The 288,358-nt window shown below is 46.2% G+C and overlaps 2 long non-coding RNA genes across 5 annotated transcripts; one reads left to right on the top strand and one right to left on the bottom strand.

The window, feature by feature from the left end:
- Positions 1-75,708: 75,708 nt before the first annotated feature.
- LOC141090203 (uncharacterized) lies at positions 75,709-164,444 on the bottom strand. Of its 3 annotated transcripts, XR_012232394.1 has the most exons (5): positions 85,002-85,254; positions 84,256-84,457; positions 78,311-78,453; positions 76,288-76,499; positions 75,709-75,984 (listed from the first exon to the last, which is right to left on the bottom strand). It is a non-coding gene; the product is annotated as an uncharacterized lncRNA (long non-coding RNA). The 3 variants fall into 3 exon arrangements; XR_012232393.1 differs by lacking the exons at positions 84,256-84,457; positions 85,002-85,254 and adding an exon at positions 164,254-164,444; XR_012232395.1 differs by lacking the exon at positions 84,256-84,457.
- On the top strand, positions 89,751-207,675 carry LOC141090221 (uncharacterized). 2 transcript variants are annotated; one of them, XR_012232396.1, is made up of 3 exons: positions 89,751-89,958; positions 171,676-171,797; positions 184,396-184,745. It is a non-coding gene; the product is annotated as an uncharacterized lncRNA (long non-coding RNA). The 2 variants fall into 2 exon arrangements; XR_012232397.1 differs by lacking the exons at positions 171,676-171,797; positions 184,396-184,745 and adding an exon at positions 206,941-207,675.
- The last annotated feature ends 80,683 nt before the right edge of the window (positions 207,676-288,358 follow it).

The raw sequence follows: 288,358 nt of genomic DNA, 5'->3' as shown, positions 1-288,358 counted from the left end.
GTAATGTAAGCACGAAAAACACAACATGTGGATGGTAACATCTATGTGATCCATAGCTTTATGTACCCATTGACTTATAGTGGGAGAGTCTAGTCCCGAATAGGGATTATAGTAGAACATGGTGTAATTTTTTTCTTTAACATGCAGACGACCAGTCCAAGTGTAAAAATGTTCATGTGAACTTCCACATTGATTTACATTGGTCAGTGTCATGTCTGTATGTAATCAGTTTTGCATATGGACGGCACACAGACTCTTAATATACTTGTCGGAACAAATCCTTAGGTTAAATTCCCAAAATTAACTTTTGGTGAGTTTTTTACCCATAGGCCGGAGTCACACTGGCGATTAAATCGGATGAATGCAATGCGATAAAAAATCGCATTACATTCGTCCCAATGTTATTCTATGGGGCAGCTCCCATCATGCGATTTTTGATCGGATCCGATCCTCGGACTGAGACAATCGCAGCATGCTGCGATTGTCACCGATTTTCGGATCGGATTCGACAATACAAGTCTATGGGGGCGAGAAAAAATGGGACCAAAAACGGACTAGATGTGTGACTTGCGATAAAATTGCACCCGGTGTCCTTTAGCAAAAGCCGGCAATTGTTCCAATACAGTAAAATCACAGAGACCGGTTAAATAAAGAATGAATAGATCTAGACGCATATATATATATATATATATATATATTTATATATATATATATATATATATATTTTATACATGTCATAGAGACACAATATATATATTACAAATTCATACTGTTCTTCATAGCAGAATAGCTGCAGAAACATTTGCCGGCTTTCGTATAATTATTCTCCTGCCCGACATGAAATGACACAGGAGTCCCTGCAATTTAAAACAACGAATTAACCCCTTAAATTAACCCCTACAAGTCCAAAATTTTACCCACAAACCGTCATCTAATTAATAGTGATAGACATAACAAAAAAAAAAAGTAATGAAATGGTTAACTATATGTAAACCATGTGTCATTTCATGTCGGGCAGGAGAATAATTATACAAAAGCCGGCAAATGTTTCTGCGGCTATTCTGCAATGAAGAACTGTATGAATTTGTAATATATATATTAATGTGTCTCTATGACATGTATAATATATATATATGTGTGTTTCTAGATCTATTCATTCTTTGTGTGGGGAAACCTGTCATTGGGCTCCATTATATGTTCATTTAGCTATCCTGAGAGAAAATCTCGCCAGATGGATGTCAAACGGATCCTTACATGCGATTAAAATCGCATCAATTAAGAAAAATCGCATCAAAAACGGACCAATGGTTAAGATACCTTTGTGCGATTTCGGACCGTTAAAATGGGACCGTTTTTTTAATGGTTGTGTGTGACTCCAGCCTTTGTATTTTTCCTGCACAAAAAACGCAGTATCTGACAGTTCCAGTTGAGTGGATGCGACCTGCTTTTTTACGCAGCGTTAACGGACCTGCGGTTCATGTGTGAGATTCGCAACATGTCAACTTCTCTTGTGGGTGCGCTGAGTTTTACGTACAGATTTTCCTCATAGAATTGCATTAGATGCGGCAAATCCACAGGTAAAATACTCACATGCGTTTTTACGCTATTTCCACTTAGGAAACACTAAAAGCTAATGTCATTCGTGTAGGACTTTATCAATAAAGTTTTGTCAAAGCCAAATACCAGGAAGTATCAAAAACAAGGCAGCTTTATTAAAAACATGACATACCAAGGAGACTCCAAAACTGCAGCATAAAAATTGCGATAAAATCGTGATGACAAAAATGAAGGTAACCTAATTTACGACATCAAAAACGTACCAAATACTCATTGAGGTAATGTAGCCTCAGAAGGAAGGAGCTGATGTGCGCTGAGCATTGTGTCCCTTCTGTACTGATTTGCTTTGTTTGGAAGATCATGGAGTTTAGCAATGTAAAAGATAAAGGGAACCCGTCATCTGTTTTGGCCGCTATAAGATGCGGCAAGTGCCTTTCAGGGCTTATCTACAGCATTCTATAATGCTGTAAATAAGCCCCCCAGTCTTACCTGACAGATAAGAAAAATAAGATTTATTATACTCACTCGGGGTGGGGGGGAGGCGGTCTGGCGCCTTCCATCGTCTTGCGACGCCGCCCTCCTGCTTGCTTCCTCGCTCCCAGCATCACACTTCTGCGCAGGCGTACTTCTCTGCCCTGTTGAGGGTAGAGCAAAGTACTGCAGTGTGCAAGCGTCGGGAAAGGTCAGAAAGTCCCAGCGCTTGCGCACTGCAGTTCTTTGCTCTGCCCTCAACAGGGCAGAGAAGTACGCCTGCGCAGAAGTGCGATGCCGGAAGTGATAAAGTAAGCAGGAGGATGGAGTCGCAAGAAGATGGGAGGCGCACCCGACCCGGGTCTGTGACACCCATCGGACCCCACCGGACTGGCCCCCTGGGGGGAGTATAATAAAACTTATTTTTCTTATCTTGCAGGTCCAACCGGGGGCTTATCTATAGCATTATAGAATGCTGTAGATAAGCCCTGAAATGCAGTGACCGCATCTTATAGCAGCCAAAACAGGTGACAGGTGCACTTTAAAAGGATCTAATTTTCATCCATCTTTGGTCTGTGTGTGTTTTTTTACCTTTAGGCTGTGTGCCCACGTTGCGTTTTTTAAGCGTTTCCGCCGCGTTTGTGCCGGCTCAGACGCTGCAGAAACGCTTAAAAGAAGCTTCAAATTAATTTGCATGCGTTTTTAGCTTTTTGTGCCAATGCATGCGTTTTTAAACGCTCAGGAATCGCTTAGCGGCTAAAAACACAGCATGCTCATTAATTTCCGCATTGCTGAGCTTTTTAGCCTTCCCCAATGTTCCCAGAAAACGCGCGTCTTTTGTACAAAAAACGCGCAAGAAACGTGCGGACAGAAGACACGCGTTTTCTGGGAAGGGGGATCAGTTTCCTGAGCATTTAAAAACACTAACGTGGGCGCATAGCCTTAATTTAGCATCCGTCTCATAAGTATAAAAAAAAAATGTACAGCTAACCCTTTAACACTTAAAATTGTATATGGCATCTGATTCTTGTTACAGATTCCTGAATGAACGAGTTTAATCTGCCAAATTGATAAGAAGAGACATTTCATTTTTGGGGGGGAGTGAGGGGAGAGATGATCAGTGCATAAAATAGAAGATGTGGACACAGACTGTAATGGGAAAGTTTTATATCTGTGAATAACACTGATAGGACATGCACATGAAAATTGGACATGAGCATGGAGCACTCAAACTCACCCACTTAAGTGGAAGTGATAGCAAGCGAAGGCCAGCCGTGACACATCTGATTGCTGATGTTTTTTTTACTGTTTTAAGAAGGAGAAGTTTGGAATTTTTCTTTATCATATGAGTAAAATGGAGGTTGCACTGAAGGTAAATGTGGACACTTGAACCAAAAATGAATGAAAATCGCATCCAGCACATTGATGAAAAGTGAGGTGAGGATGTCAATATTTTAACCCCTACCAATCGAAATTTCTGACATGTCAGATGTTTTACTAAACATCAGGTACGCTTTAAAAATGACATCAGGGAATTGCATTTCTGACAAAAAAAGCAATATAATAATAACCTACAGGGAAATCAAATTTGCGGTCACTGCCCTGTACGCACCGTCAGCAGGATACAAAGCAAACTGCTGAATGGCCGCGGTAACGAGTTATTCTGGAGACTCTGCTTTTAAATATGCATGTTCTTGTATGAACTAAAGAGCATTGCATTATGAATTTTGATCTGTGCTGAACTCCCCTATGGTATGTTATAGTACACTTTTATGTTGCAGAAATATTTTTTCTGCCTCTACAATAGTCCGGATTGTAGACATGAGCAGTGAGTTATACTAGATTTAAGGGTAAGGAATGCTCCAAGGACTCATGACTTAGCCCAGAACACTGCTGAACATATATTTATTGTATTATTGAGGCATTAACACTTCTGTGAGCCACATTTGTTGTTGTCATAAATTTATATCTTGCATTTTTCCCCCTTCATTTGCAACTTTCATTAATGCAGGACTCTCACACCAGTGGCCTGCAGGCTGGCGCTGGTCTCAAAGTGATTTAATTTGGTCCACTATGCTGCCAATAAATCAAATATAGCAGGATAGAACTTCATTTTAGAGATGTTCAATAAAAGAGTGAAGGGGAATGGAGCACAGGGAACTATTATAACAGCAAGGAAAATAGACTTTGAAGTTTCGTGTGATTCTTTAACATTGACCACATAGAGACATTGCATCTGGCTTCACCATAGCTAACAAAGGTTCAGGTCTCTCCACTTATGACCTGTCTGTAAACCGTGACATTTAAAGTAGATCATTAGCCTTAGTGTTCCTTAGTTTCTTTTATTAAGGTGGCTAGAGCGAGAACTGCTGTTGCTTAGTCATGCGTTTTCTTGGCAGTGTGCAGTTTTCATTGAAATTTGTTTTGTGGGACTTGCGCTTGAGTTATTGATGTGTTCAATGTCGAGACTAGTAATTGAACCTATAGGGTAGTGTTGTTGAATAATGTACTGAATATTGAAACAACCACTTCCCTAAATTAATTCTTCTATTACTATTAATATCTAGCATTGACAAATGTCCGACTGTAGTATTCTGTATCTGGAAACATAAGGGGTATTTCATATTGTATTAGTAGCTAAAGTGTTTAAAAGCTAAGTAATTTACACCAAGTGACTTTATATCTGACTGAAATGGAATCAGCATAGAATGGTTACGTGTAAAGTAGTTGTAATCCATGTACAGGAGGTTATACTATACAGCAACATGTGTCATTGACATAAATTAAAAAGTTTATAGTTATCAAGTTGGGACTGTACATCCATGGGTGAGTAACAGATAAATTAATATTCTTTCTGATATAAGGTAATAGTAGATATAGTGAAACTAATTATACAGTTCATGGTACTGTTATACATATATAAAGCATTTTTATATTACATTGGGAAAGTTTGTTCACATGAGTTAAAAGCTAAAATGTCCATGCTACACTAGTTACACACAGGAAATTGTTTTTTTGCAGGACTGTTAAAAGCAGCTGTAGATCAGGAGCTAACAGATGAGCTGTTAACTTCTTTATAGAAATCAATGGGCTGGAGAGAGACAACTGACTGGTATCTCAAGAGTTAACTTGTCAGTCTGGAATATAGCTACTGTGCATGCTAACCAGTATCTAGTGGTTGGTTTCTTTGTCAATAATCTCTACACTACAGTATGTCAGATAAAAGCTCTCACAGTAGGAAAATAAATGCAGATAGAAGAAACATGTCAATTTCAAACTTACTTATTTTCATGTTGCCTACTTAACTATACAAATTCCCCTTTAAAAGGGTGTCTACTACTAGGACAACCCCTTCTTGATCTAAATGTTTGGCCCTGATAAAATAAAAAAGCTTATACTCACCTCCGGTGCTAGCGCCATTCCAGCAGTGTCAGCACTAACAGTCCTGGGGCTCTTGCGTGGTTGTTGTGACACGTGAGCCTGGTGCCCAATCAGCGCTGGTGTCACTGTCCTCGCTTTTTGCCAAATTGAACATGAAGAGGAAGCGAGGGCTGCAGCTGATCCCTGATTTCCTCCTCGTGTTCAATTTAACAGAAGGCATAGACTGTAATGCCCATGCTGATTGGGTACCAGGCTCACATATCACAAACACCCCATGAGAGCCCCGGGGAAAGCTAATGCCGACACCGCAGTAACTGCCCCAGAACGGGATTTGAATTTAAGCTTTTTTATTTTATCGGGGCCAAGTGTGGAGTATAACAAGGAGTTGTCCAAGTAGTGGAAAACTTCTTAGGCCGGCATCACACTAGAGAGGAATACGGACGAGTGAGAGGTGTTAAAAAAACGCATTGCACACGGACCAATAATTCTCTATGGGGCAGCTCCCATCAGCCGTATATTTCTTGCGTATATTTTACGGTCCATGCCAATCGCAGCATGCTGCAATTGTCAGCGTACTACGGCCGTAGTACGCCAATGCAAGTCTGTGGGTGCGCTAAAAATACGCATTACACACGGACCACACGTGTGACTTGCGAGAAATACGCACCCGGTGTCTTTTAGAAATACCGGCAATTCAATGCTCTATACAGTAAACTCACATTGACAGGTTTAATAAATGAAAGAATAGATCTAGACACATAGAATATATATATATTTATATTTCAAAGAGTTCTACATAGCAGAATAGCCGCTAATTCAATTGCCGGCTTCTGTCAAATCATTCCCCAACCCGACATGAAATGATACATGGCTTACATACAGTAAACCATTTCATTTCATGCTTTTTTTTATATGTCCCTGACTAATAATTAGATGAAGGTTTGAGTGCAAAATTTGGGGGGTGTAGGTGTTAATTTAAGGGGTTAATTCGTTGTAAAAAAATGCATAGGCTCCAGCTGTAATTTACCAGAGAGGTAAAGCAGGTGAGTTAGGGCAGATTTTAATAGCCATGAGAGAGACCATTGTTTTTGGCCCCCCCCTGGCTACAAAAATCTGCCCCCAGACACCCCAGAAATGGCGCATCTATAAGATGTGCCAATTCTGGCACTTATCCTCTCTATTCCCATTGCCCTGTAGCGGTGACGAATGGGTTAATATAGCAAAGGGTTAATGTCACCATTCGATTGTAAGGTGACATTAAGCCGATTTAATAATGGAGAGGTGTCAATAAGACACCGATCCATTATTAACCCTATACTAAGAAAGGGTTAAAAACCACACACAGACATTAATTAAAAAGTCTTTTAATGAAATAAATACACCAAGTTTTTGACAAATTTTTATTAGTTTGGTAATCCAAAATAAAACCATGACCTGCAACAAAAATAACATAAAAAATCACCAATATCCTTACCTCTCCGCCGTTCAGTCATGTCCCACGCTGCAATCCATCAGAAGGGGTTAAATAGTTTACAATGAGGACCGATGCTAATGCAGCCAGCCTCACTGTAATCTACTACAAAATGAATTGATTCAGCTCTGCGCAGCCTCAATGGCTGCTTGTAGATGAACTAATTACCGTGGGAAAGTTTCTGACTTTTTTCCCACGGTCATTAGTTCATTCACAGATCAGCCAGGGACTCCTGCTGACGTCACTGGATTGCAGCGTGGGACATGACTGAACGGCGGAGAGGTAAGGATATTGGTGATTTTTTATGTTATTTTTGTTGCTGGTCATGGTTTTAGTTTGGATTACCAGACTAATAAAAATTTGTCAAAAAACTTGGTGTATTTATTTCAGTAAAAGACTTTTTAATTAATGTCTGTGTGTGGTTTTTAACCCTTTCTTAGTATAGGGTTAATAATGGATCGGTGTCTTATTGACACCTCTCCATTATTAATCGGCTTAATGTCACCTTACAATCGAATGGTGACATTAACCCTTTGTTATATTAACCCATTCACCACCGCTACAGGGCAATGGCAATAGAGAGGATAAGTGCCAGAATTGGCACATCATATAGATGCGCCATTTCTGGGATGTCTGGGGGCAGATTTTTGTAGCCGGGGGGGCAAAAACAATGGTCCCTCTCATGGCTATTAAAATCTGCCCTCACTCACCTGCTTTACCTCTCTGGTTGACAAATTACAGCGGGAGCCCACGCATTTTTTTACAACGAATTAACCCCTTAAATTAACACCTACACCTCCCAAATTTTGCACACAAACCCTCATCTAATTATTAGTCAGGGACTTATAAAAAAACATGAAATGAAATGGTTTACTGCATGTAACCATGTGTCATTTCATGTCGGGTTGGGGAATGATTTGACAGAAGCCGGCAATTGAATTAGCGGCTATTCTGCCATGAAGAACTCTGTGAAATATATATATATATATATATATATATATATATATATATATACATACAGTATATGTGTGTCTCAATGACGTGTGTGTGTTTGTATATATATATATATATATATATATATATATATATATATGTGTATATGTATTCTATGTGTCTAGATCTATTCTTTCGTTTGGATCCGAAAACCTGTCATTGGGCTCCATTATATGTCCATTTTGCAAGCCTGTGAGAAAAAAACGGTATACGGATGCCATACGGATACTTACATGAGAAAAATACGCGGCCACACCCTGACAACAGATGACATACGGAGCACTATTTAGGGACCATTTATGCATATTACGGCCGTACAATACGGTCCATATTTTTTTACGTTGTGTGTGACTCCAGCCTTAAAGTGAAACTTTTTCCTATGTTTGCTCCCAAGACTCACTCTAATTAACTTCCATTCTAATGCTTGCATTGTTTTCCCCATATCTTGTTGTTTTGTGCTGGAACTTTGTGAACCTTTCTCCACTTACTCCCTATTATAAAAGGAAAGCGCTGTCATGAACCAGTATATTATAGGTAGATATTTTTATACTGTGTGCTAAAAATGTTTACTAGGAAGCCTGAAGTAGCATTGAATGCATAATACACCAAGGAATTTAAAGAATTGGATCAGAATTTCATTCTTAAAAGATGTGTATTACTTATGCTATACAAATGTAGTCTTTGCATGAAATAGAGGTTCTCACTTGAGTTTTGACCAGAAGATGCATGTGTCAATATATGCAGTGACTAGTATTGGTTAGCATGCATACAGTACATTAGAGGAAGATAGATAAAAGTTTGATTTGAGTTCCACTACCAGCTAATGGTCTCCAGGTTTTCTGATTCAATTCTTCTCAAAACTGCTAATTGTATCTAATGTGCTATTGCAGAAAAAGTGCAAATTTGTTAATTTACCTTCAATAAACCTAAAATAACATTTCCTACAATTTTAATTATTTGGAGAGTGCTTAATCCAGCTTTATAGGTGCTACCTTTCTGCTAGCTCGGCATATAGAGCCATGATATTCCTGTAATGAGATAGATAAAACCGCGTTCTTATACAGCCTTGAATTGTCAACAACAGCAGGTTGATGGCAGAGAGCTTTATATGCTCAGTAGTAAGAGTACGGAGGAGACAGATTGCTATGACGTCTGATCCTACTCATTCTACAACACAAAGCATCATTTAGAGACTAGCTCTCAAGGATGGCACAGTTACCATGGAAATTGTCTTTCTTTGATTTCCTATTTTGAATAGATTCAACCAATAAAGTTAATTACTTCACTTATTTCTTACTTTTGTGAATTAAGTCCTAGGCATTGACATAAGTTAATCAGCTGCTTAACGAGTTTGTAGTTATCAAGTCTTATTATACTAGGACTGTACATCCATGAGTGGGTAATTGATAAATTAATATTCTTTCTGATAGACGCTAATGCTGGAAACATAGTGAAAGTAATTATATAGTTCATTGTACTGTTAAACATTATATATAAAGAATTTTTTACATTTCATTAAGAGAATTTGTTCGCATGAGTGAAAAGCAAAATTGACCATGTTACACTAGTTCATATATACCCTGATTAGTCGTAGCATTAAAGCCAATGTCAGTGAGATGTACTAGACAACGCGTGAACACTCAATTTATTAAGTTGGTGCTTTAAAAGCAGGAAAATGGGCAAGTATATAAAGATCTGAGTGGCTTTGACAAGGACCCAAGGCATCTTGTAAGGTTTTCCCAGTAGGCAGTGGTTACTGTCTACCAAAAGTGGTTCAATAACCAACAGTTTTCTAGATTTTGTACCTTTTGAACTTTAATTTTCTGTTTTAGGCTGGTTTCACATTTGCGTTTTTTAGCGCTGGAAAAAAACGCATATGTGCGCATGCGTTTTTTCCCCTATATTTAACATGGGTGCGCATACCTGCGCGCTTGTAAGCGCATGTATGCGATTTTCATGCGCTGCGTTTTTTTGGGGTGTGCGTTTGTATTTTCCAGACGCAGCATGTTGCATTTTTTGGCCCTGCAAAAAAGCGCATGCGCACATATGCGCACGTTTTGCGCTAAAAATGGCCATTATAGCCTATGGATGCGCATATGTGCGCACTGGCATGCTCATGTATGCGTTTTTTTGCATATGCGTTTTTTTTTTTAACCATGGAATTTAGGGGTTTGGGTTAGAGTTAGGGTTAGTTAAGGGGGTTTAGGGTTAGGGTTAGGGTCAGGGTCAGGGTTAGGGTTGGGGTTTGGGTCAGGGTTAGGGTTAAGTATGGTTTGGTTAAGGGTTAGGGTCAGGGTTAGGGTCAGGATTAGGGTTAAGTATGGTTTGGTTAAGGGTTAGGGTCAGGGTTAGGGTTAGGGTCAGGGTTAGGGTTAGGGTTAGGGTTAGGGTCAGGGTTAGGGTTAAGTATGGTTTTGTTAAGGGTTAGGGTCAGGGTTAGGGTCAGGATTAGGGTTAAGTATGGTTTGGTTAAGGGTTAGGGTCAGGGTTAGGGTTAGGGTCAGGGTTAGGGTTAGGGTTAGGGTCAGGGTTAGGGTTAGGGTCAGGGTTAGTTAGGGTTTAGGGTTTGGGTTAGGGTTAAGTATGATTTGGTTAAGGGTTAGGGTCAGGGTTAGGGTCAGGGTTAGGGTTAGGGTCAGGGTTAGGGTTAAGTATGGTTTTGTTAAGGGTTAGGGTCAGGGTTAGGGTCAGGGTTAGGGTTAGGGTCAGGGTTAGGGTTAGGGTTAGGGTTAGTTAGGGTTTAGGGTTTGGGTTAGGGTTAAGTATGATTTGGTTAAGGGTTAGGGTCAGGGTTAGGGTTAGGGTCAGGGTTAGGGTTAGGGTTAGGGTCAGGGTTAGGGTTAGTAAAGTCATGGTTTGGGTTAGTGTGAGGGGCCACCTAATGTTGGAAAAAAACGCAAACGCGGTAAAAACGCATACAAACGCATAAAAACGCTGCGTTTTTTTCATGCATGCTCATAAAAATGCTTGAAAAAAACGCAGCAGTTGTATGCTTTTGTATGCGTTTTTTCAATGCGTTTTTTTGCGGGAAAAACGCGCTGCAAAAAAAAGCAAGTGTGAAACTAGCCTAAGTTCTAATTTAAGGACTACAATAAGTTAGCGTTTAGATGCCTAAATATGAAAGTCACCCGAACCTGGTGATTGTCACAGGCAAATCCTGCCCAGACAGATGATGTTGGAGGAAATAAATATTGGACGTGTGAAATCTCAATTCCAGTTTCTTTTGCCTCTTGAGAGCTAAGCCACCACCAAAGGCGTTTGGTAGCAGCTTAAGTCCTTCTGCTGAGTCATGCATGCATTCATATCTATTGAGGAGTTGGTAGAAGGTAAGCCACTTATGTATCAACATTATGAATCATCTATGGCTAGTTTTCGATGGGTCAAAATGGGAATGTTCTGTTACTCATCTTAAGTTGGGTTTTGAACTTTGCTGTCTTGCATATGTGGTGCATTTATTGTGTGGATGTTTTGGTTTCTAGTAGACACCAACACTTTCAATCCCCCATGGTCTTCAGTACAGCCTAGTTAACCTTATTTTCAAAATACATTCTTCAATATTCAGACCTGGAATGTCAGAGGTTCTAATCCATGTTTGAGTTTTCCTTCACTTTGACTTCATTAAGAAGTATTTTCTCCTTATTGTATTTGTAACAGGAGTGGTGGAACCACTTTGCCATGGTCTGAGGAGAGCCCGAAGGGGCATAACTAGGTGAACACCTGACGCTTCACTAGAGGCCCTAATGGAGGGGTTCGACTTGGCTCCAGATGGACACCAGGTGCTACACCAGGACAGACCACGGACGCAAGGCAGCTGACCCCCAAGGGGTAGGAAACTGGAATGGCGCAGAAGCAGAGTTCAGCTTGTACAGACAGGCATGGCAGGAACACAGGAACCGCGTGTGCTGGTGGGAATGGCTGGTAAACAGGCAGGCACTGGCAGGTGCAAGCTTGTATGGCTGATATGCAGGCAGGCACTGGCAGGTTCAGGCTGGTATACAGGTAAGCACTGGCAGGTGCAGGCTGGTATGGATGGTATATATGAGTATATGAGCACAGCAAGTGCAAGATGGTAAGGCTGGTATAAAGATGAACACTGCAGGTGCGGGCTGGTAAGACTGGTATACAGGGGAGCATAGCAGGTGCTGGCTGATAAGTTTGTTATACAAGAAAGCAAGGCAGATGCATGCTGGTACAGCTGGTATACAGATGAGCATCGCAGGTGCCCTGGGATCTGAGAGCCGTATGCAGACCCAGGCAGCAGGAGAAGGAGGAGCCGGTGCTTAAATATGCTGAAGACTCAGAGAACCTTGAGTGTTATGATTGGGTCATCGGGGAGGAAAGCAAGACCAAGCTAAGCCACAGAAAATCAGAGAGAATGGTAACTAAGCGGATTGCAGACCCCTGATCCTATCCACACAACTAGCAGTAGCCGTGGAGCATACCTACGATCATTCTAGACGCCTCTACACAGCCGGAGAACTAAATAAGCCTAAAGAAAGAAAGGGGAAATCTAAACTGCCCCAGAGCAGCCCCCAAACATATATTGTCAGTGAGACAAGATGAAAACACAAACGCAGGTAGGAAAACAGACTGAGCAAACGATAGGGCCCACACTAACTAGACAGGACAGGAAAGGAAAGACTCTGTCTGCAATCACTGAAAAAACCCTGCAAAAAATGCCCAACACGTCTGATAGAAAAAATACTGAAGTCACTAGACTTCGCCCACTATATCAGCACTCTGGTATTCTGAAAGCAGAGCAAAAAGAGGCCAATCTAATAAGGGACAAAAACAAACTGGCACAAACAGTAACATAAGGATGGAAATTCAGCACAGCCCCAGTCGGGGCTGGCTGACCACACAAAACTGAAATAGACAAAACCAAATCAAATGTGAACAATAGCGAAAGAACACTTAGCTTGAGCATGCAGGGACTGAGCTGAAAACTAAGACCTCAGGAGGCAGGAAAAATCACCAGCAGGGATAGAGGGAGTTGGCTGTCTTAAATCCAGTCAGAAACTCCAGATCTCCAGTCATCCTCCTCATTATCAGGTGGCAGGCCATTGTTAATTAGATCAGCTCCATTACCTCCAGTAACCACCAGAGGGAGCCTGGGAAGAGAACTCGTGACCCCTCTATCAATATAACCAGCTCCACTACCTTCACTAGTAACCAGAGGTAGGCCAGAAAGCGAATTCACAACAGTACCCCCCCCTTGAGGAGGGGTCACCGAACCCTCATCCATGCCACCAGGCCGATCAGGATGAGCCCGGTGAAAAGCATTAACCAATCTATCTGCATGAATGTCAGGAGCAGGTACCCAAGAATTATCCTCCTGGCCATAACCCTTCCATTTGACCGAGTACTGGAGTCTCCGTCTAGTCAAACGAGAATCCAATATTTTCTCTACCTCATATTCTACATTGCCTTTAACCAATACAGGGTCAGGAGGTGCCGCCATAGGAACTACTGGCTCCACAAACCTCTTCAACAGAGATTTATGAAACACGTTATGGATCTTAAATGTAACTGGAAGAGCCAATTAAAAAAAAACCAGGATTAAGAATCTCCAAAATCTTATAAGGTCCAATGAATATTGGCTTGAACTTTGGAGACGCAACCTTCATAGGAATATTCTTTGACGACAACCAAACCATATCACTCACTTTAAACCGGGGACCAATGGTCCTATGCCGGTTGGAAAACCGTTGGGCTTTTTTCTGAGAGAGGGACAACTTATCCACCACTTGTTCCCAAATCTGCTGCATTCTCTCTACCACAGTGTCCACACTTGGGCAGGTCAAAGATTCCACTTGCCCTGAAGAAAATCGTGGATGAAACCCAAAGTTACAGAAAAAGGGCGACATGAAAGTGGCAGAACTAGCTCTATTGTTTAGCGCGAATTCAGCCAAGGGCAAAAATGAGACCTAGTCATCCTGATCAGCAGATATAAAACATCTCAAATAGGACTCCAAAGTCTGGTTTGTTCTCTCAGTCTGCCCATTGGTCTGAGGATGAAATGCAGAGGAGAAAGATAACTGAATTCCCAGTTTGGAACCAAAAGTTCTCCAAAATCTGGAAACATACTGGACTCCTCTGTCCGACACAATGTTCTCAGGAATCCCATGCAACCGAACCACCTGTTGTAAAAACAAGGGCACCAACTCTGAAGAAGATGGCAACTTTGAGAGTGGTACAAGATGGATCATCTTAGGAAATCTGTCACAAATCACCCAGATAACAGTCATTCTCTGAGAGACATTACTCTCTTCCTTCACTGGTCAGGAACATACAATTTTCCCATAGGGCAACATTCAGGTTTGTCCCCCTGAAATTCCTCCAGGGCACGTCTCAAATCGGGTGAGATGGCGGAAAGAACTACCCCCTCATTTAGAATGGTAGTAGGCTCGGTCACAATAAGAGAATCCACAAAGAAACTCCTAGAAAGGGTGTCTGCCTTAACATTCTTAGTGCCTGGAAGAAAAGAGACCACAAAATTAAAACGCGTGAAAAACAAGGCCCACCTAGCCTGTCTAGGATTCAAGCGTTTGGCTGATTCAAGATAAATCAAATTCTTGTGGTCGTGAGGACCACAACTTGATGTCTAGCTCCCTCCAACCAATGTCTCCACTCTTCAAATGCCCATTTCATGGCCAATAATTCCCAATTCCCCACGTCATAGTTACGTACAGATGGGAAGAATTTTTGTGAAAAGAAGGCCCAGGGATTCATTTTAGAAGTTACCGGATCTTTTTGGGACAAAAAGGCTCCTGCACCAATCTCAGAAGCATCTACCTCCACCTGAAATGGAAGTGAGACATCAGGTTGCCGTAGAACCGGAGCAGAAGTGAATCTCCGCTTAAGCTCCTGAAATGCCGAGACTGCCACTGGAGACCAATTCACCACATCAGCGCCATTCTTGGTCAGATCAGTCAGTGGTTTGACAATACCAGAAAAATTACCTATAAATTTACGATAGAAATTAGCAAAACCCAAAAACTTCTGGAGAGCCTTCAAAGAAGTGGGCTGAACCCAATCATAAATTGCCTGTACCTTGGTCGGGTCCATTTCAATAGCCGACGGAGTCAAAATAAATCCCAAAAATGAAATCCTCTGTACACCAAAGAGGCATTTCAATCCCTTAACATACAGGGAATTTTCCCTCAAAATCAAGAACACAGTCCGGATATGTTCCACATGACAATCCCAATCACTGGAAAAGATCAAAATATCATCCAGATAAATGATCAAAAACGTATCCACAAAGTCCTGGAAAATATCGTTCATAAAAGATTGGAAGACAGAAGGGGCATTAGTGAGCCCAAAACGCATCACCAGGTACTCAAAATGTCCCTCCGGAGTATTAAACACTGTCTTCCATTCATCCCCGTGCTTGATGCGAATAAGATTATACGCCCCCTGAGGTCAAGTTTGGTTAACCAGCAAGCACTTTTAACTCTGCAAATTAAATCAGAAATCAGGGGTAATGGGTACTAATATTTAACAGTGATTTTGTTAAGGGAACGATAGTCAATACAAGACCTTAATAAACCATCTTTCTTGGCCACAGAAAAACCCTTGGTCTCTATTATTAGGGGTGCTTTGTAAGAATTTCCTATATGTATGTGTGTGATTTTTGTGTATTTTCAGTGTTGAGTATGTTAAGGGTGCATTAGGGCCTTCAGGGCTACCGACGTTGAGCGGGGGGTGCCATCACGTCTACAACTCTTCTAGGGAGAGACTAATCTTTATATTATAGGTTACTATACTTATTCCCTGCTGGCCCATATAATCTTACACTGCAACATTTTTAAGTAAAAGTTGATTTTTAATATATCAATAAAAGTTACTTCTTAGAGGTCTTTTTTATTTCCTTTGGTTCCTTCTTTAGGGTGGTTTCACATTAGCGCTTTTTAAGCGCACGCACGGCCGGGGGTAGCTCCGCCCCCGAGCCGGCTCTCTGCCCGGCGTGCCCGCCCCTTGCTTGTAGCACCGCCTCCTAGTGCACAGCGGCGCCTGCGATCGGCGCACCCTATCTTTAGCATAGGGTGCGCAGATCGTGCGCAGGCCGTGCGCTAGTTGCGCTTTGACCTGCGCTGCGCACTTTTGACGGTGCGCCGTGCACGCCAAAATCTGAAAAGTTTGATTTTGGCGCGCACGGCGCACGGTCAAAAGTGCGCAGCGCAGGTCAAAGCGCAACTAGCGCACGGCCTGCGCACGATCTGCACACCCTATGCTAAAGATAGGGTGCGCCGATCGCAGGCGCCGCTGTGCGCTAGGAGGCGGCGCTACAAGCAAGGGGCGGGCACGCCGGGCAGAGAGCCGGCTCGGGGGCGGAGCTACCCCCGGCCGTGTGTGCGCTTAAAAAGCGCTAATGTGAAACCACCCTTAGTCAGGCTGTAAGGTGCAAGAGGGCGGTAATCGTGGGCGAGCTGCTGCTCCATGTTGTCTGTTGTGAGTTCATTTTCCCCTTCGTCACTGAGGTCTGGTGAACTCCCTATTCTGGTAAAGGAAGGTAATGAGCCTGATTATCAGGCACCTGAGTCTAATGAGGATGACAGGCTGAGTGGAGTCACGGACTGGATATAAGGCTGCCGACGCCCTTCTGCCCTGCGGGTGATTTCTCTGTGGACTTCTAGGACACCAGTCTTATTCCTGCTCCTCTAAAGCTAAGTTTGTTTGCTTTTCCTGTTGCATTTGTGTTTTGTTTTTGTTTTCCTTGCTTTTCTGGATATTGCCATTCCCTGCTGGGGTGAGCTGAATCTCCTTTTGCCTGCTGCTCTGTCTTCAGAATATTCCTGAGTACTGACATAGCTTTTTGAAGCCTAGCGTCTTCAGGGTCTTTTTCACTGTCAGTCTGTTGGCTCTTATTTTCATAGGGTTTTTCTTGGATTGCAGACAGCAGCCTTCCTGTCCTTTCCTATCTAGTTAGCTTGGGCCCCGTCTTTGCTCAGTCTATCTTTCTGTCTGTGTTAGTGTTTTCATCTTGCTTCACCGTCATTATATGTTGGGGGCTGCCTACTGCTTTGGGGTCTGCTCTGGGGCAGTTTAGATTTCCCCTTTCTTTCTTTAGGCCTATTTAATTCTCCGGCTGTGATCGAGGGGTCTAGGGCATCGTAGGAACCCCCCACGGCTACTGCTAGTTTTGTTATTAGGTTCAGGGGTCTGCAATCCGATAGCTGCCAACTTCTCTGGTTTTCTGGACTTAGCTAGCATTTCTGTTTTTGCCTCCTACGGTGACTCAATCATAACAGAATCACCCGCCATACCGCAGATCCTAGGGTACTCAATAGCAGGAAAGATTTGTGCTTAAAAAAAAAAAAAAAAAAGTGTGTGTATATTCTTTCCTCTATATCTCTGAGGCCGTAGGGGGAATTTTTTTTTTTTTTCTCTCAATGGAGATAAAGCAATTGTCTGATCGTGTGGAGCAGCTCGCTGCGGAAGTGCGGGGAATTTCCGCCTACCTTGCTCATTCGCATGCTGTTGAATCAAAGATCCCTATACCTGATGTATTTTTTGGGGATCGATCTAAATTTTTGAGTTTCAAAATTAATTGTAAATTATTTTTTGCCTTGAAGCCTAACTCGTCAGGGAGCTCCGCGCAGCAGGTTAAAATTGTCATCTCTTTGCTGCGTGGCGATCCCCAGGATTGGGCGTTTTCTTTGAAACCAGATGATCCTATTCTGACTAATGTGAACGCATTCTTTCAAGCTTTGGGGTTGTTGTATGACGAACCTAATGCTATTGATCAGGCTGAAAAGACCCTGTTGGCATTGAACCAGGGTCGAGATTCTGCAGAGTTGTACTGTCAAAAGTTCCGAAAGTGGGTGGTCCTTACTACCTGGAATGATAATGCCTTGGCTGCTCTCTTTCGGAAGGGTTTGTCAGAAGCCGTAAAAGATACTATGGTGGGATTTCCTGTTCCCTCTGGTCTGGACGATTCTATGTCATTAGCCATTCAGGTTGATCGGTGTTTACGTGAACGCAGGATTGCACGAGAGGTGTTGCCACCGGTTGAACAGACGTCTGAACCTATGCAATGTGATAGAGTTTTGTCTAAGGCGCAACATCAGGAGTTCAGAAGGCGTAATAAGCTGTGTTTTTTCTGTGGAGATGCCTTGCATATTATTTCTGTTTGTCCTAAACGAGAGAAACGCTTTGCACACACGTTTTCTGTTGGTGGTGTTCAACCTAAGTTTCTTCTGGCAATTACTCTGATCTGCTCCCTGTCCACATTTTCCGCCAAGGCTTTTGTGGATTCGGGAGCAGCGCTAAACCTAATGGACTTGGATTTTGCTAAGCGTTGTGGATTTCCGATGACACCTCTGCAGACGCCTATCCCTTTGAGGGGGATTGATGCTACTCCTTTGGCTAAAAATAAACCTCAGTTTTGGACCCAGGTGGTCATTCGGGTCGCCCCAGACCATCAAGAAAATTGCAGATTTTTGGTGTTGCATGGTCTGCATGATGCCGTTGTTCTGGGGTTTCCCTGGTTGCAAATTCATAATCCAGTTTTGGATTGGAAATCTGTGTCTGTGGTGAGTTGGGGTTGTCGGTGTGCCTTTAATGAGGCTCCATTTTTTTCCACCTCTCCTCAGTCGCATGGTGTTCCTGACTATTTGGCGGACTTTTATGATGTATTTAGTGAGAATGAGTCTGCGTCCTTGCCTCCTCATAGGAGTTATGACTGTGCAATTTAACTAAGCCCTGGGTGTAAATTTCCCAAGGGTCAGCTCTTCAATTTATCTGTACCCGAGCACGAGGCTATGCGGTCCTATATTAAGGAGGCGTTGGAGAAGGGTCATATTAGACCATCCTCTTCACCCTTAGGTGCCGTTTTTTTTTTGTGGCCAAAAAGGATGGTTCTTTAAGGCCTTGTATTGATTATCGTGCCCTCAATAAAATTACTATTAAATATTAGTATCCGTTACCCCTGATTTCGGATCTATTCTCTTGAGTTAGAGGTGCTTGCTGGTTTACCAAGCTTGACCTCAGGGGGGCGTATAATCTTATCCACATTAAGCAGGGGAATGAATGGAAGACGGCGTTTAATACTCCGGAGGGACATTTTGAGTACCTGGTGATGCCTTTTGGGCTCACTAATGCCCCTTCTGTCTTCCAGTGCTTCATGAACGATATTTTCCGAGACTTTGTCGATAAATTTTTGATTATCTATCTGGATGATATTTTGATCTTCTCCGAGGATTGGGATTCTCATGTGGAACATATTCGGACTGTGTTCCGGATCTTGAGGGAGAATTCCCTGTATGTCAAAGGATCGAAATGCCTTTTTGGAGTACAGAGGATTTCATTTTTGGGATTTATTTTGTCTCCGTCAACTATTGAAATGGACCCGGCCAAGGTACAGGCCATTTATGATTGGGTTCAGCCCACTTCTTTGAAGGCCCTCCAGAAGTTTTTGGGTTTTGCTAATTTTTATCGGAAATTTATAGCAAAATTTTCTAGTATTGCCAAGCCATTGACTGATCTGACTAAGAAGGGTGCTGATGTGTTGAATTGGTCTCCGGAGGCTGTTGCTTCCTTTCAGGAGCTGAAGTGAAGATTTACCTCCGCCCCGGTTTTGCGGCAACCTGATGTCTCACTCCCGTTCCAGGTAGAGGTGGATGCTTCTGAGATTGGTGCAGGAGCTGTTTTGTCCCAAAAGGATCCTGTAACATCTAAAATGAATCCCTGTGCTTTCTTTTCCCGAAAGTTCTCTCCATCTGAACGTAACTATGATGTGGGGAATCGGGAACTGTTGGCCATGAAATGGGCATTTGAGGAGTGGAGACATTGGTTGGAGGGAGCTAAACATCAAGTTGTGGTCCTCACTGACCACAAGAATTTGATTTACCTAGAGTCAGCTAAACGCTTGAACCCTAGACAGGCTAGGTGGGCCTTGTTTTTCACACGTCTTGATTTTGTGGTCTCTTTTCTTCCTGGAACTAAGAATGTCAAGGCAGACGCCCTCTCTAGGAGTTTCTTTGCTGATTGTCCTGTGGTGACCAAGCCTGCTACCATCTTAGGCGAAGGGGTAGTTCTTTCTGCCATCTCGCCCGATTTGAGACTTGCGCTGCAAGAGTTCCAGGAGGACAAACCTGAGCGTTGTCCCAGTGGAAAGTTGTATGTTCCTGGCCAGTGGAAGAAGAGAGTGATGTCTGAAGTTCATTGCTCTGCATTGGCTGGTCATCCAGGTATTTTTGGTACTAGAGATCTGGTGAGTTGCTCTTTTTGGTGGCCCTCCTTGTCTCATGATGTCAGGAATTTTGTGCAGTCCTGTGGGACTTGCTCCCGGTCTAAATCTTGTTCTCGCTCTAGTGGGTTGTTGATGCCTTTGCCGGTCCCCAGGAGGCCATGGACCCATATTTCAATGGATTTCATCTCTGATATGCCGGTCTCTCAAAGAATGACTGTTATTTGGGTGATTTGTGATAGGTTCTCTAAGGCCTCTTTCACACATCAGGTTTTCTGCTTCAGGTGCGATCCGGCGCTTTTGACTAAAACCGGATCCGTCGAAATGCAATGCCGGATCCGGTTTCCCCCCCATTGACTTGCATTAGAGCCGGATCGAGCCGGATGGCCATGCGTTTCATCCGATTTTCGCCGGATCCGGCAATGTGACGCGATCCGGCGTCTGGAAAAAACGGTGACTGTAATGTTTTTTGTATCCGTCGAAAAAGCCGGACACGCCGGATCCGGCGTGTCCGGCTTTTTCATACAATGAAAGCCTATGAGCGCCGGATCCGGTTTTATTGGTCTGAGCATGCTCAGTAGCTCTGCCCACAGGACATATATAAAAGCAAGACAATGGGACCCTCAGCCACACCCAACATGCCACCCAAGCCAAGAACCAGGAGCAGGAGAAGGCAGCAGACATCTGCAGCAGCAGCACCATCAGCACCACCCCAAATGGAGCAGCATGCTGAACAACGGGAGGGGAGTCCAGCAGCAGATGAGAGACGGTAATTATCAAATCCCCCATTCCTCCAAACTAGGGCTATGGAATATCAAGATATTCATTGGCCCTTTGTTTCTCTTTATTCAACAGCCGCCCAATAGATGCAGCAGCAGCAGCAATGGCAGCAGCAGAAACACCACCCACAGCCATGGAGTCTGGCCATGAGGAAGACAGCACATCTTCTGGGAGCCCTCCCTCGCATCGTCAGCGTTTGACGGTAAGTTTTTATTTCCAAAATCCATCATCTCTGTAATATATGTGTATTCATTGCCTTTTATTTCAAAACAGGAATCACAAGATGAAGAGGAGCTCCCAGAAGAAGAAGGAAGGGGTGGACAGACACTTGGAGTGGGCTCACAATTGGTAAGTTTTTTGCATCAAACGCAGAAACACAACTTCACACTACACACAACACATAGAAAACAATGTTCTGCAGACCACACACAGCAAACAAATGCCTACATCCAAAGACATAACATTTTTTGTTTTCTTCTCTAGTCTTCCCAATCTGGTGCTCGGCCAAGAGGTCCTCGCAGTGCCTCCCAGGGTCGTCGGCGACAGCAACGCGGCGGTCACCAGCGTGTAAGTATAAATATTTTTGCTTTGTTTTTTTTGCACTTTTTATTTCATTTCTTTTGTGGAGGCTAATTATGTTATTTTTGTCTTTTTCTTTAATAGCCTTCACAGCGTGCTCCCGACTCTGACGGTGAGGATGGAGGGATTGATGTCGACCGCCTCATCGATCTCGTCAGAGAAAGGGAGCCGCTCTGGAATATGGCTGACCGACGCCACGCTGACCTGATCGTTACCCGACGACTCTGGGAGGAAATCTGTTCGCTCCTTGTGGACCGCTGGGAGGACCTCGAAGCTCGGGCCCAGATTAAAGAGCGTAAGTATATACAGTACCGGTTGCTTGATTTAAACCAGTGTTTCCCGAACTCCAGTCCTCGTGGTCCCCACGGATCATGTGTTCAGGATTTCTATTTACTTTGGAAATCCTGAAAACATGACCCCTGGGGACCATGAGGACTGGAGTTTGGGAAACACTGATGTTGTATACTAACCACTTTGTCCTTTCTCGTTTCAGGGGAGAGAATTGTGAAGCGGTGGCGGTCTGTGAGGGATCGTTTCAAGAAGGAGTTCAATAAAGAGATGCGGGCCCCGAGTGGATCTGGAGGACGCAGGAGCAAGTACAAGTACGCACGAGCCCTGTCGTTCCTCCGGGAGACAATGCTCACCAGAAGGTAAATATTACACACCACATGTGACAAAAAAATGTTTAGATGTAACTTTTTTTTTTCAGCCAGGGCCATACCATGTCACTATTTTAATTGTTTTTTTTTCTCTTTATTCCACAGCACGGTGAGCAGCACTCGGGAGCCTGCACGATTGGACCCTTCTGAGGCGATCCCTGAGGAGACCGGCACCGAGGGAGACTTCGACCGCCCCGGTACATCTGCACCTTCCCAGCCTTCCCACACATTCGACCCATCTGTCCCATCCACCAGCACAGGAGCATCGTGGCCGCCTACATTACATGAAGCTGCTGGTGAGGAGATCGCTTTCCCTTTACCCCACCCTTCTGCCCCTGCCACCTCTAGTACACATGCGGGTACTGGGCGGCAGCGGCAGAGGGGTCAGGAAAAGACTTATGCGCCAGAGTTCTTGCATCTGAATGCATCTTTCCAGAACTGTCTAAAAGTCTTGTCAGAGCAAATCTCCGCAGGCTATCAGCAGATCAACTCCAGCATTCTGGAGGTGAAGACACTTCTGCAAGCCATGCATTCAGAAGCAAGATCTTCGCCAAACCACACCTTTTTCAGGTCTGTTGTGGAGCGCATGGAAACGCTCTCTCCTGCCCAGCAGATGCATGTAATGCATTCATGCCACGCTGCTCTCCAGCAAGTTACCTCCCAACCTCCCAACCTCAGTAGTTCCTCCACCTGCACCCCCTCCAGCCACTTTCCATCCTCCCCCTCCTATTACATCTACACCCCCTCCAGCCACTTTCCATCCTCCCCCTCCTATTACATCTACACCCCCTCCAGCCACTTTCCATCCTCCCCCTCCTATTACATACCATCCACCTCCCCAGCACCATCCACCTCCCCAGCACCATCCACCTCCCCAGCACCATCCACCTCCCCAGCACCATCCACCTCCCCAGCACCATCAACCTCCACAGCACCATCAACCTCCACAGCACCATCAACCTCCACAGCACCATCAACCTCCCCAGTACCAGCAACCTCCCCAGTACCAGCAACCTCCCCAGTACCTGCTGTGAGGTAGCGCTGTCATTCAAGGTTGGGGGACACTCGCTTGGCAGCTACACAATCAGATCCAGCTCGGGTTTTCATAAGCCATAACAGTCCATGAGGTTTATTTGCCATCATAAACCACAGCAGCAATATACAACAGCGCAGCGTCCATTATATAGCTTCACATGACAGCATAGCGTCCATTATACAGGCTATTTAGCCCCAGGGTTATCTCACCCACGTCAGGGTTCCCATATGGCTGTTTCTCCAGGCTGCAGACATCCACTCACTCCTCAGGGACTCTCAGACACTGGCCGCCATTACCCACACAGCCGCTCCACAGGCTGTTAGCCAGGAGATCCTTCTCCTCACGGGACCTTCCAAACTGGACCAATCAGGTCCCAGCATTCACTCTTGTGACCTACCCTGGCTACGTTATATGGTCCGTAGCCACGCCCCCTGGGTCACATGACTATGACCTCATCACAGGTCCTTCACCTACTCACACAGCCTTTTACTATAGGTGTTATCAGACACACCCCTGGGTGGGTTTGTGGGCAGCTAGAACCCACCCATCTCTCCAGCTGCCTGGAGGCTTCTCCCTAACACATAGGCACGACAGATCAGCTCTGCTGATCAGCACATAACCAAGCCTTCATCTCAAAGCCACCCACTTTGAGACACACCACGGCCACTCCGTATTCTGCCACTCATCCTCTCTCTTGGGACATCCACACAGCGCCCCCTAGTGGACACAGTGGTCATTACACCACATACCCCGCCCCTCTGTTCAAACTTGTGGGGTTGAACACACAATCTTACACCAGGATCTCGAGACCGGGCACACATTACACCTTGCCCCATAGGTCGAGAGAACCGTCTCCATCTGTCATACGGCCTCATCTCTGCATTAGGCCTCCCCCGCCCCAAGCGGTCAGAATATCGGTCATTGTCTTTGACCCTCCATTTGCAGTCTGTCTGCATCATCAGACACTGTTTAGTCACCACCCTCCTAGAGTGCGCTTCGTCACCTGACCGTTCTCCCACTGACCGGCTCTCCCGGTTGGTACGGTCATCAGTCTTAATCGGTCCTACTGTCTGGCCTGAGTCTGACCCATTCAGCGTCTCACAGGAACTGCTGTCTCCCAGCCTCGCACGGCCCATCGTACTGCCACTTTCTGACATTCTTCGGCCACCTGCCATGTCACTACTTGGAGGAACCCTTCGGGTCCTTACATCTTGGGTTGGAGGCGGCCGCCACCTGGTATTCCGTACTTCTTTATTAATTCGCTGACGGTCCAGCCTCAACTGCTCAATTTCTTGCAGGTACCCCACCCGATACTCCACGAGCATCCGAAAATCTCTCAGGCTCTCCATGGAGCCAACCACGATGATGGGAATTCTACCCACTTCACTGGATACCGGGTCTTCATCATCAGGAGGGATCCTCACCCTCATCACACCGGAGATATTCACGAGGTCTTGCATCACCTTCCCGGATCTTCCAATGATTCTCCCAATCAGAGCTTTGGGTACCGGAACCACATCTTTCCGCAAACCCCGCCGATCCATAGCCTCTCTTGCTATCTCTAGGCGTCGAGCAGCCTTCACATTACTCTGCCTAACCAATTGTTTGACACGTAGACACTGCAAATGCATCTCTTTCAGGACAGCTACTCGGTTTGATGTATCTTCTCTGGCTGATACTATCACTAACTGCCGAGTCTCAGGTGCCCAGTGCACCTCACACGCCTTGACCGCCTCTTTGAAAGCTTCATGCACACCTTCCTCAGCACAGGCTTCTTGCATGTCCTGTGGTACATCAATCACAGACTGGAAGGTCATGGTCTTGCTCTCTTCCTGGACTGAAGGATCTGGCTTTACCACGGACACTTCCCTCACTACAGTTGCCCCGACCGGGTGACTGTCTTCTTTAGTTCTTGGCTCACCATCTTCCTGAGATTTACAGTCTTCAGGACCCTTTTCCAAGATGGGCTTTGGCAGTTCTGCCTTGCTATCAGTCGGGCAAGGCCGCTGTACGTCTTCGCCCCTCCACTTCTCCTGCAGAAGACCTTTTACTACTCCACTGAGTTCTTGCAGAACTTTATCTTTCTCCTCTGCCAGGTAGCGACGCTCATCCTCTCTCCTGAGAATCTCCTGTTGATGCTTCTCTTGGGCCTCTCTGAGCACCTCCATATCTTCCAACAGGGTCTTGTTCATGGTTTTACACGCTGACAGGTGACCTCTGAGCTCAGAGACTTCCTTCTCCAGTTCATCCACTCTGTGCTCAGCTGCTTGCCTTAGGACTCTTTCCCGTTCGACATGTTCTATTACAGTCTCCTTTATCAGCTGTATCTCACGATCTTGTTCTCTTTTGTCCATCACGTGTCGCACCACTACCTCTTTAATTATATCGTTAAAGGGTACCACTGGGTCAGTCACCCCAGTCGAGTGAACCCTCCAGTTACCATCCAGCACCAATGTGTCTAGTCCAGTAGTCTCATCTCCCAGCCCACCATCTGTCTTATCACGAGACGTCAGGTCCGTCAGTTGGGCAGATGTACTTCTTCCTCTGGTCAGTTCTACCTCTGACCTGTCCATGTCAGGAGCCGTCACTGTCTCAGTGTCCGCTGGCCCCACAGTCGAAGCATCTCCATCATCCGACCAAATGTCATCAAACAAAAGAAAGTCCCGGCCCCTCTCCCAGGCATAGACTAAGTCCCGTGGTATCCCTCTACCTTGGCACTCACCACCTTTGGTCCCCTCAAACACTACTGTGTCTACTGCGTAGTTCACCGTGACCCCGTGTTTACAGTGAACCCTGACGTTTTTCTCGGTCAGAGAGAAAACGAGAGGAATTCCTGTCAGAGTCACCTGACTCTCTGAGTCCAGCCGACCAAAGGCTCCTTCCCGGTGCAGCATCACTGTACACATCTGTGGCCCATCATTACTACCTGGAAAGGATATTCCACATTCTGAAAAAGACCTGCACATACACTGCGGTACTCCAGACATACCTACTGAGTCACCCAGTGCTGTCACTTCTTCACACTTGGCCCCTTTCTGGACCACCACCCCGCTTTGGGTTGCCACCCCAATTTTGGTCACCGCCCTCTTTTGGAACTCCACCCCTTTTTGGGTTACCACTCCAATTTGGGTCACCGCCCCCTTTTGGGACTCCACCCCTTTTTGGGTTACCACTCCAATTTGGGTCACCGCCCCCTTTTGGGTTTCCACCCCTTTTTGGGTTACCACTCCAATTTGGGTCACCGCCCCCTTTTGGGTCACCGCCCCCTTTTGGGATTTCCCCATGTCCGTCCTGCAGAACCTCTTAGGCCACAGTTCACACAGTACAGTTTGTCTTTTAACGATACCACACAAGTCTTTGCTGGCACCACCACAGCTCCTGCTGTCACTGATCACCGGCACCTCCGGCTGCTGTTCACACACATAGCGGCTGGAGTCACTGCAGCTCCTGCTGCGCCGTCTTCATGGACCCGCCGATCCACCGGAAGCCGCTTGTCACCTTCGTGGCCCCACCGAGCCACATCAAGCCGCTTGTCACCTTCTTGACTCCCACTGAGCCACGGCAGGCTGAGTCGAGAAAAAAGAAGAAAAAAAACACACCACAAAAAACTCCAAAACTCACGTGTCCTGACTGTGTGCTATTCAGGACGCTCCTGTCTCCACTTGAGACCGTCCAACACACAGGGCACACCGGGTGCGATTTAGGGAGCGACCCTCCTCCCAGGGTCTCCCCACACACCGGCCTCACCAGGTTCAGGGGCTTGGCGGGTGCTCTTCAGGACATCTGTCTCCGCCTGAGACTGCCCAACACTCGCGCCTCACCAGGTCCAAGGTCACACCACGTGCTCCTGGGATCCGACTCTGCTCCCAGGGCTGACCCTCCAGGACCTTTCCTCACTGGACCCTCCAGGTACACTGTCTTCCTCACTGACCCAGGTCAGTACCACACGAACAGCTGTCCGATACCTGTATTGGCCACACGGGTCACCGTTTTACTCATTGACCCAGGTCAGTACCACACGAACACCAGTCCGTTTCTCCTGTGTTGCCCACACAGGTCCTCGGGTACCTCTTCTCCACAGAGGCACACTAGCAATCACCAGTCTCTTTCTCCTGGGGAAGCAGCCGCACTGAGCTCACCGATCCGGACAGCGCCTTACTCACCAGGCCGCCCCACGGTTTCCATAACCACAGCCGGACAGTGGCTTCCCCACTTGCAGGCCGTCACAGACTCTGCTCACACGTGGCCGGTCAGCAGCACATCACACGGCTTCCACAACCGTCAGCCCTCCTGGCTCAGCGTTGCTCTTTGCCACCGAATTTTGCCGTCCTTATCCGTTGCTCACAGCAACAAGGCTACACCACTGCCCATAGCCTTCTCCACCATATGTGAGGTAGCGCTGTCATTCAAGGTTGGGGGACACTCGCTTGGCAGCCACACAATCAGATCCAGCTCGGGTTTTCATAAGCCATAACAGTCCATGAGGTTTATTTGCCATCATAAACCACAGCAGCAATATACAACAGCGCAGCGTCCATTATATAGCTTCACATGACAGCATAGCGTCCATTATACAGGCTATTTAGCCCCAGGGTTATCTCACCCACGTCAGGGTTCCCATATGGCTGTTTCTCCAGGCTGCAGACATCCACTCACTCCTCAGGGACTCTCAGACACTGGCCGCCATTACCCACACAGCCGCTCCACAGGCTGTTAGCCAGGAGATCCTTCTCCTCACGGGACCTTCCAAACTGGACCAATCAGGTCCCAGCATTCACTCTTGTGACCTACCCTGGCTACGTTATATGGTCCGTAGCCACGCCCCCTGGGTCACATGACTATGACCTCATCACAGGTCCTTCACCTACTCACACAGCCTTTTACTATAGGTGTTATCAGACACACCCCTGGGTGGGTTTGTGGGCAGCTAGAACCCACCCATCTCTCCAGCTGCCTGGAGGCTTCTCCCTAACACATAGGCACGACAGATCAGCTCTGCTGATCAGCACATAACCAAGCCTTCATCTCAAAGCCACCCACTTTGAGACACACCACGGCCACTCCGTATTCTGCCACTCATCCTCTCTCTTGGGACATCCACACAGCGCCCCCTAGTGGACACAGTGGTCATTACACCACATAGCAAACTCCCCAGTACCAGCAACCTCCCTAGTACCAGACATCTCCCCACTTCCAGCAACCTGCCCCGTACCAGACATCTCCCCACTTCCAGCAACCTGCCCCGTACCAGACATCTCCCCACTTCCAGCAACCTGCCCCGTACCAGACATCTCCCCACTTCCACCAACCTGCCCTGTACCAAACTCCTTCCCCATACAACTTGCCATCAACATCATCTGCTCCTACAGTCCCTGCCCAACCCTCCACTCCACCACCCACCACCTCTTCTGCTTCCCACATGTCCACCCATTCTGTAGTTTTTTCCACACCTTCACCTCTAACTGTTCCTTCCCCACCACGATCCCAGTCCTCTCTCCACACTCCCAGTGTCGAAGTGTCCCACAGCCCCTACAGCAGTATTTCCACCACACACTACACAGATTTATAATGTGTGTATTTAAATAAAAATGACCAGTTTTATGGTTTCAGTTTTATAGTTTCAAAGCTTTATTAAACAAGTTTATTAAAATTTTAAAAAAGTTTACTAAAAAAAACATTTTTCAATAAAAGTTAAATTATTTTACACTGGTTGTCTGTCATTTCTTTCTGCGGCGAAAAAGGTTAAATACAGGGTATTTAAAAGGTGAAATGGTATTCAAAACTAGGTATATAACTGTGGGTAAATTTTAGCTTTTTGCCACAGTTGTGTTCCTGGTTGTGTTTGAAGCAAAGTATTTCACCTAAAAAGTTGTGTTTATTGTTGGTGATTTCCTAACAATGTACACAACTTTTGTTAAAAGGTGAAATACTTTGCATAAAACACAACCAGGTACACACCTGTGGCCTAAAGCTAAAAATAGAGACCATGACAAGATAGCCAACTTTGGTTGGCAAAGGTATATACTGTTGGTACAGAAGGTACACAAGTTTGGTTAGGGCACAAATCTTTCACACTCTGTCATCCTGCCAGTGTACTCTGCCTTGAGGTGACATAAAATATAGTGCAAAATTGTCCCTCATTACTGAAACCGTCACAGAACTTCTAGTGGTAATGTCATGGTAATCTTGCAAGGTGGTTTCTTCAGAGGTGTCCTCAATGGAAATGGGTTCCTTGCAGATAACAAAATTGTGGAGTACCACGCACGCTTTGATCACCTCGTCCACAGTTTCTGTCTTGAGGTTGATCGCAGTCAATAGGACCCGCCATTTGGCTGTCAGAATACCAAAGGTACATTCAACCATTCTTCTTGCTCTTGTGAGGCGGTAATTAAAAATGCGTTTTGGTCTTGTCAATCCTCTGCTAGAGTACGGTTTCAAAAGGTGTTCAGACAGCTGGAAGGCTTCATCCCCTACACAGACAAATGGCATAGGTGGACCAGATGTTTGCGGCAGCGGTCTAGGTGGTGGGAACTGGAAGGTGTTTCCATACAGTTTACGCCCCATGGCAGACAGTTTGAAAACTTGAGAGTCATTGGAGCGGCCATAGGCCCCAATATCAACCGCAATAAATTTGTATTCCGCGTCAGCGATGGCCATGAGGACAATTGAAAAATATTTCTTATAAATTGAAATATTCCGATCCCGATCCAGCTGGCTTTACAATGCAAATATGTTTCCCGTCCACAGCGCCGAAGCAGTTGGGAAACTGACATATCTGTTGAAACTTGTCAGCAATTTCAATCCACCTCTCTGTTGTGGGCTCTGGTAAAAACTCTTCAGCTAAGGAGTCCCACAGTGCACGGCATGTGTACTTCACTATTCCAGATATGGTGGAAATCCCGAGTCTGTACTGGAAATGCAGTGACGAAAGGGATTCTCCAGTTGCAAGAAATCTGTGGGGAATTAAAAAACAATAAATTAGTTTTAAATCACAGCATTACATACCAAAACTGAGCTATAACACTTGGAGATACAAACTACCACCAACAAGATTGCAGTGAAAGTGTGCTCTGATGCGATCACATCCAATAAATGTGGCTTACCTTAAAGTCACCATCAGACGCTCTGTGGGTGAAACAGAGAAGCGGCAATAGGTGTCCGCTTTTCTTATGAGGTGTGCAATGCACTCCACCAAGTAATCAAAATTCTCCATTTTCATCCTAACATATCCAAAAATTTTATCCGGGTTTCGTCGAAGGTCCATGCAGAGTGTAGAATAGACCCCACGCGTCATTCTCTTGGCTGTGATGGGGTGGATCCACAAACGTCGTCTACGATGCCTGATGCGCTGCTGTCTCGCTCTCTCCTTCTCCAGAACAATCACCCTCAAACGATTCGCCTCCGCTATAAAATCCGCCAAATTCTTCAAAATATTTCCAATGACAACATCCATCTTCGCCAATAACTTGCTCTTCTCTCCAACCTGCACTTTCTCCTCTACAACCTGTCAAAGAAGGGCTGTAGGAACATGCTATATATAGTTTTCCAGTAGCCAATCCCGTTCGGAAGGCCACAAGGGTCAATTTTAAAAACCGGATCCGGCGTAATCCGTCGAAAAACGGATAGAAAAACGGATGAACCGGATGAGACGGATCCGGTTTTGTCTGTCAAGAAAAAGACGGATCCGGCAGAAAACCGGATCCGTCACATCCAGTTTTACTAAACATTTGCCGGATCCGGCGTTCCGGCACGACGCCGGATCGCGCCTGACGCCGAAAACCTGAAGTGTGAAAGTAGCCTAAGATGGTTCATCTTGTACCACTCCCTAAGTTGCCATCTTCCTCTGAGTTGGTGCCCCTGTTTTTGCAACAGGTGGTTCGCTAAGGCTAGTTTCACACTAGCGTTTATGAGCGCAGCGACGGCCTGCGCACGGCCGCCGCTAAGCCCCGCCCCTGCCGCGCCTCCGCCGGTAGCTCCGCCCACCGGCGCATGACGCTGCATGCGCCCTGCGTCCCCTATCTTTATCACTGGGGCGCAGGCCGTGCGCAGTATGCGTTTGGCAGCGCATGCGTCCTTTTGACGGTGCGCCGACCTGCGCCAAACGCAACCTGCTGCAATTTGGTTGCGTCGGTGCACCGTCAAAAAGGCGCATGCGCCGCCAAACGCATACTGCGCACGGCCTGCGCCCCCTGTGATAAAGATAGGGGACGCAGGGCGCATGCAGCGTCATGCGCCGGTGGGCGGAGCTACAGCAGGGGGCGGGGCTTAGCGGCGGCCGTGCGCAGGCCGTCGCTGCGCTCATAAACACTAGTGTGAAACTAGCCTAACACGGGATTCCTGAGAACATTGTATCTGACAGAGGAGTTCAGTTTGTGTCTAGATTTTGGAGGACTTTCTGTTCCAAGCTGGGAATTCAGTTGTCCTTCTCCTCTGCTTTTCACCCCCAGACCAATGGGCAGACAGAGAGAACAAACCAGACCTTGGAGTCGTATTTGAGATGTTTTATTTCCACTGATCAGGATGATTGGGTTTCATTTTTGCCCTTGGCCGAATTTGCTTTAAATAACAGAGCTAGTTCTGCCACTTTGATGTCACCTTTTTTTTGTAACTTTGGATTTCATCCTCGATTTTCTTCAGGGCAGGTGGAGCCTTCTGCCTGCCTAGGTGTTGACACTGTGGTGGAGAGAATGCACCAGATCTGGGACCAAGTGGTGGATAAGTTCTCTCTCTCCCAGGAAAAGGCCCAGCGGTTTTCCAATCGACATAGGACCATTGGTCCCCAGTTTAAGATTGGTGATATGGTGTGGTTATCATCAAAAAATATTGCTATGAAGGTGGCTTCTCCTAAGTTTAAGCCTAGATTTATTGGACCTTACAAGATTTTGGAGATTATTAATCCGGTCTCTTTTCGTTTGGCTCTTCCTGTCACATTTAAAATTAAATAATGTGTTCCATAAGTCCTTGTTGAAGAGGTTTGTTGAACCAGTTGTTCCTGGGGTGGCACCTCCAGACCCTGTATTGGTTGAAGGTAACATGGAATATGAGGTAGAGAAAATACTGGATTCCCGTTTGGCTAGACGGAGACTCCAGTATTTGGTTAAGTGGAAGGGTTATGGTCAGGAGGATAATTCCTGGGTCTCTGCCTCTGATATTCATGCCAAAAGATTGGTGCGTGCCTTTCATCGGGCTCACCCTGATCGCCCTGGTGGCGTGGTTGAGGGTTCGGTGACCCCTCCTCAAGGGGGAGGTACTGTGAGTTCATTTTCCCCTTCGTCACTGAGGTCTGGTGAACTCCGTATTCTGGTAAAGGAAGGTAATGAGCCTGATTATCAGGCACCTGAGTCTAATGAGGATGACTGGCTGAGTGGAGTCACGGACTGGATATAAGGCTGCCGACACCCTTCTGCCCTGTGGGTGATTTCTCTGTGGACTTCTAGGACACCAGTCTTATTCCTGCTCCTCTAAAGCTAAGTTTTTTTGCTTTTCCTGTTGCATTTGTGTTTTGTTTTTGTTTTCCTTGCTTTTCTGGATATTGCCAATCCCTGCTGGGGTGAGCTGAATCTCCTTTTGCCTGCTGCTCTGTCTTCAGAATATTCCTGAGTACTGACATAGCTTTTTGAAGCCTAGCGTCTTCAGGGTCTTTTTCACTGTCAGTCTGTTGGCTCTTATTTTCATAGGGTTTTTCTCGGATTGCAGACAGCAGCCTTCCTGTCCTTTTCTATCTAGTTAGCTTGGGCCCCGTCTTTGCTCAGTCTATCTTTCTGTCTGTGTTAGTGTTTTCATCTTGCTTCACCGTCATTATATGTTGGGGGCTGCCTACTGCTTTGGGGTCTGCTCTGGGGCAGTTTAGATTTCCCCTTTCTTTCTTTAGGCCTATTTAATTCTCCGGCTGTGATCGAGGGGTCTAGGGCATCGTAGGAACCCCCCACGGCTACTGCTAGTTGTGTTGTTAGGTTCAGGGGTCTGCAATCCGATAGCTGCCAACTTCTCTGGTTTTCTGGACTTAGCTAGCATTTCTGTTTTTGCCTCCTACGGTGACTCAATCATAACAGTTGTCCTGGCACTCTACAGGAAAGTGAATCAGGGTTACCAGTAAGCATGATATATCCAGAGTTGTACTTGTGACAGTGGACCCCTTTATGTGCATTTTGGCTGTTCTTCCTCAGAAGGGGTGCATGCATGGGTAAGTATACTTACTGGTAACCCTGATTCAAACATTGCTGGAAAAAATGGAAAAAAATGTCATTGTTGAAAGCACTATTTCCCTGACCTGTCTGTGGACTTAAGGATTGGAATAATACCACTATAGCGTTACTTCCGACATCTGTCCCTTCTGATCCACAACACAGGTTTGATGCGTCGCCTAGCATTACATATGCATCTCAAGCACTTAGCACATTTTGAAATATTGTTTTGAATCCTATGCATTATGTTGCTCCTTGGGATGTCTGGCATGACAAATGCCAACTCATCAATAATAACTGCTGCTATATGAAATATTGCTTGCAACAGGTGTTTACCTATTTCTCTATGCACTTTTTACTCAACAACATGCACATTCATTGATGATCTACTCTCTTGCACAGTTTTTTTCATTTTCTGTATAGCATGTGTTACCATCTCCTTGGTTCTCTGTCGTCATTATGTTTATAATGTGCATTTGTAATTAAAATAAAATAATTATTTCTTATTTCATTCTTGGAGGATCTTTGTTCTCTCTATTGGTTTTCAGTTTTCATGGTACTCTGTGTTATTACCTAGGGCACTATAGGCTCTTCTCCTTTTCTCTTAGTAGTTCACTCAAATGGCAGCTCTGCTCACAGACACCTCCCACTATCCCACTACAACTTGAATGTGTCTCTATCTCACTAAGAGGAAGCAGTCACTTTTCCTAAGAATAAGCCCCTCCCTCTATGGGTTAGTCCCAAACATTAACAAATACTTACCCTAACGTCACAATCTAACTACAGTCACTAACATATGCCACCTATCTTATGCTGTACACTACCAACACTAGGCATTACCTTCACATTACTTATGCACTATACATTACCATTTCACAATAGATAATATATACCAAAGACGCAAGACACTATTCACATTACACAGTATAATGTGATTGGTGTCTTCAAGGATAGGAGCGCAAAAGCCATTGTCCACCACCTTTACAAGGCGGTCCTCATGAAAGCCAGTTTCATCATTGCAATTGATGGCTTTCATGACTGCATTTGGGGATGCAATCAAGGTTCTAGTAATTTTCTGACTTGACTAACATTTATGTCAAAGTAACGAAAGACTGTCTTTTCTGTTTACGTAGTTGAGTTGTTTTTGCCATATTCAGTCTTAGAACAGTTGAGGAATAGGGATCAACACTGTAGGGAACTATGCACCAACACCGAATCATCACAAGACTGGTGATTCCACAAATGAACTCTTGACAATTTATACCTGTTAAATGGATGGCCATTCAAGCAGACTATCTGATTAAGATGCTTGAGAGAATGCTAATATGTATGTAAAGCTGTCATCAAAGGAAAACGGGGGTAATTTGAGGGATCTAACATTTAACACATATTTTGGTTTGTTTCACATTTGTTTTCATATATGTTACTTTGTGGTTTTGCTGCATCCAGTCTGAATTTGCAATGTGCACATTTCAAAAAGAACAAGTTAAACCATTGCATTAACAGTTGACTAGTGCTGCATGTGGGGAACAAACAATGATCAAATTACTGTTTAATTTTATAGAATATAAACAACACATTCCATGACATTTTTTTAACTTAAAGTCAACCTGTCAGCAGGATTGTGCACAGTAACCTACCGAAAGTCTCAGGTCAGCGCCGTTATATTGATTAAAATGATACCTTGTGATTGTTGTTTAATCTTTATTATCAGTTTTTAGTTAATGATATGCTCGCGTTATGGGGCGGCCTGTGGGGGGGGGGTCTTTATGTGGTGCTCTGATTAGGTATTCATAATGCAGACTACTGACATGTCACTGGTCCCTCACTGACCTGCACCCAAAAGCATCCATATGTTTAAGTAAAATGTTAACACAAATTACTAGTAAGAATAAATGAAACATTGCAAAGTCTTGATTGACAGTCTGCATCGTGGCTCTGTCAAAGGTTGTCTGGCAGCTCAAAATAGCACAAAGCCTGTCCAGGTAATCCCTATCTACCCTGGCTTTCAAATTCCAAAGTGATACCCGGCCTTCACACTATAATCTCTGTACAGAGATATGGACATAGACAAGAACCTTGGGTTGAGTCCTCAGAGTAGCTGCTGGCCGCTACAGCCGACTGGCAGAAATAGTCAGCAGGATTACCAGAATACCAGGACATAAGGATAGGGGCAAGATTGTTAAGCAGAACAATTGTCAGTAAATGAGTTTAAAACAAGAAAGCTCTCAAGAATCACAGAGGCTGAGAGCAACAGGAATTAACCAATGCTAGCATGAACTATAACTAATAGTCAGAGATTGATTGTTGAAATGTTTAAATAGGAAGGAGCCTCACCCATGGCTACAGCACAACTAACCACTTCAGACTAATCAGCTCACTGAAGAGAAACAAAAAAACTAGCTGGAGGTACAAAAATCCCAGCAGTATTAGGGTACAACAGAAACACGCCTACTATAGTCAGCGGCAACCGCAATGCCAGAGCCGCGCCACCTAATGAACAGGTGGCAGGAGCAGGTTTAGACATGGATGTTACACAATCCTGTTTGTAGATCCAACTGCCAGCAAATATGATCCTGACCTGGTGACAGTGAGTCACATATGATGATTGAGACTCTTGTTGGGAAGCAAAGCTTAAAGGGAATCTGTCACCCCATTTTTGGACTATCAGCTGCTGGCACTGACATCAGGGGCTTATATACAGCATTCTGTAATGCTGTAGATAAGCCCTCGATGTAACCTGAAAGATAAGAAAAAGGAGTAATATCTACTCATCGGGGGGGGGGTCCGGTCTTGGTTCGATAGGTATTGCGGTCCAGCGCCTCCCATCTTCTAACGGTGACGTCCTCTTCTTTGCTGCCTGTCGTGGCTCCTGTGCATATGTCATTGCTAGAAGATGGGAGGCGCTGGGCCGCACCGCGACTCCCTCCGGACCCGAACTGGACCAGGACCGGCCCTGGGTGAGTATAATATAACTCGTTTTTCTAATATTTCAGGTTACATCGGGGGCTTATCTACAGCATTACAGAATGCTGTAGATAAGCCCCTGATGTCGGTGACGGCAGCTGATATGTGAAAAATAGGGTGACAGATTCCTTTTAAACCTAAGACCCCGTTCACGGATCCATGTCTCATGTCTAAGACTCACAGACTGACTCTAAATCTTTTGACCTGAACAGTATCATTAAAAATGTGAGTCTGTCAAGTTCGACTAGTCCTTTCAATGTTGTCCATACTTGAACAACAACACATATATGAATCCGACCTAAGCTAGTGCGTAGCAGCACATTTGTTGAAGGTTTCCATATCTGTAATTTTGTTTTATGCAAAAATTGCTAATTCACTTGGATTCAATGGAAAACTTTTTCTACCAGTGACCTCTTATTATTAAACATTGCTTAGAAACTTTCCCTCTGCATTTGAAGTGGCTACATATATAGAATATAATTACAGTGAATTTACATTTTATTTTTTGTAGCATACCCATGCTTTTTATAAGATTGACAGCTTCAGTTTTCTGACACAAATTAAGTGCGTAGCAGTACAATTTTCACTAATTTACTGATTATTCCGTGTTTTAATTTATTGTTTTCAACTTTTTTTTTTATAGAGTAAGTCTTTAAAAATGAATTGCTTCACAACTTCTGTCAGAACATTAATAATAGATATCAAACTATATCAAATTCATAAAAAAAATCATGTAAAATTCATTGGCAGACATGAAAGCATAAATACTGAACAGGAACACACCTGTGACTTAAAATTCACAAATGTGTCTATAGAAGATCGTGGAGAGAAATTGCTTCTTACACTCATGAATAAACAATGGTATAAGGAGACAGAAGCATTAAGAACATTGGATACATTCAAGAATTCAGCAAAGCTGGATTTGGGAAAATTTGAAATGGCAAGCAAATATTCAGATATGCAAATATATTTACATTTATCTTTGTACACATGAAGACTTTAATGGAAGGACACTTGCATTGCAACATTCTGGAAGAGGTCTTCTTTGACTCACCACAAAGCTCCACTTTGGATGCACATAGGGGCACTAATAAAATGCCAAATAATCTCCAATAGCACAACTGTCTGGTGGAAAATCGGAAGCCAGTACTGCCCACTTACAGGAGATACCCCATTAATTTTGGTCCAGCTCTCTCTGCATATGTTCCCTCAAAATAGATATAAACACTCTAAAAATCAGGAATTGGTTAAAACTTATACTATGGATAAAAAAGTCTAACCACACTTCTGTTAAAATGTCAAGATTTTGTCATATAAAAAATTAAGGCCAAGAATAATCATTTCAGAAGATTGTCCACCTTTGTTGCCACCCAATAAGCGTAACAAAACTAGAATTATGTGATTCCATAAGTGTGAACACCCTCCTATAATTGGGGATGTGGTTGTTTACAGAGCTAAAGCAGAAAGAAATTAACTGGAGTATAAATTAGTATACATGCAACATGTATTTATTATTTATTTATTATGCATTGCTTAGGCTACTTTCACACATCCGGCTTTGTGTCTCCAGCGCCGTGCGTCGAAAAGCCGTAGGGGCGGATCCGGGATGTGCCGGAGACACGGGATGCCTGCATGGCCGGATACGGTGGCGCCCACATTTAAAAAAGCAGCGCAGGACTCTCAGTCTCCGCGCATGCGCTGCGAGAAAAACCGGTCCGGCGTTGTCAAAAAACATTGCAGCAAACGTTTTTTGCAGATGCTGGACGGCTACTTCTTGCCGTATCCGGCAAAAACCGGATGCGCCGCATACCCATCCGGCACAGTGCGGCGTCAATACAACTCTATGGGACAAAACTGGATCCGGTGCCGGATCCGGTTGTTCCAACTTTTGCCGCATCATGCCAGATTCAAAAAGCCGGATGTGTGAAAGTAGCCTTATATAGGGCTACAGACATTATCATCGCTGTCCCCAATGGGGCTCACGATCTAAGTTCCCTATCAGTATGTCTTTGGAATGTGGGAGGAAATTGGAGAACCTGGAGGAAACCCACGCAAACATGGGGAGAACATACAAACTCCTTGCAGATGTTGTCTTTGGTGGGATTTAAACCCAGAATGAAGAGGAATTTCACCTTTCAGCACGACATCGACCCTATGCATACTTCCGAATCAACAAAACAATTGTTTTGCCATAGGAAGATCACAGTTTTGGAATGGCCCAGCTAGAACTGAATCAACTTGAGAATCTGCGTGTTGACCTTAAGAAGGCTTTACACAGGAGGTGACCTCCCAATCTAACATATTTAGAGCTCTCCCGCAAGGAAGGGTGAGCAAAGATTGCCAATACTAGACAGACACATACCAAAGATTGCCAATACTAGACAGACAGATTGCCATGCTGACAGACACATACCAAAAAGAAACAAAACTGAATGCTGTCATATATTCAAAGGGTACATCAACAAAGTAAAATCTTAAGGGTATACATATTTATACAGCCAAATTATTTTAGTTGTGCACTTACCCTACACACTATACATAGCAGCATTACAATGGTATAGCATTATACATATATACATTTAGCAAGATGCGATAATACACATAACAGTGTAGCAGTACCATTGCATAGCAGTTTTAATACACTAAATCGTGTAGCAGTACCATCATATATTAGCAAATATACATACACTGATATTAAACGGCACCGGGATGAAAGAGAAAGGCAAAGGTATAAACATAATACAGCATACCCCCTACAGTATTGGATTACAAAGTAAATACAAATTTATGTTCAGGTTCTTTAGTATTTGCCAAAATAGATATGTTTTTTATTTATAAAATCTGTCTAAAGGAAAAATTGGCTTTGCCCTTCGCAGCCCATCACAAGGCAACTTTCATTTTTCCATAGCAGTTTAATCCTTTCCCTGTTTCCCTATGCAGGGAGGCACTTCTGTAGCCAAAGGCATACTGTATCTGTTATGTCCATTCTATTAAACACGCTAACCCAGGCTTTTTTTATGGATTTAATAATTATGAAGTAGTGTTGAAGCACCAATAGAAAGTTTAAAGGCACTTTTCATGATGGTGCAATCTCTACTAATCAATCTTCAGAGTGGTTATTCTGCCTCTTCCTGATGGCTGCAAATCCCAAGAGTTATAACGATCAGCTTCTTAGATAATTGTGTAACTTGTACTCACACCACCAGGTGTCCGCAGATAGGATAACTCCACTGGCAATGCAACTGTAAAAAGACCAGGAGAAATGGTGCTGTTTTCTAGTAAAATCTTGTATTAGTTACAAAGAACAGTAGGTAAAAAGGAGTAATCTGTACAGGGCAGTACACATGTGTCTAGAATAATGGCTGCTTTAGACTAAACTGAAGAAGGGAGGAGCAACCTAATACAGAGCCCAACTATGGGAGGGACATAGGGACAAACTTCACACAGTCAAATTCTACCTAGCAACAACAGGGAATTTTGCTGACTGGAGGAAAAAACTCCACACAGGGAATATGCATTACAGGTTGTTCCCATTCATGGGACACAACACTCCCCATCTGAAAGTCTGGTGCAAAGACAAGAAACTATTGAAGATCACAGTAACAAATATTAAAGAAAGTCAGCACTCACCCTTCTTTTTGAAGATAATTCAGTCGTTTTTAATTTTTATTTTATGTTGGGCAGTTGACAAAAAGTCCAAAAGTGCTAGCTGCGTGGCAGCAGGTGCAGTGATTTCAAAAAGAGACATGACGGACAACAAACGTTTCACTCTTAGTTTGCGCTTCTACTGGTCCACGTTGAGTGTTGTGAATTCTCTTGCTCGGAGTTCTGAGCTGAAGCTCCCTCTAGTGGTTGCTGAGAGTAGTGGAGCTGGCCAGGTGGATGGAAGTTTCCCACCTGACGATGATAATTGGAAACCTGGGATTACTGGCTGGGACCATATAATTGAGCTGGCTGCTCTTGGAGGTTGCTGGTGATTTCCTCAGTGTGCATTTGGAGCTCTTTTTCCCCTGCCTGATCTTCATGGTTCAGCTAAGTGATTCTTTTGCTAAACCTTTGCTTCTAATCTGGTTGTGTCTTTTTTTGCTTTCTGTTTTGCTGCTAGGGTTCAGCGTGTTCCCTGCTGGGGGCAGCGCTGGGCCCTGCTTCATATGTTGCAGCTTGTTCAGTCCCCTGTTATGTTAGTATCTTTTTGCTTGCTGCCAGTTTATACCAGAGTGCTGATCTCAGGTTTTTTGTATATCAGTAATGTTGGACTTTTTCAGGGTTTTGTGTGTGATTGCAGACAGTATCTTTTCTATCCTGTCCTGTCTAGACAGCTTGGGCCCCACTGTTTGCTCAGTCTGTTCTCTGCCTGTGTTTGTGTCTCATCTTGTCTCACCGACAATATATGTTTGGGGGCTGTCTATTCCTTTGGGGATCTGCTCCGGGGCAGTTTAGATTTCATCTTTCTGTCTTTAGGCTTAGTTAGTCCTCTGGCTGTGATGAGGCATCTAGGGCATGGTAGGAACTTTCCACGGCTACTGCTAGTTGTGTGGATAGGATCAGGGGTCTGCAATCCGCTTAGTTACCAACCTATTTGGTCTTCTGGTGGCTTAGCCTGTTCCTGCCATCCTCCTCGGTGACCCATTCATATCAGTTGAGCATACTATATAGGGGTTGTTGGGAGGACTATCGTACTACATAGGGGGCTGTGAGGTGGACAACATACTATATGGGGTACTGTGTGGTGGACAACATACTATATAGGGGACTGTGGGATGGACCATCATACTATATAGCTGGCTGTGAGGTGAACCATCATACTATATAGAGGGATGTTGTGGGTACCATCATAATACTGCATATAGGGGGTGTCATGATCCAGCGTGGATCTGACAAGTTAAATGGACAAAGTGAACTTTTTTTCCTTTGGCTACGTGCCAAAGTGGGTTGATTGCCCCCGGTGGCCATTAGAATTATTACACGTGGTGTTTCATTCTAAGTTGCCCGGTGGTGGTGAGTGGTATCGCACCTTAGTTTTAGGGTTAATGTGCACGCAATTACAAATCAGGTGTTAGGCTCTATAAAAGGGAGCCAGGTGTGTTCAATCACTGTTGGTGATATTGTGTGTTAGTCATTCACAAGGAAGCCTGATTGAATGAAGGAGCTGAACATGAGTCCTGCGCAGCCCAGCCAGAGGGGACGAGTGGCAGCTAGGTGGTCTGCAAGAAAGGCTGGCATGGCGTGGTGGAGTCACAGTTTATGGAGTTGGCAGGAAGTGCTTGCATGGCTTGGTGGAGTGACGACTATGGAGAGAGTTGCACTCGGCATGCGGGACTTGGTTGCTGAGAGCTGGACTCAAGCATGCTTGACTTTTTGGGCAGGACCTGAATTCATCTTTGGAGCTCTGTTACTGGACTTCTGCAACTGGTGGTGAACTCTGCTCCAAGTCTGCACTATGGTGAAGGATCCAGTTATGGTGATGGATCCAGGTGGAGGAGAAGATGCACACAGGTGGTGGGCTCTGTTGCTAGGAGCGTACGCAACAGAGCAAAGCTAAGTGGTGTTTCCCCTGTTTTGTCATCTTTCCTCATGTGTGTTTTAGTGCAGTGGTGGGATTAGTTTCTGCACCGACCAATTCCCTAGTGAGGGTTTAGGTCAGGACGAGCTAGGGTTTTTAGGTTCCTGTTGCGCGCCCGGTGCGGAACCGGCATAGGGAACGTTAGTAGTGCAGGGACACTGGCTCAGGGGAGCTCAGGAGGTCTCCACTTCCCTATTCCCTATCGCAGGGTCCACCATTGTTAATGTTTCCCAGGTTTCCCTTATTGTTTAAATTCGCCTTACTGGAGGCGGGGTTTCCAGACTTGTATATACGTGTAATGTCTAAATTCGCCAGTTGGAGGCGGTGTATCCAGCTGCACGTGTTTATTATTTAAATTCGCCCCACTGGAGGCGGTGTATCCACATTGGTCACATGGGTTCGCCTTGCGGTACTCGCTGCGTCCAGACACGCATGACAGGGGGGCTGTGGGGTGGATCCTAATACTGTATTGGGGACTATGTGTCATGATCCATGTTTGGATTGATGTAAGTTCTGGATCATCATATATAACCTTTCTTTCAGGCCATCGGGGGTTAATATCAGTTTTTGCCCCCGGTGGCCGCTGGTGCTACCACAAGTTTAGTTAGTCTGCTTTTGGGTTTTTGCCCCCGGTGGCCGCTGGTGTTACTACAACTTTAGTTAGTCTGCTGGTGGGTTTTTCCCCCCGGTGGCCGCTGGTGTAATTGCATAGCTGGTCTATCTGAGGCAGGTGGAAACTACTCCCACCTTCCTATATAAGCTCACCAGGTGCACCAGCTAACTGTTGGTGATATTATTCCTCTTTGGAGACCAACCAAGCTGGAGTCAGGAGCAGGCTGTGTTGCAGTGAAGCTCTAGCCATTTCCTTGTTCTGGAACCTGACTCTGCTGTTCGGTGCTTAGCAGCAGACATAGCTACGCTTTGTTTTTCAGTTGATATTTCCCCCTGGTGTCTGTTTTATCTTTCCTTTGGTTCAGGTGCAGTTCTCTGTTTTCCCTGCCTCACCTCCTGGGTAGGGGGTTGGAGGTTTAGCTCAGGGTTAAATAGGAAATAGGGACAGGTTGGTGACTTGGGTCTCACTACCATTAAGTGTACCCCCAAGTTAAGGAAAGTCAGAGCACCCCCTTTAGCCTGAGCGGCAGTTCAGGGACCCTAGTTACTCGTCACACTACTGCCCCGTGACATTATGAGGTGGACCATCATGCTATATAAGGGGCTGTGGATTGGGCTAGCATACTATATAGGAGGTTGTGGAGGACCATCATACTGTAACAAGGCTATGTGTGGGGGAAAAATATACTATATGGTGGTTTGTTGGGGGATCATCATTGTATTGGGGCTATGGGGAATCATCATACTGTGTGGGGTGGCTGTGCAGGCCATCATACTATGTGGAGGTCTTTAGTGACCATTAAACCGTGTAGGGAGGTGTGGTGACCATCATACTGTATCAGGTGATTATGGGGGCACCATACTGTATCTTGGGCTTTGGTAGACATCATACTTTATATAGGGGCTTGCGGTGAACATCATGCTATATATTGGGGGCTGTGGTGAATACCATGGGCTGTAGCCCATTGAAGAGGGCTGTAATGACCATCTTATTGTGTGAGGTTGGTGGGGCAATCATACTCTATGGGACTCATGAAAGGGGTAGCCTATGTATCCTATGTACTGTATGCTAGTGGGTGAGACCACTTAGGGGCTTCAGTAGAGACAAAATAATTGTGCAAGTGCCGCAATACATATCCCTCACTGTGTCTTAAAGAAGCCCTCCTATCAAAGTGTTTATCCTCTTAATATATGGCAGTCATAATATTATATAGCACTGTGTATTCATAATTGTTAATTTTGCCTTTCTACCCAGCTAATTATTCTCTTTTCTCTCCTCTATGTAGAAAAAGGAAGTCTCTCCCTGCATTTATCATCCCCTTTTTAACTCTTCCCCCCCGCCAGAGACTTTTGCAGTGACTCATGAATCATACAGGGAAAATTGACCTCCTTTTTCTACATAGAGCTTTGAAGAATTCAGCTTGTTAGTTCTTATTTATGTGATGTCAAAGATCTAATGGAAAAGAGAATAATTAACTGGATAGAAAGAAAAATGAGCAATTTTAAGTACACAGTGTTATATAATATGATGACTGCAATATATTAAGAGGATAACAATTTTGATGGGAGTAGGAGTGCTTCTTTAGAAAGTTGAGAGGTATGCCTATGTGTGACTGTGACTTTTGCTGTGGAGCGCCTGTTGTTTATATATACAAGAGCATTATTCTAAAAGAGGCACTGAATGTCATTACTATAAGGAAGCACAATGGGTAGGTGTTATCATAAAAAGACACCCTAGGAGATATTTGCAAAAATAGAAGCTGGCATGTTTAGGCAGGCTGCGCTGCGGGATTCCAAAATGTTTTTTTAATTAAAAAACGGTGCATTTCTTAAAGTATAAAAACCAAGTGGGTCGCTATCATTATAGAGGAATCAAAAGAGGCATTTTAATATTAATAAAAAAGCATAGTGGGTGTTTTTATTATTATAAAGTGGTACAGGATCATTATTATGAGGGTTCAAGGGGGAGTCTTATTAAATGAGGCACAATGAAATTATTAGGCAACACAAAGGGACATTATTACTGTATCGGGCTGTTTGTATAGTTGTAAGGAGGCACAGCGGAGCATTATTATTATTATGAGGGGACACAGGGGGATGTTATTTCTGTAGGGTGCAGTATAACTGTAAGGAGGCTTGGGGAGCATTACTGCTATAAGGAAGTACAGAGGGAACATTATTACTGCTTTCATAGAAGTGTGTGATTTTTACTGTACACTAAAGTACTTTGATATTGGTATAAGTATCTGACGATTAAAGGTTCAAGTCCACAAAGGGGACTACAAAATAAAGTGTGAAAAAAAAAATGATTTAAAAAAATATTTATATAAAAATTAAAATCACTTGAATCAGCCCACCTCCCTTTTTCCCCCATTAAAAGTAAAGAAATAAAATTTTAAAAAATAAAAGTATGTAGTATCGCTGAACCAGTAAAGCTCAATGTACTGTAACAAAACAGTAGAATAGAATTAAATAACATGATGGGTAAATGCAATAAAGAGAAAAAAAAGGAAATGCTAAAATTGAATTTATCAGTCCGTGTAAAACGTTAACAAAATTCAATTAAAAGCAATCAAAATGTCGAATGTATCCTAAAATAGTATCAATAAAATTATCTGTCTGCCACACAAACGAGGGCCTCACATAGCTCCAGTGACTCAAAAATGAAAATGTTGCAGGTCTTGGTACATTGCCATTAGGGAAAAATGATTTCTCACCACTTAAAGGGAACCTATCATATAAAATATCTCTATTAACCTGCAGCTATAAGGTTAATGTCTGCTCTGACACCATGGCTCCGCTCTCCGAGAGCTGCTATTGCCCAGGCATCGCCATCTTTGAGGAGGACTTTTTTTTGTTCTCCAGCAAGATAGCGGCGCCTGAGCAATAGCAGCTATCGGGTCTCTATACCTACCGATAGCTGGTACTGTGTGTTGGACGCCATTTTTAGATTGATTTTTTTTGGTATTTGCTCAATAACATCAAGAACAGTGATTACTAGGACACTAAACATGCGATTATGCTGCAGCGTAGGTGCTACAGCCGGCGCCTGTGTGTGAAAGGTTTTTTTTTAAGTATGTATATGTATTCATTATGTAAACTAGGGGGCAGGTCAGCAAGGGATCAGTAACCTGTCAGCAATCTGCATTATGAATACCTAATCAGAGCACCACATAAATTCCCCCTCCAGATCTGCCCCGCAGAACGAGCAGATCATGAACTGAAAACTGAAAATAAAGATTAAACAACAACCACAAGACGGATTTCATCAACCCAGGTGTCATTATAATCAGTATAACAGCGCCGGCCTGACACTGTCTGTAGGTTACTGAGCACAATCCTGATGACAGGTTCCCTTTAAGTGGGACTACTCTCCGGGCCAGTACTGAGTCCACGGCATACGGTTTTCATTAGGCTAAGTGTGTTCTTGGGGTCCAGGGAATTCCTTCTGGTGGTAGCCCTTAGGCTATCCTACTCGTTTTGTAAATGTACCTGATGAGTGAACATTTATTTATGTAAGTCATCTCAGTTCATGTGATTGCAGTTGAAGAACCATGTCAATAAAGGCTTACCTTTCTCAAATTCATCACGTACTTGTACTTTATTTTACATGCTAAATTTTTTTCAGAACTACAAGAATTTTTTTCCAATTAGCACATCTATAAGCTCGAGAATGTTTTACTTGCAGGATTAAAATTGCAGATTTTAATTCAGCTGTAGTGCTGTAATGCTAAATGTATGCAAACCAAAAGCTCGGCAAGAAGCAATGTTTGGAGGTTCGGTTTTCATTTTACGATTTGTCTAAATAAGATAATTAGGTTTTTGTAATTATTTCTGTAAATGTTGCATCGGCTGGATAAATACCCACAACAAAATCCATTTGGTCGCTCTTACTTCAGTTGTAGCTTTCGTGACGGAGATTTATTCCGCAGTTTCAGTGATTTCTTTATCTTTTGTTGAAAGATAACCTCAGATTTGGAAATGTTCCCTGTGCAATTTACCAATTGCTTCTATATATATTGCTGCAAATCCTATTGATGATAGTAATAACTGTAGCGATGATTCATCTGGCATAGACAGCTTCGGAAGTGCTTAAGCCTCCCAGTTTCGATAGTGATTTTCATTTATTGCCAAAACGTCTAATACTTGATGCTTCCACTGTATACCTTCTGTACATACAGAATCATTGTATAGAGATTTGGGGACAATTTTAAAATATGCAATAAAATAGTCAAACATTAACAAAAATGCTCAATTTCAAAACTGACTTTTAAAAGAAATTCTGAAATATGCACTTAAGGTCTTCTCCACACGTCCGTTTTTTGTGTCTGTATGTAGTTAGTTTTTTAAGGGTCGCAAATACGGACACACGCACATCCATTGTATTTGATGGTGATGCGCATGTCATTTATTTTTGCGCAGCATGGTCACATCCGTGTGTAATCAGCGTGACAGTTACTGGTGCCTGGGAAGAAGTGGAACAGTTTGCGCTGTTCCCAGGCACCTGCGACTGAAGGCAGCTCTAATCATTGATTCCTGCTCGCACTAAGATCAATGCTATCAGAAGACAATGATGGGAGCTGTATTCACCAGCAGCTGTGTAACTCCTGTGTAAAATAAAGAATTAACCAAAAAAATGGCGTGGGCTCCCGTGCAATTTACATAACCAGCAGAGGAAAAGCCCTCAGCTCGGGACTGAGGTTAAAGGGAACCTGTCAGAAGGATTGTGCACAGTAACCTACACACAGTGTCAGGTCGGCGCTGTTATACTGATTAAAATGATACCTTGGTTGATGAAATCCGTCTTGTAGTTGTTGTGTAATTTTTATTTTCAGTTTTGAGTTAATAATATGCTTGTGCTGCGGGGCAGGCTGTGGGGGGAGGGGTCTTCATGTGGTGCTCTAATTAGGTATTCATAATGAAGACTGCTGACGGGTCACTGATCCCTCACTGACCTGCCCCTAGTTTACATAATGAATATTATACTGTATATATCTTAAAAGAAGAATCCTCTTCTACAGGCAGACGCAGGCGGTAGCACCAGTGTTACAGCATGCTCGCATTTGTAATGTGCATGTAATTAATTTCTTTGATGTTATCCTTAAAGTGAACCTGTCACCTGTTTTGGCCGCTATAAGATGTGGCCACTGCCTTTCATGGTTTATCTACAGCATTCCATAATGCTGTAGATAAGCCCCTGATCCGACCTGCAAGATAAGAAAAATAAGTTTTATTATACTCAACCGGTCCGATGGGTGTCACGGGTGCAGGTCCGGCGCCACCCATCTTCTTGCGATGCCGCCCTCCTGCTTCTTCATCGCTCCCCGGCATCGCACTCCTGCGCAGGCGTACTTATCTGCCCTTGAGGGCAGAGAAAATTACTGCAGTGCACAGACCCTGGGCCTCTCTGACCTTTCCCGACACCTGCACACTGCATTACTTTTCTCTGCCCTCAACAGGGCAGATAGGTATGCCTGCGCAGGAGCTCGATGCTGAGGAGCGATGAAGCAAGCAGGAGGGTAGCATCGCAAGAAGATAGGAGGCGCCGGACCTGGACCTGCGACACCCATCGGACCAGACTGCACTGGACTGACCCCCGGGTGAGTATAATAACTTATTTTTCTTATCTTTCAGGTCGGATCGGGGCTTATCTCCAGCAATATAGAATGCTGTAGATAAGCCCTGAATGGCAGTGGGCACATCTTATAGCGACCAAAACAGGTGACAGGTTCACTTTAGATTCCTAAAAAAAAATCAGTTTAAAAACGGTGCAGGCTGCACGTTGTTGCAAATTATTTTTTCTTTGAAGTAAAATATGGTTTCAGTACAGGCAGAGAAATGTTTTATCTCACAAAAGGAATCAGCTGTAATCCCATGCTGTTCTGTCTGTTTACTATTTTTTGCTTCCCCCCCTGCCTGGGAGCTGTGATATGATCAGACCATGTTCCTGTATTTTCATACTCAGACATTACACAGTACACAGCAGGGGCACATTTATAAGATTATTTCGGCACAGGAATATTTTATTTAATCACATCCAAATGTGGAACTTATTATTCCAAGATCTATTGATTAATATGAACTTTTGTTCCTTGGTAAACCCCTTTAAGTCTATCTAGTCTTGAATATAGGTCACCATACTTTTTCCTCTTTTTATGTCAAAAAGAGTCTGCTACAGCTCTGACCCTGCAAAGCAGCTGTCAATCATGAGTAATAGGGAGGTGTTTGGGGGCTTTAAAGGGGTTGTCCAGTCAAAACCGATAAGTCTGCAATCACTCTGACTGCAGACTTTTGAATCCCCCCAGTGCAGGGGCGGACCTACCGCCCGTGCAGCCGGTTCATTGCACGGGGGCCCCGGGTGAGAGGGGGGCCCCTCCAGCCTCCAGCACCACATGGTTAATTATACATGCAAATTAGCCATGTGGACTTGTGGAGCGCGAGCGCCGCAGAGCCAGCAAGGAGAAGAGGAGAGCAGCAGCCCCCCTGCAGGAGGCAACGGGAGGGGTCTCTCTCCTCCTGAGGCTGCGTGCCAGCGCAGCCCAGTGCAGAGGAGCCAGTCTTAAGGGGGCTGAGGTGAGAGATCATCAGAGATCAGCCAGCAGCGTCAGTGCCGTGGGGGAGGAGAGGAAGACAGACTGTCACTCACACTGCCTGCTTTGCGGTGCCGGCCAGACGGTGGCTGCAGTTCAGCCGCAGGTCAGTGTGTGACATCACGTGTCTGTCTGAGTCTGTGTTTCCTTGCCCTGCCCATAGCAGCAGCTCAGTCAGGAGGAATGTGCGGAGTGCAGACACTGTGACTGGAGAGTGGAGTGTACCCAGTGTGGATCCTCTTGGTCTGGACTCTGGCCTGCCCTGCCTGCACAAGGTAAGAGTACCAGAGCTGAACAGGATTGAGGGACTGGGACCGAGGAGGTAGGCATGATTTTGCGGGGCTCCATGGGTGGGGGAGAAAGCTGAAGCATGGCAGGCATGATTTTGGGGGACTCCGTCCTGGTGGAGAACTGAAGCATGATGGCCTGGCTGCTCATGAATGGGGGGCCCCTGGCCTTGGGAGAAGCATGGCCTGGCTGCTCATGAATGGGGGGGCCCTGACCTGGGGAGAAGCATGGCTGCTCATGAATGGGGGGCCCCTGGGGAGAAGCATGGCTGCTCATGAATGGGGGGCCTCTTGCCTGGGGAGAAGCATGGCCTTGGCTGCTCATGAATGGGGGGACCCTGGGGGAGATGTTTGGTTGCTCATGAATGTTGGGCCCCTGGGAGAGATGCTTGGCTGCTCATGAATGGGGCAGCTCATGGGGGGAGAAGAAACCTGAATCAGGCGGCCCACATAGGGGGAGAAGCAGTATAAACTGGGGGGGCCACATGGGGAGAAGCAGCATAAACTGGGGGTGCCACATAGGGCGAGAAGCACTATGCCAAAAGTAGATTGCATTTGGGGGAGAGCATTATGAAACAAAGAGAAATGGGGGTGCCTATACATATCATCTGGAGGCTGTCTTGGGCTATATATATTATTTAGAGGCTATGCTGGGCTGTATATATTACCTGAAGGGTATGCTGGACTGTATCTATTACCTTAAAGCTATGCTGAACTTTATATATTACCAGGAGTGGAGGCTATGCTGGCCTGTACATATCACCTGGAGGCTGTGGTGGGCTGTATATATTACCTGGAGGCTATGCAGGACTGTATCTATTACCTTAAAGCTATGCTGAACTGTATATATTAACTGGAGGCTTTGCTGGGCTGTATTATATATTACCTGGAGTCTGTGCTGGGTGCTGTATATATTACCTGAAGGCTGTTGCTGAACTGTATATATTAACTGGAGTCTGTGCTGGGCTGTATATTTTAACTGGAGGCTGTGCTGGGCTGTATATATCACCTGGAGGCTGTGGTGGGCTGTATATATTACCTGAAGACTGTGCTGGGCTGTATATACTACCTGTAGGCTGTGCTGGGCTGTATATATTAACTGAAGGCTATGGTGGGCTGTATACCATATTTTATTTGGAGGCTGTGCTGGGCTGTATATATTATCAACTAGAGGCAATGCTGGGCTAGTGGGCTATATATGTTATTTGGAGGCTGCAACTGGCAAATAATAAATACAGCCCAGCAGCACCCTACAGATATTATATCCAGCCCTGCATAGCCTCAATATTAGATATACAGTACATTTACGGTGGGAAAATCCGCAGCAAAAATTGACATTGTGTAGATTTTCCCGCTCTTAAAAAAACGCAGCATATCCGCTGAATATTTTAGTGGCACCATGTAACGCGGATGTAGCACAACTGCACTTGCCGCGACCGGCCGCAAGCCCGATAGAGAATGAATGGGGCTTGCCGGATTGGTGCCACAAGTCGCCCGTTAGGCGGCAGAGGTGCGGAAGTCTGCTGGATCTGCTGCTAGTAGGGGGGGTCCGAAAAATTTCTTGCACAGGGGTCCACTACAGTCTGTGTCCGCCCCTGCCCCAGTGCATGTACTGTGTGCTGCATGGATTCACCTGTTTCAGACTCAGCACCGGTGGGTATGTATGAGTTATATATACCCCAGGCCAATGTGTGTGGACTCGCTTCATACACTTGTATTGAACCCAGGCTGCGGCCCATCTAGTCACACGGCCGGTCAGTGGAAAATAAAATTGTCTGTACCAAGATAGCACCGGAATGCAATAGATCCAATAGATGCTACTGTGCAGGTGCCACCGGGGCCATTTAGCTAGAGGAAAAAAATGTGTCTCTACAAATATAACGCCTGCGCCATAGAATCTATCAGATCGACAAATAGATGCTGCTGCGCCAGCAAAATTTTTAGTAAGATTTTTTCTTTTTTCAGAATAAATGTGTATCTCTAAATAAAATAATTTAGTGCACATTATAGATGGCATTAAATAGACGGCACCTGCCTGCTGAATGTGACTTTTTTTTCAATACATATTATATTCAGTATGTAAAATAGGGGACAGGTCACTGAGGAATCAATGAACTGTCATAAGCCATCAGTATGAATATTTAAGAGCACCATATAAAGCCCACAGGCCGCCCCGGAGCATGAACATATCATTAACTAAAAACTGAAAATAAAGATTAAACAACAACCACAAGATGGATTTAATCAACCAAGGTATCATTTTAATCAATATAACGGCGCCAACCTGACAATGTCTATAGGTCACTGTATACAATCCTGCTGACAGGTTCCCTTTAAGAAACGCAGAAATCTTGCAATTTTCACATTGTTCTAATGCTATATTTCTGTTGTTTGCAGATGAAAGGTATCACCTCTATATGCAGTATATAACACAGGATACATCAATCACAATAGGTGATGCATACCTCCCAAATATCCTGGAGCCAGCAGGACAGTCCCAAATTTGGGAATTCTCACGGTGATCTTCTATGAAGACACTGAGCTTGAACTGCCGTGACCTCATCACTGGCATTTTCCCACGGTCCTGAGGTTACAGCAGTTCAGCCCAGCTGCGAGAACAGTTTTAGTGGTGTCACCGCTAGTCACTGAAGCTGTACTTGCAGCATATCCTCATTCAGTGGTTTTTCAGCTGGGGCGGTCGCATCTTAGCACTGTCCAGGTTGAAAAATGTATATCCCCCAGATATAAATTACGGCGTGGGACTCAATGACGGACAGGCATGGTTTATTGTTGGTTTGTCATTTTACTTTTATTACAGGAGATCGAGGACTTTGCATGGATTATGTTTGGTTGTAAGTATGGTTTAATTAAGAATAATAAAGGAGTCTGTGTCTTTATTTCAATTAAAGGATTTTTTACTGGGCGTCTGTGCTTTCTTTACAATTTGACTGTGGGGTTTGTAATAGGGGTGTCTTATTGACGCCTCTCCATTATTAACCTCGGGGCTTGATGTCACCTGAAAAGTGACATCAACCCCACAACTATTTCCCCACTTGCCTCCACTACAGGGCAAGTGGGATGAGCAATGCTAAGTGCCAGAATAGGCGCATCTTAGAGATCCGCCTTTTCTGGGGCAGCTGAGAGCTGATGTTTTTAGCTGGGGGGGATATCCATGGCCCCTTCCTAGGCTATAAAAATCAGCCCCCCCAGTTGTCGGCTTTCTGTCTGCTGGTTTGGAAAATTGCACGGAAGCCCACACCATTTTTTCCCCAAAATAGTGTTTTAGCAATTAAATACATGTCCAGTAATTTGCACACACACTGTACTAATTGCATTTGTCACACACATGTATTTATCTACCTATTCTGTGTGTATTTACTGTATGTAAACCATCTCTTCTATCCTGACGCCTTCTGTTGTGATTTTTTTTTCTCTACCGCGACTGCTTTATTACCGGCTTTTCTTTTATCTATCTATCTAATATAAATACATGTGTGTGTGTGTGTGTCACTGACAAGTATGTGTATATATATATATATATATATATATACACTCACTGGCCACTTTATTAGGTACACCTGTCCAACTGTGTGTTAAGACTTAATTTCTAATCAGCCAATCACATGGCGGCAACTCAGTGCATTTAGGCATGTAGACATGGTCAAGACAATCTCCTGCAGTTCAAACCGAGCATCAGTATGGGGAAGAAAGGTGATTTGAGTGCCTTTGAACGTGGCATGATTGTTGGTGCCAGAAGGGCTGGTCTGAGTATTTCAGAAACTGCTGATCTACTGGGATTTTCACGCACAACCATCTCTAGGGTTTACAGAGAATGGTCCAAAAAAGAAAAAAAATCCAGTGAGCGGCAGTTCTGTGGCCGGAAATGCCTTGTTGATGCCAGAGGTCAGAGGAGAATGGGCAGACTGGTTCGAGCTGATAGAAAGGCAACAGTGACTCAAATTGCCACCCGTTACAACCAAGTTAGGCAGAAGAGCATCTCTGAACGCACAGTGCGTCGAACTTTGAGGCAGATGGGCTACAGCAGCAGAAGACCACACTGGGTACCACTCCTCTCAGCTAAGAACAGGAAACTGAGGCTACAATTTGCACAAGCTCATCGAAATTGGCCAGTAGAAGATTGGAAAAACATTGCCTGGTCTGATGAGTCTCGATTTCTGCTGCGACATTCGGATGGTAGGGTCAGAATTTGGCGTAAACAACATGAAAGCATGGATCCATCCTGCCTTGTATCAACGGTTCAGGCTGGTGGTGGTGGTGTCATGGTGTGGGGAATTTTTTCTGGGCACTCTTTGGGCCCCTTGGTACCAATTGAGCATCGTTGCAACGCCACAGCCTACCTGAGTATTGTTGCTGACCATGTCCATCCCTTTATGACCACAATGTACCCAACATCTGATGGCTACTTTCAGCAGGATAATGCGCCATGTCATAAAGCTCGAATCATCTCAGATTGGTTTCTTGAACATGACAATGAGTTCACTGTACTCAAATGGCCTCCTCAGTCACCAGATCTCAATCCAATAGAGCATCTTTGGGATGTGGTGGAACGGGAGATTCGCATCAGGGATGTGCAGCCGACAAATCTGCGCCAACTGTGTGATGCCATCATGTCAATATGGTCCAAAATCTCTGAGGAATGCTTCCAGCACCTTGTTGAATCTCTGCCACGAAGAATTGAGGCAGTTCTGAAGGCAAAAGGGGGTCCAACCCGTTACTAGCATGGTGTACCTAATAAAGTGGCCAGTGAGTGTATATATATATATATATGTATTTTATGTGTATATATTGTGAGGTAGCGCTGTCATTTACTTAGTTGATTCTCGCTTGCAGCAAGCAAAATCCAGTTCCGGCATGGATTTTCCATCAAATCATACAGTCCTTGTGGTTTATTCACGCCTCATAAACCACAGCAGCAACAGAAAGTTCACTTAATAGCATTACCAGCATAGCGTCCATTATAATGCTTCACTCTTATTATCAATGTCCAGTACACAGGCTCACTTAGCCTCACAATTATCTCACCTATGCCAGGGTTCCTCATGCGGCTGCAGCATTCCGCACACATTCATTCCCTCCAGGGAACTCTCAGGCACACATCGCCATTGCTCCCAGCCACTTCACACATGCTGTCAGTCTGTCACACATTATATGGTCTATAGCCACGCCCACCGGGTCACGTGACTATGACCTCATCACAGGTCCTTCACACACTTACATAGCTTTTTAATACAGGCGCTTTCAGACACACCCCTGGGTGGGTTTGTAGGTAACTGGCCCGCCCAACTCCCAAGTTACCTAGAGACTTCTCCCTTATACCTTGAAATAACACCTCAGCAATACCATTGCTGATCAATACGCATAACTAAGTCTCCATCTCAAAGCCACCCCCTTTGAGATACACAACCATCCTTCAGGATTCTGCCACTCATCCTCTCCCTTGGAACCTCCACACAGCGCCCCCTAGCGGACATAGTGGTTACTACACCACAATATCTATTCTATTATAACCTGTCAGTGTGATTTTATTGTAGCCGCATATGAATTGCTGGCTTTTCAAAGGACACCGGTGCGTAAAAATTGGACAGCAAGGTGCCAGTTGGTCAAGAGGTCCCTGAGGAAGCCAGGGATTGGTACATCTCCATTATGGGATATCCAATGGGAGCCCGTGTCCCAAAAAAGTTTTAACAGAGCCACCACTGGGGAGAGTCTGAGTTCCCAAGGAGCCAAAGGCTGCTCGTAAAGACCTGATCTGCTGGTGGTGTCACGGTCCTGGACACATAGTGTGTCCTAGCTGGTGATGAGGACGGAACGGTGATGAGGACAAAACGGTGACCAGTGAGGCTGAGGTTCCAGAGCTGTGTGTTTTTGGGGAAAATTTTGGGACTGCTCAAGTGCGGGATCTTACTTTAAAAGGGGCCATTGAAAATGTGTCTGTGATTGTGTAGAAGGGAAGACCAGGCTGCGAGTGCTGCTGAAGAGTTGGGTCCAGAACTGTTGGGGCTGAACCTCCTGTTGCAGGGGGAAGCAGATTAAGGATGGAAGAGACCAATGACCGGCAGGGCTGGGGCGTGGTGAGTCCAGAGAGTATAAGGAGGTGTGTGCGGGAAGACCTGGGTTGCCCAAAGAGACCCCTGGAGTGTGGATGACCTGGTGGGCCTTGTAGAAAGGTCCATGAGGAAGCCAGGGGGTGGTACATCTCCATACTGAGATACTCAGCTGGAGGCCGAGTCCCAAAAGAGGGGTAACAGATCCACCACTGGAGGGAGTCTGAAGTCCCAAGGAGCCGCTTAGGGGCTACCAAAGGCTGTTGGTAAAGACCTGATCTGCTGGCAGTGTTACGGTCCTGGACACATAGTGGCTCATTGTCCTTTGTCTGCCAAGCACATGAATTGTAGTGTAGGCAGACGCTGCTCATATTATGCCTACCCAACCTGCAGTGTGTACTATCAGCCCGGAGAGGGGCTGCAGTCATGCCCTGTGACCATAAACAGAGTACTGGTATCAGGACTTTTAGACTCTGGGAGTTTGGTGACCCTGATAAGGGCCACACTTCCCCACCAGTTGATCCCAGGGAAACATGTGGGCGTACGCTGTATCCATGGGGATGCCAAAGAGTACCCGGTTGCCAGAGTGTTGATTAAAATGAGCTGCGGTTTGGCGTTTCATGAGGTCAGGGTAGTCAGAGACTTACTACATCCCTGATAATGGGGCAGGACTTCAGCCTGTTCTGGGACTTGTGGGGAAAGGCAGGGTTGCCCAGTTTCTCAGGCAAGAGCCAGTGCCACTCTGAAGAACCCCCATCTCAGTCGGAGGTGGAAGAGTTCCCCTTGTGTGTCCTAGCTAATAATGAGGATGAAACAGTTCCAGAGCAGGGGGTTTCTGGGGAAAATTTTGGGACTGCTCAAATGCAGGATCTTACCCTAAAAGGGGCCATTTAAAATGTGTCTGTGATTGTGTAGAAGGGAGGACCAGGCTGCGAGTGATGCTGAAAAGCTGGATCCGGAACTGTTGGGACCGAACCGCCTGTTGCAGGAGGGAAGCAGATTAAGGATGTAAGAGACCAATGACCTGCAGGGAGGGGGCATGGTGAGTCAAGAGAGTATAAGGAGGTTTGTGCGGGAAGAAAGAGGGGCTTCCCGCTGGAGGGCTTAGTGAGTGATGACCTACGCCATGCCTCGAGCAGTGACAGGACACGTAGCAGAGATAAGAGCTGGCGGCAGTAATTACCTGGAGAGCGACACCGAGCGCGTAAGTCAGAGTTCGCCGAGCGGGAGTTTGTTGGGAAAAGTTCCCGGCTGCAGAGCACAGATCCAGGATGGCTGCGTAAGAGACTTACTGCGTGAGAGACTTACTGGATGCACAGAGCAGCGCATGCCAGGCAGAGCATTACAAGTGGGTGTCCAGGTGTTGGCTGGCACACAGAGGAGTGCACACCAAGCAGAGCTGTGTGGAGCAGCCATTCAGGTGATGGCAGCTGCTCAGAGAGACACGTGCCACATGGAACCTTGCGGAGAGTTTTACTCTTTTTCTCCGCAGTTAAATGGACTAGGGGCTCAGTGGGCAAAACTGGTGACCGCCCGCTGCCGCCAGAAGTGAGACCGTGTGTTGGGCGGGAAAGTCTGAAGACGCAGTGTCGGACTCTGCAGGCCAGCGACTAAGGGAATGTGGAGTCATGATAAGTTGCATTTGATAGCAAGACTGTTGTGTGGTATCACAATTACACTGTTTTCAAATGCATTTCCCCCTTCCTGTTATATTCCCTGTTATCTCCCCACAAGGAGTTTATTACTGTAAATTAAACCTAATTCTTGTTAACCCCTGCTCTGCGCCTCTGCGTTAGTGCATCCGTTTAACTTGCTTACAATTGATTGGGTTGCTCAAAAGTCTGAGGTTGACACCTGGTACCCACACTTTGCATTTAATAAAGAATTGCTGTATAAAGTGACTACACTGAGGAGAGGTGAAATAGTGATCAGCTGTTGGTTCCAGGGCCATACCGGCAGAGGGTTCAAGACATGGCACATTTGGATGTTTTGGGGGGACATCTGGGGGTGGAGAAAACACAGGAGAGAATATTGCAGAGGTTCTATTGGCCGGAATGTTATTGGGAGATCCTGAATTATTGTAGGTCCTGCCCCACCTACCAGATATCCGCTCTCTCTGCGCACTTACAAAGTCCTCTATTCCTGTTACCGGTAATAGAGATCCCGTTTGAGCGAATTGCCATGGACCTAGTAGGTCCTTTAGTTAAGTCTGCACGAGGCCATCAATATATCCTAGTGGTCATGGGCTATGCGAAGTGGTACAGTGAAGCAGTACCCCTAAGGAACTCTGGCTAAAGGTATCGCCCGGGAACTTGTCCATATTTTTGCTAGGACAGGACTGTCGAAGGAGATTCTCACTGACCAGAGAACCCCCTTTATGAGCAGGGTAATGAAAGAACTCTGTAGGGTCCTCCAGATTGCCCAATTTAGTGTACCATCCACAGACTGATGGCCTAGTAGAGCGCTTCAATAAAACCTTGAAAGCCATGCTCAAAAAGGTCAGTGAGAAGGACGTTCGAGACTGGGACTACCTGCTTCCATTTCTGCTCTTTTCCATCAGGGAAGTTCACCAGGCCTCTACTGGCTTCTTACCATTCGAGATCTTGTATGGTGGACATCCACGAGGGCTCCTGGATATCGCCAAGGATATGTGATAAGCTGAGGTCACGCCACAACAGACCATCATAGAACATGTCGCCCAGCTGCAGGAAATCATGGTGAAAGTGATGCCTGTTGTGAAGGAACATCTTCTCCAGGCACAGAAGGCAAGGCTGAGGCAGTTCCAGCCAGGGAACCGCGTGCTAGTTCTTATCCCACTGTGGGGAGCAAGTTCCTAGCCAAGTGGCAAGGCCCATATGAGGTGGTGGAAAAACTTGGCAAAGTTAATTACTAGGTACACCAGCCGGAGCGAATGAAGCCGCACCAGGCTAAAATAATGTGAATTTGCTCAAACCCTGGCGGGACCAAGAATCGCTGGACATCCCTTACCTGGGAGCCAGTCCCAAAGTCACAGTGGATGATGTGACCATTGCAGAGACTTTGATGCCGGCCGAGAGGCTCTGTGTCGGGAGCTGTTGCAGCGTTACCGGGTCCTATTCTCAGAGTTGCCAGGGCACATGCTGGTGGTCGAGCATGACGTGTTGACAAAACCGCACGTAAGGGTGAACTTCAAACCTTATAGAATTCCGGAAGCACGTAGTCAGGTGATATCCAATAAGGCGAAGAGGATGCTAGACCTCAGGGTGATAGAGAAGTTGAAAGGTGGACGGTCGAGTCCCATCCTCCTCGCACCGAAGCCATGACGGCGAGTGGCGGTTCTGCAATGACTACCGCAAGCTGAATGAAGTCTCTACTTTTGATGCTTACTCGATGCCTCGTGTGGACGAACTCATTGAATGGCTTGGACTAATAAGGGGGAGGAGGAGGAGGAACACGAGCTGGTTGCCTGCGCTACAGATGGTAGTAACCACACCACCTTCATCCCGTCTGTTCAGCATGGGTGGCCTGAAGATATGGAGGAGAGGGAGGATGAGGAGGAGGATGAGTAGGAGGACAACATGGACAGCCGCCCTCTTGGTGGGGACACGAAAGTCTTGTCTGTTGTCAGTCTGGCATACATGGCAGAGTTTATGTTCTGCTGCCTTTCCTGTGACTCTTGCATTATGCAAATTTTGGCCAATACTAATTACCGGTTGGTCACCCTTCTAGACCCATGCTACAAGGAGAACTCTACAACTCTCCTTCCAGTGGCGGAGAGGTCTAATAAAATGCTGCAGTGCCAGAAGGCCCTAGTTGAAGAATTATTAAAAAAATTCCCATCTGACAACGCTGGCGGCAGAGGACACATTTCCTTGGATGACCAAGGAGTGGAGACTAGTGAGCCACCCCAGATGCAGCAGAGGCAGGGAACACTCAATGGTCTGGGACAGTTTTCTCTGATGCTCCCAGTGTCCAGACCCTGATGTGTTGGGTGCTCTGACAAGGAGGGAAACGTTTTGGAAGATGCTGAAGGAGTACCTTGCCGACCATTCCAGCATCCTCTGTGATTCCTCTGTATTTTGCAACTTTTGGGTATCCGAGCTAGACACGTGGCATGAACTATCTCTCTTTGCCTTGGAGGTTCAGGCCTACCCTGCCACTAGCATTTTGTCAGTGAGGGTTTTTATTACCGCCAGGGGTATTATTACCTATAGGTGCATCCGCCTGTCAGCCGAAAATGTTGTCAGGCTGACTGTTATCAAAATGAACAAGGGCTGGATTGAGCCAGACTTCTGTACACCACTGGATGTCAGCAACGGAGCATAAACTAAAATCCAGTGGATTTTTTTTGGTCTATTTGCATGTACCCCTTCCCACCCAAACATGGGTATACACTTCAGGATTTTGTATTTTTTTGTGTCATCCTCCTCCTCCACCACTATATTAACAGGGCGATCATGCTACCCTCACTATAAATTTTTTAAGGGTGTTTATGATGCCCGAGTTAATAATTATTAGAAGCCTACCTCGAACATTCTTTGATATATATGTATACCTAACAGGGGTAAATGTTTTTCAGCCCATGCAATTAGTGCATGGGCATTACCAGTATAATATACCCTCTCCTTGATAATTGGAAAAAAATGTTTTCTGAGGCCCTCCACTATGTCTCTTCAAAGTGGTATTGGAGTGCCACCTTCTAATTTTTGGCATATGCTTTACCAGTGTAGGAGGCTCACTCCTTAGTAATGGGAAATAATGCTTTTCTATGGATCTCCTTCTAGTTAAGGGAAATTTTTTTTAAACCAAAAGAGCCAATGGGTTCTATAAGTATATGATCCAGTGACTTGTTGTGGGCTGTCAGGTGGTCGTCACATAGGGAGTTCACACACTGCATGCAGGATTTCATAGCCGGTACTGGAAAGTTTGTGCAATAAGTAAAGAAGATCCTGGTCTCCTCCATATTAAGCTGAGTAGATGTGAAATGCTTCACTATATTCCCCAGATGATTGATGAAATAACAATCCTTGATGCTGCTATATTAAACTAATTGCTTTTTCCAGGGCTATTTCAAATAGATTCTAATCTGTTATAATAATAACTAGAGGTGTGCCCGATGCTATCGCATTGGGAGGGAAGTGTGTGTGTGTGTGTGTGTGTACATACAGTTGTGGCCAAAAGTATAGACACCCCTGCAATTCTGTCAGATAATACTCAGTTTCTTCATGAAAATGATTGCAAACACAAATTCTTTAGTATTATTATCTTCATTTAATTTGTCTTAAATGAAAAAACACAAAAGAGACCTTTAATGAAGCAAAAAGCAAAACATTGATCATTTCACACAAAACTCCAAAAATGGGCCAGACAAAAGTATTAGCACCCTCAGCCTAATACTTGGTTGCACAACCTTTAGCCAAAATAACTGTGACCAACCGCTTCCGGTAACCATCAATGAGTTTCTTACAATGTTCTGCTGGAATTTTAGACCATTCTTCTTTGGTAAACTGCTCCAGGTCCCTGATATTTGAATGGTGCCTTCTTCGAACTGCCATTTTTAGATCTCTCCACAGGTGTTCTATGGGATTCAGGTCTGGACTCATTGCTGGCCACCTTAGAAGTCTCCAGTGCTTTCTCTCAAACCATTTTCTAGTGCTTTTTGAAGTGTGTTTTGGGTCATTGTCCTGCTGGAAGACCCATGACCTCTGAGGGAGACCCAGCTTTCTCACACTGGGCCCTATATTATGCTGCAAAATTTGTTGGTAGTCTTCTGACTTCATAATGCCATGCACACGGTCAAGCAGTCCAGTGCCAGAGGCAGCAAAGCAACCCCAAAACATCAGGGAACCTCTGCCATGTTTGACTGTAGGGACCGTGTTCTTTTCTTTGAATGCCTCTTCTTTTGTCCTGTAAACTCTATGTTGATGCCTTTGCCCAAAAAGCTCTACTTTTGTCTCATCTGACCAGAGAACATTCTTCCAAAACGTTTTAGGCTTTTTCAGGTAAGTTTTGGCAAACTCCTGCCTGTCTTTTTTTATGTCTCGGGGTAAGAAGTGGGGTCTTCCTGGGTCGCCTACCATACAGTCCCTTTTCATTTAGACGCCGACTGATAGTACGGGTTGACACTATTGTACCCTCGGACTGCAGGGCAGCTTGAACTTGTTTGGATGTTAGTCAAGGTTCTTTATCCAACATCGGCACAATCTTGCGTTGAAATCTCTTGTCAATTTTTCTTTTCCGTCCACATCTAGGGAGGTTAGCCACAGTGCCATGGGCTTTAAACTTCTTGATGACACTGCGCACGGTAGACACAGGAACATTCAGGTCTTTGGAGATGGACTTGTAGCCTTGAGATTGCTCATGCTTCCTCACAATTTGGTTTCTCAAGTCCTCAGACAATTCTTTAGTCTTCTTTCTTTTCTCCATGCTCAATGTGGTACACACAAGGACACAGGACAGAGGTTGAATCAACTTTAATCCATGTCAACTGGCTGCAAGTGTGATTTAGTTATTGCCAACACCTGTTAGGTGCCACAGGTAAGTTACAGGTGCTGCTAATTACACAAATTAGAGAAGCATCACATGATTTTTCGAACAGTGCGAATACTTTTGTCCACCATCTTTTTTATGTTTGGTGTGGAATTATATCCAATTTGGCTTTTGGACAATTCTTTTTGCGTTTTTTCGTTTAAGACAAATTAAATGAAGATAATAATACCAAAGAATTTGTGTTTGCAATCATTTTTAGGAAGAAACTGAGTATTATCTGACAGAATTGCAGGGGTGTCAATACTTTTGGCCACAACTGTACGTGTGTGTGTGTATACGTGTGTGTGTCCCGCAGCTGCCTGCCCACCCACCTCTGTGCAGTCACAGACAGCAGGAAAGAGGGTAGCCATGCGCTAGTATAGACTCTTATGCTGATTTGTGTGTATGATGATGGATGCATGTATCTGGTGACTGACCCATTAAGACTCCCCTCCCTTTGATACGTATGTTGGTTAGGGGTTCAGAGTGAGAGTCAGCATCAGTGGGTGGCTATGCTCAAGCCATTGTGCTCCCAGTAGAGTACGCACACTAGCGTCTGACTGTGCCTCCCTGCTACGGGCACTGTGGTACCGCACCAGGTAGCTGCGACTGCCGTGCGACGCTGTGTGTTTTCCTCCCTGTCCTGGGTGGTTAGTGGCGTCCGCCGAAACAGCACTGTGTGCACTTGGTGCGATTAAATATATCATTACCTTTTGCTGGCACCGCAGCTGTGGCGCCGAGCGCTGATGGTCTAGAGGAACTCTCGTCCGGTGTCTCTAGGACAGGGCTCTGTGACCCTAATTAGCGCTCACTCAGCCAAGTGAGTTCAACAGGCTCCGGCATTTGCTTCAGTGGCTCTGTGGAGTAACAGAGTTTGCCTCTATTCACACTGAAGTGTGGGTGAAGTTAACCCACTGTAAGCAAGCGTTTAGCCACCATCTTGTTCCGCCATTACTCAGCAGCAGGTTCCATCTCTGTACGGTGGACCCCGGGCTGCGAACGCACCTCATATCTCCTTTCATATTATTTGGTGCGTTCTGCAGTCCCTAAAATTATACTAGCGCCAGGGTCTGGCTAGTAATGGCGGACGAGCAGCGACTGCATAGTTACATCCAGCAGCTGGAGGGCAGGTTGCAGCACTAGAGCGTTCCACCTCAGCTGTGGCTGTTACCTCGGTTGCTGTTCAAGCAGCCACAGAGGCTGTCTCCCGTGTCTCCACGGCCATCCCTGCTCCGACTTTGTCCCGCATCCCGCTGCCCGAGAAGTTCTCTGTTGATAGTTCTTCATGCAGGGGTTCCGTGAGTCAGTGCTCCATTCATTTAGAGTTGCTGGCCACACGATTTTCCTCTGAGCGTGCTAAGGTGGGATTCATCATCTCCCTCCTGTCGGGAAGGGCCTTGGAGTGGGCCACCACACTGTGGGAGCATGGGGATCCCCTGGTACAGAGTGCCACCCATTTTTTGGTCACTCTGAAACAGGTTTTTCTGGGGCCTCGGGTCACGCACGACACCGCACCTCAGTTGCTGGCCCTAACTCAGGGTTCATCTCTGGTTAGCCAGTATGCTATCCTCTTCAGAACTCGACTCAGAGCTGGAGTGGCCAGATAAGATTCTCATACCTATATTCTGGAGAGGTCTGGCTGATCACGTCAAAGATGCCCTGGCCACCAGGGAGGTGCCCACCACTCTAGAGGAGCTCATTACTGTCTCCACCTGAATTAACCTTCGTTTCACGGAGCGAGGGCTGGAGCGCTCCAAGTCCAGTCAACGGTATAGGTTCCCCCCAACTTTTGCTAGACCGCTGGATCCTCCCGGTCAGGCGCCCCAGTCTCCAGAGGCCATGGAGGTGTCCCGCACGGGTTCCAAGTTCCAGTCCGCGCGGGTACCCCCGGTCTGTTTCCATTGTCGGCAGACTGGCCACCTTGCCAATCAGTGCCCACAGCGGTCGGGAAATGCTCATGTCTAGTGGTTATCGGAGGGGGCCTACTAGACACAGCGACTTTCTCCTCCAAGCTCTTGTTTAAAGGGGTGCTGGAGTTCAATTCTTCCACTCTGATCATGGAGGTTTGCGTGGACTCCGGGGCGGAGGGAAATTTCATGTCATATGCCTTCGCCCAACAACACGCAATCCCCCTGGTCTTGCTACCCCAACCAGTCACTATCAGAGTGGTGAATGGGGTGACATTACCGTCCCAGATCACCCTCCAGACGGCTCCACTGAGGCTCTCACTGTCTCCTTTTCATCTGGAGATGTTATCTCTCCTTGTTATGCCCGAAGGTATCAACCAGGTCATCTTAGGGGTTCCCTGGCTGCGATTTCACTCTCCTCATTTAGAGTGGTCCTCGGGGTCGAGTCTACCCCCTATCTCTCCCAGAGACAGAGGCCATGTCTCATTATATCAGGGAGAATCTGGCAAGAGGATTTATTAGGAAGTCAGTGTCACCGGCGGGAGCGGGGTTCTTCTTTGTCCAAAAGAAGAATGAAGAATTACATCCCTGCATCGATTACAGGGGCCTTAATGCCATAACCATTAAGAACAAGTATCCTCTGCCCTTGATATCAGAACTGTGCGATAGGTTACGTGGAGTGAGGGTATTTTCCAAATTGGATCTGCGGGGAGCCTATAATCTGATACGTATTCGTGCGGGGGACGAATGGAAGATGGCCTTTAACACCAGGGATGGCCACTATGAGTATCTGGTCATGCCCTTCGGCCTCTGTAATGCCCCAGCCGTCTTCCAAGACTTTGTAAATGATGTCTTCTGGGATATGCTCTCCACCTCGGTGGTTGTCTATCTGGATGACATTCTTATTTTCTCTCCAGATTTTGCTTCCCACCGGAAAGACGTCTGCAAGGTCTTCGACCGCCTGCAAGCGCACTCCCTCTACGCCAAGTTGGAGAAGTGCCAGTTTGAGCAGGAGTTCTTGCCTTTCCTGGGCTACATCATCTCGGCCCAGGGTTTGGCTATGGATTGTAACGAATGGAAGCGGAGGCAGAGATGGTGAAGTTCACATTCGTTTTATTTTTTAAGTGGAACCTTGGGACCACGGTCCGGAGGGCTCCAAAGGGGGCGTGACTAGTGAGCCCCGGGTACCCGTAGTAAAGCCCCTCAGGCAGGGTCAGAATGGAATACCCGGAGGACACAGGTGCTACCTCCAGTTAGACTCCGAACCCGTGGCAGCTGTCCCAGTGGGACCAAAAGGGATACCAAAACTTACGGCAGAGTCCATATTGAGATGGGTCCTGGATCCGGGTAGTTGTTAAGGAGTCGGTTCCAGTGACCTTCACACAGTCCTTGGACTCGGATGGCTGTTGGCAGAACGGGATGGCTTAGACCCAGATGATTGTAGATATAACCAGGTAACACAGGATACTGATATGCTGTAGAGACAGAGAGCATTAGACAATGCACAGAGACTGCAGATGCAGCGCAGACAGGTTAGCATGAGTACCGGATGTAGCAATGATAGATACTCGTTGCTCCGGCGCTCTCCCTATGGAGGAAAGGCCAGAAATAGCAGCCAGTGCGCTGTCATTGGATAATTGCACTTATTGAATAATGCATGCCGCCCCTTTAAGAAGGCAAGAGAGCGGGCGGGCATGCCCTAATAGCCTTAGCTACAGATCTCTTCACAGGACGCCATGAGGAGGAGGCAGGAGGGAGGCCAGAACGCTGAGCAGCAGCATGAGAGGCTCGAGGTGAGTGCCGAGAACGGAGAGCAGCAGCAGGCCTGGACGCAGCGCCAGGACGGGGGCCAGGTGTAACAGTGGCAGAGCTGGGCGCAGCGTCAGGACGGGGACCGGGTGTAACAGTATCCCCCTCTTTACACCCCCTCTTCTTCAAGCCTGCGTAGAACCGTTTAAGGAGAAGAGAAGCCTGGATGTTCTCCCTAGGCTCCCAAGATCTCTCCTCAGGACCAAAACCCTTCCAGTCCACCAGGTAGTAGGTCTTACCCCTTACTTTTTTACGGCCAGGATATGCATTACCTCAAAAACATCATCCTCCGAGACAGGGTCAGGAGTGGTACCCGGATCCTTAAAGAAGGGACTCAAAACTACCGGTTTGAGGAGAGAAACATGAAAGGAGTTAGGCACACATAGGGAAGTGGGCAACTTCAGCTTGTACGAGACTGGATTGATTTGTCTCAAGATCTCAAATGGTCCGATGAACCGGGGACCCAACTTGTAGGATGGCATCTTTAAACGGATGTACTTACAAGAGAGCCATACCTTGTGTCCGGGGTGAAAGATAGGCGCATCCAATTGTCTCTTGTCCGCATGCCTTTTCATACGCTGGGAGGCTTTCTCCAGAGCAGTTTTGGTATCCCTCTAGACCTTAGAAAAATCTTCGGAGAAAGTATCGGCAGCTGGAACGCCAGATGATCCGGAGATGGGAAGAGGTATTCCGGGTTGCAATCCGAAGACAATCTGAAAGGGAGACTTTCCAGAAGATTCACTTACTTGATTGTAAGAAAATTCGGCCCAGGACAGTAACTCTACCCAGTCGTCATGATGGGCGTTGACAAAGTGACGCAGGAATCCAGCCAAGATTTGATTTGTCCTCTCGACTTGTCCAAAGGACTGGGGATGGTATGCCGAGGAAAAATCCAGTTAAATTCTTACCAGTTTACAAACTGCTCTCCAGAATCTTGAGGTGAACTGGACTCCTCTGTCGGACACGATGTTGAGAGGGAAACCATGGAGACGGAAGATGTGCCGGATGAACAGATCCACCAACTCAGGAGCAGTTGGAAGACTGGGTAGCGGAATGAAGTGAGCCATTTTAGAGAAGCGATCCACCACTACCCACACCACAGAACAGCCAGATGAGATCGGAAGATCTGTGATGAAGTCCATCGCGATATGTTGCCAGGGAGCAGACGGAATTGGAAGAGGCTGAAGCCTACCTGCAGGTAGGTGCTTGGCCGTATTGTTACGAGCACAGGAAGGACATGCTGTGACGTACTCCAGAATGTCCTTAGCCATGGCAGGCCACCAGTAGTACCGGGGGATGAGTTGCAGAGTCTTTCTTTGGCCGGCGTGACCAGCCAACTTGGACGAGTGAACCCACCGAAGGACACGAGTACGTTCAGAAGCTGGGCAAGATCAGTAGAAGCGACCGCGACTAACTTTGAGGGTTCAATGATGTGCTGCGGTTCTTCTTCTTGATCAGGAGGTAGAAAGGCTCTGGAAAGTGTGTCTGCTTTGACATTTTTGTCAGCTGGGCGAAAATGAAGAACAAAATTAAAACGAGCAAAAAACAAAGCCCAGTGGGCTTGACGAGGATTCAGCCTTTGCGCAGTTTGGAGGTAAGCAAGGTTTTTGTGATCGGTGTACACGACTACCTGATGAAGAGCTCCTTATAGAAGATGCCTCCACTCCTCTAGAGTCAATTTGATAGCCAACAATTCCCGATCTCCAACTGAATAATTCCTCTCTGCGGAAGAAAAAACCTTGGAAAAAAACCCACAGGAATGCATTCGCCCGGAGGATGATTTCTGGGTTAGTACTCCTACTGAAGAGGCATCGACCTCAAAAAAAAATTGTTCATTGCAGTTAGGACGATGAAGAACAGGTGTGACAGCAAAGGCCTTTTTGAGAGAAACAAAAGCCTCCTCAGCCTCAGGAGGCCAATCCCTCAGATTTGTACCTTTCCGGGTTAGAGCTGAGATGGGCGCCACTCGGGTGGAGAAGTTAGGAATCAGTTGTCTGTAGTAGTTGTCGAAGCCCAGAAATCACTGTATGGCCTTCAACCCAGACGGACGAGGCCACTTGAGTACAGCCGATTACTTCTCTGGATCCATTTTTAATCCTGTGGAGGAAACAATGTAACCGAGTAAAGGCAAAGAGGATTGTTCAAAGAGGCACTTTTCAAGCTTGGCATACAGTCTGTTCTCCCTGAGCCAGGCACACTTGTCTGCGATGCGAGACCAAGTCAGTAGAAAAAATCAGAATGTCGTCTAGGTAGACAACAACACAGGTGTAAAGCAGATCCCTGAAAATGTCATTGATAAACTCTTGGAAAACAGCGGGTGCATTGCTTAGACCAAACGGCATTACCAGGTACTCGTAGTGGCCATCACGGGTGTTAAAGGCTGTTTTCCATTCGTCTCCATCTCTGATTCGGATCAAATTGTAAGCACCTCTGAGATCCAGCTTGGTGAAGATCCTGGCCCCTCGGAGACGGTCAAACAGTTCTGAAATTAGAGGCAAAGGGTACCTGCTTTTTACCGTGATCTGGTTCAGTCCTCGGTAGTCGATACAGGGCCGCAGGGATCCGTCCTTTTTCTTCACGAAGAAGAAGCCTGCTCCTGCCGGTGACGATGATTTTCGGATAAACCTTCTGGCCAAGTTCTCCTGGATGTAGTCCGACATAGCCTGAGTCTTTGCCTGGGAAAAAGGGTAAACTGTCCCATGGGGAGATGTTCCAGGAAGAAGGTCTATTGGACAGTCATACGACCTGTGGGGAGGAAGTTTTTCAGCCTCCTTTTTCCCGAAGACATCCGAGAAGGACCAGTAAGTGGATGGTAATTCAGGCAGGGTAGCAGGTTGGACCGGGGGTGAAACTGGTTCAATCCGGGTTAAACAACGGTCCGAGTAGGAATCTCCCCAACGTAGAATTTCACCTGTTCTCCAATTAAGGACTGGTTCATGTTTCTGAAACCAAGGCAAACCTAGAAGCAAGGGGTGAGACAAACCAGGGTACACATAAAAACGGATTCTTTCAGAATGCATAAGACCTACCCAGAGTTCCACTGGCTCAGTCTGGAACTGGACCGGTTCAGTCAGAGGCTGGCCATCGACAGCGGTTACCCGCAACAGATTGGAAAGAACCTGAACTGGTAAGTGGTAGCGATCCACAAGCGTCTGCTGGATAAAGCTTCCGGCGGCTCCGGAGTCCAACAGACAGAGTCCAGAAAATTTTATTGCTCCGCAGGTCACGGAGACTGAGATCTGCAATGAAGGAGAGGAACGTTCTCTACCTAGGGTGGTCTCTCCTACCGAGCCTAGGCACAGGAGTTTTCCGACTTCTTAGGACAGGACCGGATCTGGTGTTCGGAACTACCACAGTACAGACAGCTTCCGTCTTTGCGACGCTCCTGACTTACTCGATCTACCTCCATAGCTTCGGGAGAAGAGGATGAGGTAGACGTCTTGGAAGAATTAGAGTCCAGGTGGTAGTACCTCCTGTCACGCTTAATCTTCATGGAACGCTCCTGAAACCGCAGGTCAATCCGGGTCGCCAAGGAAATCAGATCATCCAAGATGGTAGGCGTGTCCCATCCCACCAGCTCATCCTTAATTTTTCCAGATAGGCCCTCCCAGAAGGTAGCCAGCAAGGCCTCATTGTTCCAGGATAACTCAGACGAGAGGGTGCGGAACTGAACAACATGCTGAGCCACCGTGAGGGTTCTTTGGCGTAAGCGAAGCAGGGCAGAAGCGGTCGACGTGACCCGGCCAGGTTCATCAAAGGTCCTGCGAAAAGTTTCTAGGAAAGATTGAAGATCATTAACCAGCGGGTCTCCTCTCTCCCATAACGGATTCAGCCAGGCGAGAGCCTCTCCTGCTAGCCCACTTTGGCACGGTCAGAAGCAAACATATGCCCCAAGATTTCGAAGTGTAGGGTACACTGAGAAAACCCCGACACTGAGTGGGATCACCATGGAAGCGGGTAGGAGCCGCCAGGCGGGGGCCCTTCCTTGTCATGACAGCAGGTACCTGGGTGTTGCTACATGAATCAGGAGCAGCTGGGTTCGGCAGAGAATCCATGCGGGTGGATAGGTTACGTAGATACTTCATGATCTTATCCTGTTGATCTCTTAAACGGGTCACCTCTTGGCACAACTCCAACGTCGGAGGCCTCTGGGGTCCAGCGGATTCCATGGCTGGAGCAATCTGTAACGAATGGAAGCGGAGGCAGAGATGGTGAAGTTCACATTCGTTTTTATTTTTTTAAGTGGAACCTCGGGACCACTGTCTGGGGGGCTCCAAAGGGGGCGTGACTAGTGAGCCCTGGGTACCCGTAGTAAAGCCCCTTAGGCAGGGCCAGAATGGAATACCCGGAGGACACAGGTGCTCCCTCCAGTTAGATTCCGAACCCATGGCAGCTGTCCCTGTGGGACCAAAAGGGATAACAAAAGTTACAGCAGAGTCCGTAATGAGACGGGTCCTGGATCTGGGTAGTTGGTAAGGAGTCGGTTCCAGTGACCTTCACACAGTCCTTGGACTCGGATGGCTGTTGGCGGAACGGGATGGCTTAGGCCCAGATGATTGCAGATATAACCAGGTAACACAGGATACTGATATGCTGTGGAGACAGAGAGCATTAGACAATGCACAGAGACTGCAGATGCAGCGCAGACAGGTTAGCATGAGAACTGGATGTAGCAATAGATACTCGTTGCTCCAGCGCTCTCCCTATGGAGGAGAGGCCAGAAATAGCAGCCAGTGCGCTGTCATTGGTTAATTGCACTTTTTGAATAATGCTCGCCGCCCCTTTAAGAAGGCAAGAGAGTGGGCTGGCATGCCCTAATAGCCTTAGATACAGCTCTCCTCACAGGACACCAGGAGGAGGAGGCAGGAGGGAGGCCAGAATGCTGAGCAGCAGCATGAGAGGCTTGAGGTGAGTGCCCAGTACGGAGAGCAGCGGCAGGCCTGGACGCAGCGCCAGGACGGGGGCCAGGTGTAACAGTGGCAGACCTGGGCACAGCGCCAGGACGGGGACCAGGTGTAACATGGATCTGGTCAAATTGCAGGAAGTAATGGACTGGCAAGAACCCCACTCCCTTAAGGCGGTGCAGCGCTTTTTGCGGTTCGTTAATTATTATCGCCAGTTCATTCCCCATTTCTCCACCTTGGTGCCTCCTTTGGTCGCCCTCACCAAAAAGGGAGCCAATCCTAAAGTATGGTCTGAACAGGTCTCCGAGGCCTTTTCCGCCATCAAGACACATTTCGCTAGCGCTCCCATCATCCACCGTCCCGATGAGGATCAACCATTTATTCTGGAGGTAGATGCCTCGTCCGTCGGTGCCAGAGCCGTCCTTTATCAGAAGGATGCTCAAGGTCATAAGCATCCCTGCTTCTTCTTCTCGAAGACCTTTTCACCGGCGGAGAGGAACTATCCCATTGGGGACATGGAGTTGTTGGCCATGAAGTTGGCCTTTTCTGAGAGGAGACACCTCCTGGAGGGTGCGCGGTTCCCCTTCCAGGTGTACACCGACCATAAAAACCTTGCATATCTACAAACTGCTCAGCGGCTGAATTCCCGCCAGGCCAGATGCTCGCTGTTTTACTCCTGATTCCATTTCACCCTTCACTATCTGTCCGGTGAGAGAAATGTCTGGGCCAATGCTCTATCTTGCTCCATGGTGTCACTGGAAGAAGTGGAGATTGAGCCTCGGCTAATCATCCCATCCGTGAGCTTGAGGACTGTGGCCCCGGTCACTCTAAAATTGGTGCCCCTGGGCAAGACCTTTGTCCCCGCCTGTCTGCAGCCAGAGGTTCTCTCTTGGGCCCACGCATCAAGGGTGAGAGGTTACTTTGGGATGAAGCGGACCACCGAACTCTTGGCGAGGACATATTGGTGGCCGCATGGCACGAGACGTGGGAGATTATATTCGGGCATGTGTTTCCTGCGCCCAGAACAGGTCTTCCCATCAGAGGCCTGCCGGGCTACTGTACCCCCTGCCAGTGGCGGACAAACCTTGGGAGATGGTTGGCATGGACTTTGTGATCGGCCTACCCAAGTCCAGTGGCAGCACGGTCATCTGGGTTGTCACCGATTATTTTTCTAAAATGGTGCACCTGGTACCACTCTCGCGGCTACCTTCGGCATGAGGCCTCGCAGTTTTGTTCATAAAACACGTCTTTCACCTGCATGGTATGCCGGACAAGATAGTCAGTGACTGGGGTCCCCAGTTTGCGTCTCGATTCTGGAGAGAGCTCTGTAGTCTGCTCAGTATTGAGCTAAATCTCTCCTCGGCCTACCACCCCGAGACGAATGGCTTGGTTGAGAGAGCCAATCAGACCCTGGTCACATACCTATGACATTTTGTCTCGGCCAGGTAGGATGACTGGGCATCCTTGCTACCATGGGTGGAGTTTGCATTGAACAATGCTGTGGCCGACTCCACTGGTCAGACGCCGTTAACTCCTTAACTACGGCCAGCATCCGCGCGTCCCTGTCCCTATGCCTGTGTCATCCACCAATTCCAGGGTGGCAGACTGGGCGGTGGAGGCTCATGACATTTGGGACCACACTCAGGATGCCATACGGGCCTCTAAAGAGAGAATGAGGGCTTCCGCAGACACGCATCGGCGACCTGCTCCGACCTTTGCTCCTGGCGACTTAGTGTGGCTCTCCTCCCATAATATCAGGCTGTGGGTTGAGTCCACTAAGTTTGCCCCTCGCTACATTGGTCCCTTCAAGGTTATTGAGCAGATCAATCCAAACCGTTTACGATTAGTCCCCAACCCCCACAATTTTAAGCGTGCCCTGAAAACGCATTTATTCAGACTGGCCTATCGCCTCAACACATTAACCTAATCTATCCCTGTGTGGCACAGCCAAAAGTATTACCATAACCAGGTTCCCCGCATCATTTTCCCACATGCTTTATGCATCCATTAGCCCTCTGCATCCGTACTGTTACACACTTAACATTATGGCTGGTCCATACAATCAGGGCAACTATTACCACCCACCTTTCGTGTCTCCCCTTTTTTCTTCATAGATTGTAAGCTTGCGAGCAGGGCCCTCATTCCTCTTGGTATCTGTTATGATCTATGTGATTATTGTTATGCTGTAATGTATATTGTCTGTACAAGTCCCCTCTGAAATGTAAAGTGCTGCGGAATATGTCAGCGCTATAGAAATAAAATTTATTATTATATTATTATCCTGTGGTCTACCGTCTGGCTCTTCCACCACACTTGGCTATCTCTGACACCTTCCACGTGTCCCTCCTTAATCCTGTTCACATGTTCCGGTTCTCCGAGTCGTCTGCCGGGACATCAGACCTGTCTTCGGACAAGTTTGAGGTCAATGCCATTGTGGGATGCAGGGTGGTGCATGGTAAAAAGTTTTATTTGGTGGACTGGAAGGGCCATGTTCCAGAGGCTCGGACCTGGGAGCCAGTGGAGAACATCCACGCTCCGCTTCTCATTGCGGCATTTGAGCGTAGCGAGGCTCAGAGAGGAGGGGGTCATAGGAGGGGGGTAATGTTAGGTGTCAGGTTTCTGTAGTTGCACAGCAGAGAACCCGAGCCTTGCGTTCGGCAGTGTCCCATTCCTCTCCGGCCACAGAGGAGGCTGCTCAGCAGACTCGTCGATCCAGGTGCTCTGCTCAGACCAGCTCTGTAGGTTTGGTTGCTGATGCCACCTCTGGTCCAGCTATAGCAATGCATGCTGGTCAGCAGCGAGCTACTCCAGGGACTAAGTTCTCATTTCAGTCCACTGAGCATGCTCTTGGGACGATCTCTCATTGGAGATCGGAGGTCACATTCTCAGGTCCTTCTCCAGCTCGGATTGGACCATCAGGGAGGACAGGAAGGTCCCAGAAGGACGCTGCTATAAAAGAGCCGCGTAGTCATGCGCTAGTATAGACTCTTATGCTGATGTGTGTGTATGATGATGGATGCATGTATCTGGTGACTGACTCATTAAGACTCCCCTCCCTTTGATACGTATGGTGGTTAGGGGTTCAGAGTGAGAGTCAGCACCAATGGGTGGCTATGCTCAAGCCATTGTACTCCCAGTAGATTACGCACACTAGCATCTGACTGTGCCTCCCTGCTATGGGCACTGTTGTACCGCACCAGGTAGCTGTGACCGCCGTGCGACGCCATGCACACCTCTAGCGCTTTCCTCCCCGTCCTGGGTGGTTAGTGGCGTCTGCTGAAGCGGCACTGTGTGCACTTGGTGCGATTAAATATATCATTACCTTTTGCTGGCACCGCAGCCGCGGCACCAAGCGCTGATGGTCTAGAGGAGCTCTAGTCCGGTGTCTCTAGGACAGGGCTCTGTGACCCTAATTAGCGCTCACTCAGCCGAGCTCTGTGAGTTCAACAGGCTCCTGCGTTTGTTTCAATGGTTCTGTGGAGTTCGCCTCTATTCACAGTGGGTGAAGTTAACCCACGTGTAAGCAAGCGTTAAGCCACCATCTTGTTCCGCCATTACTCAGCAGCAGGTTCCATCTCTGCATGGTGGACCCCGGGCTGCTAATGCACCTCATATCTCCTTTCATATTATTTGGTGCATTCCGCAGTCCCTAACACAGACTTGTTAGTATTTTTTTTTAAAGAAGTCTTCCTACTCTGCACTCATTACCTGTATTGATTGCACCTGTTTGAACTTGTTACCTTTATAATCGACACCTGTCCACATACTCGGTCAATCACACCCCAATGTCTCACCATGGCCAAGATATAATGCAGCCTCCCTCATAGAGTATAGTGCAGCCCCCCATAGAGTATAATTCAGTCACCTCATATAGTATAAGGCATTCCCCATAGTCCTCGATATAGTATAATGAAGGTCCTCTATAGTACATATAGTATAATGTGCAACCATTATCTTCAATAGAGTATACTGCAGCCCTACATAGAGTACAGTATAATGCAGCCTCCCTCATAGAGTATAATGTAGCCACTCTCATAGTGTATAATACAGCCCTCATAGAGGACAATGCAGCCTCCTAATAGAGTATAATGCAGCCCCCTCATATATCATAATGCAGCCCATCTCATAGAGTATAATGCAGCCACCTCATAGAGTATTATGCAGCTCCCCTCCCCTTTTGGTAACTTTTGCTCCTGAGGAAGTGTACAGTGTGTACACGAAACGCGTAGAGTTTATGGAATAAAAAGAAAGTTATAATCACTGCTTGGACCTTGGATTAACTCCTTGTGAACTTTGGACTGGAACAGCGCGATCCTGAAAGCCGGACTTCTCTCCTTCCTATATATGCAATTCTAGTGACCGGCTGATTGCTGCAGTTCATCGGATCCTACCCATTTGTGCTTATGGTTGTTGTGTTCCACACAACTGAACCAGGTGAGTGGATCCATATCTGTGAAACGTTTATATCACTGGATAAGACCCTATTGTGCGCTTCTGTCTCCCCCTTTTTTACATCTCCACACGATAGAAGAAAAAAGAATAGATCTACCTGTGCCCAAACATTTTTGTAGCTTTGATAATGAAAGGCAAGTTCACATTCCAGAGACAGCAGAGTCTGGGAGCACAAATTTATGATGACCTGTGACACCTTCAGAGCAGGAATGAATGTGTAACATAAATTTATGTCTTTTTACATCAATAAAGGAATGTGCTCCTCAGACCTCATGGGGGCGTAACAACCATGGACCAGACTTCAATCACAGGACAATAGAACTTTTACACTCCTTATCTATGAACTAATCCAATATTATCTGTCACAACTGTTTCTCCCACTCCCATATTGATAGATCTGCTTCACATCACTAGTCTTATCTATTGCATTTTTCCTGTGTGCAGATGTGTATAAATATGTGACACTTCAGATGTTGTATTAGTCTATGCCTGATGAGACCTGAGTAGTCTCGAAAGCTTGCAATTTGTTACCATCTTTTCAGTTAGCGATTAAAAAGTATTAACCTCTGAGGACTCTCAAATCTTAATATTTTTCCAAAATTTTTACAATACTGAAGCATCATAGAACATTTTTTTTTACCCCATAACATGAAAGTAAGGTTAGATATATATATATAACTTTCATCACAAAATCTGCAGTTTTACTCAAATAAGTTAATGCAAAAATGAATGCACCCCACATTTAAAACAACTACGTCTAGTATTTTATATGACCTCCATGATTTTTCAGAACAACACCAAGTCTTCTAGCCTGGCTTGGAATGAACAAGTTGGTGACATATTGCAATATCAATATCAATCTTTTCCATTCTTCAAGAATGACCTCTTTTAGAGCCTGGATGCTGGATGGAGAGTGATGCTCAACTTTTCTCTTCAGAATTCCCTATAGGTGTTCGGTTGGGTTCACATTAGGAGACAAAACAGGGGAAGCTGCACTTGAAGATCACAGTAAATTATCTGAATAAGAGCAATAAATGATACATATAAAGAAAGCATCTAAAAAAAAAAATACAGCGAAGTCGAAATACACTTGCACTCTGAAGCATTACTTGTCTCTTTCCTGGAAGACAGCAGTCTGGCAGTTCAATTCAATAAGAGATATGATGTGTCATCTTCTCTCTTACAGCATTGAATCTCCATAAAAAAATGAATACTTTCTCCGGGATTATTTATCTTATAGTATTTTTAAGGTACATGTCAAAAAATTTGTTCTTAACAATCCCTCTTTCTTTTGACTTCTAGTTGCTATTAGGCTTTTACCTTGTACCCCATCTCTGTGGCTCGCTGCCTCTGGCAATGTGCTGTCATCACACATCCTCTGAACACTGATTGCTATGGTTGGTGAGGCATAACAACACATTCGTCTGGATAAGAGAAATGGGAAGTATAACAATTGAGATCATTTGAAGAATGCCAAAAGTTGTTGGGTCTTTCTGTCATTTCAATATAGCTTCCTTTCCATAGAAGAATCACTGAGTGAAAAAAAAGTGAAAACTTCAAAAATTGTAATTATATGAAAGTTTCAAGACACTTAAACTGACATATACGATGTAAAATAAATACATAACGAAAGTATTTCCCAGTACGGCCATTAGGTGGAAAATCAACATATAAAGAGTTTTTCTCCTGCTCTGAATTATTTTGCAGTCTAGAATAATTTCGGCATAAAGGAAAGCTCTAGAATAAGGCATTAGCATTTTTATCGCCGCACACCATCCCACTTGTTTGCTGTATTATACAGGTAATTTCTTGTTGTTGTAACATAAGAGCCCCCAGGGTCGTGATATTACTCTGCAGGATCATTCTCACTGGCTTATACTAGATCTACAATGCAGGTGAGGACAAGTAAAATGAATACATCTTGTAGTATTTATTGCTTAACGAGCAAGTTCGAGATATTGTATCAGTAAAAATGATAACTGTGTTATCATCCCTGGCCAGAGAAATGACTGTACTGTGCACAAATACTAACTTTAATATTTTGCTAGAACAAATAACAATAAATGTTAGTGTTTTGTAGACAGCACAGAAAAATGGCATCAGGATTATTAAACGTAACCATACTTAATAGCGGCCAGGAGCTATCAGAAAATACTATGACTGTATTTACCACCAGCGGAAGATGAAGATCTTCATTTACCTAGCAATGTGCTAAAGGCTCTGAACTTGAGAAAAGTATGTGACACATTACCTAGTGTATAGCAATTAAACTTGTCACCTGGGTTTTGCTATGTAATCTGAAAGCAGCATGAAGTTGAGGCAGAGACCCTGATTCAAGCGATATGTCACTTACTGGGATACATGGTGTCATTTTGATAAAATCACTGATTTTTTTCTGCTGTTGATCTAGCAGTTTTCTGAATGCTGAGCTCTGTATAATCCCGCCCACACCAGTGATTGGCATTTTTCTGGAAACTCTGTGCAGAAAGCAGCCAATCAGTGGTGGGGATGGAGTTAGAAGACTAAAAAGCATCATCTAGTGATCATCTACTGCTGATAAAACACTGATTTTATTGAAACTGCAATAAGCAGCTTAGTAAATTACACATTGCTGGGATCAGGGACTCTGTTGGTACATCATGCTGCTCTCAGAACAAATATCAATAACTTGGTGATAGAGTCCCTTTTACAGAATATGAAAAACAAAACAATGGTAGATATAATTTCTGAAAATGTTGTTTTTTAGCAAATAAATGCAAATTCTATTATTTGTTAATAATTTATCACTGTATTTTGAACTTAAGGTCTAATATACTCTACCATATTGTATCTCTGAAAAAATAAAAGAAAAAGAAATGCCGATAAAGAAAGCGTGCCAGGACAAAAAAATATATACAAAAAAAAATTACATTTTATTTAAATACAAAAATACATAAAAGGGGTTAAAAAATGTCAAGTCATACAGACACATAAGACAGCCCAGTGGATGAGACTCCTAAGCCAATTGTGGGTGCGCAGAAAATAGAGATACCAAAGGTTGCAAAAAATATAGTAATACAGTTGTGCTCAAAAGTTTACATACCCCAGCAGTATTTTTGCTTTCTTGGCATTATTGCAGAGAATATGAATGATAACACCAAAACTTTTTCTCCACTAGTTAGTGGTTGGGTGAAGCCATTTATTATCAAACTACTGTGTTTTCTCTTTTTAAATCATAATGACAACCCAAAACATCCAAATGACCCTGATCAAAAGTTCACATACCCTGGTGATTTTGGCCTGATAACATGCACAGAAGTTGACACAAATAGGTTTGAGTGGTTACTAAAGGTAACATCCTCACCTGTGACCTGTTTGCTTGTAATCAGTGTGTGCATAAAAGTTGAGTGAGTTTCTGGGATCCAGACAGACTCTTGCATCTTTCATCCAGCCACTGACATTTCTGGATTGTGAGTCATGGCGAAAGCAAAAGAATTGTCAACGGATCTATGGGAAAAGGCATAGTGTAATCCATCTTACATAACAGACCAAAGAAAGTGTTGTAAATGGTAATAAAATGCCTTCACTTATTAATGGTTCTTTTGAGCAGCGCATTATCTTAAAACATCAGCTGACATGCTGCTCAAGTCACCTGTCACACTTGTGGATTGTAAAACATGCAAAACAGAAGCCGCGGAGACACCATCACATGTTTCTCAACGCAAGCAATGACCAGCCAGGTCTTTCCCCGGGAAGGAACAACCACGGGAAGGGCAGTCTCTAATGAAGGAAACCACCTATGCCAAAACATGGTATCCATCCACAGACAGCTGTTTCGGGGTATTGCCCCTCATCAGTGTGGAGTAGGAAACTGGCTGGTAGGAGCAATGCCTAGTAAAAGACTGTGAAAATGAGGATGAATGAACTCATGGAGATCAACATCCAACACTGCGGAGACACCATCACGTGTTTCTCAACGCAGTGATTCTAGAGCACTGCCCCCATCCCTTATGGGAAATATGCAAAACATGCAAAACAGAAGCCGCGGAGACACCATCACATGTTTTTCAACGCAAGCAATGACCAGCCAGGTCTTTCCCCGGGAAGGAACAACCACGGGAAGGGCAGTCTCCAATGAAGGAAACCACCTATGCCAAAACATGGTATCCATCCACAGACAGCTGTTTCGGGGTATTGCCCCTCATCAGTGTGGAGTAGGAAACTGGCTGGTAGGAGCAATGCCTAGTAAAAGACTGTGAAAATGAGGTTGAGAAACATGTGATGGTGTCTCCACGGCTTCTGCTTTGCATGTTTTGCATATTTCCCATAAGGGATGGGGGCAATGGGGAGCCAGTGAAGGGATTGACAGAGGGGAGAAGCTGGGGAATAGCGGGGGACAGGTGGATTAGTCGGACAGCAGAGTTTAGAATAGATTGGAAGGATGCGAGAGTGTTCGAGGGGAGACCACAGAGCAGGAGGTTACAGTAGTCAAGGCGAGAGATTATAAGGGCATGGACTAGGGTTTTTGCAGATTTTTGGTTGAGGAATGAACGGATTCGTGAAATATTTTTGAGTTGAAGTCGGCAGGAAGTGGAAAGGGCTTGGATATGTGGTTTGAAGGAGAGAGCAGCGTCAAGGATTACCCCGAGGCAGCGAGCTTGTGGGACTGGGGAGAGTGGGCAGCCATTTACTGTAATGGATAGGTTTGTTGGGGGGGTCACGTGAGATGGGGGAAAGATGATGAATTCTGTTTTGTCCATGTTAAGTTTCAGAAATCTAGCAGAGAAGAAGGATGAAATAGTGGATTCTGGTTAGTAGGGAAGTGATATCTGGTCCAGAGATGTAGATCTGTGTGTCATCAGCATATGATTTAGCGAGTTGTCTCTTTAAGAGACCTAGAGTGCACTCATGCTCTCTAAGCATGCCGCCAAGGGAGCAGCGTGGCTTGTGCCGCTGCCGAGATGCTGGAACTGGAGCAGGATGACCAGGGCAGTGAGTAGGTTGGTGTCTCTGATGGGAGGAAGGTGCAGAGGCATGCAGAGTTGCAGGTGCTACCCTAATGGCTGGCTGCAGTTGTCTGGCCGCTGGTGGAATGGTGACATCACCATCTCCTGTCTCTATGATACCTACCTGCGCTGGGAATGACTTTTTTACATATGCCATCCCCGGGCAAAGTTTTGGACAAGCCTTGTTTGTATCATCTGCTGTCAATGGAATGATACTTTTTTCTTCTGCCTTCATATATTTTACAGTGGTCTCCAGATAGTGTGAAGACCATGTACTTGTACTTGTGACATAAGAGTTGACTTTCATGGATTTTCATGAGCATTGAGCTTGGCTGACAGCTAATTAGTGATGAGGTATGAGAGAAGGCAGAGGTCCTTTGTGGTTTGCTATTACTTAAGAATGCCCTTCATTGTTTTACCAGTCATTTTGCTACAATTCAGCATATTACCTTATAAATTGATATATTCTCAGATGCAATTGCAGGAAACCATGGAAAAGATTAAAAAGCTTCTATTCTGTACATATGACAGCTCATCATGGCTTCAAGATGACACAACCTAACAAGTCATACAGTAATAAAGTCTATAGTGCAAGGTCAGAGGGGAAAAAGAATTATATGTATTCATGAGACATGTAAGTGTATCATGTTAGCAGACATAGAAATGCCAGTAACCACAGTTCTTGTCCAGAGTACATAAGCAAGTAGAAGCTCATTACCATAAAAATCTCAAAGCTTTGCAGCATGTTATTGATGGGGGGCACAGGGCCGGTTGCTGTGGGCCTGAACTGAGTTCTCTTTGCCCGAAATCCCTCTTCTAAACAGGAATCAGAGTTGAGGGTGATGTGCTGTGGGGTCACAGCCAGAAGACCGCTGCATCTGATTTCTCCTACTCCTGCACTGGTTAAATGCACTTTACCTTTGTATTAAACCTTGTAAATTTATTTTGGCAGTGCAGTTGTTAATCTGCTCAGTTGAGAGCTCCTGGAGAGTTTAGACTCTCAGCTGTGCACTGTTAGCCACTCCCATCTCCTATATAATCTGGGCTCTGACTAGCACTCATTGTCAGAGAAAGCTTGTGCTGCATGGCTGGAGGTTGTTGTTGATGGTTATTAGAGTAGGTGGTTGGTGGATTTATCTGTGACTGTTGCTAGGTTTTGAGTGTGTGATAATTCCCTTTCTTCGTCTACTTTGCTTTAACCTCATCTTTCAATCCCCTGTGCATCCCTCTGTTATTTGTGTGTGCATATTTGTATGTTTGGCAGGTACGGACTGGGACTGAAATTCAGCCCTGGCATTTGAAATCACACAGGCCCATGTTATTCCCGTCCCCAAGGACCAGATGAAATATATTACTAATATTACCTTGGATGAAGGAAAGCAAGATTTACTACATTACCAATATTATTGATTCCCTTGACCTGCTGGGATAAGTAATGGATTTTTGGTGATTTTGTGCTCCGTCGCAACTCTTAACAGTATGGGTGTCTTGAGAACACCAATTCTGTTAACAAGGTAGCAGCCAAAGCAGCCCATATCTAGACACACCCTTCTGGCATTTGCCAGAATTGCCAAATGGCCAGTCTGGCACTGATGTTTGGTATTTTTAGTTACAGTATTTTCCGGCGTATAAGACGACCGGGCATATAAGACGACCCCCCAGCTTTTCCAGTTAAAATAGAAAATCTTCTTAAAAGTCGGGGGTCTTCTTATATGCAGTGTGTCGTCTTACATGCCGGGTCTGGAGCAATCTGCATATGGCAAGGGAGTGGTCCCAATGACGAAGGGAGGGTGTAAGTGGAGTTATCATCCCCTTTTATCTCATTGGTGGCAGCGGTGCTATCTGCGGGTCTCTGTGCTGGGGATCGGCGGCTCCTCCATCGGCAGCGGTGGCGGCTCCTCTTTGTCCAGCGTGGGTGCGCTGTGCTGGGGGGCGGCTGCAGCAGTTCTTTGGGCAGCGTCAGGGCTCCTCCGGCATTTCCCCAAAGCCCGGAGGCCCAGGCAGCTCCATTGCTGCGATGCGGTGGCCTCCGGGAAAATGGTCGCCGGAACCCGTGCATGCTGATTCAGATCTCGTCTCCCAAGATCTCGGGATGAGATCTGAATCTGAGCATGCATGGGCTCTGGCGGCCATTTCCCCGGAGGCCACCGCATCGCAGCTATGGAGCTGCCTTGGGCCTCCAGGCTTTGGGGAAATGCCGGAGGAGCCCCGACGCTGGACAGAGCAGCCGCAGCCGTCCACCAGCACAGCACCCCCACGCTGGACAAAGAGGAGCTGCTTCGACCCCCAGCACAGAGCTGTCACACTGCTGAAGGAGGAGCCGCCGCACCGCTGCCACCAATGAGGTAGAAGGGGGATGATAACACCACTTACACCCTCCCTTCTTCATCGGGACCACTCCCCCACCATATGCACTCGGCGTATAAGACGACACCCGGTGTATAAGACGACCCCCGACTTTTAAGATTTTCAGGGGTTGAAAAGTCATATGCCGGAAAATATGGCACCTCGCTTCATATTACCTTGTTAGTCTGATTGGTGTATTATGGTACACTACTACTTCCCTCTTCCCTGGGTGGGGGGAAGGGTACAGACTGACAGCAGATTCAGGAGCTAAGGCAAGGTACGTAGCCCTGTCATCTTCACCATCAGAAGTAATACGGGGAACAGGGCGAGCAAGGGCACCGCCTGCATTAGGGACAGGTAAAGAGCCCCAGGACACTCTACAACAGTGTTATGACAGGTGCTTTCTTTACTCACTTGTTGTTCAGGTGTCCTTGCTACCTCTCCATCCATGGGACTGGTTGCAGCTACAGACATGACAGACCTTAAGTTTGATTCAACATGATCAGCTTTACTGTGCAATTTGGATTGCTGTGGTTGTGGCACACAGACTGAGGCAGAATCCCCTCTGGATCATGTTCCTTTTGAACAGTGTACTATCAGTCCTTGGCTCCATTCTGCTCTATTGCCCCTCCCTCAACAGTTACTGTTGGTTCCAGGGACCTTCTATTTGGCATAACAACTTCTCTGAGTCCCACCAACCTTCCCTTTTGATGAGAACCTGCCAACATATTCCTAACAGGGGAGACAGAGACATGGCACTCAATACCTCTACTGGGTCCTAGGCCCAAGATTGCCCCAATGTCCTCACGAAGCTTAAGATGTGTCCTCATAATGTTTGTTTGAAGATGTGCACTGACAGGACCCTTTCACTTCTGCTGCATCTGCTTTCTAAGAACTTGTAAAACGCTGTCACTGTCTAGCACTTCCTTTGAACTCCACTCACACACTTGATTCTGAACATATCTTTTTCCTAAACTCCAGACTGACTAAAGCAGGAAGTTCTTTCCTTAACAACTGATCTAACCCCCTTCCATTTAGTGGACTAATCCCAAGCTGTTAACTGTATACTCTCCTGTGTAATGCAAACTATATCCCTCTTCTTTGTAATGGTTCCCCTAGTGGACAGACCACCCCAATCCCCGGGAATGGCCTTGATGCAGAGCCTCCAGAAGAACCGAGACACAAACTGTCCATAAGGGTAAAATGCAAAACTCTTCACATTAACTCTTTCTTGCCACAACGTCTTCGTCTACTCCACTACATTATACTTTAGTATATATTGGCTTAGAATTAGCAATTCACTAGAACTCTTTCTAAAGGGAAGCTCTCACTCAATTTATGCTGCCCAAACCACAGGCACATGAGTCAGCTTAGCTACACAATTGCAGCCAGGTATGTTTTTTCTGAAAAGTTCTGGAGTTTCAGTGGAAACATAATTTGAAATCGGGGACCATATGCAGAGACGAGACTAGTCCACGCCATCTCTGGCCTGCTTCTCCCTGCACCACTCTAGTTGATAGAGAAGTCTTTCCTATGTGTATGGGGAGAACCTGGCCAGGCTTCGACCTTATTCATATGTGATGTTTGTGTACTTTTAGTTTTTTCTCATTTATAGCACACTGACACTTTAGAATTCTATTTTCTACTATTACGTCAGGTTTGTTTTTTGCTTACTAATGGTCCCTTTCAAAAAATTCTAGTGAAAAAAATGTCTGTTTTCACAAACAGGTTACATGAGAAGTTTGGGAAAGCTCTATCAGTTTTTTTGTATATTAGAAAAATAGACACGTAGATGGTAAAAATGGGCACATAGATAAAAAAAAATGCTTAAAAAACAGATACAGCACAGTGATATAAGCACCCTGTGTATTTTTATAAAAGTAAAAAAAAGATTACTGCTGTGTGAATAAGGCTTTAGATCTTCACTTCTGCTCAGACATCTCTGGATTATACTTACTTTATTTTTTCTGTAGATGCTGATTCTCACCAGAATATTAAAATATTAAGATTTGAGAGTCCTCAGTGGTTGATACCTTTTAATGGTATATGAAGTCACAGGAGGGCACCACTAAATAAAGAGTGCGGATCCACCGGCGGTCAGTACAAACAGAAACGGTGAAATTGAGAGAAAAAGCTACTGACCAACAATGCAGGGATCACTGCAAAAATACAAATTTTATTGGTAACAGACAAAAACCTTATAAAAACATTTAAAAGTCATAAAATGACATGAACAAAGCACAGGGCTCATAATAGAGCCAAACAAGACTCCCTCCAGTGGGTAGGAACATATACAGATGGCTCTAAAATGTGCAAAATGTACAATAACAAGCCTACAACAATATTACTTTATCAAAGATGTACCTTTCTATTACAATGAGGCGGTTATAGGCTGTAAAGATGCACACAAAAAAGAGCCATATAAATGAGTGAAACACAATACAAACATGAAATACAAGAGAATTCAACAACCTATATGGGATATGATAAATGAAATGTAGCCCATTAAGCTGATAAAGCAAAGATTGGATCCTGCCTGCATAGTCCCAATGTAATACCACTTACATGGGGGGAGCTTGTGGAGTGCCCGACGCGTGTCACCACTGCCTCGTGGCTTCGTCAGGGGCTGAAAGGTCGGTCTATTACACTCATATAAATATACTAGATAATCAGCGAATATGTATAGCAGCTGCGGCGACATACCTAATTAGCCGCAATGGAGGCCAGGACTCACAGACACGCCAAGGAGCTGGATGTAATCCGTGACTCATGATGATTTCCGGGTTCAGAGCAGTGTGACGTAGCACTGCCCACTGCGCAGGCGCCGACAGAGATGACTCACAGTAGTTTCCAAGTACAGAACAGTATAACGTAACACTATCCAATGCGCAGGCGCAGACAGAGAAGATTGCCATAATGACAGGCAAAGAGTGTCAAAGAAGCCATATAGCGTGTGGATATCAAATGCGCTAGCACTATAACAGTGATAGCGGATGTATTATATTGAAACATAGAAGATATAAAAAGCGCGGCTATCCCAGATTATGTAGTAGATCGCTAAATTTGACCATCACATTCCATCACAACAATGAGGGACATATAATGTCCCAGATCGCAAAGCGCGAACGCGCAGCCGTTTATATATATATGGCTATATATCATAGCAACAGATAGTTATTATAGTCACAAATGGGGCGGCATCAGAGAGGCTGTGTAATGTAATAGTAGCCAAATGCGCTAGCGCAGAGGCAAAAATTGGCAAAAAAGTAACACATATATATTTTATATTTAGCCCACAATGTATGAACAGAGAAAATAGAATGTAAGTGCAACTATTCTAAACTAATTGCAATATTGATCAATATTGTATAGGCGCAAACACACATCGCCACAACAATAGAGGGTATATGCTGCACAAAATCACGACCTGCAGACACACAGCCATATCAAAAATTACGGCTGTATGCCATACCAATCCACACTGCACAAACGTGCCTAATTGTCACAATAAAGTTAATGTATAGATACCATTGAAAATGCAAGTACTGGCAAAAAAATCCATTAACAGGGAGAGATTTGCACTCTCTGCCAATACATTTAGTGACGTGGCATTGCGCACTGCGCCGGCGCAGACAGAAAAAACTCACAGCAGTTTCCAAATACAGAGCCGTATAACGTAACACTTTCCAATGCGCAGGCGCAGACAGAGAAGATTGTCATAATGACAGGCAAAGAGCATCACGGAAGCTGTATAGCGTGTGGATATCAAATGCGCTAGCACTGTAACAGTGATAGCAGATATATTATATTTAGTCTACGGTATAGAAACATAGAGGATATAAAAAGCGCAGTTATCCCAAATTATGCAGTAGATCACTAGATTTGACCATCGCATACCGTCACAACAATAAGGGACATATAATATACTAGATCGCAAAGCGCGAACACGCAGCCATTTCTGGATATACGGCTATATATCATAGCAACAGATAGTTATTACAGTCACAAATGGGGCGGCATCAGAGAGGCTTTTTAACGTAATAGTAGCCAAATGCGCTAACGCAGAGGCAAAAATCGCCACAAACGTAACATATATATATATTTTATTTAGTCCACAGTGTATAAACACAGAAAATAGAATGTAAGCGCAACTATCCTGAACTAATTGCAATGTTGATCAATATTGTATAGGCACAAACACACATCGCCACAACAATAGAAGGTATATATTGCACAAGATCACGGCCTGCAGACACACAGCCATATCAAAAGGTATGGCTGTATGCCATACCAATCCACACTGCACTAACGTGCCTGGTTGTCACAATAAAGTGAATGTATAGATACCATTGAAAATACAAGCACTGGCAAAAAATGCATTAACAGAGAGAGATTTGCACTCTCCAGATATCAAACTGTCATAATGAAAGTAAAATTTGAATTTGCAGGTAAGATGCTAGGCAAGATGCGCATAAAAGTTTGAGCATACTAGGAAAAATAATTGCCCTCAAAAGGGCAAATATGCTAATCAAAAAATATGGAAAGGCAAAAAACAAACTCAAAAAACCTTTATGAAATAATGGAATCCATAAATACAAAGGGTAAATAAGACCCCACAATCATAGTCGTATTGATGAAAGGACTTGTTTCCCCGATTGGTACAGTACATGAACCAAACAGAGGAAGATAATACACCACAAGCTCCACCCCTTTTGAAAATTGTAAGTCGGACTTATACTACAAAATATTTCATTTTATTTTAGTCTATTCATAAAGTAGAACAGACAGAGATAAAACTCCACAAGCTCCACCCCAGAGTCAGCACTTACTGGACCTCCAAGAGTTTAAACAATCAGAAATTCTTTATCCATATATAAGTACAGATGACATTAACATTAACATCCAAAAGACATGTAAGGACACGATATGAAACTTGTATAGATATACCAGTGACAAAATCCATCTGACACAAAAATTCCGGTGACACATAAACTCGAGTCAACTCCCACCACCCCAGAAATAAGTTGGCATATGAGGGTACATATCTCGCACCCATCGCAGTCCCAGACACCTGCATGTAGAACTAATGAGGCGCGAATCCAGATGGATTTTTGATCTTCGGAGTCGGTCTCCTTTGGGATTAAATGAGGAGCTGTTATTCACTGGTTATTATAAACAAATCTGACTTATCAGGCAATTAAGTTCCTCTCCCTCCTTGTCTTTGTCTACAGGTCCCCGATTCAGCATCTTGGGGTAGAATTGTTTGGACCTACTACCCCTGTTGGCTTTCTCCTTGCCTCAGTTTACATACTCCATGTTTACTATACTTCAGTATTTTTGTGGATCAAGTCTCTTCTTGGATTTTCCTACTGTGAATTCAACCTTCCATCCCTTTTTTTGGTTGGACTTGTTCAAAGAAAGCTTTACCCTTGAAGATATCTGGATACCAACATGGACCTAATGTGATTTCTTTATTTTGTATTTCGGACATGTTCGATCTAACGTTTTATGCTCTCATAGCATTTCTTTATATCTATACACGTTTCATATCGTGTCCTTACATGTCTTTTGGATGTTAGGGTTAATGTCATCTGTACTTATATATGGATAAAGAATTTCTGATTGTTTAAACTCTTGGAGGTCCATTAAGTGCTGACTCTGGGGTGGAGCTTGTGGAGTTTTATCACTATCTGCTCTACTTTATGAATAGACTAAAATTGAGGGCAATTATTTTTCCTAGTATGCTCAAACGTTTATGCACATCTTGCCTAGCATCTTACCAGCAAATTCAAATTTTACTTTGATTATGACAGTTTGATATCTGGAGAGTGCAAATCTCTCTCTGTTAATGTATTTTTTGCCAGTGCTTGTATTTTCAATGGTATCTATACATTCACTTTATTGTGACAACCAGGCACGTTAGTGCAGTGTGGATTGGTATGGCATACAGCCATACCTTTTGATATGGCTGTGTGTCTGCAGGCCGTGATCTTGTGCAATATATACCTTCTATTGTTGTGGCGATGTCTGTTTGTGCCTATACAATATTGACCAACATTGCAATTAGTTCAGGATAGTTGCGCTTACATTCTATTTTCTGTGTTTATACACTGTGGACTAAATAAAATATATATGTGTTACGTTTGTGGCGATTTTTGCCTCTGCGTTAGCGCATTTGGCTACAATTATGTTACAAAGCCTCTCTGATGCCGCCCCATTTGTGACTATAATAACTATCTGTTGCTATGATATATAGCCGTATATCCAGAAATGGCTGCGTGTTCGCGCTTTGCGATCTAGTATATTATATGTCCCTTATTGTTGTGACGGTATGCGACGGTCAAATCTAGCAATCTACTACATAATTTGGGATAACTGCGCTTTTTATATCCTCTATGTTTCTATACCGTAGACTAAATATAATATATCCGCTATCACTGTTACAGTGCTAGCGCATTTGATATCAACACGCTATACAGCTTCTGTGATGCTCTTTGCCTGTCATTATGACAATCTTCTCTGTCTGCGCCTGCGCATTGGAAAGTGTTACGTTATACAGCTCTGTATTTGGAAACTGCTGTGAGTTATTTCTGTCTGCGCCGGCGCAGTGCGCAATGCCACGTCACTAAATGCATTGGCAGAGAGTGAAAATCTCTCCCTGTTAATGGATTTTTTGCCAGTACTTGCATTTTCAATGGTACCTATACATTCACTTTATTGTGACAATTAGGCACGTTTGTGCAGTGTGGATTGGTATGACATACAGCTGTAATTTTTGATATGGCTGTGTGTCTGCAGGTCGTGATTTTGTGCAGCATATACCCTCTATTGTTGTGGCGATGTGTGTTTGCGCCTATACAATATTGATCAATATTGCAATTAGTTTAGAATAGTTGCACTTACATTCTATTTTCTCTGTTCATACATTGTGGGCTAAATATAAAATATATATGTGTTACTTTTTCGCCAATTTTTGCCTTGGCGCTGGCGCATTTGGCTACTATTACGTTACACAGCCTCTCTGATGCCGCCCCATTTGTGACTATAATAACTATCTGTTGCTATGATATATAGCCATATATCCAGAAACGGCTGCGCGTTCGCGCTTTGCGATCTGGGACATTATATGTCCCTCATTGTTGTGACGGAATGTGATGGTCAAATTTAGCGATCTACTACATAATCTGGGATAGCCGCGCTTTTTATATCTTCTATGTTTCAATATAATACATCCGCTATCACTGTTATAGTGCTAGCGCATTTGATATCCACACGCTATATGGCTTCTTTGACACTCTTTGCCTGTCATTATGGCAATCTTCTCTGTCTGCGCCTGCGCATTGGATAGTGTTACGTTATACTGTTCTGTACTTGGAAACTACTGTGAGTCATCTCTGTCGGCGCCTGCGCAGTGGGCAGTGCAACGTCACACTGCTCTGAACCCGGAAATCATCATGAGTCACGGATTACATCCAGCTCCTTGGCGTGTCTGTGAGTCCTGGCCTCCATTGCGGCTAATTAGGCATGTCGCCGCAGCTGCTATACATATTCGCTGATTATCTAGTATATTTATATGAGTGTAATAGACCGACCTTTCAGCCCCTGACGAAGCCACAAGGCGGTGGCGACACACGTCGGGCACTCCACAAGCTCCCCCCATGTAAGTGGTATTACATTGGGACTATGCATGCAGGATCCAATATTTGCTTTATCAGCTTAATGGGCTACATTTCATTTATCATATCCCATATAGGTTGTTGAATCCTCTTGTATTTCATGTTTCACTCATTTATATGGCTCTTTTTTGTGTGCATCTTTACAGCCTATAACCGCCTTATTGTAATAGAAAGGTACATCTTTGATAAAGTAATATTGTTGTAGGGTTGTTATTGTACATTTTGCACATTTTAGAGCCATCTGTATATGTTCCTACCCACTGGAGGAAGTCTTGTTTGGCTCTATTATGAGCCCTGTGCTTTGTTCATGTCATTTTATGACTTTAAAATGTTTTTATAAGGTTTTTGTCTACCTTTTAATGGATAACTGAAAAGATTTTCAGTCAGCCATTAAAAGGTATCAGTCACTGAAGACTCTCAAATCTTAATATTTTTCTGTCTCTGGCAAACACGGTGCAATGATTTATATCTTTCATGCACCATATTTTGTGCCAGAAGTCAATTGTGTTAAGTCACTGTTTTAGCATTACAAAGTAACAGGACCCAATAAGTAAAAGAAATATAGTAAATGCCAATTCATTTGTCGTTTGTGCCAGAAATCTGATGTAAAACAGTTTGAAATGTTCCAAAATTTGTACAATTTGTAGTTGCGCAAAAAATGTTGCAAGCGTTTGACATTGTTGCTCCACATCTATCTGCTTATTGAAAAGTGGGCGGGGAATACAGAAGGGGCATGATGGTGCTGGACCGTACAAATGCTTCTTAAATTATGATATAAAAATGTTGTAAAGTAAGACAGAAACTTACTCATTCATGGTTGGAATACATTTCTGAGGCTGAGCACTCAGCAGCTGAAATATGCAGCAAATTCATTTAGAGGTGGATGTCTCTTTATTGAATTTGATACATCTTAATCTAGTGCACTATTTTAGAAAGACCGGTATCTAAAAAATGTTGATGAAATGTCCCCTTAGACTTCATCCTAATGAAGTTTAATGGAAAGGGAACCTGTCAGCAGGTTTTCACATGGAAGCAGTGGTATGGCCGTATAGATATTTCTGCAATAATAAAAATTATCCTTTTTTGTAAAGATCCAGTTTTCCAGTAATGAGAAATTTAGTGTAGAAGCCATATGCAAATAAGTGTGGAAGTACACTGGAAATATGTCAGTGCACTTGTACTACTTTATGCATGTAAAAAGTTTCTTCATTTCTAAAAATTGGCGCAAAATGGAATCAAATAGACCACATAATATTCAGTAGGCCCCTCTGATTCATATTGCATTAATTATGCAACTGATCCCTTTTGCACATGAATTCTCTTTGTCTGCTCCTCAAAATGGAACAAACTAATGGAATTTGCAAACAGTAAGGTTTATGTAGGGTGCTTTCTGTCCATAATGAAGGAAGTGACAAGTCATTCAGAGTTGGTTAAGAGATCTTTTCTATACAAGCTGATGCAAATTGTATGGGTATGTGTTACCGCCACGGCCGGCCGCACTGACGCCGCTCCTCGGGTCTCCCCCGTTGGTGATGTGGGGTCACGTTGGGTGCATCCGGGCTTGCGTACCTATCGGGGCGTCCGCGATCCGTGTCTGTGCCATGTGCCTCCTTAGGCTGCAGGCGCACGCTTGCTTAGTTCCATTGTTTGGTTTCCAGGTGACCCGACCCAGAAGTGCTCTCCTCCTCTGTGTCTGGCATCAGTATTTCAGGTGCTCTCTCTCTCACATCGGCACCTGGTGATTCACTCGGGTGCATACCCTGTACTGATGTGTCTCAGGTCCCAGCGCTCTCCCCAGGATGCATGCTTTGCTTTCTCTCATATCTCCAGTATTTACGCTCTCTGCTCTGTCCTGGTCTCCTGTACTTTACCCTGTGCGTGCCCAGCTGTGTCCAGGTCTCCTGTACATTATCTGGTACACGCACTGCTCTATTCTGGTCTCCTGTACTTTATCCTGTGCGTACTCTTCTCTGTCCTGGTCTCCTATACTTTACCCGGTGCATGCTGTGCTCTGTCCTGGTCTCCCGTACGTCACCCGGCACCCTCTCAGCTCTGCCTTGATCTCCGTCACATTTCCCAGTGCACAACCTGCGCCGCCTTGGTCTCCGTCTCCTACTAGCTGGTCTCTGGTACTAGCCATTGTGGTGTGCCTACCCCCTGGGCCTCTTCCTAACACTCCCTGTATAGGGGGAAGTTCCACCTGGTCAGCTTGCCCGGGACCAGTCGGTCCTGTGATCTAGTGAGTCCACTCTAGGAACCATGACAGTATGAAAGATTGGTAATATGACCGCCCAATCCTCATGCAGTTTGCATACTCTCTGCAGCACATCTTGTGTTTACACAGGGAGACATGATGATGATAATAATAATAAATTTTATTTCTATAGCGCCGACATATTCCACAGCACTTTACATTTCGGAGGGGATTTGTACAGACAATAGACATTACAGCATAACAATAATCGCAAAGATTATAACAAATACCAAGAGGAATGAGGGCCCTGCTTGCAAGCTTACAGTCTATGAGGAAAGAGGTTGACACGAAAGGTGGGTGGTAACAGTTGCCCTGATTGTATGGACCAGCCATAATGTTAAGTGTGTAACAGTACAGACACAGAGGGCTAATGGATGCATAAAGCATGTGGGAACATGATGCGGGGAACCCGGTTATGGTAAATCTTTTGGCTGTGCCACACAGGGATAGATTAGGTTAATGTGTTGAGGCGATAGGCCAGTCTGAATAAATGCATTTTCAGGGCACGCTTAAAATTGTGTGGATTGGGGACTAATCATATTGACCTGGGAAGTGCATTCCAAAGAATTGGCGCAGCACGTGTAAAGTCTTGGAGACGGGAGTGGGAGGTTCTGATTATTGAGGATGCTAACCTCAGGTCATCAGCAGAATGGAGGGTGCGGGTAGGGTGGTATACTGAAACAAGGGAGGAGATGTAGGGTGGTGCTGAGCCATGGAGGGCTTTGTGGGTGAGGGTAATAAGTTTATACTGAATTCTGGAATGCATGGGTAGCCAGTGTAATGACTGGCACAAGGTAGAGGCATCGGTGTAACGATTGGTGAGGAATATGATCCTGGCTGCAGCATTCAAGACAGATTGGAGAGGGGAGAGTTTGGTAAGAGGGAGACCGATTAGAAGAGAGTTACAATAGTCAAGACGAGAATGAATAAGAGAAACAGTAAGAGTTTTTGCAGAGTCAAAAGTAAGAAAAGGTCGAATTCTAGAAATGTTTTGAGGTGCAGATGACAAGAGCGAGCCATTGATCGAATGTGGGGGGCAAAGGAAAGCTCGGAATCAAGTATGACCCCAAGACAGTGGGCATGTTGCTGGGGAGTAATAGTGGAGCCACACACATAAATGGCAATATTGGGTATAGGTACATTAGTAGAGGGAGGAAACACAAAGAGTTCAGTCTTTGACAGGTTCAGTTTCAGATATAGTGAGGACATGATGTTAGACACAGCGTTTAGACAATCGCTGGTGTTTTCTAGAAAGGCTGGCATGATGTCAGGAGAAGAAGCGTATAATTGGGTGTCATCAGCATAGAGATGGTACTGGAAACCAAATCTACTGATTGTTTGACCAATAGGGGCAGTGTACAAGGAGAAGAGGAGGGGGCCTAGAACCGATCCTTGAGGAACCCCAACAGTAAGGGGAAGGTGAGAGGAGGAGGAACCGGCAAAAGATACAGTAAAGGAGCGGTCAGAGAGGTAGGAGGAGAACCAGGAGAGAATGGTGTCCTTGAGACCAATGGAACGGAGCATAGTGAGGAGGAGCTGATGATCCACAGTGTCGAATGCTGCAGAGAGATCCAAGAGAATTAGCATGGTGTAATGACCATTTGATTTAGCTGTTAGTAGATCATTAGAGACTTTAGTGAGGGCAGTTTCAGTAGAGTGTAAGGAGCGGAAACTGGATTGGAGAGGGTCGAGAAAAGAGTTATCAGAGAGATAGCGGATAAGACGGGAGTGGACCAGACGTTCCAGAAGTTTAGAGATGAAGGGAAGATTAGAGACATGTCTATAGTTAGCGGCACAGTTTTTGTCAAGGGATGGTTTTTTAAGTAGTGGATGTATGATGGCATGCTTAAATGAGGAGGGAAAGATACCAGAAGAGAGAGGTTAAATATTTTAGTTAGGTGAGGGGTGACAGCAGGAGAAAGGGACTGGAGGAGATGTGACAGAAATGGGTCACTGATGCAAGTGGTTGGGCGAAAAGATGCAAGGAGCCTGCTCACTTTTTCTTCTGTGACTGGTTCAAAATCAGAGAGTGAGCTAGATGCAGTGGGGGAGGGAGTACAGTGCATGGTATGAGGTGATTGGGAGATAATTTCCTGTCGAATCTGGTCAATTTTTTCTTTGAAGTAATTGGCTAGATCGTCAGCTCGGAGCTCCGTGGTTGGGGCCTGTACTCTTAGGTTGAGTAGACCTGATGCCAATTACCATGATTTTAGACTGTATAAACTATCCAGACAGCCTACAGACATGCAATTTGCTTGTTTGCCTCCTGTTCGCTGCCCTGTTTACGCTTACTGAGAATGAGCATTTTCACAAATGCTTGATCAGCTCGTTATCCACCCATGTAAGACTGTTTTGCAATGTTCATGTTCCAGTACCCAAACCATAGTGTTGATTGATCCATATAAACCCTTGCTGGACACAATTAACTTGTTTCTCTGCATAGAGTAGACTGTGAGCCCTCGCGGGCAGGGTCCCCTCTCCTTATGTACTTGTGTGTCCCTTGTCTTACACATGTTTATTATACTTCCCCTTTTCACATGTAAAGCGCCATGGAATAAATGGCACTATGTAAATGCATAATAATAATAATAGAGGATAACATCAGGTCACAATTTTAAATTCTAACTTTCACTATGTTGTAGAAAAGATCAAAAATTGTGCTGTAAGATGCATATAATAAGAGATCATACAATCAGTATGTTTACAGCCATAGACATTTGATGTGATGGCTCAGGGCTTCATGTGAGGAAAAGCTGTACTACTGGTGGAGTGAAATCAGTTAGCACCTGACTGCTATCCTAATTGCAACAGCCTATACTGGCGTTTATTGGCCAGGATTACTGAGGCATTTCTAAGCACTTGCTAATTCCCATTTCCATAGATAAGGAACATTAAGCCAAAGCCTATATTCAGCTATCCAGCTGTAAATTACCTGTGCTACATTGGAGAAAAATAATGCTCTAAAGTGAGCTGTGGTAACCACTCTTCATTAAAGTTCTCATGTTTTTTTAAAAAAGTTATTACTACTTAAAAGAGGTACTGGAAAGATTGTACTAGGGATCTTAAAAAAAAAGGAATTTGTTATATAGTGGTATTATCAGAATTGTCCACAGTATCTTTTTACATAATGTGGTAGATCGGCTCACTCAGCTGTACACGGAGGTACACACAGAACACTGTATCTTTAAAAACTTACTTTGGGTTATTATAGGTAGCATAAACCAAGGTGTACTAAAACAAATACTACTGGGAAAAACAGGAAAAGAAAACATAATGGTAGTATAAAGCACAGTCCTTCAGAGAACGGGGTTCCTCACGTTCACCGTTAGCAAAACACACATGGTCCAGGTTGGTTCCAGCACAACCACTCCTCTCCAAACACTGAACAATTGCTGCCTCTGGAGACCAGCTACTTAAGCCCCAGACCACACCCTAGGGTGGAGGTAAGGTGAACAACCTCCCACCTGCTCTATGGATGTCGACATAAAACCCAGCCCATTATACAAATTAGCTGTTAACCCTTCACAGCACTTAGTGTGCTGGAGGAAAATCTCTGGGTTTTATATCACTGACGCCGTTAAGCGCAGTGAAACATATCTCCTCTCTAGCACTTTACCAGTGACTTTGTCACAACAGGTATATTGGGCCATATGGCACAGCTCCGGGCGAGGGCCTTTTCAGATGAACACATCACATATGATAGAAGATATTAAAGATCTGAGATATCTAATCATTTGCGTTTGTCAGTTTTAACCAGTTTGCCAAATGCAGTATATTTCTCACAGGGCGGCTGCATCGTTTCTGCCAGCTTGCACATAAACAGAAATTATCCATATGGTGACTGGTGAGTTGTGCAGTGTTAACTTTATTCATGCAACACAGTGATTAAGTTATACTGACGGGACAGTTTCTTATGTGTTTCCATTAGAAAATCAATTAAGGTTACAAACATAGACCAGATTACTCCTATTCCTTAATTGGGATGCGCTCTGTACTAATCTTTTGCAGGTTAATGCCTTTTTGAACACAACTGCACTAGTATACCTACCATCTATGTATTATCTGATCTATCTATGGGATTTTTCTACCTCTTTTCACCTTATTCAATACTTTCGTTGTCAGACTGCATTTTGCGGCTAGTCACTTGACCTGTTCTCTGATCGATAGGTGCTATTAGGTCACTTGACATTTTTCTTATCCTCTATTGTGCTGCTTAACACCTTATTTATTTTTTGGATCAACCACTGAGTCTTTATCTAGGTACATATTTTGCTACCTATTGATCCTTACCGCAATCCCAGTTTTATGCCTTGGCTTATTTATTCTACATATATATTTTTAAATAGTGCATTTATGTCTGATACTATATATACCCAGCTTTATGCGAATACCTGATATTTTCATCTGTCTGCTTTATTTTGGTATTATAGTTATAGAAGATTTTCCTGTTTATTAGAATCTGTGTATTCAGTCTCTTTTTATTTGTTTTTAGTTGGTATGTTATTTAATTATTAGAAATGTACTCTTATTATATGGCCTCTGTACTCCAATTTTTGTAGGTTTAGCTAACTTTACGGAGGGCTTTTTATCTTGGTCAGATTTAGATATTTATTTCTGAATTAAGTGTTTAATAATAATTCAGAACCATGGACAGGGTCTGGGACATACAGACATTCCTGGTTATGAAGAATAGAGATTTGTCTTAGAAAACATATTTCAAATATATGCTTAAGGATTTTAAAGGGAACTTGTTATATTGCACATGCAGTCCATTCTATGGGCAGCAAAATGATATATCCGGTAGGTTTGTTAGAAAATATTCAGTATAACTTTTATTTTATTAATTGAAATCCCTGATGTTTGTATGAATTTGAGTCCATTGGGTGGTCGTATTCAGTATTTAGTAGAATTTCATGGAAAACATGAATCCGCTCGCATGACATGACAAGGAAATGCAATAAAAAAATAAATGTTTGAAAATATTACTTAATACAGTATGTGATAGGGTTGTTGGAGCACAACTTGTCAACTCAACAGTAGATCACTGATTTCAGCTAAGTTCAAATCCAGATAATTGTGTGAACTGCATAATAGAAATCACTTTCAAGATAAAGAGAAATATTAATTAAAGGGAATTTGTCAGTGGCTTTTGTTATGTAATCTGAGAGCGGCATGATATGGGCGATAAGACCCTGATTCCAATGATGTGTCACTTACTGGTCTTCATGCTGTTTTTTTTATTTTTGATAAAATCAAATGTTTTTGTCATGATCCAGGATGGGATTTCGCTTTGACTTTGGGTTAATTGTGCTGCCTCTCTCTGGCAGCAGGAGGCTATTTAGTGCTCACTGGACCTGGGTCCGGTGTCAGTTATACTCCTGCCCTCGGCTGAGTTAAGTGACCTCTTGTATACGTGTGCCTTGTGCCTGATATCTTGCTTGCTTGTTCGGTTGTGATCTGGTTCTGTCCCTGTTACGAGTTCTGCCTGACCCTCTTGTACTGCGCTACCTCTCGTGTATGACTCTCTGCTTGTGACCCGACTCCTCTCTGCTCGTCCCCTTGGTACCACGTCGCCCTCTTGTGTATGACCTTTGGCTCTGTCTGACTACCCGTCTGTTTGTCCCTCCTGTACCTCGTTTGCCCGTACTGCTGTGACCTCTGTTTTGCCTGACTCTGAGTTGTTGTATGGTGCCCTGTCCTATCTGAATACAGGACGCTAAGCCCCGCCCCCTTGCAGTCACATGACCATAGGTCCCGTGCAGACTATTCAGTTTGTGTCCGCAGGTCCTATGCCTCTTTACTTTCCAGCGCTGACTGGACCCTGACACTATTAGCCTGAAGTACGCATGGTCACCTCTGCTGCCCGTCTCTACAGGTAACTTTCAGCACTGCTTCTGTACTCAAGACACGCGCACTGGCTCTATGAGCAAGTGCAGTGCGGTGTCTCTGACATTATAACTGACCCATGCCATTTTTTTTTCTCTGCTCCCATTCACCTGTGTGTGTGATGGATCCTATGCACACTCTTTCTGAGCAGGTTAAGCATCTGACGCAGATGTCTCAGAAACTCTTTGGAGAACAAAGAGTCCTGGCTCAGTCTCAGCAGCTGATCGCCGACACTGTGCAGGGAGTTCTTTCATGGGGGCTCGGGATGTTACATTAATTTCCCCTTAGTCTCCAGTGAAGTTACCAGATACCTTTTCTGGAGATAAAAATGACTTCAGAGTTTTCAAGGAAGGCTGTAAGCTTTTTTTTTCCTTAAGACCACACTCTTCTGGGGATGAAAGTCAGAGAGTGGGGGTCATTATGTCTCTGTTAAGGGGAGCCCCCCAAGCTTGGGCTTTCTCCCTTCCTACCACGGCCCCTGAGCGTTTGACTGTGGATGCATTTTTTGAGGCCCTGGGGCATATATATGATGAGCCTGATCGGGTGCGTATGGCTGAGTGCAGGCTGATGAATGTTTGCCAGGGGAAACACTCAGCCGAGTGGTTTTGCTCAGAGTTCAGACGCTGGGCTGCTGAGGTCTGCTGGAACGACGCCGCTCTCCAGGGGTTGTTCCGTAGAGGCCTGTCTGAGCATCTGAAAGACGCCTTCGCTCTCCACCCCCCACCTGATGCCCTGGAGGAAGCTATGACACAGGCCGTCCGAATGGATCGCAGGTTACGGGCAAGGGGAGTGATACAAACCGAGACATCATTATTCTCCCAAGGAAGGGGAGCCAGTTCTTCATTGAAAATCACGGAGATGGGAACCATCAACCTTAAGGAGGAAGAAAGGAGACAACGGCACGTGAGAAAATGCTGTGTTCACAGTGGCGAGTCTGGACATTGGAAAAAGGATTGCCCCTCCCGGCCACTAACCAACAAGCGACTGAGCCCGGGTGATTATCGTGGAGGTTACCCAGGCTCTCAGGTACCCTTTTCTGCATTTTCTAAAATGTCATTTCAAGTGGAACTTTGTTGTGGGGGTGTCTCCACATCCACTTCTGCCTTCGTGGATTGCGGTTCATCATTGAACTTTATTGACTTTGACTTGGTGGCCAGGTGTAAGTTAGGGACAGTTAGGTTGGAAACTCCGATTCACCTTGTTGCTATTGACAAAACACCACTGGTTAAGAATGACATTGTGTTTTGTACTGAAGAGTTTCTCCTTAAAGTGAGTTCCTTACACCAGGAACGTATTTCATGTTTTGTAATGAACAACCTGCCTGCGGGACTGGTGTTGGGGTTCCCCTGGTTACAGCTGCATAATCCTGTGATTAATTGGGAATCTCGGGATATTGTTAAATGGGGTCACTATTGCTCTGAGAAATGTCTTGTTTCTGTGTGTGTCGTCCGTGGGTCTAGAAGGCATTCCGGAGTGGCTGATAGATTATACTGACGTTTTCTCCGAAAAAGAGGCTGAGGTTTTACCACCACACCGCCCATTTGATTGTGCCATTGACCTGGTTCCAGGTGCTAAATTGCCCAAAGCCCGCCTGTATAACCTCTCGGGTCCGGAACGGGCTGCGATGAAGGAATATATTTCCGAGAGCCTCCGTAAGGGACATATTCGTCCTTCTGTTTCTCCTGTGGCGGCAGGGTTCTTTTTTGTAAAAAAAAAAGACGGTGGTTTGCGCGCATGCCTCGATTTTCGTGAGTTAAATAAAATAACTGTGAGGAATACTTATCCCCTTCCACTTATTCCTGATTTATACAATCAGTTGTCCGGAGCTAAGTGGCTTTCGAAATTAGATCTACGGGGAGCGTATAACCTTATCAGAGTCCGGGACGGAGATGAATGGAAGACCGCTTTTCTCACTACTGAATGGTTGTTTGAAAATTTGGTCATGCCCTTCGGCCTGACCAACTCTCCAGCGGTCTTCCAAAACTTCATAAATCATGTGTTCTCCGATTTGATTGGACGTTTTATGGTGGTGTATTTGGATGACATTTTAATCTACTCGCCTGATAAACAGACTCACATTGGTCATGTTCGGGCAGTTCTCCAAAGGCTCAGGGAGAACTGTCTGTTTGCTAAACTTGAAAAATGTTTATTTTTTGTTCAGGAACTGTCCTTTCTGGGGTTCATCGTGTCTGCTGAAGGGTATCGCATGGATCCTAATAAGGTGCAGGCCATTCTCGAGTGGGTTCAACCGTGTGATTTGAAGGGTCTGCAACGTTTCCTAGGGTTCGCTAATTATTATCAGAAATTTATAAGGGGGTTCTCACAGGTGGTTAAACCCCTCACAGACATGACTCAAAAGGGTGCCGATATCAAGAATTGGTCAACCGCAGCGGTAGCGGCATTTCAGTTTTTGAAAAAATGTTTCATGTCGGCTCCGGTTCTTATCCAACCGGACCCCTCTGAACCATTTATTGTTGAGGTAGACGCCTCAGAGGTGGGGGTGGGGGCGGTATTGTCCCAGGGACCCACCACTTTGACCAATTTAAGACCTTGCGCCTTTTTCTCAAAGAAGTTCTCCCCTGCGGAGAGAAACTATGATGTGGGGAATCGGGAACTTCTGGCCGTAAAATTGGCTTTTGCAGAATGGAGGCATTTTTTGGAGGGGGCTGTTCATCCTATAACGGTAATCACGGACCACAAAAACCTAGCTTACATTGAGTCAGCTAAAAGATTGACTCCCAGACAGTCTAGATGGTCACTTTTTTTTTCCCGATTCAACTTCCCGATCACTTTTCGACCAGGATCCAAGAATATCAGAGCGGATGCATTGTCACGCAGTCTTGATCCGGTGTCCCCCCCGGAACCTCCATCCTCCATTCTTCAGCCTGGGGTAGTGGTGGCAGAGGTTTCTAATGTGTTGGAACGGGAGATTCAAGAAGCCCAGGCTCTTGCACCTCCAGCTAAGCCGTTGGATAAACTTTTTGTGCCAGCTCAGTTTCGTCTCAAGGTCCTCCAGGAGTTCCATGACTCAGTTCTGGGTGGACATCCAGGGATCTCAGCGACCCGGAAGGCCATTGCTAGAATATTCTGGTGGTCTTCTTTAGCCTCTGATGTTGGGGAGTATGTGTCTGCGTGTGAGGTTTGTGCCCGTGCGAAAACTCCCCATAACCGGCCGGCCGGGGAATTGGTACCACTGCCAATTCCTGAGAGACCATGGACTCATCTGTCCATGGATTTCATCACCAACCTTCCCCCTTCCAAGGGTAATACCGTGGTCTGGGTCGTAGTGGACAGGTTTAGTAAGCAGGCACATTTTGTACCTTTGGCAGCTCTACCTAATGCGGAAACATTGTCCAGATTGTTTGTGGAGCATGTGGTGCGGTTGCATGGGGTACCCTTGAATGTGGTGTCTGATAGGGGAGTGCAATTTGTGTCCAGATTTTGGAGAGCTTTTTGTAGGAGGTTGGGTATTGGTCTGTCCTTTTCATCCGCCTACCATCCAGAGACTAATGGGCAGACTGAGCGGACCAATCAGTCTCTGGAGCAAATTCTGCGTTGTTTGACCTCAGCCCGACAGGATGATTGGTGTTCTGTGTTACCATTGGCTGAGTTTGCATTTAACAACCGCACTAACCAGTCTACGGGTACATCTCCTTTTTTTTGCAATTATGGGTTTCATCCTCATTTTGGAGAATTTTCCCGCTTGAATTCTGGGTGTCCTGGGGCGGACGAGACGATCCAGCGGTTGGGGGAGGTATGGCGGGAGGTCCAGAATAACATTACGAAGGCCCAGGACAAATTTAAATTTTTTGCGGACAAAAAACGATCCGTGGGTCCAGTGTTTCAGGTCGGAGATAAGGTATGGTTATCCACCAAAAATATAAGGCTCAAGGTCCCCTCTGCGAAGCTTTGACCCAAGTTTATAGATCCCTATGTAATTACCGAAGCAGTTAACCCGGTGGCTTTTCGGTTGAGTCTTCCGCCATCTCTAAGGATCCCTAATGTTTTCCATAAGGCCCTTTTGAAACCTGTGAGGTCCAGTGGGGAGAGATCATCATCTTCCCCGACACCGGTTCTGGTAGATGGGCAGGCTGAGTACGAGGTGGAACGAATTGTCGACTCCAGGTTGGTCCGTCGCGCCCTTCAGTATCTGATACATTGGAAGGGCTACGGTCCTGAGGAACGCTCGTGGGTTCCTGCTCGATCAGTTCATGCGGATCGGTTGATCTGAGCCTTTCACGCCAAGTACCCTGAGAGACCTGGGGGTCCGGTGGCCCCCCATTGAGAGGAGGGTACTGTCATGATCCAGGACGGGATTTCGCTTTGACCCGTCCTGGTTAAACTATGGGTTAATTGTGCTGCCTCTCTCTGGCAGCAGGAGGCTATTTAGTGCTCACTGGACCTGGGTCCGGTGTCAGTTATACTCCTGCCCTCGGCTGAGTTAAGTGACCTCTTGTATACGTGTGCCTTGTGCCTGATATCTTGCTTGCTTGTTCGGTTGTGATCTGGTTCTGTCCCTGTTACGAGTTCTGCCTCACCCTCTTGTACTGCGCTACCTCTCGTGTATGACTCTCTGCTTGTGACCCGATTTCTCTCTGCTCGTCCCCTTGGTACCACGTCGCCCTCTTGTGTATGACCTTTGGCTCTGTCTGACTACCCGTCTGTTTGTCCCTCCTGTACCTCGTTTGCCCGTACTGCTGTGACCTCTGTTTTGCCTGACTCTGAGTTGTTGTATGGTGCCCTGTCCTATCTGAATACAGGACGCTAAGCCCCACCCCCTTGCAGTCACATGACCATAGGTCCCGTGCAGACTATTCAGTTTCAGTGTCCGCAGGTCCTATGCCTCTTTACTTTCCAGCGCTGACTGGACCCTGACACTATTAGCCTGAAGCACGCATGGTCACCTCTGCTGCCCGTCTCTACAGGTAACTTTCAGCACTGCTTCTGTACTCAGGACACGCGCACTGGCTCTATGAGCAAGTGCAGTGCGGTGTCTCTGACAGTTTTATCTTCTGCAGATCTAACAGTGCTTCTGAATGCTTTATAATCCTACCCACATCACTTATTGGCAGCTTTCTGTGTACACTGTAAATTGACAGAAAGTTGATAAGGAGTGAAGAGAAGAGAAAAAGTGTGCCAGGACAAATGAAATTAATCAAATATTTATTCAATTTAAAAATTATTTCATTGATAAAAATGTTAACCCATTTGCGCCAGAGCCGGGTTCTTGCCTTCGTGACCGGGCCAATTTTTTCAATTCTGACCAGTGTCACTTTATGAGGTCATAACTCTAGAATGCTTCAACAGATCCTGGCGATTCTGAGATTGTTTTCTTATGACATATTGTACCTAATGATAGTGGTAAAATTTCTTTTATATGACTTGCGTTTATTTGTTAAAAAAAGGAAATTTGGCGAAAATTTTGCAATTTTCAAACTTTTAATTTTTATTTCCTTAAATCAGAGAGTCATATTGCACAATAAATAGTTAATAAATAACATTTACCATATGTCTACTTTACATCCGCACATATTTGGAAACAAATTTTTTTTTTCGTTAGGATTAGGAAGTTATAAGGTTTAAAAGTTGACCAGCGATTATTCATTTTTACAACAAAATTTACAAAACCATGTTTTTAGGGGCCACCTCACATTATAAGTGAGTTTGGGGGGTCAATATGACAGAAAATACCCAAAAGTGACACCATTCTAAAAACTGCACCCATCAAGGTACTCAAAACCACAATCAAGAAGTTTATTAACCCTTCAGGTGCTTCACATGAATGAATGGAATGTGGAAGGGGATCACTCGCTTGGCAGCGAATAAAACACATCCGGCACCGGGTTTTCATAAAACCATAACATAGTCCATGCGGTTTATTCCTCCATCATAAACCCACAGCAGCAATATACAACAGCTTAGCGTCCATTACAGATCTTCACTCTGGTTATCCTGTACTCACACAGGTTATGCACATGTCCATGGCGCAGGCTCTTCAGCCTCAGGGTTATCTCACCCGTCAGGGTTCCTCATGCGGCTTCACCATCCCGCACACGTTCGTTCCCTCCAGGGAACTCTCAGGCACACATTGCCATTGCTCACAGCCACCTCTCTTGCTGTGAGCCAGGAGACACCTCTCCTAGCAGGACCATCAGCTCTGGACCAACCAGGTCCCTGCTTTCACCCCATGTACCCTGGCCACCTTATATGGCCCGTAGCCACGCCCAACGGGTCACATGGCTATGACCTCATCACAGGCCCTTCACACACTCACATAGCCTTTTACTACAGGCGTTTTCAGACACACCCCTGGGTGGATTTGTAGGTAGCTAGATCCGCCCATCTCTCCAGCTACCTGAAGGCTTCTCCCTAACACATTGGCATGGAAGATCAGCTCTGCTGATCAGCACATAACCAAGCCTTCATCTCAAGGCCACCCACCTTGAGATACATAACGGTCCTTCCGTATTCTGCCACTCATCCTCTCTCTTGGGACATCCACACAGCACCCCCTAGCAGACACAGTGGTCATTACACCACAATACGCAGATACCACATATGTGGGGTGGATCACTGTTTGGGTGCAGAGCAGAGCTCGGAAGGGAAGGAGCGCCGTTTGACTTTTCAATGCAAAATTGGCTGGAATTGAGATCGGATGCCATGTCGCATTTGGAGAGCCCCTGACGTGCCTAAACAGTGGAAACCCCCCACATGTGACACCAATTTGGAAATTAGACCACTCAAGGAACTTATCTAGATGTTTCGTGAGCACTTTGAACTCCCAAGTGCTTCACAGAAGTTTATAACGTAGAGCCGTGAAAATAAAAAATAATTTTCAGGTCTCTCCAGAGATGCTTAATTGGGTTTAGGTCAGGGCTTTGGCTGGGCCAGTCAAGAATGGTCACAGAGTTGTTCTGAAGTCACTCCTTTGTTATTTTAGCTGTATGCTTAGGGTCATTGTCTTGTTGGAAGGTGAACCTTCGACCAAGTTTGAGGTCCAGAGCACTCTGGAAGAGGTTTTAATCCAGGATATATCTGTACTTGGCTGCATTCATGTTTCCTTCAATTGCAACCAGTCGACCTGTCCCTGCAGCTGAAAACCATCCCCATAGCATGATGCTGCCACCACCATGTTTCACTGTTGGGATTGTATTGGGCAGGTGATGAGCAGTGCCTGGTTTTCTCCACACATACCACTTGGAATTATCACCAAAAAGTTCTATCTTCATCTCATTAGACCAGAGAATCTTATTTCTCATAGTCTGGGAGTCCTTCATGTGTTTTTTTAGCAAACTCTATGTGGTCTTTCATATGTTTTGCACTGAGGAGAGGCTTCCTTTGGGCCACTCTGCCATAAAGGCCTGACTGATGGAGGGCTGCAAGGATAGTTGACTTTGTGGAACTTTCTCCCATCTTCCTACTACATTTGTGGATTTCAGCTACAGTGATCTTGGGGTTCGTCTTTATTTCTCTCACCGAGGATCTTCTCCCACGATTGCTCAGTTTGGCTGGGCAGCCAGGTCTAGGAAGACTTCTGGTGGTCCCAAATGTCTTCCATTTAAGAATTATAGAGGCCACTGTGCTCTTAGGAACCTTGAGTACTCCAGAAATTTGTTTGTAACCTTGACCAGATCTGTGCCTTGCCACAATTCTCTGAACTACTTGGCCAGTTCCTTTAACCTCATGATTCTCATTTGGTCTGATATGCACTGTGAACTGTGAGGTCTTATATAGACAGATGTGTGCCTTTACAAATCAAGTCCTATCAGTTTAATTAAACACAGCTGGACTCCAATGAAGGAGTAGAACCGTCTCAAGGAGGATCACAAGGAATTGGACAGCATGTGACTTAAATATGAGTTTCTGAGCAAAGGGTCTGAATACGTATGACCATGTGATATTTCAGTTTTTCTTTTTTAATAAATTTGCAGAAATTTCTATTTTTTTTCAGTCAAGATGGGGTGCTAAGTGTATATTAATGAGAAAAAAATGAACTTTTTTGAATTTACCAAATGGCTGCAATGAAGCAAAGAGTCAAAAATTTAAAGGCGTCTGAATAGTTTCCATACCCACTGTATATATTAGAAAGTGGCCCAGGATAAGAGACATATCCACCAGAATGAGGCCCAGGATAAGTTTTTTATTTATATATATATATATATATATATATATATATATATATATATACCAGGATGAGGGATATGTGGCGCCCCTGAGGTGCCCCTAATATCCCACATCATCCCGTCAAAGCCACCGGACTACTACCCCTAATATCCCACATCGTCCCGTCAGCCAGAGCCACCAGACAACTACCACTAATATCCCACATCATTCCATCACAGCTGCCGGACTACTACCACTAATATCCCACATCATCCCGTGAGAGCCACCTGACTACTACCCCTAATATCCCACATTATTCTGTCAGAGCCACCGGACTACTACCCCTAATATCCGACATCATCCCATCAGCCAGAGCCACAGGACTACTACCCCTAATATCCCACATCATCCTGTCAGCCAGAGCCACCGGACTACTATTCCTAATATCCCACATCATCCCATCAGCCAGAGCCATTGAACTACTACCCCTAACATCCCACATCATCCCGTCAGCCTGGGGTCAGAACCATAGAGCTGAATGGAACGGTCCTAACTTCCATACCTTTAAGAGAGGCTTGGTGTCAGAACCAGAGCGCTGAGTGGATTTGCCCTGACTTCCATACCAATGATTCCTTTAATAGTAGCCTGGGGTGAGAATCAGAGAGCTGAGGGATTTACCCTAACTTCCATACCGGAAATCCCTTTAAGAGATGCCTGGGGTCAGTACCAAAGCGCTGTTTGGATTTGCCCTCACTTCCATACTGGGGATCCCTTTAAGAGGGTCCTGAGGTCAGAATCAGAGCGCAGAGTGGATTTGCCCTCACTTCCACACCAGGGATCTCTTTAAGAGGGGCCTAGGGTCAGAACCAGAGCGCTGAGTGGAATTGCCCTAACTTCCATACCAATAATCTCTTTAACAGAGCTCTCTAAAGGAAAACGTGGATTTCATCCGCGCTGCCCAAATGATGAAATTCCAGAAGGTTAATAAAGTTTGACAGTGGTTTATTCTAGGCGTTTCAAGGTTTTTTGCAAAAAACCTTGAAACGCCTAGAATAAACCACTGTCAAACTTTATTAACCTTCTGGGCAGCGCGGACAAAATCCACGTATTCCTTTGCAGAGCTCTGTTTCAGATAGTCGGTGACCGACTTGTGGATCTGCAGCAGCCCTTATCTATACATGCTTTGAATACCTACTACCAGGTGAGCAGTTTTTTGTCAAACCACTTACTTTCTTTGTGGGATAAGACCCTATATTGCGCATGTGTCTCCCTCTTTCCTCACAATAATAATCTCATTAAGAGAGAATGGGGTCAGAACAAGAGCGCTTAGTGGAATTGCCCTAACTTCCATAACGGGGATCCCTTTAAGTGAGCCTAAATCAGAACCTGAGCACTGAGTGGATTTGCCCTGACTTGCATACCAATGACCCCTTTAATAGAATCCTGGGGTCAGTATCAGAGCGCTGAGGGATTTGCCCTAACTTCCATACCGGGGATCCCTTTAAGTGAGCCTGGGATCAGAACCAGAGCGCTGAGCGGATTTGCCCTGACTTGCATACCAATGATCCCTTTAATAGAATCCTGGGGTCAGAATCAGAGCGCTGAGGGATTTGCCCTAACTTCCATACAGGAGATCCCTTTAAGAGAGCCTGGGGTCAGTACCAGAGCATTTGAAGGCAATTGCCCTGACTTCCAAACCAGGGATCCCTTTAAGAGAGCCTGGGGTCAGAACCAGAATGCTGAGTGGAATTGCCCTAACTTCCATACCGGGGATCCCTTTATGAGAGGCCTGGGGTCAGAACCAAAACACTGAATGGATTTGCCCTGTCTTCCAGACCAATGATTCCTTCAATAGAAGCCTGGGGTCACAATCAGAGCGCTGAGGGATTTGCCCTAACTTCTATATCAGAGATCCCTTTAAGAGAGGCCTGGGGTCAGTACCAAAGCACAGAGTGGACTTTCCCTCACTTCCTTACCAGGGATCCCTTTAAGAGGGGTCTGGGTCAGAACCAGAGCGCTTAGTGGAATTACCCTAACTTCCATACTAATGATCCCTTTAAGAAACCCTGGGGTCAGAACCACAGAGCTGAGTGGAATGGTCCTAACTTCCATACCGGGGAACCCTTTAGGAGAGGACTGGGGTCAGAACCAGAGCGCTTAGTGGAATTGCCCTAACTTCCATACTAATGATCCCTTTAAGAGACCCAGGGGTCAGAACCACAGCGCTGAGTGGAACGGTCCTAACTTCCAAACCAAAGCGCTGGATAGATTTGCCCTGACTTCCATACCAATGATCCCTTTAATAGAAGCCTGGGGTCAGAATCAGAGCACTGAGGGATTTGCCCTAACTTCCAAACCGGAGATCCCTTTAAGATGAAAAATGTGCCTATGGGATGGAGGATGTGTGATGCGTATGTGGGCACGGGAGTGGTTGATTCTTTTCTGTTATGTGCTCTCTGCTCCTTTCTGGGGGGCAGACTGGCTGGAGCTTAAGTTCCTGGGAATGCTAGATTTCTCCCACCCAGTCAGTGTCTGCAGAGGTGTTGTCGTGGAGTGGGAAAACTGTTGCTCATAGCAACCAATCACAGCTCAGCTTCTTTTAAACCGCTCTGGTGAAATGAAAGATGCTTCCTGATTGGTTGGTGATACACACATACATTAAATTTTATATATATAGATATCTGTTTCTGCATTCCTAAAGGAAAAATGCATTTTAGTTTATATACAAAAGAGGTGTGAAGTGCTCTTGGCGAGACAGAGCTCTTCCTGAGCATTTGCCTTTTAAGGTTGTTTACCCGCCCAGCACCAGCCTCTTTAGCTTGTTTCATAGCTCAATGTCTGATTTCCTTGACAGGAGCCTGACATCCCACAGACAATACAGCATCTATCAAGCTAGAGGCTGGTGCTACACAGGCAAACCACCATGGGATGCAAAGACTCGGCACATTACGTCTCTTTTGCATATGAATTGAAATGCTGATTTCTTGGGAATGCAATAAACAGAAATAAGATATAAAGGTGTTGATGGATTTAGCTTTTAAATATCTCTATATGTGAGGGACGAGGGAGAATCCATTTTGGATTACAGGTTCAGGTCATCTCCATCCACTCCTGGAATGTGCCTGCTCCCTTGGCATGCATTCCCCAAGGCCATTAAAAAACATGCAATGTTTCCTTTTAATTAAAACGCCAGGAAGAAGTTCTTTGAAGCTCTTAACACAATGGTGTGAAATCTTCTGCAGCTACAACTAGCTGGCTCCTTTTGTCTGACTGAAGCACATGGAGATACCATGGCACAACAAGGCACAGCAAGGCTCTGAGGTAATGAATCCGGAAATGACCTATAATAACAAAATGCAATATCTCTGAGACTAGCCAAGCACATAATCCGAATTGGCATTCCTTCCCCCATATGCCTGTGCCCCGCAGCCACCTGTAGCATCCTGCATTAGTGAGTTATAAAACATAGCTACCAGGAATTACATACGGTAGACATATTTAGTCTTCATGTGCAGATAAAACCCAGCAGAACCCAGTGGCGGCATTTCCGACCCATTCAGAGCTTCGGACGGAAAGTTATGGGCTATCCACGATTCTGGACAGAAAATCATATTCTCAGACATGGGAGGAGTGAGACAGTCCATCCCAGGGGTGGCAGCAGAGTGTGGGAGGGAACAGCCTAGGAGTTAGAAGGCAGCCCCTCATTTTGGACTAAGTTTTCTACTGGCAGGAGGACCCATTATCTGATGCAGCCAAGGGAACCATGTAACTAAGATTTGGACCTGTGATCCATCAGTGCCTCCCTGTGGTCACATGCTACATAACACGGTAATTACAACCTATCTATACCCTACACTCCTGACTGTATACCTGTATATTGTTCTTGCAAATATATACCTGTATATTTCTAGTGCGCCTTTTCGACAAATAAATATAAAATTACTCTTGGGCTCACGAATCCTCACGTCCGCACCCTCGGTTGGTCAATTATACACTACCCGGGTTGGTTTTTGACCTGACTGATACAAGCCTGCTGTCGGACGGGGCTTATTTTGAACGAGGAACTGGTGGCGGAATATCGTACTGTGTTAGTGAGGAACTCTGGCAGTGATGGCCGGGAGATTTACATATATTTCCCCAGCCTGGACTGGTAATGTATATCCCCCCTCACTGGGAGCGCCTCAATAACTTGTGCCCATAAGGGAAGCCTCTCCAGCAACTATTTGCCCTCGGTGCAGTTCCCTGACTGACCAGAGGCAAATGGTGGCGCCAGAGAGCCGATCCCTGTTGGGTCCTTCTCTCCCCTCCCCCGAGGGGAGTGAAGTCAACACCCCCTTCCCCTGTGAGATCTGTCACACCATATGTGCAGTTTCAGGTGATAATCTTCCTGACAGATTCCCTTTAATTCACTGTTTATTCCTTTTGCTGTTTGACCTAATTGGAAAGTTTCTGATGACCTCAAAATTCTTCCAGGTTCCTGTTGCTTAGTGTTCCCTAGACACTGTTTTTACTTATTCCTATGCTCCATTCTTGCTTTATCATGCTAGTTAAAGTAGTTTCATTGTTTTTGCTCATCATATTCTTTGCTCTCATACATTACATTCCCTAACTTCTGAAGTCTTTCACTTATTCCCCAATGATTCCTAGGCCGTGATGTGAAACATATTTCTCAGCAGGCATGGACTAGTCTACAGGGAAGCAGGTGAATTCCCTGGTGGGCCGTTGTGCAGGAGTGGGCCCTTCACCACCATATATGAGCAGTAGTTTGCACAATACTCTTGATTCACTATGTACAGACAAAGGTAGAATCTCATCATTAACTTAACAAACTGCCCAGTTTATTATCATATAGAAGCAGAGTTGTGGAAGAGTGCAATTTGATTTTTGCATGTAGCTTAACAGTGGTCCCCTAGAGTCAAATTTACTGGTGGGCCCTTGGCACCCCAGTATGACACTGTTTCTCAGTAAACAGAAATAAGGAATCAACTTTACTAAAATGGAGAGGTGTCCCAAAACATAGGGCCCCAGCAGGGTCTGCTGTGCACTTCTTATAGTTTAGGCTTAGGTAATATTTTAAACATTTCTGTCTATGATATATACAACCTTACATTTTATGCTGGGTACCTGACATACCTAATCATATTGGAGGTGATTGGGGTGAAGATGTGGATGCTTAACTGGGCATTACATGAGGCTGTATAAACGAGGCTGGTAATCAGCTCTGACTATTACGAGTGAGTCGTACAAAGCTCATAGTCAAATGGTCTCCAACTAGTAACTTTTAGCTTTTGCAAATATACAGCTTCAAAATTTGAAGATATTTCTGTGGTGGGTTGTTTTAAAGATAATGAATCACAGGTTGGAGAAAATTGGTATAGGCTCTTACTACTAAAAATTTCCAATTTGAATAGTAACATGCATTAAAGGGGTTCTGCGATGCCGAGGATATGCATGCATACTCAGCAGGTATAATGTAAATTTCCTATATTGGGACAGGTGCACGGCAACTGTTGCATGTGTCTTACCAGGTATGTCTAGAGCCAACATCATCAGTATTGCTCATCTTCTGATATGAAACATGTTATCACCATATAGGAATATTTTACAAAAAAAAAAGCATGAATTTCATAGAAAAGGGTTAACTTTTCTCTAAAAGACACATACTTGAGAAGAATAATTTAAAAGGTGTTTTGAAAGTCTTCTGTAGATATTTTCAGTTCTCATACTTTGCAGTGACAAGAGGCAATACCCCAAAACACTGTGCCTGCGAATTGAGATTCTGATTTGGCTTTTATCCTAAGTCATATTGCAAGACTCGTTAAAGAGTCGATAATGACTTGTAGGATTACTGCTTCCAACAGGTAGCGCTATAGAGTTCAAGTCCTCTCTCTCGCTGAAGAGGAAATTTGCATGTTTAATATATAAATTGTTGTCTAGATATTTTATTTAACCCCTTTCTGCCAGCTGACGTTCTATACTGTCCATGTCCGGCACAATTTGACCATGAACAGAAGAGTACGTCATAGCGGTCGGCCGCGCACAATTATGGCTTGCGGCCGTTCGCGGCCGGGTGTCAGCTGATTCTCACAGCTGCCACATTTTCCCATGGTCCTGAGGTCACAGCAGTTCAGGCTGGCTGCGAGAACAGCTTTAAGGAAAAAAAAAGAGGTGATGTCACTGATGCTGCGCTCCCTCACAGCCTGACCCCCGCTGAATGCTTGAGCATGGGAAAATGAACTGGCATTATGCCATGCTCAAGAGTTCAGCCACTGAGGGAGCGCAGACTTGCCTATTTCGGATTCAGTCTTCCTAGCCGGGTGCATGGCTACAATTTTGTTTCTGGTGTCCTTCAACAGCTCTTTGGTCTTCACCATAGTGGAGTTTGGAGTGTGACTGTTTGAGGTTGTGCACAGGTGTCATTTATACTGATAACAAGCTCAAACAGGTGCCATTACAACAGGTAATGAGTGGAGGACAGAGGAGCCTCTTAAAGAAGAAATTACTGGTCTGTAAGAGCCAGAAATGTTGCATGTCTTTAGGTGACCAAATACTTATTTTCCACCATAATTTGAAAAATAAATCTTGCCAAATCAGACAAGGTGATTTTCAGGATTTGTTTCCTCATTTTGACTCTCATAGTTGTGTTCTACCTATGATGTCAACTATTGGCCTCTCTCATCTTTTTAAGTGGGAGAACTTGCACAATTGGTGGCTGACTAAATACATTTTCCCCACTGTATACAATATATAAATATATTACATAGATATATTAGATGTATATATATATATATAATATACAGTGGGGAAAAAAAGTATTTAGTCAGTCAGCAATAGTGCAAGTTCCACCACTTAAAAAGATGAGAGGCGTCTGTAATTTACATCATAGGTAGACCTCAACTATGGGAGACAAACTGAGAAAAAAAATCCAGAAAATCACATTGTCTGTTTTTTTTTCATTTTATTTGCATATTATGGTGGAAAATAAGTATTTGGTCAGAAACAAAATTTCATCTCAATACTTTGTGATATATCCTTTGTTGGCAATGACAGAGGTCAAACGTTTTCTGTAAGTCTTCACAAGGTTGCCACACACTGTTGTTGGTATGCTGGCCCATTCCTCCATGCAGATCTCCTCTAGAGCAGTGATGTTTTTGGCTTTTCGCTTGGCAACATGGACTTTCAACTCCCTCCAAAGGTTTTCTATAGGGTTGAGATCTGGAGACTGGCTAGGCCACTCCAGGACCTTGAAATGCTTCTTACGAAGCCACTCCTTCGTTGCCCTGGCGGTGTGCTTTGGATCATTGTCATGTTGAAAGACCCAGCCACGTTTCATCTTCAATGCCCTTGCTGATGGAAGGAGGTTTGCACTCAAAATCTCACGATACATGGCCCCATACATTCTTTCATGTACCCGGATCAGTCGTCCTGGCCCCTTTGCAGAGAAACAGCCCCAAAGCATGATGTTTCCACCACCGTGCTTTACAGTAGGTATGGTGTTTGATGGATGCAACTCAGTATTCTTTTTCCTCCAAACACGACAAGTTGTGTTTCTACCAAACAGTTCCAGTTTGGCTTCATCAGACCATAGGACATTCTCCCAAAACTCCTCTGGATCATCCAAATGCTCTCTAGCAAACTTCAGATGGGCCCGGACATGTACAGGCTTAAGCAGTGGGACACGTCTGGCACTGCAGGATCTGAGTCCATGGTGGCGTAGTGTGTTACTTATGGTAGGCCTTGTTACATTGTTCCCAGCTCTCTGCAGTTCATTCACTAGGTCCCCCCGCGTGGTTCTGGGATTTTTGCTCACCGTTCTTGTGATCATTCTGACCCCATGGGGTGGGATTTTGCGTGGAGCACCAGATCGAGGGAGATTATCAGTGGTCTTGTATGTCTTCCATTTTCTAATTATTGCTCCCACAGTTGATTTCTTCACTCCAAGCTGGTTGGCTATTGCAGATTCAGTCTTCCCAGCCTGGTGCAGGGCTACAATTTTGTTTCTGGTGTCCTTTGACAGCTCTTTGGTCTTCACCATAGTGGAGTTTGGAGTCAGACTGTTTGAGGGTGTGCACAGGTGTCTTTTTATACTGATAACAAGTTTAAACAGGTGCCATTACTACAGGTAATGAGTGGAGGAAAGAGGAGACTCTTAAAGAAGAAGTTACAGGTCTGTGAGAGCCAGAAATCTTGATTGCTTGTTTCTGACCAAATACTTATTTTCCACCATAATATGCAAATAAAATGAAAAAAAAACAGACAATGTGATTTTCTGGATTTTTTTTTCTCAGTTTGTCTCCCATAGTTGAGGTCTACCTATGATGTAAATTACAGACGCCTCTCATCTTTTTAAGTGGTGGAACTTGCACTATTTCTGACTGACTAAATACTTTTTTTCCCCACTGTATATATATAAATATCATATACTGTATACATTACATATATATTACATATATATATTTTATATATATGTGTGTGTCACTGACGTGTGTGTGGGTGTATATATCAAAGGACACCGGTGCGTAAAAATCGGACAGCATTCGCATGGTGCGAGTGCTGTGCAATTTTTTTTCTCGCACCCATACTTTCATTTTTGAGTATCAGTCGATATACGCAGCAATTCGCACGTATAATAATAATATTAATAATAATTTCACTCGCACATATAATGCGGCCGAGAAAAAAGAACGGTGATGGGAGCTACCCCATGGATTAACAGCGTTCCAAGTGCTATGCGATTTTTTCAATGGCGACCGCAAAAAAGTCAGATTTTCCATTTAATTTCTCTCTCCTCTGATGTGATTGCACATCAGACGAGAGAGAAATAGGGTCCCCCAGTCCCCGATCACCCCCTGAATCTGAAAGAGAAAAGGCCAAGCAATAAATGGTTTGCACACCTAAATGAATATCAAATATATACCGTATTTTTCGCTTTGTAAGACGCACTTTTTTCCCCCCAAATTTGGGGGGAAAATAGGGGTGCGTCTTACAATGCAAACATACGTTTTTTGGGCTGCCGCTGTGGGTGTCCGTTACTTGCCGCCACCGCGCTGGGTCCTCCGGGTGCTGCCGCCGCCGCGCTGAGTCCCTCGGTGCCTGACTAAATACATTTTCCCCACTGTATACATTATATATATCATCTCCCGAGATTTCAGTGCCGAGCTCTCCATCTGCGCTTGCGCGGCGGCCATTTTCCAGGAAGCAAGCCACCGCGCAGGCATGGATGGAATGGCAGAGCCCCCCACGCAGCACGGGACAGAGCCCGGTGGAGGCGGCAGGCACCGGGGGACACAGCACGGCGGCGGCAGCAGCACCCGAGGGACCCAGCGCGGCGGCGGCAGCAGCAGCACCCGAGGGACCCAGCGCGGCGGCGGCAGCACCCGGAGGACCCAGCGCGGTGGCGGCAGCACCAGGTACAGAGTGGGCGACAGCAACCCAGGGACAGACCGGTAAGCAATAAGACGCCTGGATTATAAGAAGCACCACTATTTTATTAAAAAACGTTTTTTCCTATTTTTCTCCTCAAAATTTGGGGTGCGTCTTATAATCCAGAGCGTCTTATAAAGCGAAAAATACGGTAAATCCCAATTTATTAAGGAAACAATAAACAGTGGTTTACCTGTATATATTGTGTACCAGCATACTCAGGACAAATTGTAGAACAACTTTTGAGGTCCAATTTCTCCTGTTACACTTGGCAAAATAAACAAAATTGGATCTGAATTAAATTTTTTGTGAAAAAAAATTTAAATGTTCATTTTTTTTAAACATTCCAAAAATTCTTGTGAAGCACCTTAAGGGTTAATAAACTTCTTGAATGTGGTTTTGAACACCTTCAGGGGAGCAATTTTTAGAATGGTGTCACTTTTGGGTATTTTCTATCATATAGACCCCTCAAAGTGTTGTAAAAGTGAGAAATCGCTGTTTAACTTTTAATCCTTATAACGTCCTAAAAAAAAAAATTTAGGTTCCAAAATTGTTCTGATGTAAAGTAAGCATGTGGGAAATGTTACTTATTAAGTATTTTATGTGACATATCTTTATAATTTAACCCCTTCACCCCCAAGGGTGGTTTGCATGTTCATGACCGGGCCAATTTTTACAATTCTGACCACTGTACCTTTATGAGGTCATAACTCTGGAACGCTTCCATGGATCCCGGTGATTCTGACATTGTTTTCTCGTGACATATTGTACTTCATGTTAGTGGTAAAATTTCATTCAAATAACTTGTGTTTATTTGTGAAAAAAATGGAAATTTGGCAAAAATTGTGAAAATTTTGCAATTTTCCAAATTTGAATTTTTTATGCCCTTAAATCACAGAGATACGGCACACAAAAAACTTGATAACTAACATTTCCCACATGTTTACTTTACATCAGCACAATTTTGGAACCAAAATTTTTTTTTGTTAGGAAGTTATAAGGGTTAAAAGTTGACCAGCGATTTCTCATTTTTACAACACCATTTTATTTTTAGGACCACATCACATTTGAAGCCACTTTGAGGGGTCTATATGATAGAAAATACCCAAAAGTGACAGCATTCTAAAAACTGCACCCCTTAAGGTGCTCAAAACCACATTCAAGAAGTTTATTAACCCTTTAGGTGCATCACAGGAATTTTTTTGAATATTTAAAAAAAAATGAACATCTAACTTTTTTTCACAAAAAAAATACTTCAGGTTCAATTTTTTTTTATTTTACCAAGGGTAACAGGAGAAATTGGACTGCAAAAGTTATTGTTCAATTGTCCTGAGTATGCTGATACCTGATTTGTGGGGGGGAGCGACTGTTTCGGCGCATGGCAGAGCTCAGAATGGAAGGAGCGCCGTTTGACTTTTTCAATGCAAAATTGGCTGGAATTCAGATCGGACGCCATGTCACGTTTGGAGAGTCCCTGATGTACCTAAACAGTGGAAACCCCCTACAAATGACCCCATTTTGGAAACTAGACCCCCCCAAGGAACTTATCTAGATATGTGGTGAGAACTTTGAACCTACAAGGGCTTTACAGAAGTTTATAACGTACAGCGGTACAATTAAAAAATCATATTTTTTCCACAAAAATGATCTTTTCACCCCAATTTTTATTTTCTCAAGGGTAACAGGACCCTAAAAGTTATTGTGCAATTTGTCCTGAGTATGCTGATACCCCACATGTGGGGGTAAACCACTATTTGGGCGCATGGCAGAGCTCGGAAGGGAAGCAGCGTCATTTGACGTTTTTGGCTGGAATTGAGATCGGACATCATGTCGTGATTGGAAAACCCCTGATGTACCAAAACAGTGGAAACCCCCCACAAATGACACCATTTTGGAAACTAGACCCCCTAAGGAACTTATCTAGATGTGTGGTGAGAACTTTGAACCCCCAAGGGCTTCACAGAAGTTTATAACATAAAGCCGTACAATTAAAAAATCATATTTTTTCCACAAAAATGATCTTTTCACCCTCAATTCTTATTTTTCCAAGGGTAACAGCACCCTAAAAGTTATTGTGCAATTTGTCCTGAGTACGCTGATACCCCACATGTGGGGGTAAACCACTATTTGGGCGCATGGCAGAGCTCGGAAGGGAAACAGTGCCATTTGACGTTTTTGGCTGGAATTGAGATCGGACACCATGTCGCGATTGGAAAACCCCTGATGTACCTAAACAGTGGAAACCCCCCACAAATGACACCATTTTGGAAACTAGACCCCCTAAGGAACTTATCTAGATGTGTGGTGAGAACTTTGAACCCCCAAGGGCTTCACAGAAGTTTATAACATAAAGCCGTACAATTAAAAAATCATATTTTTTCCACAAAAATGATCTTTTCACCCTCAATTCTTATTTTTCCAAGGGTAACAGCACCCTAAAAGTTATTGTGCAATTTGTCCTGAGTACGCTGATACCCCACATGTGGGGGTAAACCACTATTTGGGCGCATGGCAGAGCTCGGAAGGGAAGCAGTGCCATTTGACGTTTTTGGCTGGAATTGAGATCGGACACCATGTCGCGATTGGAAAACCCCTGATGTACCTAAACAGTGGAAACCCCCCACAAATGACACCATTTTGTAAACTAGACCCCCCAAGGAACTTATCTAGATGTGTGGTGAGCACTTTGAACCCCCCAGTGCTTCACAGAAGTTTATAACGCCCGAGCGTGAAAATAAAAAATTCGTATTTTTTCCACAAACATGATCTTTTAGTCACCATTTTTTTTATTTTCCCAAGGGTAACAGGAGAAATTGAACCCCAAAAGTTGTTGTCCAATTTGTCCTGAGTACGCTGACACCCCATATGTGGGAGAAAACTACTGTATGGACACACGTCAGGGCTCGGAAGGGAAGTAGTGACGTTTTGGAATGCAGACTTTGATGGAATGGTCTGCGGATGTCATGTTGCCTTTGGAGAGCCCCTAATGTACCTAAACAGTGGAAACACCCACAAATGACCCCATTTTGGAAACGAGAACCCCTAAGGAACTTATCTAGATGTGTGGTGAGCACTTTGAACCCCAAGGGCTTCACAGAAGTTTATAATGCCAGGGCATGAAAATAAAAAAATCGGATTTTTTCCACGAACATGATCAATTAGTCCCCAATTTTTTCATTTTCCCAAGGGCAACAGGAGAAATTGGACCACTAAAGTTGCTGTCCAATTTGTCATGAGTACGCTGACACCCCATATGTGGGAGAAAACTACTGTATGGACACACGTCGGGGCTCGGAAGGGAAGCAGTGCCATTTTGGAATGCAGACTTTGATGGAATGGTCTGCGGGTGTCATGTGCGTTTGGAGAGCCCCTGATGTACCTAAACTATTGAAACTCCCCACAAGTGACCCCATTTTGGACACTAGACCCCCCCACGGAACTTATCTAGATGTGTGGTGAGCACTTTGAACCCCCAAGTGCTTCACAGAAGTTTATAACGCTCGGACGTGAAAATAAAAAAATCATTTTTTTCCACAAAAATGATATTTTTGCCCCAAATTTTTTATTTTCCTAAGGGTAACAGGAGAAATTGGACCCCAAAAATTGTTTTGCAATTTGTCCTGAGTAGGCTGATACCCTACATGTGGGGGTAAAACACTGTTTGGGCTCATGGCAGAGCTTGGAAGGGAAGGAGCACCATATGACTTTTTCAACTCAGAATTGGCTGGAATTGAGATCAGACGCCATGTTGCATTTGGAGAGCCCCTGATGTGCCCAAACAGTGGAAACCCCCAATTCTAACTCCAACCCAAACCCCAACACACCCCTAACCCTAATCTCAGCCCTAACCCTAGCCCTAACCCAAGCCCTAACCCTAGCCCTAACCCTAACCCTAGCCCTAATGGAAAAATGGAAATAAATACATTTTTTTAATTTTATTATTTTTCCCTAACTAAGGGGGTGATAACTGGGGGTTTGATTTACTATTTATGGCGGTTTTTATGTTTGGCGGCTGTCGCACGCTAAAAGACGCTTTTTATTGTAAAAATAGTTTTTGCATCACCACATATTGAGAGCTATAATTTTTCCGTATTTTGACCCACCGAGTCATGTGAGGTCTTATTTTTTGCGGGACGAGTTGACGTTTTTATTGGTACCATTTTCGGGCACGTGACATTTTTTGATCGCTTTTTATTCCGATTTTTGGGACGCAGAATGAACAAAAACCGGCGTTTCATGAATTTCTTTTGGGGGAGTGCGTTTACACAGTTCCGCGTGCGGTAAAATTGATAAAGCGGTTTTATTCTTCGGGTCAGTACGGTTACAGCGATACCTCATTTAGGTCATTTTTTTATGTTTTGTCGGTTTTATGCAATGAAAACTATTTTATATAAAAAATAATTATTTTTGCATCGCTTTATTCTGCGAGCTATAACTTTTTTATTTTTTTGCTGATGATGCTGTGTGGTAGCTCGTTTTTTGCGGGACAAGATGACGTTTTCAGCGGTACCATGGATATTTATATGCGTCTTTTTGATCGCGCGTTATTACACTTTTTGTTTGGCAGTATGATAATAAATCATTATTTTTTGGTTCGTTTTTTATTTTTATTTTTTAAGGGGTTCGCTAAAGGGGTTAACTAATGGGACAGTTTTATAGGGCGGGTCGTTACGGATGCGGCGATACCTAATATGTGTACTTTTATTGTTTTGTTTTGTTTTTATTTTCAAAAAATGAATTTATTGGGGAATATTATTTTTTTTTTTTTTACTAATATATTTGGCGATTTGTTTAAAATTATTTTTACACTCTTTTTTATTTTTTTTTTACTTTATTACATAGTCCCAGGTGGGACATCACTGTCCTGTGACAGATCGCTGATCTGTCACATCACAGATCACTGTGACAGATCAGCAATCTGTCACAGGCATTGAAGAAGACTTCCTCTTGCCTGCGCTTTGCAGGCACTGAGGAAGCCAGCTTCCTCCAGGCCCCCGAAGGCCCCCGTCGCCATCTTGGATTCAGGGGCCTGGAGGAAAGGAGCCCCCCACAGCAGCGCTGCACATTGCGCTGCCGTGGGGGGCTCAGGGAAGCACGGAGGAGCCTCCTCCCTGCCGATGCTTCCCTTTAACTCCCGATACACCGCGATCATGTTTGATTGCGGTGTGCAAGGGGTTAATGTGTCGGGGGCGGTCCGTGACCGCCCTTGACACATTGTGCCGGGTGTCAGCTGTGATAATCAGCTGACACCAGGCCGCGATCAGCGGCGCTCACCACGTGGGCACCGCTGATCGCGGTAGACGTACTATCCCGTCCATGGGCATAGGGGCCCGGGTCCCATGGATGGGATAGTGCGTCGGATGTCAGGAAGGGGTTAAGGGCATAAAAATTAAAAGTTGGAAAATTGTGAAATTTTCAAAATTTTTGCCAAATTTCCATTTTTTCCACAAATAAACGCAAGTCATATTAACCCCTTCACCCCCAAGGGTGGTTTGCACGTTCATGACCGGGCCAATTTTAACAATTCTGACCACTGTACTTTTATGAGGTCATAACTCTGGAACGCTTCCATGGATCCCGGTGATTCTGACAGTTTTCTCGTGACATACTGTACTTCATGTTAGTGGTAGAATTTCATTCAAATAACTTGGGTTTATTTGTGAGAAAAACGGAAATTTGGCGAAAATTTTGAAAATTTCGCAATTTTCCAAATTTGAATTTTTATGCCCTTAAATCACAGAGATACGACACACAAAAAACTTGATAACTAACATTTCCCACATGTTTACTTTACATCAGCACAATTTTGGAACCAAAATTTTTTTTTGTTAGGAAGTTATAAGGGTTAAAAGTTGACCAGCGATTTCTCATTTTTACAACACCATTTTATTTTTAGGACCACATCACATTTGAAGCCACTTTGAGGGGTTCTATATGATAGAAAATACCCAAAAGTGACACCATTCTAAAAACTGCACCCCTTAAGGTGCTCAAAACCACATTCAAGAAGTTTATTAACCCTTTAGGTGCGTCACAGGAATTTTTTTGAATATTTAAAAAAAAATGAACATCTAACTTTTTTTTCACAAAAAAAATACTTCAGGTTCAATTTTTTTTATTTTTACCAAGGGTAACAGGAGAAATTGGACTGCAAAAGTTATTGTGCAATTTGTCCTGAGTACGCTGATACCTGATATGTGGGGAGGAACGACTGTTTCGGCGCATGGCAGAGCTCAGAATGGAAGGAGCGTCGTTTGACTTTTTCAATGCAAAATTGGCTGGAATTCAGATCGGACGCCATGTCACGTTTGGAGAGTCCCTGATGTACCTAAACAGTGGAAACCCCCTACAAGTGACCCAATTTTGGAAACTAGACCCCCCAAGGAATTTATCTAGATATGTGGTGAGAACTTTGAACCCTCAAGGGCTTTACAGAAGTTTATAACGTACAGCGGTACAATTAAAAAATCATATTTTTTCCACAAAAATGATCTTTTCACCCTCAATTCTTATTTTTTCAAGGGTAACAGGACCCTAAAAGTTATTGTGCAATTTGTCCTGAGTATGCTGTTACCCCACATGTGGGGGTAAACCACTATTTTTGCACATGGCAGAGCTCGGAAGGGAAGCAGCGCCATTTGACGTTTTTGGCTGGAATTGAGATCGGACACCATGTAGCGATTGGAAAACCCCTGATGTACCTAAACAGTGGAAACCCCCCCACAAATGACACCATTTTGTAAACTAGACCCCACAAGGAACTTATTTAGATGTGTGGTGAGCACTTTGAACCCCCCCAGTGCTTCACAGAAGTTTATAACGCCCGGGTGTGAAAATAAAAAATTCGTATTTTTTCCACAAACATGATCTTTAAGTCACCATTTTTTTATTTTGCCAAGGGTACTAGGAGAAATTGGACCCCAAAAGTTGTTGTCCAATTTGTCCTGAGTATGCTGATACCCCATATGTGGGAGAAAACTACTGTATGGGCACACGTCGGGGCTCGGAAGGGAAGTAGTGACATTTTGGAATGCAGACTTTGATGGAATGGTCTGCGGGTGTCATGTTGCCTTTGGAGAGCTCCTAATGTACCTAAACAGTGGAAACCCCCCACAAATGACCCCATTTTGAAAACTAGACCCCCTAAGGAACTTATCTAGATGTGAGGTGAGCACTTTGAACGCCCAAAGGCTTCACAGAAGTTTATAATGCCCGGGCATGAAAATAAAAAAATCGTATTTTTTCCACAAACATGATCAATTAGTCCCCAATTTTTTCATTTTCCCAAGGGTAACAGGAGAAATTGGACCCCAAAAGTCGTTGTCCAATTTGTCATGAGTACGCTGACACCCCATATGTGGGAGAAAGCTACTGTATGGACACACGTCGGTGCTCGGAAGGGAAGCAGTGACGTTTTGGAATGCAGACTTTGATGGAATGGTCTGCGGGTGTCATGTGCGTTTGGAGAGCCCCTGATGTACCTAAACTATTGAAACTGCCCACAAGTGACCCCATTTTGGACACTAGACCCCCCACGGAACTTATCTAGATGTGTGGTGAGCACTTTGAACCCCCAAGTGCTTCACAGAAGTTTATGACGCTTGGACGTGAAAATAAAAAAATCATTTTTTTCCACAAAAATGATATTTTTGCCCCCAATTTTTTATTTTCCTAAGGGTAACAGGAGAAAATGGACCCCAAAAATTGTTTTGAAATTTGTCCTGAGTAGGCTGATACCCTACATGTGGGGGTAAAACACTGTTTGGGCGCATGGCAGAGCTTGGAAGGGAAGGAGCACCATTTGACTTTTTCAACTCAGAGTTGGCTGGAATTGAGATCAGACGCCATGTTGCATTTGGAGAGCCCCTGATGTGCCCAAACAGTGGAAACCCCCAATTCTAACTCCAACCCGAACCCCAACACACCCCTAACCCTAATCTCAGCCCTAACCCTAGCCCTAGCCCTAACCCTAACCCTAGCCCTAACCCTAGCCCTAGCCCTAATGGAAAAGTGTAAATAAATACATTTTTTTATTTTATTATTTTTCCCTAACTAAGGGGGTGATAAAGGGGGGTTTGATTTACTATTTATGGCGGTTTTTATATTTGGCAGCTGTCGCACGCTAAAAGACGCTTTTTATGGTAAAAATAGTTTTTGCATCACCACATATTGAGAGCTATAATTTTTCCGTATTTTGACCCACCGAGTCATGTGAGGTCTTATTTTTTGCGGGACGAGTTGACGTTTTTATTGGTACCATTTTCGGGCACGTGACATTGTTTGATCGCTTTTTATTCCGAATTTTGGGACGCAGAATGAACAAAAACCAGCGTTTCATGAATTTCTTTTGGGGGGGTGTGTTTACACCGTTCCGCGTGCGGTAAAATTGATAAAGCGGTTTTATTCTTCGGGTAAGTACGGTTACAGCAATACCTCATTTAGGTCGTTTTTTTATGTTTTGTCGGTTTTATGCAATGAAAACTATTTTATATAAAAAATAATTATTTTTGCATCGCTTTATTCTGCGAGCTATAACTTTTTTATTTTTTCGCTGATGATGCTGTGTGGTGGCTCGTTTTTTGCGGGACAAGATGTTTTCAGCGGTACCATGGATATTTATATGCGTCTTTTTGATCGTGCGTTATTACACTTTTTGTTTGGCGGTATGATAATAAATCATTATTTTTTGCTTTGTTTTTTATTTTTATTTTTTAAGGGGTTCGCTAAAGGGGTTAACTAATGGGACAGTTTTATAGGGCGGGTCGTTATGGACGCAGCGATACCTAATATGTGTACTTTTAATGTTTTTTTTTTTTATTTCCAAAAAATGGATTTATTTGGGGGAATATTTTTTTTAAATTATTTTAACACTTTTTTTTATTTTTTTTTTAACTTTATTAAATAGTCCCAGGTGGGACATCACTGTCCTGTGACAGATCGCTGATCTGTCACATCACAGATCACTGTGACAGATCAGCGATCTGTCACAGGCAGTGCAGAAGGCTTCCTCATGCCTGCGCTTTGCAGGCACTGAGGAAGCCAGCTTCCTGCAGGCCCCCGAAGGCCCCCGTCGCAATCTTGGATTCGGGGGCCTGGAGGAAAGGAGCCCCCCGCAGCAACGCTGCACATTGCGCTGCCGTGGGGGGCTTAGGGAAGCACGGAGGGAGCCCCCTCCCTGCCGATGCTTCCCTTTAACCCCCGGTACACCGCGATCATGTTTGATCGCGGTGTGCAAGGGGTTAACGTGTCGGGGGCGGTCCGTGACCGCCCCTGACACATTGTGCCGGGTGTCAGCTGTGATAATCAGCTGACACCCGGCCGCGATCAGCGGCGCTCACCACGTGGGCGCCGCTGATCGCGGTAAACGTACTATCCCGTCCATGGGCATAGGGGCCCGGGTCCCATGGATGGGATAGTACGTCGGATGTCAGGAAGGGGTTAAAGAAATGTTACCACTTTATTGAGGTACAATATGTCATGAGAAAACAGTGTCAGAATCACGGGGGTCGAATGAAGCATTCCACAGTTATTACCTCAAAAAGGTAAAATCATCAGGATTGTAAAACTTGGCCTGGTCATTAAGATGCAAACCACCATTGAGGGTAAAGGGGTTAAAGAGAATCAGTCAGGAGGTTTTTGCTATGTAATCTGAGGACAGCATGACGTAGAGGCTAAGACACAGATTTCAGCGATGTGTCACATGTGAGGCTATGTGGTGTGGTTTCCATCTACTGAATGTTTTATCACCAGGAGATTATAACTGCCCAGAGGAGCTTCCTCATGCCAAGTGATCCAACTACGCCCCGTACTCTGATAAGCAGCTTACTGTCAATAAACAATGTACACAGAAAGCTGTGGTGTGGGTGGGGTTAGCTTTCTGAGCTCCGCTTCATGATAAATCTAAGAACTCTCATTGTTTCACAACTGCTGCACCCAATAAGCTAAGTGATACATAGCTGGAATCAGGGTCTCTTTGCCTACATCATGCTGCTCTCAGATGAGGTTGCATTGCAAAAACCTGCTGATGTACTTGCATACCTCCCAACTTTTTAAGAAGAGAAAGAGGGACAAAATGTTAGGCGTCGGGTTCCTGCAGCTGTACAGCAGGAATCCAGAGCCATGCAGCCAGCGGTCTCCCATTCCCCTCCAACCTCTCATGGACCTGCACAGCAATCTTGGCGATCCAGACGCCCTGCTCAGACCAGCTCTCTGGGTATGGTTGTTGCTGCCACCTCTGGACCAGCAATGGTAGCGCAGCCTGCTCTACAGGAAACCACTCTAGAGGCTAAGTCCTCTCGCCACGCTACTGGGCATGCTCACGAGATGATCTCCCAGGTCCTTCTCCTGATCTGATTGGCCCATCTCAGAGATCTGGAAGGTCCCAGAAGCACACGGCTATAAAAGGCCTGCATGGCCGCTCGGCCATGTGCTAGTATATACTATACTTGCTAGATGTGTGAATGGTGATGGATGTATGATTCTGGTGACTGACTTATTATGATTCCCCTCCCTCTGATATTACGCATGTGGATAGGGAACTAGAAAGATAGTCAGCGCCGGGCAGTGGCAAGCCATAGGTCACTGTGCACACCGCACCTCTACACTAGCGTCCGATTGTGTCACGTCTCACTGCACTATCGTATAGCGGCTGTGGTCACCGCTGCGCTGCAGTCAGCAGCACTTAACAGCGTCCGCTGTAGCGATGCCGCACGCACGGTAGGTCTAGACGGACACCGACCTCAGCCTTGGGTCCGTGTCCTTTGACCGTATATCACACGTGCAATTTAACTGAGACCTGTGAGGCTAACAGGCTCGGCGCTTATGTTTATGTTACAGCGCCTCTATGAGCTAACAGAGTCCGCTCAGCGCACTTCGGGTGGCGTTTAACCCATGCGCGTTATACCGCCATAGAGCGCGTCTGCCATTACTCAGCAGCAGTGATATCACCTTCTGCATGGTGGACCCCGAGCGGCGAACGCACTTTATTATTTACTTATTTAGTGCGTTCCGCCGTTCCTAACATTATACTAGCGCCAGGGTCTGGCTAGTAATGACGGACCTGCAGCAACTACAGCGGTACATTCGGCAGCTGGAGAGCAGGTTGGCGGCTATTGAGAGCTCCACCTCAGCTGCGAATGCTACAGTGGCCGCTGCTCAGGCAGTCACAGAGGCTGTCTCACGCGTGTCCACACCCACGCCTATGCCGACAATAACCCGCCTCCCGTTGCCTGATAAGTTTTCAGGTGACAGCACCACCTGCAGGGGTTTCGTGAGTAAGTGCTCTATCCAGCTTGAGTTACTGGCCACGCGATTTCCCACAGAGCGGGCTAAGGTGGGGTTTATTGTTTCTCTTCTATCAGGCAGGGAGTTAGAGTGGGCTACCCCATTATGGGAGCGTGATGACCCCATGGTTCAGGGCACTGCTCAGTTCCTCAGGGCCTGAAGCAGGTCTTTTTGGGACCACTGATCACGCACGACACCTCTCTCCAATTATTGGCCCTAAGACAGGGGTCGCTCTCGGTCAGCCATTATACCGTCCGATTCCGGACATTGGCTTCCGAACTAGAGTGGCCTGATAAAGCAATCGTCCCTGTGTTTTGGAGAGGGTTAGCGGAGCATGTCAAAGACGCTCTAGCAACCAGAGAAGTCCCCACAAGTTTGGAGGAGTTGATTGCCATCTCCACCCGCATTGATCTCCGGTTTACGGAGCGCGGGCTGGAACGTGCGCAATCCAGATGAAGGGTTAATTTGGCTCCCACCTTCTCCGAGCCACTAAGATTTCCCGCTCAGGGGCTTACACCTTCTGAACCCGTGCCAGCGCCAGCCCCAAGCCATGTCTGGTGCGAAGCTCCGCACGCTGTTACCAGTGCCGGCAGTTTGGTCACTCGGCTAGCACGTGTCATCTGCGGTCGAAAAACCGATCACGACCAGTGGTCATAGGTGGTGGTCTAACTAATACGAAACCCTTTTTCCCAAACCAGTATTCCGAAGAACCCTAGATAGTGGGGCTTCCACCTGGGAGGTAGAGGTCACGGTGGATTCTGGGGCAGAAGGGAACTTTATGTCCTCGACCTTTGCCCTAAAGCACGCTATTCCTCTGGTGTTACTGCCCCAACCCCTGACCATCAGGGTGGTTAATGGTGCAGCTTTACCATCTCAGGTGACCCACCAGACAGCACCACTCAGTCTCTCAATCTCACCATCCCACCGTGAGATTTTGTCCTTGTTCATTTTGACTGATGGCATTGACCAGGTGCTCCTCGGAGTTCCCTGGCTCTGTTGCCATTCCACCCATATTGATTGGGCTTCGGGGAATATACTGGATTGGAGCAAGGACTGTGAGGGAAGGTGCCTGAGGGGAAGTGTTCAGGTACCTTCCGTTCCGCTGAAGTACCCGTGGATCTCTCCGTGCTCCCCAAACCGTATCATCAGTACGCGGACGTCTTCTCTAAAAAGTCTGCGGAGACGCTTCCACCGCACCGTCCTTACGATTGTCCGATAGATCTATTGCCAGGCACGCAACCTCCTAGAGGCTGCGTGTATCCGCTATCACTCCCCGAGATGGAGGATATGTCTCAATATATCCGGGAGAACCTGGCAAGAGGTTTTATCAGAAAGTCGGTGTTGCCAGCTGGGGCAGGGTTCTTCTTCGTGCAGAAGAAGAGCGGAGAGTTACGTCCCTGCATTGATTATAGAGCTCTCAATGCCATAACGGTTAAAAATAAATACCCTCTCCTGTTGATCTCTGAATTATTTGACAGGTTGCGAGGGGCCCGGATCTTTACAAAATTAGATCTACGGGGGGCGTACAACCTGATCTGCATTCGTGAAGGAGATGAGTGGAAGACAGCATTTAACACCAGGGATGGCCATTATAAATATCTGGTCATGCCTTTCGGCCTCTGTAATGCGCCTGCTGTCTTCCAGGATTTTGTTAACGACATCTTCCGCGATATGCTCACTACCTCGGTGGTGGTCTATCTGGATGACATCCTCATTTTTTCGCCAGATTTGACCTCCCACCGGAGAGACATCTGCAGGGTCTTCGACCATCTGCGGGCGAACTCTCTCTTTTTGCCAAGCTGGAGAAGTGCCAGTTTGAGCAGGAGTCCTTGCCGTTCCTCTCTCTCATCTCGGCCCAGGGGTTGGCTATGGATCTGGCCAAACTGCAAGCGGTAATGGACTGGCAGGAACCACATTCACTCAGAGTGGTGCAGCGTTTTTTGGGGTTCGTCAACTATTATCGCCAGTTCATCCCCCACTTCTCCACACTGATAGCTCCTCTGGTTGCTCTCACAAAGAAAGGAGCTAATCCTAAGGCTTGGTCTGAACAAGCCTCCAAGGCCTTCTCGTCTCTAAAGTCCCATTTTGCTGGCGCTCCCATCTTACACCGTCCCGATGTGGATAAACCTTTTATCCTAGAGGTAGATGCTTCTTCCGCCAGTGCAGGAGCAGTCCTTTTCCAGAAGGATGCTCAAGGTCGGAAGCATCCCTGCTTCTTCTTCTCAAAGACCTTCTCACCGGCGGAGAAGAACTACTCCATCGGGGACAGGGAGCTGCTGGCAATGAAGTTGGCCTTTTCCGAGTGGAGACATCTCCTGGAGGGAGCCCGGTTTCCCTTCCAGATGTATACAGACCATAAAAATCTGGTCTATTTACAAACGGCCCAGCGCTTGAACTCTCGTCAAGCTAGGTGGTCGCTCTTCTTGTCCCGCTTCCGCTTCACCTTGCACTATCTCTCTGGAGAGAAGAACGTCCGTGCGTATGCTCTCTCCCGCTCGGTGGTTTCAGCGGAGGAAGAGGAGACTGAGCCTTGGCTAATTTTCCCTACTGAGAGGTTTAGGACCGTGGCTCCAGTTGCTCTCGAGTCAGTGCTGCCAGGCAAGACCTTTGTTCCTCCTCAGCTACGGCCGGAGGTTCTCGCGTGGGCACACGCGTCCTGGTTGGGTCATCACTTTGGCAATAAGCGGACCACAGAACTCCTGGCAAGGTCTTATTGGTGGCCGCACATGGCTCAAGACACGAAGGAATACATACAGGCATGCGTCTCGTGTGCGCGGAACAGGTCCTCTAGACAGAGGCCGGCTGGGTTATTGTATCCTCTGCCGGTGGCAGACAGACCTTGGGAGATGGTTGGCATGGATTTTGTGGTTGGCCTGCCCATGTCTGGTGGCAGTACGGTCATCTGGGTAGTCACCAACCATTTTTCTGGTGCCGCTCGTGGTCTTGCCACACTGTTCATAAAACATGTATTCCGTTTGCATGGCATGCCAGACAAAATTGTTAGTGACCGAGGTCCCCAATTCGTGTCCCGGTTTTGGAGGGAGCTCTGCAGCCTACTCAGCATTGAGCTAATCCTGTCCTCAGCTTATCACCCCGAGACGAACGGGTTGGTTGAGAGAGCAACCAAATCTTGGTCTCGTACCTGCGGCATTTTGTCTCTGCCAGGAAGGATGACTGGGCATCCTTGCTCCCATGGGCTGAATTTGCCCTGAATAATGCTGTGGCTGATTCCACTGGTCAGACGCCGTTCCTTCTTAATTACGGCCAGCATCCACGCGTCCCTGTCCCGATGCCAGTGTCCTCCACTGATTCCAGGGTGGCAGACTGGGCAGTGGAGGTTAGCGACATTTGGGAATCGCACCCAGGATGCCATTCGAGCCTCTAAAGAAAGTATGAGGGTGTCCGCCGAACACATCGGCATCCCGATCCAACTTTTTCCCCCGGCGACTTGGTGTGGCTCTCTGCTTGAAATATCAAGCTGCGGGCTGAGTCTACCAAGGTCTTGCCACGATACATTGGACCTTTTAAGGTTCTTGAGCGAATCAGCTCGGTGGTCTACCGCCTGGCTCTTCCACCACATTTGGCCATCTCTGACGTCTTCCATGTGTCCCTTCTCAAACCTGTTCACATGGCCCGGTTCTCAGAGTCATCTGCCGGCTCATCAGACTAGTCTTCGGATGAGTTTGAGGTTAACACCATTGTGGGACGCAGGATTGTGCGTTGCAAAAAATTTTATTTGGTGGACTGGAAGGGTCATGGTCCAGAGGCCCGGACCTGGGAGCCAGTGGAGAACATCCACGCTCCATTCCTGATCATGGCCTTTGAGCGCAGCGAGGCTCAGAGGGGGGGCAATGTTAGGCGTCGGGTTCCTGCAGCTGCACAGCAAGAATCCAGAGCCATGCAGCCAGCGGTCTCCCATTCCCCTCCGACCTTTCAGGGACCTGCACAGCAATCTTGGCGCTCCAGACGCCCTGCTCAGACCAGCTCTTTGGGTCTAGTTGTTGCTGCCACCTCTGGACCAGCAATGGTAGCGCAGCGTGCTCTGCAGGAAACCACTCCAGAGGCTAAGTCCTCTCGCCGCGCTACTGCTCATGAGATGATCTCCCAGTGGAGATCGGGAGTCACGTGCTGAGGTCCTTCTCCTGATCTGATTGGCCCATCTCAGAGATCTGGAAGGTCCCAGAAGCCAACCGCTATAAAAGGCCAGCATGGCCGCTCGGCCATGCGCTAGTATAGACTATACTTGCTAGATGTGTGAATGGTGATCGATGTATGATTCTGGTGACTGACTTATTATGATTCCCCTCAGCATTTATGTTTATGTTACAGCGCCTCTGTGAGCTAACAGAGTCCGCTCAGCGCACATTGGGTGGCGTTTAACCCGTGCATGTTATACCGCCATATAGCGCATCTGCCATTACTCAGCAGCAGTGATATCAACTTCTGCATGGTGGACCCCGAGCAGCGAATGCACTTTATTATTTATTTGGTGCGTTCCGCCATTCCTAACACAAAGGCTGTGGCATGTGCAGCGTGCCGTCGCTAATTTTAAGCCACACCCCTGACCACACCCATTTCACAACTAGTCACACCCATATCCGTGCCCCAACCACACCCACTTAGCAATGCTGATCACACTGGTTCTGAGGGCACAGTAACTGGTACTGAGGAAAAGAAAGAAGAAAGAAAGAACAGAGAGGAAAGAGAGAGAATAGAGAGAGAAAGAAAGAACAGAAAGAAAGAGGGGAAAGAAAGAGCAGAGAGAGAGAAAGAAAGAGGGGAAAGAAAGAACAGAGAGAGAAAGAGGGGAAGAACAAAGAAAGAGAAAGAGGGGAAAGAGAGAGAAAAACAGAGAGTGAGAAAGGAAGAACAAAGAAAGAAAGAATGAACAGAGAGAGAAAGAAAGAGGGGAAAGAAAGAACAGAGAAAGAAAGAATGAACAGAGAGAGAAAGAACAGAGAGAGTAAGAGAGAAAGAAAGAACAGAGAAAGAAAGAATGAACAGAGAGAAAAAAAAGAATAGAGTGAGAAAGAAAGAAAGAGGGGAAAGAAGGAAAGAGGGGAAAGAAAGAACAGAGAGACAAAGAAAAAGAGAAAGAAAGAACAAAGAGGGAGAAAGAAAGAACAGAGATAGAGAGAAAGAGGGGAAAGAAAGAATAGTTTGTCACTGAGGACTCTGACCTCTGTCCTTGCTCCCTGCGGCAGACAAATGCTGGCATCATGCTGACCCCCCCCGGTATGACACGCCCCGGCCCAGAAATGACATCATACCTGGAGGGAGCCCATACAGTCTAGCAACCCATGGAGATGCAGGAGAGGAGTGACTTCAGGACCTGTGATGAGGTCACAGTCATGTGAACGGTCACGTGAGCCAGGGAGTGCTTCTGTTCTGGAGCATGTTGTGCATAGAGGGAATTGTATGGCGATCGGTACACAGCCCCCTTCTGAAATGACAAGTGGGCATGGAGGCTGATTCTCAGTGTGGGAAAACTACAATCCCAGCCGGGACAGAGAGTGGGAGTGTCAAAATCGGGACTGTCCCGCTGGATCAGGGATGGTTGGGAGCCCTATAATTGCCCTGATGTGTGCAGTGTGTGTGAATTTGGTGGGTGGGAGAGGGGGGAACTACAAAATGTGACACACATGAAAATTAATATTTTTGATTATGGCATCCTTTCTAGCAGCCATTTAGTTTCTGAGTAGCATAGAAAAGTCATATGTCATACTCCTGCTTTATAACTCTTTGTTATTTATCTTCTACTTTATTTCTTTGCTTAACCTAAAAGTATAAAAAGGATTTCTAGTATGTAAAGGGCAGGCTTAGTGATAAATTCCCTCCAAGGTATAATGTGACAAAATAATTGGTACAGTGAAGAGCCCAGAAATGCCTTACATCACACAGAAAAGTTCTTAGAATTAGAGATGAGCGACTTTGCCTTTTTTCGGGTCGAGTCGGGTTTGATGAAACCCGACTTTCTCAAAAGTCGGGTCGAACAAAATCGGCCGATTATCGTGAAAAGTCGAAGGCCGACTGAAACACGAAACCCAATGCAAGTCAATGGGGAAGTAAAGTCGGCAGGGAGTGGAGGACATTAAACACACCTACAGTGCCCATTTGAATGGCAAAAACATCAATTTTTATTACTGAAGCTTGTCAACCTTAATTTACTTCATAATAATAGTTACGCACTGTAAACTTGGGGCTATTTTGCTAAAGTTGTGGAGGGGTAGGGCTGGCTCCAGGTTTTCATGTGCCCTGGGCCAAAGAGCGCCCCTTTAACACATACCACAACTCATGATGCTCCAATACGGTAGAGAAATAGCAGTATAGTACAATGAAAAATACTTCACTTTTTACATCTCATGACTGATATCGATTTTAAATTCTCCAATAGCTCCAAAAATGGACAGTATATTACTCCATACAGTATTATGGGCACCGCATAGTGCACCATACAGAGTAATGAGGCCCATATATTTCTCCATACAGAATCATTGGTCCCATATAATGTTTGAAACAGTATATGATGAGCTCCACATAATGCTACAGTATATGTTGGTCCCCATGGATGAAGCTCCACTGTCTTATGGGCCCAAATAATGCTCCATATATAATGGGCCCCATTTCTAATGCTCCAGTGTATAATGGGCCCTGTAAATGCTGCTCCAGTGTCTGATGTCCACCTTTAGAATGCTCCAGTGTATGGTGGGCCCCATCTATCATTCTCCAGAGTATAGTGCTCCCCAAAAATTGCTGTCCCAACATTGAAAACAATTAAATAAGTCTCCTCGCTAGGGAATCCCTGTACTAGTCTGGACTCCACGTCGTCCCCATCTTCCATCACACTGCACTTGGCTGTTTAGGCAGAGGGCGTACAGACGTGATGTCATTGCGCTCTCTGATCAGAATATTACTGTCAGGACACGCGGAAGACGTCATGGCGGTGGAGCAGGGAGAGGTAAGTATTTCAACGTTGCAAGTGCTGTGATCTGGAGCAAGCAGGGGGGCCACTCATTGGCGACGGCACTGGCACAGGGCCCCTCATAGTATGGCGGTGTGTGGCGGTGTGTCTGACGGCGGGTGGCGGCAGAGACACTTTTGCGTACTATGAGGGGCCCTGTGCCAGTGCCATCGCCCATGAGTATGCCCCCCACCTGCTCAAGGAACCTGCACTTTCATCTGCACCTTCCTCTTTGTCACCTTGTAAGGTGGTATAGTATGCGGGAAGGGGAACCCGAGTTTCCTCAGGGTCACATTCTGGCTGTGTAGAGTGTGAGGGGAATGTAGTGGTCTGGGTCAATGTACCAGCAGAATCATCTAGCAGTGGCTGGGCATCAGTGCACTTGTGGCGTCCCCAGGAGTACGGTCGCCACAGTGGCATTACCTTCCTCCTAGGGAGTGTGATGTCACGCTTGGGAGCAATGAAGGATCTCTCTAGCAGTTCAACCAACACACAACACATTTCCCACTCCAGGCCAGCAGGGAGACCTCTGAACCTGACTGCTGAGGAGCTGCTCTCTGTGGTTGGGAGGAGGTAAGTTAGGGCACTCTGTGCAGGGAAGGGGAAGTGTGTGGACGTGAGAAGGGGAGCTGGAGGATAAGCAGAGTTAAGGCTCACTCCTAGCTGGAGCGCATGGTCCGGATTCCGGTCTCCGAGTTTGTAGGGACACTGACATTCCTGCAGCCGAAACCGGAGGAAGTAGTAGTTGTAAATGCTCTGTACCCAACTAAGGTGGAGGCCCCAGCATCGACGTGTGGGAGCCAGAAGGAAAAGGCTACAGCTGCCTGCCATACGAGAAAGTTCCAAAAGAGAGTCAACGGAGGAACTTCATTGAACTCAGCACTGCCAATACCTCAGATAAGCGCTAGAACGGAGGCCACACTACAAGAGTTGAGCGACTTTTGCTTTTTTAGGGTCGCGTTTCGTTTCGTGAAACCCGACTTTTCCAAAAGTCGGGTCGAGCAAGATCGTCCGATTATAGGGAAAAGTCGGGGTCGTCCCGAAACACGAAACCCAATGTAAGTCAATGGGGAATAAAAGTCGGCAGTGAGAGGAGGACAGGAAACACACCTACAGTGCCCATTTGAATGCCAAAAGCATCAATTCTTCTTACTTAAGCTTGTCAACCTTAATTAACTTCATAATACAAGTTACGCACTGAAAAATGGGGGTTATTTGGCTAAAGTTGTGGGGGGGGGGAGGGCTGGCTGCAGGTTTTCATGTGCCCTGGGCGAAAGAGCGCCCCTTTAACACATACCACAACTCATCATGCTCCGATACGGCAGAGAAATAGCGGTATAGTACAATGAAAAATACCTCACTTTTTACATCTCATGACGAGGCCCATCTATTTCTCCATACAAAATCATTGGTCCCATATAATGTTTGAAACAGTATATGATGAGCTCCACATAATGCTACAGTATATGTTGGTCCCCATGGATGAAGCTCCACTGTCTTATGGGCCCAAATAATGCTCCAAACATAATGGGCCCCATTTCTAATGCTCTAGTGTATAATGGGCCCTGTAAATGCTGCTCCAGTGTCTGATGTCCACCTTTGGAATGTTCCAGTGTATGGTGGGCCCCATCTATCATTCTCCAGAGTATAGTGCTCCCCAAAAATTGCTGTTCCAACATAGAAAACAATCAAATAAGTCTCCTCGCTAGGGAATCCCTGTACTTGTCTGGACAGGTGCTGTAGCTTGCTTAACAGCTCGCCAGCCGTTCTCACGCCCAGTATGGATTGCACGTGATTGCACAAAGGTTAGAAAGGGTACCGTATCCCTGGATAACATGTATGGATAGCGTACACATTCAAAATATATGTCTATACAGCATGAGGTAGGCTCAGACGGTGTTAGGCCCAGTATGGATTGCACGTCATTGCACAAAGGTTAGAAAGGGTACCGTATTCCCGGATAACATGTATGGATAGCGTACACATTCAAAATATATGTCTATACAGCATGAGGCAGGCTCAGACGGTGGTAGGCCCAGTATGGATTGCACGTCATTGCACAAAGGTTAGAAGGGGTACCGTATCCCCGGATAACATGTATGGATAGCGTACACATTCAAAATATATGTCTATACAGCATGAGGCAGGCTCAGACGGTGTTAGGCCCAGTATGGATTGCACGTCATTGCACAAAGGTTAGAAGGGGTACCGTATCCCCGGATAACATGTATGGATAGCGTACACATTCAAAATATATGTCTATACAGCATGAGGCAGGCTCAGACGGTGTTAGGCCCAGTATGGATTGCACGTCATTGCACAAAGGTTAGAAAGGGTACCGTATCCCCGGATAACATGTATGGATAGCGTACACATTCAAAATATATGTCTATACAGCATGAGGCAGGCTCAGACGGTGTTAGGCCCAGTATGGATTGCACGTCATTGCACAAAGGTTAGAAGGGGTACCGTATCCCCGGATAACATGTATGGATAGCGTACACATTCAAAATATATGTCTATACAGCATGAGGCAGGCTCAGACGGTGGTAGGCCCAGTATGGATTGCACGTCATTGCACAAAGGTTAGAAGGGGTACCGTATCCCCGGATAACATGTATGGATAGCGTACACATTCAAAATATATGTCTATACATCAGGAGGCAGGCTCAGACGGTGTCAGGCACAGTATGGATTTGACGGCCCAGATTACACAGCGGAGGAGCAGGGAGAGGTAAAGATTGCAAATGCTGGGGCCCTGGCCAAGCAAGGGGGGCCCACTCGTGGGCGTCGGTACTGGCACTGGGCCCCTCATAGTACAGCGGTGTGTCTGACGGCGGGTATGCACCACCACCGTCAGAGACACTTGATTGCACTATGAGGGACCCTGTGCCAGTGCCCGCGCCCAAGAGTCGGCCTACCCACCTGTCCAGGGCAACGGCACTCGCACGGTGTCGTGCGCTAGGTGGTGACCCCGGCCATGGGGGGGGAGGCAGCACAGTTAGGGAGTTTTAGAAAGTGGCATATGTTGATGTTGGACATTCAACTGATGCAAAAGGCGAAATAGGTGAAGTACCAGGAAGAGGTGGACCAAAGCAAGCCATTTTTCTGTCACCCTATGTGTCATCAGGGGAAGGTGGGACAAAATCCTTGGAAACCCATGCGTGGTTCATTTTAATGAAGGTTAGATCATGCACATTTTGGGTTGACAGACGGGTCCTTTTTTCTGTCAGGATTGATCCAGCTGCACTGAAGACTCTTTCCGATAGCACACTTGCAGCTGGGCAAGCGAGCTCCTGTAAGGCATATTGGGCCAATTCAGGCCAGGTGTCCAGTTTAGCGGCCCAATAGTCAAAGGGGAATGACCTGTGTGGGAGAACATCGATATGGGAGGAAAAGTAGTTTGTAACCATAGTTGACAACTGCTGTCTCCTGTCACTTTCCATCGATGCAGTTTTACCAGTTGTGTGAGCGGTATTTGAAAAATCAGTCCACAACATTGTCATGAAACCCCTGTCTCCAACGCCACTTCTGCTGTGTGCACCACGAACACCTCTGCCAAGCTGCCCCCGGCCCGTACGGCTCGTGTGAGAACCATCACCGCTGCTGTGTGCTGGGAATGCCTCAAGCAACCGATTTACCAGAGTTGCTTGTTTATTAGCCAATATTAGGTCAAGGTTCTCCTGTGGCATGATGTTTTGTAATTTGCCTTTATAGCGTGGATCCAGGATGCTGGCCAACCAGTAGTCGTCATCGTTCATCATTTTGGCAATGCGGGGGTCCCTTTTTAGGATCCGCAAGGCATAATCTGACATGTGGGCCAATGTTCCCGGTGTCAATGATGCACTGCGAGTGCTGGGTGGAGGAGCACTTTCTGGCAAATCCACATCCCTCCAGTCACGCACAAACCCTGTACCAGACCTTGCCACGCCAACATTTTCACTTGCCCCACGAGATGCATCCTCCTCCCCTAAGTAATCATCCCCATCATCCTCCTCCTCCTCCTCCTCTTCTTCCTCCACCTCGTCCAGGAGAGGTCCCTGAGCAGACAATGGCTGAATGTCATCAAGGATTCCCTCCTCCTCTTCCTCCTCATCAACATTGGCTGCAGACGCCTGCTCCTTAAGGTGCGTCAAAGTTTGCATGAGCAGACGCATAAGTGGGATGCTCATGCTTAGGATGGCGTCGTCTGCGCTTACCAGCCGTGTGCATTCCTCAAAACACTGAAGGACTTTACAAAGGTCTTTCAGCTTCGACCACTGCACGCCTGTCAACTCCATGTCTGCTCTCAAAGTGCCTGGCCGTGTATCCTCCCACAAATGCATTATGGCCTGCCTCTGCTCGCACAGCCGCTCCACCATGTGCAGGGTGGAGTTCCACCTTGTTGCAATGTCGATAATGAGGCAGTGGTTGGGAAGGTGGAGCAATCGCTGCAGCTTCTGCATACGAACGGAGTGTACAGGCGACCGGCGGATGTGCGCGCACAGTCTTCGCACCTTCTGGAGCAGGGCTGTTAACTCCGGATAATTTTTGAGGAAGCACTGCACCACCAGGTTCAAGGTGTGAGCCAAGCAAGGTATGTGGCTGAGTTTTGAAAGGGCTATGGCTGCCACAAAATTACGCCCGTTATCACTAACTACCTTGCCTGCCTCAAGATGTACACTGCCCAGCCATGACTCAGTTTGTCGCTTCAAGTACTCGGCCAGCACCTCGGCGGTGTGTCTGTCGCCCAAACACATCATCTGCAACACAGCCTGCTGACGCTTTCCACTAGCTGCTCAATAGGGGGACACATCATGTGCAACAGTGGCAGCTGCAGATGGAGTGCTCGTACGACTGCGCTCTGTGGACGAGCTGTTGCTTCTGGAGGAGGAGGAGGAGGAGGGTCGAACGCCTACAGCCAACTGTTTCCTAGACCGTGGGCTAGGCAGCACTGTCCCACCACCGCTGTCCCCTGTGGACCCTGCATCCACCACATTAACCCAGTGCGCAGTGATGGACACGTAACGGCCCTGGCCATGCCGACTGGACCATGCATCAGTTGTGAGGTGCACCTTTCCGCTCACTGACTGCTTGAGTGCATGGACAATGCGGTCTTTCACATGATGGTGGAGGGCTGGGATGGCTTTGCGAGAGAAGAAGTGGCGACTGAGTAGGTCATAGCGTGGTACTGCATAGGCCATGAGTTCGCGGAAAGCTGTGCTTTCCACCAACCGAAAGGGCATCATCTCAAACGAGATTAGTTTGGCAATGTGGGCGTTCAAACCCAGTGTACGCGGAAGAGACACTGAGTACTTTCTTGACCTACTCATAGTGTCTGGGAGGGTGAGCTGGACTTGAGAGCTGCATATGGTGGAAGTAGCGGTGGACAGGGCGGACTGAGAGAGGGTTGATGATGGTGATGGAGTTGGTGTTCTTTCTGATGGCCTAGAATCAGTCTTTCGCTGATATAACAGTGGGATTCCCTGACTGCTGTGGCCTTGCAACGACACCTCAACATTTGCTGCTGTGCTAACCGGTGGGCTTACAGTGGGGGAAACAATGTAGCGTTGCTGACTACCTTCGTTGTGATCAGTTGCACATGTGGCACTTGAGGTTTGGTGTTGTGTCCACGCTTGCAAGTGCATGCTGGTTAAATGTCTAAGCATGCAACTGGTATTCAAATTTTTCAGATTTTTCCCTCGGCTAAAGGTCTTTGCGCACTTCTTACAGATAACCTTGGCCTGATCATGAGGATTTTGTTCAAAAAAGTGCCACACTGCACTCTTCCTACTTTGGCAGACATTTTGCGGCCTAGCACGCTGTGATCTTTTGACCCTCTGGACAAGCTGTCCAGCAACTCTTTTGATGTTTGGAACCTGTCTTTGGAGTGCTCCGGGCCTGCCAGATAACAGCTGTTGCGATGTCGATGTCTGCTGTGGATGCTCCTCATCTGAGCTATTGGAAGCAGCACCCTCTTCCCCCAGTGGATGCCAATCTGGGTCAACAACTGGGTCATCCATCACCTCCTCTTCTATGTCATGTGCACCTTTCTCTGTGTCACCGTGTATGGTGGTATAGTGTGCGGGAAGGGGCACCTGAGTCTCATCAGGGTCAAAATCTGGCTCTGTACACTGCGAGGACAATGTAGTGCTCTGAGTGAATGTACCAGCAGAATCATCCATCAGCGGCTGTGCATCAGTGCACTCCATGTCAGATTCATCTTGGCCTGGGTAATTCACCATTTGACTTGATAATCCAGGCATGGTATGTGAAAACAGCTCCATGGAGTAATCAGTAGTATGGCCTGCGTCATCCTTCAATCTTGGTTGGGGTGAAGGACACAAGGAAAGGTGTGGTTCATGAACATGAGCCTCCAATGACGACTCAGTGCTTTTACTTTTTACAACTGAAGAAGAGGAGGCGATAGAGCTGGAGGCTGAGTCAGCAATGTAAGACAAAACTTTTTCCTGATGCTCTGCCTTTAAAAGCGGTTTGCGAACTCCTAGAAAACTAAGCGTTCGAGGCCTTATGTAGACAGACGATGACGCAGGGTCAGCACCTCCTGCATTTGGTCCTATTTTGCTCTTGCCACTACCATCAGATCCACCACCAACACCATCATTACCAGCTGCCAACCCCCGCCCAATTCCACGGCCTCTTCCACCAGCCTTCCTCATTTTTGGTAGAAATGTAGACAAAATCCAACAAACTATATAGTAGTAATGTAAAACAAGGTACAAGGTGTCTATAGGACAGGGGAGTTTTAGAATTTCTGCACACACTTGTGGACAGTGGACACTTGTGGATTGTGTGCGGCCCACTGATATCTGAGCGCTATGTGACACGCTCGATGGCACAGCTGCCTGTGACCAAAGTGACGAGAGGATAATGGAGATTTTGAATCTCTGCGTACACTATTGGATAGTGGACACTTGTGGATTGTGTGCGGCCCACTGATATCTGAGCGCTATGTGACACGCTCGATGGCACAGCTGCCTGTGACCAAAGTGACGAGAGGATAATGGAGATTTTGAATCTCTGCGTACACTATTGGACAGTGGACACTTGTGGATTGTGTGCGGCCCACTGATATCTGAGCGCTATGTGACACGCTCGATGGCACAGCTGCCTGTGACCAAAGTGACGAGAGGATAATGGAGATTTTGAATCTCTGCGTACACTTTTGGACACTGGACACTTGTGGATTGTGTGCGGCCCACTGATATCTGAGCGCTATGTGACACGCTCGATGGCACAGCTGCCTGTGACCAAAGTGACGAGAGGATAATGGAGATTTTGAATCTCTGCGTACACTTTTGGACACTGGACACTTGTGGATTGTGTGCGGCCCACTGATATCTGAGCGCTATGTGACACGCTCGATGGCACAGCTGCCTGTGACCAAAGTGACGAGAGGATAATGGAGATTTTGAATCTCTGCGTACACTTGTGGACAGTGGACACTTGTGGATTGTGTGCGGCCCACTGATATCTGAGCGCTATGTGACATGCTCGATGGCACAGCTGCCTGTGACCAAAGTGACGAGAGGATAATGGAGATTTTGAATCTCTGCGTACACTTGTGTACAGTGGACACTTGTGGATTGTGTGCGGCCCACTGATATCTGAGCGCTATGTAACACGCTCGATGGCACAGCTGCCTGTGACCAAAGTGACGAGAGGATAATGGAGATTTTGAATCTCTGCGTACACTTTTGGACACTGGACACTTGTGGATTGTGTGCGGCCCACTGATATCTGAGCGCTATGTGACACGCTCGATGGCACAGCTGCCTGTGACCAAAGTGACGAGAGGATAATGGAGATTTTGAATCTCTGCGTACACTTGTGGACAGTGGACACTTGTGGATTGTGTGCGGCCCACTGATATCTGAGCGCTATGTGACACGCTCGATGGCACAGCTGCCTGTGACCAAAGTGACGAGAGGATAATGGAGATTTTGAATCTCTGCGTACACTTTTGGACACTGGACACTTGTGGATTGTGTGCGGCCCACTGATATCTGAGCGCTATGTGACACGCTCGATGGCACAGCTGCCTGTGACCAAAGTGACGAGAGGATAATGGAGATTTTGAATCTCTGCGTACACTTGTGGACAGTGGACACTTGTGGATTGTGTGCGGCCCACTGATATCTGAGCGCTATGTGACACGCTCGATGGCACAGCTGCCTGTGACCAAAGTGACGAGAGGATAATGGAGATTTTGAATCTCTGCGTACACTTTTGGACACTGGACACTTGTGGATTGTGTGCGGCCCACTGATATCTGAGCGCTATGTGACACGCTCGATGGCACAGCTGCCTGTGACCAAAGTGACGAGAGGATAATGGAGATTTTGAATCTCTGCGTACACTTGTGGACAGTGGACACTTGTGGATTGTGTGCGGCCCACTGATATCTGAGCGCTATGTGACACGCTCGATGGCACAGCTGCCTGTGACCAAAGTGACGAGAGGATAATAGAGATTTTGAATCTCTGCGTACACTTTTGGACACTGGACACTTGTGGATTGTGTGCGGCCCACTGATATCTGAGCGCTATGTGACACGCTCGATGGCACAGCTGCCTGTGACCAAAGTGACGAGAGGATAATGGAGATTTTGAATCTCTGCGTACACTTTTGGACACTGGACACTTGTGGATTGTGTGCGGCCCACTGATATCTGAGCACTATGTGACACGCTCGATGGCACAGCTGCCTGTGACCAAAGTGACGAGAGGATAATGGAGATTTTGAATCTCTGCGTACACTTTTGGACACTGGACACTTGTGGATTGTGTGCGGCCCACTGATATCTGAGCGCTATGTGACACGCTCGATGGCACAGCTGCCTGTGACCAAAGTGACGAGAGGATAATGGAGATTTTGAATCTCTGCGTACACTTTTGGACACTGGACACTTGTGGATTGTGTGCGGCCCACTGATATCTGAGCACTATGTGACACGCTCGATGGCACAGCTGCCTGTGACCAAAGTGACGAGAGGATAATGGAGATTTTGAATCTCTGCGTACACTTTTGGACACTGGACACTTGTGGATTGTGTGCGGCCCACTGATATCTGAGCGCTATGTGACACGCTCGATGGCACAGCTGCCTGTGACCAAAGTGACGAGAGGATAATGGAGATTTTGAATCTCTGCGTACACTTTTGGACACTGGACACTTGTGGATTGTGTGCGGCCCACTGATATCTGAGCGCTATGTGACACGCTCGATGGCACAGCTGCCTGTGACCAAAGTGACGAGAGGATAATGGAGATTTTGAATCTCTGCGTACACTTTTGGACAGTGGACACTTGTGGATTGTGTGCGGCCCACTGATATCTGAGCGCTATGTGACACGCTCGATGGCACAGCTGCCTGTGACCAAAGTGACGAGAGGATAATGGAGATTTTGAATCTCTGCGTACACTTTTGGACACTGGACACTTGTGGATTGTGTGCGGCCCACTGATATCTGAGCGCTATGTGACACGCTCGATGGCACAGCTGCCTGTGACCAAAGTGACGAGAGGATAATGGAGATTGGATTGCTTTTAAAAAAGCAGCTTGCAGAGCAGTGGGTAAACAGCAATGCCAGCGTGTCAGGAAGCCTTAGAAGGCAGCCCAACAACCAACACCACTGATACACCACAATATAGCCTCCCCTTGCACTGCACACACAGTGACTTGTGTGTTGTGCAGGCCAAATCGCTAGCAGCAGAAGCAGTTTTTTTGTCTTCTTCCCTGCCTAACGCTCTCCCTACAGAATCAGCAGCAACCTCTCCCTATACTAAGATCGGCAGAAGTAAGATGGCGGTCGGCGTGCACGCCCTTTTATACCCCCTGTGACGCCCACCAAAGCAAGCCAATCACTTGCATGCCCTTCTGAAAGATGGTGGTGACCCGTGCCTATGTCATCACGTTGCCCACAGTGTCCGTGGATCCTGATTGGCTGAAAAAGAGCGCAAAACAAACTTTTGAAACGCGACTTTGGCGCGTAAGTCGCCGACCTCGTGGCCGACCTCATCCTAGGGTCGGGTTTCGTTTCATGAAACCCGACTTTGCCAAAAGTCGGCGACTTTTGAATTTTTTCGACCCGTTTCGCTCAACTCTACACACTACCTATCTGCAGAGAGAGAATTCCAAATTGGCTTCCAGGCTGACCAACTCCTTCTCCATCTGTACACTGGGTCCTGGACGGCACTTACCAAGTACAGGTAAAGGAACTGCATGACTGTGTCTGTCATCTTTCTCCTGTGCCTGGCGCACAGCTCTGCTACATCCTGCACTGCACACCATCTACCAACTCTTTCATCTGCCCTGCGACTACGGCCCTACCTGTGCAGGGCTTCTACATCTTAGCTGCACCACAACATCTGTCCCAGAGAAGCGACACTGCAGCGCTGGTCAATCTAATCAGAAACCACAGGTGGCGTCATGTATCATTCACCTATAAACGTAATTCACCCCTTTGCATGGACTTCCAGGGCCACGGAACGGGTCACCACCACCGTGACACATCCCTGTGAGACACCGGCCCAGTACCAATTAACCCCACTGCCCTGGCTGGCCACCCACACTCCATGTCTGATTCATCTTGGACTTGGGAATTCACGATTTGAATTGATAACCCAGGCATGGTATGATAGAAAGAGCTACATGGACTAATGTGAAGTGTGGCCTGCTGCATCATTCACTTTTGGTGGGGGTGAAGGACACAAGGAAAGGGGTTCTTCCTGACCAGGAGCCAGCACTTGATGACTCAGTGCTTGCATTTTTTGAATCTTCAGAAGAGGAGGGCATATTTGCTGTAGTCTGTTTCGGCAATGTAAGCCAAAACCAGTTCCTCATGCTACGCCTTTAAAAGCAGTTAACCTACTCCCAGAAAAGGTAGCCTTCCAGGCATTCCGGAGCCAGACCATGACGCAGGCTCAACACCTCCTGCCTTAGCTGCTATTGTGCTTTTGCCACTACCAGCAGATACACCACCACCATCAGCACCAGCTGGCCCCCCCACGCCCACGTCCGCGGTCTCTTCCACCAAACTTCAAAATTTTGCAGAAAATAGACCCAAAATAACATCAGATAAATGGCACTGTATCAGAAGCGTACAGCTCTATTCAGTCAAAGGATAATTGTCAATCTCCCTATATATTCCATCAGTCACACAGAGACGCTCACAGGCTCAGTATGGATTAGACAAGAATATAAATATTAGACAAAGTGTACAGTATCATCAGATAGCAGGTATATATAGTATAGTTTAAACATTCTATATCTCCGTAGATATTTGAGGAGGCACCCACAGACTCTCTCAGGCTCAGTATTGGATTATCTAAAAAGCCGTAAAACGGTAATGGATCTCAAGAGTACAGCTGTACACAGTGTAGGTGTCATTGTTGTCAATTTCAGTATTTATTTCCACAGTCAGAAAATAACAATCACTTGGTCAGTTTGGATTAGACCAGAATATAACAAGCAGTAAATGGGTAATGTATCACAAGCGTAGAGCTGTATACAGTGTTGGGGTAATTTTTAAATGTACATCTAAATTGCAGGAGTAACCCATAGACACTCACACGCTGAGGATGGATCACACCACAATATAACAAGAAGATCCGCAAGAAATAATCACACATGTGGGACAATGTTCCAGGTGTCAATGATACACTTAGAGTGTTGGTTGGAGGAGGACTTCCTGGCAGAAAGGGTACAGTATCACCAGATACCAGGTATAAATAGCATAGTTTAAACATTAACAATGTACTTCGATATATCAGGAGTAGTGTTGAGCCACCCCGCTAGTGTTTTGGTACGTTGCACAGGAGGGAAGTTCGTCGAATGTTCGTCGAACGTTCGAAGAACACCGTCGAACCCCATTCAAAACAATGGCAGGCAAACACAAACACGTACACACACATAGAAAACAATTACAAAACACCTTTAAAGGTGTCCCAAAGCAGACAAAATGCTCAGAAGACAAAAATAACATATGGAAAAAGGGCATCTACATTTAGAAAAGAGGTGGAGGAGTAAAAGGAGGAGGTGGAGGAGACACAGATATAGGCTTGTCATGCCCTTATGAAGTCAAGAAAGACTGGAATAAAAAAGTAAAATACAAACCAAAAAAAAAAAAAATTCTGAAATCGAACACGATCATATACCGTCGGACTGCCCACCAATAAATTATGGTAACTGCCAATGGGGCAGCGTTATTTCCATGAACCTGCAAACTGCGTCCATGAAGGCAAAGTGTTTGGTTTCCAGGGGCTGTATGATTGCAAAGCTGAACCTTAAAGGAATGTCCAAAAGGGCACCACCAGGAGTGGAGCCTGTGGCTTAATTGGACTCCACCCGGGAAACCACAACCATACAAGCTACAGAAAAGATGGACAGATTGCAAGCTTTGTCGTTTCTGTGTGTGGTGTGGTATGTCCGTTTGTAGTTGTGCTAGCGATTTTTCAGCTTTATTCCGTTAACGACCGAGACTCCGGCATGCCCCCGCGGTACGCATCAAGCTTACCAGAGGGATACGTGAGGCTCTGGCACGCGAGATCTAGCAATAACAGGTCTATCATGCCCTTACATGTACGGGGCTGCATGCGCGCTACACTGAAAGGACCAGCTTTTGTCTCCTTACAGGTGCTGATAACCCGCTGAACACCGTTAGTGATGGGGATCTGGGATTCCAATTATTCCCCGCGAACGATGATTTCCCAGTAAGTGCAGGTCAACTGCAATTACGGAATTAGGCCTAACTGGCATTCCTGACAAAATGAAAAAATTACGTGTCCAAACCACTGGTGCTGTAGCTTGCTTAACAGCTCGGCAGCCGTTCTCAGGCCCAGTATGGATTCGACAACATTGTAGAAAGTTGATAAAGGGTACAGTTTCACCGGATAACATGTATATATGTAGCATAGTTTACACATTAAAAACCTATGTCTATAGATCAGGAGGCAGGCTCAGACGGTCTCAGGCCCAGTATGGATTAGACGTGATTGGACAAAGGTGAGAAAGGGTAACGTATCACCGGATTACAGGTATGTATAGCATAGTTTACACATTAAGAACCTATGTCTATAAATCAGGAGGCAGGCTCAGACGGTCTCAGGCCCAGTATGGATTAGACGTGATTGGACAAAGGTGAGAAAGGGTAACGTATCACCGGATTACAGGTATGTACAGCATAGTTTACACATCAAAAACCTATGTCTGTAGATCAGGAGGCAGGCTCAGACGGTCTCAGGCCCAGTATGGATTAGACGTGATTGGACAATGGTGAGAAATGGTACATTATCACTGGATAGCAGGTATATATAGCATAGTTTAAACATTTAAAATCTCCGTGTTCTCAGTATGGATTAGACAACAATCTAAAAAGTAGAAAAAAGGAAATGTTTTTGAAGCATACACCAATATACACTTTTGGTGGTATTTTTAAATCTTCATATATATTTCTGTCTCAGTAAGACAGTCCAGCCTCTCCAACATAGGAAATGAGATGCATACAATTGCTGACAAAGTCTAGTGATTGCAGAAATCTAGGAATTAACAATCACGGGAAAAACTGCCGTCACAATTCTCTGAGGCGATGCTGACCCTCAATTAATTTGTGTGTGGAGACAGTGAAAACATAACTTTGTGAAGAAAGTGTTGCTGTATCGCAGTACCGTTGATCCCATCAGCGTTACTCATCTCCATCAAATTTTAGTCACAGGGAGAGCTGTAAACATGTTGCTCACTGCCTATCATGATCTGTCACGTAACTTTGGAGGGCAAAAGACAGAAGCCACAGGCCATAGGCGATTCTATGGGATTGGCATGAGAGGGCACATTTAAAAATGTGCGCCGGAATGTCACGCATCTGTGAGTAAGAAAACTGTGAAAGCTGATGATAAACCACCACTGCATGTCATTGTGAGTCGAGGTCCATAAGAAATGGAAGCCATTGATCATCTGAAGCTAGAGCCCGGCCAGCGGGACAGGGCATAGCTACGTCTTAACCATCATCTATCAGTTCAACAAATTTGTAGTGGCAGTCCCAGTGAAGGATTTGACAGCCCAGGCTACACAGCGGAGGAGCAGGGAGAGGTAAACATTGCAAATGCTGTGGCCCTGCCCAAGCAAGGGGGGCACACTCATGGGTGTTGGTACTGGCACTGGGCCCCTCATAGTACGGCGGTGTGTCTGACGGCAGGTGTGCACCCCCACCATAAGAGACACTTGATTGCACTATGAGGGACCCTGTGCCAGTGCCCGCGCCCAAGAGTCGGCCCACCCACCTGTCCAGAGCAATGGCACTCGCACGGTTGGGTGCGCTAGGTGGTGACCCTGGCCTTGGGGGGGAGGCAGCCCAGTTAGGGAGGTTTATAAAATGGCATATGTTGATGTTGGACATTCAGCTGCTGCAAAAGGCGAAATTGGGCAAGTGCGAGGAAGAGGAGGACCAAAGCAAGTCATTTTTCTGGCAACCTAGGTGTCATCAGGGGAAGGTGGGACAAAATCCTTGGAAACCCATGCATGGTTCATTTTAATGAAGGTTAGATCATCCACATTTTGGGTTGACAGACGGGTCCTTTTTTCTGTCAGGATTGATCCAGCTGCACTGAAGACTCTTTCTGATAGCACACTTGCAGCTGGGCAAGCGAGCTCCTGTAAGGCACATTGTGCCAATTCAGGCCAGGTGTCCAGTTTAGCGGCCCAATAGTCAAATGGGAATGACCTCTGTGGGAGAACATCGATATGGGACGAGAAGTAGTTTGTAACCATAGTTGACAACTGCTGTCTCCTGTCACTTTCAATCGATGCAGTATTACCAGTCCTGTGAGCGGGACTTGAAAAATCAGTCCACAATATGGTCATGAAACCCCTGTCTCCAATGCCACTTCTGATGTGTGCACCATGAACATCTCTTCCAAGCTGCCCCCGGCCCCTACTGCTCGTGTGAGAACCATCACCGCTGCTGTGTGCTGGGAATGCCTCAACCAACCGGTTTACCAGAGTTGCTTGTTTGTTAGCCAATATTAGGTCAAGGTTCTCCTGTGGCATTATGTTTTGGAATTTGCCTTTATAGTGTGGATCCAGGATGCTGGCCAACTAGTAGTCGTCATCGTTCATCATTTTGGCAATGCGGGTGTCCCTTTTAAGGATCTGCAAGGCATAATCTGACATGTGGGCCAATGTTCCCGGTGTCAATGATGCACTGCGAGTGCTGGGTGGAGGAGCACTTTCTGGCAAATCCACATCCCTCCAGTCACGCACAAACCCTGTACCAGACCTTGCCACGTCCACATTTTCTCTTGCCCCACGAGAAGCATCCTTCTCCCCTAAATAATCATCCCCATCATCATCCTCCTCCTCTTCCTGTTTTTCCTCCACCTCGTCCAGGAGAGTTCCCGGAGCAGACAATGGCTGACTGTCATCAATGATTCCCTCCTCCTCTTCCTCCTCATCTACCTTGGCTGCAGACGCCTGCTCCTTAATGTGCGTCAAAGTTTGCATGAGCAGACGCATAAGTGGGATGCTCATACTTATGATGGCATCGTCTGCGCTTACCAGCCGTGTGCATTCCTCAAAACACTGAAGGACTTTACAGAGGTCTTTCAGCTTCGACCACTGCACACCTGTCAACTCCATGTCTGCCCTCAAAGTGCCTGCCCGTGTATCCTCCCACAAATGCATTACGGCTTGCTTCTGTTTGCACAGCCGCTCAACCATGTGCAGGATGGAGTTCCACCTTGTTGCAACATCGATAATTAGGCGGTGCTTGGGAAGGTGGAGCAATCGCTGCAGCTTCTGCATACGACTGGAGTGTACCGGCGACCGGTGGATGTGCGAGCACAGTCTTCGAACCTTATGGAGCAGGCCAGTTAACTCCGGATAATTATTGAGGAAGCACTGCACCACCAGGTTCAAGGTGTGAGCCAAGCAAGGTATGTGTCTGAGTTTTGAAAGGGCTATGACTGCCACAAAATTCCGGCCGTTATCACTAACTACCTTGCCTGCCTCAAGATGTAGACTGCCCAGCCATGACTCAGTTTGTCGCTGAAAGTAGTCGGCCAGTACCTCCGCGGTGTGTCTGTCTCCCAAACACTTCATCTGCAACACAGCCTGCTGACGTTTTCCACTAGCTGATTGATAGGGGGACACCTCGTGTGCAACACTGGCAGCTGCGGATGGAGTGCTCGTGCGACTGCACTCTGTGGATGAGCTTTCGCTTCTGGAGGAGGAGGGTCAAACGCCTACAGCCAACTGTTTCCTATACCGTGGGCTAGGCAGCACTGTCCCACCACCGCTGTCCCCTGTTGACCCTGCATCCACCACAATAACCCAGTGCGCAGTGATGGACACGTAACGTCCCTGGCTATGCCTACTGGACCATGCATCAGTTGTGAGGTGCACCTTTCCACTCACTGATTGCTTGAGTGCTCTGACAATGCGGTCTTTCACATGAAGGTGGAGGGCTGGGATGGCTTTGCGAGAAAAGAAGTGGTGACTGGGTAGGTCATAGCGTGGTACTGCGTAGGCCATGAGTTCGCGGAAAGCTGCACTTTCAACCAACCGGTAGGGCATCATCTCTAACGAGATTAGTTTGGCAATGTGGGCGTTCAAACCCAGTGTACGTGGATGAGAGGATGAGTACTTTCTTGTCCTACTCAGTCTCTGGTAAGGTGAGCTGGACTTGAGAGCTGCATATGGTGGAACTAGCGGTGGACATGGCGGACTGAGAGAGGGTTGATGATGGTGATGGAGTTGGTGTTCTTTCTGACGGCCTAGATTCAGTCTTTCGTTGATATAACATTGTGATTCCCTGACTGCTTTGGCCTTGCGACGACACCTCAACATTTGCTGCTGGTAGTGTGCTAATCGGTGGGCTTACAGTGGGGGAAACAATGTAGCGCTGCTGATTACCTTTTTTGGGAGCAGTTGCACATGTGGTACGTGAGGTTTGGTAGTTCGTCCACGCTTGCAAGTGCATGTTGGTTAAATGTCTAAGCATGCTACTGGTATTCAAATTTCTCAGATTTTTCCCTCGGCTAAAGGTCTTTGCGCACTTCTTACAGATAACCTTTGCCTGATCATTAGGATTTTGTTCAAAAAAGTGCCACACTGCACTCTTCCTCCTATGGAAGACATTTTGAGGCCTTGCACGCTGTGCTATTTTGACTGTCTGGCCAAGCTGTCCTGCAACTCTTTTGCTTTTTGTAACCCGTTTTTGGACTGCTCCGGGCTTGCCAGATAACAGCTGTTGCGATGTCGATGCCTGCTGCGGATGCTCCTCCTCCTCTTCTGAGCTATTGGCAGCGGCACCCTCTTCCCCCAATGGATGCCAATCTGGGTCAACAACTGGGTCATCCATCACCTCCTCTTCAATGTCATGTGCACCTTCCTCTGTGTCACAGTGTATGGTGGTATAGCATGCGGGAAGGGGTACCTGAGTTTCATCTGGGTCAGATTCTGGCTCAGTACACTGAGAGGACAATGTAGTGCTCTGAGTGAATGTACCAGCAGATAAATCTAGCAGTGGCTGTGCATCAGTGCACTCCATGTCAGATTCATCTTGGACTGGGGAATTCACGATTAGACTTGATAACCCAGGCATGGTATGAGAAAAGAGCTCCATGGAGTAATCTGTAGTGTGGCCTGCCGCATCCTTCACTTTTGGTAGGGGTGAAGGACACAAGGAAAGGTGTTGCTCCTGACCAGGAGCCTCCATTGATGACGCAGTGCTTTTATTTTTTGAAACTTCAGAAGAGGAGGCGATAGAGCTGGAAGCTGTGTCAGCAATGTAAGCCAAAACTTGTTCCTGAAGCTCCGGCTTTAAAAGCAGTTTACCTACTCCCAGAAAAGGGAGCCTACGAGGCCTTGTGGAGCCAGACAATGATGCTGGCTCACCACCTCCTGCCTTAGGTACTATTGTGCTTTTGCCACAACCAGCAGAAGCACCAACACCACCATCAGGACCAGCTGGCAACCCCCGCCCACTTCCACGGCCTCTTCCACCATACTTCTTCATTTTTTTGTAAAAGGTACCCAAAATAACAACAGCTATATGGTACTGTAAAACAAGGTAAAGGGTCTATAGAGTATTGGTGAGAATTTGAATCTCACTGTAGATTGGAGGACGCGGAACTATTGTCTCAGGCCCAGTATAGATTACACCGCTATGTGACAGGCAGAAATTGGCTGGTGTATGAGAAGGCAAAAGCTGTATAGAGTATTGGTGAGAATTTGAATGTCAATGTAGATTGGAGGACGCTGAACTATTGTCTCAGGCCCAGTATAGATTACACCGCTATGTAACAGGCAGAAATTTGCTGGTGTATGAGAAGGCAGAAGCTGTATAGAGTATTGGTGAGAATTTTAATCTCAATGTAGATTGGAGGACGCTGAGCTATTGTCTCAGGCCCAGTATAGATTACACCGCTATGTGACAGGCAGAAATTGGCAGGTGTATGAGAAGGCAGAAGCTGTATAGAGTATTGGTGAGAATTTGAATCTCAATGTAGATTGGAGGACGCTGAACTATTGTCTCAGGCCCAGTGTAGATTACACCGCAATGTGACAGGCAGAAATTAGCTAGTGTATGACTAACTACAAGGTGTATATAGAATTGGGCAGAATTGGAATCTCCCTAGAGTGTAGGTCTGTAAGAACGGACAAACTCCTCGACATTTCCTTACAGAGTCACACACGTAGATAGCTTCAATTTGGCCGTGATAACAGCCGTTACACGGTACTGAGAGAGGAGCGTGCACGTACACCGCTGTACGGTGTATGTAAAATTGTCAAGCTCCGTGTTTTTGTATACGGACTGACACACGCTGTCTCTCTCTAGTTTTGAATGCAAATATACTAAACTGTTTGAAAAATGGACAAAACTATAAGGTGTAGGTCTGTAAGAACGGATAAACTCCTCGACTTTTCCTTACAGAGTCACACATGTAGATAGCTTCAATTTGGCCGCGATAACAGCCGGTACACGGTACTGTGTGAGGAGCGTACACCGCTGTACGGTGTGTGAAAAAGTGAATGCTCAGTAACTCACCAGGACAAAACAATAAAATTTTGATTGCTTTGAAAAAAGCAGTTTGCTCAGCAGTGTGAAAACAGCAATGCAGCTATCAGGGAGCCTTAAAAGGCAGCCTAATAACCAACAGAGCTGATGCACCGAAATATAGCCTCCCCTTGCACTGCACAGTAACTGGTGTGTTGTACAGGCAAAATCGCTAGCAGCAGAAGTAGTTTTTGGTATCGTCTTCCCTGCCTAACGCTCTCCCTACAGAATCAGCAGCAGCAGCTCTCCCTATTCTGAGATCAGCATAAGTAACATGGAGGTCGGCGTGCACGCCCTTTTATACCCCCTGTGACGCCACACAAAATAAGCCAATCACTTGCATGCCCTTCACAAACATGGTGGTAACCGCTGCCTATGTCATCACGTTGCCCACAGTGTCCGTTCTTCCTGATTGGCTGAAAAAGGGCGCAAAAGCATCTTTTGAAACGCGACTTTGGCGCGATGGTCGCCGACTTCGTGGCCGACCTCACGCTAAGGTCGTGTTTCGTTTCATGAAACCCGACTTTGGAGAAAGTCGGCGACTTTTGAATTTTTTCGACCTGTTTCGCTCAACTCTACTTAGAATGAATGACCTTGTGTTCTGCAGTGAACCTTATTAGTGCGACATAAGCTCACTTTCTGCATTTTACCTCGCTGCTCCATAACAACATGTCTGCATTACGTAACAGACTAAATAAAGTTCCAAAGTGCACGCAACAGACAAAGATTGTCATAAATACCCTTGTATAGTTAGACATGAAATGAGAGGGAGCTCTGAGAAGGAGATCACAGGCAATATCACAGGAGAGTTAAATATTTGTGTTATTATTCAGAGTATGAAGCAAATGTCTCCGTTCTCTGCTTGCCTAGATATGAAAAGCAGTGGGTAATGGATTTTGTAGAGCAGGATACCCCCTGGCCATGTACTGCTGATTTCATCTTGTATATTGTGTCTTTCAACTTAAAGGACTGTACTGCAAACTTTAATTTAATCATATGTTTTTTTCTCTCTCTTTTTTTTTTCCTTGAGGAGAGTTATACAGAAATTCTGTACATCTGCATGCCAGGCCAGTTAAGTGTTGACAGATTGACTAGTTCTAAATCTGCAAGGAATAGCATTACAGAAGGAAAGAAAACATCAAAATTCTTGACCCCTGTAAATTTATAATGCTTTTCGTCAGCAGTGCATAAAAATATAGTAATGATTCTGCCGAGAGAAGGGAATAATGCACAATATCCCAGGGATATAGGGCTTCATTATGTTTTATAGGAGCTGGATTATTTCGTAATGCAATGCTCCCGCTGTTTCAGAGCTCAGTTGTATAGTAGGCAACACAATTACAGCAAGGGTTAATGTCTGTCTGCATTCTTGCCACATGGCATTACACTTGATGAACAGCTGGTTCTAGTTTTCTAGTACCAGCCTTAATGATTTAATGAAAACATTGGGCCATGCCAATCACCCTGCCTTATGTGTTAATGCAGCCAGCTGTCATCCATTTGGCAGGTATGGCACCAACATCAAGGAGGTGTCCTACCTCAGTGATGCCCAAATAATACCTAACAAGAGCAAATTACAACAGATGGAGGCATTTCTGGGAAGGAGATTCACAATCGTCACCTTTGGGACAATAGAAGTAAACAGCAATAAGACAATAAGTATTGGACATGCACATAGAGTTTACTTTGCCATCAGCACTGATTTATTGTTTTAGCTGTGTAATAATTTAACATCTAATTCCCGTTTATGCTTTGTTTGGATTGAAGACGACAGATACTGGATGCAACAGTAGATATATATCCAACTATACAGATCAATCTATATAATTGCTTATGAAGTAAGTGGTATACAGTATACTTGTGTATAACCCGAGTTTTTCAGCACATTTTTTGTGCTGAAAACGCCCCTCTCGGCTTATACACGAGTCAATTGTCCTAGAGGACCGGCGGGGAAAGGGGACCGGAGGAGCAGCGGGTCACAGGTGGCAGGAGCCGGCGGCTGCAGCTGTAATCGTGCCCGCTGCTAAAGAGAAATGAATTTTAATATCTCTTAGGGCAGTTTCACACGTCAGTGTCTCAGATACGTGTAGTGACGGTTTTCTCACGTACCGGAGACACTGTCACACGTAGACACATTCTCATGAATGTGTCTATGCAGATGTCAGCGTGTTTTCACGGACCGTGTGTCCATGTGCAAAACACGCTGACATGTCTGTTTTTGTGCAACAGCACGGATCACACGGACCCATACAAGTCAATGGGTCCGTGTAAACACGTATCGCACACGGATGCTGTCCGTGTGCTGTCCGTGTGCGTTTTTAAAAGTCAAAGGGTTAACATTAAAAATAATTTTTCAAAAACACGGACACGGACAGCACACGGACAGCACACGGATGGTGCACACGGACATACGGATAGCACACGGATGCCACACGGATGACCTCCGTATGCACACGGACAAACGGACACGGATAGCTCCGGTACCGGTTTTTCCGGTACCGGAATTATCTGGACATGTGAAACTGCCCTTATAGCGTGCACAGTGACACCCGCAGCCGCTGGCTTCCAGAAGACATCCTACTCACCTTCCTGCATACCCTTGCTGCATTTCGTGGGTTCCGGCGCCAGCAGAACTTCCTGCGAGCGATCACGTGGCCCCTTAGGTGCACTTGCACTTTCTCCTTTTTCCGCATACACCTCCATTTTTTCAAGAGCCTCTACACTGCTCATTGGGCATAGCACTCTATGTATATATATCACAAAACTCAAGATAAAAAGCGGACGGCACCGCTGTTACCATGTGATAGTCCATTATTGTGTTTATCCATAATAAGATACTGCTATGCAGGTACATAGTAGTTTATGAGAATCCTAAAAAAAACAGATATTAAGTTGCACACAATTCACATTTTTCATTTTAGGATAGAGAAAAGGATTTTTTTGAAAAAAGTTTTTTTGAGAGAATTTTTTTGAAAAATATATTTTTTTTTTCTTCTTGTGAGTATATTAATGGTTCAGTACAATAATAGTGAGACAGTTTGGTCTCTGGATACATATGATTGTAGATGTTTTCCATAAGAAAAAGAAAAAAATAGTAGTTTTCGATATATGAAAATAACAGTAGTCTTCGATATATGAATATGCATTGTAATTTATCTCTCTATGTAACCATTTTTCTGCTTGTGCAGTAAGTTGTATTTATGCTTTTGTATGTTGTAATGCATCTCAGCATGTTTTTAATTCACTAATGTCACTTAGGCTACTTTCACACATCAGGTTTTCGGCGTCAGGCGCGATCCGGCGTCGTGCCGGAATGCCAGATCCGGCAAATGTTTTGTAAACCTGATGTGCCGGATCCGGTTTTCTGCCGGATCCGTCTTGTTCTTGACAGACAAAACCGGATCCGTCTCATCCGGTTCATCCGTTTTTCTATCCGTTTTTCGACGGATTACGCCGGATCCGGTTTTTAAAATTGACCCTTGTGGCCTTCCGAACGGGATTGGCTACTGGAAAACTATATATAGCATGTTCCTACAGCCCTTCTTTGACAGGTTGTAGAGGAGAAAGTGCAGGTTGGAGAGAAGAGCAAGTTACTGGCGAAGATGGATGTTGTCATTGGAAATATTTTGAAGAATTTGGCGGATTTTATAGCGGAGGCGAATCGTTTGAGGGTGATTGTTCTGGAGAAGGAGAGAGCGAGACAGCAGCGCATCAGGCATCGTAGACGACGTTTGTGGATCCACCCCATCACAGCCAAGAGAATGACGCGTGGGGTCTATTCTACACTCTGCATGGACCTTCGACGAAACCCGGATAAATTTTTTGGATATGTTCTGATGAAAATGGAGAATTTTGATTACTTGGTGGAGCGCATTGCACACCTCATAAGAAAAGCGGACACCTATTGCCGCTTCTCTGTTTCACCCGCAGAGCGTCTGATGGTGACTTTAAGGTAAGCCACATTTATTGGATGTGATCGCATCAGAGCACACTTTCACTGCAATCTTGTTGGTGGTAGTTTGTATCTCCAAGTGTTATAGCTCAGTTTTGGTATGTAATGCTGTGATTTAAAACTAATTTATTGTTTTTTAATTCCCCACAGATTTCTTGCAACTGGAGAATCCCTTTTGTCACTGCATTTCCAGTACAGACTCGGGATTTCCACCATATCTGGAATTGTGAAGTACACATGCCGTGCACTGTGGGACTCCTTAGCTGAAGAGTTTTTACCAGAGCCCACAACAGAGAGGTGGATTGAAATAGCTGACAAGTTTCAACAGATATGTCAGTTTCCCAACTGCTTGGGCGCTGTGGACGGGAAACATATCCGCATTGTAAAGCCAGCTGGATCGGGATCGGAATATTTCAATTACAAGAAATATTTTTCAATTGTCCTCATGGCCATCGCTGACGCGGAATACAAATTTATTGCGGTTGATATTGGGGCATATGGCCGCTCCAATGACTCTCAAGTTTTCAAACTGTCTGCCATGGGGCGTAAACTGTATGGAAACACCTTCCAGTTCCCACCACCTAGACCGCTGCCGCAAACATCTGGTCCACCTATGCCATTTGTCTGTGTAGGGGATGAAGCCTTCCAGCTGTCAGAACACCTTTTGAAACCGTACTCTAGCAGAGGATTGACAAGACCAAAACGCATTTTTAATTACCGCCTCACAAGAGCAAGAAGAATGGTTGAATGTACCTTTGGTATTCTGACAGCCAAATGGCGGGTCCTATTGACTGCGATCAACCTCAAGACAGAAACTGTGGACGAGGTGATCAAAGCGTGCGTGGTACTCCACAATTTTGTTATCTGCAAGGAACCCATTTCCATTGAGGACACCTCTGAAGAAACCACCTTGCAAGATTACCATGACATTACCACTAGAAGTTCTGTGACGGTTTCAGTAATGAGGGACAATTTTGCACTATACTTTATGTCACCTCAAGGCAGAGTACACTGGCAGGATGACAGAGTGTGAAAGATTTGTGCCCTAACCAAACTTGTGTACCTTCTGTACCAACAGTATATACCTTTGCCAACCAAAGTTGGCTATCTTGTCATGGTCTCTATTTTTAGCTTTAGGCCTCAGGTGTGTACCTGGTTGTGTTTTATGCAAAGTATTTCACCTTTTAACAAAAGTTGTGTACATTGTTAGGAAATCACCAACAATAAACACAACTTTTCAGGTGAAATACTTTGCTTCAAACACAACCAGGAACACAACTGTGGCAAAAAGCTAAAATTTACCCACAGTTATATACCTGGTTTTGAATACCTTTTTACCTTTTAAATACCCTGTATTTAACCTTTTTTTTTTTAAACATATTTTGCCGCAGAAAGAAATGACAGACAACCAGTGTAAACAATAATTTAACTTTTATTTAAAATATTTTTTTTTGTGTAAACTGTTTTTAAAGTTAAAAACTTTTTTAATAAAGGTTTAAAACCAACCAAATGGGCATTTTTATTACAAAAAAACATTATAACTCGGTGTAGTGTGGGGTGGAAATACTGCTGGAGGGGCTGCGGGACACTTCGACAATGGGAGTGTGGAGAGAGGACTGGGATCGTGGTGGGGAAGGAACAGTTAGAGGTGATGGTGTGGAAAAAGCTACAGAATGGGTGGACATGTGGGAGGCAGAAGAGGTGGTGGGCGGTGGAGTGGAGGGTTGGGCAGGGACTGTAGGAGCAGATGATGTTGATGGAAAGTGGTACGGGGAAGGAGTTTGGTACGGGGAAGGAGTTTGGTACGGGGAAGGAGTTTGGTACGGGGAAGGTTGCTGGAAGTGGGGAGATGTCTGGTACTGGGGAGGTTGCTGGTATGTAATAGGAGGGGGAGGATGGAAAGTGGCTGGAGGGGGTGCAGGTGGAGGAACTACAGTGGTGGGAGGTGGAGGTTGGGAGGTAACCTGCTGTAGAGCACCGTGGCACGAATGCATTACATGCATCTGCTGGGTAGGAGATAGTGTTGCCATGCGCTCCACAACAGACCTGAAAAAGGTGTGGTTTGGCGAAGATCTTGCTTCTGAATGCATGGTTTGCAGAAGTGTCTTCACCTCCAGAATGCTGGAGTTGATCTGCTGAAAGCCTGCGGAGATTTGCTCTGACAAGACTTTTAGACAGTTCTGGAAAGATGCATTCAGATGCAAGAACTCTGGCGCATAACTCTTTTCCTGACCCCTCTGCCGCTGCCGCCCAGTACCCGCAGGTGTACTAGAGGTGGCAGGGGCAGAAGGGTGGGGTAAAGGGAAAGCGATCTCCTCACCAGCAGCTTCATGTAATGTAGGCGGCCACGATGCTCCTGTGCTGGTGGATGGGACAGATGGGTCGAATGTGTGGGAAGGCTGGGAAGGTGCAGATGTACCGGGGCGGTCGAAGTGTCCCTCGGTGCCAGTCTCCTCAGGGATCGCCTCAGAAGGGTCCAATTGTGCAGGCTCCCGAGTGCTGCTCACCGTGCTGTGGAATAAAGAGAAAAAAAAACAATTAAAATAGTGACATGGTATGGCCCTGGCTGAAAAAAAAAAGTTACATCTAAACATTTTTTTGTCACATGTGGTGTGTAATATTTACCTTCTGGTGAGCATTGTTTCCCGGAGGAACGACAGGGCTCGTGCGTACTTGTACTTGCTCCTGCGTCCTCCAGATCCACTCGGAGCCCGCATCTCTTTATTGAACTCCTTCTTGAAACGATCCCTCACAGACCGCCACGGCTTCACAATTCTCTCCCCTGAAACGAGAAAGGACAAAGTGGTTAGTATACAACATCAGTGTTTCCCAAACTCCAGTCCTCATGGTCCCCAGGGGTCATGTTTTCAGGATTTCCAAAGTAAATAGAAATCCTGAACACATGATCCGTGGGGACCACGAGGACTGGAGTTCGGGAAACACTGGTTTAAATCAAGCAACCGGTACTGTATATACTTACGCTCTTTAATCTGGGCCCGAGCTTCGAGGTCCTCCCAGCGGTCCACAAGGAGCGAACAGATTTCCTCCCAGAGTCGTCGGGTAACGATAAGGTCAGCATGGCGGAGGTCAGCCATATTCCAGAGCGGCTCCCTTTCTCTGACGAGATCGATGAGGTGGTCCACATCGAGTCCTCCATCCTCACCGTCAGAGTCGGGAGCACGCTGTGAAGGCTGTTAAAGAAAAAGACAAAAATAACATAATTATCCTCCACAAAAGAAATGAAATAAAAAGTGCAAAAAAACAAAGCAAAAATATTTATACTTACACGCTGGTGACCGCCGCGTTGCTGTCGCCGACGACCCTGGGAGGCACTGCGAGGACCTTTTGGCCGAGCACCAGATTGGGAAGACTAGAGAAGAAAACAAAAAATGTTATGTCTTTGGATGTAGGCATTTGTTTGCTGTGTGTGGTCTGCAGAACATTGTTTTCTATGTGTTGTGTGTAGTGTGATGTTGTGTTTCTGCGTTTGATGCAAAAAAACTTACCAATTGTGAGCCCACTCCAAGTGTCTGTCCACCCCTTCCTTCTTCTTCTGAGAGCTCCTCTTCATCTTGTGAATCCTGTTTTGAAATAAAAGGCAATGAATAGACATATATTACAGAGATGATGGATTTTGGAAATAAAAACTTACCGTCAAACGCTGACGATGCGAGGGAGGGCTCCCAGAAGATGATGTGCTGTCTTCCTGGTGGCCACACTCCATGCCTGTGGGTGGTGTTCCAGCTGCTGCCATTGCTGCTGCTGCTGCATCTATTGGGCGGCTGTTGAATAAAGAGAAACAAAGGGCCAATGAATATCTTGATATTCAATAGCCCTAGTTTGGAGGAATGGGGGATTTGATAATTACCGTCTCTCATCTGCTGCTGGACTCCCCTCCCGTTCCTCAGCATGTTCCCTTTGCTGCTCCATTTGGGGTGGTGGTGCTGCTGATGGTGCTGCAGATGTCTGCTGCCTTCTCCTGCTCCTGGTTCTTGGCTTGGGTGGCATGTTGGGTGTGGCTGAGGGTCCCACTGTCTTGCTTTTATATATGTCTTGTGGGCAGAGCTACTGAGCATGCTCAGACCAAAAAAAACGGATCCGGCTACCGGATCCGGCTGTCGCCGGATCAGGCGCATTGCGGCGCTCATAGGCTTTCATTGTATGAAAAAGCCGGACACGCCGGATCCGGCGTGTCCGGCTTTTTCGCCGGAGACAAAAAAACGTTAAAGTAGCCGTTTTTTTCCAGACGCCGGATCGCGTCACATTGCCGGATCCGGCGAAAATCGGATGAAACGCATGGCCATCCAGCTTGATCCGGCTCTAATGCAAGTCAATGGGGGGAAACCGGATCCGGCATTGCATTTCGCCGGATCCGGTTTCTGTCAAAAGCGCCGGATCGCGCCTGACGGCGAAAACCTGATGTGTGAAAGAGGACTGTGGTTTTCCATTTTTAAACAGGTAGGTAAGCTTTAAAGAAAAAACAGTCAGCTTGAAAAATGCTAAGAAATATATGGTCAGTGGGTATAGAATAGGAAAAACTAAACATACTGATAATTATGTTTATGGGAAGAGATCAATAGAACTTGCAAATTATTCATTTAACTAGAAATAGGCCCGATGCTATCACATCGGAAGTGCAGTGAAATTAACAGGTGACGTATATCTGTCACTTGCCCAGGCGCAGTTCGTGGCCGTAAGGCTGTAACTGCAGCTGCATAAGTGAAACATACACGTCACCGCTATTCCCCACGCAGGCGCAGTAAGACACACACATACATACACATACAGTTGTGGCCAAAAGTATTGGCACCCCTGCAATTCTGTCAGATAATACTCAGTTTCTTCCTGAAAATGATTGCAAACACAAATTCTTTGGTATTATTATCTTCATTTAATTTGTCTTAAATGAAAAAACACAAAAGAGAATGAAACAAAACATTGATCATTTCACACAAACTCCAAAAATGGGGCAGACAAAAGTATTGGCACCTTCAGCCTAATACTTGGCTGCACAACCTTTAGCCAAAATAACTGCGACTAACCGCTTCCGGTAACCATTAATGAGTTTCTTACAATGCTCTGCTGGAATTTTAGACCATTCTTCTTTGGCAAACTGCTCCAGGTCCCTGATATTTGAAGGGTGCCTTCTCCAAACTGCAATTTTTAGATCTCTCCACAGGTGTTCTATGGGATTCAGGTCTGGACTCATTGCTGGCCACCTTAGAAGTCTCCAGTGCTTTCTCTCAAACCATTTTCTAGTGCTTTTTGAAGTGTGTTTTGGGTTATTGTCCTGCTGGAAGACCCATGACCTCTTAGGGAGACCCAGCTTTCTCACACTGGGCCCTACATTATGCTGCAAAATTTGTTGGTAGTCTTCTGACTTCATACAGCCATGCACACGGTCAAGCAGTCCAGTGCCAGAGGCAGCAAAGCAACCCCAAAACATCAGGGAACTTCTGCCATGTTTGACTGTAGGGACCATGTTGTTTTCTTTGAATGCCTCTTTTTTTTTTCTCCTGTAAACTCTATGTTGATGCCTTTGCCCAAAAAGCTCTACTTTTGCCTCATCTGACCAGAAAACACTCTTCCAAAACATTTTAGGCTTTTTCAGGCAAGTTTTGGCAAACTCCAGCCTGGCTTTTTTATGTCTCGGGGTAAGAATAGGGGTCTTCCTGGGTCTCCTACCATACAGTCCCTTTTCATTCAGATGCCGATGGATAGTACGGGTTGACACTGTTGTACCCTCGGACTGCAGGGCAGCTTGAACTTGTTTGGATGTTAGTCGAGGTTCTTTATCCAACATCCGCACAATCTTGCGTTGAAATCTCTTGTCAATTTTTCTTTTCCGTCCACATCTAGTGAGGTTAGCCACAGTGCCATGGGCTTTAAACTTCTTGATGACACTGTGCACGGTAGACACAGGAACATTCTGGTCTTTGGAGATGGACTTGTAGCCTTGAGATTGCTCATGCTTCCTCACAATTTGATTTCTCAAGTCCTCAGACAGTTCTTTGGTCTTCTTTCTTTTCTCCATGCTCAATGTGGTACACACAAGGACACAGGACAGAGATAGAGTCAACTTTAATCCATGTCAACTGGCTGCAAGTGTGATTTAGTAATTGCCAACACCTGTTAGGTGCCACAGGTAAGTTACAGGTGCTGTTAATTACACAAATTAGAGAAGCATCAAATGATTTTTCGAACAGTGCCAATACTTTTGTCCACCCTCTTTTTTATGTTTGGTGTGGAATTATATCCAATTTGGCTTTAGGACAATTCTTTTTGTGTTTTTCATTTTAGACAAATTAAAAGAAGATAATAATACCAAAGAATTTGTGTTTGCAATCATTTTCAGGAAGAAACTGAGTATTATCTGACAGAATTGCAGGGGTGTCAATACTTTTGGCCACAACTGTATATACACACACATACATATATACATATACATTCTCACATACATATACACACCCCTTCCTGGAATATAACACCTCAGGCCGCAGCTCTCCCGCTCTCAGTTTTGCCCTCACCTCACACTGTGGACTCAGCATGGGCTGCTGTAGGTGTATTCATAACGTGAGAAAACTACCAGTCCTGTCATGCACTGAGATGTTTCCTGCTTCCTCACACTGAGAGGACGTGACTCAGTGACATTAGTCATTGCCAGGCTGAGGAAGACATTTCCCTCTGTTGGTCCACGGGCCGCGGTTATGTCAAACGTAGACAAACTACATATACCGGCATGCATCTCTATGTTGTCATCATAACGATCAACCTATGTAAAAAACTTTACCAAAAGCAGGAAGACAACGTATGGGCACGGAATGCTGGGATTTGTAGTCTTGCTGCTGGTTTAGTGGCCAGGAGGCATGAAGGGTTGACAGGGCTGATGCTGGCACCAGGGTAGGTGTAGTGTGTGAGGAGTGTTGGGCCGCTCCTCTGCCGCAGCTATTTTATGAGGGCGCAGTTTGTGGCCTGGCGGCACGTCACCGCTATTCCTGCCCATGCATAGTAACGACGTGGCTGTTACGGCACCTGAGCGGGAATCGCGGAGACGTGTATGTCACTTGCGCAGGCGCAGTTCGTGGCCGCGGTGCCTTATGGGATTTGGGGACAGCGGCCACTGGCAAGTATATATGTAGAAGATACACACACGCAGTCTATGACATTGACACTCTATGACACTGACTGCCACTCACACTGCCTCCTCACTGTGCACAGACCTGTACAGTCCCCATTGTGCTGACAACGGGCAGTAAGGAGTCCTCAAGTCAGTGTGATGGAGCCACATTACAGCCTGTACACGCCATTTGCAGAGGAGGCGGGGAGACCCCACCGTACGGTGGCTGCAGACCTTCACACTCACCTGTAGCCACCGCTATTTACGATCCCTGTAACGGAAAAGTCGTTTAATAGAGCAGAGGGAGCCCCAGGTCTGTCAGGACTTGCACACCGGAAGTTAGATGATAATAAACTTCCTCTCTGCGTTCCAAGCCTCACTATCACTGATGGCAGCTGGGCTGAAAGACCTGTGATGACGTCAGGACCATGTGACATGTGTGGGTGGAGTCTGACTTCTGGCTGTGCTGCACTGTAGTCACATAAGGCCTATGTGCGTGGAAATATACTGACTGCCTGGTGTGAACTGACCTCTGGCTAGTAACATGATAAAGCCTTTCATATTTGGTGTGCTACCATTTTCTATTAAATATGTAAGTTGCCTTTTGGTATGCACCTATTCAGACTAGTTCTAGATGTGCCGTCAGTTTTTCTATTACTTGTATACTGTTTTTCTGACTGAGCACTCCGCCCTTCATCAAGTGGTGATTTTAATCGCATTCAATCACAAGTTTTGGTTCCTATCGTCCTATATATACAGGCTTTATCATGTTACTAGCCAGAGGTCAGTTCACACCAGGCAGTCAGTATAGGGACCCATTCAATCTGAGATCACCTTGTCGTTGGTGAATGGGCTCACATCTTTTGGCCAAATTTTGTGCTAAGTATCTCATATGTTTTTCTAGATTACAAAAGCCATTATGCTATTCATGTTTCACTTATTTCATATTTGATATGCCTTACAAAAGCCATTATGAAATGTATTACTAAAGCCATTTTGCTATTCGTATTTCACATATTTCATATTTGGTGTGCTACCATTTTCTATTTAATATGTAAGTTACCTTTTGGTATGCACCTATTCAGACTAGTTCTAGATGTGCCGTCAGTTTTTCTATTACATGGATTTGTATTCAGCCACAAGAGTCAACACTTTGTAGGACCATCTTTCACTGCAATTACTGAGAATTGCTTTTCATAGACACTCTCCATCCAATCTCATTGAGCTAGAGCTAGTTTGCAAAGAAAAATGGGAAAAAAGTTCAGCCTTTAGATGTGCAATGCTGGTAAGGACATACCCAAAAGACTTGCAGAATTAATTACAGTGAAAGGTTAAAATAATTAAAAAAAAATCTGTAATTTCCTTTACACTTCAAAAATGCTTGCTATGTAATGTTTGTATATCACATAAAATCCTAATAAAATATATTTACATTTGTGGAAGTAAAAAAATGTAGAAAAGTTCATGGGGTATGAATACCCTCAAGATACTGTATCTGGGTATTATCACTTGGGAAACAGTGCAAAGTCTACAGAAAAAAACTGAAAGGATATATACAAGGTGTAGAAGTACCTTCACCTACATGACAACTAGGTTACAATGACTTCTATGATGGCACAAAGTGCTAGAAAGGGTTAGAAAGAAGGACAGTTTGTTTTATTAAGTATACCATATGAAAATGAGTAAACAAATCTACTTATTATTCAAAAATAGAAGATTTTTGTTTCACAATGAGGAGATCTCATTTACAGTACTGGCAAAAATTAAGAGACCACTGCTCAGTTTTATAAAAATCAGCTTCTCTATATGTCTGACAGCCATTCCATTCCATTCCAGTGTCAGCTGAATTCCAACCAGAGTACACCTCATTCTACTTAATGTGCTTCTGATTAGGTGATCACCTGAACCAAATCTTATTTAACAGAGGAAAGTATAAGTCTATGTGCACACGCTGCGGTTTTTGCTGCGGATCCGCTGCAGTTTTGACCGTAACGGATCTGCAGCAGTTCTGCAGACAGTGTACAGTAGTATGTAAGTCTATGAGATTTACAATCTGCTGTGCACATGCTGCGGATTTTTAACTGCGGAAAAGCTGTAGTTTTGAATCCGCAGAGAGAAATGACATGTCACTTCTTTTCTGCGGATTCTGCTGCGGTTTACCAACTCCTCCATTGCAGAGGTGATAAACCGCAGGCCAATCCGCAGGTCATTTTACCTGCGGCTTTACCTGCGGTTCCGCAGATAAAAATCCGCAGACCAATCCGTAGCGTGTGCACATAGCCTAAAAAACCTTCTGTGGTGTTCACAATCCTCTTGCAATAGGACAAACTGGATGGCAAAACAAGTGCTATTAATATCCCAAAAGTAATAGGAATTAAATAATAACTTTTAACCATGTCAAAGGAGTTGAAAAGAAAAGTCCTGAGTGAGGAAAAGAAGCACTTAATTCTGGCTTTACTAGCAGAGGGATACAGTGAGCGTCATGTTGCCTCCATCCATAAAATTTCTAAGTTGGCAGTCCAATACAACAAGGTCAAGCAGCAGACATTGGGTACATGAAAGCTACAGACCGGCAGAGTGCGAAAACGACTCTCCACTGACCATGATGACCGTCATGTTATTCGAATGTCACTCAGCAACCACAGGATGACATCAAGTGACCTACAAAAGGAATGGCAAATGGCAGCTGGGGTGAAAAGCACGGCAAGAACAGTTCATAACAGGCTCCTAAAGGCAGGGCTCAAGTCATGTAAAGGTAGAAAAAAGCCTTTCATCAATGAGAAGCAAAGGAGAGCCAGGCTGAAGTTTGCCAAAGACCATAAGGATTGGACCATAGAGGACTGGAGTAAGGTAATCTTCTCTGATGAGTCTAATTTTCTGGTTTGCTCAACACCTGGTCGTCTAATAGTTAGACGGAGACCTGGAGAGGCGTACAAGCCACTGTCTTTCACCCACTGTGAAATTTGGTGGAGGATCGGTGATGATCTGGGGATGCTTCATGAAGACTGGAATGGGGCAGGTTAGTCTTTGCGAAGGACGTATGAATCAAGCCGCATACAAGGTTATCCTGGAAAAACAGTTGATTTCTTCTGCTCAGGCAATATTACCCAACTCTGAGGACTGGTTTTTACAGCAGGACAATGTGCCATGCCACACAGCTAGGTCAATCAATGTGTGCATGTAGGACCACCACATCAAATCCCTGTCATGGCCAGCCCAATCTCCAGACCTGAACCCCATTGAAAACCTCTGGAATGTAATCAAGAGGAAGATGGATAGTCACAAGCCATCAAACAAAGAAGAACATGCTTAAATTTTTGTACCAGGAGTGGCATACGGTCACCCAAATGCAGTGTGAAAGACTGATGGCAAGCATGCCAAGACGCATGAAAGCTGTGATTAAAAATCATGGTTATTCCACAAAATATTGATTTCTGAACTCTTCCTGAGTTAAAACATTAGTATTGTTGTTTCTAAATAATTATGAATAATGATGAGCGAGTATACTCGTTGCTCGGGTGTCCTCCGAGTATTTTGTAGTGCTCGGAGATTTAGTTTTCATCATCTTAGATGTATGATTTGCGACTGCTAGACAGGCTGAATACATGTGGAATGCCTGTTTCTTAGGGAATTCCCACAAGGGGAGTCACCTTGAAAAAGCGACTAGGGTCGATGCGAACCGCGTGTTGGGGGCATTGTATCTTCTTCCTGGGTGCCCGTGCATATTTTCCTTGGTAAGCGCTTACCAGTGACAGTGCAACTTCCCCCATTTGGGACAATTTATATGGTGGTTGCTATGTCAGGCGTACTATTCTTCTTCAGAAGGGTTGCCACACTATGTGGCTTACACTGTTGTTAATCCTATGGGTATGGGCGTTTATGCATGGGTTATTTACCCCCATTTATTGTGTGTCCTATGTTTTTGCTTTGATGCTTTTTATTCAATTTATAATGATTGTGACTTAATAAAATGACTATATATTTTTTATAAATATCATAATCCGTTACTCCTGTTGTTCTCCTTTGGATATTATGCATATGGAGTGGAATATATATTAATATGGCGGGACATCGCTATATGTCCACCATACTTTCCTACTAAGGTATTTGGCACTTTCTTTGTTCTAAGAGGTAGTAGTGGCAGACACTATAACAGCTTTTAAAAATGGTCTGGATGCTTTTCTGACAACAAATGACAGTGTGAGTTATAAATAATCTAGCAATAGAAAATGTATGACTGGTGGAGAAACGATGAACTTAATAAACCTAGATCATTTTTCAACCTATATAACTATGTAGCTATATGAGCAGCACTTCAGAAATTAGGGGTCTTCGCTGAGTCTCCTAATTGTTTATATCACCTTTGTTCCACTCCCACATTTTACAATCTTATTTGTCGCTTATATCACTTTTTCTCTCTCCAATAACTGTTTATGACCTTTTACATCAACCAATCCGGGACATTAAAGACTCACTGATTGTGCTCATACAAGCATTTTATGCCCACTAATATGATTTTCCCATGCGCTTAGAGCATAATTTTGTTAGCAGCACATCTCCTTGCTATTACGGAGCAATGTGCTGCCGACAACATTGATTTTTACATAAAACAATGATTTTTTTACATAAAAACTATTGCACATGATAAACCTCGAGTAATTATCATCCTGTTTAGACAAACTAATAGTTGGAAACCAGCGTTCCTATTCTCTTTTGCAAATTATGGGCTTATCTAACTAACTTACTCCTGGCAGAAAATGTTATAAGGGTAAGCTTTATTGCATATAAGATTATGATCTCACAAACTCAATTCTAAGTAAATAAATCTGCTGCCCCTGCTGTGGCTCCATAGTCACGACCGGGTCTAAGCAGAGAACAATATAGCCCTTGCTTGCTGTACTTTTTAGCTTTTATATCATTTTAATATCTACATTTGAGTGGTGGACATATTAATGCAGAAAATTAACTTGAACATCCGGAGCAGAAATTCAAAATCTGTACAAAGATTCCATCCGTTTGCCATTGATATTATTCTGGTGTCTTAAATAGTAACATAGTAACATAGTTATTAAGGTTGAAGGGAGACTTTAAGTCCATCTAGTTCAACCCATATCCTGTCCTAACCTGCCCTAACATGTTGATCCAGAGGAAGGCAAAAAAAACCCATGTGGCAAACAGTAAGCTTCACATTGGGGAAAAAAAATTCCTTCCCGACTCCACATACGGCAATCAGACTAGCTCCCTGGATCAACGCAATATTAAGGAAACTAGTTTATATACCCTGTAATATTATACTTTTCAAGAAAGGCATCCAGTCCCTTCTTAAATTTTAGTAGGGAATCACTCATTACAACATCATATGGCAGAGAGTTCCATAGTCTCACTGCTCTTACAGTAAAGAATCCGCGTCTGTGAGTATGCTTAAACCTTCTTTCCTCCAGACGTAGAGGATGCCCCCTTGTCCCCGTCACAGGTCTAAGAGTAAAAAGATCATTAGAAAGGTCTTTGTACTGTCCCCGCATATATTTATACATTGTAATAAGATCACCCCTAAGCCTTCGATTTTCCAAACTAAATAACCCCAAGTGTAATAACCTGTCTTGGTATTGCAGACCCCCTAGTTCCCTAATAACCTTGGGCGCTCTTCTCTACACCCGCTCCAGTTCAGCTATGTTTTTCTTATACACCAGAGACCAGAACTGTACACAGTATTCTCAGTGTGGTCGCACTAGTGACTTATATAGAGGTAAAATTATGTTCTCCTCATTAGCATCTATGCCTCTTTTAATGCATCCCATTATTTTATTTGCCTTTGCATCAGCTGCCTGACACTGGCCACTAAATGTGAGTTTGTCATCCACCCATACACCCAGGTCTTTTTCAGTGACAGTTTTGCCCAGTGTTTTACAATTAAGCACAGAATTATACATCTTGTTCGTTCTACGCAAGTGCATGACCTTACATTTATCCGCATTAAAGCTCATTTGCCATTTATCAGCCCAAGCTTCTAGTTTACATAAATCCCCCTGTAATATAAAATTGTCCTCCTCTGTATTGATTACCCTGCATAGTTTAGTGTCATCTGTAAATATTGAAATTCTACTCTCTATGCCCCCTACAAGGTCGTTAATAAATATGTTAAAAAGAAGCAGGCCCAATACTGACCCCTGTGGTACCCCACTGCTCACCGTGACCCAGTCCGAGTGTGCTCCATTAATAACCACCCTTTGTTTCCTATCCCTGAGCCAGCTCTTAACCCACCTACACATATTTTCCCCTATCCTCATTGTTCTCATTTTATGTATCAACCTTTTGTGTGGCACCATATCAAAAGCTTTTGAAAAGTCCATGTACACCATGTCCACTGCATTCCCTTGGTCCAGTCCTGAACTTACCTCTTCATAATAGCTTATCAGATTAGTCTGACAGGAACGGTCCCTTGTAAACCCATGTTGATATTGGGTCATGAGGTTATTATTCTCCAGATACTCCAGTATAGTATCGCTTAGAAAACCCTGCAGGATTTTATCTACAGTTGAGGTTAAATTTACTGGCCTATAATTTCCAAGTTCAGTTTTTGTCCCCTTTTGAATATTGACACCACATTTGCTATATGCCAGTCCTGTGGTACAGACCCTGTTATTATGGAATCTTTAAAGATTAAAAATAATGGTCTATCTATGACTGTGCTTAATTCCTGCAGTACTCGGGGGTGTATCCCATCCGGGCCCGGGGATTTGTCAATTTTAGTGATTTTTAGACGCCGCCGTACTTCCTGCTGGGTTAAGCAGGTGACATTTAATGAAGAATTTTTCTCCTTGATCATGTTATCCGTCATGGGATTTTCTTGTGTAAATACTGTTGAAAAAAAATCATTTAGCATATTGGCTTTTTCCTCATCCTCATCCACCATTTCACCCAGACTATTTTTAAGGGGGCCAACACTATCGTTTTTTAGCTTCTTACTGTTTATGTAGTTAAAGAATATTTTAGGATTATTTTTACTTTCTCTGGCAATGAGTCTCTCTGTCTCAATCTTTGCTGTCTTGATTGGCTTTTTACAGAATTTATTTAATCTTCTGTATTTAGTTAATGCCTCATCACTACCTACTTGCTTTAATTCTCTAAATGCTTTATTTTTATCTCTTATTGCACCCCTTACAGATCTATTAGCCATAGTGGTTTCCTCCTATTTCTCGCATGGTTATTCCCATACGGTATATATTGTGCACAGGTCCTATTCAGGATGCTAATAAACGTCTCCCATTTTCTTTGTGTATTTTTATGTCTCAGGATATCGTCCCAGTTAATTGCACCAAGATCATCTCTCATCCGTTGGAAATTTGCCTTCCTGAAGTTTAGTCTCCTTGTAACCCCTCTACTACACATCTTATTAAAGGATACATGAAAACTTATTAATTTGTGATCACTATTACCCAAGTGACCCCCAACCCTTACATTTGATATGCGGTCTGGCCTGTTGGTTAATATTAGGTCTAGCAGTGCCCCCCCCTCTTGTTGGGTCCTGAACCAGTTGTGAAAGGTAATTGTCTCTCATAGTTGTCAAAAACCTATTACCTTTGCTGGAACTGCAGGTTTCGGTTCCCCAATGTATTTCATATATGGCAGAGAAATCAGTATTTTGTTTTATTTTCCTTTATGTTTTAGGACATGGAAGGGATCAGTGGTAAATTCAGATTGTTCCTGGAGATCCTGTCCTTGGGGGGTCCTATAACGGATGGGTCACTTGGTGCATTGCTTGCCATCTCCTAAAATAATACCTGTATATAGTAAGTACTGGTGGTTTTATACTTAGAACACGTTAAAGGAATTGATATGGAAGAAAAATACAAGAAAATTCACTGATATTGTTCTCACACAATCATGATGGTTACACATTACTCTAATATAATATCGACTTTCCCATGTCTGATCTTTTCCTCCTAGGAATTCCTTACAAGCTGATGCAGAGCATACTGTACACAGCTGCTTCATATAGACAGTTGTGCAAACATATGTTATTCAAGTTGAACATATTGTATAGGCAGTGACACATTTCATTGAATTGCAATAAATGAAGAAACCTCTATATAAATACTTCATATTATTATGGTGTTATATTAGTTTAATTTTGTTTCATATTTCAAAAGTTTGATGTGCATTGAATAGGACAGTGTGAATATGCTAGTGGTTAACCCCTTCACTGTCCTTAGTATATGTATATACGTATAATTCCATGTATGTGTTACAGCATTAAAGGGGTTGTCTGGTCTTCTGATAAAAGTCTACAGTCACTGTGACTGCAGACTTTTGACAGCAGCATTATGCATGCTGTCATGATCATATGTATAACTTGTGAGAGTGGTTGGTTACATGACCGCACATATGCAATTTACATACTTCCAGCCACATTCCGACTAGACATGCCTCGCTCCTTTCAGTACTAATGAATTGAAGGATGTTGAGTAAGTTTAGTCGGCAAGTGTCTAAATGTATGCAGTTGCATACCTGTAATCATGTGACCACCCACTCTCACCAGCAATACCAGTGAATTCTGACAGCATGTACACTTTATATATTTCCTTTTCATGTCACATGTCACACACCATGGCATGACATAAAGTAGTTATACTGCATCAGCATGGTCTCTCCCAGACAAAGATTTGAAATCAGACTGAGGTTTTAATATGTGCTGTTGAAGAAAAAACAATAAATGGTCAATGCTGAAGGGAATAAAGATGAATTTATAGAGGCTTCAGATCTATCATAGTCCTTTAGCCTCATTTGAATATCAATTAAAACTTTGATTTTTCAGTATCAGGGAAATGGACTCTCTTGTAAAGTTATTGCTTGACGAGTCTTTGAGAGAACTACATGCACATATACAGGTTGGAGGGTGAAATCCTGTTGACTAAAGATGAGCAAATATATTAGCCCCTTAACGACTGCCGATACGCCTTTTAACAGTATCAGTTAAGGTTACTTATGCCTCAGTGCCGCTTTTTAACGGCGTTGAGAAATAAGTGCATAGCGCCCCCCCAGAGTCAGAATTTCTTTGGGGTCTTGGCTACCGGGGGTAGCTGAGATCCCAGAGAACATGATTCAGGTCTGTTTTGACCGACCCTTGTGTTACGATTGCAGCTATTCACGGAATAACGGCGGCCGCAAAAAAAAGAAAAATCCAATTTCCCATTTAATTTCCAAATCAGAGGAGAGAGAAATGGGGGCCCCCATTCCTCCCCCGGTACCTCCAGTGTACATGCATCCCCTCATAAAGTCCCCCTGCCATCGTCTTCTTCTGGGAAGAAAATGGCGGGCACATGTACAGAGATCTGCTGGCCGGCACCCGGCAACAATAGGAGATTTTTCCTATTGGTTCATTTTGATCACAGTGATAGATATTATCACAGTGATCAAAATAAAAAAATAGTAATTCAAACCCTCTTTTATCACCCCCTTAGGTAAAAATAATAAAAAAATGTATTTATTTCCATTTTTCCATTAGCGTTAGAGTTGGGCTAAAGTTATGGTTAGAGTTGGGCTAAAGTTAGGGTTGGTCTAAAGTTAGGATTAAGCTAGGGTTAGGGTTGGGCAGCTAAAGTTAGGGTTGGGCTAAAATTAAGGCTGGGGCTAGGGTTAGGGTTGGGCTAAAGTTAGAGTTGGGCTAAAGTTAGAGTTGGGCTAAAGTTAGAGTTGGGTTGGGCTAAGGTTAGGGTTGTGGTTATGCTTGGGATTTTGGTTAGGGTTGGGATTAGGGTTAGGGAGGTGTTAGGGTTATGGTTAGTGTTGGGATTAGGCCTCTTTCACACATCAGGTTTTCGGCTTCAGGCGCGATCCGGCGCTTTTGACTAAAACCGGATCCGTCGAAATGCAATGCCGGATCCGGTTTCCCCCCCATTGACTTGCATTAGAGCCGGATCGAGCCGGATGGCCATGCGTTTCATCCGATTTTCGCCGGATCCGGCAATGTGACGCGATCCGGCGTCTGGAAAAAACGGTGACTGTAACGTTTTTTGTATCCGTCGAAAAAGCCGGACACGCCGGATCCGGCGTGTCCGGCTTTTTCATACAATGAAAGCCTATGAGCGCCGCAATGCCGGCGGCCGGATCCGGTTTCTTTGGTCTGAGCATGCTCAGTAGCTCTGCCCACAGGACATATATAAAAGCAAGACAATGGGACCCTCAGCCACACCCAACATGCCACCCAAGCCAAGAACCAGGAGCAGGAGAAGGCAGCAGACATCTGCAGCAGCAGCAGCACCATCAGCACCACCCCAAATGGAGCAGCATGCTGAACAACGGGAGGGGAGTCCAGCAGCAGATGAGAGACGGTAATTATCAAATCCCCCATTCCTCCAAACTAGGGCTATGGAATATCAAGATATTCATTGGCCCTTTGTTTCTCTTTATTCAACAGCCGCCCAATAGATGCAGCAGCAGCAGCAGCAATGGCAGCAGCAGAAACACCACCCACAGCCATGGAGTCTGGCCATGAGGAAGACAGCACATCTTCTGGGAGCCCTCCCTCGCATCGTCAGCGTTTGACGGTAAGTTTTTATTTCCAAAATCCATCATCTCTGTAATATATGTGTATTCATTGCCTTTTATTTCAAAACAGGAATCACAAGATGAAGAGGAGCTCCCAGAAGAAGAAGGAAGGGGTGGACAGACACTTGGAGTGGGCTCACAATTGGTAAGTTTTTTGCATCAAACGCAGAAACACAACATCACACTACACACAACACATAGAAAACAATGTTCTGCAGACCACACACAGCAAACAAATGCCTACATCCAAAGACATAACATTTTTTGTTTTCTTCTCTAGTCTTCCCAATCTGGTGCTCGGCCAAGAGGTCCTCGCAGTGCCTCCCAGGGTCGTCGGCGACAGCAACGCGGCGGTCACCAGCGTGTAAGTATAAATATTTTTGCTTTGTTTTTTTTGCACTTTTTATTTCATTTCTTTTGTGGAGGCTAATTATGTTATTTTTGTCTTTTTCTTTAACAGCCTTCACAGCGTGCTCCCGACTCTGACGGTGAGGATGGAGGGATTGATGTGGACCGCCTCATCGATCTCGTCAGAGAAAGGGAGCCGCTCTGGAATATGGCTGACCGACGCCACGCTGACCTGATCGTTACCCGACGACTCTGGGAGGAAATCTGTTCGCTCCTTGTGGACCGCTGGGAGGACCTCGAAGCTCGGGCCCAGATTAAAGAGCGTAAGTATATACAGTACTGGTTGCTTGATTTAAACCAGTGTTTCCCGAACTCCAGTCCTCGTGGTCCCCACGGATCATGTGTTCAGGATTTCTATTTACTTTGGAAATCCTGAAAACATGACCCCTGGGGACCATGAGGACTGGAGTTTGGGAAACACTGATGTTGTATACTAACCACTTTGTCCTTTCTCGTTTCAGGGGAGAGAATTGTGAAGCCGTGGCGGTCTGTGAGGGATCGTTTCAAGAAGGAGTTCAATAAAGAGATGCGGGCCCCGAGTGGATCTGGAGGACGCAGGAGCAAGTACAAGTACGCACGAGCCCTGTCGTTCCTCCGGGAGACAATGCTCACCAGAAGGTAAATATTACACACCACATGTGACAAAAAAATGTTTAGATGTAACTTTTTTTTTTCAGTCAGGGCCATACCATGTCACTATTTTAATTGTTTTTTTTTCTCTTTATTCCACAGCACGGTGAGCAGCACTCGGGAGCCTGCACGATTGGACCCTTCTGAGGCGATCCCTGAGGAGACCGGCACCGAGGGACACTTCGACCGCCCCGGTACATCTGCACCTTCCCAGCCTTCCCACACATTCGACCCATCTGTCCCATCCACCAGCACAGGAGCATCGTGGCCGCCTACATTACATGAAGCTGCTGGTGAGGAGATCGCTTTCCCTTTACCCCACCCTTCTACCCCTGCCACGACTAGTACACCTGCGGATACTGGGCGGCAGCGGCAGAGGGGTCAGGAAAAGACTTATGCGCCAGAGTTCTTGCATCTGAATGCATCTTTCCAGAACTGTCTAAAAGTCTTGTCAGAGCAAATCTCCGCAGGCTATCAGCAGATCAACTCCAGCATTCTGGAGGTGAAGACACTTCTGCAAACCATGCATTCAGAAGCAAGATCTTCGCCAAACCACACCTTTTTCAGGTCTGTTGTGGAGCGCATGGAAACGCTCTCTCCTGCCCAGCAGATGCATGTAATGCATTCATGCCACGCTGCTCTCCAGCAAGTTACCTCCCAACCTCCTCCTCCCACCACAGTAGTTCCTCCACCTGCACCCCCTCCAGCCACTTTCCATCCTCCCCCTCCTATTACATCTACACCCCCTCCAGCCACTTTCCATCCTCCCCCTCCTATTACATACCATCCACCTCCCCAGCACCATCCACCTCCCCAGCACCATCCACCTCCCCAGCACCAGCAACCTCCCCAGCACCAGCAACCTCCCTAGCACCAGCAACCTCCCCAGTACCAGCAACCTCCCCAGTACCAGCAACCTCCCCAGTACCAGCAACCTCCCCAGTACCAGACATCTCCCCACTTCCAGCAACCTGCCCCGTACCAGACATCTCCCCACTTCCAGCAACCTGCCCCGTACCAGACATCTCCCCACTTCCAGCAACCTGCCCCGTACCAGACATCTCCCCACTTCCAGCAACCTGCCCCGTACCAAACTCCTTCCCCATACAACTTGCCATCAACATCATCTGCTCCTACAGTCCCTGCCCAACCCTCCACTCCACCACCCACCACCTCTTCTGCTTCCCACATGTCCACCCATTCTGTAGTTTTTTCCACACCTTCACCTCTAACTGTTCCTTCCCCACCACGATCCCAGTCCTCTCTCCACACTCCCAGTGTTGAAGTGTCCCGCAGCCCCTCCAGCAGTATTTCCACCACACACTACACAGATTTATAATGTGTGTATTTAAATAAAAATGACCAGTTTTATGGTTTCAAAGCTTTATTAAACAAGTTTATTAAAATTTTAAAAAAGTTTACTAAAAAAAACATTTTTCAATAAAAGTTAAATTATTTTACACTGGTTGTCTGTCATTTCTTTCTGCGGCGAAAAAGGTTAAATACAGGGTATTTAAAAGGTGAAATGGTATTCAAAACTAGGTATATAACTGTGGGTAAATTTTAGCTTTTTGCCACAGTTGTGTTCCTGGTTGTGTTTGAAGCAAAGTATTTCACCTAAAAAGTTGTGTTTATTGTTGGTGATTTCATAACAATGTACACAACTTTTGTTAAAAGGTGAAATACTTTGCATAAAACACAACCAGGTACACACCTGTGGCCTAAAGCTAAAAATAGAGACCATGACAAGATAGCCAACTTTGGTTGGCAAAGGTATATACTGTTGGTACAGAAGGTACACAAGTTTGGTTGGGCACAAATCTTTCACACTCTGTCATCCTGCCAGTGTACTCTGCCTTGAGGTGACATAAAGTATAATGCAAAATTGTCCCTCATTACTGAAACCGTCACAGAACTTCTAGTGGTAATGTCATGGTAATCTTGCAAGGTGGTTTCTTCAGAGGTGTCCTCAATGGAAATGGGTTCCTTGCAGATAACAAAATTGTGGAGTACCACGCAAGCTTTGATCACCTCGTCCACAGTTTCTGTCTTGAGGTTGATCGCAGTCAATAGGACCCGCCATTTGGCTGTCAGAATACCAAAGGTACATTCAACCATTCTTCTTGCTCTTGTGAGGCGGTAATTAAAAATGCGTTTTGGTCTTGTCAATCCTCTGCTAGAGTACGGTTTCAAAAGGTGTTCTGACAGCTGGAAGGCTTCATCCCCTACACAGACAAATGGCATAGGTGGACCAGATGTTTGCGGCAGCGGTCTAGGTGGTGGGAACTGGAAGGTGTTTCCATACAGTTTACGCCCCATGGCAGACAGTTTGAAAACTTGAGAGTCATTGGAGCGGCCATAGGCCCCAATATCAACCGCAATAAATTTGTATTCCGCGTCAGCGATGGCCATGAGGACAATTGAAAAATATTTCTTGTAATTGAAATATTCCGATCCCGATCCAGCTGGCTTTACAATGCGGATATGTTTCCCGTCCACAGCGCCCAAGCAGTTGGGAAACTGACATATCTGTTGAAACTTGTCAGCAATTTCAATCCACCTCTCTGTTGTGGGCTCTGGTAAAAACTCTTCAGCTAAGGAGTCCCACAGTGCACGGCATGTGTACTTCACTATTCCAGATATGGTGGAAATCCCGAGTCTGTACTGGAAATGCAGTGACGAAAGGGATTCTCCAGTTGCAAGAAATCTGTGGGGAATTAAAAAACAATAAATTAGTTTTAAATCACAGCATTACATACCAAAACTGAGCTATAACACTTGGAGATACAAACTACCACCAACAAGATTGCAGTGAAAGTGTGCTCTGATGCGATCACATCCAATAAATGTGGCTTACCTTAAAGTCACCATCAGACGCTCTGCGGGTGAAACAGAGAAGCGGCAATAGGTGTCCGCTTTTCTTATGAGGTGTGCAATGCGCTCCACCAAGTAATCAAATTCTCCATTTTCATCCTAACATATCCAAAAAATTTATCCGGGTTTCGTCGAAGGTCCATGCAGAGTGTAGAATAGACCCCACGCGTCATTCTCTTGGCTGTGATGGGGTGGATCCTCAAACGTCGTCTATGATGCCTGATGCGCTGCTGTCTCGCTCTCTCCTTCTCCAGAACAATCACCCTCAAACGATTCGCCTCCGCTATAAAATCCGCCAAATTCTTCAAAATATTTCCAATGACAACATCCATCTTCGCCAGTAACTTGCTCTTCTCTCCAACCTGCACTTTCTCCTCTACAACCTGTCAAAGAAGGGCTGTAGGAACATGCTATATATAGTTTTCCAGTAGCCAATCCCGTTCGGAAGGCCACAAGGGTCAATTTTAAAAACCGGATCCGGCGTAATCCGTCGAAAAACGGATAGAAAAACGGATGAACCGGATGAGACGGATCCGGTTTTGTCTGTCAAGAAAAAGACGGATCCGGCAGAAAACCGGATCCGTCACATCCGGTTTTACTAAACATTTGCCGGATCCGGCGTTCCGGCACGACGCCGGATCGCGCCTGACGCCGAAAACCTGAAGTGTGAAAGTAGCCTTAGGGTTAGGGGTGTGTTAGGGTTATTTTTGTGGTTAGTGTTATGGTTAGGGTTGGGATTAGAGTTAGGGATGTGTTGAGGTTAGGGTTGGAGTTAGAATTGGGGGGTTCCACTGTTTAGGTACATCAGTGGGTCTCCGGAAGCGACATGGTGCCACCATTGATTCCAGCCAATTTTGGTTTCAAAAAGTCAAATGGTGCTCCCTCCCTTCTGAGCCCTCCCATGCACCCAAACAATGGCTTTCACCCACATACAGGGTATTGGCATACTCAGGAGAAATTACACAACAAATTTTGTGGTCCATTTTCTCCTGATACCCTTGTGAAACTAAAAAAATTGATTCCAAAGTCAATTTTTTGTGAATAAAATAAAATGTTCAAATTTCCTTCCATATTGCTTTTGTTCTTGTGAAGCACCTGTTAATAAACTTCTTGAATGTGGTTTTGCGTACCTTGAGGAGTGCAGTTTTTAGAATGGTGTCAGTTTTGGGCATTTTCTGTCATATTGACTCCCCAAACTCACTTCAAATGAGAGGTGATCTCTAAAAAAATGGTTTTGTAAAATTTGTTGGAAAAATGAGAAATTGCTGGTCAACTTTTAACCCTTATAATGTCCTAACCAAAAAAATGATGTTTCCAAAATTGGCTGATATGTGGGAAATGTTATTTATTAGCTATTTTGTGTGACACCACTCTCTGATTTAAGGGTACAAAAATTAAAAGTTTGAAAATTGCAACAGTTTTGCCAAATTTCCATTTTTTTCATAAATAAGCGCAAGTTATATTAACCCCTTCACTACCAAGGGTGGTTTGCACGTTAACTACCGGGCCAATTTTTACAATTCTGACCACTGTCCCTTTATGAGGTCATAACTCTGGAACGCTTCCATGGATCCCGGTGATTCTGACATTGTTTTCTCGCGACATATTGTACTTCATGTTAGTGGTAAAATTTCATTCAAATAACTTGCGTTTATTTGTGAGAAAAACAGAAATTTGGCAAAAATCTTGAAAATTTCGCAATTTTCCAAATTTGAATTTTTATGCCCTTAAATCACAGAGATACTGCACACAAAAAACTTGATAACTAACATTTCCCACATGTTTACTTTACATCAGCACAATTTTGGAACCAAAATTTTTTTTTGTTAGGAAGTTATAAGGGTTAAAAGTTGACCAGCGATTTCTCATTTTTACAACACCATTTTATTTTTAGGACCACATCACATTTGAAGCCACTTTGAGGGGTCTATATGATAGAAAATACCCAAAAGTGACACCATTCTAAAAACTGCACCCCTTAAGGTGCTCAAAACCACATTCAAGAAGTTTATTAACCCTTTAGGTGTGTCACAGGATTTTTTTTTGAATATTTAAAAAAAAATGAACATCTAACTTTTTTTCACAAAAAAAATACTTCAGGTTCAATTTTTTTTATTTTACCAACGGTAACAGGAGAAATTGGACTGCAAAAGTTATTGTGCAATTTGTCCTGAGTACGCTGATACCTGATATGTGGGGGGAACCACTGTTTGGGCGCATGGCAGAGCTCAGAATGGAAGGAGCGCCGTTTGACTTTTTCAATGCAAAATTCGCTGGAATTCAGATCGGACGCCATGTCACGTTTGGAGAGTCCCTGATGTACCTAAACAGTGGAAACCCCCTACAAGTGACCCCATTTTGGAAACTAGACCCCCCAAGGAACTTATCTAGATATGTGGTGAGAACTTTGAACCCACAAGGGCTTTACAGAAGTTTATAACGTACAGCGGTACAATTAAAATCATATTTTTTCCACAAAAATGATCTTTTCACCCCAATTTTTATTTTCCCAAGGGTAACAGGACCCTAAAAGTTATTGTGCAATTTGTCCTGAGTACGCTGATACCCCACATGTGGGGGTAAACCACTATTTGGGCGCATGGCAGAGCTCGGAAGGGAAGCGGCGCCATTTGACGTGTTTGGCTGGAATTGAGATCGGACATCATGTCGCGATTGGAAAACCCCTGATGTACCAAAACAGTGGAAACCCCCCACAAATGACACCATTTGGGAAACTAGACCCCCTAAGGAACTTATCTAGATGTGTGGTGAGTACTTTGAACCCCCAAGTGCTTCACAGAAGTTTATAACGCCCAGGCGTGAAAATAAAAAAATATTTTTTTACCACAAAAATATTTTTGCCCCCAAATTTTTATTTTCCTAAGGGCAACAGGAGAAATAGGACCCCAAAAGTTGTTTTGCAAATTGTCCTGAGTAGGCTGATACCCCATATGAGGGGGTAAAACACTGTTTGGGTGCATGACAGAGCTTGGAAGGGAAGGAGCACCATTTGACTTTTTCAACGCAGAATTGGCTGGAATATATTTATTGGTATCCTGTTCGGGCATGTGACATTTTTTGATCGCTTTTTATTTCGTTTTTTGGGATGCAGAATTTACAAAAACCAGCGTTTCATGAATTTCTTTTGGGTGGTGCGTTTATGCCGTTCCGGGTGCGGTAAAATTTATAATGCGGTTTTATTCTTCGGGTCAGTACGGTTACAGCGATACCTCATTTAGGTCGTTTTTTTATGTTTTGGCGCTTTTATGCAATGAAAACAATTTTATATAAAAAATAATTATTTTTGCATCACTTTATTCTGCGAGCTATAACTTTTTTATTTTTCGCTGATGATGCTGTATGGCAGCTCGTTTTTTGCGGGACAAGATGACGTTTTCAGCGGTACCATGGATATTTATATGCGTCTTTTTGATCGCGCGTTATTGCACTTTTTGTTCGGCGGTATGATAATAAATCATTATTTTTTGCTTTGTTTTTTATTTTTATTTTTTAAGGGGTTCGCTTAAGGGGTTAACTATTGGGACAGTTTTATAGGGCGGGTCGTTACGGACGCGGCAATACCAAATATGTGTACTTTTATTGTGTTTTTTTTTTTTTATTTCCAAAAAATGAATTTATTGGGGAATATTTTTTTTTTTAATTATTTTTACACTTTTTTTTTTTTTTTTTAACTTTATTACAATGTCCCAGGGGGGACATAACTGTCCTGTGACAGATCGCTGATCTGTCACATCACAGATCACTGTGACAGATCAGCGATCTGTCACAGGCACTGCACAGGCTTCCTCATGCCTGCGCTTTGCAGGCACTGAGGAAGCCAGCTTCCTGCAGGCCCCCGAAGATCCCCGTCGCCATATTGGATCCGGGGACCTGCAGGAAAGGTGTCCCCCGCAGCAGCGCTGCATATTGCGCTGCCGTGGGGGGCTCAGGGAAGCACGGAGGGAGTCCCCTCCCTGCCGATGCTTCCCTTTAACCCCCGGTACACCGCGATCGTGTTTGATCGCGGTGTGCAAGGGGTTAACGTGTCGGGGGCGGTCCGTGACCGCCCCTGACACATTGTGCCGGGTGTCAGCTATGATAATTAGCTGACACTCGGCCGCGATCAGCGGCGCTCACCACGTGGGCGCCGCTGATCGCTGTGACGTAATATTCCGTCCATGGTAATTAGGTCCAGGGTCACATGGACGGAATATTACGTCAATTGTAGGTAAGGGGTTAAATTTTACCACTGTCATGAAGTACAATATGTCACGAAAAAAAAAATCTCAGAATCAGTGGAATCTGTTGAAGTGTTCTAGAGCTATAACCTCATAAAGTGACAGTGGTCAGAATAGTAAAAATTGTCTTGGTCATTAGTACCAAATTGGCTCTATCACTAAGGGGTTAGAGTGGAATTGAATTCTACTTGTATTTGACAAAAATCCACATTAACGTATTTGACAAAAATCCACATTCACCAAATTCAGATTTTTTTGTAGTTTGCTTCCACATGCTGGCCTTCATTTTCCGATCTGTAAAGCACCATTCAAAGGTTAAAAACCAAAAACTCGCGTTACCGCTCATCTCTCTGGCCCCTCCACTCCTCACTGGGATCATTCTGTGCATGTATGTACAAGTTCACTGCACATGCCATGATGGCATTGGTGTAATTATTGATTCTGACCTAACGAGATAACCAATAGGGCCTGATAGGGCTGTGTGATTCCAGGCAAAGAAGCTGTCAGGCAAGCATAATGAGATGTATGCTCTCACTCCTATCCTTATGATGTGAAAGCCTAAAATAAAGCAGTTTGGCTAGCCTTATTTTTTTTATAGTGGTTGTGACAATTTCCCTTGAATGACTGCACTAGACCTGATGATGTTATTCGCATAGACCTGCAAATTTAAGAAAATTCATCTCAAAGTCAACCTGCAGCTGATTTATTCACTTATCTGTAGTGTCAGCTCATTAACAGAATGTTATTTTCTTATGTAAGAAAGTATTAAAAGATGAATCTTGCACTTAAATGCACTCTGTATCCGCACTTATAAAGATACTGGCTAGTGGCTGGTTAATGCAGCTTTTTTTGAATACCCTATTTATTTTATTGATGGCTGGACCGCACAATACATTTCTGCATAGATTGTAAGCTCTTGAGCACGACTCTCACTTCTCTTGGTATCTGTTGAATTATGCATTTACTGTGTTAAATCTTTATTGTCTGTACAAGTCCCCTGTAAAATGTAAAGTGCTGCGGTATATGTTGCTGCTGTAGAAATAAAAATTATTATGAATCTTTACTCAAAGTCTATGTATAGCTTTGCTGTATTCTTAAATTAAATTGATCTATATTCCCCCTTCATGATTTGATTGTATTAAAACAATTGTACTGGTTGCAAAAAATTCATTGGTAAAATTAAGCCCCCAAAACAAATATGATCTTCAAAAGTTAAATCCATTCACCCCTTTAATGTCTTCTATCTGATGCTGCATTCTTGAGTAATTATCATTTTTCATTCATATACAACTGAAGTGTTAAGTTCTCTTTGCATAGCAAAGCACTTCGCAAGCCTTTGCCTCCTGAGGTTGATTCTCCGCTCACCACTAGGCTATTTAGCTAGATTGATAGCTCACTTTTTGATTAAAATGCCCGCAACCTGACATCACGTAGTCAGTGAGCTGTGAATCAATGTATAAAACCAGATGCTAATCGTGGAAGCAACCTTGGGAGGCAGAGGCTTATCAATTGCTCTGCAACACCCATAGCACTTAATATCTAATTTTCATATAAATGAATATATTAATCTATTCGGAATGCAGCAACAGATAGAACATAATGTCGATCAATTCACAATGAAAGGCAAAAAAATAAGTTCTCAAAGTTGTGCATCCCTTTAAAATAAAGACATATTTCATTAAATTCAAAGAAAACACAGATGAACGGCACCAAGGCACTAATCCACCAGCAACTAGTCCAGGATCAATCCTGGGCACACAGTATGCAACACGCTGCTAGGGATAACGGTGCTCTGTTGAAGCGTCTGTGTACGCGAAACGGCTGTCATCCGCTTTTTCCTCGCATGCCTCATGTAATCTGCCCGTCCTCTATTGTGTTACCTTTAATGGTCGAATAAAGAAACACTACACTGCAAATTGGGTGAGTGCCGCATCTCTTTTTCTTCGTTTTAAAAAAAAAAAAAAGGCATATTTCATCATGACCTCAGTGGATGTTGCTCAATGTATGAAGAACATTATTCATGGTCACTATTCACCTACTTTTCTATTCAGAGTGGATAGATAGGAACAGTATCTTTTCTAGAATAAAATTTGCCTCTTGTTACTTTAGTTTCATATTTTCAATTTCTGACATTGTGCAGTTTGTTTTCTTAGACGTTTTTGAATTTCAAATAGGCGGAAGTTATTATTGCGTGAATGAATCAACAACTAAGATATATGTTGATCCCTGTGTATTGATATTGTAGAGAAGGAATGACCTAAATACTTCATATATAGTAATATTTCATAGCTTAAATTCTACTGGAAAGCCATTAGAGTCAGCCATGCTTAACAGTAATTGTTCTTATCACATGTCAGTGTTTATTGAAGGGTGCCAACCTTACCTGCTTATACTCAAGTCCAGAATTTAGAGAACCTTTTTAGAGAAATAAGGACTATTATTTTTTTAATTTTTTACAGATATTGATTGGTCACAAATTGAAAATAGAGCAAAATGAAGAAAAACATCACCCCGACACAAAATAGTTGCTGATACTAAATTATTTAATCTTCTATCACTTTCAAAAAGTTTTAGATTTTTAAAAGTGAACTATTATTTTATGCAAAATGTAAATAAGTTCTCTGCTAAATGAGATTTGTTAAGAATGGGTCACCAAGGAGGATAGCAGGACCAGGCTAGGCCACAGAAAACCAGAGAGGTTGGTAACTAAGCGGATTGCAGACCCCTGATCCTGTCCTCACAACTAGCAGTAGCCGTGGAGCGTACCTACGATGATCCTAGACACCTTGGCACAGCCGGAGAGCTAGCTCAGCCTAAAGCAAGAAAGGTGAAATCTAAACTGCTCCGGAGCAGACCCCAAAGGAATAGATAGCCCCCAAACATATATTGTCAGTGAGACAAGATGAAAACACAAATGCAGGCAGAAAAATAGACTGAGCAAATGATGGGGCCCAAACTGACTAGACAAGAGAGGAAAGGAAAGACACTGTCTGCAATCACGCAAAAAACACTGAAAAATCCAACACGTCTGGTGCACAAAAAACACTGAAGTCACACGACTTCGCCCCCACTATATCAGCACTCTGGTATACACTGAAAGCAAAGCAAAAAGAGACCAATATAACAGGGGACAGAACAAACTGACACAAGCAGTAACATATGGGCGGTGATCCAGCACAGCCCCAGCAGGAGCAAGCTGACCCGCACAAAGCAGAGATAGACAAAACCAGATCAAATGCAAAAAGAATAGCAAATGAACCACTTAGCTGAACCATGCAGGAATAGAGCAGGAGACATCAGAGCTCAGAAGGCACAGGAAGAAAATCACCAGCAGGGATTGAAGGAAGTCAGCTGTCTTAAATACACCAGTCAGAAACCCCAGATCTCCAATCATCATCATCATTATCAGGTGGCAAGCCTCTCTCAATCTGACCAGCTCCACTACCTCCAGTAACCACCAGAGTGAGCCCAGAAAGAGAACTCGCAACACCTCTGTCAATCTGACCAGCTCCACTACCTTCAGTAACCACCATAGGAAGCCCAGAAAGAGAATTCACAACAGAGATTCTCGTTAAAAGTTATATCTATTTATCTTCAACAGTTTTCTGTAGAACAAAATACATATCACATTGTTCTAAAATCTCTCATAATAGAAAAACTTAAGTAAAATACTGAATGCATTAAATTGGGAAAAGAGAATAAAAGCAAAACATATTGCAAATACTGTTTAAAGTGATTATTATGAACATTTCTGGAGGTCAGGTAATGATTTTCCTGAACTTAGTTTTGAGTTGAGACATACTGCTCTTCAATGTCACTCTTACAGACTCTCCCTAATGATCGCTGCACACTGGAGACATAATAGTTTTCTCCTTAAGTTACTGCCTCATGTGTAGTCCCAATATAAAAAAAAAGTTTATTAAGTCCAAAACATAATCTTAAGATTTGGAAAAATAACTTTTCTATTAGCTAGTTGTAAAGATAAAACATCAACATCAACAGACAACTTGGCTTGGAAATTCGGTTTACTCGGTGAAGTTTAACATTTTAATATACTTTCCAAATAAAATGGCATTAAGAAACAAAGCAACAACCAATATTTAATACTCATAGCAAATTTGTCATCAGATTTCATACTAGAAATGGCAAAGATTAATAAATAGATCTCTATGACCTAATAAGGCTGGTGTTGGTTAGCCAATAAAGGTATCACTCCATGAATACTTTTCTCAATTGTTTTGGGGACATAAGTATTTACATGTATTTACTTTGAAAATTCATGTTATAATGGCCATATAAACCTCAAATTTAGCTGATTTTTTAAAGTAAGTACAAATGATCTTGGGTGAAATATATTTATTAACTAGCTGAAGAGCCCTGCGTTGCCTGGGCATAGTAACTAACTGTGGTTAGTTAGTTACAAATTATGATTTTTCTTCCTCCATTGTGACATTGGTATCTACGGGAGTCTGCAGCGACCACTGGTTCCTTTCACATTCTGCAAGGGGTTGTGACTGTTCACAACCTGTAAAGGTGAGTGCAATAACCGTATATTGTCACCCAAAAAATCAGTTTTGTCACCCTATGTGCGCTCTCTTTCCTTAATTACAGGATAGGATTAGATACACAGCTCAGTAGACAGGATCACACAGGATAGGATTAGATACATGGCTCAGGACACAGTATCACACAGAATAGGATTAGATACACGGCTCAGCAGACAGTATCACACAGGATAGGATTAGATACATGGTTTAGCAGCAGACAGTATCACACAGGATAGGATTAGATACACGGCTCAGTAGACAGGATCACACAGGATAGGATTAGATACATGGCTCAGGACACAGTATCACACAGAATAGGATTAGATACACGGCTCAGCAGACAGTATCACACAGGATAGGATTAGATACATGGTTTAGCAGCAGACAGTATCACACAGGATAGGATTAGATACACGGCTCAGCAGACTGTATCACGCAGGATAGGATTAGATATACAGCTCAGGAGACTATCACACAGGATAGTATTAGATACACTGGTCAGTGGGCAGTATCACACAGGATAGGATTAGATACACAGCTCAGCAGACAATAACACACAGGAGAGGATTAGATACACGACTCAGCGGACAGTATCACACAGGAGGGGATTAGATACACAGCTCAGCAGACAGTATCACACAGGATAGGATTAGATACACTGGTCTGTAGACAGTATCACACAGGATAGGATTAGATACACATCTCAGCAGACAGTATCACACTAGATATGATTAGATACACGGCTCAGCAGACAGTAGCACACAGGATAGGATTAGATACACAGGTCATCAGACAGTATCACACAGGATAGGATTAGATACACGGGTCAGTAGACAGTATCACACAGGATAGGATTCGATACACAGGTAAGCAGTCAGTATCACACAGGATAGGATTAGATACATTGCTCAGCAGACTATAACACACAGGAGAGGTTTAGATACATGGCTCAGCAGAAAGTATCACACAGAAGAGGATTAGATAGACGGCTCAACAGATAGTATCAAAATCCTCTCCTGTGTGTTACTGTCTGCTGAGCCGTGTATCTAATCCTATCTTGTGTAATACTGACTGCTGAGCTGTGTATCTAATCCCCTCCTGTGTGATACTGTCCGCTGAGCCATGTATCTAATCCTCTCCTGTGTGTTATTGTCTGCTGAGCTGTGTATCTAATCCTATCATGTGTGATACAGTCTACTTAGCCATGTTTCTAATCCTATCCTGTGTGATACTGTCTGCTGCTAAACCATGTATTTAATCCTATTCTGTGTGATACTGTGTGCTGAGCCATGCATCTAATCCTATCCTGTGTGATACTGACTACTGAGCCATCTATCTAATCCTATCCTGTGTGATACTGTCTGCTGAGCCATCTATCTAATCCTCTCCTGTGTGTTATAGTCTGCTGAGCCATGTATCTAATCCTATCCTGTGTGATACTGACTGCTTACCCGTGTATCTAATCCTATCCTGTGTGATACTGACTGCAGGACCGTGTATCGAATCCTATCCTGTGTGATACTGCCTATTGACCATGTATCTAATCCTCTCCTGTGTGTTACTGTCTGCTGAGCCGTGTATCTAATCCTATGTTGTGTAATACTGACTGCTGAGCTGTGTATCTAATCCTCTCCTGTGTGATACTGTCCGCTGAGCCATGTATCTAATCCTCTCCTGTGTGTTATTGTCTGCTGAACTGTGTATCTAATCCTATCCTGTGTGACACTGTCTGCTGAACTGTGTATCTAATCCTATCCTGTCTGTTACTGTCTGCTGAACCGTGTATCTAATCCTATCCTGTGTGATACAGTCTCCTTAGCCGTGTTTCTAATCCTATCCTGTGTGATACTGTCTGCTGCTAAACCATGTATCTAATCCTTTCCTGTGTGACACTGTCTGCTGAGCTGTGTATCTAATCCTGTCTGCTGAACCGTGTATCTAATCCTATCCTGTGTGATACAGTCTCCTTTAGCTGTGTTTCTAATCCTATCCTGTGTGATACTGTCTGCTGCTAATCCATGTATCTAATCCTATCCTGTGTGAAACTGTCTGCTGAGCCGTGTATCTAATTCTATCCTGTGTGATACTGACTGCTGAGCCATCTATCTAATCCTATCCTGTGTGTTATAGTCTGCTGAGCCATGTATCTAATCCTATCCTGTGTGATACTGACTGCTTACCTGTGTATCTAATCCTATCCTGTGTGATACTGACTGCAGGACCGTGTATCGAATCCTATCCTGTGTGATACTGACTGCAGGACCGTGTATCGAATCCTATCCTGTGTGGTACTGCCTACTGACCAGTGTATCTAATCCTATCCTGTGTGTTACTGTATGCTGAGCCATGTATCTAATCCTATCCTGTGTGATACTGTCTGCTGAGCCGTATATCTAATCCTATCCTGTGTGATACTGGGCTCCCCCTGGGCTCACCCTGCAGTCTGTGTCAGAGGGTGGTCCGAGTTGGCACAGTAATAAATTGTGTTATTTCCAGCTTTACAGAAGGACGATAACACCTTAGAAATGATAAGAATAATAGGCCTCAGTTACCACAACTGTCTACAAGGAAAACTGTTGCTCATAGCAACCAATCACAGCTCAGCTTCTTTTAAACAGCTCTGGTGAAATGAAAGATGCTTAGTGATTGGTTGCTATGTGGAGTGGGTGTGGCTGATACACACACATACAATCATTTTTATATATATATATATATATATATAGATTAATGCAGGGGTCCCCAACCACTGGTCCGCCGCCCAGGACTAGGCCATTGTAGTTCTGTTGCTGGTCCATGGAGCCATGGCTCAGAATGCTGGACACAAGGGGAGCCAGCAGCTGTAGCACTGTAGTGACAGCTGCAACTGCTGGCTTCCAGACATCGATATTCACCCTCAGTTCCTGCATCCTTGTCGGGCACGGCAGCTTCATCCAGTGCTGAGCGGTCACATAATACCGCTCATTAAGGTCATGAATATGGACATGGACTCCACTTCCAAAGGTGTGGCGTCCATATTCATGACCTATACATGCAAAGGAGCGGAGCCATGCCGAGCCGTGCGTTGAGTCACATTATAAATGTTATAATTAAATGATAAGTATGCACTACAAAACTACAACGCTGCCCAGTTCAAGGGGCAGGTCCCTGCCAGATTCTCCATGCCATGATCCCCTTGACTGACAGATCTCTCCCTAAACACAGACACATAAGAAGACACCTATCTGTCTAGAGGAGCAGGGTGGGATGAAGCCACATGGGTCCTGTCTCCTAGATTAATAATATGGGCCGCATTGTCTTCTAACTCACAATTTAAAATCAGATTTTTTGTAAATGCTGTGTCTCGAGCAAAAAAAATAAAAAATCACAGCTGGAATTGTTAGGTTGATGGATTGCACTAAATTAAAATAAATTATAAAGTGCAATCGCAACCCGGGGTCAACCGTGCAGAGGTGTAAAACTGCTGCTAGAGGGTAATGATGGAACCAAGACAGCGAGCAATTGCTTGAACACACTGTGTCAAACGCCACACCGTGTGAACGAAACACTGAGTATCCAGCTCTGTTACTTCACTGAGTGGTACTGAGAAAGAGAGCACTTAGTGCTATACCCTGTTAAACATCACAGGAATAAAGCAAGTATGACGCTAGGTGTGGGACCCTATCACTCTCTCAGGGAAGTCTAGGCTAGTGGCTGAGCTTGCTCTGTAACTCAGTTGTGCTAACCGCACACATGACCGGAGACAGATGCTAAGCCAAGCGAGTTTCCCACCCTACCCTGCTTGCCTAGACACACAGTCACTGTTATAAGAGCAGTCCACACACACGTGCACACAGAGTAGTAGTGTATCCACTCACATACACAATCACAAATGTCACTAGCACACCGACGTGCGCCTCTGAGAGCCTTTTATACACTATGCTCATGTTCAGTCTGACAGGACCTTGCCCATGGACCAATCCGGAGCTGCCACATCACCAGAACAGTTGACGTACAACCATCAATAGGAAGACGCCACATCACGGACATGCTCAGTAAGGTGATTTTTGGACTTAGACTCCAGAGTGTCTGGTCGCCGCTGCCTATCGCTGGTTGGCTGGAGAGCCAGCAGTGACCAAATGAACAGCATGAGCCTGAGCAAGACGCTGGGACTGACATCTATGCTCAGCAGCGGCCGAAGCTGAATAGGAGACCGCAGAGGCAGAAAAGGCTTGTGATCTATCCTGTGCAGTGGGAGAATCCCGACGCCTTTCATTACCCCCCCGCTAGAATCCCCCCAGCAACTTTCGCCATGCTCGAAAGCCGCAAGAAGCTGGGGGGCATGAATGTGCTCTATAGGTTCCAGGTCCTATTCTCAGGCCCATGAACCTTCCAGTCCACCCAAAAAGTTTTTTACCACGCACCACCTTGGACCAGACAATGGCATTGACCTCAAATTCGTCCGAGGACATATCCAAACTCCCAGCAGGAGTCCCAGAAGACAGGGTCATATATACGGGTTTTAACAGAGACACGTGGAAGGTGTTGGTGATGTTCATATGTGGTGGAAGACCGAGGTGATAGACTACAGGATTCACCTGTTCAAGGACCTTGAAAGGACCTAGGTAGTGGGGAGTAAATTTAGTGGACTCTACACGCTGCCTGATGTTACGAGTTGATAACCACATCAAATCAAAAGGTGCAAAGACTGGAGCAGGACGATGACGCGTGTCAATAGGTAGCCTCATTCTCTCCTTAGAGGCTTGAATTGCATCCTGCATGCGATCCCAGATGTCACAAGCCTCCACTGCCCAATCTGCCACCCTAGAGTTGGAAGTCGAGACGGGCATGGGTATCGGAACATGCGGGTGTTGCCCATAATTAAGGAGAAACGGAGTCTGCCCCATGGAATCAGAAATGGCATTATTTAAGGCAAACTCCGTGATACGTGACCAGCGTCTGATTGGTCCTCTCCACCAGTCCATTCGTCTCGTCTCTGCATGGTACACAGAGGACAAAATAAGCTCAATACTACGTAGCTTACAGTGCTCCCTCCAAAATCGGGATGCAAACTGGGGACTTCGGTCACTGACAATCTTGTCAGGCATCCCATACAGGTGGAAAATGTGTTTTATAAGCAATGCCACCAACACTCATGCAGAAAGTAGGCGTGGAAGGGGGACCAAATGCACCATTTTAGAAAAATAATACGAAATGACCTAGATCACTGTATTATTACAGTCCATCCCGACCATCTCCCAGGGCCTGTCCGCTACTGGCAAAGGATAAAGCAAGCCCGCGGGTCTCTGCCTGGATGACTGATTCCTAGCACATGAGATACAGGCTTGCACATAATACCTTACATCCGAAGCCACCAATAAGACCTTGCTAGTAGCTCAGTAGTCCTTTTGGTGCCGAAACATCCAGCCAATTTGGACATGTGTGCCCATGAGAGAATGTCTGCCTGCAGATTAGGGGGAACATAAGACTTGCCAGGGGGTACCTGCTCTAACGAGACCAGTACCACCGTCCGAAGACTCTCTGATGGGACAAAGAGACATGGCTCATCCCCATCCTTGGACGAGACTTTCGAATGGGAGAGAGCATCAGCACATAAGTTATTCTCCCCGGACAGAAAATGGATGGAGAAATTAAATCGTGAGAAGAACAAGGACCCTCTGGCCTGGCGAGAATTCAGCCGTCGAGTTGTCTGCAGATAAAGAATTTTTTTATGGTCCGAGAAAACCTTGAAGGGATGCCCATCTCCCTCTAGGAGGTGTCTCCAGTCTGAGAAGGCCAACTTCATGGCCAGTAACTCCCTGTCCCTAATATAATAATTCCTCTCCGCTGGTGAGAAGGTTTTAGAAAAAAGAAACAAGGATGTTTCCGACCGTGAACGTCCTTCTGGTACAGGACTCCCTAGCATCGACAGAAGAGGCATCCACTTCCAGGATCAAGGGCTTATCCACATCAGGCCGATGTAGCACAGGAGCCCTAGCAAAGTCACACTTCAGGGAATTAAAGGCCTTAGAGACCTCCTCGGACCACTGCTTAGGATTAGCTCCCTTCTTGGTGAGGGCTACCCACAGAGCTGCTAGGGTATAGAAGTGGGGAATGAACTGGCGGTAATAGGTGATAAACCCCATAAAGCGCTGCATCGCTTTAAGGTAATGTGGTTCCTGCCAGTTCATCACTGACTCCAGCTTGGCAGGATCCATTACCAAACCCTTGGCTAAAATGATATACCCTAGAAAAGGTAAAGACTCCTGCTCAAACACGCATTTCTCCAATTTGGCAAAAAGCGAATTGGCGCACAAGAGTTCGAAGACTCTATAGACATCTCTTCAGAGAGTGTCAAGATCTGGAGAGTAGATAAGTATGTCATCAAGATATACCACTACAGACGTGGATAACAACTCCCAAAAGATGTCATTGACGAAGTCCTGGAAGACCGTGGGAGCATTACAGAGACCAAACGGCATTGCTAAGTACTCATTATGACTGTCCCAAGTATTAAATACAGTCTTCCTTTTGTCCCCTTCTCATATACGTATTAAATTATAAGCCCCACGCAGATCCAACTTAGTAAATATCCTAGCACTCCGCATTCTATCGAAGAGCTCAGAGATGAGTGGCAAAGGGTATTTGTTTTTGATGGTGATGGCATTCAAGCCCCTATAATCAGTGTAAGGACGAAATTCCCCACTCATCACCTGGACACAGAAGAACCTGGCCCCAGCAGGACACAGTGACTTCCTAATAAACCTTCTCACTAGATTCTCCTTGATGTACTCCAATGTAGCCACAGTCACTGTGAGAGACAAAGGGTAGACATGCCCATGAGGAAGCTCTGTCTCCAGGATGAGGTCTATAGGACAATCATAAGGTCGATGGGGGAGGAAGAGTCTCCACGGCCTTCTTAGAGAACACGTCTGCATATTGCCAGTAGTGCTTAGGAAGAGGGGTTAAATCTGAAGTGACCTCAGATGACCCAACCAGAACTTGGGCCCTAAGACACTGTCCCTCACATGACCTACTCCATCCCAGTATGCTCCCAGTAGCCCAATCTATATGAAATGAATGGCAGCACAACCATGATATGCCTAACAGTATTTAATCAATACCCTCGAGGATGACCAACAAGGAAATTATCTCTTGATGTTTTGGAGAGATTATGAGTGCAAGAGGAATGGTTTGATGAGTGATTTGGGTAGATAGAGTGGACCCATTAACCACTTGGATGGTGATTGACTTTGGGAGCATCACTAGGGGTATTGTGTGCCGTCGGGCGAAGGTGGAAGACAGAAAATTGCCCTCAGCCCCGGAATCCACGCAGGCCTCAGTAATGTGAGTGGTTGACCCATATGAGAGAGTCACCTTAAAGGTTAGTTTGGAGGACATATCTACCATGTATAGTGAGCCTCCTCTGATAGCCACTAGACTTGGTCATCTCCCTGCCACCTTGGGACACTTGTTAGCATAATGACCTGCCTGCCTACAAACAAAGCAGGTTGGGCATGTACGAATGAAACGGGACCTAGGTTCCACTTGAGATACCTACATGGCCTTCACTGGCTCACTAGTTTGAGCCAGAGGCCCCAAAGGATTGGTAAAATTTGGGGCCAACCGGAATCCTTTGTCTACTGGGCTCGCTCCAATCTACATTCAATGTGCCGATGATCAATGCGAGTGGACACCGATATTAAGTCCTCCAGTGTAGTGGGAATCTCCCTAGTGGCCAGAGCATCCTTTACGTGGTCAGCAAAGCCCCTCCAAAAAACGGGAATCAGAACCTGACCACTCCAACTCAGAAGCTAAAGTACGGAATTGGATAGCAAACTTGCTGACCGTGGAAGAACCCTGGGTAAGCGCCAAGAGTTGGAGTGCGGTGTAGTGGGTAACCTGAGGTCCTAGATAGACCTGCTTCAGGGTGCCCAGGAAGCAAGAGGCGCTCCGGACCACCTGGTCCTTACGCTCCCATAGCAGCGTAGCCCACTTCAACGCTCTGTCCATCAACAGAGACACCACAAATCTCACCTTGGCCCATTCAGATGATAAACGTGAGGTCAGTAGCTCCAGCTGAATCGAGCACTGGTTCACAAATCCCATGCAAGCCTTGCTGTCCCCAGAGAACTTATTGGGAAGCAGGAAGTGTGGGGAAGACGGAGCAAGAGTCGCAGCAGAAACCCTAGTAGCGGCGTCATTGGCTGACTGTGCCGCTACTGTGGATAGATCCGCAGCTGAAGTCGCCCGCTCAAGCGTGGACAACCTGCCCTCCAGCTGCTGGATATTCCGCTGAAGCTGCTGCTCGTCCTCCATTACTAGCCAGACCCTGGCGCTAGTGTACTGTTAGGGTTTACGGATTGCTCTAAATTAATATAAATTATAAAGTGCAATCGCAACCCGGGTCCATCATGCAGAGGTGTAAAACTACTGCTAGAGGTTAATGAAGGAACCAAGACAGCGAGCTATTGCTCGAACACACAGTGTTAAACACCACTCCGAAACACTGAGTACCCAGCTCCGTTACTTCACTGAGCGGTATTGAACAAAAGATTACTTAGTGCTATACCCTGTTAAACGTCAGGGGAATAAAGAAAGTATGACGCTAGGTGTGGGACCCTATCGCTCTCCCAGGGAAGTCTAGGTTAGTGGTTGAGCTTGCTCTGTAACTCAGCTGTGCTAACTGCACACACGACCTGAGACAGATGCTAAGCCAAGCGGGAGTTCCCACTCTACACTACCTGCCTAGACACACAGTCACTGGTATAAAAGCAGCCACACACACGTGCAAACAGAGTGGTAGCTTATCCACTCACATACACAATCACAAATGACACTAGCTCACTGGCGTGCGCCTCTTATATGCTATGCTTATGTCAAGTCAGACAGAACCTTGCCCGTGGACCAATTTGGAGCTGCCACATCACCAAAGCAGCTGACGTACGACCACCAATAGGAATACGCCACATCACGGACATGCACAGTAATTGTTTTCTGGACTTAGACTCCAGAGCGTCCGGTCGCCGCTGCCTATTGCTGGTTACCATAGACTTAGGAGGAGAGCCAGCAGTAACCAAATGAACAGCATGAGCCTGTGCAAGACGCTGGGCCTGATGTCTATGCTCAGCAGCACCTGCAGTGGCCAAAGCTGAATGGGAGAATGCAGAGGCAGATAAGGCTTGGGATCTATGCTGTGAAGTGGGAAAATCCCAATGCCTAACAGCAATAATGGAGCTGTCAGGTTACCTTTAAGCACAATGTAGTAAGTCGTAGTCTTCTCAGCAATCTGGCAGCATTGAAAAATATTCTTCATTTAGATTTTCACATGAATAATAATACACAGTAAAACTGATGTAAAAATGTTATTATAGTGGTTTGAAAAAACCACTATATTGTAATCCGAACGCTGCTAACTTCTTCTTCTTATTATTCAGTTGATTTCCGCAATAAATGCGGCCCGAACCGCTACACGCACAGACTCCGTTGAGGTGTCATTTCGAAGCCAGCGTCCATGAGTGGTGTGCTAAGTATTTTTCGTGTCAATCGGATTTGTAGTTTTTGCGCAAATTGCGTTTGAAATTTTTTTTTCCCATCATTGGAATGCATTGTCTCCAATGCTTTTCAATGGAAAATGTTGCCACAGTCAAAACATGCCCTGAGGCGATTGAAATGGCAGTTAAGCTCATTGATATGCGCAGGCACACCCAGTTACTATGCCAACACCTACGAACGTCACATGACCTCTCCAGGACAGAGTTTCTAGCAGATAATATCAGCTCTTAAAGCGAAACCCACAGCACAAATGCAAATCTAGCTTCATCACATGACACATGCCCCTTAGAGAGAATGTGCGCCAAAGTGGATTTAGAAGCCCAGTGGGCAAAACTAGCTCTTAAAGGGCCGACGCGCCAAAGTGATTCTTAAAGGGCTGGTGCACCAAAGTGATTCTTAAAGGGCCGGCGCACTGAAATGAGTCTTAAAGGGCCGGCGCGCCAAATCGAAAGCTGAGTGACCCCAGGCTCCAAATCGGAGGCTGAGCCACCCCGGCCTCCAAATCGGAGGCTGATCGACCCTCGCCTACAAATCAGAGGCTGAGCCACCCTGGCCTCCAAATCGGACCCAGAGTGGCCCCGCTCACCAAATCGGACCCAGAGTGGCCCCGCCCACCAAATCGTACCGAGAGTGGTCCCGCCCACCACATCGGACCCTGAGGGGCCCCGCCCACCAAATCGGACTCAGAGTGGCTCCGCCCACCAAATCGGACCCTGGGGGCCCCGCCCACCAAATCGGACCCTGAGGGGCCCCGCCCACCAAATCGGACCTAGAGTGACCCCGCACACCAAATCGGACCCTAAGGGGCCCCACCCACAAAATCGGACCCAGAGAGGCCCCGCCCACCAAATCGTACCCATAGTGGCCCCTCCCAAAAAAAATTGTACCCAGAGTGGCCCCTCCCACCAAATTGGACCCTGAGGGGCCCCGCCCACCAAATCGGCCCCTGAGTGGCACCGCCCACCAAATCGGACCAAGAGTGGCCTCGCCCACCAAATCAGACCCTGAGGGGCCCCGTCCACCAAATCGGACCCTGAGGGGCCCCACTCACCAAATCGGACTCTGAGGGGCCCCGCCCACCAAATCGGACCCTGAGTGGCCCCGCTCACCAAATCGGACTCTGAGGGACCCCGGCCACTAAATCGGACCCTGAGGGGCCCCGCCTACCAAATCGGACCCTGAGGGTCCCAGCCCACCAAACTGGACCCAGAGTGGCCCCGCTCACCAAATCGGACTCTGAGAGGCCCCGCCCACCAAATCGGACCCTGAGGGGCCCCACTCACCAAATCGGACTCAGGGACCCCGGCCACCAAATCGGACCCTGAGGGGCCCCGCCCACCAAATCAGACCCTGAGGGGCCCCGCTCACCAAATCAGACCCTGAGGGGCCCCGCCCACCAAATCGGACCCTAAGGGGCTCCGCCCACCAAATCGAACCCTGAGGGGCCCCGCCCACCAAATCGGATCCTGAGGGGCCCCGCCCACCAAATCGGACCCAGAGTGGCCCCGCCCACCAAATAGGACCCTGGGGGCCCCACCCACCAAATCGGACCCTGAGGGGCCCTGCCCACCAAATCGGACCCTGAGGGGCCCCGCCCACCAAATCGGACCTAGAGTGACCCCGCACACCAAATCGGACCCTAAGGGGCCCCACCCACAAAATCGGACCCAGAGAGGCCCCGCCCACCAAATCGTACCCATAGTGGCCCCTCCCAAAAAAAATTGTACCCAGAGTGGCCCCTCCCACCAAATTGGACCCTGAGGGGCCCCGCCCACCAAATCGGCCCCTGAGTGGCACCGCCCACCAAATCGGACCAAGAGTGGCCTCGCCCACCAAATCAGACCCTGAGGGGCCCCGTCCACCAAATCGGACCCTGAGGGGCCCCGCTCACCAAATCGGACTCTGAGGGGCCCCGCCCACCAAATCGGACCCTGAGTGGCCCCGCTCACCAAATCGGACTCTGAGGGACCCCGGCCACTAAATCGGACCCTGAGGGGCCCCGCCTACCAAATCGGACCCTGAGGGTCCCAGCCCACCAAACTGGACCCAGAGTGGCCCCGCTCACCAAATCGGACTCTGAGAGGCCCCGCCCACCAAATCGGACCCTGAGGGGCCCCACTCACCAAATCGGACTCAGGGACCCCGGCCACCAAATCGGACCCTGAGGGGCCCCGCCCACCAAATCGGACCCTGAGGGGCCCCGCTCACCAAATCAGACCCTGAGGGGCCCCGCCCACCAAATCGGACCCTAAGGGGCTCCGCCCACCAAATCGAACCCTGAGGGGCCCCGCCCACCAAATCGGATCCTGAGGGGCCCCGCCCACCAAATCGGACCCAGAGTGGTCCCGCCCACCAAATAGGACCCTGGGGGCCCCACCCACCAAATCGGACCCTGAGGGGCCCTGCCCACCAAATCGGACCCTGAGGGGCCCACCCACAAAATCGGACCCTGAGTGATCCCGTCCACCAATTCAAGCCCTGAGGAGCCCAGGCCACCGAATCGGATCCTGAGGGGCCCCACCCACCAAATCAGACCCTGAGGGGCCCCACAGGCCAAAGTGGCCCATGAGAGGTACCCACAGTTAAAACGGATCCTGAGTTGAAAGTCTTGCAGGGGCAGCAGGCAAGTCTCTCTTAAAGGGCAGCCCGGGCTCCATTTCAAAGCACTATCTGTACTTCCTTCAGGAAATACACTTCTAGTTCTGCTTCTTCTTCTTATTATAGTGGTTTGAAAAAACCACTATATTGTAATCCGAACGCTGCTGACTTATTCTTCTTCTTATTATTAAGTTGATTTCCGCAATTAATGCGGCCCGAACAGCTACACGCACAGACTCCGTTGAGGTGTTGTTTCAAAGCCAGCGTCCACGAGAGGTGTGCTAAGTATTTTTCGTGTCGATCGGATTTGTAGTTTTTGCGCAATTTGCGTTTGAAAATTTTTTTTCCCGTCATTGGAATGCATTGTCTCAATGCTTTTCAATGGGAAACTTAAAACATGCTCTGAGGCAATTCAAATGGCAGTAAAGCTCATTGATATGCGCAGGCACACCCAGTTACTATGCCAACGCCTACGAACGTCACATGACGCCCCCAGGACAGAGCTTCTGCCACATAATATCAGCTCTTAAAGCGAAACCCACAGCACAAATGCAAATCTAGCTTCATCACATGACGCATGCCCCTGAGAGAGAATGTGCGCCAAAGTGGATTTAGAAGCACAGTGAGCAAAACTAGCTCTTAAAGGGCCGACGCGCCTAAGTGATTCTTAAAGGGCCGATGCACCAAAATGAGTCTTAAAGGGCCGGCGCGCCAAATCAAAAGCTGAGGGACCCTCCAAATCGGAGGCTGATCGACCATGGCCTACAAATCGGAGGCTGAGCCACCCTGGCCTCCAAATCGGACCCAGAGTGGCCCCGCCCACCAAATCGGACCCAGAGTGGCCCCGCCCACCAAATCAGACCCAGTGTGGCCCAGCCCACCAAATCGGACCCAGAGTGGCCCCACCCACCAAATCGGACCCAGAGTGGCCCCGCCCACCAAATCGGACCCAGAGTGGCCCCGCCCACCAAATCGGACCCTGAAGGGCCCCGCTCACCAAATCGGACCCAGAGGGGCCCCGCCCACCAAATCGGACTCTTAGGGGGCACCGCCCACTAAATCGGACCGAGAGTGGCCCCGCCCACCAAATCGGACCCTGAGGAGCCCTGCCCACCAAATCAGACCCTGAGGGGCCCCAACCACAAAATCGGACCCTGAGGGTCCCCAGCCACAAAATCGGACCTTGAGGGGCCCCAGCCACGAAATCGGACCCTGAGGGGCACCGGCCACAAAATCAGACCCTGAGGGGCCCCAACCACAAAATCAGACCCTGAGCGACCCCGGCCACAAAATCAAACCCAGAGGGGCCCCAATCACAAAATCGGACCCTGAGGGGCCCCACCCACAAAATCGGACCCTGAGGGGCCCCACCCACAAAATCGGACCCTGAGGGGCACCGGCCACAAAATCAGACCCTGAGGGGCCCCAACCACAAAATCAGACCCTGAGCGACCCCGGCCACAAAATCAAACCCAGAGGGGCCCCAATCACAAAATCGGACCCTGAGGGGCCCCACCCACAAAATCGGACCCTGAGGGGCCCCACCCACAAAATCGGACTCTGAGAGGCCCCATCCACAAAATCGGACCCTGAGGGGCCCCAACCACAAAATTGGACCCTGAGGGGCCCCAGCTCACAAAATCTGACCCTGAGGGGCCCCGGCCACAAAATCATACCCTGAGGGGCCCCACCCACAAAATCAGACCATGAGGGGCCCTACCCACAAAATCAGACCCTGAGGGGCCCCACCCACAAAATCGGACCCTGAGGGGCCCCACCCTCAAAATCAGACCCTGAGGGGACCCACCCACAAAATCGGACCCTGAGGGGCCACACCCACAAAATACTCGGGGGCATTTGGGCCAAAAGAAGACCCTCGACCGAATTCTGCAGCGATTTTACTGGCCAGGGGTTCATGAAGAAGTTAAACAGTGCTGTAGCTCCTGTCCAGTATGCCAGGTAACCAGTCCCCAGTCTCACTTTCGGAGCCCTTTGCCAATTATAGAGGTACCCTTCGAGAGAGTGATCATGGACCTGGTGGGGCCTCTCAATAAGTCGGCAAGGGGACACCAACACATTCTTGTAGTTCTAGACTATGCTACCTGATATCCTGAGGCCATTCCTCTGCGCCACACATCAGCTAAGCTTATAGCAAAGGAACTCATGGGTATGTTTTCACGGGTGGGAATTCCACAAGAGATTTTAACAGACCAGGGAACCCCCTTTACGTAAAAAATTATGAAGGAACTCTGCCAGTTGTTAAATGTTAAACAGTTGCGTACCACGGTCTATCATCCCCAAACAGATGTCTGGTAGAAAGATTCAATAAGACACTGAAGAGCATGTTAAAAAAGGCAGTTTCCAAAGATGGGAACCACTGGGATCTGTTATTGCCATATTTGTTATTTGCAGTGCGGGAGATACCTCAGACACCTACGGGGTTCTCGCCCTTTGAACTATTGTATGGCAGACATCCACAGGGCTTACTAGATATAGGCAAAGAGGCCTGGGAGAACCAACCTACTCCCCACAAAAGTGTGATAGAACATGTTGCAAAAATGCAAGAGAGAATGGAGACAGTCCTACCTTTGGTCCGGGAACATATGGAGGCAGCACAACGGTCACAGAGTCGGGTCTATAACCGGGAGGCTCGGGTAAGAACCTTTAGCCCTGGGGATCGAGTTTTGGTGCTTGTGCCTACCGTAGATAGCAAATTTCTCGCAAGGTGGCAGGGACTCTACGAGATCATGGAGAAGGTGGGACCAGTAGACTACAAGGTATACCAACCAGGTTGGAGAAAGCCAGAACAGGTTTACCATATTAATTTGCTTAAACCCTGGAAAGATAGAGAGCACCTTGGTGGGGATAGTCCACTGCCAGCGTTTCAGATGGAAAAGGCTCCGTTACCTCGGGGCGATTCAGGAGAAGTCCAACCCGCGGTCAAAATTGCAGATACTTTGTCTCCTAAACAGGTTCAGGAGGTCCGGGAGTTCAGCTGAAATACAGATGTTTTTTTCGGAGCTCCCTGGATGCACCTCCCTAATCCAACATGACATTGTCACAGAGCCACAGGCCAAGGTCCGATTAAAGCCATATCGAGTGCCTGAGGCTCGGCGAAAAGCCATCTCGGAAGAGGTAAAAATGATGCTACAGTTAGGGGTCATAGAAGAGTCTCAGAGTGAGTGGGCCAGCCCAATAAATCTAATACCCAAGCCTGATGGGTCTCTAAGATTCTGTAATGATTTTAGAAAACTCAATGACATTTCAAAGTTTGACGCCTACCCCATGCCCCGGGTTGACGAGTTGATAGAGCGCTTTGGGCAAGCACAGTATTTTACAACTCTGGACCTCACAAAAGGTTATTGGCAGGTACCCCTAACAGAGGCGGCGAAGGGAAAGATGGAGTTTATAACACCTGAGGGGCTGTTCCAGTATAAGGTGTTAACCTTTGGGTAACAGCTCCAGCAACGTTCCAGCGGTTAATGGATATTGTTCTCCGTCCCCATCGCCGCTATGCCTCAGCCTATCTAGATGATATTATTGTGTTCAGCACCAATTGGGAAAGCCACTTAGCAAAAGTACAGGCAGTGGTAGACTCCCTGCGACAAGCAGGGCTAACTGCCAACCCAAAGAAGTGTTTCATGGGGTTGGAGGAAGCCCGGTACTTGGGTTATGTCATTGGGAGGGGAGTTGTCAAGCCCCAAGTGAACAAGGTCGAGGCAATTCAGAACTGGCCCCGACCCCTCACAACAAAGCAGGTAAACGCCTTTTTGGGTTTGGTGGGATATTACAGGTGATTCATTCCCAACTTTGCAACCCTGTCCACGCCTTTAACAGATTGTTTAAAAGGAAAAAAATCTGTGATGGTCCACTGGAATGATCAGTTAGAGGAGGCCTTTACAAAATTAAAAGGGGTACTGTGTGGTACACCAGACCTGATCACTCCAAATTTCAAAAAAGAGTTCGTGGTGCAGACTGATGCCTCTGAGATAGGTCTCGGTGCCGTGCTGTCTCAGGAAGTTAACGGGGAAGAGCATCCCGTTAGTTTCCTAAGCCGGAAGCTTACCCCAACTGAAACCCGGTACAGTATTGTGGAGAGAGAGTGCCTGGCCATCAAGTGGGCACTGGAATCGTTGCGCTACTATTTGCTGGGGAGAACATTTTGGTTGGTGACAGATCATTTCCCTCTTACGTGGATGAGTCAAGCTAAGGAGAGGAATGCTCGAGTCACCAGTTGGTTCCTGTCCCTGCAAAACTTTAAGTTTTCAGTAGAACATCGCGCAGGCAGACTACAGGGGAATTCAGATGCCCTGTCCAGAGTTCACTGTATGTCATGTGTCCACCCCTCTAGGGTTGAACATAGGGGGGAGGTATGTGGTACAGTAAAGGGTGTTTTACTGGATGGAAGATATGTTTCTCCTAGCAGATTAATGTTTGGCTGGGTTTTTCCTTAAAGACGGGACCTGCGATGATGTCAGGGTCACCTGATCAGCCCATGTGATGTCTACCTCACTGGTGGGAGGGGTTAGGCCCTATGTAATGGAGGTTGGTAAATGCCACAGTGGGAGTGTGTTTCTGGAAACTACAGGGACTTGTGTGGACGCAGCCTGCAACTTGTATATAGGATTCCCGTGCTGCAGGACTGTTGCAGCAAGACTCGGAAGAACCCCGGGAATGGCACCTGGCGGATGCTGCAGGACCTGGCAGCCGCTTAGTTACGCCCGTCCCGTGCAAGGGGTGAATCTGGGACCAGTGGTTCTCCAAGCTGGAGTATGTGTTTTATTTCCCTCATGTTTTGTTAAGCTGCTGGTTACTGAGTGACATTAAAACCACTGAAATTGGACTTTATGTCTTTGTGTTGCCTCGTTACTGCTGCCCAACTATTGCCTACCAGAGCGAATCCCTACAATACTTACATCAAAATGATGTGCCAGTAAATGAGAAGGTAAGGTGCATGTGCTCTGGTCTGCCAGCCCCAATGTACGTTTCACCCACGCGCCCCCTGACGAAACCTGTGGGTGAAATGTGCGTTGGTGCTGGTGGACCAGAACACATGCACTTTACCTTCTCTTTTACTGGCACATCATTTTCATGTTAGTATACTAGGGTACGCTATGGTGCTTTCCACAAGAGAATAATCAGCCTCTCCAACGAAAATCAGGTTTCAGATAAATTTGCTTTACTGCAAACAGGCATAAAAAACTTAGACATTTTTTCTAGGATGAATTTTATTTTTTTACCTTATTTTATATTTCTTTCTTTCATCTTTATATGTATGACCTCAGTAACATGCAGAGTGAACATATACAATCCCTATAAAAACTATTTTATTTCATACATATAAAAAAAACAAGAAAAAAAACAATTTCCCAGTGAAACCATGGCAAATGCCATAATAAAAAGACCTGAACTGAGATGCTGCAAAGCCCTGCAATAAGCCTTTCTGATACCTTCCAATCCGTGGAGGTTGGCACCCTAGGGATCCCGATTTTGGCGCCCCCACTCAGCGAGGACTGTCCCTTACTGCCCTCCCGGTCCCTGATATCACAGGTATGAAAACAATGACCAATAGTGCAGAGATGAATGATAAAAAATGCCCTAAACTAATGCAGGCAATCCCAGAAAAATAGAATAACAATTACCACATCATGACATCAGGGTCCACAATAAATGTAAAAAGACATACCCTCGCAATGGAGCATATATATAAATAATGTGACCACTTATCATTTGTGGAATACCCCAAATCCCTAGGGTGCCAGCCTCCACGGATGGGAAGGTATCAGAAAGGCTTATTGCAGGGCTTTGCAGCATCTCAGTTCAGGTCTTTTTATTATGGCATTTGCCATGGTTTCACTGGGAAATTGTTTTTTTTTTATATATATGAAATAAAATAGTTTTTATAGGGATTGTATATGTTCACTCTGTAATTATTAATTTCTACCGTATATGCTTTTTCAAATAGACTCAGTAACATGCAGCCAATGGCGGCAGGCTGCAAGATCACTATGGGGCCCATGTACAGAGGGAGCCTGGAGCAGAATGGCCCCATCCCCTGCTTATACCGTATATATGTACAGCTCAAGTTAGGATGATTTATAAGGAGCAGAATTACAAGCTGAGCCCACTCCATACAGCCGGCTGTTTTACACAGCTGACAACCAGCCGTAACTGCCTTAATACAAGCCACGCTGATTGCAGCAGTTTAACCGGGTAGAATCCATTGTGGCCAGCAACCATGGAATCTAAGAAGTCAAACAAGGAGGTCTCTGCCATCTCGATGGGTTGTTTAATAGCATCTGGGGCCAATGGGATGTCCTAATTCAGGGATTTCTATGTACGTCCCTATATGACCTGATTATTTTCCTAAGGGTTAATCAGATGGACCAACATGATCTGTGTAGTCACAGCATTCCTCTCTCTGTATATCATACCATTAGTATCCACCTTCATATATGCCATTTTCTGAAAATCTCATTTATCTGTTTTCTTTTCTAAAAATGTTTCTTTTGAATTATGATAAAACATATTAATGGGAAATTTCTATTAAATTAAGTGATTGGCTGCAGTGGTCACCCAATGGCCTCTGCTGGAAGAGGAGGACACTGGCAGTAGTACCGAGGAGTAGCGGAGTTTGGTACTTGACTTTGTGTTTAGTTTTCTTTCAGGACCACCATGAGAAACATGTTCTGCAGTGGCTGAGGTTTAGGGAATAATGCACACACTGATATAAATGATAAAACTGATTATCATTCCTAGGTGTGTAATATTCTTACAATGAATACATTTGTTTCCCAGGAGTGTATGTGTGTATATAGAGGACATACAGTATAACAGACTGGACAGTCAGCCATTATGACAGCACGTGGTTCCACTCACATGTGATGTCACAATGACACAGAATGTTGTGAGGTTGTACAATCTCTGTGCTCGATGACCTCAGCGCCATTTTCAGAGTTGATGCATTTGCGGAGACTCCACTTTGGTTTTGGAAGCGCGCGCTAGATTGTTTGTACGTCTGGTATTTACTTCCACGGATTCTTATTTTTTTGGCACAATATCATCTTTGCCATCAGAGAACTTAGTTCTTTACATTTCACCATCTCAGCCCCGAGAAACTGAGCCATGACGTCCCGGGAGCTGCATCAGCTCAATGCTGACAACGAGACATGGCAGAGCCGACCTGAAAATCAGGGTAAGTGAGAGAATATTCGCCTTATAGGAGCTTTTCTGAGGGTTTTCTTTGGGCTAAGATGTTTCAGGACACACAGTGCGTCCTCCACCTTCTATTCATATTCCTTAGGGGTTGGTCAGGGAAAGTTGTAGACAAAGTGAGGCCCTGGGTAAAAGTTAAACGTGGAGCCCAAAATGCTAACATATTTGCACCCTACTTGGTAATGTCTGCAGAGAAGGAATACTGAGCAGGTTTATGTAGGCCAAAGATAAAACAATGTTTCCTTCTCTCTCTAAATTCGAGAGCAACAGCTAGTTCTATCCATTTAGCCCAAAAGTGTTTTTTTTGCAATTTAGCATAATTATAGTAATCTTTTTCTTTATAGGTCAGGCCATAATCCTCCACCATCGCCTAAGGGAGCAGAGAAGGCTCATTACCAATGATGGCCATCATAGAGACCCCCATTGAAATCACCGCAAGAGGGAGAAGGGCCAGAGCTCCTCTGTGGCAGAGAGCACACCATAGCAGGGAAAGAAGCCGCTCGCCACTGAGACTGGCCCCTGCAGAGCCCTCCAGACCCATGGAGGTCCCAGCTCCAAGCCCATCTGCTCTACAGTCACACCAGGCAAACCATCTTTTTAACCGCATCATTCAGCTGCAGGGAATGGGAGTATATCCACCTCCACATATGCGGCCACCATCGCCACCAGCCCAATTTAACCTACTTAATATTCTGCAGCAAAGGCAAGCTCTGTGCACTAAGAGCATCCCAACAAGAAGGATAACATCTCAGGAAGAGGCAGAATCCTGTGCCATCTGCATAATGGACTATGAGATTGGAGAGGAAGTCGTAGTTCTTCCATGCAAACATTGCTACCATCACAGTTGCATCTCCACATGGCTCCGCTCCAACCCTCGCTGCCCCCTATGCCGTAGTCACTGCTTCCTTTGAAGCGTCAGAAGAACTTTGTAAAGATGCAAGGAAGAAGTGTAAGATTATGGCAGTGATACTGGGAGAGACCATCAGTCCATTTAGCAGCTATCTAATGGTAACAGTGTTGATACTGCTGCAGCTTTGGACTCCATTGCCTCATTAAATAAATATCATGTACCATCTTTATGACTGTCTGTTACTTTTTACTGTATAGAATTAGGTTACACAGCTGAATATTGGGTACAGTGCTGGTTAGGGCCAGCTCCAAGTTTTTGTGGGCCCTGGTCCAAAGAGTCTCATTGGGCAGCTTTAACACATACCGCAATACATGATGCACAGATACGGCAGAGAAATATAGGTATAGTACAATGCCAAATATTTCTCTTACTTTTTACATTACATGAGTGAGATGTATTGGACATTCTACAATAGTTCAGAAACCAGACAGCATAGTCCTCCATACAGTATTATGGGCACCACATAGTGCTCCATACAGAGTAATGAGCCCCATATATTGCACCATACGGTATAATGAGCCCCATATATTGCTCAATACAGTATTATGGGCAACGCATAATGCTCCATACAGAATAAATGAGCCTCATATATTGCTCCATACGGTATAATGAGCCTCATATATTGCTCCATATAGTGTAATGGACCCTTTTTCCATATTTTTATTTACATTTTTCAACATTAACTCAGATGCATTTATACAAGTAAGTCAAGTCAGCAATGGTGTAATACGTGAGGGAAGAAGGGGAGGTGGATGGGAGGGGGGGAGGGAAAGGGAAGGTGGTTAAGGGGGGTACAAAACATGACAGTTGAACAATCAAACAATTTGTTGTTTAAACAGTTGTAATTATTTAAGCGGAATGACATAAGTCAAATAGAAGAACAGAAAAAATTGTACAATAAATATCGTACATAACATTAACAAAATGTAGTATTGGTATACGGGATAGGTACATAGACTAAAGCGGAGTTGCAATAAGTCGAAGATATGATCAGTGAGACTTTCTGCAAAAAAAAAAAATATCATATGTACTTTGAGGTGAAGCGCTATTATGTAAAACGGATGCAGTGTTAGAGGTTTAGGGAGTCAGGTCGTCCCAGTAAGACCATTTTTTGGAGCATTTGTTTAATTGGTTGTTAACCAGAGCAAATCTTTCTTCATAGGATTTGTGGAGAAGAATTCTATCTTTTATATCTTGAAAGGCGGGGGGGGTTTATTTTTCCGATTGAATGCGATCGAATTTTTAACTTCAAGCAGAGTGTGGATGATGAGGGATTTTTTGTCTGGACTGACATCTAAGAGATCAAATAATAGCAGTGCAAGTTGAGGGGAGAGAGTAGTAGGCTTACCTAATATTTTATTGATGGTATCCGATACTTGTGACCACAATAGGGCCAGTTTAGGACAGCTCCAGAACATATGTAGAAGGTTTCCATGGGAGCCACAACCTCTCCAGCATAAAGGAGAGGTTTCTTTATCAAAATGTGCTCCCCTGGCTGGGGTGAAGTACCATCTGGATATAACTTTGTAATGTGTTTCCTGTAGTGCCATGGACATTGTGGAGGCGTATGTGTGATTTAAAGCGTCTTCCCAGTCATCACACGATATGCTAATTTTTAGATCATTTTCCCATTTTTTAATGGTAGCGTTTTTTGTAAGCTCGGTGTCATTGTTGAGCCAGTCTTAGATGTAAGCATGACTCCAGAAAATCCTGTGCTCAGTATTACAGAATAGATTTAAAGTTGCATCTGAAAACCTTGTTTTTTTCTGGAGAAAAGATAGAACCTGTTGTTTTAGTATCATGAACTGGACAAACATTGATGAGGGAAGTCTATATTTTATTTTTAATTCGCCAAATTTTTGAATTGATGGTCCGTCAAAGATGTCCCCTAGTTTTTTTATACCATTTTCATCCCATGAATTATAGAAGTCTTGGTTGATCAGGGAAGACAATACATTTAGGGGTAATTTTTTCAGAATTGTTAGGTTGTAAGAACCTTTTTTTCTGGATGCCAGTTTTTTCCAAGCGTACGTAGTGGCAATAAAAATGGGGTGAGCTGTAGTGTCCGGGAAACATTTTGTTAGAGTATTAATGATTAGGTTTCGGGGTTTTTTATCATTATTTATTAAGGTTTCTATGTCTAGCCATGCTGGGGGGCTATTGGATGGAAGCCAGTGTTTACTATTCTTGATCAAGGATGTTAGATAGTGAGCTGTGATATTAGGGATCCCTAAACCTCCATGAGATTATTTTTGAAGGTGATAGACAGAAGGGTTTTGGGTTTTTTATTGTTCCAGATGAAGTTCTTGATGTTTGTTTGGATGGTTGTTAATTGTGGTACCGAAATAGGTAAAGGCAAGGAGTCTAGAACATAGAGAATTTTTGGAAGGGTGAAAATTCTCACAGTGAGAATTCTGCCCCACCGTGATAGGTCTTTCTCTCCGTAGATGCTTGTATCCTTATTGATGGTATTCAATAGAGTGTTGAAACTGGCTGCTACCAGGTTTTTTGTAATGGTGATTCCTAGGTATGTAAATTCTTTATTGACCCAACAGATGGGTGAAAAGGATTTAATTTGGGAGATCTGGTCTTTGGACAGATAGAAAGGTAGGAAATTTGATTTTCTTTCATTATAGTGGTTTGAAAAAAACACTATATTGTAATCCGAACGCTGCTAACTTCTTATTATTATCCAGTTGATTTCCGCAATTAATGCAGCCCGAACCGCTACACGCACAGACTCCGTTGAGGTGTAGTTTCGCAGCCAGCGTCCACAAGAGGTGTGCTAAGTATTTTTCGTGTCGATCGGATTTGTAGTTTTTGCGCAATTTGCGTTAGAAATTTTTTTTTCCCGTCATTGGAATGAATTGTCTCAATGCATTTGAATGGGGAAATTTTGCCATAGACAAAACATGCCCTGAGGTGATTGAAATGGCAGTTAAGCTCATTGATATGCGCAGGCAGACCCAGTTACTATGCCAACGCCTATGAACGTCACATGAGGCCCCCAGGACAGAGCTTCTGCCACATAATATCAGCTCTTAAAGCGAAACCCACAGCACAAATGCAAATCTAGCTTCATCACATGACGCATGCCCCTGAGAGGGAATGTGCACCAAAGTGGATTTAGAAGCCCAGTGAGCCAAACTGGCTCTTAAAGGGCCGGCGCACCGAAATGAGTCTTAAAGGGCCGGCGCGCCAAATCGAAAGCTGAGTGACCCCAGGCTCCAAATAAGAGGCTGAGCCACCCCGGCCTCCAAATCGGACCCAGTGTGGCCCCGCTCAAAAAATCAGACCCAGAGTGGCCCCGCCCACCAAATCGGACCCAGAGATACCCCGCCCACCAAATCGGACTCTGAAGGATCCCGCCCACCAAATTGGACCCAGAGGGGCCCCGCCCACCAAATCGGACCCAGAGGGGCCCCGCCCACCAAATCGGACCCTGAGGGGCACCGCCCACTAAATTGGACCAGCCTCCAAATCGGAGACTTGTCGACCACGGCTTACAAATCGGAGGCTCATCGACCCCGGCCTCCAAATCAGAGGCTCATCGACCCCGGCCTTCAAATCGGACCCAGAGTGACCCCGCCCACCAAATTGGACCCAGAGGGGCTCCGCCCACAAAATCAGACCCTAAGGGGCCCCACCCACAAAATCGGACCCTGAGGGGCCCCTGCCACAAAATCAGACCCTGAGGGGCCCCAACAAAATCGGACCCTGAGGGCCCTCGGCCACAAAATCGGACCCTGATGGGCCCCAGTCACAAAATCGGACCCTGATGGGCCCCAGCCACAAAATCGGACTCTGAGGGGCCCCAACCACAAAATCGGACCCTGAGGGGTCCCAACCACAAAATCGGACCCTGAGGGGCCCCGCCCACCAAATTGGACCCTGAGGGGCCCCGCCCACCAAATTGGACCCTGAGGGGCCCCGCCCACCAAATCGGACCCTGAGGGGCCCCGCCCACCAAATCGGACCCTGAGTAGCCCCGCCCAACAAAACGGACCCAGAGTGGCCCCACCCACCAAATCAGACCCAGAGTGGCCCCATCCACAAAATCAGACCCTGAGGGGCCCCAACCACAAAATCGGACCCTGAGGAGCTCCGGCTACAAAATCGGGACCTGAAAGGCCCCACCCACAAAATTGGACCCTGAGGGGCCCCGGCCACAAAATCGGACCCTGAGGAGCTCCGGCTACAAAATCGGGACCTGAAGGGCCCCACCCAGAAAATTGGACCCTGAGGGGCCCCGGCCACAAAATCAGACCCTGAGGGGCCCCACCCACAAAATCGGACCCTGAAGGGCCCCACCCACAAAATCTGACCCTGAGGGGATCTGGCCACAAAATCAGACCCTGAGGGGCCCCGGCCACAAAATCAGACCCTGAGTGGCCCCACTCACAAAATCGGACCCTGAGCGGCCACACCCACAAAATCGGACCCTGAGGGGCCACACCCACAAAATCGGAGCCTGAGGGATCCCGGCCAACAATTCAAGCCCTGAGGAGCCCAGGCCAAGGAATCAGATCCTGAGGGGCCCCAACCACCAAATCAGACCCTGAGGCCAAAGTGGCCCCTGAGAAGCTCTCACAGTTAAAACGGATCCTGAGTTGAAAGTCTTGCAGGGGCAGCAGGCAAGTCTCTCTTAAAGGGGCAGCCCGGGCACCATTTCAAACCACTATCTGTACTTCCCTCAGGAAATACACATCTAGTTATTATTTTTATTCAGTTGATTTCCGCAATTAATGCGGCCCGAACCGCTACACGCACAGACTCCTTGGGGTGTTGTTTTGAAGCCAGTGTCCACGAGAGGTGTGCTAAGTATTTTTCGTGTCAATCGGATTTGTAGTTTTTGTGCAATTTGTGTTAGAAATTTTTTTTTCCCGTCATTGGAATGAATTGTCTCAATGCGTTTGAATGGGGAAATTTTGCCATAGACAAAACATGCCCTGAGGCGATTGAAATGGCAGTTAAGCTCATTGATATGCACAGACAGACCCAAATCAGACCCCGAGGGGCCCCACCCACCAAATCGGACCCTGAGGGGCCCCGCCCACCAGATCGGACCCAGAGTGGCCCCGCCCACCAAAATGGACCCAGGGGGCTCCACCCACAAAATCAGACCCTAAGGGGCCCCACCCACAAAATCGGACCCTGAGTGGACCCGGCCACAAAATCAGACCCTGAGGGACCCCAACCACAAAATCGGATCCTGAGGGTCCCCAGCCACAAAATCGGACCCTGAGGGGCCCCAACCACAAAATCGGACCCTGAGGGGCCCCGGCCACAAAATCAGACTCTGAGGGGCCCCGGCCACAAAATCGGACCCTTAGCAGCCCCAGCCACAAAATCAGACCCTGAGGGGCCCCGACCACGAAATCGGACCCTGAGGGGCGCCGGCCACAAAATCGGACCCTGAGGGGCCCCAACCAGAAAATCAGACCCTGAGAGACCCCGGCCACAAAATCAAACCCAGAGGGGCCCACCCACAAAATCGGACCCTGAGGGGCCCCACCCACAAAATCGGACCCTGAGGGGCCCCACCCACAAAATCGGACCCTGAGGGGCCCCACCCACAAAATCGGTCCCTGAGGTGCCCCAACCACAAAATCGGACCCCGAGGTGCCCCGGCCACAAAATCGGACCCCGAGGGGCCCCAGCCACAAAATCGTACCCTGAGGGTCCCCACCCACAAAATCAGACCCTGAGGGGCCCCACCCACAAAATCAGACCCTGAGGGGCCCCACCCACAAAATCGGACCCTGAGGGGCCCCACCCACAAAATCAGACCCTGAGGGGACCCACCCACAAAATCGGACCCTGAGGGGCCACACCCACAAAATACTTTATGGGCATTTGTGCCAAAAGAAGACCCTCGACCGAATTCTGCAGCGATTTTACTGGCCAGGGGTTCATGAAGAATTTAAACGGTGCTGTAGCTCCTGTCCAGTATGCCAGGTAACCAGTCCCCAGTCTCACTTTCGGAGCCCTTTGGTGCCTTTGCCAATTATAGAGGTACCCTTCAAGAGAGTGGTCATGGACCTGGTGGGGCCTCTCAATAAGTTGGCAAGGGGACACCAACACATTCTTGTAGTTCTAGACTATGCTACCCGATATCCTGAGGCCATTCCTCTGCACCACACATCAGCTAAGCTTATAGCAAAGGAACGCATGGGTATGTTTTCACGGGTGGGAATTCCACAAGAGATTTTAACAGACCAGGGAACCCCCTTTATGTAAAAAATTATGAAGGAACTCTGCCGGTTGTTAAATGTTAAACAGTTGCGTACCATGGTCTATCATCCCCAAACAGATGGTCTGGTAGAAAGATTCAATAAGACACTGAAGAGCATGTTAAAAAAGGCAGTTTCCAAAGATGGGAAGGACTGGGATCTGTTATTGCCATATTTGTTATTTGCAGTGGGGAGGTACCTCAGGCATCTATGGGGTTCTCGCCCTTTGAACTATTGTACGGCATACATCCACAGGGCTTACTAGATATAGGCAAAGAGGCCTGGGAGAACCAACCTACTCCCCACAAAAGTGTGATAGAACATGTTGCAAAAATGCAAGAGAGAATGGAGACAGTCCTACCCTTGGTCCGGGAACATATGGAGGCAGCACAACGGTCACAGAGTCGGGTCTATAACCGGGAGGCTCGGGTAAGAACCTTTAGCCCTGGGGATCGAGTTTTGGTGCTTGTGCCTACCCTAGATAGCAAATTTCTCGCAAGGTGGCAGGGACTCTACGAGATCATGGAGAAGGTGGGACCAGTAGACTACAAGGTACACCAACCAGGTCGGAGAAAGCCAGAACAGGTTTACCATATTACTTTGCTTAAACCCTGGAAAGATAGAGAGCACCTTGGTGGGGATAGTCCGCTGCCAGCGTTTTAGATGGAAAAGGCTCCGTTACCTCGGGGCGATTCAGGAGAAGTCCAACCCGCGGTCAAAATTGCAGATACTTTGTCTCCTAAACAGGTTCAGGAGGTCCGGGAGTTCATCAGCCGAAATACAGATGTTTTTTCTGAGCTCCCTGGATGCACCTCCCTAATCCAACATGACATTGTCACAGAGCCACAGGCCAAGGTCCGATTAAAGCCATGTCGAGTGCCTGAGGCCCGGCGACAAGCCTTCTCGGAAGAGGTAAAAATGATGCTACAGTTAGGGGTCATAGAAGAGTCTCAGAGTGAGTGGGCCAGCCCAATAAATCTAATACCCAAGCCTGATGGGTCTCTAAGATTCTGTAATGATTTTAGAAAACTCAATGACATTTCAAAGTTTGACGCCTACCCCATGCCCCGGGTTGACAAGTTGATAGAGCGCTTTGGGCAAGCATGGTATTTTACAACTCTGGACCTCACAAAAGGTTATTGGCAGGTACCCCTAACAGAGGCGGCGAAGGGAAAGATGGAGTTTATAACACCTGAGGGGCTGTTCCAGTATAAGGTGTTAACCTTTGGGTAACAGCTCCAGTAACGTTCCAGCGGTTAATGGATATTGTTCTCTGTCCCCATCGCCGCTATGCCTCAGCCTATCTAGATGATATTATTGTGTTCAGCACCAATTGGGAAAGCCACTTAGCAAAAGTACAGGCAGTGGTAGACTCCCTGCGACAAGCAGGGCTAACTGTCAACCCAAAGAAGTGTTTCATAGGGTTGGAGGAAGCCCGGTACTTGGGTTATGTCATTGGGAGGGGAGTTGTCAAGCCCCAAGTGAACAAGGTCGAGGCAATTCAGAACTGGCCCCGTACCCTCACAATAAAGCAGGTAAACGCCTTTTTGGGTTTGGTGGGATATTACAGGCGATTCATTCCCAACTTTGCAACCCTGTCCACGCCATTAACAGATTGTTTAAAAGGAAAAAAATCTGTGATGGTCCACTGGAATGATCAGTTAGAGGAGGCCTTTACAAAATTAAAAGGGGTACTGTGTGGTACACCAGTCCTGATCACTCCAAATTTCAAAAAAGAGTTCGTGGTGCAGACTGATGCCTCTGAGATATGTCTCGGTGCCGTGCTGTCTCAGGAAGTTAACGGGGAAGAGCATCCTGTTAGTTTCCTAAGCCGGAAGCTTACCCCAGCTGAAACCCGGTACAGTATTGTGGAGAGAGAGTGCCTGGCCATCAAGTGGGCACTGGAATCATTGCGCTACTATTTGCTGGGGAGAACATTTTGGTTGGTGACAGATCATTCCCCTCTTACGTGGATGAGTCAAGCTAATGAGAGGAATGCTCGAGTCACCAGTTGGTTCCTGTCCCTGCAAAACTTTAAGTTTTCAGTAGAACATCGCGCAGGCAGACTACAGGGGAATGCAGATGCCCTGTCCAGAGTTCACTGTATGTCATGTGTCTACCCCTCTAGGGTTGAACATAGGGGGGAGGTATGTGGTACAGTAAAGGGTGTTTTACTGGATGGAAGATATGTTTCTCCTAGCAGATTAATGTTTGGCCGGGTTTTTCCTTAAAGACGGGACCTGCGATGATGTCAGGGTCACCTGATCAGTCCATGTGATGTCTACCTCACTGGTGGGAGGGGTTAGGCCCTATGTAATGGAGGTTGGTAAATGCCACAGTGGGAGTGTGTTTCTGGAAACTACAGGGACTTGTGTAGACGCAGCCTGCAACTTGTATATAGGATTCCCGTGCTGCAGGACTGTTGCAGTACTGTTGCAGCAAGACTCGGAAGAACCCCGGGAATGGCACCTGGCGGATGCTGCAGGACCTGGCAGCCACTTAGTTACGCCCGTCCCGTGCAAGGGGTGAATCTGGGACCAGTGGTTCTCCAAGCTGGAGTATGTGTTTTATTTCCCTCATGTTTTGTTAAGCTGCTGGTTACTGAGTGACATTAAAACCACTGAAATTGGAATTTATGTCTGTGTGTTGCCTCGTTACTGCCGCCCAGCTATTGCCTACCAGAGCGAATCCCTACAATACTTACATCAAAATGATGTGCTAGTAAATGAGAAGGTAAGGTGCATGTGCTCTGGTCTGCCAGCCCCAATGCACGTTTCACCCACGCGCCCCCTGACGAAACCTGTGGGTGAAATGTGCGTTGGTGCTGGTGGACCAGAACACTTGCACTTTACCTTCTCTTTTACTGGCACATCATTTTGATGTTAGTATACTAGGGTACGCTATGGTGCTTTCCACAAGAGAATAATCAGCCTCTCCCACGAAAATCTGAAGTTTCAGATAAATTTGCTTTACTGCAAACAGGCATAAAAAACTTAGACGTTTTTTCTAGGATGAATTTTAATTTTTATACCTGATTTTATATTTCTTTCTTTCATCTTTATATGTATGACCTCAGTAACATGCAGAGTGAACATATACAATCCCTATAAAAACTCTTTTATTTCATACATATAACAAAAAAAAAAACAATTTCCCAGTGAAACCATGGCAAATGCCATAATAAAAAGACCTGAACTGAGATGCTGTAAAGCCCTGCAATAAGCCTTTCTGATACCTTCCTATCCGTGGAGGTTGGCACCCTAGGGATCCCGATTTTGGCCCCCCCACTCAGCGAGGACTGTCCCTTACTGCCCTGCCGGTCCCTGATATCACAGGTATGAAAACAATGACCAATAGTGCAGAGATGAATGGTAAAAAATGCCCTAAACTAATGCAGGCAATCCCAGAAAAATAGAATAACAATTACCACATCATGACATCAGGGTCCACAATAAATGTAAAAAGACATACCCTCGCAATGGAGCATATATATAAATAAAGTGACCATTTATCATTTGTGGAGTACCCCAAATCCCTAGGGTGCCAACCTCCACGGATAGGAAGGTATCAGAAAGGCTTATTGCAGGGCTTTGCAGCATCTCAGTTCATGTCTTTTTATTATGGCATTTGCCATGGTTTCACTGGGAAATTGTTTTTTTTATATGTATGAAATAAAATAGTTTTTTTAGGGATTGTATATGTTCACTCTGTAATTATTAATTCCTACAGTATATGCTTTTTCAAATAGACTCAGTAACATGCAGCCAATGGCGGCAGGCTGCAAGATCACTATGGGGCCCATGTACAGAGGGAGCCTGGAGCAGAATGGCCCCATCCCCTGCTTATACCGTATATATGTACAGCTCAAGTTAGGATGATTTATAAGGAGCAGAATTACAAGCTGAGCCCACTCCATACAGCCGGCTGTTTTACACAGCTGACAACCAGCCGTAACTGCCTTAATACAAGCCATGCTGATTGCAGCAGTTTAACCCGGTAGAATCCATTGTGGCCAGCAACCATGGAATCTAAGAAGTCAAACAAGGAGGTCTCTGCCATCTCGATGGGTTGTTTAATAGCATCTGGGGCCAATGGGATGTCCTAATTCAGGGATTTCTATGTACGTCCCTATATGACCTGATTATTTTCCTAAGGGTTAATCAGATGGACCAACATGATCTGTGTAGTCACAGCATTCCTCTCTCTGTATATCATACCATTAGTATCCACCTTCATATATGCCATTTTCTGAAAATCTCATTTATCTGTTTTCTTTTCTAAAAATGTTTCTTTTGAATTATGATAAAATATATTAACCCCTTAAGCCTCAAGGGTGGTTTGCACATTAATGACCAGGCCAATTTTTACAATTCTGACCACTGTCCCTTTATGAGGTAATAACTCTGAAACGCTTCCATGGATACCGGTGATTCTGACATTGTTTTCTCGTGACATATTGTACTTCATGTTAGTGGTAAAATTTCATTCAAATAACTTGCGTTTATTTGTGAAAAAAACGGAAATTTGGCGAAAATTTCGCAATTTTCCAACTTTGAATTTTTATGCCCTTAAATCACAGAGATATAGCACACAAAAAAATGAATAAGTAACATTTCCCACATGTTTACTTTACATCAGCGCAATTTTGAAACCAACATTTTTTTTTGTTAGGACGTTATAAGGGTTAAAATTTGACCAGCGATTTCTCATTTTTGCAACACCATTTTATTTTTACGGACCACATCACATTTGAAGCCACTTTGAGCGGTTCTATATGATAGAAAATACCCAAAAGTGACACCATTCTAAAAACTGCACCCCTTAAGGTGCTCAAAACCACATTCAAGAAGTTTATTAACCCTTTAGGTGCGTCACAGGAATTTTTTGAATATTTAAAAAAAAAAATGAACATTTAACTTTTTTTCACTAAAAAAATACTTCAGGTTCAATTTTTTTAAATTTACCAAGGGTAACAGGAGAAATTGGACTGCAAAAGTTATTCTGCAATTTGTCCTGAGTACGCCAATACCTGATATGTGGGGGGGAACCACTGTTTCGGCGCATGGCAGACCTCAGCAGGGAAAGAGCGCCATTTGACTTTTTCAATGCAAAATTGGCTGGAATTCAGATCGGACGCCATGTCGTGTTTGGAGAGCCCCTGATGTACCTAAACAGTGAAAACCCCCCAAGTGACCCCATTTTGGAAACTAGACCCCCCAAGGAACTTATCTAGTTGTGTGGTGAGAACTTTGAACCCACAAGGGCTTCACAGAAGTTTATAACATACAGCCGTACAATTAAAAAAGCATATTTTTTCCACAAAAATGATCTTTTCACCCTCAATTCTTATTTTTCCAAGGGTAACAGGACCCTAAAAGATATTGTGCAATTTGTCCTGAGTGCACTGATACCCCACATGTGGGGGTAAACCACTATTTGGGCACATGGCAGAGCTCGGAAGGGAAGCAGCGCCATTTGACATTTTTGGCTGGAATTGAGATCGGACACCATGTCGCGTTTGGAAAGCCCCTGATGTACCAAAACAGTAGAAACCCTCCATAAATGACACCATTTTGGAAACTAGACCCCCCAAGGAACTTATCTAGATGTGTGGTGAGTAGAGTTGAGTGAAACGGGTCGAAAAATTTCAAAAGTCGCCGACTTTTGGCAAAGTCGGGTTTCATGAAACGAAACCCGACCCTAGGATGAGGTCGGCCACGAGGTCAGCGACTTACACGCCAAAGTCGCGTTTCAAAAGTTTGTTTTGCGCTCTTTTTCAGCCAATCAGGATCCACGGACACTGTGGGCAACGTGATGACATAGGCAGGGGTCATCACCATCTTTCAGAAGGGCATGCAAGTGATTGGCTTGCTTTGGTGGGCGTCACAGGGGTTATAAAAGGGCGTGCACGCCGACCGCCATCTTACTTCTGCCGATCTTAGCATAGGGAGAGGTTGCTGATTCTGTAGGGAGAGCGTTAGGCAGGGAACAAGAAAAAAAAAACTGCTTCTGCTGCTAGCGATTTTGCCTGTACAACACACCAGTCACTGTGTGTGCAGTGCAAGGGGAGGCTATATTGTGGTGGATCAGCGGTGTTGGTTGTTAGGCTGCCTTCTAAGGCTTCCTGACAGCTGCATTGTTGTTTACCCACTGCTCTGCAAACTGCTTTTTTAAAAGCAATCCCAATTTTTTTTTTTGTCCTGCTGAGGTACTGAGCGTGCATTTTGTTCACACCATACAGCATCAGTGGGCCTCACACAATCCAAAAGTGTCCAGTGTCCACTAGTGTGTGCAGAAATTCAAAATCTCCCTTATCCTGTAGTCACTTTTTTCACACCTGTGCCATCGAGCCTGTGACATAGCGCTCTGATATTCAGTGGGCCTCACACAATCCAAAAGTGTCCAGTGTCCACTAGTGTGTGCAGAAATTCAAAATCTCCCTTATCCTGTAGTCACTTTTTCCACACCTGTGCCATCGAGCCTGTGACATAGCGCTCTGATATTCAGTGGGCCTCACACAATCCAAAAGTGTCCAGTGTCCACTAGTGTCTGCAGAAATTCAAAATCTCCCTTATCCTGTAGTCACTTTTTTCACACCTGTGCCATCGAGCCTGTGACATAGCACTCTGATGTTCAGTGGGCCTCACACAATCCAAAAGTGTCCAGTGTCCACTAGTGTGTGCAGAAATTCAAAATCTCCCTTATCCTGTTGTCACTTTTTTCACACCTGTGCCAACGAGCCTGTGACATAGCGCTCTGATATTCAGTGGGCCTCACACAATCCAAAAGTGTCCAGTGTCCACTAGTGTCTGCAGAAATTCAAAATCTCCCTTATCCTGTAGTCACTTTTTTCACACCTGTGCCATCGAGCCTGTGACATAGCGCTCTGATATTCAGTGGGCCTCACACAATCCAAAAGTGTCCAGTGTCCACTAGTGTGTGCAGAAATTCAAAATCTCCCTTATCCTGTAGTCACTTTTTTCACACCTGCGCCATCGAGCCTGTGACATAGCGCTCTGATATTCAGTGGGCCTCACACAATCCAAAAGTGTCCAGTGTCCACTAGTGTCTGCAGAAATTCAAAATCTCCCTTATCCTGTAGTCACTTTTTCCACACCTGTGCCATCGAGCCTGTGACATAGCGCTCTGATATTCAGTGGGCCTCACACAATCCAAAAGTGTCCAGTGTCCACTAGTGTCTGCAGAAATTCAAAATCTCCCTTATCCTGTAGTCACTTTTTTCACACCTGTGCCATTGAGCCTGTGACATAGCGCTCTGATATTCAGTGGGCCTCACACAATCCAAAAGTGTCCAGTGTCCACTAGTGTGTGCAGAAATTCAAAATCTCCCTTATCCTGTAGTCACTTTTTTCACACCTGTGCCATCGAGCCTGTGACATAGCGCTCTGATATTCAGTGGGCCTCACACAATCAAAAAGTGTCCAGTGTCCACTAGTGTCTGCAGAAATTCAAAATCTCCCTTATCCTGTAGTCACTTTTTTCACACCTGTGCCATCGAGCCTGTGACATAGGGCTCTGATATTCAGTGGGCCTCACACAATCCAAAAGTGTCCAGTGTCCACTAGTGTGTGCAGAAATTCAAAATCTCCCTTATCCTGTAGTCACTTTTTTCACACCTGTGCCATCGAGCCTGTGACATAGCGCTCTGATATTCAGTGGGCCTCACACAATCCAAAAGTGTCCAGTGCCCACTAGTGTGTGCAGAAATTCAAAATCTCCCCTGTCCTATAGACACCTTGTTCCTTGTTTTACATTACTATATAGTTTGTTGGATTTTGTCTACATTTCTACCAAAAATGAGGAAGGCTGATGGAAGAGGCTGTGGAATTGGGCGGGGGTTGGCAGCTGGTAATGATGGTGTTGGTGGTGGATCTGATGGTAGTGGCAAAAGCAAAATAGGACCGAATGCAGGAGGTGTTGAGCCTGCGTCATCGTCTGGCTCCACAAGGCCTCGAAGGCTTAGTTTTCTAGGAGTTGGCAAACCGCTTTTAAAGCCAGAGCTTCAGGAAAAAGTTTTGTCTTACATTGCTGACTCAACCTCCAGCTCTATCGCCTCGTCTTCTGAAGTTGTAAAAAATAAAAGCACTGAGTCGTCATTGGAGGCTCATGTTCATGAACCACACCTTTCCTTGTGTCCTTCACCCCAACCAAGATTGAAGGATGACGCAGGCCATACTACTGATTACTCCATGGAGCTGTTTTCACATACCATGCCTGGATTATCAAGTGAAACGGTGAATTACCCAGGCCAAGATGAATCTGACATGGAGTGCACTGATGCACAGCCACTGATAGATGATTCTGCTTGTACATTCACTCAGAGCACTACATTGTCCTCGCAGTGTACAGAGCCAGATTCTGACCCTGATGAGACTCAGGTGCCCCTTCCCGCACACTATACCACCATACATGGTGACACAGAGGAAGGTGCACATGACATTGAAGAGGAGGTGATAGATGACCCAGTTGTTGACCCAGATTGGCATCCATTGGGGGAAGAGGGTGCTGCTTCCAATAGCTCAGATGAGGAGGAGCATCCACAGCAGACATCGACATCGCAACAGCTGTTATCTGGCAGGCCCGGAGCACTCCAAAGACAGGTTCCAAAAATCAAAAGAGTTGCTGGACAGCTTGTCCAGACGGTCAAAAGATCACAGCGTGCTAGGCCGCAAAATGTCTGCCAAAGTAGGAAGAGTGCAGTGTGGCACTTTTTTGAACAAAATCCTCATGATCAGGCCAAGGGAAAAATCTGAAAAATTTGAATACCAGTTGCATGCTTAGACATTTAACCAGCATGCACTTGCAAGCGTGGACACAACACCAAACCTCAAGTGCCACATGTGCAACTGATCACAAAGAAGGTAGTCAACAACGCTACATTGTTTCCCCCACTGTAAGCCCACCGGTTAGCACAGCAGCAAATGTTGAGGTGTCGTTGCAAGGCCACAGCAGTCAGGGAATCCCACTGTTATATCAACGAAATACTGAATCTAGGCCATCAGAAAGAACACCAACTCCATCACCATCATCAACCCTCTCTCAGTCCGCCCTGTCCACCGCTACTTCCACCATATGCAGCTCTCAAGTCCAGCTCACCCTCCCAGACATTATGAGTAGGTCAAGAAAGTACTCAGTCTCTCATCCGCGTACACTGGGTTTGAACGCCCACATTGCCAAACTAATCTCGTTTGAGATGATGCCCTATCGGTTGGTGGAAAGCGCAGCTTTCCGCAAACTCATGGCCTATGCAGTACCACCCAGTCGCCACTTCTTCTCTCGCAAAGCCATCCCAGCCCTCCACCATCATGTTAAAGACCGCATTGTCCATGCACTCAAGCAGTCAGTGAGTGGAAAGGTGCACCTCACAACTGATTCATGGTCCAGTCGGCATGGCCAGGGCCGTTACGTGTCCATCACTGCGCACTGGGTTAATGTGGTGGATGCAGGGTCCACAGGGGACAGCGGTGGTGGGACAGTGCTGCCTAGCCCACGGCATAGGAAACAGTTGGCTGTAGGCGTTCGACCCTCCTCCTCCTCCTCCAGAAGCGAAAGCTCGTCCACAGAGTGCAGTCGTACTAGCACTCCATCTGCAGCTGCCACTGTTGCACACGAGGTGTCCCCCTATCGAGCAGCTAGTGGAAAGCGTCAGCAGGCTGTGTTGCAGATGATGTGTTTGGGCGACAGACACACCGCCGAGGTGCTGGCCGAGTACTTGAAGCGACAAACTGAGTCATGGCTGGGCAGTGTACATCTTGAGGCAGGCAAGGTAGTTAGTGATAACGGCCGTAATTTTGTGGCAGCCATAGCCCTTTCAAAACTCAGCCACATACCTTGCTTGGCTCACACCTTGAACCTGGTGGTGCAGTGCTTCCTCAAAAATTATCCAGAGTTAACAGCCCTGCTCCAGAAGGTGCGAAGACTGTGCGCGCACATCCGCCGGTCGCCTGTACACTCCGTTCGTATGCAGAAGCTGCAGCGATTGCTCCACCTTCCCAACCACCGCCTCATTATCGACATTGCAACAAGGTGGAACTCCACCCTGCACATGGTGGAGCGGCTGTGCGAGCAGAGGCAGGCCATAATGCATTTGTGGGAGGATACACGGCCAGGCACTTTGAGAGCAGACATGGAGTTGACAGGTGTGCAGTGGTCGAAGCTGAAAGACCTCTGTAAAGTCCTTCAGTGTTTTGAGGAATGCACACGGCTGGTAAGCGCAGACGACGCCATCCTAAGCATGAGCATCCCACTTATGCGTCTGCTCATGCAAACTTTGACGCACCTTAAGGAGCAGGTGTCTGCAGCCAATGTTGATGAGGAGGAAGAGGAGGAGGGAATCCTTGATGACATTCAGCCATTGTCTGCTCAGGGACCTCTCCTGGACGAGGTGGAGGAAGAAGAGGAGGAGGAGGATGATGATGGGGATGATTACTTAGGGGAGGAGGATGCATCTCGTGGGGCAAGTGAAAATGTTGGCGTGGCAAGGTCTGGTACAGGGTTTGTGCGTGACTGGAGGGATGTGGATTTGCCAGAAAGTGCTCCTCCACCCAGCACTCGCAGTGCATCATTGACACCAGGAACATTGGCCCACATGTCAGATTATGCCTTGCAGATCCTAAAAAGGGACCCCAGCATTGCCAAAATGATGAACGATGACGACTACTGGTTGGCCAGCATCCTGGATCCACGCTATAAAGGCAAATTACAAAACATCATGCCACAGGAGAACCTTGACCTAATATTGGCTAATAAACAAGCAACTCTGGTAAATCGGTTGCTTGAGGCATTCCCAGCACACAGCAGCGGTGATGGTTCTCACACGAGCTGTACGGGCCGGGGGCAGCTTGGCAGAGGTGTTCATGGTGCACACAGCAGAAGTGGTGTTGGAGACAGGGGTTTCATGACAATGTTTGTGGACTGATTTTTCAAGTACCGCTCACACAAATGGTAATACTGCATCGATGGAAAGTGACAGGAGACAGCAGTTGTCAACTATGGTTACAAACTACTTTTCCTCCCATATCGATGTTCTCCCACACAGGTCATTCCCCTTTGACTATTGGGCCGCTAAACTGGACACCTGGCCTGAATTGGCACAATATGCCTTACAGGAGCTCGCTTGCCCAGCTGTAAGTGTGCTATCGGAAAGAGTCTTCAGTGCAGCTGGATCAATCCTGACAGAAAAAAGGACCCGTCTGTCAACCCAAAATGTGGATGATCTAACCTTCATTAAAATGAACCATGCATGGGTTTCCAAGGATTTTGTCCCACCTTCCCCTGATGACACATAGGGTGACAGAAAAATGGCTTGCTTTGGTCCACCTCTTCCTGGGACTTGACCTATTTCGCCTTTTGCATCAGCTGAATGTCCAACATCAACATATGCCACTTTCTAAAACTCCCTAACTGTGCTGCCTCCCCCCCATGGCCGGGGTCACCACCTAGCGCATGACACCGTGCAAGTGCCGTTGCCCTGGACAGGTGGGTAGGCCGACTCTTGGGCGCGGGCACTGGCACAGGGTCCCTCATAGTGCAATCAAGTGTCTCTGACGGTGGTGGTGCACACCCGCCGTCAGACACACCGCCGTACTATGAGGGGCCCAGTGCCAGTACCGACGCCCACGAGTGGGCCCCCCTTGCTTGGGCAGGGCCCCAGCATTTGCAATCTTTACCTCTCCCTGCTCCTCCGCTGTGTAGTCTGGGCCGTCAAATCCATACTGTGCCTGACACCGTCTGAGCCTGCCTCCTGATGTATAGACATATATTTTGAATGTGTACGCTATCCATACATGTTATCCGGGGATACGGTACCCTTTCTCACCTTTGTGCAATCACGTGCAATCCATACTGGGCCTAACACCGTCTAAGCCTGCCTCCTGATGTATAGACATATATTTTGAATGTGTATGCTATCCATACATGTTATCCGGGGATACGGTACCCTTTCTCACCTTTGTGCAATCACGTGCAATCCATACTGGGCCTAACACCGTCTGAGCCTGCCTCCTGATGTATAGACATATATTTTGAATGTGTACGCTATCCATACATGTTATCCGGGGACACGGTACCCTTTCTCACCTTTGTGCAATCACGTGCAATCCTTACTGGGCCTAATACCGTCTGAGCCTGCCTCCTGATGTATAGACATATATTTTGAATGTGTACGCTATCCATACATGTTATCCGGGGATACGGTACCCTTTCTCACTTTTGTGCAATCACGTGCAATCCATACTGGGCCTAACACCGTCTGAGCCTGCCTCCTGAAGTATAGACATATATTTTGAATGCGTACGCTATCCATACATGTTATCCGGGGATACGGTACCCTTTCTCACCTTTGTGCAATCACGTGCAAGCCATACTGGGCCTAACACCGTCTGAGCCTGCCTCCTGATGTATAGACATATATTTTGAATGTGTGCGCTATCCATACATGTTATCCGGGGATACGGTACCCTTTCTCACCTTTGTGCAATCACGTGCAAGCCATACTGGGCCTAACACCGTCTGAGCCTGCCTCCTGATGTATAGACATATATTTTGAATGTGTACGCTATCCATACATGTTATCCTGGGATACGGTACCCTTTCTCACCTTTGTGCAATCACGTGTAATCCATACTGGGCGTGAGAATGGCTGGCGAGCTGTTAAGCAAGCTACAGCACCTGTGGTTTGCACACGTAAGTTTTTCATTTTTTCAGGAATGATGGTTAGGCCTAATTCCAGAACTGCGGTTGACCTGCACTTACTGGGAAATCATCGTTCACGGGTAATAATTGTAATCAGTAATCCCCATCACTAACGTTGTTCAGCGGGTTATCTGCACCTGTAAGCGACAAACGCTGGCCTTTTCAGTGTAGCACACATGCAGCCACGGACATGTAAGGGCATGACACACCAGTTATTGGCCAATCTCATGTGCCAGAGCCTCACGTGTCCCTCTAGTAAGCCGGACTCGGACCGCGGGGCATGACGGAGTCTCGTTCGTTAACGGAATTAAGCTTGCAATGTGTGCATCTGTTCTGTAGCTGGCATGGTTGAGGTTTCCCAGGTGGAGTCGAATTTAACCGTAGGCTCCACTCCTGGTGGTGCCCTTCTGGACATTCCTTTAAGGTTCAGCTTTGCAACCATACTGCCCACGTAAAACAAACACTTTGCCTTCATGAACGCTGTTTGGAGGGTCACGACTCGTGGGAATAACGCCGCCCAATCAATTAACCTGCTAGAGAGATCCTTCGTTGCTCCCAAGCATGACATCACACTCCCTAGGAGGAAGGTAATGCCACTGTGGCGACCGTACTCCTGGGGGCGACACAAGTTCACTGATGCCCAGCCAATGCTCGATGAATCTGCTGGTACATTGACCCAAACCACTACATTCCCCTCGCACGCTACACGGCCTGAATCTGACCCTGATGAAACTCAGGTTACCCTTCCCATATACAGTTCCATCTTACACGGTGACAAAGAGGAAGCTGCAGATGAAAGTGCAGGTTCGGCCCACCCGCCATCTGACACACCACCGTACTATCAGGGGCCCTGTGCCAGTGCCGTCGCCAACGAGTGGGCCCCCCCTGCTTGCTCAGGATCACAGCACTTGCAAGGTTGAAATACTGTGTAGTGAGATGGAAGATGGGGACGACGAGGAGTCCTGACTAGTACAGGGATTCCCTAGCGAGGAGACTTATTTGATTGTTTTCAATGTTGGGACAGCAATTTTTGGGGAGCACTATACTCTGGAGAATGATAGATGGGGCCCACCATACACTGGAACATTCCAAAGGTGGACATCAGACACTGGAGCAGCATTTACAGGGCCCATTATACACTAGAGCATTAGAAATGGGGCCCATTATGTTTGGAGCATTATTTGGGCCCATAAGACAGTGGAGCTTCATCCATGGGGACCAACAGATACTGTAACATTATGTGGAGCTCATCATATACTGTTTCAAACATTATATGGGACCAATGATTCTGTATGGAGAAATAGATGGGCCTCGTCATGAGATGTAAAAAGTGAAGTATTTTTCATTGTACTATACCGCTATTTCTCTGCCGTATCGGAGCATGATGAGTTGTGGTATGTGTTAAAGGGGCGCTCTTTCGCCCAGGGCACATGAAAACCTGGAGCCAGCCCTACCCCCCCACAACTTTAGCCAAATAACCCCCATTTTTCAGTGCGTAACTTGTATTATGAAGTTAATTAAGGTTGACAAGCTTAAGTAAGAAGAATTGATGCTTTTGGCATTCAAATGGGCACTGTAGGTGTGTTTCCTGTCCTCTAACTGCCGACTTTTATTCCCCATTGATTTACATTGGGTTTCGTGTTTCGGGACGACCCCGACTTTTCCCTATAATCGGCCGATTTTGCTCGACCCGACTTTTGGAAAAGTCGGGTTTCACGAAATGAAACTAGACCCTAAAAACCAAAAGTCGCTCAACTCTAGTGGTGAGCACTTTGAACACCCCAGTGCTTCACAGAAGTTTATAACGCCCGTGCGTGAAAATACAAAAATCATATTTTTTCCATAAACATGATCTTTTAGTCACCAATTTTTTCATTTTCCCAAGGGTACAAGGAGAAATTGGACCCCAAAAGTTGTTGTCCAATTTGTCCTGAGTACGCTGATACCTCATATGTGGGAGAAAACTACTGTATGGGCACACGTCGGGGCTCGGAAGGGAAGTAGTGACGTTTTGGAATGCAGACTTTGATGGAATGGTCTGCGGGTGTCATGTTGCTTTTGGAGAGCCCCTGATGTACCTAAACAGTGGAAACCCCCCACAAGTGACCCCAATTTGGAAACTAGACCCCCTAAGGAACTTATCTAGATGTGTGGTGAGCACTTTGAACCCCCCAGTGCTTCACAGAAGTTTATAACGACCGTGCGTGAAAATAAAAATATCGTATTTTTTCAACAAACATCATCTTTTAGTACCCATTTTTTTTATTTTCCCAAGGGTAACAGGATAAATTGGACCCCAAAAGTTGTTGTCCAATTTGTCCTGAGTACGCTGACACCCCATATGTGGGAGAAAACTACTGTATGGGCACACGTCGGGGTTCGGAAGGGAAGTATTGACGTTTTGGAATGCAGACTTTGATGGAATGGTCTGCGGGTGTCATGTAAATTTGGAGAGCCCCTAATGTACCTAAACAGTGGAAACCCCCCACAAGTGACCCCATTTTGGAAACTAGACCCCCTAAGGAACTTATCTAGATGTGTGGTGAGCACTTTGAACCCCCAAGGGCTTCACAGAAGTATATAATGCCCAGGCATGAAAATAAAAAAATCGTATTTTTTCCACAAACATGATCAATTAGTCTCCAATTTTTTTATTTTCCCAAGGGTAACAGGAGAAATTGGACCCCAAAAGTTGTTGTTCAATTTGTCCTGAGTACGCTGATACCTCATATGTGGGAGAAAACTACTGTATGGGCACACGTTGGGGCTCGGAAGGGAAGTAGTGACGTTTTGGAATGCAGACTTTGATGGAATGGTCTGCGGGTGTCATGTTGCTTTTGGAGAGCCCCTGATGTACCTAAACAGTGGAAACCCCCCACAAGTGACCCCAATTTGGAAACTAGACCCCCTAAGGAACTTATCTAGATGTGTGGTGAGCACTTTGAACCCCCCAGTGCTTCACAGAAGTTTAAAACGACCGTGCGTGAAAATAAAAATATCGTATTTTTTCAACAAACATCATCTTTTAGTACCCATTTTTTTTTATTTTCCCAAGGGTACCGGGAGAAATTGGACCCCAAAAGTTGTTGTCCAATTTGTCCTGAGTACGCTGACACCCCATATGTGGGAGAAAACTACTGTATGGGCACACGTCGGGGTTCGGAAGGGAAGTATTGACGTTTTGGAATGCAGACTTTGATGGAATGGTCTGCGGGTGTCATGTTGCCTTTGGAGAGCCCCTAATGTACCTAAACAGTGGAAACCCCCCACAAATGACCCCATTTTGGAAACTAGACCCCCTAAGGAACTTATCTAAATGTGTGGTGAGCACTTTGAACCCCCAAGGGCTTCACAGAAGTATATAATGCCCAGGCATGAAAATAAAAAAATCGTATTTTTTCCACAAACATGATCAATTAGTCTCCAATTTTTTTATTTTCCCAAGGGTAACAGGAGAAATTGGACCCCAAAAGTTTTTGTCCAATTTGTCCTGAGTACGCTGATACCTCATATGTGGGAGAAAACTACTGTATGGGCACACGTTGGGGCTCGGAAGGGAAGTAGTGACGTTTTGGAATGCAGACTTTGATGGATTGGTCTGCAGGTGTCATGTGCGTTTGGAGAGCCCCTGATGTACCTAAACTATTGAAATTCCCCACAAGTGACCCCATTTTGGAAACTAGACCTCCCACGGAACTTATCTAGATGTGTGGTGAGCACTTTGAACCCCCAAGTGCTTCACAGAAGTTTATAACGCCTGGGCTTGAAAATAAAAAAATCATTTTTTTCCACAAAAATGATATTTTTGCCCCCAATTTTTTATTTTCCTAAGGGTAACAGGAGAAATTGGACCCCAAAAGTTGTTTTGCAATTTGTCCTGAGTATGCTGATACCCTATATGTATGGGTAAAACACTGTTTGGGCGCATGGCAGAGCTTGGAAGGGAAGGAGCACCATTTGACTTTTTCAACACAGAATTGGCTGGAATTGAGATCAGACACCATGTTGCATTTGGAGAGCACCTGATGTGCCCAAACAGTGGAAACCCCCCAATTATAACTCCAACCCTAACCCCAACACCCCTAACCCTAATATGAGCCCTAACCCTAGCCCTAACCCTAGCCCTAGCCCTAACCCTAACCCTAATGGGAAAATGGAAATAAATACTTTTTTTTAATTTTATTATTTTTCCCTAACTAAGGGGATGATAATGGGGGGGTTTGACTTACTATTTATGGCGGTTTTTATGTTTGGCGGCTGTCGCACGCTAAAAGACGCTTTTTATTGTAAAAATAGTTTTTGCATCACCACATATTGAGAGCTCTAATTTTTCCGTATTTTGACCCACCGAGTCATGTTAGGTCTTATTCTTTGCGGGACGAGTTGACGTTTTTATTGGTACCATTTTTGGGCACGTGACATTTTTTGATCGCTTTTTATTCTGATTTTTGGGACGCAGAATGAACAAAAACCAGCGTTTCATGAATTTCTTTTGGGGAGGTGCGTTTACAACGTTCCGCGTGTGGTAAAATTGATAAAGAGGTTTTATTCTTCTGGTCAGTACGGTTACAGCGATACCTCATTTAGGTCTTTTTTTATGTTTTGTCGGTTTTTTGCAATGAAAACAATTTTATATAAAAAATAATTATTTTTGCATCGCTTTATTCTGCGAGCTATAACTTTTTTTTGCAGATGATGCTGTATGGCAGCTCGTTTTTTGCGGGACAAGATGATGTTTTCAGCGGTACCATGGATATTTATATGCGTCTTTTTGATCGCGTGTTATTGCACTTTTTGTTCGGTGGTATGATAATAAATCATTATTTTTTGCTTCGTTTTTTATTTTTATTTTTTAAGAGGTTCGCTAAAGGGGTTAACTAATGGGACAGTTTTATAGGGCGGGTCGCTATGGACGCAGCAATACCAGATATGTGTACTTTTATTGTTTTTTTTTTATTTTCAAAAATTGAATTTATTGGGGAATATTTTTTTTTTTTTTACTAATTTTTTTAGCGATTTTTTAAAATTATTTTTACACTTTTTTTTTTTTTTTACTTTATTACATAGTCCCAGGTGGGACATCACTGTCCTGTGACAGATCGCTGATCTGTCACATCACAGATCACTGTGACAGATCAGCGATCTGTCACAGGCAGTGCAGAAGGCTTCCTCATGCCTGCTCTTTGCAGGCACTGAGGAAGCCAGCTTCCTGCAGGCCCCCGAAGGCCCCCGTCGCCATCTTGGATTCGGGGGCCTGCAGGAAAGGAGCCCCCGGCAGCAGCGCTGCACATTGCGCTGCCGTGGGGGGCTCAGGGAAGCACGGAGGGAGTCCCCTCCCTGCCGATGCTTCCCTTTAACTCCCGGTACACCGCGATCGTGTTTGATCGCGGTGTACAAGGGGTTAACGTGTCGGGGGTGGTCCGTGACCGCCCCTGACAAATTGTGCCGGGTGTCAGCTGTGATAATCAGCTGACACCCGGCCGCGATCAGCGGCGCTCACCATGTGGGCGCCGCTGATCGCATTAGACGTACTATCCCGTCCTTGGGAATTAAGTCCCAGGGCACATGGACGGGATAGTACGTCTAATGGCAGAAAGGAGCTAATGGGAAATTTCTATTAAATTAAGTGATTGGCTGCAGTGGTCACCCAATGGCCTCTGCTGGAAGAGGAGGACACTGGCAGTAGTACCGAGGAGTAGCGGAGTTTGGTACTTGACTTTGTGTTTAGTTTTCTTTCAGGACCACCATGAGAAACATGTTCTGCAGTGGTTGAGGTTTAGGGAATAATGCACACACTGATATAAATGATAAAACTGATTATCATTCCTAGGTGTGTAATATTCTTACAATGAATACATTTGTTTCCCAGGAGTGTATGTGTGTATATAGAGGACATATAACAGACTGGACAGTCAGCCATTATGACAGTGCGTGGTTCCTCTCACATGTGATGTCACAATGACACAGAATGTTGTGAGGTTATACAATCTCTGTGCTCGATGACCTCAGCGCCATTTTCAGAGTTGATGCATTTGCGGAGACTCCACTTTGGTTTTGGAAGCGCGCGCTAGATTGTTTGTACGTCTGGTATTTACTTCCACGGATTCCTTTTTTTTTGGCACAGTATCATCTTTGCCATCAGAGAACTTAGTTCTTTACATTTCATCATCTCAGCCCCGAGAAACTGAGCCATGACGTCCCGGGAGCTGCATCAGCTCAATGCTGACAACGAGACATGGCTGAGCCGACCTGAAAATCAGGGTAAGTGAGAGAATATTCCGCCTTATAGGAGCTTTTCTGAGGGTTTCCTTTGGGCTAAGATGTTTCAGGACACACAGTGCGTCCTCCACCTTCTATTCATATTCCTTAGGGGTTGGTCAGGGAAAGTTGTAGACAAAGTGAGGCCCTGGGTAAAAGTTAAACGTGGAGCCCAAAATGCTAACATAATTGCACCCTGCTTTGTAATGTCTGCAGAGAAGGAATACTGAGCAGGTTTATGTAGGCCAAAGATAAAACAATGTTTCCTTCTCTCTCTAAATTCGAGAGCAACAGCTAGTTCTATCCATTTAGCCCAAAAGTGTTTTTTTGCAATTTAGCATAATTATAGTAATCTTTTTCTTTATAGGTCAGGCCATAATCCTCCACCATCGCCTAAGGGAGCAGAGAAGGCTCATTACCAATGATGGCCATCATACAGACCCCATTAAAGTCACCGCAAGAGGGAGAAGGGCCAGAGCTCCTCTGTGGCAGAGAGCACACCATAGCAGGGAAAGAAGCCGCTCGCCACTAAGACTGGCCCCTGCAGAGCCCTCCAGACCCATGGAGGTCCCAGCTCCAAGCCCATCTGCTTTACAGTCACACCAGGCAAACCATCTTTTTAACCGCATCATTCAGCTGCAGGGAATGGGAGTATATCCACCTCCTCCACATATGCGGCCACCATCGCCACCTGCCCAATTTAACCTACTTAATATTCTGCAGCAAAGGCAAGCTCTGTGCACTAAGAGCTTCCCAACAAGAAGGATAACATCTCAGGAAGAGGCAGAATCCTGTGCCATCTGCATAATGGACTATGAGATTGGAGAGGAAGTCGTAGTTCTTCCATGCAAACATTGCTACCATCACAGTTGCATCTCCACATGGCTCCGCTCCAACCCTCGCTGCCCCCTATGCCGTAGTCACTGCTTCCTTTGAAGCGTCAGAAGAACTTTGTAAAGATGCAAGGAAGAAGTGTAAGATTATGGCAGTGATACTGGGAGAGACCATCAGTCCATTTAGCAGCTATCTAATGGTAACAGTGTTGATACTGCTGCAGCTTTGGACTCCATTGCCTCATTAAATAAATATCATGTACCATCTTTATGACTGTCTGTTACTTTTTACTGTATAGAATTAGGTTACACAGCTGAATATTGGGTACGGTGCTGGTTAGGGCCAGCTCCAAGTCTTTGTGGGCCCTGGTCCAAAGAGTCTCATTGGGCATCTTTAACACATACCGCAATACAAGATGCACAGATACAGCAGAGAAATATAGGTATAGTACAATGCCAAATATTTCTCTTACTTTTTACATTACATGAGTGAGATGTATTGGACATTCAACAATAGTTCAGAAACCAGACAGCATAGTCCTCCATACAGTATTATGGGCACCACATAGTGCTCCATACAGTGTAATAAGCCCCATATATTGCACCATACGGTATAATGAGCCCCATATATTGCTCAATACAGTATTATGGGCAACGCATAATGCTCCATACAGAATAAATGAGCCTCCTATATTGCTCCATACGGTATAATGAGCCTCATATATTGCTCCATATAGTGTAATGGACCCTTTTTCCATATTTTTATTTAAATTTTTCAACATTAACTCAGATGCATTTATACAAGTAAGTCAAGTCAGCAATGGTGTAATACGTGAGGGAAGAAGGGGAGGGGGAGGTGGGAAAGGGAAGGTGGTTAAGGGGGGGTACAAAACATGACAGTTGAACAATCAAACAATTTGTGGTTTAAAGAGTTGTAATTATTTAAGCGGAATGACATAAGTCAAATAGAAGAACAGAAAAAATTGTACAATAAATATCGTACATAACATTAACATAAAATGTAGTATTGTTATACGGAATGGGTACATAGACTAAAGCGGAGTTGCAATAAGTCGAAGATATGAGCTGTGAGACTTTCTGCAAAAAAAAAAAATATCATATGTACTTTGAGGTGAAGCGCTATTATGTAAGACGGATGCAATGTTAGAGGTTTAGGGAGTCAGGTCGTCCCAGTAAGACCATTTTTTGGAGCATTTGTTTAATTGGTTGTTAACCAGAGCAAATCTTTCTTCATAGGATTTGTGGAGAAGAATTCTATCTTTTATATCTTGAAAGGTGGGGGGGTTTTATTTTTCCAATTGAATTCGATCGAATTTTTAACTTCAAGCAGAGTGTGGATGATGAGGGATTTTTTGTCTGGACTGACATCTAAGAGATCAAGTAATAGTAGCGCAAGTTGAGGGGAGAGAGTAGTAGGCTTACCTAATATTTTATTGATGGTATCCGATACTTGTGACCACAATAGGGCCAGTTTAGGACAGCTCCAGAACATATGTAGAAGGTTTCCATGGGAGCCACAACCTCTCCAGCATAAAGGAGAGGTTTCTTTATCAAAATGTCCTCCCCTGGCTGGGGTGAAGTACCATCTGGATATAACTTTGTAATGTGTTTCCTGTAGTGCCATGGACATTTTTTTGTAATGGTGATTCCTAGGTATGTAAATTCTTTATTGACCCAACAGATGGGTGAAAAGGATTTAATTTGGGAGATCTGGTCTTTGGACAGATAGAAAGGTAGGAAATTTGATTATCTTCCATTATAGTGGTTTGAAAAAAACACTATATTGTAATCCGAACGCTGCTAACTTATTCTTCTTCTTCTTATTTTCCAGTTGATTTCCGCAATTAATGCGGCCCGAACCGTTACACGCACAGACTCCGTTGAGGTGTCGTTTCGAAGCCAGCGTCCATGAGAGGTGTGCTAAGTATTTTTCGTGTCGATCGGATTTGTAGTTTTTGCGCAATTTGCGTTTGAAAATTTTTTTTCCCGTCATTGGAATGCACTGTCTCAATGCTTTTCAATGGGAAGCTTAAAACATGCCCTGAGGCGATTGAAATGGCAGTTGAGCTCATTGATATGCGCAGGCAGACCTAGTTACTATGCCAACGCCTACGAACTTCACATGACATCTCCAGAACAGAGCTTCTGCCACATAATATCAGCTCTTAAAGCGAAACCCACAGCACAAATGCAAATCTAGCTTCATCACATGACGTATGCCCCTGAGAGAGAATGTGCGCCAAAGTGGATTTAGAAGCCCAGTGAGCCACCCTGGCTCTTAAAGGGCCGACGTGCCAAAGTGATTCTTAAAGGGCCGGCGCACCGAAATGAGTCTTAAAGGGCCGGCGCGCCAAATCGAAAGCTGAGTGACCCCAGGCTCCAAATCGGAGGCTGAGCCACCCCGGCCTCCAAATCGGAGGCTGAGCCACCCTGGCCTCCAAATCGGACCCAGTGTGGCCCCGCTAAAAAAAATCAGACCCAGAGTGGCACAGCCCACCAAATCGGATCCTGAGGGGCCCCACCCACCAAATCAAACTCCGAGTGGCCGCGCCCACCAAATCGGACCCTGAAGGGCCCCGTCCACCAAATCGGACTCTGAGGAGCTCCGCCCACCAAATCGGCACCTTAGGAGCTCCGCCCACCAAATCGGACCCAGAGTGACCCTGCCCACCAAATCGGACCCAGAGTGACCCTGCCCACCTAAAATCGGACCCAGAGTGTCCCCGCCCACCAAATCGGACCCTGAGGGGCCCCACCCACAAAATTGGACCCTACGGAATCCCGGCCACTAATTCAAATCCTGAGGAGCCCAGGCCACCGAATCGGATCCTGAGGGGCCCCACCCACCAAATCAGACCCTGAGGCCAAAGTTGCCTCTGAGAGGCACCCGCATTTAAAACGGATCCTGAGTTGAAAGTCTTGCAGGGGCAGCAGGCAAGACTCTCTTAAAGGGGCAGCCCAGGCACCATTTCAAACCACTATCTATACTTCCTTCAGGAAATACACATCTAGTTCTTCTTATTATTATTAAGTTGATTTCCGCAATTAATGCGGCCAGAACCGCTACACGCACAGATGCCGTTGAGGTGTCGTTTCGAAGCCAGCGTCCACGAGAGGTGTGCTAAGTATTTTTCGTGTCGATCGGATTTGTAGTTTTTGCGCAATTTGCGTTTGAAAATTTTTTTTCCTGTCATTGGAATTCACTGTCTCCAATGCTTTTCAATGGGAAATGGCAAAACGTGCCCTGAGGCGATTGAAATGGCAGTTAAGCTCATTGATATGCGCAGGCACACCCAGTTACTATGCCAACACCTACGAACGTCACATGACGCCCCAAGGACAGAGCTTTTGCCACATAATATCAGCTCTTAAAGGGAAACCCACAGCACAAATGCAAATCTAGCTTCATCACATGACACATGCCCCTGAGAGAGAATGTGCACCAAAGTGGATTTAGAAGCCCAGTGAGCCACCCTGGCTCTTAAAGGGCCGACGTGCCAAAGTGATTCTTAAAGGGCCGGCGCACCGAAATGAGTCTTAAAGGGCCGGCGCGCCAAATCGAAAGCTGAGTGACCCCGACCTCCAAATCGGAGGCTGAGCCACCCCGGCCTCCAAATCGGAGGCTGAGCCACCCTGGCCTCCAAATCGGACCCAGTGTGGCCCCGCTCAAAAAATCAGACCCAGAGTGGCACAGCCCACCAAATCGGATCCAGAGAGGCCCCGCCCACCAAATTAGACTACGAGTGGCCCCGCCCACCAAATCGGACCCTGAGGGGCCCCGTCCACCAAATCGGACCCTGAGGAGCCCCGCCCACCAAATCGGACCCTGAGGAGCCCCGCCCACCAAATCAGACCCAGAGTGACCCCGCCCACCAAATCGGACCCAGAGTGGCCCCGCCCACCAAATCGGACCCAGAGTGGCCCCGCCCACCAAATCGGACCCAGAGTGGCCCCGCCCATCAAATTGGACCCTGAGGAGCCCCGCCCACCAAATCGGACCCAGATTGACCCCGCCCAGCAAATCGGACCCTGAAGGGCCCCGCCCACCAAATCGGACCCAGAGGGGCCCCGCCCACCAAATCGGACCCTGAAGGGCCCCGCCCACCAAATCGGACCCAGAGGGGCCCCGCCCACCAAATCGGACCCATAGGGGCCCCGCCCACCAAATCGGACCATGAGGGGCACCGCCCACTAAATCGGACCCAGAGTGGCCCCGCCCACCAAAATGGACCCGGGGGCTCCACCCACAAAATCAGACCCTAAGGGGCCCCACCCACAAAATCGGACCCTGAGTGGGCCCGGCCACAAAATCAGACCCTGAGGGGCCCCAACCACAAAATCGGACCCTGAGAGACCCCGGCCACAAAATCGAACCTAGAGGGGCCCCAGTCACAAAATAGTACCCTGAGGGGCCCCAACCACAAAATCAGACCCTGAGGTGCCCCGGTCACAAAATCGGACCCTGAGGGGCCCCACCCACAAAATCAGACCCTGAGGGGCCCCACCAACAAAACCAGACCCTGAGGGGCCCCAGCCACAAAATCAGACCCTGAGGGGCCCCACCCACAAAATCGGACCCTGAGAGACCCCGGCCAAAAAATCGAACCCAGAGGGGCCCCAGTCACAAAATCAGACCCTTAGGGGCCCCGGTCACAAAATCGGACCCTGAGGAGCCCCACCCACAAAATCAGACCCTAAGGGACCCCAGCCACAAAATCGGACCCTGAGGGGCCCCACCCACAAAATCGGACCCTGAGGGGACCCACCCACAAATCCAGACCCTGAGAGATCCCTGCCATAAAATCGGACCATGAGGGGCCCCAACCACAAAATCGGACCCTGAGGGTCCCCGGTCACAAAATCGGACCCTAAGGGGCCCCACCCACAGAATCAGACACTGAGGGGCCCCAGCCACAAAATCAGACCCTGAGGGGCCCCACCCTCAAAATCGGACCCTGAGGGGCCCCAGCAACAAAATCAGACCCTGAGGGGCCTCAGCCACAAAATCAGACCCTGAAGGGCCCCACCCACAAAATCGGACCCTGAGGTGCCCCACCCACAAATCCAGACCCTGAGGGGCCCCAGCCACAAAATCGGACCCTGAGAGACCCCGGCCACAAAATTGGACCCTGATGGGCCCCGACCACAAAATCAGACCCTGAGGGGCCCCGGTCACAAAATCGGACCCTGAGGGGCCCCACCCACAAAATCAGACCCTGAGGCGCCCCAGCCACACAATCGGACCCTGAGGGGCCCCACCCACAAAATCGGACCCTGAGTGGCCCCACCCACAAAATCGGATCCTGAGGGGCCCCGCCCACCATTTTAGACCCTGAGGGGCCCCACCCTCAAAATCGGTCCCTGAGGCACCCCACCCACAAAATCGGACCCTGAGAGACCCCGGCCACAAAATCGAACCCAGAGGGGCCTCAGTCACAAAATCAGACCCTAAGGGGCCCCGGTCACAAAATCGGACCCTGAGGGTCCCCACCCACAAAATCAGACCCTGAGGGACCCCAGACACAAAATCGGACCCTGAGGGGCCCCACCCACAAAATTGGACCCTGAGGGTACCCACCCACAAATCCAGACCCTGAGGGGCCCCGACCACAAAATCGGACCCTGAGAGTCCCCGGCCACAAAATCAGACCCTGAGGGGCCCCAACCACAAAATCAGACCCTGAGGGTCCCCGGTCACAAAATCGGACCCTGAGGGGCCCCACCCACAGAATCATTCCCTGAGGGGCCCCAGCCACAAAATCAGACCCTGAGGGGCCCCAGCCACAAAATCGGACCCTGAGGGGCCCTACCCACAAAATCGGACCCTGAGGGGCCCCACCCACAAAATCGGACCCTGAGGGGTCCCGCCCACCAAATTAGACCCTGAGGGGCCCCACCCTCAAAATCGGACCATGAGGGGCCCCAGCCACAAAATCAGACCATGAGGGGCCCCAGCCACAAAATCGGACCCTGAGGGGCCCCACCCACAAAATCGGACCCTGATGGGCCCCACCCACAAATCCAGACCCTGAGGGGCCCTGGCCACAAAATCGGACCCTGAGGGGCCCCAACCACAAAATCAGACCCTGAGGGGCCCTGGTCACAAAATCGGACTCTGAGGGGCCCCACCCACAAAATCAGACCCTGAGGGACCCCAGCCACAAAATCAGACCCTGAGGGGCCCCAGCCACAAAATTGGACCCTGAGGGGCCCCACCCAAAAAATCACACTCTGAGGGGCCCCACCCACAAAATCGGACCCTGAAGGGGCCCACCCTCAAAATCGGTCCCTGAGGTGCCCCACCCACAAAATCGGACCCTGAGAGACCCCGGCCACAAAATCGAACCCAGAGGGGCCCCAGCCACAATATCGGACCCTGAGGGGCCCCACCCACAAAATCGGACTCTGATGGGCCCCACCCACAAATCCAGACCCTGAGGGGCCCTGGCCAGAAAATCGGACCCTGAGAGACCCCGGACACAAAATCGGACCCTGAGGGGCCCCACCCACAAAATCAGACCCTGAGGGACCCCAGACACAAAATCAGACCCTGAGGGGCCCCACCCACAAAATTGGACCCTGAGGGGCCCCACCCACAAAATCGGACCCTGAGGGGCCCCACCCATAAAATCTGACCCTGAGGGGCCCCGCCCACCAATTTAGACCCTGAGGGGCCCCACCCTCAAAATTGGTCCCTGAGGCGCCCCACCCACAAAATTGGACCCTGAGAGACCCCGGCCACAAAATCGAACCCAGAGGGGCCCCAGTCACAAAATCAGACCCTAAGGGGCCCCGGTCACAAAATCGGACCCTGAGGGGACCCACCCACAAATCCAAACCCTGAGGGGCCCCGACCACAAAATCGGACCCTGAGAGACCCCGGCCACAAAATCAGATCCTGAAGGGCCCCAACCACAAAATCAGACCCTGAGGGTCCCCGGTCACAAAATCGGACCCTGAGGGGCCCCACCCACAGAATCATACCCTGAGGGGCCCCAGCCACAAAATCAGACCCTAAGGGGCCCCAGCCACAAAATCGGACCCTGAGGGGCCCTACCCAAAAAATCGGACCCTGAGGGGCCCCACCCAGAAAATCGGACCCTGAGGGGTCCCGCTCACCAAATTAGACCCTGAGGGGCCCCACCCTCAAAATCGGACCCTGAGGGGCCCCAGCCACAAAATCAGACCATGATGGGCCCCAGCCACAAAATCGGACCCTAATGGGCCCCACCCACAAATCCAGACCCAGAGTGGCCCCGTCCACCAAATCAGACCCAGAGTGGCCCCACCCACCAAATTGGACCCTGAGAGGCCCCACCCACAAAATCGGACCCTAAGGGGCCCCACCCACAAAATCGGACCCTAAGGGGCCCCGGCCACAAAATCGGACCCTGAGGGGCCCCACCCACAAAATCAGACCCTGAGGGGATCCGGCCACAAAATCAGACCCTGAGGGGACCCGGCCACAAAATCGGACCCTGAGGGGCCCCAACCACAAAATCGAACCCTAAGGGGCCCTGGCCACAAAATCGGACCCTCACGGGCCCCGGCCACAAAATCGGACCCTGAAGGGCCCCAGCCAAAATATCAGACCCTGAGGGGCCCCGCCTACAAAATTGAACCCTGAGGGGCCCCAACCACAAAATCGGATCCTGAGGGGCCTCACCCACAAAATCAGATCCTGAGGGGCCCCAACCACAATATCGGACCCTGAGGGGCCCCACCCACAAAATCAGACCCTGAGGGCCCCGGTCACAAAATTGGATCCTGAGGGGCCCCAACCACAAAATCGAACCCTGAGGGGCCCCAACCACAAAATCGGACCCTGAGAGACCCCGGCCACAAAATCAGATCCTGAAGGGCCCCAACCACAAAATCAGACCCTGAGGGTCCCCGGTCACAAAATCGTACCCTGAGGGGCCCCACCCACAGAATCATACCCTGAGGGGCCCCAGCCACAAAATCAGACCCTGAGGGGCCCCAGCCACAAAATCGGACCCTGAGGGGCCCTACCCACAAAATCGGACCCTGAGGGGCCCCACCCAGAAAATCGGACCCTGAGGGGTCCCGCCCACCAAATTAGACCCTGAGGGGCCCCACCCTCAAAATCGGACCCTGAGGGGCCCCAGCCACAAAATCAGACCATGAGGGGCCCCAGCCACAAAATCGGACCCTGAGGGGCCCCACCCACAAAATCGGACCCTGATGGGCCCCACCCACAAATCCAGACCCTGAGGGCCCCTGGCCAAAAAATCGAACCCTGAGAGACCCCGGCCACAAAATCGGACCCTGAGGGGCCCCAACCACAAAATCAGACCCTGAGGGGCCCTGGTCACAAAATCGGACCCTGAGGGGCCCCACCCACAAAATTAGACCCTGAGGGACCCCAGCCACAAAATCAGACCCTTAGGGGCCCCAGCCACAAAATCGGACCCTGAGGGTCCCCACCCAAAAAATCACACTCTGAGGGGCCCCACCCACAAAATCGGACCCTGAGGGGCCCCGCCCACCAAATTAAACCCTGAGGGGCCCCACTCTCAAAATCGGTCCCTGAGGGGCCCCGGCCACAAAATCGGACCCTGAGGGGCCCCGGCCACAAAATCGGACCCTGAGGGGCCCCGGCCACAAAATCTGACCCTGAGGGGCCCCGGCTACAAAATCGGACCCTGAGGGGCTTCGGCCACAAAATCGGAGCCTGAGGGGCCCCACCTGCAAAATCGGACCCTGAGGGGCCCCACCTGCAAAATCGGACCCTGAGGGGCCCCGGCCACAAAATCGGACCTTGAGGGGCCCCGGCTACAAAATCGGACCCTGATGGGGCCCCGGCCACAAAATCGGACCCTGAGGGGCCCCACCCACAAAATTGGACCATAAGGGGCCCCACCCACAAAATCGGACCCTGAGGGGCCCCACCCACAAAATCAGACCATGAGGGGCCCCACCCACAAAACTGGACCCTGAGGCATCCCGGCTACCAATACAAGCCCTGGGGAGCCCAGGCCACCGAATCGGATCCTGAGGGGCCCCTCCCACCAAATCAGACCCTGAGGCCAAAGTGGCCCCTGAGAGGCACCCACACTTAAAACGGATCCTGAGTTGAAAGTCTTGCAGGGGCAGCAGGCAAGTCTCTCTTAAAGGGGCAGCACGGGCACCATTTCAAACCACTATCTGTACTTCCTTCAGGAAATACACATCTAGTTATAGTGGTTTGAAAAAACCACTATATTGTAATCCGAACGCTGCTAACTTATTATAGTGGTTTGAAAAAAACACTATATTGTAATCCGAACGCTGCTAACTTCTTCTTCTTCTTCTTATTTTCCAGTTGATTTCCGCAATTAATGCTGCCTGAACCGCTACACGCACAGACTCCGTTGAGGTGTCGTTTCGAAGCCAGCGTCTATGAGAGGTGTGCTAAGTATTTTTCGTGTCGATCGGATTTGTAGTTTTTGCGCAATTTGCGTTTGAAAATTTTTTTTCCCGTCATTGGAATGCACTGTCTCAATGCATTTGAATGGGGAAATTTTGCTATAGACAAAACATGCCCTGAGGCGATTGAAATGGCAGTTAAGCTCATTGATATGTGCAGGCAGACCCAGTTACTATGCCAACGCCTACGAATGTCACATGACCTCTCCAAGACAGAGCTTCTGCCACATAATATCAGCTCTTAAAGCAAAACCCACAGCACAAATGCAAATCTAGCTTCATCACATGACGTATGCCCCTGAGAGAGAATGTGAGCCAAAGTGGATTTAGAAGCCCAGTGAGCCACCCTGGCTCTTAAAGGGCCGACGCGCCAAAGTGATTCTTAAAGAGCCGGCGCACCAAAATGAGTCTTAAAGGGCCGACGCGCCAAATCGAAAGCAGAGTGACCCAAGGCTCCAAATCGGAGGCTGATAGACCCGGCCTACAAAAAGGAGGCTGAGCCACCCTGGCATCCAAATTGGACCCAGAGTGGCCCCGTCCACCAAATCGGACCCAGAGTGGCCCAGCCCACCAAATCAGACCCAGAGTGGCCCCACCCACCAAATTGGACCCTGAGGGGCCCCACCCTCAAAATCGGACCCTAAGGGGCCCCACCCACAAAATCGGACCCTGTGGGGCCCCGGCCACAAAATCGGACCCTGAGGAGCCCCACCCACAAAATCAGACCCTGAGGGGATCCGGCCACAAAATCAGACCCTGAGGGGACCCGGCCACAACATTGGACCCTGAGGGGCCCCACCCACAAAATCAGACCCTGAGGGGATCCGGCCACAAAATCAGACCCTGAGGGGCCCCACCCACAAAATCGGACCCTGAGGGGCCCCAACCACAAAATCGGACCCTAAGGGGCCCTGGCCACAAAATCGGACCCTCACGGGCCCCGGCCACAAAATCGGGCCCTGAAGGGCCCCGGCCAAAAAATCAGACCCTGAGGGGCCCCGTCTACAAAATTGAACCTTGAGGGGCCCCAACCACAAAATTGGATCCTGAGGGGCCCCACCCACAAAATCAGGTCCTGAGGGGCCCCAACCACAATATCGGACCCTGAGGGGCCCCACCCACAAAATCAGACCCTGAGGGCCCCGGTCACAAAATTGGATCCTGAGGGGCCCCAACCACAAAATCGAACCCTGAGGGGCCCCAACCACAAAAACGGACCCCGAGGGGCCCCACCCACAAAATTGGACCCTGAGGGGCCCCACCCACAAAATTGGACCCTGAGGGGCCCCGGCCAAAAAACTGGACCCTGAGGGGCCCCACCCACAAAATTGGACCCTGAGGGGCCCCAGCCACAAAATCGGACCCTGAGGGGCCCCGGCCACAAAATCAGATCCTGAGGGGCCCCAACCACAAAATATGACCCTGAGAGGCTCCGGACACAAAATCGGACCCTGAGGGGCCCCAACCACAAAATCGGACCCTGAGAGGCACCGGCCACAAAATCGGACCCTGAGGGGCCCCGGACACAAAATCGGACCATGAGGGGCCCCGGCCACAAAATCGGACCCTGAGGGGCCCAACCCACAAAATCAGACTCAGTGTCCCCGCCCACCAAATTGGACCCTGAAGTGCCCCGCCCACCAAATCGGACCCAGAGTGGCCCCGCCCACCAAATCAGACCCAGAGTGGCCCCGCATACCAAATCAGACCCTGAGGGGCCCCGCCCACCAAATCGGACCCTGAGGGGCCCCGCCCACCAAATCGGACCCTGAGGGGCCCCGTCCACCAAATCGGACCATGAGGGGAACCGCCCACCAAATCGGACCCTGAGGGGCCCCGTCCACCAAATCGGACCCTGAGGGGCCCCGCCCACTAAATCGGATTCTGAAAGGCCCCAACCACAAAATCGGACCCTGAGGGGCCCCACCCACAAAATCGGACCCTGAGGGGCCCCGCTGACCAAATTGAACTCTGAGGGGCCCCACTCACCAAATCGGACCCTGAGTGGCCCCGCCCACCAAATCGGACCCTGAGTGGCCTCGCCCACCAAATCGGACCCTGAGTGGCCCCGCCCACCAAATCGGACCCTAAGGGGCCCCACCCACAAAATCGGACCCTGAGGTGCCCCGGCCACAAAATCAGACCCAGAGGGGCCCCACCCACAAAATCGGCCCTGAGGGGTCCCACCCACAAAATCGGACCCTGAGGCCAAAGTGGCCCCTGAGAGGCACCCACAGTTAAAACGGATCCTGAGTTGAAAGTCTTGCAGGGGCAGCAGGCAAGTCTCTCTTAAAGGGGCAGCCCGGGCACCATTTCAAACCACTATCTGTACTTCCTTCAGGAAATACACATCTAGTTATAGTGGTTTGAAAAAAACACTATATTATAATCCGAACGCTGCTAACTTATTCTTCTTCTTCTTATTATTATTAAGTTGATTTCCGCAATTAATACGGCCCGAACCGCTACACGCACAGACTCCGTTGAGGTGTCGTTTCGAAGCCAGCGTCCATGAGAGGTGTGCTAAGTATTTTTCGTGTCGATCGGATTTGTAGTTTTTGCGCAATTTGCGTTTGAAAATTTGAATGCATTTGAATGGGGAAATTTTGCTATAGACAAAACATGCCCTGAGGCGATTGAAATGGCAGTTGAGCTCATTGATATGCGCAGGCACACCCAGTTACTATGCCAGCGCCTACGAACGTCACATGACCTCTCCAAGACAGAGCTTCTGCCACATAATATCAGCTCTTAAAGCAAAACCCACAGCACAAATGCAAATCTAGCTTCATCACATGACGCATGCCCCTGAGATAGAATGTGCGCTAAAGTGGATTTAGAAGCCCAGTGAGCCACCCTGGCTCTTAAAGGGCCGACGCGCCAAAGTGATTCTTAAAGAACCGGCGCACCAAAATGAGTCTTAAAGGGCCGGCGCGCCAAATCGAAAGCTGAGTGACCCAAGGCTCCAAATCGGAGGCTGATAGACCCTGGCCTACAAAAAGGAGGCTGAGCCACCCTGGCATCCAAATTGGACCCAGAGTGGCCCCGCCCACCAAATCGGACCCAGAGTGGCCCCGTCCACCAAATCGGACCCAGAGTGGCCCCGCCCACCAAATCAGACCCAGAGTGGCCCCACCCACCAAATTGGACCCTGAGGGGCCCCACCCACAAAAGCGGACCCTAAGGAGCCCCACCCACAAAATGGGACCCTGAGGGGCCCCGGCCATAAAATGGGACCCTGAGGGGCCCCGGCCACAAAATGGGACCCAGAGGGGCCCCACCCACAAAATGGGACCCTGAGGGGCCCCACCCACAAAATGCGACCCTGAGGGGCCCCACCCACAAAATCGTACCCTGAGGGGCCCCACCCACAAAATCAGACCCTGAGGGGCCCCACCCACAAAATCGGACCCTCACGTGCCCAGGCCACAAAATCGGACCCTGAGGGGCCCAGGCCACAAAATCGGACCCTGAGGGGCCCCGGCCACAAAATCGGACCCTGAGGGGCCCCGGCCACAAAAGCGGACCCTGAGGGGCCCCGCCTACAAAATGGAACCCTGAGGGGCTCCAAACACAAAATCAGATCCTGAGGGGTCCCACCCACAAAATCGGATCCTGAGGGGCCCCAACCACAATATCGGACCCTGAGGGGCCCCACCCACAAAATCAGACCCTGAGGGCCCCGGTCACAAAATTGGATCCTGAGGGGCCCCACCCACAAAATTGGACCCTGAGGGGCCCCACCCACAAAATTGGACCCTGAGGGGCCCCAACCACAAAATTGGACCCTGAGGGGCCCCAACCACAAAATCAGACCGAGGGGCCTCGGCCACAAAATCGGACCCTGAGGGGCCCCGGCCACAAAATCGGACCCTGAGGGGCCCCGGCCACAAAATCGGACCCTGAGGGGCACCGACCACAAAATCGAACCCTGAGGGGCCACACCAACAAAATCGGACTTTGAGGGGCCCCACCCACAAAATCGGACTTTGAGGGGCCACACCCACAAAATCGGACCTGAAGGGGCCCCGCCCACCAAATCAGACCTAGAGTGGCCCAGCCTATCAAATCAGACCGTGAAGGCCCCCTCCCACCTAATTAGACCCTGAGGGGCCCCACCCACAAAATCGGACTTTGAGGGGCCCCACCCACAAAATCGGACCTGAAGGGACTCCGCCCACCAAATCAGACCTAGAGTGGCCCAGCCTATCAAATCAGACCGTGAAGGTCCCCTCCCACCTAATTAGACCCTGAGAGGCCTCGGCCACAAAATCGGACCCTGAGGGGCCCCTGCCACAAAATCGGACCCTGAGGGGCTCCGGCCACAAAATCGGACCCTGAGGGGCCCCGGACATAAAATCGGACCCTGAGGGGCCCCGGACACAAAATCGGACCCTGAGGGGCCCCGGCCACAAAATCGGATCCTGAGAGGCCCCACCCAGAAAATCGGACCCTGAGGGGCCCCGGCAATAAAATCAGATCCTGAGGTGCCCCACCCACAAAATCGGACCCTGAGGGGCCCCAGCCACAAAATCAGACCCTGAGGTGCCCCAACCACAAAATCGGACCCTGAGGAGCCCCGGCCACAAAATCGGGCCCTGAAGGGCCCCACCCACAAGATTGGACCCTGAGGGCCCCGGCCACAAAATTGGACCCTGAGGGGCCCCACCCACAAAATCAGACCCTAAGGGGCCCCAGCCACAAAATTGGACCCTGCGGGGCCCCGGCCACAAAATCGGACCCTGAGGGGCCCCACCCACAAAATCAGACCCTGAGGGGCCACACCCACAAAATCGGACCCTGAGGGGCCACACCCACAAAATAGGAGCCTGAGGGATCCCGGCCAACAATTCAAGCCCTGAGGAGCCCAGGCCAAGGAATCAGATCCTGAGGGGCCCCACCCACCAAATCAGACCCTGAGGCCAAAGTGGCCCCTGAGAGGCACATACAGTTAAAATGGATCCTAAGTTGAAAGTCTTGCAGGGGCAGCAGGCAAGTCTCTCTTAAAGGGGCAGCCCGGGCACCATTTCAAACCACTATCTGTACTTCCTTCAGGAAATACACATCTAGTTCTTCTTCTTCTTCTTCTTCTTCTTATTTTCCAGTTGATTTCCGCAATTAATGTGGCCCGAACCGCTACACGCACAGACTCCGTTGAGGTGTCGTTTCGAAGCCAGCGTCCATGAGAGGTGTGCTAAGTATTTTTCGTGTCGATCGGATTTGCAGTTTTGCGCAATTTGCATTTGAAAATTTTTTTTCCCGTCATTGGAATGCACTGTCTCAATGCTTTTCAATGGGAAGCTTAAAACGTGCCCTGAGGCGATTGAAATGGCAGTTGAGCTCATTGATATGCGCAGGCAGACCCAGTTACTATGCCAACGCCTACGAACGTCACATGACGCCCCGAGGACAGAGCTTCTGCCACATAATATCAGCTCTTAAAGCAAAACCCACAGCACAAATGCAAATCTAGCTTCATCACATGACGCATGCCCCTGAGAGAGAATGTGCGTCAAAGTGGATTTAGAAGCCCAGTGAGCCACCCTGGCTCTTAAAGGGCCGACGTGCCAAAGTGATTCTTAAAGGGCCGGCGCACCGAAATGAGTCTTAAAGGGCCGGCGCTCCAAATCGAAAGCTGAGTGACCCCATGCTCCAAATCGGAGGCTGAGCCACCCCGGCCTCCAAATCGGAGGCTGAGCCACCCTGGCCTCCAAATCGGACCCAGTGTGGCCCCGCTAAAAAAATCAGACCCAGAGTGGCACAGCCCACCAAATCGGATCCTGAGGGGCCCCGCCCACCAAATCAGACTCCGAATGGCCCCGCCCACCAAATCGGACCCTGAGTGGCCCCGCCCACCAAATCGGACCCAGAGGGGCCCCGCCCACCAAATTGGACCCAGAGTGACCCCGCCCACCAAATCGGACCCTGAAGGGCCCCGCCCACCAAATCGGACCCTGAAGGGCCCCGCCCACCAAATCGGACCCAGAGGGGCCCCGCCCATCAAATCGGACCCAGAGTGACCCCGCCCACCAAATCGGACCCAGAGGGGCCCCGCCCACCAAATCGGACCATGAGGGGCACCGCCCACTAAATCGGACCCAGAGTGGCCCCGCCCACCAAAATGGACCCAGGGGGCTCCACCGACAAAATCAGACCGTAAGGGGCCCCACCCACAAAATCGGACCCTGAGTGGGCCCGGCCACAAAATCGGACCCTGAGGGGCCCCGGCCACAAAATCGAACCCTGAGGGGCCCCGGCCACAAAATCGGACCCTGAAGGGCCCCGCCCACCAAATCGGACCCTGAGGGGCCCCACCCACAAAATCGGACCCTGAGGGGCCCCACCCGCAAAATCGGACCCTGAGGGGCCCCGGCCACAAAATCGGATCCTGAGGGGCCCCTCCCACCAAATCAGACCCTGAGGCTAAAGTGGCCCCTGAGAGGCACCCACACTTAAAACGGATCCTGAGTTGAAAGTCTTGCAGGGGCAGCAGGCAAGTCTCTCTTAAAGGGGCAGCCCGGGCTCCATTTCAAACCACTATCTGTACTTCCTTCAGGAAATACACATCTAGTTCTTCTTCTTCTTCTTATTTTCCAGTTGATTTCCTCAATTAATACAGCACAAACCGCTACACGCACAGACTCCGTTGAGGTGTCGTTTCGAAGCCAGCGTCCACGAGAGGTTTGCTAAGTATTTTTCGTGTCGATCGGATTTGTAGTTTTTGCGCAATTTGCGTTTGAATTTTTTTTTTCCCGTCATTGGAATGCACTGTCTCCAATGCTTTTCAATGAGAAACAGCAAAACGTGCCCTGAGGCGATTGAAATGGCAGTTAAGCTCATTGATATGCGCAGGCACACCCAGTTACTATGCCAACGCCTACGAACGTCACATGGCGCCCCAAGGACAGAGCTTCTGCCACATAATATCAGCTCTTAAAGCGAAACCCACAGCACTAATGCAAATCTAGCTTCATCACATGACGCATGCCCCTGAGAGAGAATGTCCACCAAAGTTGATTTAGAAGAAGCCCAGTGAGCCAAACTAACCTCCAAATCGAAGGCTGATCGACCCCGGCCTCCAAATCGGAGGCTGAGCCACCCCAGCCTCCAGATCGGAGCCTGATTGACCCCTGCCACAAAATCAGACCCTGAGGGGCCCCGGACACAAAATCGGACCCTGAGGGGCCCCGGCCAGAAAAGCGGACCCTGAGGTGCCCAATCCACAAAATCGGACCCTGAGGGGCCCCGGCCAGAAAATCGGACCCTGAGGGGCCCCGCCCACCAAATTGGACCCTGAGGGGCCCCGCCCACCAAATTGGACCCTGAGGGGCCCTGCCCACCAAATCGGACCCTGAGGGGCCCCGCCCACCAAATTGGACCCTGAGGGGCCCTGCCCACCAAATCGGACCCTGAGGGGACCCTCCTGCCAAATCGGACCCTGAGGGGCCCCGCCCACCAAATCGGACCCTGAGGGGCCCCGCCCAACAAATCGGACCCTGAGTGGCCCCGCCCAAAAAAAGGACCCTGAGTAGCCCCACCCACCAAATCGGACCCTGAGTGGCCCCACCCACAAAATCGGACCCTGAGGGGCCCCAACCACAAAATCGGACCCTGAGGCGCCCCGGCCACAAAATCGGACCCTGAGGGGCCCCAACCACAAAATCAGACCCTGAGAGGTCCCAACCACAAAATTGGACCCTGAGGGGCCCCGGACACAAAATCGGACCCTGTGGGGCCCCGGCCACAAAATTGGACCCTGAGGGGCCCAACCCACAAAATCGGACCCTGAGGGGCCCAACCCACAAAAACGGACCCTGAGGGGCCCCCACCACAATATCGGACCCTGAGGGGCCCCACCCACAAAATCGGACCCTGAGGGGCCCCACCCACAAAATCGGACCCTGAGGGGCCACACCCACAAAATCTGACCCTGAGGGGCCACACCCACAAAATCGGACCCTGAGGGGCCACACCCACAAAATAGGAGCCTGAGGGATCCCAGCCAACAATTCAAGCCCTGAGGAGCCCAGGCCAAGGAATCAGATCCTGAGGAGCCCCACCCACCAAATCAGACTTTGAGGCCAAAGTGGCCCCTGAGAGGCACTCACAGTTAAAACGGATCCTGAATTGAAAGTCTTGCAGGGGCAGCAGGCAAGTCTCTCTTAAAGGGGTAGCCCGGGCACCATTTCAAACCACTATCTGTACTTCCTTCAGGAAATACACATCTAGTTATAGTGGTTTGAAAAAACCACTATATTGTAATCCGAACGCTGCTAACTTATTCTTCTTCTTCTTATTATTATTATTAAGTTGATTTCCGCAATTAATGCGGCCCGAACCGCTACACGCACAGACTCCGTTGAGGTGTCGTTTCGAAGCCAGCGTCCATGAGAGGTGTGCTAAGTATTTTTCGTGTCGATCGGATTTGTAGTTTTTGCGCAATTTGCATTTGAAAATTTTTTTTCCCGTCATTGGAATGCACTGTCTCCAATGCTTTTCAATAGGAAATGGCAAAACGTGTCCTGAGGCGATTGAAATGACAGTTGAGCTCATTGATATGCGCAGGCAGACCCAGTTACTATGCCAACGCCTACAAACTTCACTTGAACCCCAGCACAGAGCCTCTGCCACATAATATCAGCTCTTAAAGCGAAACCCACAGCACAAATGCAAATCTAGCTTCATCACATGACACATGCCCCTGAGAGAGAATGTGTGCGCCAAAGTGGATTTAAAAGAAGCCCAGTGAGCCAAACTAGCTCTTAAAGGGCCAACGCGCCAAAGTGATTGTTAAAGGGCCAGCACACCCAAATGAGTCTTAAAGGGCCGACACACCAAATCGGAGACTGAGCCACCCCGGCCTCCAAATCGGAGGCTGAGCCACCCCGGCCTCCAAGTCGGAGGCTGAGCCACCCCGGCCTCCAAGTCGGAGGCTGAGCCACCCCGGCCTCCAAATCGGACGCTGAGCCACCCCGACCTCCAAATCGGAGTCTGATCCACCCCGGCCTCCAAATCGGAGGCTGATCGACCCAGGCCTCCAAATCAGAGGCTGAGCCACCCCGGCCTCCAAATAGGAGGCTGAGCCACCCCGGCCTCCAAATCGGAGGCTGAGCCACCCCGGCCTCCAAATCGGAGGCTGAGCCACCCCGGCCTCCAAATCGGAGGCTGAACCACCCCGGCCTCCAAATCGGAGGCTGAGCCACCCCGGCCTCCAAATCGGAGGCTGAGCCACCCCGGCCTCCAAATCGGAGGCTGAGCCACCCCGGCCTCCAAATCGGAGGCTGAGCCACCCCGGCCTCCAAATCGGAGGCTGAGCCACCCCGGCCTCCAAATCGGAGGCTGAGCCACCCCGGCCTCCAAATCGGAGGCTGAGCCACCCCGGCCTCCAAATCGGAGGCTCATCGACCCCGGCCTCCAAATCGGAAGCTCATCGACCCCGGCCTCCAAATCGGAGGCTCTTTGACCTCAGCCTCCAAATCGGAAGCTCAACGACCCCAGCCTCCAAATCTTACCCAGAGTGGCCCCACCCACCAAATCAGACCCAGAGAGGCCACACCCACAAAATAGGAGCCTGAGAGATCCCGGCCAACAATTCAAGCCCTGAGGGGCCCCACCCTCAAAATCGGACCCTGAGGGGCCCAATCAACAAAATCGGACCCTGAGGGGCCCCAGCCACAAAATCAGACCCTGAGGGGCCCCACCCACAAAATCGGACCCTGAGAGGCCCCACCCGCAAAATCAGACCCTGAGGGGCCCCGGCCATAAAATCAGACCCTGAGGGGCCCCGGCCATAAAATCGGACCCTGAGGGGCCCCGGACACAAAATCATACCCTGAGGGGCCCCACCCACAAAATCAGACCATGAGGGGCCCCACCCACAAAATCAGACCCTGAGGGTCCCCACCCATAAAATCGGACCCTGAGGGGACCCACCCACAAAATCGGACCCTGAGGGGCAAACACCCACAAAATCCGACCCTGAGGGGCCACACCCACAAAATTGGACCCTGAGGAATCCCGGCAACTAATTCAAATCCTGAGGAGCCCAGGCCACCGAATCGGATCCTGAGGGGCCCCACCCACCAAATCAGACCCTGAGGCCAAAGTGGCCCCTGAGAGGCACCCACATTTAAAACGGATCCTGAGTTGAAAGTCTTGCAGGGGCAGCAGGCAAGTCTCTCTTAAAGGGGCAGACCGGGCACCATTTCAAACCACTATCTGTACTTCCTTCAGGAAATACACATCTAGTATTATTATTACTATTCAGTTGATTTCCGCAATTAATGTGGCCCGAACCGCTACACGCACAGACTCCGTTGAGGCGTCGTTTTGAAGCCACCGTCCACGTGTGGTGTGCTAAGTATTTTTCGTGTCGATCGAATTTGTAGTTTTTGCGCAATTTGCATTTGAAAAAACATTTTCCTGTCATTGGAATACACTGTCTCAATGCATTTTAATGGGAAAATGTTGCCATAGGGAAAACATGGGGCAGTCGTGAGGTGGCAGTTATGCTCGTTGGATATGCCCTGGCGAGATGGGAGGGCCCACTCACGCTGTCTGGGATACCCGCCGGCCGCCGCCACGCCCCCCATGTACTGACCCCATCCTGCGCCCTCCGCGAGGGACCCACGCAGTAATTCAGCCCCTTAGGCTGAGTGCAGACGACTTTTTAGCCCTGCGGATTTCTTCCATTTTTCCTGCGGTTTTATTGCGGTTTTTGTCCGGTTTCCTCCTGCAGATTTGGAGACAGGGGAGATGGAAAACCGCACAAAAGATGTAACATGCTGCGGATTTTGTACCGCAGGAAAACCGCGCGGAAAAATCCGCAGCGTCTGCACAGCGTTTTTTTTTTCCATTGATTTTAAGGCTACTGTACTTCACAATACGGATATGCAACGTTTCTGCACGGTAAAATCCGCTGCGGAACCGCGGCAAATCTGCATAGTGTGCAGTGCACACAGCCTTAGGGCCAGCAATGATCATCACTTCCTTCGGCTGTAATCTTGTGTGCTGTGCCGGCACAGGACCTGTGATGAGGTCACAGGAGGGGAGGAGTCAGGGGTCACATGATCAGGGCGGCTGCAGGACTCTGCTGTGCTGGTCGCTTGTCATTATGGTGCTAGTCTGGATGGATGAGGTAATGTTTAAGTGTGGGACAGTGGGGTCAGGGAGGGGTTTTACAAGGTGGATGTAGCAGAGCCATGTGTGTACTTGTGTGGGGTCAGGAGGGGTTTAGAAGGTGGATGTAGCAGAGCCGTGTGTGTACTTGTGTGGGGTCAGGAGGGGTTTAGAAGGTGGATGTAGCAGAGCCGTGTGTGTACTTGTGTGGGGTCAGGAGCTGTTTACAAGGTGGATGAAGCAGAGCCATGTGTGTACTTGTGTGGGGTCAGGAGGGGTTTACAAGGTGTACAGAGCAGAGCCATGTGTGTATGAGGTGTACAGAGCGGAGCCGTGTGTTTATGGAGCAGAGCTGTGTGTTTATGGAGCGGAGCAGAGCCAGGGGTGTACAGAGTGAAGCCGCGTGTGTACAAGGTGTACGAAGCGGAGCTGTGCGTGTACGAGGTGTATGGTGGGGAGCATTTATACCTCCCGAGTCCCAACCGTCACGGATCCAGCGAGACAGTCCCGATTTTGAGAGAGAGACTGCCCCAGCCGGGAGCATACTTTCCCCGCGGGACACAGGAGTACACCGCGGAGCCCCAAGGAGCAATTTAAAACTTGCACGTAACGTTCTACCCGAAGTGATGTGCTGGAAGCTGACCAGAAATTAGGTCATTTCAGTAGGAGATTGTGACGGAACCATGGAGGCACTTCAGGGAATGCTTCAGATCCATCACCGTGTCCTCCTCCGACAGCGCAGATAGCAGGATCGCCTTGGAATCGGGGATGTCGGCCATGTGAGCGGATCATATGTCCTGCACCAGGAGGCTCAGGTGGGCACTACAATGGGAGCTGGGCTGCTATAGTATCTTTATAGAATCTTTCTGTCTCTGTTCTTTCTCTCTCTGGCCCCGCCCACCAAATCGGCCCCCGAGTGGCCCCCACAGTTAAAGTGGATCCAGAGTTGAAAGTCTTGCAGGGGCAGCAGGCAAGTCTCTCTTAAAGGGGCAGCCTGGGCACCATTTCAAACCACTATCTGTACTTCCTTCAGGAAATACACATCTAGTTATTATTATTCAGTTGATTTCCGCAATTAATACAGCCCGAACCGCTACACGTACAGACGCTGTTGAGGTGTCGTTTCGAAGCCAGCGTCCACAAGAGGTGTGCTAAGTATTTTTCGTGTCGATCGGATTTGTAGTTTTTGCGCAATTTGCGTTTGAAAATTTTTTTCCCGTCATTGGAATACACTGTTTCAATGCATTTGAATGGGAAACTTAAAACGTGCCCTGAGGCGATTGAAATGGCAGTTAAGCTCATTGATATGCGCAGGCACACCCAGTTACTATGCCAACACCTACGAACGTCACATGACACCCCCAGGACAGAGCTTCTGCCACATAATATCAGCTCTTAAAGCGAAACCCACAGCACAAATGCAAATCTAGCTCCATCACATGACGCATGCCCCTGAGAGAGAATGTGCGCCAAAGTGCGCCCCCGCCCACCAAATCGGACCCTGAGGGGCCCCGCTCACCAAATCGGACCCTGAGGGGCCCCGCTCACCAAATTGAACTCTGAGGGGCCCCGCTCACCAAATCGGACCCTGATGGGCCCCGCCTCATTGACAGGAGGCAGACTGAGCAGTGGATCGACTTTTGAAGAGGTTCTGCAGCAACCCTAGCTATGAAGAGAGGAAAAGTTCACTGAACATTCATTTTCTTCCAAGGAGTCATGGAATTAAATGATAAAGTTCCAGTATTCTGCTGCCATCACTAGGGGGAGCTCACAGCATACAGATTTGCACTTCAGCTTGCTCCCCCTAGTGCCACTTGCAGCCAGTCAGCACTTTTGATTTAATTCCTTTCTTCTCTACTCATCAGTAGAAATGGAAAATCGCTCTGTGGGACCTGTCTGAATAAGCTGAGATACAGTGTAACATATAGCTGAGAGACAGATCAGCGGCCCAGAATGGGTTACAAACGCCAGTAAACAGAGCAAATAAGCTGGAACGTTTGACCATAGGGCCAGTATATCTTATATAGTGACAGATCATGCAATTGTCCCCTGTTGAGAGGGAACTCAGCAATGAACAGCATTACCTCATTAGCTTCACAATTGTTATGGACTTAGAGGGTTGGTCCAAAATTAACATGTTTGTCTATTTAAAGTAATAATTTAATGACTTTTGTAATATACTTTTCTAAAAAGTCCCTACCTTTCTCTCTCTACACTAACGGGGTTGATTTTTTTTTACCTACTTCCTCTTTGTTGTTCATAGACTGGGCTGCTTGTTAATTCTATTTATTTATAACAAGCTGAAGAGCCCGGCGCTGCCCGGGCATAGTAACTAACTGTGGTTAGTTATAGCAAATTATAATTTTCCTCCATCCCCTAGTCCCGTGCCCATATACCTATCATGCATATCCACCTTCCCATAGGCCCGTGCCCATATACCCATCACACATATCCTCCATCCCACAGGCCCGTGCCCATATACCCATCAAACATATCCTCCATCCCATAGTCCCGTGCCCATATACCTATCATACATATCCAACTTCCCATAGGCCCGTGCCCATATACCCATCATACATATCCTCCATCCCATAGGCCCGTGCCCATATACCCATCATACATATCCTCCATCCCATAGCCGAGTGCCCATATACCCATCACACATCCTCCATCCCATAGTCCCATGCCCATATACCCATCACACATATTCACCATCCCATAGTTAAGTGCCCATATACCCATCACACATCCTTCATCTCATAGTCCCATGCCCATATACCCATCATACATATCCTCCATCCCATAGTCCTGTGCCCATATACCCGTCATACATATCCTCCATCCCATAGTCCAGTGCCCATATAACCATCACACATCCTCCATCCCATAGTCCTGTGCCCATATACCCGTCATACATATCCTCCATCCCATACTAAACCATTATGACATCATAATGAACGGCGGGGCTTGCAACCTATGATGACATCAGCGTCGCCATGGCAACCATTATGACATCATAATGAGGGGCGGGGCTTGACACACACACACTTTTTCCCCATTATGTAGATAGGGGCAAAATTGTTTGGTGAATTGGAACGCGCAGGGTTAAAATTTCGCCTCACAACACAGCCTAGGACACTCTCGGGGTCTAGACGTGTGACTGTGCCAAATTTTGTGGCTGTAGATGCGACGGTGCGGATGCCAATCCCGGACATATACACACACATACATACAAACATACACACCCACATTGAGCTTTATATATTAGATATTACTTTCGATGGCTAGTGACAGTGCGCTCCCTCATTGGATCTTATGAGTGATGAGCCAGCAAAAGAGTGCACTGTCACTGTACATTGTGAAGGAGAAAACAGAGCAAGCATGAAAATCAGAGATCAGATCCCACATTCAGAAGTGGTGCCTCATTTTGTTATCCTAGCATGCACAGTAGATTTATGGGAGACTTTTTACATTGTGTAAAGATAGCTTATAAATGGTCTGATTTTGTTCCTGCAAAGTCGGACGAGTATAATGCAAGTGTTATGCGAGTGTCATGCATTTTTCTTGCAAGTACAATCCGATTTTTCACACCTTGCACTGTGATTGCTATCCGACTGCAATGCGATTTTATCATGAGCTTTTACATGGAGAAATTATCTGTCATTTACGCATCATCTTCAAAGAATATTCTTCAAAACACAAACACACAAATACTGTATATATATGTATAGATAGATAAATAGAATAGATATATAACATAGAATAGATCGAATGAAAGATGTCACTGAAATATATATATATATATATATATATATATATATATATATATATATATATATATATAGAATAAAAAACAGCAATTCAGCAGCCATGTACTGTAAAATCACAGCAGGAGCCGACAGCTTACAATACATGGATTACATACAGTAAATACACATAGAATAGATAGATATAAAGTTGTCAGTGACATATATAATTAGTACAGTGTGTGTGCAGCTTACGGTACTTGTATGTAATTATTAAAAGATTTATTTTTTTAAATAATAGCAGAGGGAAAGCCGACTGCTTGGGGCAGATGTTTATAGCTTGGGATTGAGGTAATACCCATAGAGCTTCCCAGGTTATTAATATTATCTCACAGCTATGTACTTAGCCTTTACTTTCTATTAAAATGAGGGACCCCCAAAAAATGATGTAGGGTCCCCCTATAAATAATAACCAGCAAAGGCTATGCAGACAGCTGTCGGCTGATATTAATAGCCTAGGAAGGGACCATGGATACTGCTCCCCCCAGAGGTGTATCTAGGCTTTCTGGCACCCGGGGCAAGAATTTGACATGTTTAATAAAGAAACAAAAGAATAGATATAGGCACATAGACTATATATATATATATATATATAGTAAGGTAGTGCTTGTCATTAAGGTAGGGGATACTCGCTTTGCAGCCAAATAACCAGATCCGGCACGGGTTTTCCATAAAACAATAACAGTCCATGCTGTTTATTCAGGCATCATAAACCATGACCAGCAACATAAAGTTCATATCAAACAGCATAGCGTCCATGACAGAGCTCCACACTGTTAGCCCTGTAGTCATACAGGTTAGGCAGTGACCAATACACAGGCTTTCTAGTCTCACAGTTATCTCACCCCATCAGGGTTATCTCATGGCTGCTTCAGCTCACTGCAGACGTTCATTCCTTCTCCTGGGAACTCTCAGACACGTGCAGCCATTATGCACACAGGCACTCAGGAAGGCAGACACATCTTCCAGCGAGACCTTCCAAACGGACCAACCAGGTCCAAGCATTCACACATGTGACCTACCCTGGCCACCTTATATGGTTCGTAGCCACGCCCACCGCATCACATGGCTATGACCTCATCACAGGTCCTACAAGCATTCACACATAGTCTTTACTATTGGAGTTTTTAGACACACCCCTAGGTGGATTTGTAGGTAGCTGGTCCAGCCCGTCTCACCAGCTACCTGGAAAGCTCTCCCTGACACAGTGTAACGAAAGCTCAGCAGTATCTCTGCTGATCAACACACATATTCAAGCTTCCATCCCAAGGTCACCTACCTTGGCATTCATAACGGTCATTCAGCATCCTGCCACTCATCCTCTCTCCTGGGACACCCACACAGCGCTCCCTAACGGACACAGTGGTCACTACACCACAATATATATATATATATACAGTGCCTACAAGTAGTATTCAACCCCCTGCAGATTTAGCAGGTTTACACATTCGGAATTAACTTGGCATTGTGACATTTGGACTGTAGATCAGCCTGGAAGTGTGAAATGCACTGCAGCAAAAAAGAATGTTATTTCTTTGTTTAATTTTTTTTTAAATTGTGAAAAGTTTATTCAGAGGGTCATTTATTATTCAACCCCTCAAACCACCAGAATTCTGTTTGGTTCACCTAAAGTATTAAGAAGTATTTCAGGCACAAAGAACAATGAGCTTCACATGTTTTGGATTAATTATCTCTTTTTCCAGCCTTTTCTGACTATTTAAGACCCTCCCCAAACTTGTGAACAGCACTCATACATGGTCAACATGGGAAAGACAAAGGAGCATTCCAAGGCCATCAGAGACAAGATCGTGGAGGGTCACAAGGCTGGCAAGGGGTACAAAACCCTTTCCAAGGAGTTGGGCCTACCTGTCTCCACTGTTGGGAGCATCATCCGGAAGTGGAAGGCTTATGGAACTACTGTTAGCCTTCCATGGCCTGGACAGCCTTTGAAAGTTTCCTCCCGTGCCGAGGCCAGGCTTGTCCGAAGAGTCAAGGCTAACCCAAGGACAACAAGGAAGGAGCTCCGGGAAGATCTCATGGCAGTGGGGACATTGGTTTCAGTCAATACCATAAGTAACGTACTCCACCGCAATGGTCTCCGTTCCAGACGAGCCCGTAAGGTACCTTTTACTTTCAAAGCGTCATGTCAAGGCTCGTCTACAGTTTGCTCATGATCACTTGGAGGACTCAGACAGACTGGTTCAAGGTTCTCTGGTCTGATGAGACCAAGATCGAGATCTTTGGTGCCAACCACACACGTGACGTTTGGAGACTGGATGGCACTGCATACGACCCCAAGAATACCATCCCTACAGTCAAGCATGGTGGTGGCAGCATCATGCTGTGGGGCTGTTTCTCAGCCAAGGGGCCTGGCCATCTGGTCCGCATCCATGGGAAGATGGATAGCACGGCCTACCTGGACATTTTGGCCAAGTACCTCCGCTCCTCCATCAAGGATCTTAAGATGGGTCGTCATTTCATCTTTCAACAAGACAACGACCCAAAGCACACAGCCAAGAAAACCAAGGCCTGGTTCAAGAGGCAAAAAATCAAGGTGTTGGAGTGGCCTAGTCAGTCTCCTGACCTTAACCCAATTGAAAACTTGTGGAAGGAGCTCAAGATTAAAGTCCACATGAGACACCCAAAGAACCTAGATAACTTGGAGAAGATCTGCATGGAGGAGTGGGCCAAGATAACTCCAGAGACCTGTGCCGGCCTGATCAGGTCTTATAAAAGACGATTATTAGCTGTAATTGCAAACCAGGGTTATTCCACAAAATATTAAACCTAGGGGTTGAATAATAATTGACCCACACTTGTATGTTTAAAATTTATTAAAATTTAACTGAGCAACATAACTTTTTGGTTTGTAAGATTTATGCATCTGTTAATAAATCCTGCTCTTGTGTGAAGTTTGAAGGCTCTAACTTATTTGCATCTTATCAAACCTGCTAAATCTGCAGGGGGTTGAATACTACTTGTAGGCACTGTATATATATATATATATACATACACACATGTCATTTAGACACACACACACATATACAGTATATATTTATTTTTTATAGAATTCTTCATAGCAGAATAGCTGCTAATTCAATTGTCGGCTTTTGTAAAATCATTCCCCAACCTGACATGAAATGACACATGGTTTAATTGTTTACATACAGTTACCATTTCATTTTTTTTTTATATGGCTTTCACTAGTAATTAGATGAGGGTTTCTGTGTAAAATTTGGGAGGTGTAGATGTTAATTTAAGGGGTTAATTCGTTGTAAAAAAATTTTGTGGGCTCCCACGGTAATTTGTCAACCAGAGAGGTAAAGCAGGTGAGTGAGGGCAGATTTTAATAGCCTTGAGAGGGACCATTGTTTCTGCCCCCCCCAGCTACAAAAATCTGCCCCCAGACACCCCAGAAAAGGCACATCTATAAGAAGTGCCTTTTCTGGCACTTATCCTCTCTATTCCCATTGCCCTGTAGCGGTGGCGAATGGGTTAATAACAAAGGGTTAATGTCACCATTCAATTGGAAGGTGACATTAAGCCGATTAATAATGGAGAGGTGTCAATAAGACACCGATCCATTATTAACCCTATAATATGAAATGGTTAAAAAACACACACAGACATTATTTAAAAAGTCTTTTAATGAAATAAAGCAAAAATATCCTTACCTCTCCGCCGTTCAGTCATGTCCCACGCTGTAATCCTTCACAAGGAGTTAAATAATTTACAATGAGGAGCGGTGCTAATGCGACCAGCCCCACTGTAAACTCCCACAGAATAAATTAGTTCAGCTCTGCGCAGCCTCACTGGCTGCCTGGAGATTAACTAATTAGCGTGGGAAAGTTTCTGACTTTTTCCCATGCTCATTAATTCACCTCAGGTCAGCCAGGGGACTCCGCGCAGTCTCAGTGATGTCAGAGGGAGTCCCCAGCTGACCTGAGGTGAACTGATGAGCGTGGGAAAAAAGTCAGAGGTGCCCTCAGTGGTCAGAAAAACGATCGCGTCCAGTAGTAGTTGGAGGAGGTCTACTTGATAAAGGAACTTTCTCCTCCAAGCTGTCCTTCCGAGGGACATTAGAGAGCGCTGCTTCCACCTGGGAGGTAGAGATCTGCGTGGACTGCGGGGCAGAGGGAAACCTTATGTCCTCGGCTTTCACCCAATAGCACGCAGTTCCTTTGGTGCCACTTCCTCACCCCATGACCATCAGGGTGGTCAACGGTTCAACCCTACCGTCCCAGATTACACACCAGACACGTTCTACCCAAGTGCATGACCGTACATTTATCCCCATTACAGCTCATTTGCCATTTATCAGCCCAAGCTTCTAGTTTACATAAATCCTCCTGTATTATAAAATTGCCCTCCTCTGTATTGATTACCCTGCAGAGTTTAGTGCCATCTGCAAATATTGAAATTCTACTCTCTATGCTCCCTACAAGGTCATTAATATGTTAAAAAGAAGCCAGCCCAATAGACACAACAAAATAATGTTTCATTAATATTATCTCAGCAATATTATCAATTTGTTTTTTTTAATATTTATATATATTTTAAAATGTTTCTCTTCCTTTTTTTATCTTGCGATGTTTAATATGTTTGTTTTTTAAGGATCTGACATTTATCATGTGATGTTACCTGACTAACTGATTGATCTAGGGCTACTTGTATGGGCTTTGATAAAGATTGCTTCCTCTATCGAAACACGTAGCTTTGTTTTTCTTGTCACTATAATGCTGTCCTGGAGCATTTTGTATGCTTTAAAATGGATTAAATGCAGTTTTGAATTTTTTTTATCAAGGAACTGGAGCATCAAACCTTCTTTTTCAATATTGTTCCCTCCTCGTCAGGACGGAGTTCCGTGTTCCTTTGCAACTATCGGTGTACTGGCTATATTCCTTTTTTTACAAAATGCATAGTTAAGTTGGATAAATGTGAAAAAAATTCAATAAACCTAAAATATTGTTTTATTTTTTTATTTAAATTAATAATAGGATAGAAGGATAAGGGAGGGGTCAAATTAGGAACAGAATCAATATGTGTATGAAAAATCTCTTTTGTTAATACTGTTCGGGTGGAGCTATTCGATAGCGCCATCCATGAAGAAAGTGCACGGGTAGAGCTATCCCATAGCTCTGTTCCTAAAGGAAATGAACGGGTAGAGCTATCCCATAGCGCTATCCCTCAATGTTCCTGAGCGTAAGCTATTTCACATAGTTGAGCGCACTTGGGAACTGCCCCCAAGGCCCTGCCCATGCCCAATGTTTGGTCCGTAGACCGCGGCTAGGAGTTAGTCCCGCTTCTAAATAGGCCCAGCAGTGATGGTGGATCTGCTGGACTTCAGGGTGCTCGATGCTTAGTTTTCCCAGCTTTCAGATTGTTCTTGGCCAAGGCAACAGTAAAAACAATCAAATACTCGAGCAGCCTTGGATAATCCGCGTTGGCAGGATGATAACATCCAGCTGAAGATGGAACCTATGAGAAGAGAAGTAAATATAAAGTAAGTGATGGGACTCCATATGACATGATACTACTGTGCGGTCACTGTGGTCGGACGGCAGAGGAATATTTCCACACTGAGGTCAGGGATCATTGTCAGCTATCATTCATGTGATAATCCCATCACTGACAGATGACATCTGCTCCACACGAATGATTCTCAATGACATCACACAACATGGGGCTGATTCTCACATTTACCTTGCATCTTTTCCTCCTTTTCTACATTTTCTGATTTTTCTTCTTCTTTACTTAGATTCATTGAAGAATTTTTTCTTTCCGTCTGAGCTAGAAATTCTGAAAAGAAAGTAAAAAAACCCTCATTAACAACAAATCCTAATGGGATCTGCTTTGCCTCCTGTATATAGTAGGATTGTTCTAGTCCTGTCTGTTATAGTCCTGATAATCTGGTTTTATATCATAATAGGGCAGAATAAGTCCTATGTAATGTACATAATCCCATCTGAGGGGCATTAGATGTGTCACTGATATAGAGCCGTAAGCGCCCTGTGTGCCGCCATGTGGTGTATCACTGATGAGCGATATTCTATTATAGGAGACGATGTCTCCATATGATGATGTAGGTCATTGGATGCTACAACGTATCTCACAGAATCCATGAAAAAAATGTACAAAATTACTGAAATAGGGATTCAGTATGGGCCCATGGGCAGCATAATTGGTATCCATGAAACATGGATAATATAGGAGACCTATTACAGAAAAAACATGTAGAAATATTTGAGCCTTGAAGTCAACATTGACATTGTTGGTGCTGCAGACATGGACATACCTGATAGTGGGGTCGAGGATGGCAAAATGGTAATAACGTTGTCTCTATCAGGTTCTGGGACAGATTCTTTCTGCCTGTTTGGAAGAAGAAAAACATAAATCACAAGTAAACGCAGTATAAAAGGGGTTGTCTCACTATAAGAACACCAATTATAAGGCCTAATAGGACATATGACTGCTATAGTAGGGAAGGTCTTCTGCTCAAAGATAACTTTTATAGAGTGGAGAGGAAAACAACTACCAAGAATGTCTGGCATGTAATACTACATCTCTCCTATAGTGTGGGCAGCACTAAAAATGCATGACCGGCTGCAATAATGATGGGCACCTTCTAAGGGCAAAAGCACAATGACCGCTAACCATGGGGCGATGGGAGTTGCATTTGATATAATGGTATTTCTGTCTTATATTTGGTGTTGTGCACATATATCAGCCTGAAGTTCCCGGGAATGACCCCATTATCTACTCACGTTTCTGAGTTGTCAGTGTTGGATGTTGGGGTACACTCTGAAGGTGACATGGAATCCTCATCGTTTATCATCTCATTAGTGGTGGTATAGAGCTACATGCGGAAGCAACAAGATATGAAGTCATTTTATGTTTAATTTTATGGGTCTTTTTTATACATATTTTGGATTTATTAATAGCATACTTACATAAGAAAGCCTTTCAGATGATGATGTAAAATTTTGGAAGTCAAACTCACTCGCCTCATAGTCTGAGTCCAGATGTTTGTTTATACCAGAGTGATCTACAAGACATAGATAATGAAGTGTTATTAGAGGTATAGCACAGTCACTATTTATCATTAATATTAATAGGAACTGATTATCGCATAACATGGAAGATGAGACAAACAGACACTTAATCTAGATGATGGCTTTTTCTACTTACTGATAAATAAACTGTTGTCCACATCTAATGTATGCTGAGGAACGTACAACGGCTTTTGACTTAGAAGGTTACCAAAGTCTAAATCTCTAAAGAATGCATGACCTTTGATCTCAAATGCTCCTCCTTGATAAAGAAAAACAAAACAAGTCAGTGACAGCTCCACACCAACAAATTAAGGGAAGTGCTTAATCGAGTAGGCAGGGACCATCTCATGGTAACTGGGGATTCTGACCATAAATGGGGCATGTTTATGGATATCCTACAGAATCCTGTAGAAAATTTATACCCTCTGGTAATAAAATGTCCAGGAATAAAAAGAAACCATTAAGGATAAATAAGACACTGCAAAGTTTAATCAGACTAAAACAAAGGGCTTTCAAAATCCTGAAGGTTTGCATAAGAAGGAGTAATATTCTTTTTTGTCCGCAAGTGTTGATTCATGTGTTGAAGTACCTATTTAAATACTTGGAAAAATTGTGGTTTGAATCAATAGTAAAAAGTTGATCACAAATGTCAAGCACTATGCTTGACAAGTGTGACCAACCTGTCAATCACATTCCAAGCGATGCTTCAAATCGCTTAGAATGCGCTTGAATTCCACACGCAAAAATCGCGTGAAAAACGCATGTTTTCCTTTGGAAAATGCATGCGAATTGGCCATATTCTAGAATACCCGATGCGTTAGAATCGGGCCACCATCTAGTAGCAAGATAATAATAGAGGACAAAGAAAAGGCTGAGATATTAAACAGGCACTTTTCATCCGTGTTCACCAATGAACTAACTGTTCCACGGATCATTCAACAAGGCAAAAATCAAAGGTCATCACCGGAAATAGCACAAGAAGTATGTCTGCGTCTGTGCAAATTAAACATTGACAAATCCCCTGGTCCAGATGGCATTCATCCACAGATACTGAGGGAATTGAGCTCAGTAATTGACAGAACACTGTATCTTATATTCTTAGCCTCTCTTGTAACAAGAGTGGTGCCACAGGATTGGAGGATGGCTGACGTGGTACCGATATTTAAAAAAGGTAAGAAGGTGGATCTGGGCAAATACCATCCGGTAAGCCTGACATCAGTAGTGTGCAAAATTTTTGAGGGCATTATAAGAGATGGCCTGCAGAAATACATTGCAGAGAATAATATAATAACTGACAAACAGTACTGATTCATTAAAGATAGGCCGTGTCTAACTAACATGTTGGGTTTCTATGAGGAGGTAAGTGCAAGTCTGGATGTTGGTAATGCAGCTGACGTGATTTATCTGGACTTTATAAAGGTATTTAATATTTTTCCACATAACATCCTTATACTGATGCTCTATAAGCAGGGACTGGGGGAAATTATATGCAGATTGGTAAGGAATTGGCTAAATGACAGGAAACAAAGAGTCGTCATAAATGGTACATTCTCTAAATGGGATATAGTCAGAAGTGGGGACCACAGAGTTCTGTACTGGGAGCATTGAGGACCACAGGGATCTGTACTGGGGCTGCAGGGATCTGTACTGGGAGCCATGGAGAACCGGCAGGATCTGTGCTAGTACCAATTCTTTTCAACCTCTTCATTAATGACCTTTTGGAGGTGATTGAGAGTAAAGTGTCAGTCTTTACTGACGACACCAAACTATGTAGGATACTAAAATCTGACCTTGACATTACAATATTGCAAAATGATCTGAATAAGAAGTCTCAATGAGTAAACACTTGGCAGATGACATTTAATGTAGATAAATGTAGAGTAATGCAGCTAGGACGGAGTAATCCTATTGCTGCATACACATTAATTGGGAGAATACTTGGGACTACAGAACAGGAGAAGGACTTGGGTATTCTGGTTACAAGCAATCTGAGCAGCAGTGCTCAATGTCAAGCAGCAGCCGCAAAAGCAAAGATTTTAGGATGTATGAAAAGAGATAAAATCCCGAGATCCCAATGTATTTTTACCACATTATAAATCACTTGAGAGGCCACATCTAGAATATGGGATTCAGTTTTGGGCTCCACATTTAAAATAGGACATTCAGAAGTTAGATCAGTTCAAAGGTGGGCAACTAGATTATTACAAGGGATGGAAGGTCTCTCATAAGAGGAGAGGTTGGAAACGTTGGGCTTGTTTTGCTTGGAAAAAAGATGCCTCATAGGAGACCTCATTTATATATATAAATATATGTGTGGTCAGTACAAAGGACTGGCGCATGTCTTATTCCTTCCAAGGACCATACTAAGGACCAGGGGGCACTCATTACCGGTGGAAGAATGGCAATTCCAGCAGCTAAATAGGAAAGGGTTGTTTACAGTTAGCGCAGTCAGACTGAGGAATGACTGACACTATGACAGCTATTAAAAAAGAGCTGGAAGATGTCCTCACTGCACATAACATTGTGGGTTATAGGTAATTTAATGACAAAATGAACAATTGGTGGAGAAAGGGAGAACTTAGTGGACCGAGGTCTTAGTGGACCGAGGTCTACATATCTATATCTGAACAGTTTATCTTAATTTGAACTAATTGCGCAACCAAGTAGAGATGTAGAAAATAGAGTGAAAATCTTTGTACGGAGAGCTATAAATGGAGAAGCTGATAGAGAAGAGCTCTATGGACATGAGTGATATGTCCTCGGTGTAATAAGGACATATTAATATTATTATATGTTACCTGTCCCAAGTCTATCCACAGGATTTGTTCTGAGCAGCTGAGTGATGAGATCTTGAGCATCGGGTGGAAGAGTGTTATAAGGATCCCATGTTATATCTCCTGTTATATGGAAAATTACAGAACATAAAACCTTTACCGGACTGTAAGATAAAGCAAAGGAAGTAACTAAACCAAGATAACCAATCAAAGCAATGATCAGATTATTCTACTTACCAGTGACAACTTTGTCATAAATCTTACCACTGGATTTCCCATCAAATGGTTTATATCCCATGAGAAATTCATATAATATGACACCCATTGACCACCAGTCCACAGGTCTTCCATAGCCTTTCATCAGGATGACCTCTGGGGCTATGTACCACGGGGTACCAATTACCTGGAAGCCAACAGAAAATAGAGATGAGAATCGATGAGACAATTATTATGACGGGTTCTTCACATAAAAACAGAATGACCGAGGATAAAATATCAGTGGAAAAGCTCTCTAAAAATGAAGAACGTAGGGAAGAGAAAATAGAGTCATGAGATTTGTGCAGAACAAGTAAAGTTCCTGTAGGTAATGCTGACCTCCTCATCCTGGAACTCTGTGGAGATGTCTTCTGCTGATTGCTTGTAGATGTTCGTGTTTGGCATCATGACTCCAAATTTTGAAAGTCCAAAGTCGGTAACTTTAATATGTCCATCAGATGTTATCAGGAGGCTGTGAAAGAGAAGATGATTTTAGCTTCATAGACCGTGAGATAATAAAGGATAACTTTCCCCCTTTGTTATACTATAGGTATGCACTTACTTTTCCGGCTTCAGGTCTCTGTGCACCACACCGTAACTATGCAGGTATTCCACAGCAAGGACAGCTTCTGCAAAGTACAAGCGGGCCAACGGGACAGGGAAAGCACCCCTGGTGTTTAGAAGGGTCCTACAGTCTCCACCTATAGAAGAAAGGAAATATGGCCGGTGAGGGGTTTATACAGCAGGTCACCATGATGTGTGATGAGAAGTGAGCGGAGACATTGGGGCAGGAGACAATATATAAAGATATAATATACTGTATACTGCACAAATGAATTAGTCTGATGTCATGGTGAAATGTCATCTATGTAACTAATGACATAAAGTGATGTCACATCTTGTCTACAGCTGGAGATACTGACGTGCTCAGTGCGGACATACAGGGAGATCACACAGATCAATGATATTCTGGACACCATGGAGAGAGATATCCCATAGTAAATGCTGTGTGGGGATGTAACGTCCAAGGGGACAAGTCTTAATGATGTGAGAGGTGAGAAGATGTCAGCAGACATGGGAAGAATATAATTCAATGTATATGTCCTACCTCCTACATACTCCATGACCATACACAGGTCAGATTTAGTTGGGAAGGAGCAGAGCATGGAGACCACAAAGGGACAATTTGCGAAGGTTAGGATGTCCCTCTCGATAAAGGCCAATTCCACTTTCTGTGGAGTATTCAGGTTCCGCTTCGCCATTTTCTTCATAGCGAAGATCTGTTGTGTTTCTTTATGGCGCGCTAAGTAGACGGACCTGGAGAGAAGGAGAATCCATGGTTTACAATGAACCCTTATTAACAGTTTGTATATAGTAGACATGATATGATCTTTTGTAGTTATGTTTTATACCAGCAGTCCGACCATCACGAAATCCAAGAAATAACACTACATAGATCACCTATGGGAGGTCTGCACAACGCCACGTCTGCCGGACCCTCACCCAGGTCACATTATAGATGAGAGAATCTACTGAAATTCAACTTGGGCAGATTCGCTATAACCGACCAGTAAATACGATTCTGTCCAAATAAAAATTGGTCAAAATTGAAAATGCTCCAAATGACGTAAGAAGATGTTTTTTAATCTTTCTCCACAGCCCAAGGCATAAAAAATGGAAAGGGCGGGAAGATGATAAAATATAATTAAACATAATAACCCACTTGTCCTCGTCGCTCCCCGTCCATCACGGCAGTCCTCTGTCCTCTGTGCCAGTCTTTGGTTGTCCTCCCTTCTGTTGCTGAGACCAGTGATCGGACTCACATGGTCATGGTGGAGGATGGGGGTGCAGATGTCATTGGCGTTAGTATCGTGTCACCCCTCACGTGACCATGTGCAGCCAATCACTATTATCAGCTCCATAATGAGGCCTCAAAAATCCGAAGATCGGTGCGGAGGACGGGGAAGCGGTGGTGGAGGCGGAGCAGCATAACAACAGTGGAGGTCTAGGACCGGTGGGTGTAATGTATTATATCATCCCTTTCCTTACAGACTGATTAGTTACAGATCTGGTCGCTCAGCGCTATATAACGGAGCTGAAGAGTGACAATGAGATGTGGACAGTGATGTGGACTCTGGTCGCTTCCCTATGATAACACTGAATAGCAGAGCACAGAGGCAGAAGCATTGTCATAGGGAACCCTGAGAAATGGGGATTATGGGAACAGAAATCTCACCCAAAAGCTCCACTGCCGATCAGTTTAGATGTCTCATAGTCGTTCATACGCGGCTCTCCTGCCGGGATCGATGATCTGATCAAGTCCTAAAAAAGAAAAAGAAATAATAGTAAGATGTTGAAGCTGCAGAAAAACATCTCAGGATGTAAAAACTTCTCCTCTATCATGCCCCAGCTGATTTACACTGATCTGATGTGGGGTATGATACTAGCCGGATGCTCCAAAGACACGGATGTAATATAAAGGGGGATCCTCTGTATAACAGTATTATTGTAATGTGCTGGATAATACGGGAGATCTGTAGGAGATTATCACTGGAGGACTATGTGTCTTGTGCCATGTAGTCTTATTGCTCTGTAAACCCTCCACCACCACTAAATACCTGCTTTCTGCCTATGCACAGTGTACACGGAAACCTGCCAATCAGTGGTGTGTGCGGGGTTATACAAGGCTCAGGATTCAGAGCTCTGCTAGATCTGCAGCATAGAAAACTGGGATTTTATCCCATCTGCTGCATCCAGTAAAGTAAGTGATATATCGCTGGAATCAGGGTCTCTGTCCCTACATCATGCTCCTCTCAGATAAAATAGCATAAACTTGGTGACAAAGTCCATTTAATATAAATGCTATTATCTAACACCCTAATGCCATAGACATCCCATGGTTATAAGGGGGATAATACTGGATGGGTCATTCACACCCCATGATCTGGTGATACACAGAAACCCCCTTTATCTCCACAAGCCCACATTAATATACTGTGTAAGGGACTTGAATGCACAACATATCTGTAATGACGTCTATTATCTCAGCTGCAGCATTTACAAGTAGGAAAACTCTGATAGAGCGAGAAAGAAGGGAAAATACAGACTTCCCCCCCACTGAGCTGTGACTACATCAGCAGAATACAGACTGTCCTCACACAGGCGGCCATAAAACCTCCTGTGCCTGCCGGGGACTGACAGGAAGGCCTGGAAGATCTAACACCAGATCTTCTCATCTCTGACTGGTGATCTGGAGAAGATCAGACAACAAGGACGTGTGATAGAGAAGATGATGGCTCCTTACCGGGCGTTCCGACGTGAGGGCCGGACGTTCTAGGACACACAGGACTATAACGGCCAGATCTTTAATATAATCCAAATCTTCAAATTGAGATCTTTTTTCAGCCTATAAAGAAGAAAAGAAACAAAAATGAAAAACGTGAGATAAGAAAAGACACAATGGAGGCGGCCATTGTCAGTGACATCTGCTCCTCTCTGCAGATACAACGGCTCCATATCTGGGGACTCGTCGTGTTTTATATTGGAGGAAAGAAGAAGCTTCTCTCCCACCATTATTATCTATGATTACGGAGAAGTTTTGTGCGGAGCGTCCGCCACTTACCTGGTGTAGTAATGTTCTGATGTTGTGACGTAAATCCGTCAGATACTCTGACGTTAGTTGATCTTGTCTGTTTTTGTTCAGGCAATCCTTTACTAGCTTCACCACCAGCCGGTAAGTGAAGCAGAGGACGCCATCGGGTGGTAGAAACTCAATGTCATGGTGATTGACAATAAGAATCTCCAATAGTGCTTGCTCAAAATGGTGCAAACGTACTTCAGCCATAGTGAAAAATTGCAAATGCTCTCAGTCACTATAGAACCAAAAATGGCGCCGATGACCCTGCGTACATTCTATAAGTAGTGACTGTGAGCTGTGATGTCACAATGGCCAAGAATCACCAGTGATGTCATAATGGCTGAGCATCATCATTGATGTCATAATGACTGAGCATCATCAGTGATGTCATCACGGAATCTTGTGATAGAATGTTCAAGGATCAGCTCTGCACAAATACAGTGGAGAAAATAAGTGTTTGATACACTGACAATTTTGCAGTTTTCCCACCCACAAAGAATGGAGAGATCAGTAATTTTTATTGTAGGTTCAGTTCAACTTTGAATCTATAAATAAAAATTGAAAAAATAACATTACATAATTTTTAAATAAATAAATTGCATTTTATTGCATAAGTATTTGATCACCTACCAACCAACAAGAATTCTGGCTCTCACAGACCTGTTAGTTTTTCTTTAACCCCTTAGTGACAGATCCAATTTGGTACTTAATGACCAAGCCAATTTATACAATTCTGATCACGGCCACTTTATAAGGTTATATCTTTGGAACACTTCAACAGATCCCATTGATTCTGAGAATGTTTTTAGTGACATATTGTGCTTCATGTCAGTGGTAAAATTTGTTCAATATAACTTGTATTTATTTATGAAAAAAAACGGAAATTTGGCAAAAAAAGTTAACATTTTGCAATTTTCAAACTTATAATTGTTTGTACACTTAAATCAGATAATGGCGTCACTCAAAATAGTTAATATATAACATTTCCTACATGTCTACTTTACATCAGCACAATTTTGGAAGCATAATTTTTTTTGTTAGAACGTTATATATAAGGGTTAAAAGTTGACCAGCGATTTCTCATTTTTCCAACAAAATTTACAAAGCAATTTTTTTAGGGGCCACCTCACATTTGAAGTGAGTTTGAGGGGTCAATATAACAGAAAATACCCAAAAGTGACACCTTTCTTAAAACTGCACCCCTCAAAGTGCGCAAAACCACATTCAAGAAGTTTATTAACCCTTCAGGTGCTTCACGAGAACTAAAGCAATGTGGAAGGAAAAAATGAAAAATTTATTTTGGAAACTTTTTTTTTTTTTCACAAGGGTATCACAAGAAAATAGACCACAAAATTTGTTGGGCAATTTCTTCTGAGTATGCCGATACCCCATATGTGGGGAAAAGTGACTGTTTGGGTGCATGGCAGGGCTCAGAAGAGAGGGAGCACCGTTCGACTTTTTGAATGTAAAATTGGCTGGAATCAATGTTGGCGCCATGTCGCATTTGGAGACCCCCTGATGTACCTAAACAGTGGAAACCCCCCAATTCTAACTCCAACTCTAACCTCAACACACCCCTAATCCCAACCCTAACCCCAACACAACCCTAACCATAATCCCATCCATAGCCCTAAACACAAACCTAACCCTAACACACCCCTAACCTAGTTTCAACCCTAACCCTAAACCCAACTCTAACTGTAATCCCAACCCGAGCATCAACCCTAGCCCCTATCCTAACCCTAGCCCCAACCCCAACTTTAGCCCCAACCCTAACTTTAGCCCCAACCCCAACCCTAGCTTTAGCTCCTACCCTATCACTATATTTAGCCCCTACAATAACCCTAACTTAAGCCTCCACCCTAACCCTACCTTTAGCCATAACCTTAATTTTAGCCTCAACCCTAAGTGTAGTTTTAGCACCAACCCTGACCCAAACTTTAGCCCAACTCACTTTAGCCCAACTCTAACCCTAATGGGAAAATGGAAATAAATACTATTTATAGTGGTTTGAAAAAAACACTATATTGTAATCCGAACGCTGCTAACTTCTTCTTATTATTATTATTATTCAGTTGATTTCCGCAATGAATGCGGCCCGAACCGCTACACGCACAGACTCCGTTGAGGTGTCGTTTCGCAGCCAGCGTCCACAAGAGGTGTGCTAAGTATTTTTCGTGTCGATCGGATTTGTAGTTTTTGCGCAATTTGCGTTAGAAAATTTTTTTTCCTGTCATTGGAATGAATTGTCTCAATGCATTTGAATGGGGAAATTTTGCCATAGACAAAACATGCCCTGAGGTGATTGAAATGGCAGTTAAGCTCATTGATATGCACAGGCAGACCCAGTTACTATGCCAACGCCTACGAATGTCACATGAGGCCCCCAGGACAGAGCTTCTGCCACATAATATCAGCTCTTAAAGCGAAACCCACAGCACAAATGCAATTCTAGCTTCATCACATGACGCATGCCCCTGAGAGGGAATGTGCACCAAAGTGGATTTAGAAGCCCAGTGAGCCAAACTGGCTCTTAAAGGGCCGACGCACCAAAGTGATTCTCAAAGGGCCGGCGCATCGAAATGAGTCTTAAAGGGCCGGCGCGCCAAATCGAAAGCTGAGTGACCCCAGGCTCCAAATCGGAGGCTGAGCCACCCCGGCCTCCAAATCGGACCCAGTGTGGCCCCGCTCAAAAAAATCAGACCCAGAGTGACCCCGCCCACCAATTCGGACCCAGAGAAACCCCGCCCACCAAATCGGACTCTGAAGGACCCCGCCCACCAAATCGGACCCAGAGTGGCCCCGCCCACCAAATCGGACCCAGAGGGGCCCCGCCCACCAAATTGGACCCAGAGGGGCCCCGCCCGCCAAATCGGACCCAGAGGGGCCCCGCCCACCAAATCAGACCCTGAGGGGCACCGCCCACTAAATCGGACCAGCCTCCAAATCGGAGACTCGTCGACCCCGGCTTACAAATCGGAGGCTCATCGACCCCGGCCTTCAAATCGGACCCAGAGTGGCCCCGCCCACCAAATCGGACTCTGAGGGGCCCTGCCCAACAAGCCGGACCTCGAGGGGCCCTGCCCACCAAATTGGACCCAAAGGGGCTCCGCCCACAAAATCAGACCCTAAGGGGCCCCACCCACAAAATCGGACCCTGAGGGGCCCCTGCCACAAAATCAGACCCAGAGGGGCCCCAACAAAATTGGACTCTGAGGGCCCTCGGCCACTAAATCGGACCCTGATGGGCCCCAGTCACAAAATCGGACCCTGATGGGCCCCGGCCACAAAATCGGACTCTGAGGGGCCCCAACCACAAAATCGGACCCTGAGGGGCCCCGGTCACAAAATCGGACCCTGAGGGGCCCAACCCACAAAATCAGACCCTGAGGGGCCCCGCCCACTAAATTGGACCCTGAGGGGCCCCGCCCACCAAATCGGACCCTGAGTGGACCCGCCCGCCAAATCGGACCCTGAGGGGCCCCGCCCACCAAATTGGACCCTGAGTAGCCCTCCCAACAAAACGGACCCAGAGTGGCTCCACCCACCAAATCGGACCCAGAGTGGCCCCACCCACAAAATTGGACCCTGAGGAGCTCCGGCTACAAAATCGGGACCTGAAGGGCCCCACCCTCAAAATTGGACCCTGAGGGGCCCCGGCCACAAAATCGGACCCTGAGGAGCTCCGGCTACAAAATCGGGACCTGAAGGGCCCCACCCACAAAATCGGACCCTGGGGGGATCTGGCCACAAAATCAGACCCTGAGGGGCCCGGCCACAAAATCGGACCCTGAGGGGCCCCACTCAGAAAATCAGACCCTGAGGGGCCACACCCACAAAATCGGACCCTGAGGGGCCCCACTCAGAAAATCAGACCCTGAGGGGCCACACCCACAAAATCGGAGCCTGAGGGATCCCGGCCAACAATTCAAGCCCTGAGGAGCCCAGGCCAAGGAATCAGATCCTGAGGGGCCCCACCCACCAAATCAGACCCTGAGGCCAAAGTGGCCCCTGAGAGGCACTCACAGTTAAAACGGATCCTGAGTTGAAAGTCTTGCAGGGGCAGCAGGCAAGTCTCTCTTAAAGGGGCAGCCCGGGCACCATTTCAAACCACTATCTGTACTTCCTTCAGGAAATACACATCTAGTTATTATTTTTATTCAGTTGATTTCCGCAATTAATGCGGCCCAAACCGCTACACGCACAGACTCCGTTGGGGAGTCGTTTTGAAGCCAGTGTCCACGAGAGGTGTGTTAAGTATTTTTCGTGTCAATCGGATTTGTAGTTTTTGTGCAATTTGCGTTAGAAAATGTTTTTTCCCGTCATTGGAATGAATTGTCTCAATGCGTTTGAAATGCCAGTTAAGCTCATTGATATGCACAGGCAGACCCAAATCAGATCCCGAGGGGCCCGACCCACCAAATCGGACCCTGAGGGGCCCCGCCCACCAGATCGGACCCAGAGTGGCTCCGCCCACCAAAATGGACCCAGGGGGCTCCACCCACAAAATCAGACCCTAAGGGGCCCCACCCACAAAATCGGACCCTGAGTGGACCCGGCCACAAAATCGGACCCTGAGGGGCCCCAACCACAAAATCGGACCCTGAGGGGCCCCGGCCACAAAATCAGACCCTGAGGGGCCCCGGCCACAAAAATCGGACCCTTAGGGGCCCCAGCCACAAAATCGGACCCTGAGGGGCCCCGACCATGAAATCGGACCCTGAGGGGCGCCGGCCACAAAATCGGACCCTGAGGGGCCCCAACCACAAAATCAGACCCTGAGAGACCCCGGCCACAAAATCAAACCCAGAGGGGCCCCAATCACAAAATCGGACCCTGAGGGGCCCCACCCAAAAAATCAGACCCTGAGGGGCCCCACCCACAAAATTGGACCCTGAGGGGCCCCACCCAAAAAATCGGACCCCGAGGTGCCCCAACCACAAAATCGGACCCCGAGGTGCCCCGGCCACAAAATTGGACCCTGAGGGGGCCGGCCACAAAATCGTTCCCTGAGGGGCCCCACCCACAAAATCAGACCATGAGGGGCCCCACCCACAAAATCAAACCCTGAGGGGCCCCACCCACAAAATCGGACCCTGAAGGGCCCCACCCACAAAATCAGACCCTGAGGGGACCCACCCACAAAATCGGACCCTGAGGGGTCACACCCACAAAATACTCGGGGGCATTTGGGCCAAAAGAAGACCCTTGACTGAATTCTGCAGCGATTTTACTGGCCAGGGTTTCATGAAGAAGTTAAACGGTGCTGTAGCTCCTGTCCAGTATGCCATGTAACCAGTCCCCAGTCTCACTTTCGGAGCCCTTTGGTGCCTTTGCCAATTATAGAGGTACCCTTCGAGAGAGTGGTCATGGACCTGGTGGGGCCTCTCAATAAGTCGGCAAGGGAACACCAACACATTCTTGTAGTTCTAGACTATGCTACCCGATATCCTGAGGCCATTCCTCTGCGCCACACATCAGCTAAGCTTATAGCAAAGGAACTCATGGGTATGTTTTCATGGGTGGGAATTCCGCAAGAGATTTTAACAGACCAGGGAACCCCCTTTAGGTAAAAAATTATGAAGGAACTCTGCCGGTTGTTAAACAGTTGCGTACCATGGTCTATCATCCCCAAACAGATGGTCTGGTAGAAAGATTCAATAAGACACTGAAGAGCATGTTAAAAAAGGCAGTTTCCAAAGATGGGAAGGACTGGGATCTGTTATTGCCATATTTGTTATTTGCAGTGGGGAGGTACCTCAGGCATCTACGGGGTTCTCGCCCTTTGAACTATTGTACGGCATACATCCACAGGGCTTACTAGATATAGGCAAAGAGGCCTGGGAGAACCAACCTACTCCCCACAAAAATGTGATAGAACATGTTGCAAAAATGCAAGAGAGAATGGAGACAGTCCTACCCTTGGTCCGGGAACATATGGAGGCAGCACAACGGTCACAGAGTCGGGTCTATAACCGGGAGGCTCGGGTAAGAACCCTAGATAGCAAATTTCTCGCAAGGTGGCAGGGACTCTACGAGATCATGGAGAAGGTGGGACCAGTAGACTGCAAGGTACACCAGCCAGAACAGGTTTACCGTATTAATTTGCTTAAACCCTGGAAAGATAGAGAGCACCTTGGTGGGGATAGTCCGCTGCCAGCGTTTCAGATGGAAAAGGCTCCGTTACCTCGGGGCGAGGCAGGAGAAGTCCAACCCGTGGTCAAAATTGCAGATACTTTGTCTCCTAAACAGGTTCAGGAGGTCCGGGAGTTCAGCTGAAATACAGATGTTTTTTCTGAGCTCCCTGGACGCACCTCCCTAATCCAACATGACATTGTCACAGAGCCACAGGCCAAGGTCCGATTAAAGCCATGTCGAGTGCCTGAGGCCCGGCGACAAGCCTTCTCGGAAGAGGTAAAAATGATGCTACAGTTAGGGGTCATAGAAGAGTCTCAGAGTGAGTGGGCCAGCCCAATAAATCTAATACCCAAGCCTGATGGGTCTCTAAGATTCTGTAATGATTTTAGAAAACTCAATGACATTTCAAAGTTTGACGCCTACCCCATGCTCCGGGTTGACGAGTTGATAGAGCGCTTTGGGCAAGCACGGTATTTTACAACTCTGGACCTCACAAAAGGTTATTGGCAGGTACCCCTAACAGAGGCGGCGAAGGGAAAGACAGAGTTTATAACACCTGAGGGGCTGTTCCAGTATAAGGTGTTAACCTTTGGGTAACAGCTCCAGCAACGTTCCAGCAGTTAATGGATATTGTTCTCTGTCCCCATCGCCGCTATGCCTCAGCCTATCTAGATGATATTATTGCGTTCAGCACCAATTGGGAAAGCCACTTAGCAAAAGTACAGGCAGTGGTAGACTCCCTGCGATAAGCAGGGCTAACTGCCAACCCAAAGAAGTGTTTCATAGGGTTGGAGGAAGCCCGGTACTTGGGTTATGTCATTGGGAGGGGAGTTCTCAAGCCCCAAGTGAACAAGGTCGAGGCAATTCAGAACTGGCCCCATCCCCTCACAACAAAGCAGGTAAATGCCTTTTTGGGTTTGGTGGGATATTACAGGCGATTCATTCCCAACTTTGCAACCCTGTCCATGCCTTTAACAGATTGTTTAAAAGGAAAAAAATCTGTGATGGTCCACTGGAATGATCAGTTAGAGGAGGCCTTTACAAAATTAAAAGGGGTACTGTGTGGTACACCAGTCCTGATCACTCCAAATTTCAAAAAAGAGTTCGTGGTGCCGACTGATGCCTCTGAGGTAGGTCTCGGTGCCGTGCTGTCTCAGGAAGTTAACAGGGAAGAGCATCCCGTTAGTTTCCTAAGCCGGAATCTTACCCCAGCTGAAACCCGGTACAGTATTGTGGAGAGAGAGTGCCTGGCCATCAAGTGGGCACTGGAATCGTTGTGCTACTATTTGCTGGGGAGAACATTTTGGTTGGTGACAGATCATTCTCCTCTTACGTGGATGAGTCAAGCTAAGGAGAGGAATGCTCGAGTCACCAATTGGTTCCTGTCCCTGTAAAGCTTTAAGTTTTCAGTAGAACATCGCGCAGGCAGACTACAGGGGAATGCAGATGCCCTGTCCAGAGTTCACTGTATGTCATGTGTCCACCCCTCTAGGGTTGAACATAGGGGGGAGGTATGTGGTACAGTAAAGGGTGTTTTACTGGATGGAAGATATGTTTCTCCTAGCAGATTAATGTGTGGCCGGGTTTTTCCTTAAAGACGGGACCTGCGATGATGTCAGGGTCACCTAATCAGCCCATGTGATGTCTACCTCACTGGTGGGAGGGGTTAGGCCCTATGTAATGGAGGTTGGTAAATGCCACAGTGGGAGTGTGTTTCTGGAAACTACAGGGACTTGTGTGGACGCAGCCTGCAACTTGTATATAGTATTCCCGTGCTGCAGGACTGTTGCAGGACTGTTGCAGCAAGACTCGGAAGAACCCCGGGAATGGCACCTGGCGGATGCTGCAGGACCTGGCAGCCGCTTAGTTACGCCCGTCCCGTGCAAGGGGTGAATCTGGGACCAGTGGTTCTCCAAGCTGGAGTATGTGTTTTATTTCCCTCATGTTTTGTTAAGCTGCTGGTTACTGAGTGACATTAAAACCACTGAAATTGGAATTTATGTCTGTGTGTTGCCTCGTTACTGCCGCCCAGCTATTGCCTACCAGAGCGAATCCCTACAATACTTACATCAAAATGATGTGCTAGTAAATGAGAAGGTAAGGTGCATGTGCTCTGGTCTGCCAGCCCCAATGCACGTTTCACCCACGCGCCCCCTGACGAAACCTGTGGGTGAAATGTGCGTTGGTGCTGGTGGACCAGAACACTTGCACTTTACCTTCTCTTTTACTGGCACATCATTTTGATGTTAGTATACTAGGGTACGCTATGGTGCTTTCCACAAGAGAATAATCAGCCTCTCCCACGAAAATCTGAAGTTTCAGATAAATTTGCTTTACTGCAAACAGGCATAAAAATCTTAGACGTTTTTTCTAGGATGAATTTTATTTTTTTTACCTTATTTTATATTTCTTTCTTTCATCTTTATATGTATGACCTCAGTAACATGCAGAATGAACATATACAATCCCTATAAAAACTATTTTATTTCATACATATAAAAAAACAAAAAAAAAACAATTTCCCAGTGAAACCATGGCAAATGCCATAATAAAAAGACCTGAACTGAGATGCTGCAAAGCCCTGCAATAAGCCTTTCTGATACCTTCCTAATCGTGGAGGTTGGCACCCTAGGGATCCCGATTTTGGCGCCCCCACTCAGCGAGGACTGTCCCTTACTGCCCTGCCGGTCCCTGATATCACAGGTATGAAAACAATGACCAATAGTGCAGAGATGAATGATACAAAATGCCCTAAACTAATGCAGGCAATCCCAGAAAAATAGAATAACAATTACCACATCATGACATCAGGGTCCACAATAAATGTAAAAAGACTTACCCTCACAATGGAGCATATATATAAATAAAGTGACCACTTATCATTTGTGGAGTATCCCAAATCCCTAGGGTGCCAACCTCCATGGATAGGAAGGTATCATAAAGGCTTATTGCAGGGCTTTGCAGCATCTCAGTTCAGGTCTTTTTATTATGGCATTTGCCATGGTTTCACTGGGAAATTGTTTTTTTTTTTAATATGTATGAAATAAAATAGTTTTTATAGGGATTGTATATGTTCACTCTGTAATTATTAATTCCTACAGTATATGCTTTTTCAAATAGACTCAGTAACATGCAGCCAATGGCGGCAGGCTGCAAGATCACTATGGGGCCCATGTACAGAGGGAGCCTGGAGCAGAATGGCCCCATCCCCTGCTTATACCGTATATATGTACAGCTCAAGTTGGGATGATTTATAAGGAGCAGAATTACAAGCTGAGCCCACTCCATACAGCCGGCTGTTTTATACAGCTGACAACCAGTCGTAACTACCTTAATACAAGCCATGCTGATTGCAGCAGTTTAACCCGGTAGAATCCATTGTGGCCAGCAACCATGGAATCTAAGAAGTCAAACAAGGAGGTCTCTGCCATCTCGATGGGTTGTTAACCCCTTCACCCCCAAGGGTGGTTTGCACGTTCATGACCGGGCCAATTTTTACAATTCTGACCACTGTACCTTTATGAGGTCATAACTCTGGAACGCTTCCATGGATCTCGGTGATTCTGACATTGTTTTCTCGTGACATATTGTGCTTCATGTTAGTGGTAAAATTTCATTCAAATAACTTGCGCTTATTTGTGAGAAAAACGGAAATTTGGCGAAAATTTCGCAATTTTCCAACTTTGAATTTTTATGCCCTTAAAATTGAACATCTAACTTTTTTTCACAAAAAAAAAACTTCAGGTTCAATTTTTTTTATTTTACCAAGGGTAACAGGAGAAATTGGACTGCAAAAGTTATTGTGCAATTTGTCCTGAGTACGCTGATACCTGATATGTGGGGGGGAACGACTGTTTCGGCGCATGGCAGAGCTCAGAATGGAAGGAGCGCCGTTTGACTTTTTCAATGCAAAATTGGCTGGAATTCAGATCGGACGCCATGTCACGTTTGGAGAGTCCCTGATGTACCTAAACAGTGGAAACCCCCTACAAGTGACCCCATTTTGGAAACTAGACTCCCCAAGGAACTTATCTAGATATGTGGTGAGAACTTTGAACCCATAAGGGCTTTACAGAAGTTTATAACGTACAGCGGTACAATTAAAAAATCATATTTTTTCCACAAAAATGATCTTTTCACCCCAATTTTTATTTTCCCAAGGGTAACAGGACCCTAAAAGTTATTGTCCAATTTGTCCTGAGTACGCTGATACCCCACATGTGGGAGTAAACCACTATTTGGGCGCATGGCAGAGCTCGGAAGGGAAGCAGCGCCATTTGACGTTTTTGGCTGGAATTGAGATCGGATATCATGTCGCGATTGGAAAACCCCTGATGTACCAAAACAGTGGAAACCCCCCACAAATGACACCATTTTGGAAACTAGACCCCCTAAGGAACTTATCTAGATGTGTGGTGAGAACTTTGAACCCCCAAGGGCTTCACAGAAGTTTATAACATACAGCCGTACAATTAAAAAATCATATTTTTTCCACAAAAATGATCTTTTCACCCTCAATTCTTATTTTTTCAAGGGTAACAGCACCCTAAAAGTTATTGTGCAATTTGCCCTGAGTACGCTGATACCCCACATGTGGGGGTAAACCACTATTTGGGCGCATGGCAGAGCTCGGAAGGGAAGCAGCGCCATTTGACATTTTTGGCTGGAATTGAGAACGGACACCATGTCGCGATTGGAAAACCCCTGATGTACCTAAACAGTGGAAACCCCCCACAAATGACACCATTTTGTAAACTAGACCCCCCAATGAACTTATCTAGATGTGTGGTGAGCACTTTGAACCCCCCAGTGCTTCACAGAAGTTTATAACGCCCGGGCATGAAAATAAAAAATTTGTATTTTTTCCACAAACATGATTTTTTAGTCACCATTTTTTTATTTTCCCAAGGGTACCGGGAGAAATTGGACCCCAAAAGTTGTTGTCCAATTTGTCCTGAGTACGCTGATACCCCATATGTGGGAGAAAACTACTGTATGGGCACACGTCGGGGCTCGGAAGGGAAGTAGTGACGTTTTGGAATGCAGACTTTGATGGAATGGTCTGCGGGTGTCATGTTGCCTTTGGAGAGCCTCTAATGTACCTAAACAGTGGAAACCCCCTACAAGTGACCCCATTTTGAAAACTAGACCCCCTAAGGAACTTATCTAGATGTGAGGTGAGCACTTTGAACCCCCAAAGGCTTCACAGAAGTTTATAATGCCAGGGCATGAAAATAAAAAAAATCGTATTTTTTCCACAAACATGATCAATTAGTCCCCAATTTTTTTATTTTTCCAAGGGTAACAGGATAAATTGAACCCCAAACGTTGTTGTCCAATTTGTCCTGAGTACGCTGACGCCCCATATGTGGGAGAAAACTACTGTATGGACACACGTCGGGGCTCGGAAGGGAAGTAGTGACGTTTTGAAATGCAGACTTTGAGGGAATGTTCTGCGGGTGTCATGTTGCCTTTGGAGAGCTCCTAATGTACCTAAACAGTGGAAACCCCCACAAATGACCCCATTTTGGAAACGAGACCCCTTAAGGAACTTATCTAGATGTGTGGTGAGCATTTTGAACCCCCAAGGGCTTCACAGAAGTTTATAATGCCCGGGCATGAAAATAAAAAAATCGTATTTTTTCCACAAACATGATCAATTAGTCCCCAATTTTTTTTATTTTCCCAAGGGTAACAGGAGAAATTGGACCCCAAAAGTTGTTGTCCAATTTGTCATGAGTACGCTGACACCCCATATGTGGGAGAAAACTACTGTATGGACACACGTCGGGGCTCGGAAGGGAAGCAGTGACATTTTGGAATGCAGACTTTGATGGAATGGTCTGCGGGTGTCATGTGCGTTTGGAGAGCCCCTGATGTACCTAAACTATAGAAACTCCCCACAAGTGACCCCATTTTCGACACTAGGCCCCCCACGGAACTTATCTAGATGTGTGGTGAGCACTTTGAACCCCCAAGTGCTTCACAGAAGTTTATAACGCTCGGGCGTGAAAATAAAAAAAAAAAATTTCCACAAAAATATTTTTGCCCCCAATTTTTTATTTTCCTAAGGGTAACAGGAGAAATTGGACCCCAAAAATTGTTTTGCAATTTGACCTGAGTAGGCTGATACCCTACATGTGGGGGTAAAACACTGTTTGGGCGCAAGGCAGATCTTGGAAGGGAAGGAGCACCATTTGACTTTTTCAAATCAGAATTGGCTGGAATTGAGATCAGATGCCATGTTGCATTTGGAGAGCCCCTGATGTGCCCAAACAGTGGAAACCCCCAATTCTAACTCCAAACAGAACCCCAACACACCCCTAACCCTAATCTCAGCCCTAACCCTAACCCTAGCCCTAACCCTAACCCTACCCCTAACCCTAACCATACCCTAACCCTAACCCTAACCCTAGCCCTAACATTAACCCTAATGGAAAAATGGAAATAAATACATTTTTTTTATTTTATTATTTTTCCCTAACTAAGGGGGTGATAACGGGGGGTTTAATTTACTATTTATGGCGGTTTTTATGTTTGGCAGCTGTCATACGCTAAAAGACGCTTTTTATTGTAAAAATAGTTTTTGCATCACCACATATTGAGAGCTCTAATTTTTCTGTATTTTGACTCACCGAGTCATGTGAGGTCTTATTTTTTGCGGGACGAGTTGACGTTTTTATTGGTACCATGTTCGGGCACGTGACATTTTTTGATCGCTTTTTATTCCGATTTTTGGGACGCATAATGAACAAAAACCAGCGTTTCATGAATTTCTTTTGGGGGGGTGCGTTTACACCGTTCCGCGTGCGATAAAATTGATAAAGCGGTTTTATTCTTCGGGACAGTACGCTTACAGAGATACCTTATTTAGGTCGTTTTTTATGTTTTGTCCGTTTTATGCAATGAAAACTATTTTATATAAAAAATAATTATTTTTGCATCGCTTTATTCTGCGAGATATAACTTTTTTATTTTTTTGTGGATGATGCTGTGTGGCAGTTCGTTTTTTGTGGGACAAGATGACGTTTTCAGCGGTACCATGGATATTTATATGCGTCTTTTTGATCGTGCGTTATTACACTTTTTGTTTGGCGGTATGATAATAAATCATTATTTTTTGCTTCGTTTTTTATTTTTATTTTTTAAGAGGTTCGCTAAAGGGGTTAACTAATGGGACAGTTTTATAGGGCGGGTCGTTGCGGACGCGGCGATACCTAATATGTGTACTTTTATTGTTTTTTTTTTATTTCTAAAAAATGGATTTATTTGGGGGAATATTTTTTTTTTCTTCTAATTTATTTGGCGATTTTTTTTAATTTATTTTAACACTTTTTTAAATTTTTTTTTTACTTTATTAAATAGTCCCAGGTGGGACATCACTGTCCTGTGACAGATCGCTGATCTGTCACATCACAGATCACTGTGACAGATCAGCAATCTGTCACAGGCACTGCAGAAGGCTTCCTCATGCCTGCGCTTTGCAGGCACTGAGGAAGCCTGCTTCCTGCAGGCCCCCAAGGCCCCCGTCGCCATCTTGGATTCGGGGGCCTGCAGGAAAGGAGCCCCCGGCAGCAGCGCTGCACATTGCGCTGCCGTGGGGGGCTCAGGGAAGCACGGAGGGAGCCCCCTCCCTGCCGATGCTTCCCTTTAACCCCCGGTACACCGCGATCATGTTTGATCGCGGTGTGCAAGGGGTTAACGTGTTGGGGGCGGTCCGTGACCACCCCTGACACATTGTGCCGGGTGTCAGCTGTGATAATCAGCTGACACCCGGCCGCGATCAGCGGCGCTCTCCACGTGGGCGCCGCTGATCGCGGTAGACGTACTATCCCGTCCATGGGCATAGGGGCTCGGGTCCCATGGATGGGATAGTACGTCTCATGTCAGGAAGGGGTTAATAGCATCTGGGGCCAATGGGATGTCCTAATTCAGGGATTTCTATGTACGTCCCTATATGACCTGATTATTTTCCTAAGGGTTAATCAGATGGACCAACATGATCTGTGTAGTCACAGCATTCCTCTCTCTGTATATCATACCATTAGTATCCACCTTCATATATGCCATTTTCTGAAAATCTCATTTATCTGTTTTCTTTTCTAAAAATGTTTCTTTTGAATTATGATAAAACATATTAATGGGAAATTTCTATTAAATTAAGTGATTGGCTGCAGTGGTCACCCAATGGCCTCTGCTGGAAGAGGAGGACACTGGCAACAGTACCGAGGAGTAGCGGAGTTTGGTACTTGACTTTGTGTTTAGTTTTCTTTCAGGACCACCATGAGAAACATGTTCTGCAGTGGCTGAGGTTTAGGGAATAATGCACACACTGATATAAATGATAAAACTGATTATCATTCCTAGGTGTGTAATATTCTTACAATGAATACATTTGTTTCCCAGGAGTGTATGTGTGTATATAGAGGACATATAACAGACTGGACAGTCAGCCATTATGACAGTGCGTGGTTCCTCTCACATGTGATGTCACAATGACACAGAATGTTGTGAGGTTATACAATCTCTGTGCTCGATGACCTCAGCGCCATTTTCAGAGTTGATGCATTTGCGGAGACTCCACTTTGGTTTTGGAAGCGCGCTCTAGATTGTTTGTACGTCTGGTATTTACTTCCACGGATTCTTATTTTTTTGGCACAGTATCATCTTTGCCATCAGAGAACTTAGTTCTTTACATTTCACCATCTCAGCCCCGAGAAACTGAGCCATGACGTCCCGGGAGCTGCATCAGCTCAATGCTGACAACGAGACATGGCTGAGCCGACCTGAAAATCAGGGTAAGTGAGAGAATATTCCGCCTTATAGGAGCTTTTCTGAGGGTTTTCTTTGGGCTAAGATGTTTCAGGACACACAGTGCGTCCTCCACCTTCTACTCATATTCCTTAGGGGTTGGTCAGGGAAAGTTGTAGACATAGTGAGGCCCTGGGTAAAAGTTAAACGTGGAGCCCAAAATGCTAACATATTTGCACCCTACTTGGTAATGTCTGCAGAGAAGGAATACTGAGCAGGTTTATGTAGGCCAAAGATAAAACAATGTTTCCTTCTCTCTCTAAATTCGAGAGCAACAGCTAGTTCTATCCATTTAGCCCAAAAGTGTTTTTTTTGCAATTTAGCATAATTATAGTAATCTTTTTCTTTATAGGTCAGGCCATAATCCTCCACCATCGCCTAAGGGAGCAGAGAAGGCTCATTATCAATGATGGCCATCATAGAGACCCCATTGAAATCACCGCAAGAGGGAGAAGGGCCAGAGCTCCTCTGTGGCAGAGAGCACACCATAGCAGGGAAAGAAGCCGCTCGCCACTGAGACTGGCCCCTGCAGAGCCCTCCAGACCCATGGAGGTCCCAGCTCCAAGCCCATCTGCTTTACAGTCACACCAGGCAAACCATCTTTTTAACCGCATCATTCAGCTGCAGGGAATGGGAGTATATCCACCTCCTCCACATATGCGGCCACCATCGCCACCTGCCCAATTTAACCTACTTAATATTCTGCAGCAAAGGCAAGCTCTGTGTACTAAGAGCTTCCCAACAAGAAGGATAACATCTCAGGAAGAGGCAGAATCCTGTGCCATCTGCATAATGGACTATGAGATTGGAGAGGAAGTCGTAGTTCTTCCATGCAAACATTGCTACCATCACAGTTGCATCTCCACATGGCTCCGCTCCAACCCTCGCTGCCCCCTATGCCGTAGTCACTGCTTCCTTTGAAGCGTCAGAAGAACATTGTAAAGATGCAAGGAAGAAGTGTAAGATTATGGCAGTGATACTGGGAGAGACCATCAGTCCATTTAGCAGCTATCTAATGGTAACAGTGTTGATACTGCTGCAGCTTTGGACTCCATTGCCTCATTAAATAAATATCATGTACCATCTTTATGACTGTCTGTTACTTTTTACTGTATAGAATTAGGTTACACAGCTGAATATTGGGTACGGTGCTGGTTAGGGCCAGCTCCAAGTCTTTGTGGGCCCTGGTCCAAAGAGTCTCATTGGGCAGCTTTCACACATACCGCAATACAAGATGCACAGATACGGCAGAGAAATATAGGTATAGTACAATGCCAAATATTTCTCTTACTTTTTACATTACATGAGTGAGATGTATTGGACATTCTACAATAGTTCAGAAACCAGACAGCATAGTCCTCCATACAGTATTATGGGCACCACATAGTGCTCCATACAGTGTAATAAGCCCCATATATTGCACCATACGGTATAATGAGCCCCATATATTGCTCAATACAGTATTATGGGCAACGCATAATGCTCCATACAGAATAAATGAGCCTCATATATTGCTCCACACGGTATAATGAGCCTCATATATTGCTCCATATAGTGTAATGGACCCTTTTTCCATATTTTTATTTAAATTTTTCAACATTAACTCAGATGCATTTATACAAGTAAGTCAAGTCAGCAATGGTGTAATACGTGAGGGAAGAAGGGGAGGGGGAGGTGGATGGGGGGGAGGGAAAGGAAAGGTGGTTAAGGGGGGTACAAAACATGACAGTTGGACAATCAAACAATTTGTTCTTTAAACAGTTGTAATTATTT

This window comes from Dendrobates tinctorius, unplaced genomic scaffold (genome assembly GCF_039654945.1).
Source record: "Dendrobates tinctorius isolate UK_male_01 unplaced genomic scaffold, ASM3965494v1 ptg000008l, whole genome shotgun sequence".
Classification (NCBI taxonomy): Eukaryota; Metazoa; Chordata; class Amphibia; order Anura; family Dendrobatidae; genus Dendrobates; species Dendrobates tinctorius.
Note: the sequence above shows the minus strand (reverse complement) of the source record. Positions and strands in the feature narration are given on the sequence as shown.